The sequence below is a fragment of the Arvicanthis niloticus genome, chromosome 17 (assembly GCF_011762505.2).
Source record: "Arvicanthis niloticus isolate mArvNil1 chromosome 17, mArvNil1.pat.X, whole genome shotgun sequence".
Lineage (NCBI taxonomy): Eukaryota > Metazoa > Chordata > Mammalia > Rodentia > Muridae > Arvicanthis > Arvicanthis niloticus.
In genome coordinates this window covers 13,110,179-13,381,602 of record NC_047674.1, presented here as the reverse complement: position 1 = coordinate 13,381,602, position 271,424 = coordinate 13,110,179, and the positions used below count along the sequence as shown (strand labels likewise).

The following is a 271,424-nucleotide window of genomic DNA, read 5'->3' as shown; positions in this document are numbered from 1 at the left end:
AGTGGAATAAGCTGCAAATGTCAGTGACTCAGTGGCTGTGGAGGAGCCAGTATGTCTGTGTGTCAGTGTGTCAGTGTGTATGTCCAAGCAAAATCATCAATGCCTGGAGCTCTGAAGAGTCTTGCAGTCCAGGGAGGACTTTGACCACTGAGTCAAATACACACAAAAAAATATGTTTCCCCAGTTGAATCTGGAAACAGCTGGTGATAGAGCCGTCCCTGAGCCCATCTCTGAAACCCAGAGGGAAATTTCTACATCCTGCCAAGGGAAGGAGACAGAGACCCAGATTCCCTGGCAAAGGGTGGCTGGCTCTCACTATCCTGTGCTGATCCACCTAGTCAATGGCTGGCAGCCAGTGAGTCTGGTCTCTGAAATTGCCACATCTTAGGAGAGTCGTCTCTGGGACAAGCAAACGATGTGGGCCCATGTGCTTCTGTGGCCTCTCAGGGACAGCTCAGCTGCGCCTTAGCAGCACTGTGTGATGGTGAGCAGGCAGGTCCCTCCCTCATCTTGGGCCATCAGTGATTTCATACACCCTACCACAAAGGCGGATTCCTGGGGCCAGAGCTGTGTTCCTCAGAGGATGGAAGGGGGTCCAGAGTGGTTGTGATACAACCAGATGGGGTGCTGCCATCAGCTCTGGCCAAGTTCATAAGGTCTGGAGAAGGCTGGACAAGAGAACCCACCATAGAAAGTTTCTAAAATCATTGAGATCATTGAGGCTTGGTCCTCAAAACTCACCACTATGCTGGGCTCTGAGTAGGTCTCACGTTTATGACTTGAAAGAGCCACACTGACCTTTCTGTGATCTAAAATCCATACTCAGAATGCCCAAAAGCTCCTTAGAATGTCTCTTTTCTCCTCAGTCCTGGAAACATTTGCTGGTCTCTCTGCCAATGCCGGGTAACACCTAGGCATGCCAGGGCCAGCATTCTGGGAGGGGTTGCTGTAGGTCAGCACTCAGTGGTATCTCTCAAATGAGCAACATGCACACCCTTCATGATCCCAAGAACAGTGGAGAGATGCCAACTGCTCATCCCACCCTGGTCCCAAACTGCTGCTCTTGGTTCCAGTGAGAGTGATTAATACAAGCCAGACAGTCAGGAAAATGGCTGCCAACTGGCAAGACTAAGAGGACCCTTCACATGAACCGCAAGCATCCATCCAAGGGCTCTGGCACGAGGCTCTGTGAATGACCACATCTCCTGAGATGCCCACAAAGGCTCAGGAAGCCAGCAGTGAGCAAGCAGCCTTCCCTAAGCCAGAGTCAGACTGTAGAACGCATGGAGGCAGGATCCCAGGAGAGAAAGTGGGTCAGTCAAGCCTGAGGGAAGAGAACGAGACCAGAGTTCCACATACAAGGAATATAGCTGGGTGCCAGGCTTGCCTGTGTTTTGATTTCACAGGAAAGTGGCTCAGCCGTTGCAGGTGATCCCACACTCCAGTTGCCCTGGTGACATGCCACACACAAAGGACTGGCCTCTGTCCCACATGTCCCCAGCCAAGAGAGTCATGACCCTTCTTACAAATCTCTCCTAGACCTATTCACACACAGGATTTGATTGTTACGAGGGTGTTTCAACTTGAAAGATGGCTCAAGTATTGCTTTAGGGTTTCTACTGTTGTGTTGAAACACCATGATCAATAAAGAAAGTTGGGGTTTATTGGGCTTACACTTCCACATAGCTGGTCATCATTGAAGGAAGTCAGGACAGGAACTCAAACTAGTCAGGAACCTGGAGGCAGGAGCTGATGCAGAGGCCATGGAGGAGTGCTGCTTACTGTCTTTCTCCTCCATAACATTCTCAGTCTGCTTTCTTATAAAACCCAGAAATCCCAGGGGTGGGGCCCACCCACAATGGGCAGGGCCCTCCTCTATCAATCACTAATTGAGAAAATTCCTTACAGTTGGATCTTAGGGAGACATCTTCTCACTTGGCGTTTCCTTTTTCTGTGTCAAGTTGACATAAGACTAGCCAGCATAAGTATTATGTCCACTTCCTGTGTACCCTTTGTCAAACTTGGGAGGAGAGTCTCACTTCCCCGAAGTGCAGCTAAAGTAGAGCTAAATGGGAGAAGACTGGTGGCAGTGTGGTGGTCTCAAACAGGGAGGGCAGCAGGTCTCCTACTCGATCAGAGAGCCAACCTTTTGGGATCTGTGTTTACAGGATGCTACCTGCCCGTGAACAGCATTCCCACGCTGGGAAATCCCACTTAAAAGTTCCACAGTAAATGTGGATCAAAGTTCAAGCCGTGTGACTCCCAGCCTGGACCTTCTACCCATTCCTGGGATGAAAAATGGAGGTTAAAGGTCTCTGAGCAAGCAGTGGCACCTGCTGGGAAGGTCCCATCCTGAGATCCCAGAGTCCTGTCCTAAGAGATGCTGAGTGGGACGACGAAATTGTCAGATCTGCCATGCTTCGAGGAGCAGACTTAAGGAGCCTGGCCAAATGTGCAGCTCAGAGCAGCTCTGGGAACCTCCCCCAGGACACACCTGTTTGCCACCTTCCTCAGCCATGAGTCTCCCTCTGACTCCCTGGGACTCCACTTCCAGTCCTTGGCCTCCTCAGCTGACCTGCTTCTACCTGCGGGTCTCAGCATGGCCGTCATGTCCTTTCTGGCTTGTTTGTGTCTGGACAGTATACCCATGGCCATGGCTTTCTCTTCAGTACCACACCCCCTTAAGAGGCACTTGTATCTCATTCCAGGAAACCCTGGCCAGTGGTGTGGGACATCTTCCTCAGATGGAGTTGGAGGTGTCTGTGGTCTGACAACCAGGACCTCAGATAAAGGCTGCTCCTCCAGTTTGTGGCTTGGCCCCAGTGAATATGACATGTGGCTGTGGCATGCAGAGTGAGTGCAGTTATAAACCCTGAGAACCCAGGCCAGTTTTTCACCCCAATGTCCACCTAGGCTACACTGTCTAGGGAGCGTGTGAGCATTTCTGGATTAAATCTGGCTCACTTGTCCTGATGCACAACCTCCTTTTGCTCCTGTGTGCCTTACATCCTTAAATAAAGCAACCTCCATGTCATTTGTACCTTGGAGAAGGAGGTTGAATCCTAGAATGTCAGCTTTTGTACAGAAATCTAAACCCTTTTACAGTCATGGAGGGTACTAAGATAATTAATATAATTTCAGTTCCTTATGGGATCTTTCATCCAGCTTTCCCCTCCTAAGCTCACCTTTGTCTTGTGAATTTTCTAGACGTGTTTTTGTCATCCAGATGTTCTTTCCCCGAAATGCAGCTGTGCAGTTTACCTTGTGTGGCTTCCAAGGAGACACTTTGCTCGTTCTGTGTGGACCCGGAGTTAATTGCCTTGCTTCTCTGGTGGGGCGTGGGCCCTTCTGCAGCACAGGTTGCTCCAGTTTGGAGGCACCGGAGTCTGTTTTCCTCTGACTCTCTTCTGGAGGAGGTGTGAGTACTCAGTCTGTCCCAGGAGTCTTTGTGATGATTCGGCTTTCATGTTGGCTTGCACTGGATCTTAGGAATCCCCTGTGCCCATCTTTCCCAGGACCTCCCCGCTATTTGGTCTAGAGCAGTGGTTCTCAAGCTTCCTAATGCTTCCACCCTTTAGTATACAGTTCTTTATGTCATGGTGGACCCCAGCCATACAATTATCTTTGTTGATATTTTATAACTGTAATTTTGTTACTGTTATGAATTGTGATACAACTATCTGATGTGAAGGATATCTGATATGAGACACCCCCCCCCGCCCCGTGAAAGTATCATTTGACCCTCAAAGCAGTCACGACCCACGTGTTAAGAACCACAGTCTAGAGTTTTGCCACCACTGAGCATGTGCATTACACCCAGAGTTTCTGATTGGCTGTGTTCTGTGTCAGTCACACCTGAACTTTGCATTTCTGTCCTTTTCTGATCACCCAGTTGCGCCTTTTAGACTTTTTCTCATTTTTCTCATTTGCTTTGTGTCCTCTTCCAGATGCTGAAAACCTCACTTTGGACCACTGGTCTTGTTCCCATTCTCCTCTTCTCCCATCCAGAGGCCCTACGCACACAGGTTCCTACCCAACTTGCAGGGACTCCTCTCCACAGGGCTGCATCCCTCAGAGTGTGAGGTGGATGACAGTCAGCCCTGAGCAGGCGGTGTTCCCACCAGGTAGGCTGCCTGCTTCCTCCACCTCTGGGGTCTGCACCACAGAGGTAGGGACGGAAGCTCTTATCTATGCTTTTAGTCTACTTCCCTTTGGGCACCTTGGCCCTGGGAAACTCTCAGCCTGGTCCCCTTTATTGTGTTCTGAGGCCCTCACCTTGTTTGGGGTTAGCTAGGACTCGAAACTACAAGTCTTTTCCCACAGCTGTAAATTTCAGTAAAAGCGAGATCTGATAGTGTACACTTTCAAGCCAGAAGATCCCTTTTTTTTTTCCTTATGCCAACTGAGACCCAACACTGGGTACCGCCTGTGCAGCTGGCAGCAAACACACCCACACTGGCAGCAAAGGTCCTAGACTGTCCGAGGACTCTGCATCCTTTTACAGTTCCCCACTGGTAACCACTCGCGTGCTGGGCCCCGTGCTTTAACCCCCTCACCAGAGGAGAGAGCCTGGCTCAGGGTGCGGTGTGGACAGACCTCAGGTGGGCAGGACACCCAGCCCTCCCCTCCCCCACTCACTGTTTATGAAAACAGGGTTAGAGTTTTACTAAAGACAGAAAGGGCTTTTGGCTTCAAGCTGCTCTGGCTTTGTGCCTGGAAACAAACAAACAAAAACCTCCCCGAGGCCAAAAAATTACAAAGAGCCTGGTGAGCTGCTTGGAACTGGACAAGGGAGAAACGCACAGAAAAAGAAAGGTTTAGCATCCAGACTGTCCCATCTGACATCAGGGCGAGGGGCAGGAGCCAGTGACCCACCCTCAGAGAACACATCTTCATTGACGATCTGACAATCTGATAGTCACACAGGCTGCAGGTCCAGAGTCCAGGAGGTGGGGACATTTGGTGCAGCCCAGGTTCATCCTGAAGGCTGTGTTCCAGTCCCACACTGGAGCATGGCCACTCCGGGTTACCGGGTTACCAACAAAATCCCCCCTGATGTCTAACTGTGTTTAGTGGGCTGGAGAATGGTATGTTTATGTGTTTACGACATGAAGTCAGGAGTGCTTCTCATGACTGTCTCTTAAAAGAGGCAAGCTTTAATTACTGAACCTTGTGGGGGCACTAGGGGCTACAATGGCCTTGGCTCAGCAGAAGGCTGTGCTCTGTCCCCTGGAGAGGATGTGGTGGTGACTGGCTCTTTGTCTTGCAGACACTCCCCACTAGCTCCACAGCCCTCCTGAGCAAGGGTCTCTAGTTTCATAGCTGGCTGTGTCTGCCTGTGCCTGTGACATAAACAGAATTATGGGTTTGGTAGTTCGCCTCCGAAAGCTGAGTGTAAGCCTAGTGGGTGGAAGGGGCTTAGCAGACCGAACATTAAGCTGGACATTCTGGCTTAGGGTGGGCTCCGAATCCTATGACACTGTCCTTTTGAGGTGAGTGGGAAAGGCCACTTAGGGATACACTTGTATGTCTTCTCTACAAACCACGAAATGCCAGGGCCAGCAGCCATCCAAGAATGGGGAGAGGCCTGGCATGGATTTTCTCTCAACCTCTGAAAAAAACTAACCCAGCCACCACAATCTGAGACATTATGCCTCCAGAGCTGGAAGAGTAAGTCACAGCTATTAGCTGCCAAGCTCCTGTTTACTTAGAGCAGCCTTGGGACATTCAGGCAGGAGCTGTGACTGGCATGTGATAAACACCATGACCAAAGTAACTCAGGGCGGAAAGCATCTATAAGTCCATCATGAAGGGAAGTCCAGACAGGAACTCAAGGCAGGAACCTGGAGGCAAAAACTGAAGCAGAGGCCCTGGAGGGGTGTTATTTACTGTCTTGCTTCCCCTGACTTACTCAGTCTACTCTCTTATATCATCCAAGACCATTTGTCCAGGGTGGGCCCTCTCACCGATGACTGAGAAAACACTCCAGTCTCATAGACAGAATGCAGCTCCTCCGTTGACATGCCCTCTTTCCCAATAAGAGGAACAAGTTTGGGGCGTGAGAGCACTGACCAGGAAGGCCAGAGAAGCAGCATCACACTGGTGAAATCGTCCCCACTGGGGACGCATTAATGTCACCCTCGGAGATTTCCTCTCAGCAAGCAGTCTCCCACCTGGAGAGGCCATTGCTCTATAGAGCAGGGTGAGCTCAGGTCTAGAACCTGGAGGCTTCTCTGGGTGTTTAAAGCACATCACACACACACACATATGCACACACACTCGCACTTGCACTTGCACTTGCACACGCACATGCACATGCACCCTGTGCAAAGCGCAGACATATATACCCATGGATCCTGAAAACTGAGATTTTTGCCCTGCACCCTGTTTTGAGTCTTTGGTCCATGGATCCCAGGGCTTCTCTGTTCCTCCATGCCCAGCTCACCCTACCCACCATGTCTTTGGCCTGTGCCAAGCTTTGAACCCCCTCCAGACAGTTAGCATTCTGTGCCACACTTTGACCTTCCCCCAGGAATGCCTGAGTTATTTAATGCACGCACACCGAGCACTGGCTCTGTATCAGCTGTGGGTTGACAGCTCTGTTCTCCTGGGTCCCAGGAGATGATGGTGGATGTGGGGCAGATACTCTACAAATACAAAGACACATAATTCATTTTGCACACTCTGACTAAGGAGGTGAACGCTGAGTGACAGAGGATGGGCTGATGTAGACTGAGGTGGACTGAGGAAGGACCCTGAGACCATGACATCGAATATCAGACCTAAATGGTTAGGGGTGGGGGTATTTGGGAGGGTTAGGGGCAGTGTTTGAGAATGCCCTAAACTTTGTTTTACCGCCTTTATTATTTCCCTCCTTTGTTATCTTTTGAACCATGCTATGTAGGTCAAACTGACCTGGAATCCACAGTCCCTCAGACTCAGTGTTCTGAAGGCTGGGATTACAGACAAGCCCTGACACACCTTAAGCTGTGGGGGTTGGCCAGTACACCCAGGAACCAGCTCCAGTTGTGGCCCCCGTCCTTGGCAGTGATTAGCCGAGTATCCGAGGAAACAAGAAGGGTGACCAGTGGCCACCCTGGACAGTTGCATGGCACAGTGCAGTTTCCTTAGGGGTGGGGGACAGGAAGCCCCAGTGGGCTCTGCAGAACCTGCCGGCTTTATTTACTTATTGCTTGGCATAGGAGCCTCTGCTTTGGTTCTGACATGTGGAGCCGAGGGGCTAGTGGGGGATATGAAAGCAAGCCGTTAGAGTCACCAAACACACACACTGGAGACTCCATCCCTTTCTTCTCGGTGACTCCTCACACTCATTTCCTCACACCAGCTTAAGTTTTCTCTAATATTTCTGTCACAACAGAGCCCTGCAGCCCAGGCTCTGGGAAGAGACACAGGAGAGCAGCTCATGACCCTCAAGGGACCTGAGCTCATCTTTCGTGGGCTGCTGCTCCTGTGCACTGTCAGCTCTGCTAGGCTGATATGCAAAGACCATGTCTCCAGGGTCTTCCCTGATGACGGGATCAGAGGGAGAACTCAATCTGTTCCTGTATACGGTGTGTGTGTGTGTGTGTGTGTGTGTGTGTGTGTGTGTGTGTGTAAGCACATGGTACATATGTGAGCATTACCATGTGGGGTCAGAGGAACCTCAGTGTCATTCATCAGATGCCTTCCACCTTGGGTTTTGAAGCAGCCTCTCTCAGTGACCTGCACCTCAGCTCCGGGCTGCTCAGAGTACTGGGACATATGTGGTAAAGTTGGGGTCCAGTCTGAATGGGAAAGGCAGGAGAACAGATGGCACTTCTCTGGGGATCCTGAGACCTTATCTTGCCGAGGGTCACCAAGGATGCTAGACTAGCTGCCAGTGAGTCCTAGGGAGTCACCTGTTCCTCCTTTCCCAGACCAGGGTCAGAGTGGCAAGTGTGCCCACACACCCTCCACCAGCTTGGTTTTATATGGATTCGGGTTGGGGGGAGGGGTCAAAGTCAAACTGACCTCCTCCTGCTCACAGGGTGAGTACTTCATGGAGTGAGACACCTTCCCAGATCCAAAGTGTCCACAGCATTTTGCCAGACCTAGTGGTCCACACCTGTAATTCCAGCACTAGGAAGGCTGAGGTGGGAGCAGCCGCTGGAGTTTGCTGGGAGGTTCCCCTGCCTGGCTTCACCAACTGTAGCTGTTAACTTGTTTCCATTCGGTAGGCACCATGTTCTCTAGGGCTAGAAAACAATTGGGTGGGTGGGGTTTTTTTTGTTTTGTTTTGTTTTGTTTTTTGTTTTATTTTCTCATGGAGAAACTGTACCACCAGTCATTTTTCACTCAACTTTGTTTGATGAAGTTGGTATGTAACAGAATGGACTGTTCTAGTGGCCAGCATCAGGGAGTTCTGACTGAGCTCTATGCAATGAAGCTTTCTAGCACCGTAGACTAGATTTGTTGTTTCCAGAATGTTCTGTGAGCATCGCAGCATCACAGTGAGATCCTATCTCACAGTTAAAACCATAATTGTGCCAATCTTCCATGTTTCCTCTGCAGACTGCCTGACGGTCTCGTGGGAACGTTCACCCTGCTATCTTCCTACCTTCCTACATCAGATTAGAGCCTTTCCTTAGGTCTGCCTCAAGCCTCCTGTCTCTTGTGCTGCACCTGTCTCTCTGTCAAACTGACTCCCAGCTTCGGTCTTCATGGACACTGCCTCTGCTCTGTTATCCCAAGATGCCAGCTGCTTTAAAGGTGCCCTTGAATTCCCAGGCTTCTGGAATTCTCTGATGCTAGGATGTGGGTCTGCTTTCATGCTTTAGCATGTAACCCACTGGCCGTGGGTTTAGCCACTATGACATCCTCACCCCTGTACCCCACTGACCTCACCTTCTTCCCCCATTGCACCAGATGGCCACTCCAGACCTCCTGATTAACTTGTAGCTCAGGTCTGTTGTTAGAATAGCCTTCATGTCTACCAGGTAGAGAAAGCAAAGTCATGTCCCAGCCTGAGGACCTAGGGGAGCTCTGCCCTCCCTCTTCTTGGGACAGAGAAGTTGCCTCCTGCCCACCAACACTCCCTGAACAGCCCTAGGCTCTCGGTCTCTATTCCCAGACCAGCATAGCTCAACCCTGGGCTCTTCTGGGCTCTGCCTCTGTAGGCAATCACCTTCCTCTGTGGGTAGGTGAATGTTGTGAGTATGACCTGAGGCTGTTCTGAGCCCAGTTCACAGCCACAGCAGTCACTGGCCTGAAGAGGGACTGTGGGGAGAAGTCCTCCATATTCTCAGTGCCCTCCTCTGCCCTCCTCTCCAGGCCAGGATAGAGTCCTGGCTTTGTTACCCCTGACCCCCCAGCAGTGCTGACCAATGAGAGCTCTTTGTAGCGATTTGAGAACAGTCTGGACCTTGAGGCAAAGTCAACATTTTAATAGAAGAAGGAAAGGAGAGAATAGATTTTTTTTCCTTCTGGGGGTGGAGTGTAAGAAAACAAATCTATGGAAACTGTACTTTGAAAATTGATGTTTGTGGAAAAACTCCACTGTCGTGCTGTTATGTAATCTTGTGGCTTTAAGTATATTTTTTGTTCATCTACAAAACTTCTGAGATTGATGTTTTTTAAACTAACGGACAAAATTTTCTTTGACCTCCTTGAAAGTCTCCCAAATGAAGAGATCTTGAGAGAAATAAACCCATGTGTTACAAGAAGTTTACAAACTAACACCATTCCTCTCGATTAATTTACAACAAATCTGGATTGTCAAGGAAAATGAATTCAAACAGAATGATGGAGAAAAAAAATATACTCGCAAAAGCCAATGAGTGGGGGTTACCAACTAAGGCATCATTTTGGCATCCTCACCCATATTTGTATGCCGTGACTTTATCTTCCTTCCACTAATCACAGCTACTGAAAGCAAGTCGCAAAATAAAAGGCACTTAGAAGCAGGACTTGGGATCACTTTGTTAAAAACCATCAAGCTGGGCTCAACTCACATTAAGAACAAATGGTGCTTGCTTCCTATGTGCTTAGCATGACAGTGCAGCCTGTGTGCTTAGCATGACAGTGCAGCCTGTGTGCTTAACATGATAGAACAGCCTGTGTGCTTAGCATGACAGTGCAGCCTGTGTGCTTAGCATGACAGAGCAGCCTGTGTGCTTAGCATGATAGAACAGCCTGTGTGCTTAGCATGACAGAGCAGCCTGTGTGCTTAGCATGACAGTGCAGCCTGTGTGCTTAGCATGACAGTGCAGCCTGTGTGCTTAGCATGACAGTGCAGCCTGTGTGCTTAGCATGACAGAGCAGCCTGTGTGCTTAACATGATAGAACAGCCTGTGTGCTTAGCAAGACAGTGCAGCCTGTGTGCTTAGCATGACAGTGCTCCATCTTGCAGTTCACAGCAAACACAAGCACATGTGCAGGCATAAAGTTCTGCCCCTCCCCCTGTTACCCCTGGAGTCCCAACCTAGGGTCTTCTGCCGCTGGCATAGTCAGGGACTCCCCCAATACAAGGTTCCGGGGTGGCCCAGGCCAGGGTCTTCCCTGAGCACAGGATGCAGGCTGAGGATATCTGTGTGTTCACTCCTGAGTTTAGGAGTACCTGTGGGGGGCTTTTTTAGTGAGTCCTCTAGAGACAGAAAGCAACTTCCTGGGTATCTGGGGGCACCCAAGAAATCACTTAAGCAGTGGTTCCCTAGGGTGCTGGTGGCTGCCCACCCTGTGGTGTCTGTGCTCTTGGAGTCTCCTATGATTGGTGAATGTCCTTTTGACGAACTGTGGCAGGAATCCTAGAAAGAGCTTGTGGGACTATAAGGCCCAGCGGCTTCTTAGGGATGTGGGTTGGTTGGCTTGGCTGTTTTCACAGGAGTTTCTGTTTTATTGATGTGTGGCTCACTCAGCCAGGCAGTGTGGACACAGATAAACACTTCCAGTGCTCATTTACTTTTTTACTCACAAAATGATTTCAAAGGCACCACTCCACGGTGCCAGCCAACAGGGTCCATCGGCCCTGTCTAGGATGTGATATCTGGGTCCCACAACTCCCCAAGGTGACGCATCAGAGCAGTAAAGCTAGACATCTGTTCTCTAGGCTAGACCCGTGGATCTATCGAGGAGCTGCTGGGGGGGTCTCCCCAAAGTGGCAGGCTAGTGCCCCTGCGGAGGGTCGGGGGACACTTTGAACTATATGCCTAGGGCTCACCAGGCTTATTCCAGGGCCACATTTCTCAACCTATCTGAACACAGAACGATCCTGCAAACTAGCATTTCACGGAACCCCTGTTTGGAAAACTCACACACCTGTCGGTGGGGAGATGCTGGGTTTCTAATGCAGAAGCTCCTGCATCACAGTAAGTGATGACTGAATCCAGTCTCTGGACAGGCTTTGTTGGCAGCACCTCATTCATGGCTATGTATGCTCTATGTTGCTGTGAGCCAGACCCTCTGAGGACAGTTTCATTGACACAGGGGAGCCATAAGTAGGGCAGTGGGCAGGCTAGTGGGAGGGAAACATCACCCGTCTAGACAAAGGTCTTACCACCCATGCAAGGTTCTCACAATACTTTAAACATTCTATTATCTCTTACTTCTCTGTGGAATTAGGGTCTGAGAGGGCACAATGATGGTCAAATAGGCATGCTCCCTGGTGGCTTCCAGGCCTCCCTGGCCTCCCTAAACGAAGTTTGCCCTTCAGCTGACCATCCTGCAGAGACCGTTGTTGTGGAGGTCTGGGGTGTAAGATGAAAATGTTTTGCTGGAAGACAAGCTAACCCTGAAGGGGGCAGAACAGGTATTGTTAGAGGCCAGGGTCCCATCAGGGTGGGTTTTGGATGGTGTGTCTGTTAAAGTTGGGAGAAGGGTTCACTAGGGGGGCCTGTGCAGACTCACGAGTGACTATCAGTCAGGCCGTAATCTGATTCACCACCCTGGTACTCAGATTCCTCGATGACGCAGACCAGGAACCATAGATGTGATGCATACAGCTGCACCAGGCGGAGGGTGGGTTCTCACAAACATGGGGCTGGGCTGAACTCCCCTGTGGAAGAAACCTGTAGCTGCTAGGCTACATGCCGGGGCTTAACCTCGGAGGCATCGCTTGGCCAGGGACAGACTTTGGAGCAGACAATGGCTAATCAAGGCACTCACGTGGAGGACTGGCCTTTGTGCAGGAGGCTTCTCTCTTGTCCTCCTGACGAGGAGGTCCACATAGACACTGCGTGCAACCCACTCTACGTCTCCTTGCCTGCTCTGGTGGTGGGTGTGGGTGGCTCAGCTGCCTCTGGGTTCAGAATGACCCTTATTCCTACTTCCTTGTGGGAGTGCTCGCCCTGGCCAATGCACATCGGTTATCTTGAATCGTTTGTAATCTGCTCACTGAAGCATTTCCACCCGTGGGATTTGGACGATCCATAAAAGAGACAGAACTCCCCGCTGCACAAAGGAGAGCTATGCATTTGGAATTTGACTTACGGTCACAAACACAAACATGTATATTTTTTTTCTGCTAAAATTGGGGAATGAGGGAGGATTACATGTGACCTCGGGTCGGCTTCATTTTCCTTCTCAGGAACAAGACATTTATGTGGCTGATTTTAAAGTGGCTCTTAGAAAATGAAGGAAGTCACGTGTGTGTACATAAAGCTTCAATGAAAAACAGAAAAGGTGGGGAGGGGACAATTTGAATTTTCAGTATTCAAGGGATAGTTGTTCAATTGTGGTATATCTATACAAATATATACAGTCATGAAAAATAATTAGCACATGCACATGCTCCAGACACAGGTAGTGTGAAGTGTGTTCATATCAGCACGTGACCTACAGTAGGAACAGCCAGCAAACACCATGCTCTGAGCACACAGCCATGAGGCCCGCTCAGTACTTACAGCTGCCAATCACAGATGGCTTTGTTTAGATGGTGAGGTTCTGAATAAATCTTATTTTTAATGCCTCAAAGTTATTTCAGTATCAAACGAGGTTTTTTTTTTTTATCAATAATTAAGCAACTAGATAACTCTTGTCAAATCTCAATTGCTTCTGAGTCTTGGCTGTTTTCTCCAAGGCCCAGCTTCTCCAGCATCCTCCACTGGATGTAAGGATGTAGGTGAGGCCCTGCATCACAGGGTGCTTGCTGTGTTGGCTGTCAGTCCGGCCAGCTGTGTAGCCCTCAGAGTGGTCATCAACAGTAGGGTATACTTCCTGTCTCAGCTGAGGAGTGGCTGCCTGCCCCACAGCCTGGGGGCTTCTGTCTTGTTCTTTGAGTCCTACAGGTTCTAGGTCTGCCTCAGTACTGACAGTCCTGTGGGAGAGGCAGGACATGTTGGTATGGTGGCTACCCTCTGGCCATTGTAGTTTTGGTCAAGGCTCCTTTTAAAGAAAAGTTTCTGCCACTGGGAAGAGTGATTTCTGAAACCTGATGCATGGAGCGTAGAATCAACTGGCGTTCCAACGTTGATGGGATACCTTAGTTGGGATACTGTGGCTTGTAACTTTGTTTCTTTTCAAGACTGAGAAGGGAGGTGGGTGCTGCCTGCAAGGGCTTGAGTAGAGAAGCACTGTGAAGTTCAGGCTGCAGTGGTCTGGAGATGCTGGAAAGAGGCGGTGTTTGAGACAGGAAAGGCAAGGATGCCAGGTCTCTAGGTGGTACTACGGACCTCCTGGACCTCCCTGACGAAGCAGAGGCTGCAGGCAGTACCTGCTAACACCTGAGGGGAGGGCGGGTGCTAGGCAGGACTGGATGTGAGGTGTGGGTAAAGAAGAGGCTCTTCCCTCCAGCCTTTTAGCCTTAGCCCCTGGCCTCAGGCCTGTGTTACCATGTCAACCAGGGAAACAAGTGTTTGAGGACATGACCACCCAAGAATTGGGGCTGAGCAGGGTGTGTGCCATTGTTAGGTGACATCAGTGAGAGGTCTTGTCTTCCTTAAAGAAAAACAAACCTACCAGAGAAGGAAGGGCAGTGCTCAGAGCACAGCTGCCAGAGGCAGGGAGTGTGCACCCTCCTTCCTCCGTGACTGGCCCCTGAGAGGTCCTGCTTGTCCTCCATCCTTGGCATGCAACTGTTGCATGTTCCCAAACTGACACAGATTTTTTTTAAGTCATGTTAAATTTCTTTACACCCACTTCCTCCCCACGGACACCCCCTCTTCTCTGCGCAGTGAGTGTCCTAGGTTAGCCAGTGCACTCTCTGCATTTGCTCCATCACATCTGGTCTCTGGTGCCCTCCCACAAATCCCCCATCCCCGGTCTCCAAGGAGGAGATTTGGCCTACATCTCGATAGCTGCTTTTCACAAGGATGTCAGAAATCTGGCTGGAAGTCCCAGAAGCCTCCCCCGCCCCTCCCCTGCCTACACTAGCATTCCATTGCATCCCAAACATCTGGCTGCATCTGCAGTGCTGAGCCAGTTGCCACAGCCCACATTGCATGTGGGCACGGGGACCCTCAGACAGAAGCAGGGTCTGACCACTGGCCTGTGGCTCAGATCTGAGGTTGGAAGGCACGCGATCCCACAGACTCCTCCTCCCATCAGAATCTCACAAGATTCCCTTCAATCAGAGTGAACCTCCAGAGCAGTGGATGTGTCCCTGGGACCTGTTAGCCCTGCCATGACATCATTGTGGGGGGGGTCTCTTCCTCTGAATCTGATTCAAGGTTTGCCCCTGTGGACTCTCCAGGATAGCACAGGTACCCAGGCCTTACAAAAAATACATAAAGGGCTTGGTAGATAGCTGAACTGGTAACTCGTCTGGTCTGCCATACAAACATGAAGAGCTCAGGGGAGTCCCATCCTAGCGATTATGCAGGCATTTGTAACTTCAGATCTGGGAGGCAGAGAGATGCAGAAATCCTGTGTTTACTGGCCAGCCAGCCTAGCCTTCAGTGAGTCATCCCCGAGGGATGACAGCTGAAGATGGCTCTGGTCTCTGCCTGCACATACACAAGTGTACACACGCAGGCGACATCGGGGTGAGGTTGGGAGTAAAGATACAGAGCAACCCTGGGCGGGGAGGCCATCTCTGCAGAACAGCAGGGGCTATGGTAGGGTGCAGTTCTGACAGGTCTGAGCCCATGGTCACTTGTCCCCTCCTAGCAAACCCCTGAAATACTGAAGTCATAGGGGTCTCAGGGCTTAGGCATCCCAGGTCTTTCTTGCCTCGTTAGGAGCTTTCATGGCCTCTGGCTTCCAGCTACACCTGCCATGCTCCCTATTTAGATCACTCAGGACCCTGCTAATTTCTTATCACACTTTGCTGATTAAACTCTTGACTCGTGGTGGAGAGCTTGCTGTCTATGGAGCTATGCCACCCTGCCGCCAGACCCCACAATCTATGGGCTCCATGGCAAGGACCACAAGGGGGCGCCACACCTCAGTGTTAATTTTCCTAGCAGGCCTCCCAGTCCCTTGGCAAGGTCTCCTGATGGGGGTATCCTCAGAGAGGGGTCAGTTTGCATTAGAGGGTTGAGCACCAGAGATTCATCTCTCCAGGAGAGAGGACACTTTGGGCAGGGAGAAAGAGGTGTCCATAGCCTTTTGTATGGGCAGGACTCAGGGAGCCCCTCTCTCAGGGAGGGTATGGAAAACTCTTGTCTTTCTCAGGTTATCTACCCCGCCTCCCACCCCCATCCCAAGGTGCAATAACCTTAAAGCTTAAACAAATCAGTTTCTGCGGGAGAACACAGGATGCCTTACCCACAGGTACAACATACATATCTGTATGCCTGTGGACACACACACACACACACACACACACACACACAAATATGCATACATATTCTGCTCACACCCCTCCAGCTCCTCTAAGCAGATCTCTTCTGCCAGAGCCCTGGCTGGCCCGCCTTGTCCTGCTCTCAGGTTGATTTACCGCCCAACAGAGTGAGGAAGCCCAGACTCCCTTATGGACTGCACTTCCTTGCCAGCAAAGTTCAAGGTGGGGTCAGTTCTCTTCAGCATTGGCTTTCCAGCTCCCTGCCAAGCTGGGCCACAGTGTCCCTTTGGGGGAAGGAGACCTCCCAAGCAGAGGGTCCAGAGGACTGAGGACGCACAAGGAGCAAGGAGATGCGGGCTGGGGGGCAGAGCCCAGCGGTGCTGTTCCTGCATTGTGAACATCCTCCCAGATCCAGACATCTCTCACACTGTGTCTGCAGGAGGGTAGGGCTTGGGCAGGGGACCGCTATTCCTTCTGTGCCAAATTGGATGCTATGCCTGGCTTGGAGGGCTTTGGTCCCTGCAGGCAGCGATGTACCAGTTGGGCCAGCCTGCCTGGAACCTGAACTGCAGACTCTTTTCAGCATCTGGTTGTATCTCCTTGGCCTGGAACTGTCTTGAGGGTAGGCACCCCCCACCCCCCCACCTCTGCCTGGATGTTGTGAATGCCCAGGCATCCTAGTGAGAAACTTTGCAAGGAATATTCTGGAGAAGTGGAATCTTAGAAAACCATCATCAGCACAGCTATTACTACATGGGTGGGTGGAGGGGGTGTGGGAGTGAGGGCGGGGATGGGTAGGTGGGGATGAAGGTGAGAGTGTGGGGTGAAGGTGAAGCTGTTGGGCTAGTCCAAGCCAGCCAGTACCTTTTCTTTATAGGTCCTCCTGTTTGAATAGGTAAACTTGGTTTTTCCTTGAAGGAAGCAGTATGCTGTTTCTTATTGAAACTTTAGGAGACACACTCTTAAGCAAGCAAAACAATGACATTTTATACACAACCTTACCACAGCAGCTAAGTGAGAGTCTTGGAGGACGTGTTCAACCCTCAGAACTCTGTTCCCTGCTCTTCGGTCTTCCAAACCACAGTATTCTTGTTGTGAAGCTGGACTGAAAGAGCCTTCCCTCACGCTTTCTTGTCAAAAGCAAAGGGGCAGTGAGTGAACATCCTGAAAGTGTAGTGCTGTCTTTACCTCCTTAAATAGTTCTTAGGGTGCAGGGGCTGCTGAGGCCCCTGGCTGTTCCTCTCCTGAAAATTCAGATCTCCCCCAAGAGCAGTGGGTGTAGCCCTGAGTGGCATGGAACTTGCTATGTAGACTGTATCAGTCTCCCCCCGCCAGACACAGCTCCACCCACCTCTGTCAGCCTTTGGAGGGCTGGCATTAAGGCATGGCACCTCAGCTGGTCTCCGTGCATTCTTACTTTCTCAAAGGACTGAGGTACTGTATTTCTACAACAGTCCTAAGTCAAGGCTCTGGAGAGCTCACCATTCAGGAAGAGAGAGAGAACCATCATTACCAAGGGGAAAGAGAAGGCCATTCCTTTAAAATAGAGGCTGAGTCCACGGGGCCGCCATCTTCTCCCCAAACCCATTGAACCATAGAAAACTAATGAAAGCCATCATCAGCCTGGGACAGCTGCAGAAACACACATGCTTTCTCCACCCAAGGAGTACGAGTGGTCACTGAACAGGAGCATGGACAGGAACTCCTTGAGAGAGAAAAGATGAAGGCTTACAGCTTACAGTGCACAGGAGCTTGTGGGCCCAAGAGTCCCCAGGAGGCCACGTGGGAAGACCACAGCGGCTCTGGTGAACACCAGGACACCTTTCTTCAGACCAGACTGTATCTCTGAGTGTGGAGTTGATGGAGTGTTTCCCTGAGCCAAGCCCAAGGGAGTCAAAGCTCAGAGCACAAGAAGGAGCCAGGCCCACCCTGAGCTGGCTGCTGGCCTTCCATGGTTCTGTCTTTGAGCGGCTTGCCCCCTTCCCACCCTCCTCAGGCTTGTCTGCTGGGCTTCTCTTTCCAAGTCTTACTTCTTCTTTTACAAGGTTATAAAAGTTTCCTAGAATTGTTGAGAACACAAAGGAGCGTAGAAAACATTTTGGGCTGGGACCATGACATGTGGGTGTGGGGAGCCAGCATGGCTCCCTCATCGGCCAAGTGACTCACGCAGACCAGTGTCCGACCACCCAGAAGCCAGGTCTTTGTCGCTTAGGGACAGTTCCTGCTTGTTATAGGCCTCTGGGATGGTTCAAGTGGGGCCCAGTTTTGAAGGTGGAATCTCCAGGAGGCTGGGTATTCAAGCTAGGGCTGTTCTGGGTTCTGGGTCTCTGCCACCATTGTCCCTCAAATGGCCTCAAAAGGCAGGTGTTCTACATGTATACATGTCATAGATTTTGACAGGAGTAAGTCTTCAGTTCAGTGGCCTCACTGCTGACTCTGACACATGAGAGGTATGTGTACTACCCTATCTGGCCAAGATAGCACTATAAGAGGATCCAGATGCTTCAGGTCCAGATGGAAGGGGACAAGTCCTGTCCCATAATGGGGCCTTCCTGGTTGTATTTTATCCAGGTGTCTCTCCATGTTGCCCTCTTTATCACAGACAGTGTGATTCATGGTTAAGCACTTCATGATTAAGTTTGAGATGCAACAAAGAAGACTAAGGTCAAATCCAGGTGTGATCATGTCCCATGGGCTTTATGTCCCCTTACCCCTCTGATGAGCTCAGTGGGTTCCAGGCTACATTGCAGAAACCTCAAGGAGACTGGTCCTTCATTCTTAGTTTTTGCTGTCAGACAAATTAGACACTTGGTTTTTGTTGTTGTTTGTTTGATATTTATAACACTCGAGAGAGGGCTGTACAGGCTCCCACTAAGCTTTTCTAGGCATCTGCCAGCTTTCCCCACAGCCCTGGGAGGTGAGCCAGTTGGGCTTTGAGCCAGCCTCCCTTTCTGTCAGTGAGCTCCGAGTGCTCGAGTCTGTGGTCATTAGACAGTTAATCCATCCACAGACTGGATAAGTGGACTTCATGGCAAAGTGACCCTGAACTTGTGCAGAGCCACTTGGAACCAGGATCTAGCAGGGTGGCCAGGAAGCCCTTGCCCTGAGGGGTAAGGTCAGTGGAGGGTGCCGTGACCGCCAGGTGGGGCCACTCTCTGTATTTAGAGGGGGCGCAGAATAGAGCATAGGGCCCCAGTCATTGATTGTTGGAGGGTTGCAGGTAGAGTGGAGACCAGTTGGGAGACCTGCACCTACAGCTGACAGGCAGCACTGCCCTGGTCGGGGCCTGAAGGAAAGTGGGAAAAAACTTCCAGAAACATCTGTGAATCACTCCTCTCTCTTTTTCTTCTCTCCCGGGCTGTAATGTGACCCGGGGGGAACAAAACAATCTCCAGTGGCTGCCCTGTCCTTAGATGTTTATCTTGTCTCCATGGTAAGGAGGGTCTTTCTCCTCCCTGTCCATTTCAAACCCCCAACCAAAAAAATACCAAGTCAAGATCCCGAAGCCTCCAGGGTCGCCCCGGATGCTCCTGGGAAGTAGGGGGAAAGCATTTGCTGTCATCTTCAGGTCGTGTTGCTTCCCCATCTGTGCTGCCAGGAAGCTTACAGCTTGATTTCCAACCCACTCTTTGCAGCTGTACAGAGCCACATGGTATACTGTGTGGCTCCTTTGACTCTTGGCTTCACCCCAACGGCACTCCAATGCCCGTCCTGTGGGCTGCCCTCTAGACTCTGCCCGAAAGGAAGATGTAGACTCCCTTATGCCAAGCTCCATTCTAAGGCAGATCCAGGTCCTCAATGTCTCCGATGGTCCCTGTGGCTGTCGATAAAAGGCGGGTGCAGAGCAGGAAGTCTACCCTTTCCTTGACTCCAGCAACTGTGAGGCAGTGGTGGGAAGGGGGTGGGGTGCAGAGCAGCCCCACTCCTGAAATTGACAGAAGGTTCCAATGTAATCGTCTCTTCTGCAGAGGTTCAATCTCTGTGGTCCTGCTGGGTTCAAGGGGCATCTCTGACAGTGGGGCCTGAAGCTTGGGTCTCTCTGGGGTTTATCATCTCTTACTCCCAACGGGGAAGAGTGGGGGTTAGGCTCCATGGACATGACTGGAGTCCACAGGAGGATGCTAGGGTTGTAACCCTCACCGTGGCTGTGAGCTCACTTTTCAGCCCAGTACTCCAGCAGAGCTCAGAGACCCGTGGCTTTTTATGCTTCGTGCAGCTTAAGGACTTTCAGTGTCTACACTCTTACTGTCTACAAGACACCTTTGCAAGAAAGGATGTACATGCCCAATCCATGACTCAGGTCTTCCTAACTGTAGAGTCCTGTGGCCCAGCCAGAACACAGGGTTCCAGCTCAACTTGGGGGATCAGAGTGTTGTGTGTGACATGAGCTGAGAATGTGTGGTGTTGAGACATAGGTATGCAAGGCTTTGTAAATGTCTGTGAGTTTTCTGGACCACCCCCATCCAAGATGTGTGTGTGTGTGTGTGTGTCTTCTGTTGCTGTAGACACGTTACTGTGGTCCACACCAGGCCTCAATGACGTACCTCACAGGAGGGAATAAATGTGCCCTTAGCTTGGATTAGGACCTAGATTCTCTCTAAGGTACTGCTGGGCCCAAAGAGTCTGCTTAAGCTGCTCTTACAAGCATAATTATCCTGGATAAAGAGCGTGGGCTTAGTAAAGTGAATGGACTGTTTTCATGAGGAACATGGAAACTGAGCCCTTGGGTGCTGAAAAGTGAGGCCGGGAACAGTGACATCGTAAGAGATGACACAGGGAGGCCTTGACCAGATGAGATTTAGAGTCGGCTGTAGGGATGGTGGGGATGGACTGTAGGGTCCAGAATCCCTGGCAGCTGCATTCTGGATGCTTCACTGGTCTCACTTGCCAATCTTGTAACTTAGCAACCCCAGGCAGCAGAGCTGAAGTCCTGAACTAGCCTGGAGGGTGCTGCCCAGGAGTCCCTTGTTCACTCACCCAGCCAGAATGCCCTGCTGAAGGCCCTTATCTGCTAATGCCTGTGGTCTTAGTTACACCATGTATGGTGAGTTGGGTCACTTTAACCAATGCTGAGGCCTTTCCTGACCCCTCTGGCTCTGCAGAAGGAGGCAGGGACATCAGGTTTCTCAGCCAGCTCAGGACACCTGCCTAACCTCCCTTGCTGGCCAGGTCCCTCCTTACCAGCTGCTTAAATGCCCCAGGGTCTGTGGAGGTCTCTAAGCTTGTCCTCAGGGATAGGAGGAGAATAGGTTAGGGTAGACTCCCCCTGCTTCCTGCGCTTTCCATTAAAGAAGGAGCTGACTCCCTCCCCATCTGTTTCTTCTTCAGATAAAATCTATTTTCGGACAGAAGTATGTGCTCTGCTTTGCCACATGCCTCCCCAGTGCTGGGACATAGACTCCTCTGTGGGTGGCTGCAGCTGTGGCCCAGTGCCTCTCTGCAGCATCTCAGAGTTAGGCTGGGGGTGGGGTGGGGGTGGACAGGCCCCCGTCCTGTTCCAGGAGCCTGAGGGCATTCATATGTAAAAGCTGTGAGTTCTGTAGGTGGCCTGTTGAGGTCCAGGACCCCACCCCATCTTCCACTAGCCCTGGGACCCTGGGGGCTCTCTGGGCCTTGCAGGCTGTCAGAAAGGTCTAATTGCCTGGGCTGTGAGCTACCTCACAGGGCTCTCCCCAGGTCAGTGTTCAGACCCCTGAGACTTAGCTCAAACACGCAAGGACTCCTTCCCCCTATCTTCTGCCTCACTTCATGTTTGGGCACTTTTTACTTCATATGTCCACCTCAGCTAGGGTCTGAGGGACAGTCCCACCCATAGAGACTTGGGAGTGACTTTAGGTGAAGCTACTTTGACCTGATGTCTGGGTGGGGAAGGCCACAGATCTGTGCCTGTCCGCACCTGTGCCTAGGGCAGCAGGAGGCAGGACTTTGACATCGTAGTCTGTGTAGTGCGGAGAACGTATTCCATGTCTAATGAGTGCATTGAAGTATGCAGCAAGCACACGTAAAGACCAGACGTATTGGATGGATAGAAGTGTCTGATAGACAACAAAACACCATCAAACCGGGGCATCCATGGCATCCAGATGCTGAGGAAGCCGTGCTGGGGTGACCTTGCTAGAATTCTCAGTCAAGAGTTCTACAGAGCAGATTGTCCGTGAACGAGCTTCCCAGAGAAAGAGTGAACAGCAGTAAATAGATAACATCAATGGGGAAGTTGAGGCAGTCAGAGGGAGTTCCTGGCTGAGCTTTCTCCCCATGGCTGAACTTCCAGTGTCCCATTTCCATGTCTGGTGCTTTTTATATCGTAGACAATCGTAACCTCTGTTGGGAATGGGGCTCCTTCTAGCTGTTCTGAAGAACACAGTGTTTCTATTCTTAGGCCGTTTCCCACGTCTCGGGTTGGCTGGAAGGACGTCTGACACAAGCAGGCTCGGGTCTGAAGTAGGAACATCTCAGTGACCTCAAACAGCATGTGGGTGTGCTAGGGATTCCAGACAGGCGTCTCAGTTCCAACATCTCGGTGAACTTAGCAGTTCATCAATATAATGTTCTTTCCTGGGTGTTAGAGAGCAGGACCTTGGTGGATGTGGCCAGAGGGTCACTTACTTTTGTCCACACAGCCACTCCTCCCAGGCAATACCATTCTCATCCAATCTGCAGCCAAAGAACACCAGTGCTCACAAGATCCCACTCGGCCCTCTGAGTAGCTTGGCCTTAAAGCAACTTGGTTGTGTCAAATGGCTTAAGGCGCATTTTAACTTGGACTTGGACGCTCTATGATACAAGGGAAAAAAAAAACTTCCATGCTGAGCCAAACTCATGTCTCCTCAGCATATCACACTTCCCCTGAGGGTGTGTCTCTGCAGGTCGTCAGCCAAAAGGAACCTCAAACTTAGAATCAGGAAGGGCCCCTCCCAAGGGCGGAAAGCAAGAGACCTAAGAGCAGAGTCCTCAGCACACCCGAGGTCAACTGCTTGTTCAGCACCTCCCTGACCTTGCCTCCTCCAGAAGAGCTGGGTGGGTCTCATGCAAGGTACTTCTGAAGGGTGGGGCATGGAAGACACTAACTGATGGGGAGCCAGTGGGACTTAAACTTTAGAGTCTAAAGGTTAGACTCTAGACAAAATAGACCCAGAGGAGAAAATGTCCCGAGCTACTTAGAAGAGAGATACAGGGCAGCTTTATGGAAGGAAGCTCCTGGACCGTCGTAGCAGGATCAGCTCTGTTTCCGCACGAACACTTGAGAGGCTTACACAGAACTGTGATACCTAGGAATTTTGAAGAGAAGAGAACACTCTTCCAACTAGGGTACCAAAGGTGTCAGGGATGAGTTAATACTGTCCCAGCCCCAGGCCACCACAGATCATCTCAGCACTGCTTCACAGACTGCCCATTCAGTTCCTTGGCTGATGGCACACAGCTCCCAGCAAGGGCTAGAGCACCAGGTATGGTTGGGTTAAACAGTCTGCCAGACCCCAGGACCCCGCACGCCTATGGAACTCTAGGCCATAGGTCCTTCCCTTCACCACCCAGAATAACTTTCTCACTCTGGATGACAACGGATCAGAACCAGATGTTCCTCCACACAGGAGGCAGAGGCCCGCCCCATGGACAGTGCTACCCTGCTGAGGACCCTGGATGCTGGCCACACCCTCAGCCTCCCTAGGGCAAGCTGGCTCTTCCTTTGTCTTCTCATCCTGCTTGGTGCCATGGGAGCTGCCTTTTCCAAGTGGGCCTTCACATATCTAGTCCCAACTTTCCCAGGGATTGGTTCTGCTTACTTTCTGGGTCAGCCTACCTCTGAGAGCCGTGCTGCTGGCTTGCCCAAAGGCTGTTTAGGGAACAAGATAAATGACTGACTGTCCCTGGGATGGCAGCAGGCATAGGGAATTAACCCTCCTGGTCTGGGCTTGTACCCTGTGCTCATCACATTTTCCAGCTGCCTTTCAACTCACGCTCACCCCTGCTGGCACGTGGTGCTTTAGATATATGGGCAGCTTTCAGCGCTATCCTGCTATATCCTGATTACCAAGTCCGCCCTCGCTGGCATGAGGAGGACTAACTGCATGGACACATGGACCTGAGGACCACTTTTCTTTTTTGAACCTGGCTTTTTTTCTTGGCTTTAGAATGAATGTCAGCTGAAAACTGTCCACTCAGATCTGTTCTCTCAAAGTAAATAGCCAGGATTGGCTATGAAACTATAGGTCTTCACCCCATCAGAAATCCAGAATGACTGAGTTAACTGAAATTATGGGAAGCACTAAGCATGGCTTCTAAAACTTAGCCAATTTATAGAGACCGCTGAACACCTGGAAAGCCCCTATACTACCGAACGTTGGAGCATCAAATCTTCAGCCTTCTGGCCCAGAATCATCTGACAGACATTAGTGATGCAGAATTATTAAGGGCTGATTACTCTGTCTAGGCAGATATAATCAGTCGACTCTTCTGCAAGTGTGTGGGGACCACTTTTCAACAAAACTTAGTTTAAAAAAAAAAATAGCAGAAGATTAGGAGTTGCCACCTGAAATCTGTTAGTAAATTTCTCATGAGCACAGACACCAAAACTCCCAACAGACTCATTGGAGTTGTGAATGTCAGCTGTGGCAGAGCCACATATGATCGTGGAACCCTCGCTGCACCAGCATGGACAGGCTCAGACCTTCACTCTGTTTGATGCCATCCAACTTGGATTTGAGTTAAATAACCCTGTGGACCAGCAGCAGCTTTTGGGACAGAGGAGGCCTAGGAGAGCTCGCCGAGTCAGAGATGGTGGAGTCTCTATGAGGTTAGAGTGGAGCATCTGTGAACATGGGGCTGGAAAACATGGGCACCAGGAATGATGCAGAAGTCAGAGCATGGTGATGGCATGCACACTTAAGAGAGTGGCAGGGACATCACTGACAGTGTTTATTCTTTAATAGTCTGTCAATAGAGTTTCGACAGTCAATACACTGCCAATGTTGTCAACACACTATTGATAGTGTCAGAGGCATTCATGCTTCATTTATAGAGTGCCAGTGGCATCTGTAGATACCATCTGGGACCTATCCCTGCTGTACCAATGAAGCAGTACATCGCTGGTGGTGTCCGCACTGTCAGAGCCTCTGTGGCATGAGCCAATTGTTCTGTCACCCTTACTCTGTTACTCAAGTATGGATAACTTCCACATTCTGTCAGCACATTCTCAGGGTGCCATTAACTGTCAGCAGAGCATCCTGGCATTGTTGTGATACCGAAGCTGTCAGTACCCCTTGCCCTCTGATTCCTCTCAGTACAACTCAGTTCAATGTTGTGACAGGAGGTCTCATGTGGTCCAGGCTGGCCCCTGAGGTCTTATGTGGTCCAGGCTGGCCCTGCCTTGTGATCCTCCTGTGTCGAGAGCTGGGATCATGTCTCCACAGTTGGCTTAGATCTGCTGACTTAATTTTGGATCATTAATTGTTAGTGTATAGAAATACATTTACTTTTTATATGGTGATTTTATTTTTTGAGATAGAATCTCACCATGCAGCCCAAGCTGGTATCTTCTTGCATTGGCCTACTGGGTGCACACTGTGATTACCCAAGCGGCCTCATGCCTGTTTTAGTTCTGCTTTCATATCTTACAGCCTTTCTCAAACCATCTGCTAGATAATACATTGTTAAATATTAGATATTAATATTGAAGTGTTAAACTAACTTTGCGTTCTTAGGATGAAGCCCATCCCACCATGAATGGTTCTGTATTTCTGTATCTTGATGGATTCAATCTACTAATAACTTGTTCAAAGGCTTAGTTTGTTGTGGTTTGAATGTAAAATGTCCCCCCATAGACTCATACGTTTGAACCCTTGTTTCCTAAGGGTGGTGTTTTTGAAAGTTGTAAAGCCTTGAGGTGATAAGGTCTTGCTGGAGAAAGTAGGTCACTGGAGGATAGGGCTTGAAGGTTAGTGAGGGCCCCGATTCCAGACAAATCTGTTTCCTCATCCACTAAATATAAATAAGTAGCTTTACATGCCTGCTGCCACAGACCCAGTTGTTCCGGCCACCATGTTTTCCCTCCTGTAAAGGACTGACTGTACCCTCTCAAACAGTGAGCCAGAAAAAGTCTGTCTATCCTTACACTGTTCTTGGTATGGTGACTAGGAAGTGCCTAGCACAGGTCACAGTGCATGAATGACCCTAGCTTGCAGTGTCAGCAGGCTCTCTGCTCCTGAGTGTGAGGACAGATATGTCAGAGAATCATCCATGCCTGGGCTTTTGAGAGTGGAAAGACCTATGTTTTCCATTTCCATTTAGTGCATGTTATTGTTTCATGTGAGTCCATCTTACTCCTCTTTTCTGGCAATTTCTTTCAATGTAGTAATATTGGTGGTATTTGGTTTTTTTTTAAAATAGATTTTAAGGATATAAGTAAATAAATATAAAGCATTCCTTTTCCATACTGAGGGTTTTAAACTGTCGATACTCAGTTTTGTGTCTAATTTCTTAAATGTTTATTTTTATTATTTTAAATTACAGATGGTGTGTGTGTGTGTGTGTGTGTGTGTGTGTGTGTGCGTGTGCATGTGCACATGGGTTTAGTGCCTTAAGCCGGCAGAGGGTATTGGGTGTTGAATCTCTCAGAGCTAGAGATTCGGGGAGTTGTGGGCCAGTGGATGTGGGTACTGGGAACTGGACTTGGGTCCTCTGCAAGAACAGTGTGCACTCTAAGCTCTAAGACTGAGCCCCTCTCCAGACTCTTAAAATGTTGTTAGAAAAAAGAGTTAGGAAAGAAAATGCTATTTGTTATATGAGATTTTGTTAAATGGTGAAAGATAAAAATATACTGTGAGCAAAACGGCCCACGGACAGGCAGGGGGACCATGTGGGTTTGTGAAGGGGCACATCCCTCTCGGTGGGGCTCACTGTGACTTCAGTGGAGCTGGGACCCGTCACTCTTGGGAATGGAGATGCTACAGTGGATCCAGCAGTGGCTTCACAGCACATACCCTGCAGGTCCTGCCAGCAGCACAGTGAGTACTGTCATCTGGAGTCACCTCCAGGGCTTGTTCTTGCTTCTGGGAGCAACCTTTCCTTCCTGTATGAAGAATGATGGTTTTTTCTCTTGGTAGCCCCGTCAGTTCAGTGACATAGCTGGGGCTTCGTGCATCTGGTCATCACTTGGAAATTTCAGGGCTCTGTTTCTGGCAAGTGAGAACCTGCTTTGCTCTGGGGTGGGGTTGGTTTCTAGAGCTGTGCTTATGACGTGGTGCCTGCATCCAGGTGTCAGGTTGGGTAAGAAAGGATAAGAAAGGAGGCCATGTTGAGGATATGTGTTACAGGCTCACTGTCCTGGCCTTATGAGAGACTTCTCCACTACTCTGAGCTCCTAACCTGTACCCCAACTGTGCACTGCTATCTTCCTGGTGTTCCCGCTCTAGTGTCTTACAAGCTGTGATTTCCTTACTTCCCGAGCTGTCCCCTGGTGCATCTCCTCAGCTGGATCCTCTGTGGATACAGTACCTCCTCTCAGCTTGCCAGCCACTGCTCTACCCTGCTATCCAGCTTCACATCCATGATGAATACCTCGTCTGTGACACGCTGATATGCATTCCTAGTCACAGTCTGCCTGTCTAGACTCCCGTGTTTAAGAACCTGCTACCATCTGTGGCTGGAGAGCAGATGGGCAGTGCAGCCCAGTCAGTGTGTCCAAAGCCAGAACTGTCAGCCTCCTGGGATCTATCCCCAGGGAGCTCTGTGAGCCCTGGCCACTCCCACTCAATCCTCTCTCATACTGCATCTGAGTGTCACACTGAATTCCATCCCCTCTCACCCTCTGCTCAGTCTGTCAGAAGATCAATCCAGTTTGGGCAAGTATCTCCTACAGGGAACAACCTGCCGGGCAACTGAAGCTATGCTCAGCTGCTATGCAGCGTCCAGATTCGAGGAGGGAGGTTTACATCCACAGGCAGCTCTCTAGAGTCTGTGGGTGCTGGGTCCCGTCTCTGGAAATTCCAGCCATACTTAGCTCATCTGGATGAGTTTAGAGCCCTGACTCATGTCCCTGTGCCTGTCCCGACCCAAATTCCTCAATGTCTTCCTGTAGCCATGCCCACTGCCTGGATGGTCCTTCTTGCTGCCCGCTTTCCCCTTGACCTCCTTTTTACCTGCCTCTGTCTCCATTGTGGAGTCAAGCCAGTTTCCCTCTCAGTATCCTGATGCAGTTACTGGTTCAGGGTGCTGTGTATGCCTTCTGCCTTCTGGAGGATGCGTAGAAGGCAGGTCTATGGACAGGACCCAACAGTACAAAGCTACCCAGTGAGAAGAGAGCGTGAGCAATACTGGGAGTATATGCTGGGTACAGGGGCCAGGTGTCTTTGTGGCTCAGAAAGCCCACAGCTGCCTTGTAGGGAAGATGAAGAAATTAACCTAAGGAATCCAGGGAGGGGGGTCCCACTTTCTAGGTCTGCATTCCCCAGGATTCTGGGGGAAGACTGAAGGGTCTGGCATTCATGAGTAGCATGGCCTCAATTCATCTTCTTGTGGGTCAGGGCTTGGGGACTTGGGTGGGTGGCCAACTGGGTGAGGCTGATTCTGGATACCATCCCCGGATGGTACTGGAATAACGTTGGTCTCCCTTCCTGGGTGGTGAGTGGTGTGTGTGCACCCTGTTCTTGCTGTGGTACTCTATAGAGCACATGTCCTCAGACCTCAGCCTGGCCTGACTCCAGCAGTCAGGTCTCTCACAGTAGACCTCCTGTCCTGGTTTCAGGCCTCCTCTCACACACAGGGGTGTGGCTGTGATGGAAACTCAAGGGATCAATTCCCTATTGGACCTGCTTAGGCCGTATTACAGACCTCTGCCATTTTGGGTAAATCCAACTCCTAGGCATGTCATCCCAGCCTTACTTTGTCCTGTGTCGTATGTCCAATTCTCACACAATCGAACATTATTCGACTCATGTCCCATCAGCCATGGAAAGAAGATTCACATTCACCTGCAACTGCTTCCCCAACAGGGTGTGGCTGTCTCGGATTCTAGGTAACCACTCACTCTGATACTTGGAATGAGACCCACAGAAGTGTCCTTGTCTAGAACCTTAGGACAGCTCACTGTACCCGTCCCACAATCATACTGGCCATTTATTTTGCATTATTGTTGCAGGTGGGTCTCTCTACCTATGGTCTGGTCATTTGTGGCTGGGAATGTATTTCTTAGCACTAGTGACAATATCCCCACCCCCTATCACTAACCTTGGATTTACTTTGTTCAAACTACACACGACTAGGGGAATAGATTAGTCAGTCAAGGCTCTTGGCTTCCCTACCGCTCCTGCCTGGCCAGCCTAGGAGACCTGCTACTTAGGGGCCAGGCTGTGAGGTTGTAGGAATAAATAGAGGGGAAGGAAGGGACAGGAATATGCCTCACACTATTTGGACTGCTGTCTTGGGTGAATTGAGGTTGTTAATGACAGGCAGGAGGTAGAGCAGGGGCCAGCACTTTCCTAAGTGGACAGAAGCAAGAGCTTTCAGTGGTCCTAAGAGGTCTCAGAACTACTGAAACAAACCTTCCAGCTTCATGACTTCATGCTCCCCAGTGAGGCTCTGATGGGGTGTGATTCTGACTGAGCGAGGTTTTACAGTAGACTGTTACGGTGAATGGTTCTGAACATTCTCCAAGTTTCTTCTTATCTCATTAGAGCTAAAGGCTTCTAAGAATCAATAGCTGGCATGCATTTGGCTATTAATCAAAATGAAAAAAAAAAACAAAAAACAAAAAACAAAAAACCATGAAGCCCAGGAGATACCTGAAATTTATAAGGACTAGCCCTCAGGTCTTCTACCTAGGGGATACCCTCTCCCAGGTTGCTTTGCTGTGGGCACCATGCTAGGCTGGGAGTCAGGAGAGATCTGCCAACCCAAGGAGTGTATGGGAGGACACCTCTTTCCAGCCTTCAGAGATGGCTGACACACAGCCTTAGGAGACCGGAAGCCAGGGACATCCAGGCCCTGACTGTAACTTGTAACACAGCATGGACAGCTGTGACACATAAGCTGAAATTATAGCACAGTTTTGTATGTCCCACTGACATATGCTCCCCTGGAAACAAGTGAACCTGGACTGGTGGGAGTCGGGTATTCATTGCTGGTGGCGGGAACCGGTAGCTTTCATACCTGCTCTGAGTGCTTAGCTGGGAAGTGTGAGAGGTTGCTGGAGTTCAATCCAAGTGATGAGGGCCAGCGATTCCCCCAGGGCACAGGAGTCAGGGTCCCGGGCAAACATATGCTAGGGGAAAGAACACAAGTAGGTAGCCGAGATGGGAGGGCAATTAACGCAGTCTTTATTTACACCACGAGAGCGACAAGTGTGTGATGTGGTACAAACACTGGACCCGGGAGGTGGAAAGAGGTGACCGCCAGAGGACCCCGCCGGTCAGTGAAACCCACCACACAAAACAAAACAAGAATGAGAAAACCAAACATGACCCCCAACCCCGCCAGGAGGAGAAAGCGCCGCGGAGGGGAGGTCCAGACAATCAAAGAGAAAACAGGCTGTTACAGAGTGAAGGCGGCCGTGGCTGTGGAGCACACAGCTTCACATCGCAGCGCTCCGGTGGCTTCGACCACACTTCTGTAGTGAGAGCTCTTGCTGAATGAGGTCAGCCTCCTGAGCATACATGGAAACAGCATGTTTAACATTCTTACAGATTGGGAAATGGCACCCCTTCAGTGGAGTGCACAACCCTGAACAAGGCCTGTCTGCATTCTTCTTTTTCCATAGGAGACTTTGATCAATGTGAGCCCGGTGAGGCCACCAAGGCCGGGTGCAGAGCGTGCCCGGATCCTTGAGAGGGAGAAATAGTTTCCTCCAGTGAGTGCCAAGTGTCGCTTAGACCTAGGGCTCACAAAGGCCTGGATTGCCCAATGCAGAACCCTAGCCCCATGTCTTCCAGAAGGAACGAACCCATCAGCACAGCTGTGCTGAGATGGGGACTCACCAGGACCTCAGGTTCTTGACCAGAGGCCGGTGACAGCAGGCAGGGTGCACCTGGCCCTGTGCAGGGAGAGAAAAGGAGAAAACCAACAAAACAAAAGAAAATGCCCCCAGCCAGCTTGACAGACAGGCAGTAGGGTCTGAATGTGGAGCTTGCACATGGGTACAATGGACTCTCTATCGGTATGTCAAAGGTGCTACGTAAACCTCTCTTAACGACAAGTGTGTAAGTAGTCCTTTTATTTTTCTTACAATAAAAAGTACAATTTCTTAAGAATAAGTTCAATAAGACTCAAACTCCCCCCTCTTCTCCTTCAAGGTTTTGTTTTACAGAAAAAAAATTTCTGCATCTGCAAACATCATGAGAGGGGAAAGAAAGGCATTGTTTCTCCTTCCCCAAAGCTGCCGAGTTTGGCGTGCAAAATCTGTATACAATATAAAGACATGCCGGCGTACGTCCATGCAACCTCCAGGTGTAGGAAACTTAAAAAAATATATTTATATATTTATATCTATATATTTATATATGTATCAATGCCCATAAAATACATGGGCCCAAAGTCTACAAAAAGAAGGATGGAATGAGCACGTGGCTGTGACCAGTGAAGAAGGAATGTTCTGAGGAAAGAAACACGGCCAAGCCCATCACCAGTGCTGTGGAGACCACTGTAGGATGGTCCTTCCTCTTGGGGACAGATACGAAAGTAAAGAAAAACTGAAACTTTGATAAAGCGGCCCTTAAGCCAGAGCCCTGGGATGTCCCAGTGGGTGGTGGCCTTGGGAACAGCCGCCTGCTGGTGGGGCGTGGGCTCTCAGGGTGCAGGTGGAAAACCCAAGGGTGAGTGAACACCAGCATCCTAAGGACACGGTGCCTTTGGGCTTCCCTTAAAGGGATGTAAAGTGCTTGCTCCCAGCTCCCTTCCCAGCACCCACCAAAGCCTTTGCAAAGGAAGGGAGAGGTGGAAGGTTCAAGGTCCAGGCAGGGGAGTGCTGTGGTCCTGCCCTGGAGGTCAAGGCCGACCTTCTGCCCTCTGCCCTGGGAGATGACTGTGGGGAAGAGCCACATGTGTCTTCAAAGGGAAGAAAAGGCTAAAGAAAATGCTTTCAGCTCACAGGGAAGCTGGAGTGAGCTGGCTCGCTGGCCAGGCCCCTGCATCAAAGGGTGACTGAATAGGACCAAAGTGAGTCCCTCTCACAGTACCCTGGCCACCGAGTGGCCTGTTACCCATCACCTGAAAAAGTAAGATGAGGTGCACCTCCCACGAGTCGTGGCTGGCACAATAGGGCAGGTGGCAGGGTATGCAGAAAATGGGCCAAGGTGGCTAGAAGGGCAGCTAGCTGGCCTCTGTCACCATGCAGTGACAAGCAAGGGAGAGGTTGCATGGGGTCCCTCAAGTCTGCTCCTTCTGCCAAGGGCCAGAGTAGCCACAGGGAGGATGGAGGCAGGCATGGCCTAAGACCTCTCTACCCACTGCCTCAGCTCAGCGCTCAGAGCAGCCCAGCGATCCAAAGTCCAAGAATGTGTGCTCAGCCTGTCTGTTAAAAGCCTGATCTAGTTCCCACCTACCCTGTAAACACCACCAACTTCAGAGACTAAGCTTGATGTTCCTTCTGAGTATCTCAACTTCCTCTCGCCAGTCTGAACTCCACATACTTTGGAATGAAATTGGCGGCTTTAAGTGCTAGAAAAGAAGTTAGCAGTTAAAAAGTCAGTTGTCATAGGAAAAAGAAAAAAGAGCAAAGACAAAGACTGACTGTCCCTCAGGACCCTGTGTGTTCCTGCAGGACAAGGACAAAGGCCTTGGTTCAGCAGCCACAGGCTACAAACCCAGGGCTGTGGCTGTAGCCAGAGTCTGGGTATTGAGGCCGCAATGGAAATTCCTGAACAGGTGCAGGGCCAGGCTCTGGGCCAGGCGCTTGTGGACGCCTCAAAGGTCTTTGGGAAACTAGAGATGGAGTTCTATCCTGATGGAGTGGTTACAAGTCCACACACATTAATGCCGCCCGCCCTCCCGCCCACCCTGTAATACTACTAGTGCTGCCGGGCAGAGACCCCTGGCTGTGCAGCCCCCAGGTGAGCTTGACAGGACAAGGGCGCCACGCAGACCTGCTGCTCAATCTCAAGAGATTTGCTCTAAAAAAACCAAGCATGACAGCAGCGGTCCTGCTCAAAGCAGAGCCCTGCTTGCTGTACAAAAAGAAACAAAATCAAGCCATAAAAATAACCTTCAGAGCTAAAAAAAATATACAAGTAAGAATTTAGAAAGAAAAAGTTCCAGACATTACCACCTTCAGAAAACTGCTGAATGGTAAGGGGGAAAAATGTAAAATCCACAAAATAATGTTTTCTTCAGGATCTTTTTGTGAAAAATTCATACAAAAATCAACAGCAAGTTTCTATCTTTTGCTATAAAAACTCATCAGGTACATATGTGCATGGAGGCTTGGAGAGGGCGGTGGTTCTGTTAGAAAATAATTAAAATTAAAGTACAAACTGGTAGGGAAGTTGCCCAGGGGTGAACATGCTGGCAATCTGGAAGCTGGCCAATCTGGAGCTCAAAAACCCTTGGGCTTCAATCCAGACTCCAGCCCTCAGCACCTCAGAGCTAACACACGTCTTTCACCTGCCAGGACCTCTGCGGTCTGGATTTATTATATATATTTATATATACTTTGTCTATAAATGCATTATAAATATTTTATCAAGATCTCATAAGAATCAAGTTTCTTAGCTTGGAATACAGTGGAATATATATTATACATATATTTATATTTATTTATACCTAAAATTTAAGCAATACTTCATGCTACCTGCTTTTAATGAAAAGCATTCCGATCGTAACACTGCAGTGTGCCTACGACATGCTTCACAACCCAATGGAGATGCTCGGCTGCTAAGTGACGGGTAAGGAAAGAACACTTTGGATCCGTTTGAAACGTGTCAGACTTCAAAACTGCCGGTGGCGGCGGTCGCTGCTTTTTGGAACTACCTCATCTTCCTTAAATGGCAATCAAACCAAGCAAGGCTGGCTATACTTCGGCCCTCGGGGACAGTGGCTGGTGCCCATTCTTGTAATGCCAGGCCAGCATCACCAGGCTCAGCCAGCCACAGGACACTGTCACACCAATTCTTAGTGGTGTTTTTTTTTTTTTTTTTTTTTTTTTTTTTTTCTTAAGGCAATGTTCCTCAGACTTCAGAAAACCCAGCCACAAAAAATTCCATCAGAGCAATAAAAAAAGGCACAAACTCGCATCTTCCGACGGCTTCGAGAACTCGCATCTTCCGACGGCTTCGAGAAGCTCCAGCTGACTCCCAGGCTCACATTTCTGTTCTGTCCAGTTTTTTTTTTTTTTTTTTTCCTTTAAAGTTTCTTCCAACTCTGTCCCTCACTAAGCTGTGAACCCCCACAGCACCCCACTAAGGTTCACAAGGCAGGCCAGAGCCATAGAAAACGGTTTTGTTTTCTTGGTTTTTTTTTTCTGTTTTTTTTTTTTTGTTTTTTTGGTTTTTTTTTGTTTTTTAAAAAAGCTACAAGATGAGTTGAGTGGTTTACACGGAGACTGTGGGATTGTGGGTAAGAATCAAATGTTAAGCACCAGTTTTAATCAAGTTTGTTCTGTATTATTAGATCTTTGATTTTCATTTTCCTCATGTCAACTCGATTCAGCAACTCTGCCCAAGTTGCCACAAGCTTCTTCCTTCGTGGCTTCCCTGGGGGAACCCACCAGCATGTGCTTGACTTCCGCGGCGTGTCTGTGTGCCCGTGTGTTTTGAGCTGTTCTGTGTTCCATGTGATCTGCCATACCTGGTGTTCGTGTGCGTCTCCGGACCTGTGGTCCAGGGCGGCAGAAAGGCCTCCCGTTGCTGCTACACGCCTGCTGTCCCTTTGCACTCAGAGAGAGCACCAAGGCAGGACGCAGGAGTGACACGGGAAAGTTTCTTGGCTGAGCTTCAAGACAGACAAACAAAGGAGAGAACAGCAGCTTCGTGCTACAGTGGTGGTTCCTCCTCCATGGGCTCCTCCTCAGATCTGTAGAGGAGAAAAGGGGGGCAGGCAGGGTACATGAAGGGTGAAGGAGGCAATCAGGTTCCCTTTCCCACGAAGTTGTCAAGATCCCTGCTCCATCAAGGCACAAGCTCTTTCCTGATAGACAGTATTGGTTTGTAGAGTCAGTGGGCATGCCACCATCTATCCTATCCCTAAAGGGCAAGCCTGGCATAAGGCTGGGCACACACAGGAAGATTCTGTCAGGTCCTCATGCACAGGTATACTCAGCAGGCCTTAGGGACAGTATGGACAGAAACTTACCTCTTCTCAGCAGGTTTGACACCTACAGACAGCGAGGCCATGGCGGTGACTGTCTCAGCTTCTTCATTCTCACACTTTTGTGCCTCAATTAGAGAGTGCCCCACAGTGGAGGACAAACGCTGCAGGCAGCGCCAGTACTTGCCTGGGGGAAAGGGGAACACTCAGTGACTCTCCACTTCTGCAGATTAATGGGGTCCTATGGAGACTCACTTGTACCCGAAAGTGCCTTTCTGAAGAGTTCTGTCTGGCAACGCCCTCACAAACACTGGCCCTTGTGGTGTAATTTCTGCACTCCAGGCCACCTGAACACAGGGCTCTGGACTGCTGTGGGCCTGGCTCTCTATACTCATGAACTCTGCCTTGCTGTGGGTGACCAGAAATTCTGGGAGCAGGCACATGGAGACTTGCTGGCACCTAGACTTAGGGAGTTTCCTATGGAGCTTTCTAGATGCTGTGGATATAATCACATTCAGGTTCAGCACAGGGAGCCCTGCTTACGCAACTTTTTAGAGTCAGAGGCGTCAGCTGAAACAGTATGGGAGGCAGGACTAAGTGGTGCAGTGGGGCGCTGGGTGAAGCCTTCAGGCGTGCATCATCCATGTGAGCTTATGTACCAGGATGAGCAGATCAGAGCCAGGCAAGGAGTAGCAGGTGTACCTGAGGCAGGGCGATGTGTGGGTGTCTGGCTGTGTACTTCTTGTCTGGGACTTGTTATTTGAACTGGGGATAAGTTCTACCCTTTGCTAGGCACCTCTGGCATGACACAAATTTTTCAGTCCAAGTAAGTTCTATGCAACTGAACCAAGAAGCTTGAGACCACTGGTGCCCAGATTCTTTTGAAGTCCGGTACAGCAGGACCTGGTTCTGGGAGTCTCTACTAGCTCATCACATGCCAGGGAAGGCAAGGCCCTGTGCTCCTGCCCTAGGTCCCCACAATGACTTGGCCAACCACTTACCGTGGATGTCCATCACTTTCTCCATGGAGTGGATGGCATTAGCATTGGGTCTCTGATGTAGAACCTTTTCTGGTAGAGGCTCAAGCTGTAAGAGACACAGATCTATTATGATGGCAAATGACCAGGGTATAATCTATGTATATATTAAACTGTGCCCACCAGAGACAGCACCTCACTCCCAAAGATAAGAGTCATTTGTGGGAAAGACGAAGTAACTCTAAAAAGCCAGTATGACTTGGTAATTTTTTTTTTAAAAATACTTCCTACAGGTAGTCTCTCCTTAGGGTACACTGGAGTATATTCTTGGGTTCCCAGGAGGAGGACAGGCCCAGGAGTAGGCTGTATACAGGATGTCAGCTTGGCATTATCTGTGTGTGCCACTGAGAGCAGAGGAAGAAAGCTACACTTGTAGGACCTGCCCTGAATGCACAAGGTCTCTGACTCTTGCTTTCCTCATACATGCAGAAGATGGAGGGAAGTGAGTAGGCCTCTCACAGATGAAACTCCTAACAAGGGCATAGTCCTAAGTAGCAGGGCCCTAGGGCAGAATGAACATCAGCACAGCAGCTGTGCAGACAAGCTTACAGACCAGAGACCACACAAAGGGAGAGCTAGAGCCCGTCCCAAAGGGAAACTGATCTGGGTGGAAGCTGGAAAATAAAGTGACCCTGAGAGTTTGCCTGGCTTCACCCTGCCCTCAAAGCTGCTTTGCATAGCCAAAGCCACTGCAGCCCCCTGTGTGACATCCATCCCCAACCAGATTTTCATAAGTGCTACTAATTATACCCCAGGGAGCATGACCTTCTAACCAAAGGCATTTCCCAACAAAGAGCCAGCCAGAGCCTGGGGCAGGTGGAGCTAACCTTCCACCTCAAATCCATTCACCAACAAAAGAAACAATGGCTGATGCCAGGGTGGGCAGGAAAACACCAGAAGACACACAGGGGCAACTTGGAATAGTGCTCCATGGCTACAGGTGGCAGGCCGAGCAGTGAGATAACACAGCACCTGAAATACAAACTGAGTACCAGCACAGAAATGAGTAAATGCGCATGTGCAAAGACAGACATTCCTGACGGAACTGCTCATCATTCCAGGAGGCAGAGCTTACAGCTTCTCTGCCTGCACCTTGTGCAGGGGAAGAGGTGGCTTCAAATAAAGCTGGTGACTGAGGTGGATACAGCACTGTGTAGCCCCATGGCTAAGTGTTGACAATGGCCACTGGCATCTCCCTCTCCCAGCCCATCACCACAAGCAAAATCTTACTCTTATTTTTCATATTGCTGTGATAGGAGGAAGGATTTGTTTGGCTTAATAAATCGTGGTGGGAGGTACAACGGTAAGAGCAGCCTTACACAGCCACACAGGCGTAGGAACACAGGTGTGAGCACAACTGCCTGTAAGCCTCAGGCCCTGCCCCTCGGACCCTACAACCAAAAGGTTACACAACTTGCCCAACAGTGCTCAAGTACACACGCTTGTAAGAGGCATTTCATGCTCACACTGGCCAACATAAACTGAACATTTTACATTGGCCAGAAAATCCTGAAGTCAGAGTCATGAACAGTGACTGGGAGGTGGGAAGACTGTGACAGGCAGAGGAGACCAATGGTACAAAAGAACCAAGACCAGATGGTGGGTGGGACAGAGCAAGGACCCTGTGAAGCACTGGTGACATCCAGACATAGCTGGAGTTCTGTGGACAACCATAGGGGGAGAACTGGTTTTCAGGTTATGACAAGGACTCATGCAGTGAGAAGGCTGGCTGGCAAGAAAGGATGGTTTCTGAGTAGTGTGTAGGAACATATGCACTGTTACTGATGCCATCTCCCCAAAACAAAGTCCACTGGGATTATCAGAGACTGCAATTACACCCGTTCAATGTGCTTTCAATGATGATCCTGACCTGGTAGACAGGGAGCCACATAGAGCTGCAGACCTGTGTGTAACAGCACTGTGTGTAACTAGAACATAAGGAGGTAAGCTGGAAAGGTCCAATCCCTAGTGCTGCAGCTAAGGGGACAAGGCGGAACAGAAGCCACAGTGTCCAGAAGGGAGGCCCAGGAAAACATCTTCAATGAGCACTGAAGGAAGGAGTGACCACTTATTCTCCAGAGCTGGGAAATCCCAGGCCCAGGCAGGGAAGAGCCCACAGGGACAGCAAAACCAGAAATCTATAGGTATTCAGAAACAAATCATAGCATATCAAAGGCAGACTCAGAACTCTGAAAGTAGCTAGGGAAAGCAGGTTGTCTCCACACAGTGGGGTGGCTGGGCATACACAGCAGGGAAGCAAAGGCCAGCGGCTTGATGATGCTACCTGCCGAGACCCTGGCTACCCAGATTCATATGCCCAGCGAAGCTGTCACTTCCAACAAGATGGAACAAAGGTATCTTCCGAAGGGGGGGAAATGCAGCCCACACTGCCCTTTTCCTAGAGAACCCCACAGGATGTTCCTGAGACACAGAGTGTTCTGCAGAAGGCAGGAAATGAAGACTAATGGGGAAGAGTCTGAGTGCTGTGTGGCCCAGACCCAACATGGGTGACACGTGACAACAACAAAAATGTCCAGTCAGTGAAATTAAGTGAGGGGAAGGCATGCAGCCTGGGAGGGGCTAGGACTAGGCTGCCAGTTTGGCAGAGAAACATACAAGACCTAGTTAAATTAGAATTTCCAAAGAACAACAGTTTCTTAAATATACAGAGGTTATGTGCTCGTTCTGGAGATTTCAGAGAGGCTACCATGGTCCAGGTCTTGGCTCACTCAGGATAATGACGTGATTCTGCTGAGGGTGCTGGCCCATGGTGAGGGTGCCTGCTACACATCTTTCAACTGGGTGCTGGGAACACAGGGAACTTTCATATTAAGAGATGGCAAGGAAGGAAATTTAGGAGCTACAGGACAAGCCAGATAGAATGAGTCTGCTCAGATGTCACTTGCTTTCCATGGCTGGTAGTAGATGAGACTTCCTTTTACCTTTGAAGCCCTCCCTAAGCAGATGCCATCCTTGGTTCTCTCCCATCAAAGCAAAACTGAGAAGAACCACTTACATGCTTTCCAGATCCTGGGATCTATGCATTCTTGCTGTGAGCTCAGGCCTGATGGTCAGGGCACTGGGTCAACTGTCCACAGAAGCACTGCTCCTTCTCAGGAGGGAAGGCACATCCATTCTCTCCAGGAATTCTGACTCAGGCCTCCCTGCCACACCCTATTGGCCAAACACTAACAACAGGTTTGCAGCCAGCTCCTCTTCTGGGCTCTAGCTGCACACTTAGTTTTCAGTTGAGTTTTATCAGGAAACTCTGATATAACTGTGTCCAAAGAGTCTGGGGTTTCCTTTTGTCCCTTCTTCTTGTTCTGGATCTACACCTAACTCACAGGAAATGGCCCTGCTCTGCCTTCTGGAGTTACCTACGACTCAACACCATGGAGGCTGCTGTAACACCGCCTGCTGCAAGCTCTGCTCTGATTGTGAGGGTCACTGGGTTATCATCTTGAGGGCAGACTAATCCACCAGTCTCCTCCCAGGCTTATAATCAGCAGATACCTCTGTCAGGTATATGAGCAAGCCCTTTGTCAGGGTGGTGGACAGAAGCATAGCAGGGGTTTTCCACTGTCTTTTGTCACAGAGGTACGGGGTTAATGTTTTAGAAGTGTAGACTCACTTGAGAGGGCGCAACAACCTAAGGCTCTTGCCCTGACCCAGCTTCAGGGACTTGAGCTTGTGCTTTCAGAATATCACCCACTTTGCTGGGGCATCTGGGCCCAGGCAGGAGGTCATAAACTTCCATCTTAAACGGATTCTAACAATGAGAGATCACTAGATCCCTCTGTCCTCCAGACCTTTCTCTGGTTGGCCCCAGGCTGTCAATCCCTACAACAGCAAGTGTTCAGGCCAATGGGCTCTTGGTGAGTCTATGGCCACAGGGCTAGCTGGTTTAGGTCTGGAAATTTTCTCATATTCCTAACCCTTCCACATCAGACTCTGATTTTTTCTTACTCCCAAGGAAGACAGATACTCTCAAGCAACTGGTGTCTGACCCCATACCCAGAAACCCAAGGGGCCTTCTGAGGCTCTTCCTCTCATCAATGATCCCACCTGCTGTCAGTTTCATCTTCTACACTGCCACATCGAGGGAACTATTTGCATAAGGCTTTTGCTCCCTCCTCTGGAAGAGGATCCTTTCCATTGAGTCTTTGCATGACCCCCGTCCAGGCCCAGAAGATCTGTCTAGTTCTCCGAGGGCACCCAGACGACATGCGCTCAGCCCCAGGGCCAGCAGATGCTGTTCCTCAGACCTGCTCCTCAGGATTGTTCCCTTCTCTGAGAAGCTGGAGGTCTAGCTTCTCCATGTGGCAATACCAATATAGGCCCTACCTGCCTGGCAAAGAAGATAGCTCCATGTCAGGAACTATTGGTGACACCGCAGAGCCCCAAGTGTGTATTTGTGGACGCAGGTCTTTCCCATGAACATGAAAAACCTTTAGAATGTGTTGGGTAAATTTTGAGAGTTTTAGGGGGAAAAACAAGTAAATTGCAACATGATTAAAAATTATGGTTCCCTTTGCAAAAAGGTTAGAGGACTTGTTCCTGTTCTATAATGGAGGCCAACACAGGACTTGTGCAGTAGTCAACTCTGGGATCTGGAGGCCAAGCTCAAATTCAGCTTTCCCAAGTGAGCCATGGCACCACAACACAGCTTGGAGGGACCTCCCATGCCTGTTTGGTAAAATGACACAGATGTGCTATGCAGATTGATGTGAGGTTCGTGGGCCAGTAAACAAAGCCAGTGTGTGCTAAGAGGTGAGAGGAGCTGGGTTCCCCTCCTCCAAGCATGTGACTCAGTTGAGACAGGATGACAGGAGATCACTCAGATCATCTCTCTCTTGTCTTCTGTGGGACAGCACTGGCCTAACTAGGATACTGGTGGTCACCATTCATAAGACAAGTAAACACTGCAGCCCTGACAGGATCTTGTTGTCCAGTGGTGGCCTGGGGCAAGTCTTTGGTGAAAAGGTTGTAGGAGATGTGGGACTTCCCCAGGTTAGATTAGACAGGATATTAAGAAGGTTGGAAGGCAGCCAGCCAGGAAGGAGCATGTCACCAGTGTCCTACACTTCAGACAAACTGGTTGTAGCCAAGTGGGCAGTCCTTATGAAGTACAGAACTTTGTCATATTGGCCAGCAGGGGGATACCAATTGTGCAGGTAGGAGGGAACCAGACACAAGTTAAAGATGGCTGTGTGCATTTAAGAGACATTGTTTGAAGTGAGGTATGCATGTGAACATATGAAAGCTCACATGGTACCTATGTGTAATGTGGCAACAGCCTGATAGGAAGTAGTGGGCCCTCAGCTGGAGCTACCTCAGCTTGTTACACACAACACACACACACAGCTGCCCTTCATGTTTGCGAGGCCTTTCCATATTTGTATGTTACAGCATAGGAGTCTCAACACGACAAGAGGTCGAACTCATGAATGAACACTCTTAAACATCTCATTTTATGTCTTCCTCCGGAACATCTTCAAGCCCTGGGATTGGCCTGAAAATGATAGGCTTGAACCCTGAAATGTCACAGAAGAATGAATAACACATGCTAGCCTTCAGAACATCTCTCACAGGAGTGATAGTCTTTGGCACCACCCCCGTCCCACCCTCTGTGGAAGGCCATGGGAGTCTTCATGCCTGGCTGTGCACAGTGGGTGGCATTTTGAGTATAGACAGGCATTCATGGAGGACTCCACACAGCCTGTTTAACATACAGCATGCACACCTTGGCATGACTTCCACTGTGGCTGTGAGTAGAACTACTTTGAACTGGCTACCAGCAGCCACGCTGATCCCTAAGAGATGCCCAAACACAGTGCAGATGCCCAGAGCTGTACAGCTGGCCACTCAGTGTCTCCTCTGGCAGTCAAGCGCACTGCAGGCCATCACTATTATCCCCAGCATCCTGCCCAGCATATACTTGCCAGACTGCCCAACAGACTGTCTATCAACTTTCATCAAAGGCTGCGGAGCTGACTACGGCTCTGTCCAACTTTTGTGCATCCATGAAATTTTTAAACAGCCCTTGATAAAACTAGTGCTTTATCCCCGCAGAAGAACAAATGTATGAGGAACGACAGGCCTGGGGTGAAAGCCAAGCTCTTTATTGTAACTTCAAGTCCTGAGCACTGGGAGTCTTAACACTTCGAGAGCTGGATATACACACCAGTCATATTTTAACTATGGCAAAGGCAAGAAACGGTCTGGAATTCCAAGGGCATAGGAGCTCATCTGGGGTGGCGGGACCCACAAGCCAGAGAAAAGGACATCTGAGATTAAAATGAACACTGTCTGTGACAAGAGACAACCCTCAGGATGGGGGAGTCAGCTGCCCTCCATCCCACCCACCTAGAGCCCCAGCGAGCAGCTGTGAACCCCCACAGGGACAGCTCAGAGGCAGTCCACTGGGTGGATCTAGACCCTTCTTTCTGAGCACTCTGCATGACAGCTCCGGTCACACACTTGTGGGCCTTACCCTGAGCCCTGGCTATCTCCTAGTTTTGCCACTGGCATGTAGCCTGAGGGCCTTGCTAGGACCTTCAAGTGGTAGATACGCAGAACTCAGTTACTCTACTCTTGACCAGAGACACCAGCCTGCCAGCCCCGCATAGCTATATGTAGCCCGTGTCTTTCTCTCTTGTTTGTGACACTTGCGTGGGTGGCTCATGCATGTCACACTGAACAGTACCAAGTGAAAACAGACCCAGGACAAAGCAGCTATTTTTCCTGGCACTGGAGACTTCTGAATACCTTATTATTCTGTGGTGCTTGGTGGAGATGGTTACGTTCAGTAAGCACCTGTAAGTATCTGCTTTGAGTCATTAACGTCTTCCCCTAAGATGCAGTTTCATTTGTAGGTTCCTAGGGTTGGAGGTTGAGGATGCAGGGAGTCCAGGGCCTGCTTCAACAGCACTTTTTCCTGGTGTGTGTTGTGTGCACATGTGTCTCTATGTGTGTTTCTTAGAACCTCATTCTCAATCCCTCCTCAAGGAGAAGCATTTGAGTGACAGGCTCCCTTTCTTTCCATTGGCCATTAGAAAACCCATGGCTATCTCAGGAGTGCTAGCTTCCTGCTGATCCAATTCTGAGCCTGGACTGAGGCTCTGTGCACAACCCTCTAAGCAACCTTAGCCTCCTGTTCTGCTCCTCGGGGGTTCCTCTACTGTCTTGTTGGTTGAAGTACCCAAGTACCAAGGTACCTGGCTAGTGTCATCAGGGCTGTACTTGCAGCTGGTCTCTCCTGAGCACCACATCACACTCCCTTCAACACGTGGCTGGGGCCACAGCTCTGGCTGTCTTTTCTTGCCTTCTTCAGTGTGGAACAATCAGCTGCAGGCTGAGTCCCTCCCTCCCCTGAAGCTCAGGATTCAGACAGATCCTTCATGCATGTGCCTCCTCCCCATTTCCTTCTCAGCTGCATCCTAGTTTTTTGAGCTCAGCCAGCTGTCTCCTAGTTTTGCTGCCTTTGGCATGCCCTGTCCTTTCACACTACCTAGCCTCTCTCCTCTCTTGGGATATACACACAATGACACCAAGATGCACAAGAGTCCTCCATCGAGCCACAGACCCCTGACTAGTACCCATGTCCCTGAACTCCAGTTCCCAGCTTCCCACAGTAGGGTCAAGATCTGCAGTACACTGTGGGGAACCTAGGCTTGGCTGCCATCCCTAGGCTTCCTGTAGCACTGAGCACATTTGCAAGCTGCCACTATGCCAGTGCTCTGAGCCTACCCATGAGCATCTGGCTTCCCTACTACTCTTAGACCAGGAGTCACATAGTAGGAAAGTACCCTGTGTGCTCTCTTTTGTCTTTCCCATAAGGGAAAATGCTGTGGAGACGTATCTATCTATTTATCTATCCCATCTACCTACCTACCTACCTACCTACCTACCTACCTACCTGCCATCGATTCTATCTATCTATCTATCTATCTATCTATCTATCTATCTATCTATCTATCTACCTACCTACCTACCTACCTACCTACCTATTGCCTGCCTGCCTGCCTGCCTGTCTCTATCTATCTATCTATCTATCTATCTATCTATCTATCTATCTATCTATCTGCCTACCTATTTATCTATCTGCCATCGATTCTATCTATCTATCTATCTATCTATCTATCTATCTATCTATCTACCTATTTATCTATCTGCCATCAATTCTATCTATCTATCTATCTATCTATCTATCTATCTATCTATCTATCTATCTATCTATCTATCTACCTATCTACCTACCTATCTATTGCCTGCCTCTATCTATCTATCTATCTATCTACCTACCTACCTACCTATTGCCTGCCTGCCTGCCTGCCTGCCTGCCTGTCTCTATCTATCTATCTATCTATCTATCTATCTATCTATTTATCTATCTGCCATCGATTCTATCTATCTATCTATCTATCTATCTATCTATCTATCTATCTATCTATCTGCCATCGATTCTATCTATCTATCTATCTATCTATCTACCTACCTATCTACCTACCTATCTATTGCCTATCTCTATCTATCTATCTAATCTATCTATCTATCTATCTACCTACCTACCTATCTATCTATCTATCTATCTATCTATCTACCTACCTACCTACCTATCCATCCATCCATCTACCCACTCCATCCATCCATCCATCCATCCATGAATGAAAGAAAATCTTGGAAAATAATGCCAATTAGTCTGGTGGCACTTTCGCATTTAGGATTACAGAGAAGTCAGTGGGAGCAAGCTTTGTCAGCCAGGCAGGGTTGGGAACACTTGTGGCTGACTGTCATCTCTGACTTGCCCCCTCTAGTACCTGCTCTCTGTTTGAGTTTAGATGGTTTTATCTCATGCCAGCTGCAATAGAGGGCAGGGAGGCTTGGCATCCATGAGACCAGAGAGTGGGGGGCTCGGGGTTTGGCCAATGTACCCAGGGCCTGATAGAAACAATTGGTTAAGATGTACACCCACTTCTTCTGATGAAGGAACAACCTATTGGTAGCACGGGGGCAGAGTTGTAGTGAGGTGTAACTAGTAGGGTTTCTCTTGTAATGGTGTTCACAGAAAAAAAAAAAGGAAGAAGAAGAAGAAGAGGAGGAGGAGGAGGAAGAGGAGGAGGAGGAAGAGGAGGAGGAGGAGGAGGAGAAGGAGGAGGAGAAGGAGAAAAGGAGAAGGAGAAGGAGAAGGAGAAGGAGAAGGAGAAGGAGAAGGAGAAGGAGAAGGAGAAGGAGAAGGAGAAGGAGAAGGAGAAGGAGAAGGAGAAGAAGAAGAAGAAGAAGAAGAAGAAGAAGAAGAAGAAGAAGAAGAAGAAGAAGAAGAAGAAGAAGAAGAAGAAGATATGCATTTGGTTCCAGAAGCTTACAAGCTGTACAGAGTGAGGCAGCAATTTCACTCTCCCCTCCTATCCTGTGCTTTCTAGAATGAAACTTGCAGAGCACAACACACAGACAATGTGAGTCTGGTATTCCATGACCTTCTGACAACTCCCTTCAAGAGCAATCCTGAGCTGTGTCACACGGGCCAACCCTGGGTTGGCAGGTGTTGGCAAACCAGATTAGAGAAGGTCTTCATTAAGAGCCATCTAGACCCTGGCCTACATGGTGGGGACAGCTCAAGAACTGCTGAGACAGTCTTTGGGGACAGCAGTTTCATAAGCCCTGAAGAGCAGGTAGAGCAGAGGCCACAGATCTCCGAGCTGCCGACTCACTTGCCACTATAATTTCGAAGCTGAGGATCTTGTATGTACATTTGAGGTTAGTCTGAGCTACCTGAGGGTACGAACCCAGCAGCCCCTGAGACACAGGCTCCAGTACTGAGCTCCTCACTCCTGGCTCACTCTTACTCAGGACCTAAACATCACCCATAGGGGATCAATGTGAGCAAGACCTATAAAGCAAGAATCACATACATACATTGGCTAACAAATACCAGCCAGAGGCCTAGAGTAGTGGTTCTCAACCTATGGGTCATGACCCCTGGGGGAGGGGTGCTGAATGGCCCTTTCACAAGGTCACCTATGACCATTATAAAACAGATTTACAATATGATTCATAACAGTAGCAAAGTTACGGTTATGAAGTTGCAACAAAAAAAACTTTATGGTTGTGAGTCACCACAATCTGAGGAATTGCATAAAAAAGTTCCTTTAATATAGCATTAGGAAGGTTGAGAACCATTGGCCTAGACAGATACAGATTGGGAAATTCTTCAATGAAGGTTGTGTGTCAGTTATACCACACATATTAGGGGCTCCAAGGGTTATGTGACAACCTCACCTTTATTCTAACCTGAAACTGTACTGGGTCTCTGTTGGGTGCAGCTATAAACACAAGGATCGAGGAATGTCAACAAGGGGTCTTCATCAGCATAGTGGGAGGGAACCCACACAATGCTTACTCTACGTTAGCCTCCAAAAGCTTTATGTGATTGACCCACTGAAGACTACTGTGTAGGCCAATGTCCTCGACTCTGCCCTGCAGTGCTAGGGGGGGGCAGTGCAGAATCATAATGTGAGCATCACTCCTGAATGGACGAGGTAAATGACAGCTGAGTGAAGAGGTTCCGGCCCAGCCCTAAGCTAATAACTTAGCTTGACTATGCTGATTCCACCAAGTCTGCAGACAAGCTCCCAGAGAATCCTGACCACACTGAAGACCTGAAGAGTAACATGAGGCCTGGCCAGCACGTTATCCTTGACATAAGTGAAACAGGAAGGGAGAACATGCTGCAGCAAGCACCTCTGAGTCCTAGGCCTGCTCTGTGTCCCTTCTGCTCATTTCTTAGCCAAAGCCAGACTTACTACATGGGCTGGGATATAGCTGCAGCCCAATGTTGGGCAAACTGCCCACTCAGGTGGGAGACAAATGCTTTCTACAGTCCGAGCCCTTTGCAGCAGCCTTTTGCTTGTAGTAAGCACATTTTAAAGGGCTTTTGACAACTCCATACCTCATTTCCCAGCAGAGCAGAAACACATGCTTCAGAAGCATCACAGATGGCTGTCAGGTCATGGCCTCCCTCAAGGGCCAGCACAATCCGGCCACCAGCTAAGCCCATCAGCTGTTTTGTCAAGTACCCGAAACCTGCAACGGCAGAGGGACATGTGAATGGAGTGCTCCAGACATTCCCCTCGGCACCCCTGTAAACACAGGGTGAGATGTCATCTTCAGTAACTAAGGCCAGCTTAACATGGTCATTAGTTTGGTTTTTGAATTGTATCTTCATCCGATTGACTGAATTTTGGTTTCGGTACTATATCTTCCCCATCCAAAGGCTTTGCACTACCTGCCTTCCTGAACATCTGATATGCTGTTTATATACATACACAGTGGAAAGCAGCATGCCCATGTCAATGCTGTGGGTAGCCATGGCGCTTTCCCACATCCATGTCCAGGTATCTGCATCTATCTAGGGTCACACAGGTTTTTTTTTGTTTGTTTGTTTTCATAGCCAACACCCAGCATACTACTTGCTGGGCATAGGGATGGATGCTATGCACAGCCAGACAGGCTGATGTAGGTTAGGCACTAGAAAAGCCCTAGTAACCAGCCCACTCACCAGACCAGATTCAGCTCCACACTAGGCTGTATCTCCTGCTTGCTGTCAAAAGCTAGTGGGCAAAATTGATGGCAAACCCATGTGTCTCTGATGCAAACATTGATACTGGCTTTGGGGTTACAGAGACTGTGGTACATGGGTACTCTCTGCCCCTGTGGGACCCCACAGCAGGAGCAATGACAGCAGGAGAGAGGCAATAATACCCCAAAGAGTACTTCCTGTATCATTATTCCCTTGCTGGGTCCACATCCACCATGGTGAAGCTGAGAGACAGGCTATCCTCTGTGATTAGATGTGCTGATGGGCAGAGAGGAGAGCAGCTCCAGGATGCCAGGACCTTGACTGAGGAAGGCACTAGTGCATGGTTTCTGGACCCTAGGCCTCTTGTTGCCTCTGGTCAGCACAGACAGGTGACTGACAGCCTGGCCATCATGTGACCCAAGGTGCTACCACCCAGAGACCTTCCATATCTTTTTCATGTGCTGCAACAGAGCAGAAGCAAAGACCAGAGACAGTGCCAGCAAGTTCTTCCAGGAGAAGAGCAGCAACTCTATGATACAAGGCCTCTTTTCCAGCTCTAAAGCCTATAAAGATTAGAGGGCCTACTCTTCTCAGCACCAAGCACATGTCACTAGGCAGGCCCGGGGCCCATCCTCTGATGGTTGGGGAAGAGCTCATGCCCACAGCACAGCTGACAGAACTGGTACATGCCCTTGTGAACTTGATGAGTTTTTGTCCTAAGGGTAGAGCTTGTGACTTTAGCCTCCTGCTGCTCAGGGACTGCTGAATGGCTGTTTGCACACTTTCATACTGAGTAAGAAATGCAGGTGAGATCCCTCCCATTGCCTCACAGAGAACACAAACAACTGTGGCTTGAGGAGACATGAAAGTGAAACAGGTAAACTCTGGTGACTTACATTTAGCAGAGAGATTGTACCCTCCAAGAGGTGTGGGGTGGCCCTCCACAGCATCAAAGCCCGATGACACCAATACCACATCTGGGGCAAACTCATTTGCGATGGGCATGACCACCGTTCTGCAAAGGCAAGAGAAGGCATCACTGGATCAACAAAGGACATGGGATGTGGAAGACTGTAGCTGTCAAATACATTGTTCTTTGAGGCCTGTGGCACCTGCTTTCCAATCCCTCATTGGTTAGTGGGCCAAGATCTGGTGGCTCCAGTGGAACTGGAAAGAAATCAATGCAAATGCCCTTCCCTTCCCCACAAGAAGAAGAACATGCTTTTCAGGGCTCTCATCTAAGAATGGCCCATTGAGATGATTATTACTGATGTCAACCTGACAAAATCTAGAATCATCTTGGAGACAATCCACTGAGCATACCCATGATGGATTATCTAGGTTAAATTAGCTACTAGGCCAAGATATGCTAAATGAGGCTGACATCATCCCACAAGTTGAGGCCCTGGACTGCCAAGGAAGCTGACACCTGCACGCCCTCCTTCCCTGCTTCCTGACTGTAAACGCAGTATGAGCTCATGCCTCGATCTCCTGCTGCTGACTTTTTGACCATGACACTTGAACTGTGAGCCAAAATACACCCTTCCTTCCTAAAGCTGCTTTGTCCCAAGAACATAGGAAGTAAGCAGTAACTACACAGTGCTGAGAAGACACAGGCCCTGGCTAGCTTTCTGCAGCCCTGCTGGGGTACAGTCCATATAGGCTTCCCACCTACCTTACAGAGATCTGTGCCCATAATCAATAGCCATCTATGTATGTGTGAAAGTAAATTAAAGAGAAAAAGATGACTCCTAGAATTGCAAAAGGGGAAACTGATATCACAGTTAAGAGAACTGTGTAAACATGAACACCACCAAGGAGTTCAATGGTCAAGCCATCTACCTCTCAACACGAAACCCATTAGCCACGGCCAAGCCATGGTGCGGAGCCACAAACAGTCCTGCCTCAGAGATTGCTTCATTAGATGAGGAATGGCCAACACCAACTTTCCGTGTTCTTTTGGGGGCCCTGAGAGGGAGATATCTGTGGTCTCAGGAACAAATATCTAGCTCTAGCAGGAGTGCTAGAGCTTCTGTGCTTCTGGAGCAGATGAGGAAGGTGGTTGAACTGTCTGGTCATGTGACTGCACAGGTAGGGCTGGGAGCCTGTTGGGGCACTATATGGCTGATGGCTGCCATACCGGGGGACACCAACCTGGGCCCCACCCCTATCTAGTCCTGTCACCACCCAGGGGTCAATGTCACATAACAAAGCTACCAAGGTCCACTCCCCATCTTGACACCTGCTTTCATTTTCATCTCCGCACGGTGACTATGGCAAACCTACTCCAAATTCCCAAGGCTGGCAGCCTCTTATCGAGAGCTTGCCCTTTTCTCCATAGGCCTCCTCTGGTTTTCAGTACCTACTCCCACTCGTCTAAACTAGGGGGAAAACACCAAACAAGCCAAACAGACTCTGTGCATGTGCATGGTGCATCCGTCCTCAAGCTGGCAAAGGCTTGGCTCACGGGAGGCTGGTCTGGCCTCAACTCGTCTGACTTTCTCTCTGATCCAGCTCCAGTCTCTAAGGAACCAGCAGGGTCCTCACTTCTTTACACCTAAAGCATTCTGTCCTAATGCACCAAACCTGCCTTTCTTAGACTACTAAATGCCCACTCAGACACTTTTTAGAAAAATATCCCCAGCAAGAACATTCTCTGCTATATTCCCAAATCTGCCTTTTTGACTCTTGGGCCTGGTGCTACTGGACCTCCTGCAAGTAAGTGTGCTGTGATCACGTTGCCCACACTCCTATCCGCCTCAGCTCCTCTCAACTCCATGGCTTGTTACTGTTTAATGAGGTAGTCCCACCCTCTAGGCCTCTCTTCTGTTGGACTTATCTACTCAAACATGCTGGCTGCTTTATTCTGGGGCCAGGTCTTTTACCCAGGCCACAGGAGCCAGATCACTTATTACTCAGCAGGAAGGAACCCTCAACAGCCCCCCAGGATCAAGGTGAACAGCAAATTTCTTTGGAGATGATCTTTCCCCTACAATGCTTGGCCTGGACCTCACCTTGGGGGGCTTCTGAGGCCCCCTAACGGTTGAGAATCATCCTCTGCATTGCAGATGTAAATAAACTTTACCACTGGTTTCTCTTTAGGGCCAAACAGATGAAGAGAGGTTGCTGATTCATTAGACTTCCAATGCTGAGTTTTATGCTTCTGTGTCTTGACTTCTAAGACCACCACCACTCACTGTGTTTGCTGAAATTCTATCTAAGGAAGCAGTGGGGTGCCAAGATGAACTGCATCTACCTTTATTTATAAAGTTAGTTGATGATTTGACCAAATCTCTACACAGTGAGTGCTTATCTCTCAGACATGAAGTCATTCAGAAGGCAGAGTGGTGACTGCAGCTTGTACCAGCAGAATGTGCATTCACAGGAGCGATGTGCAATCTTACTACTACTACCTGATTAGCTCTCTGGAGAAGGCATTAACAGCAACAGGCTGTAGATAGAAATGAGGGCTGAAGGCTCACTGAAAGGCACTTGGGCTTTGTGGTTTGAGGCCAGTGTCTCCTCAGTGAGAAATTATGGATGACCCCCAGAATAGCAGCACTGTTGAAATCTTTTTAAGCTTCCTGATGACACATGACTGTGTCACTGTGGACAGGTCCAGGAGGCTAAGGATAGTGTATCACTCTGCCTCCCAGCCCATGGTGCTCTGCCTGAGCTCCGACAACTTCAAAGCTCTGACTGGCTTGGGGCCTGGTTTGAATTATAGTTCCTTTTCTCTTATAAGTCTCTAAGCCTTAGGAGAAAGTGCCCGTCACTTCTGGTTCTCATTAGGGGCAATTTTCTTATCTTTTCTTCATGGGAGCCTTGATCCCCTGAAAATGTGACCTGGCAGGAGAGGGCTCTGAAGAACAAGGTGCTGCCTTTGAGGCATTCCGTGTCCCAAGGGGCTCCAAAGGCGGAGACTAAAGAAGAAAGGGAGAATGAGCCTCTGACCCCTCTTTCCCCACCTGATGCCCAGGGAACTATAAATTGTGAACTTCAAAGTGCTACTTTACATTAAAATCAATAAAAAAAAAAAAAAAAAAAAAAAAAAGACAACCTGAAACAATTTCCCTTTTCAAAGAAGCGATTGAAGCTTTAGAAGGCGTCCTCAATAAGGGATTATCATTCATACACTTTGCCAAATGTTAGAACAGATGTCAGGGTGACTGAGGAAGGAAGGCTCACCTCAAAGGCTGGCCAGGCAGGTCAGACATTGCAGATACCTGGGCAGGGACACCAGGGATCAGACTTGGGGCCCAGGACCACAGAATAGCAGGCACACTCAAGAAATGGCCCCTGTGAAACACAAGGCCTGGGGGATGAGGGCCAGCCCAGTCACCTGGCTGCAAGGACTGGTGAGTGGAGGGTATCCATTTATTGTCATCAAGAGTATTATCTTCTTTCTGTATCAGAGCCACATGAGGCCTTCGCAGGCCCTTACCTGCAAACAGCATCTACTCAGAAATAAAGGCCACTAACTGGCCAATGACTTCCTCTCACACCATGGATACTTCATATCTCTAGTGCTGTGGAGAGGGCCAGCCTTCAGGACTACTGGGTGAGTGCATGCCACTCCTGGTTCTCAGGCTCAGCTTTCATGGACTTTCTAGTGTCTGGGGGAAGTTTGTAAGTGAGGTGAGCACAGATCAGTGGCCTAACCAAAGGGATCAGAGGAGAGGGGAAGGTCAGTCAGCACGAAGCTTCTAAGGCCTGAGCGATCCCTGCCTGCACCTAGCCAACAGATAAACAGTAGACCTTTGTACTCATTTCAAATGAGATTTGTCACTTCTAGGAACTACTGTCGATTCACACCCATTTGGCCAGGACTTTACCATACTGGACCCCAACCACCTTTCCAATGGGAAGTGGGACTGAAAACCTACTTCAAAATGAGCAAGATGATGCTGGGTCATGCCGCGAGACTGGCACCACAGCTACAGAGCACATGGCAAGTCTATATAAACTTTACAGACACACATTACCAACTAGGGGCAGATACACTTGCATACATGCACATACACTTGCTCACGCCTCCAGAGATCTATATCTTATAGCATATATGTACGCAGCAATAGGCATACACAAGGAGACACACACACACACACAAAGCCATATACATACTACCATGCAGGGACACACAGACACATGTACATATATTTACCTGCACACAAGGCACCTGCCTATACATATGTACTTCATATGTACAGAGGTCAAGACATGATCCCAGAATTACAGAACAGACAGAGAAGACACCTAGAGGTCCTATGATGTTCTCATCCACAATACAATACAATACAAAAAAAAAAAAAAAAGGGCCTTTTGAGATCCAAAGCCCCTCAGGTCATCCAGGCCCTGGAACTGCTCCTGGGCTATGGCTGACTCCTAGAGCCTTCAAAGTGAACAGCAGCTGGGGAAAGCTGCCACAGTGAAGCAGGAGGAAAGCGGCAGCCCAGCCATCCACTGTTGGCTGCAGTCTGGCCTGATGGAAATAAAAAGAGGTGTGGAGGATGGAAGTCAGTATTTTTTAAAAAGCAGCCACCTTGCAGCCAATTCGAAGGACCACAGCAGCACAGACAATGTGGTGTGAGGGATTGTTCTCCTTCATTCATTTCCACTTTCTTTTCACAAAGGTTTTGTGAAAGAAAGAGCAGGGAATGAGATCCTTTCATCCTTAGTTTTCAGTGACTCATGGACACTTTCCAGCACAACAGAAGCCTTTTCCCTTCCCCCTGTCACCTCTCTATCTTGCCACTGGGACCCAAGAGGCTCTCAGAGAAGGGAGCTGATAACAGAAGTGAGTCAGTACACAGATTAACCCCAGAGTCCCCAGTTGGCTTGGCTGCCCGGAACTCAGAAGGACCAATCTCTGTGGTTAAACAGTGGGGTACTCACCTGAAGGCCGCCAGGTACTCGGCGTCTCCCATGGGGGGTTCGAGGCCACCCGTGAAAGCCATGTTGACATTGAAACCCACACCTGGCCCTGTGCCCACCTGTGGCCACAAGGAGAGAAACTGTCACCAACTCTGAAGAGAATACTTGGTACAACCAACACTTGAACTAGGGTGTGTTGGGCTGGTGTGCCCACAGGAACAGCCATAGGTCCTGGGCATTTGTGTGTGAGCTTATCAGTGAAGCTGGCTACCAGTGTCAGGCACTGTCATCAGTGGGACAGTTTTCATAGAGCTGCAGCTATCACAGGCCCTGATTAGGAGGAACTACTGAGAGACATTCCCAAGGACTTGTATGCACAGAAGTGTCTCTACTGTGGAACCATCTTTAGAGGGTAAGCTCTATGTCCCTGGGCCCACCAAGTAGTACCTGATGCCAGAGGACAGAGGGACATGGGCATGCTGCCTAAGGATGCACCCTGAAAACAGTGGCTGGGAGTACCACCACAAGGTACAGAGAGCCAGGTGCCCTGGAGGAGCAGTCCAGCAACCTCCCTTTGTGTGTGCTTTGGTTGCTCTGAATGAAATCAGAAATGGTGTGTAGATTCTCACTAAACTAGACAAAATTCTGGCCTAAATCATGCACAGCATAATCCAGGCTAGCATTTTCTGGTAGGGCAGCCTGAGCTATAACAAGTTTGAAATGCTACTTCTGTGGCAGATGTAGGGCCTGCACCTACCCAGCTCTCCCAATAGCTGCTGTATCTGGCTCCAAGATGGCTTGTTCCCCTCCAGATACTCATAAAGTTTCACATACTCCACATACCTCATCCGGTGCTCCACTTCCTGGGAAGAAGTTCCCATCGTCATAGCGGTGCAGGGACACGTAGAGAACATTGGGGTCATTGTAGAAGGCCTGCTGCGTCCCATTCCCATGGTGCACATCCTGAGAGAACAAGAGAACTGGCTCAGGGAGGATCAAGCCTTGAATACGGCCCTCACCATCCATCTGTGCCCTGTACTTTGGAGTGCAGCTCCTACTTGGCAAACACCCTGGAATCATTGGCCAGGCTGACATCTCATGGTCAGGAGCCGGGGGTTCATGCAGCATTATAGAGATGCTGAGGCAAGAGTCTGAGTAACTCTGAGCACCATAGTGCAGTCCTGACTCAGTGAAAAGGATGAGTTAGGCTTCTAGCTGAGCTGAGCTGAGGCTGCTATTTCAAACAAAGCCATCTGAACAATCTTACATGCCTGCCTTATTTGTGGTAAGCGAGCCATTTCCTAAGGATAATTACTAATTGTGAGTTGGCTACTTTCAGGCACATCTCAAAGGGCAGCTGTTCTCAACTTGTGGGTTGCAACCCCAAAGGGGTTGCATATCAGAGATCCTGCATATCGGATATTTACATTATGATTCATAACAGTAGCAAAATTAAAATGACAAAGGAATGACAAAAATAATTTTATGATTGAGGGTCACCATAACATAAGAACTGCATTAAAGGTCTCAGCATTAGGAAGGTTGAGAACCACTGACAGGATATGTGGCAGTTGAACGGCTGTTTTCTTAAGACTTGATGTCCATTTATCAAGAGGTGGCTTTGGCTTCTACCAGGCTGGTGGCTACTCTTGTGGGCCATGGGAATTAGTTTCCAGGATGGGAAGGCTAGGTGGACTTGTGCTGCATAGCTGTGTGTGTGTGTGTATTTGGGGGGGGGGGGGGGGGGGATGAGGATGAGGAAGACTTCTCTCTATAGGGTCATCTGTGCTCACTGTAGTGTAGAATGTGGATGTGTTAATGCCTGGCCACTCACAGACACAAGAGCCCTTCATCCGATGCACTAGGTTCTTGCTGGGAGGGGGAGCCATGGGTAACACTGTACAGTAAGTGGATGGGTACCATTAATGGATGAGTCATAGCAGTGCCTCTGTGTGTGAACATCATGCATTTTAATACAAAGTGTGGCCCTGGGGAGCATGTCCCGCAGCCCTGAGAAGACAAGACTGTCTATTTGGGTCACATGCTGACTTAGTTGTTCCCACAACATAATTGTCACATCTATGTTGCCACTAACTGCATGGCACTTCTGTTTTTTTGCCCATTTCTCTGCTTGTTTGCCAAGGAAGGGCCAGGATGCAGGAGGGGACAGGCTTACTGGTGTGTAGAAAACTACACTGCCTTCCCTGCCTTGTTCAGGCCCTGTTCAGGATCCATGTTGTCTTGTTCTCCTGGTTTATATTTTGTTGGGTCTTTTTGAAACTGAGAAGGGCTTGAAATGCAAATGCTAACCCAACCTGGTGTGGTCTTAATAAATTATGTTATGAGACATCAGTACTAAAGAGTTTCTATGTGCAGGTGTATGAGAACCACTGGTTTCTTTTCTGCAGAACAGGGCCACCCAGTACACATGCCCTGGAGACCACTTCTCTCAGCCAAGACCAGGGTGATCCAGGCCTGGCAGAAGCCCAGGCTGCCTCTTTGCCTGGTGTTTGGAGCTTGTGACACTTAGGCACTGTGACTAAGGAGTGCTGACAGGCATACCCCAACACCTGTCTACTCATGGAACAGTGACATTTGGCTTAACTCTCAGAAAAATCAGCTACTCTATAGTGGGGTTTTAAGAAGCTGTGTTCATTCAGGAAGACGGAGGCTTAGTCACGTGTGTGGAGTGAGTTTCAGCTAGTGCAAGTGGGCAGCCCAGGTTCATGTCCCCAGGTTAAAGCATACAGAAAGGTTGAACATGACCTTTATTCCTCCAGCTTCCTGAGAGACACTGCTGAGGATCAGCCATGGTGGCCATCCTCACTATGGGCACTATCCTGGAAGATCAGAGCCCATGAGGTTCAAGCCCAAGTACTGAAACCAACGTCTAATGAATGCAGGCTTTACTTTTCTGATCTCCGAGACTGTTTCCAGAGAGTTCAGTTCCCCAACTCCAAGTATCAATAGAGATCAAGGCCCAATGCTCATTCAGGCTGTCCACTGGGGAGAGGCAGGCATGTGTGCTCTTTCCAGAACTGGCTAGGGAGGCATCCACTCACCCAATCTACAATGAGGATCTTGCTCACATTCAGCCTCTGCTGGAGAAGTTTGGCTGCAACTGCCACAGAGTTAAAGTAGCAGAAACCCCTGGAGAAGAGACACCTAGTTACTGTTTTTACACCATGCATAGCAGAGCATTGTCTAAAGTCCCTATGAGGGTTCAGGTGAAGGTGTTCTTCTGGGGACCTCAAGTGATGCTGGTGACGAACCAACAGACAGATTATAGGCACACGAAGTCACACTAAATACATATATGCCATAGATTCACAGGCACAGAAGCAAATGTGCCACATAAGATCCACCCATCAGACACACATAGTACCCTCCACAGATACACATGTACACACCGATGTATGAGCACACACACCACAGAAGACACCTACCCACCACTGACAACCTCCCCCAACCCCAGATAAACACACAGGCACACTTAAGTGTATATACCATAGGACACCCATCTACAGACACAAAATACAGGTAATATACAAACATACACGCAAACAGCACAAATATACACACATATACATATGTCAGATAGCTGCACACACACATACACCATGAAGACATATACAAACACTGCTAATGGTTAATATTGGTTAACTTGACAGGATCTAGAATTATCTAGGAAGTATCTATTTAGGATTATCTAATTGGGTCAACCTCTGGGCAAGGCTCTGAACAATTATCTTGCTTAGGTTAAAAAGGTGGTGAAACCCATACAAAATGTGAATGGTACTATTCCTGCGGGCCAGAGACTGGAACCATCACTGCACACATCTCTGGCACAGCCTCCCTGCTGTCATACTCATTTTTAATACTTGAACCATTTCTGTTATACCTAGTGGGGAAGGTAACAGGCGGCAGTGCTCATACTCCTCACCCAACTGCATGGGCCTCAGATCACATGTCTACCTTAGCTGCGAGCAGAGGAGACAAAGCAATACACCCTGGGTGTATTGTATGTGCACAAGGCCACTCAGTTCCTCTCCAGGCCTCCAGATGCTCACCCAGCCCTGTTACCCATGCTTTTAATCAGCCTGCTTGCCTACTTACATGGGTGTGCTTTCCTCGGCATGGTGTCCTGGAGGACGAACCACAGCAAAGCCATTCTGTAGATAATAGCAGACAGTGGGAAATAGTGAGGAAAGGCATTTCTTATCCACAAGAAAGTCATTAAATTCAGAATTCACAGAAGGATGCGGTTTCCATTACTACTGGTCCCATGACATTGGTGGGGAATGAGGTTAGCTGAGCCTTGTCTTGCAGGAAGTCTGGCTCCATTTTCAAGGGATCTGTTCAGAGTGCCTGACCTGAGGACAGACAGTAGACCTTCGGCTCTGCTTTCAAGTGCCTATGGGTCAGGGCTACCACTGGAGGGGTGTGGGCTAGGGTTCAGGATAGTCTTGTTGCCTGTTGCTCACCAGCAGCCTTATGCAAGACAAAAATACAAATGAAAAAAAGCTGGGCATGCTGGTGAATGCTATATTCCCAGCAGGAAGATCAGCAGCTTGAGGCCAGTCTCAGCTATACGGTGAGCTGGAGCTTGGCTAAATGAGAACTTGTTTTCTCATCCTCTAAACAAATAAGGAATGCTCATATATGGTGCTGCTGGGGTTCATGTCATGCCTTAAGCAGGTCTTGGGCTCACCTCTATCCTGACTGCAGCTTAGCTGCTGGGGGAACAGGCAGCTCACATAGTACCCAACTCTACTTCCACCCAGAAGAACCACTACAGAGATGGCACTGGATGGCAAGGCTTGCAGAGCTGCATAGCCTATTCCTCATCACTCATACATTACAAAACCAACTGAACACCACTGGGGCTGCTGCTGTAAAAACACTCAATAGACCCCTGACTCTTCACCAGCACCGAGAAGTGGCCAAGCTTTAACTGAGCACAAAAAGGTCAGCTGACTACTAACAAGGGTGCTGTGCTGCTAAGCTGGCTCCTTAGGACAGGCCATGGCAGTGGTAAGGCTAAGAAGCAGATCTAAGACAGATGCTACCTTTTGATGTTCAGCACTGCCAGCTCACGCCCTCAGTCCTGGGTCTGCTCCGTGCTGAGTCCTGGGCACTGGCTTCTAACAAGCAATTAGGTCTGACTGGGGTCTACCATGCCTCAGATTCCACCTGCTTCTTGTACTGTGCAGACAACTGTGTAGATGGTGCGGAGCAGCAGCTGAGCATGGCATGAAGACACAGCAGCCCTCACAATGCGCAGATGAATTTCCAAGGGGGCATTTCCCCATGAACATCCTCATGAAAAGTCTCCACAGTGCACACAGCCTTCTACCATCAGGCCCACGTCTTTTAGCACACTGTAGTGAGTAGCAAGGCAGCGGCGTAGTGGTTCTGAGTAAGGCCATGTATGGGCTAGCTCTGGGAAGCCTCTTTGCATATGTCATTGTGAGCTGAGACAGTCCCTCTTTTCTCTAGGATACCCATTTTCCCTGTAGTGATGAGATTATTTCTGGCCTTCCAACTTGGGGAGATCTAAGCCATTTTTCAAGTAGACAAGGCTATTTACTTCTGGGAACAAGCTGGGCAGGGGCTGCCAGTGATGGGGCTCGGCCTTCACAGCTGCCTGTCCCTATACACACGAGAGGGACCATGGCACAGGAAGGCATTTGGTTTCTTCTAGGGTTCAGTGTGCTGGGATCTTGGGCCTTAACTTTCCAGTTGCTATCTGATTTAGTAAATACCCTGTGGGTCAGAAAACTACAGAATAAGCAGGAGGCTGCAGGGCCCATACTGCCCTGGCTTTCAAGATCTGCCACAGGCCAACACTGGCACAGGCCAGAGAGGTATCCAGTTTTCCACAAAGATTACAAGATACTCTCTTTCAACTCTGGCTTACCCGAGTGTCTCTCCTATCAGTTCACATTGTTGTAGGGCAGGTGTGAATCCAGCAGCCACGTACTATGCTAGCTGCTGTTGTTCTTTTAGAATAAATATTCTGAAATGTCTCATTTTAATTTTAGTACAACTGCTACTGAGGAGATGGGCCACGTGAGCAACAGCATGCAAGGCTCCTCCGCAACTGGGAAGGGTAAAGGGCTCCACAGACCCATCGTGGAACATGAACAATACATGCTTTTCCAGCACTGAAATGCCCACATATCCTGGACAGGAGCCTCCTCACACCAATCCTTTCCAGCTCCTCACCAGAGGGCAAAGGACAGTGGGCTGGCCTTCCTTGTGTCATCCAGCTCCACTGTGCTGACTGACCTTGAGCTCTCCTGTGGCCACCTTGAAGACCAGCTCCACTACACAGCCTACAGCCAGGCGGGCTGCCCCAGATGAATGCACCTCATTCCATATGGTGTCGCTATCCACCTGTGGAGAAAACACTCCTCCAGTGAGCCACATCCCATGCCGCTGTCACAGATGTGCCAAAACAGTAAATACAGAAATAAAAGTAAGTGACCAGGAATACCATGCTGTACTGGTCTGGACCCTTCCCTTTCCTTGCTCTAACAGACCTGGGCTGACAGCGAGCATCCTAGCCTACTGACTCCCTTACTTTTTAAAATGGAACCGGAGCTAAGAGTTACGCTAACGAACAGAAAATGAAATGGAACAGAAACTATAATGAACAGCTCTATTATGTGTAGAATTTAACTGCAAGACTACTAAGGGCTGTTAGTAGTTATATAAGACCAGGACATGAGGCGTAAAAAAGAACTATCAGGTCTGTCCCAGGTGACAGAAAGGTGGCCTGTTAGCTACCACTCAAAAAAGAAAGCAGGGCCAACCATTTGTCTCTTATTAGCTGGGGCAAAGGTGAATACATTACAATTTTTTTAAAATCCCATTTGTGTGTGTGTCCCCCTGTGTGTATGCACACACGTGTGTGTCCGTGTGTTGGGAATCCTCTCCATTTCCAGCCTGGGCCTTCAACACCATCTGCTAACGAGCAGATACTGACCATCAATAGGGAGGAGCAGCTCTTTCCAGCTTTTCTACAAGCTTCACTCTCAGAGACAGATGATTTAAAATTCTTTTATATGGGTGAAGACATTGCTGAAGTGGGTACCTGGCAAGGGCTATGTTCTTTAAATAGCTCCCAAATGTCAAAGGAATGCCTGCTGAGAGGTATCACTATTCACTGCTGAGACACTGGCTTGCAGTCCTAGGCAGACCAGCTTTGGCTGCAGAATCTAATCATAACTATTGGCTCATTATAGTATCAAAGGTGACAGGGCAGCAGACACTCTACCTTGTGACCCCCAGGGGGCAGCAGTGTCCTGGGCAACCCAGCAGTGTCCAGGCCAGGCTGGAGGCTATAAACTCAGTGATCATTTCCTTCCCAAGAGTGAAGAGCGAGCCTGGCTTTATCTTATTTTTTAATTTTATTTTTTTAGTGACTCGAGAGACAGCTGTGGGTGCTGGGAACCGAATTCTTCTATTTTTGGTTGTGAGCCTAGTCTTTAACGGCTAAGTCATCTCTCCAGCCCGAGCCTGGCTTTATTAAAGAGCACGCCCAAGACATGGAGAAGGGACCATGCATGACATGTGCCTGCTCTTCCAGGACTTTCTGTAGACTGTATTCTCTGGGCATCACAGGTAAGTGTCTGTAACCGGCCAAGCCCCTTTCTGCACAGAGGAAGGAATAAATCCTTGGACTACTGCCACTGCAGAATTCCAGGCTGCTAACATTATAAGACTTTTCTGCTGCTGTGTCCCTGTTTCTGTCTTCCAGCTGCTCCCCTTGCAGTGGTACTGAGGGGTGGCCCTGTTGAGTCAGGGTTGTGATGCTAACAGGAGCTAGAGGAAAGTGCTTTATGGGAAATACAGATAGAAGTATCTAGGAAGTGGAATTGAATACTGACAATGGAGCATGTGGCAAATCTGGGTGAGCCCTGGAAATCAGGGGACTCAAGCTGCAGTTGGAGTTAGAAGTCAGCAGAGTCCAGACCACATTTCCAGGCAGGGTTGGGGCAGGAGCGAAAGTCGCAAACACAGGTCTTTACTAGCATGAAGTTCACAATAATGAGGTGAACAAAACAGAAGAGTTTTTATTTGGTTTGGGAAAAAAAGATCAAAACTATTTCAAACTTTTATTAACAGAGCTAATAAAGATTGAGTTTTAACACTCTGAAAGAACTACCATATGACAGAATTGGCAACGAAAAGCTACTTCAGGCATAGAGGGGCCTGACTTCAGGTCCCCACTCCTCATCCAAACAGGTCTCAGCTCTCCCACAGCATCTGCATTGCTTTCTGACACCTCAGTGGGTGGGTAGGTGGGCCCTGGAAACCCTGGGAGGAAAACTGAGTCCATGGCTGTAGCAGAGATCCAATGAGTCCAAGCCAGAGCTTCTAGACTGCCTTGCTGCCTCTGGGCCTACCTAAAACTCCCTTCTGTAGGCTGGGTCCCCTGGGCTCCCCTCACATCTGTGCAGTATGTCTGTACTCATTTGGTATGCCGGGTGGACCTCAGATCTGGGGTTAGTTGTGCAGGAGTCTGCCTGGGTTCGACCCCTGGTCTGAGCTTGCACTTAGTTTTCATTTGCAAATTATAAGTGCTGCCTTGCACAGGGCCTTCTGGCTGCAGGGCAGTGCAAATCCAAATCTTTTCAAGTTGGGCCAAAAATTTGCCCTGAATTAAGAGATTGCAGCCTATTTACAATACAAAACAAAATAACTCCAGGAGAGCTTGGTGGTAGTATGAATAGATGCCATCGATTCTCTGACGGGGCAATTTTCAAAGCAGCGATTTCTGTAAAGACTCAGGAAGAAAACAATTTTGTTTCATTTCCATAACAGAATCCAGACCTCAGCTTCACCCCACGATCTGTGATCAAACCCAGCACAGGTTTTGCTAGGACAAGTTTGGCATATGCTGGCCCAACACACTGCAGTGCTGTTGTGACTCTGAACCTCAGAAGATCAGACAGGAGGCTTGTCCCACTCTCTCATTGAGAGGACAAGAGTACTGCAGAACCTCTGCCTCCTTAGGCCGGCTTGGCTGCAGAAGGTAAGGCTATCTATACAGGTGGAGTAGATGCCTTGACAGCTGACTAGTTCTTGGCCACTTTGTGTGTCTCAGTCTGTTTTCCAAGTGCCTAGCTGCTCGTATCACCTGGTTATAGAAATGCAAGGACATAACAAACCAGACAATGTCTTAGAAATGTCACCTGACCCATGGATGTTATGGTAACACTATCTAGAGTACAAACTAGAGAGTGGCAGGAAAAGCCCACAATGCCCTAAGAAGCCTCTGTGGCCTGTGTGGACAGGCGTGCAGTACTGCTGAGGACGTAGGCCACAAGGCTCAGTGTACACATGAGCTGCACAAGAGCTGTGGCCTAGTAAGATGCATTGTTAGACAACCTTCCCCAAAGAAAGGTGCCTGAATTTGGTGAAAAAAAAAAAAAAAAAACCAAAAAAAAAAAAAAAACCAAACCAAAAAACTGCTCCCAGCTCTCAGTTCCTTTGAAGCCCCAGATGGCCCCACCTACCCCATAGTACTGTTTATGGAAAACACCTGGCAGCCATTACCCACTTGAGAGAGCAAGGCAATGATTTCTGTGACCACTGGGGCCCTGAGAACAAACAGGACATTATTTACACATTAAAGAAATCCTTACCCCAACACCACCACAAGGAAGCCTGACAAACACGGAGGTCAGCGAGCCTGTGGGGAGAAGGACAGGGTCAGAAGATCAGGTTAGCACTGGCTCTGTGAGTGCCTAGTCCATAGAGCATGCTGTAGACCCTAGGACAAGACTGGTTCTTAGAGTCCCACTGGCTCTGCAAGGCTCTACCACCAGGCAGCAAGGGAAAGGAGAGTGGCTCAGCCAGAGTCTGAGAGGAAGCAGCTTTTTATGGTTAGGTAGCCACAGGAGGTGAAGTGCGCCCCTGAGGAGTTGGCACAGCCTTGCACAGTCCAGACACCATGCTGCCCATAGATCTTGTGGGTAGGGGAGCTTGTTTGTGCCTGACAGTGTTCCTATTACAACACAGAACCTCTTCCGTTGAGTGCTGGCAGATCTGGAGGTTAGGGGAGGCTGGTTGTGTCTACATTATCTGGCTGGAGTTCTAAGCATGATCTGAGTAAGCTCGCCCATTCCTGGCCTGCACCTAAATGCACTGAGCCATTATGGACAGTGCAGGAACAAGGGCATACCTGCATATTTCCTACTACTATGAGTCTTCAAATTCACACTGAGGCAACAGCACTGTGTGGTCTTCCACTTTCTGTTGTTTCTTGAAGGCTTGGGTGCTTGGTTCCTACCTGGGCCTGCTTCTTACTACCCCTGCCATTCTGCCTTAAATGGACAAACACCCAGAGCCTGGGCCCAGAACCTGGTCCTTATTTGCACATGGGAAGCAGAATAGAAACACTAAATGCATCTTTCCTTCAGTGACAGGTGGGCAGCAAGCAAAAATGTCTTCAACTCTGCATACACCAGTTCTTGCAGCAGAGGGACTCCTAAAGAGGATAAGAGTTGGCCATGTAGGGGATGAAGAGCTCCACTGCTCAGACACTGAGACGTCCTTCAGGAAATGCATGCTACTTATGTGGCAGCCAGGGCTATAGAAGTGTATTTCCTTTGAAATTATAGCCAACACTGTGTACGTTATAGATGTCAATCACTGGAATATTGTTATGTTCATAATCTAGCCAGCAAAAAAAGGGAAAAGAAACTTCATCATATATTAAGCATAGAAAGCACACAGGGCAGCATGTTCATGACAAGGATGAGCATGGGTGTCTCTCGTCAGCTTTACCCAAGGGTCCCTGTTCTAGACTGATTACCTCTCACTGCAGCTTAGGCCACAGCCTAGCTTTAGCTGTTGGTGGTTTGGGGTCACAACTATTTCAATCAGGCTGCACACGTGCCTGAGGCCTAGTGTAAGGACTATATCTACTTACAAGTAGAGGGGGAGCTGAGGTTTTGGGTGTGGGTGGGGAGGCCTAGTGTAAGGACTATGTCTACTTACAGTAGAGGGAGAGCTGAGGTTTAGGGTGTGGGTGAGGTAGGAGAGACATGGACTTGCCGTGTATAACTCACTCTCTGTGGGAGCCAGACTTTTAGAGGTCTGCTTTGCCTGCTTTACAGTCACCCAAGTCAGGCTCTCTTCTTCAGCATTGTTGTTAGGCCCCTCCTTGTTTCTAGGGATGCTGTCCGGCCCACCACAGCTGCCATTCACTTCAGTCCCATGTGAAGAACTACAAAGGGTCTTTGTACATGGCAGAGAAATGTGTGGATTGAAAAAGGAAAGAAAAGCACAGCAGTATTTAAACATCTAACTAGGTCTATGGTAACAGAACTTGGGATAACTGCTATTACGATGTTTCAAGTACTTAGGTCAGAGTAGGTATGTGGTGAGGACACCTTAGAAACTTAAACATGGGTCTTGAGGGTTCGGTGGTGATGGGCTAGGTACTTTCTGCAGTGTCAATGTGCAAAGCTTAGCAGGAAGGAAAAGGACAGAGGGAGCATATGGGAACCAGCTGCACACAATGACATAGGTGTAGCGACAGAGTCCCTCACATAGCTCCTGGGTTCAGGGATGAGTATAGCGTGTAGGGCGTGGGGAAAATATTCTAAAACAGACAGATACCCATGCAGAAATGGGCTTCAGTAGAGTGCTGCTGGCCATCAGCTGAGGAGTAGTGCTCACGTGACTGGCGGACACTGAGTGATCACATTCTAAGCCTTGCACACAAACACTTCTGTTCCACAGGATACACATCTAGTCCTATGCATCTGTTCTGGTTTGAAACTAGCTTAAAATCCAGACACTTCCCTTTGATGTCTTTGGTGGGTTGAGGAAGGAATAGCCGAGGAATGGCATGTGTTTAGGAGGGCACTCATCTAGCTGGCTTTGTCCTGCTCCTGTGAGGTGGAACCTGTTTGTCAACTCTAACTGGAGAAGTCCCATCTTGGGCAAAGCTCCTTCCTCACTCTGGGATCTACCTCTCCTGTCTGGAGAGTACCCTATAGCCAAGGGGCCCATGTGCAGGACAGTGGGCTGTAGAGGCAAAACAAAGGCTGATGAGTAAAAGTCCCAGAAGAACCACGATGGCCCTGCCTGGGTCAGTAGCAGACAGCACCTGAACCACACATCCCAGACTACTCTTTCCCATAGGGCCATAGGGCTACTGTTTCCCATGGGGCCACAGGGCTGTTATCTGGACCATGTTATAGGAGTTGCCTCTTGGATGGGCCTCTGGCTGCCGAGCAGCTTCTGGCTTCATCTCATCCAGGCTGGCAGTGTCCCCCAGTGCTTGAGAAAGAATGCTGAGGAATAAAAGTCTGAGGCTGCAAACGGCCTGTTCCTCCTGCTTACCCAGCAGCTCAGCTGGGTGGCAGTGCCAGGAGGGAAGCAGGGCATACCCTAGTTATCTGTGGAGCGCCCTGCACCATGCCCTACTATCTGCTCTTAAGACTTTCCCATTGCTGCCTGTCATGCTCTTCTAATTCATGGGATCTGTGTAATCTGGCAAGAGGTGCCCTGAAATTCTAGCATAAACTCGCCTTACCCCACCCCCTCCTTGGTACTACCGCTAGACCAGGCTCACAAGAGAAGGGCTCTGTGCGAGCCCTGCATCAAGAGTTTGGAGGACATTATTTGCTGGGAGTTCTCACTGGCAGCGTTCTTTGGACTGGGTCCCCTGACTCCTGACTGAGGGTGAAGGTGAGCACACAAAGAGCCCAATAAGAGAAGGTGGGAGGGAGATGGGTTTAGTGCAACCCAGGAACCCCATTGTGGGACCACGACCTGAAGTCAGAGCCCCATGGAAGAGACCAGCAGCTCTAGCTCTAGCTCTGTCTGTCTCTACTGTCTGCAGTTCTGGATCACTGCAAATTCACTGTCTCTGAGTGGTTGGGGTCTGTGGGGTAAGCCATGTTGGTGATGCAGGGTGTACTCCGGGATGACATAGGGCCCCACAGTTTGTCAAAGCCTACTTTTATTAGATAAAACCCCTGCTGGTGATGCAGAATGAGTCTCTGCTAGCCAGAACCTGCCCATAGGAGTGCTGACTGACAGGGTGTAAGACACAGCTCCCTAGTCTGTAAGCAATGGTCCCAGTGTAGCCAGGCCTAGCTCTCTCCAGGCCTCCTCTCAGCCTTCCCTTCAGAAGTCTTAGAAAGGAACTGCAAACAGGGCAAGGGCTGGGTGCCCTTGGTCTCAAGCATTCCTGAACAGCTTCCAGAGTTGAGTGTGGCTCTAGGCTTCTCTGCACCACGGCCTTAGGAGCCAACCTTCTTGTCCTGGCCAGCCACACAGTGGCCCCAGACACAGGTGTCAAGGGTTGGAAACATCACTTGCAGAAGATCAGACCTGGTAGGGATGTAAGGAGGTCTCGAGTACCTAGAAGTTTCTTACTGTCCAGTTTCTGTCTGTTGAGAGGGTTTGTGCCATAGAGGAGTGTGTGGGCTTCTGAGTGCACTGTCTGCAGCTCTTCCAATGTGGCCTTGCGTCCGCGGATGCACTGTGGGACACGAGGGGAGAACATATCTCAGTGTCAGCTCAATCTCTACCTTAACAAGGCCACTGCCACAGAGGAAATGCAACTTGAATATGGGGATAGGCACATGATTATTGGCTTTTTGGAAAGTGGAAAACAAAATAGTATATAACATCATATTTCAAAATATTTTAGATGGCTTACATTTTAAGCATAGCTTTGAAAAACATTTAAAAAGATAATTCTACTTTTCAACAGGACACCCTTTACTATCACACAAATGATTTTCAATAAATTATTACTTTGTTTTTGAAACTAGGGTCTGGGCTTAAACTAGCAGGAAGTATCCAAGGTGAGGGAGCTGCCTGAGCTCATCCTCTAGGGGCCTCAAGCCACTGTTCCACTATCTCCCCAACACTAGGTCTTTGTGGCACCTCTTGTGGACGCCTCGCATGGTGTAGCCTGTGCTGCACTTGGGAGATGGCCACTGTGCTCTCCGGCCTCCACACAGGCACTAACGACTGAGGAGAGGTGGTCACCCTGCTTTCTATCTATTTGCACTCTTATCCCTGCCTGGCTCCACTTGCTTTTTTGGCTGAGAATCTGCCTCACAGTCCCTGTTTGGGTATACTTTCCTGGGAGGGGATAAAACATTAATGAATGATGAAAACTGAAGGATGCCTTGCGGCAACATCTGGACACACAGGATGGCTAGTTCATCCTGCAAGGCCAGCTCAACAAGCGAGGAAATAAGATTATTCTCATGACTTGTATACACTGGTCAATGCTGCCCCCCAGTGGCATAGCATTCCAGACAGATTTCCAAAGCAGGTGCCTTGCCTCACCCTTGTTCATCACCTCCCACCCCAGAGCCTTCAGGAGCAGGTGTGGGCCTGATGTTGAGACATCCCTAAAAGTGAGGCACAAGACTGGTAGTAAGGGAGACAGGGGATATGTGAGCCCTGGGCTAAACCTAAACTCTGAATACTCCACTGCATAAGGGATGATGGGTGGGCTCATAGAGAGAAAACAGAAATAACTGCTGTTCCATGAGGCACTTAAGAGTCTCTGAGGCTCCTTGTGCCCTAAACTATACTGATGTGCAGGACAACATGAGGGACAGATGGAGGAGTTTCCCTAGTTGAGAAGACACAATAGGTTCCCCTGGCAGGCACTGCAGGCAATCCTGGGAGGTAGGTGATGCCAGCCATATGGCAAGGAGAAGGGAATGAAGGCTCACCTGAGACTAACAGCTCCCAGGCACAGGGCCTTGGTCTCTGTGCCTGCCCTACCGAAATCCATTCTTCCTCCTCAGAGCTTAGGATTCCTGAGTGCACAGGACCTGGAAATGCACACCTGCTGTGTCATGATGAGAGACCCAGGAGAGGCATAACATGATCTTACACAAAGCCTCTTTCTATGTGACCAGCTCTGTGTGGTTAGGTTTGGGTTGAACACTGGACACCACTGGCAGGTAGGCTAGCCCTCCTGAGAGCAAGGATTGCACCTGGGGAAACTGAATACCAGCACCCAGAGAGACAACCCTATATCTTCCACATAGCTCCCTGGGCAGAGACACTGGCATAAAGGAACCAGAGACAAAGCTAACCAGGCCGAGGGACACTTTTCATCTGTGGAAGAAAAAGCCCAGAGTTCTCCACATATCCTCAGAGCAGCTTTCTGATACGTACAACAGGAGAACACAGTCTTAGTAAAGCTGACAGGCCTGATGGGACATGTGAACTGGTCTTTCCTCTGGGTCTTGGATCCTTCCCTCACTTCATAAGCATGAATGTACACACTGGTCAGCCACAGGGAGCAGCTGAGAAGCAGCTAGGAAGAAGGCAAGGACAGCCAAGGGAAGTCAGTCTGACATGTGGGCTTGAGAACACAGAACAGCGGTGCAGCTTCTGTAGAAGACACTGAATCTTAGGGAAGTGGGCAGTGTGCTCCTAAGGGCTCATGGAGAGGAAGTTACATGCCAATATGGTAGTGCTGGCACTGTGGGTCTGGCAGAAGGTGACTGGGAAATGAGGACTTCACTCTTAGAAGTTATTATGGCTCAGGTTTGTATGACTAAATTAGTTCTCAAATGAACAGGCTGTCACAGAGCAAAGCAAGCTCACACTGCAAGCAGTCTCCTTACTTTTGTTTTTTGGTTTTTTTTTTTTTTTTGTTTGTTTGTTTGTTTTTGTTTTTCAAGACAGGGTTTCTCTGCGTAGCCCTGGCTGGCCTGGAACTCACTGTGTAGACCAGGTTGGCCTCGAACTCAGAAATCCTCCTGCCTCTGCCTCCCAAGTGCTGGGATTAAAGGTGTGCGCCACCACTGCCCGGCAGCAAGCAGTCCCTTTTGCTTCTGCTGTGTTGTGGTTTAGTTAGGGGATTCTCACTAGATGTTGGTTACCTTGGTTTTGACCCTCTAGCTACTAGAACTGTGAGGTGGTAAACAGACCTCTTTGCTTTATAAAGTATAAGTCTCAGGTATCTATCACAGCAATAGAAAAGGTACCAAGACGGGCTTCCCAAAAGCTTATACACATTATGGATGGAGATGAGGAAATATAGACAATGTTTCCTGAACCCTCTCCATTACTACAAAATGAATACAGACTGGTAGAGAGCATGGATACAGCAGGCTGGAGGCCATGTCCAGGCATAAACAAGGTGAAAGGTGTTCCTCTGTCCCCATAGACCCCATACCTCACACTTGCCACGGAGGCCAGTCTCCTGCAGGCGGGACCAGATGCTCTGGATTCTTCCAGCATGCTCCGGGTGGCTGTTGGTGTTTCCACAGGTACACTGATGCTTCAACATCAGTGTGTCATATACAAGGCCTGCATTGGAACAGAGCAGAAGTCAGAGTACTCCTCAGGACTGAGCCACCCAATGACAGAAGGTGGCCCTGGGACAATAGCAGAATTCCCAGGAGGGAACAGAGCAGAATTGATTGTTGGTTCATCCCACCCCCTTTCCAAGCTGGTACTAGAGGATATTGATAAAAGCATAGTCAGAGACAGACCCAGCACTGGCCAACACAGCAGCTCAGAAAGACTGCTACACCACAGGGCCAAGTTATGGATAGAAAGGTGAGAAGGTAAGACAATGGCACTGAGGTCTGGGTGGCCTCTGCGCTACGCTGACTTCTAGGTATGGCAGGGACTGGTCCTTGAATGCCTGCCTGCCTGCCTGCCTGCCTGCCTGGTCACTGCCCAGGCTCTGCAGTAAGCAGGTCAGTTAGGTGGGCACTGTCCAAGGTACCAGGTGGTCCTGGCTTGCATGAGTTTTGTGGTTTGCCAATTCAGAGAAGCTCAACTGCGGGGTGGGGGTGGGGATGGGGGTGAGAGGTGGCATATACCAGCTTACTCAAGATGGATACAAGAATACAAAGGGAACCAGACCTCTTATGTGAGACGTACATGTAGACATGAATTGAGCAAGTAAATGAACATAGTTTATAGCTTTGGACTGCAGAACTGAGGCAGCCTGCACAAACAGGAAGGTCTCTTCTGACTAGCCACAGAGACTACTATGAGCTACAGCACTGAGCAGCACTGTTTGCATGCAAGTTTCCACTAAGGTATCATGACAGAGTTTCTCTTATCTGAGCTGCAGTCTTTTAAGGACATGTTAATTTCAGCCAATGGTCAAATGTTCATGGACAGAATACTTGGTGGGTTCTGTGGGGTGCAATTTTATTAACTGATTGGGTAATTTACTTTATTAACTGATTGGGTAATTTACTTTATCAACTGATTGGGTAATTTACTTTTCCCTAGAATCGGAAAAGAGTTCCTTCTAAGAAGCGAACGTGACTATAATTGAAGTGTTCTACAGGAAGATAGTTTGTAAGGAAGATTTTTGCAAGCCATTCTATATTTACGTAACTTTCCTTCATTTCATTACAAACAAATGTTAAATCTACAATACGAAGAACCATCCTAGCTTCCTTGTTTGCCACCACAGGGAACTCTTGGAAGAGATGGTGTGGCCATCTTGGAGAGATAATCCCTGTCCCTGCAGCTGTGGTCCACACTCCTCTGCTGAGCTCACCCTAGACCTCTGGACCTTTAAAGTACAAAGGAAAGTGGCACTGACACACTATTTCCAGCCCACAGGGCAGGTGCAATGCCAGGGGGAGAGGGGTCCAGAGTCTGCTCTGCTCCAGCGGAGTTTGCACTAACCACTGTACAGGGTGTCATAGAGCCTCCAGCAATGCTGCTGTCCTAGGCTTGGTTTAGGAGAATATATGCAGAAGATTAAGTTGCTATTGCTGCTGACCTAGAGTGAAGGCTGGGAAGCCCCTTGCTGGCACACAGGTGAGACTGCTTTCCTCAGGAGAAAGAGAAGGTGGTTTTTCTGAGCTTTTGGCCAGCCTTAGAATAACAGGACCATGGTTTGCCCCCATGATTGAGTGGTTCTCAGGCCTTACATGGCACTGGCCGCTTGTCTCTGGACAGTGACCTGTGTTCTCAGATTCAGCTGTAGGCTGTTCCCTTAACCTCTCATTAGTGGCTTATTCCACAGCCCTCCTCCCCTACATCCCAACCCCCACCCCAAGCAAGAGGTTATGAATTACCTGTGGTGAACCTTGGTTTGGTGGGGGGCTCCTGGACTGACATAGGGAAGGTGGCAGATGCTGGGGAGGACTGTGCCCGAGACAGAGGTCTGTGGCTACCAAATGACACAGGGATACCAGCAGCCTCCATAGATGCCTGGTAGTTCCTTAACTGGTGGATCCTTTGCTGCTCCAGTAGGAGAGCTTGCTGCAGGACAGGAAAGAAGGCCATTAGTGCAGCTCATTTCCCACCAGTCAGTGACACTTATTACACAGTCACCCCTAACCACTGACAGGCCTCTCCGCTGTGGGACAACCAATCATGGATGCATGTCTCCTAACCACGTGGCCATGATCTGAGTGGGGTCACAGAAGAGAATACACTTGACATATAAGCCCTGTTTGAAAGGATGAAGGGAGTTGGCATCTCAAAGGCCCACAGAGAGATTTGGTCCAGGTGGGGCTTGGGAAGAGTTCTCTGAAGAAATGGTAAACAGTGATGGAGGGGCTGGTACTAGACAAAAGTCAGGTCCTTGGCTGGAAGAACCATTTTGGCCAGTGTGAAAATGGAACAGGAGAAGACCTCCCTCCACAGGTTCTTCTGGTAGTGAAAGAGTGACTGATCTGGAGCAATCGCTCGCAGGAGGAAAGCAAAGGCAGACACAGAAGGGCCGGCTCTATATTATCTACTGTGTTCCTACCTTGGCCTCTGACCAGTCTAGTGTTCTCATGATAGGAAGGTCACAACTGTGGGAGAAATAAAGGGACATGCTACTAAGGGCTCAGGTGCCCAGGAGGGTTGACAAGGACACATTGTGGGGGAGGCAGAATCTGGCTGGTGTCTGGCAAGTATGGGGTCACCACCTGGGGGATTAGCTACCCTGAGGGATGTGGACCCTGATGGAGACTCTGGGTACTGGCAGAGGTGCACGTCCCCACAGGGAATAAACCAGCAGGGTAGACTAAGGCAAAGAGCAGATTTCCAGGGTTGGCCTTCCCAGAGGCAGTGGCAAACAGAGGAAGCCACTTCCTAGGGCCTGAGAGAGCTGAAAGGGAAGCCATATTATCCCACACCACTGCTGCATGTTAAAAAAGGCAATCTAACTCCAGCCCACACCCATAAACTTCATCCCAAGTCTTATTTGATGAATGGATCTTATGGAAAATACTCCTGAGAAACAGGGCATAACCTTGAGCTGTGAGCAGAGGAGAGGAACTTTCTGCAGACAGGAGGGGAACTGCAGATACTGGGCCACAGTAGGGATGCAGGGTACCTCCTGTAGGAGGGCCATGAAAACTCAAGCAGAAACAGAAGGCCCAGAGCCTCCCCATCTTGCATCACACTATAAGGCCCAGGCCACTAAACAGCTGACTTTGAGTGATATTCCATCTGTGCAGTTCCACAAACTGTTCTGTGCCTGGGATCCCCATGAAGGAGTTTTATTGATTGTTCTCCAGAGAACACAGGAAGTTAGGACTCCTAAGAACTGTTTCATGCTTGGATCATCTGGTGTCTGTAAGACGTCAGTACCAAAAGCAGCTGCTGAAATCCTCTGACTTACATCTGTATGGTAACAGAATACTGGGTTTCAACAAGGGCAAGAAGGTATTGGCTTTCTGTGAGGGTCTACCCCAGACATGACTAACACACCCATGTCCCTTTGGGTCTCTCAGCCTGAGGCAGGAGACAGTTCTGGCCACGAACTGTCCCAAGTGCCTGGCTCACAAGACTGATGGCATCTGTCACCCTCTGTGAATTCTACTAGCTCTTAAGGAGTGGTGGTTATGTATGATGACAGACTATGGGGCCTATTCATAATGAAGATATTCAGGAGAAGCTAAGCGGTCCTCATACTGTGGCTTCTATCCAGTTGTTCCAGGGACCATATGAGAATAAAAGTCAGCAGGTGCTTGCTGGAGAAACTCTGACGTTTTGGTCCTACCAAGTGCTACAGAGAAGCAGAGGCCAAGTCTAGAGTGCCACTGGATTGAAGAAGGGCTTGGCTGGGAGAATCCTAGAGTCCAGCAAGCAGGGTATACCTATGAACCCTAACCCTCACCCTAGAGCAGTACTCAGGTCCTACAACTCTGGATTCCTCTGGCTTACCTGTTACTCCTGAGGCAAAAGCAGCCTCTCTGGGGTTCCCTGGCTTCTAATCTACTCCTCTGTCCCAGGTCTTTCTAAACAAGTGCCAGTTTTTCCACTGCCAATTAATAGCCAGTCACTGAATTCCTCCGTCTCTGGCAGTCTGCTGCTGTCACTGCACCCTGGAGCTCACTGTCTTCTCTGGATTGGAAGCATGGTTATTAGAACAGAAGCTCCCAAGGTCCCAGTCTCATCTACCCTGACTCCTTTTTCTGTCGTTTCTTTTTGAGACATGGTCTCACTATGTAGCCCTGATGAGCCTGGAACCCACTGTAGACCAGGCTAGCCTTGAACTCACAGAGATCTGCCTGACTTTGTCTCTCCAGTCCTGGGATTAAAGTCATGCACCATCATACCAGGCTCCTTTCTGATTAACACCTCAACTCCCCTGCTCTGCTCTAGTTCTAGTGGTTAGGTTAAATCTCACTAACATTTATTTTTGGGTTACAATCTACAGCCTCCCATACCAGAGGAAAAAGTGCAGGCCAGATGATCAAGAAGGTATATAAACACTTTCAGAAGGCAGGTGTCTAATCTGCATGTACCTGAGAGTGGACAACAAAACACCCCACCTCCCATAAAAGCAGTAAAATGGCTAGGGTCAAAACAGTGAGCATCTGTGATTCAGAGGCCAGGAGAAGCTGAGGGTCAGCTGCCTGCTCTCCTCATTCCACACCTGTCTGAAAAGTAGTTCCTGTTCAGTGGCTGGGCGCTGGCTGGGTTCCGCCTCTCGAGAGGCCTCCACTTCTTCCTCCTCACTCTCAATGGGCTCCTGCTTCACCTGCACACCAGCTAGGGAGGGCTCCTTCTGCCCAGGGAGCCGATCTAGGTAGGGCTCATCCAGCAAGGCCTGGTGTTCACGGAGCTCCTCCTCTGTCTCCTCAGGGTGGCTCTCAGGCTGCCGAGGTGGCTCACTGGGTTTGGAGATCATCTGCAAGGCAGAGGAGACAAAGAAAGTCAGGACAGTCATGGGACTGAAAGAAGCTCCTCCACATTCCATAGCTTAGGAATGTTCTACCAAGGACTTGTGTGATCCAGGGACAGCACAACATGAACCCTAGCATTATCTGAAACACATAGGAAATGACGCTCAGGGCTAAGGTTAATGTGGCCTGCAGACAGAGGCAGATAGATACTAGGTACTCAGTGCTCATGCAGTGTTTCTGTGTGCCAGGTAGGAAAAGCTAAGTGTCAGCTCAATGTGCAGAGGTGAGTTAACGTAAGCTCGAGAGAGGCCAGTGTCAGTCACCTGGCAACAGATGCTGAGCGTAACATCCTCTTCAGATGCCACCTAGCAGGACAAACTGTGACTGGAGAAGGGCAACAGAGGCAGATGCCAGGTACCCTGTGGTAAGAAACCAGTACAGAATTGGGTAGGTCCAGAAGAAGTACTAAGAAGCTGCCTCTCTGAAAGTTTAGGGAAGTCCCAAATAGAAAGGACCTTTAGGACATTCTGTCAGTCTATGGGAGACAGTATTGGTGGTGCTCTGTCAAAAGTATGTGCCAAGCTCCCCAGCTAATTTTTATGAAGCAACCACATGTCTGTGAAAGCAAGATCTCTCCAATTATGTTCTGAAAGACTGGACTGCTCAGGAGACCTTAGTCCCAAAATCCCACGACACAAAGGCAGAGAGGAGGAAGTCAGGGAGACACTAACCACAGGGCACTGCTTCTTACTGGATGGATGAGCTCTGTGGAACATAGTCTGGTGAGGTGGTACCTGCCCCATATCTTAAGTATGCTTCGTGTGAACATGCATACAATGGGGTGGCTGAGTGAGGTCCTAGACCTGTGAACTGGCATGGCTGAGCTCATGTTGTATTGCACATGTGCAGATCAGCACACTGTGGTACACTGTAAACAGCCTCAGTAACATTAGGTGAATGAAGCTCATGCCAAGTTAGTGAGCTGTCAGTCCTCTCCCCAGCTGATGGGACACACTAGGTAAGCAGGCTTCATCAAAAATGCATTGTTAAGCATTTGTTCACCTTCATAGCTTGTGATATGCTAATGGCACCTTACTCCTGGTATCCCAAACTCCTAACTCTGACTTTAGGTGGGAGAAGGGCAAGTGACACTATTCTGGCAAGCACCAGGGGCAGCCTAACTGGTGACAGGATAAGGTGAACTGGGCGTCTGATGTCAGGTTTGCTGAGATTGAGCCCTTTAGGTCAATGCTATGGCAGGGATGGAAGGGACAGAATATCTTTAGATGTCACAGAGGGAATTCCCTAGGGAAGGTGGCTTCACCTGCTAGGGAGTAATAGCAGAGGGACAGCCAGGACTCACAAGGAAAGAACAAGAGAAGCTAGGTAGGGGCTGGGAACAACCTAGGACCTCTGGGACAGGCTACCATTGCCCAGGAGTTCACAAGTGTAAAAGCGGTGGCAACAGGGATGTGACTACAGAGACAGACCAAGGGGCTCAGAACACAGGCAGAGGGATCAAAGGACTTCCGTTAGGCCCTGGGTGGAGAACAGCGGGGAAGTGCAAGCTGCAGTCTGGCTAGAAAGGATGAGGTATAAGCAGTGGGATGCAGATGACAGTTCAGGACTAGGGACAGCTACCTTCAGGAAGCACTAAGCAGAGGCAGAGGCGGAAAGGCAGGCCTAGAAAGATCAAAGCTTGACTGAGGTCCTTTCTTCCTCTCTCCTTCCCTCTTTCTGCTGTACATGTGTGCAGCACACACGCGCGTGCACACACACACACACACACACACACACACACACACACACACACACACACACACACCCCGGGGTCAAGAAAGGCAGAAGGGCATTACTGCTGTACGGCTGACCTGCCCAAGCTGACTGGGCTCTATGGCAGTCAGGTTATTGTAAAGGCTCAGCTCTAAGTGGTTACAAGTGTCCAGGGATAGTAGCCCATGATGGACCTGAACTCAGGTCCTTCCTGACTCTAGGGTGGTACTCAGAAATAAAAACTGTTCAAAGTAGGTCATGACAAGTAGAGGCTGTCAGGAAGGGTGCAGGGTGTCTTCTAAAAGGAGAAGCAGGGTAAGTGTGCTGTGGGCAGACAAGCTCCATTCCTAACCTTTATTATTCAACACTGGAAATAGATGTAAGAAGAGCACACATGGCCATTCACCTCCCATCTACAGCCCGGCTAAAGGAGAAACAGGCAGAGGGGCCTTTTCTCCCAATACCTTTACATGAACAGCTGAGCCCCATGACCCACACAACAGTCTCTGTCTTATGGACCCACAGTTAACCCCTAACAACTGTGCTCCTTTCTGGCTTGAACATGTCCTGTGTTGTTTGGTGTCATGCCTCTTCAGTATCCTTGTACCACCTATGGCTCTGAGTACCTTCTGTTTTTCTTAAGGTTACAGTTGGAAGTATCCCTATGGATAACATTCAATTTTCCAAGAGGCTGGAGTCTGCCTAGTTAATCCAGGTAGGAACACTGAAAGTGACACATGATGGAAAGGAATGTTCCCTTAGAACCCTGGGCTCCTGTGAGCCAGCCTGTCACCTTAGTGTCGACTGTCCGTGGCTCAGGAGGGTCCCTCTGGGAAAGTTGGGAAGCTTCACACTAGTACATGGTTGTGGGCACTTCTAGCTGTGTCTGATTCTGGGAATCAAATGGCCCTCATTGCCAGGACAGGCTTCCCTGTTTCCTCTGCTAGTTGGGTACAGTTTGCTGACAACTGGAGAGTTCACTGATGCCACACAGGCAGGTCTGCAGCTTTGGCACAAGATAGGCAGGCGGAAACTCCAGAACAGGGAGCAGGGAACAGGGAGGCTCTCAAGGGGCCACAGCTTGGCTAGACATCCCTCTAGAGGATGTCTATCAGGGATGCTGCCATGGCAACAAGGGCCATTGAGAGCCCTGTCAATGATGCAGAACAGGCCATGGTCTGCAGTGGCTGGGTCACTTTGCTCAGCACTGATGCAGGTGCTGGTACAACTAGGCTTTGTGAGCCATAGTCACAAACAGGATTCTCTCTCCCTCTTTGAACTTATCTTTGCTTCTCTGTGGCCACAGAGATGGAATCTTCAAGCAGAACTAGCTTTGGGAAGCAAACTTAGCCTCAGGCAATATAACAAGAGAGGCCAGTGGGGGGTGGGGGTGGGGCAAGAAGCAGCTTGCCAATGTGTCAGTTCTTGTTGTCTAGAGGCCTCTTGGACATCAGGGCTGTTTTATCAAGGGATGAGCACACACACACTACCATATCCAGAACAGCAGGATTAAAACATCAGACTAGAGTTCAGAGCCAGAACCCCACTGGCAGGCACAGGGTATTTAAAACTATTGGATGCTCATAAGCAAACCACCCACAGCAGTCCAAATTCTCATATACAAAAGAGAGTGAGGCTCGGTGAGGCCAGCTCTTGGCCTGCACAAAGACCAAGTTATCTTGTAGACCTACCATTGCTGCAAGAACTACTTTCAACTATGGGGAAGATTTTCTGGGTACAATTTCTGACTTTTTGCAGCAAGGCTGTGGGGAGGTGGGTCTGGAGGCAGCAGTGAAAAGGGGTGCTTCCCTGTCAGGATGAGCACTACACTGCTGCCTTCAACAGCCTTCTTTCCCTGGGAGATTTCTTCCCTTAGCATGCTTTCATGAAGCACATTAATGTGGGCACAGCACTCATGTCAGGAGCTGGTACCCAGTTAGGTACACTGACTGCCACTCCAATCCCCAGAAGTCCAGAGAAGAGCCAGCTCAGCAGTCCTGTTTTGTCCCTTGGAAAAATGGCAATGGTCACGAGCGGCTGCTGAAAACACAATGCTACAATGAGTAATTAGCTCCTGTCACATCTTTGGAGCACTGGCACTTTAAGATGAAGGCCAAATGCACAGTGGGCAGTGAGCCCAACCGTAGTCTCCACTGTGTCAAGCAGGGAGTGGATGGCCATCAGGAGCAAGCCTCTCGCAGAACAGGGTAGGAACACTGGTGCCAGGCAGCACAGAGAACATCACTGTCTTCCTGGGCGTCCCAGGAAAACATTGTATAAACGTTTCAATCAACTGTCATTTGCTATCACAAATCAATCACATAACAAACCCCAGTGAGATTACCAGCTTCTACAGTCATCTTCAAGAATGTGCCACATATGAATGGGTGTTTCCTGTCTTCAAACCTCCTACCACACTACTCAGGTAGTGACATAGTGAAATTAATAAGCCTAGGCTGGCATTAGAGACATGGATATGAAAGTGCTTTGACACCTGCGAGTATAGACACTTGGCAGGAACCTGTCTCGCCCCCAGCGAATGCCTTTCATGGGTAAATGATGGGATGTCAGGAGCCCCCAACTTCCACAATGCTCAGAATGTTGGGCATGAGGGATGCTGGCTGAGGAAATAATATCATTGAGCATGACAGGCAGGAGGGGCCTGGCTGAGCCTTTGCTGGGCATGTGGTCTGCACAACTTCCTTGGGGAACCAACTTGATCCTGGACCTCACAGCTTGCAGCAGAGATTAAGGTGAGATGGGACTGGACAGGAGACACCAATTCACTGTGGGGCTCGGCAGATCCTTTGGATTGGAAACGGGGCCACTTTGAGCATGCACTCATCCTCCATGACAGTCTCTCATCCCTGATCCTTTCCCACTTCCACAGGGAAGCTACAGAAAGCAAAGAAACAGTGATGGCGTGCCTTCATCTCAGTCCTTTCTCATTTTCAGTGTCCCGTGATCAATCGACATCTAAAAATATTAAATAGAAAGTTCTAGAATTAAGCAACCCCTAAGTTTTAAGCTACACACTGTTTTGCTTAGGATCATGAAGCCACTCCCTTCCACCTAGGACGGGAGCCCATCCTAGTACACATACTGGATGGGTTACCCTCCTAGCTGATTAGTAGCTACCTTGACTTTCTGCTTGGCTGTTGTTCACAAGGTTCTTCACTGCCGGTTTCAGGAACCGACTGAGTGTCCTGGACTGTATCCCATCCCATGTAGAGAGAATAAATTAAACCCATAAGCCCTAAAATTCACATCATTAAACTGAATAGTTTAATAGTTTATAGAACTGTATAACCATCGCTATAACCTAACTTGGGAACATTTTCATTGTCGCTAAACATCAATGTTCTACCCACAGACAGCTGTTTCCATTTCCCCATGAGCCATAGCCCCTGACAACTACTAACTTAATTCATGTCTCTCAGGCAGGGTTTTCAACCTGTGGGTCACCACCCCCTTTGAGGGTCGAATGACTTTTTCATCATAGGGGCTGGATATCAGATATCCTGTATATCAGATACTTACAGTAAGATTTGTAAAAGTAGCAAAACTACAGCTATGAAATAGCTATAAAACAATTTTACGATTGGGGGTTACCACGATACAAGAAACTGTATCAAAGGGTCATAGCATCAGGAAGGTTGAGAACCACTGCACTGAGGCTGCCTATGCTGGTCACTTCCTGTGAGCGAAACATAGCAGGGGCTGTCTATGACTGGTTTACTTCCCTGACAGCCAGATTTTTGGACTTCTATATGCTGCATGACCACATGACAACAAGAGACATGTTCTGTCACCTGTCACCACAGCAAAAACTCTGGGGACGCTCCATCCACAGTTTGGCTGCTATGAGCAGTACAGATGAAGCTTGTGGACAGGTGTCTATGAAACATTTCCATTTCTCTTGGAGAAAAGCTGCTAGGCTGTTTGCAGAACAGTCATCTGAGTTGATATTGAAGGTATCTGACTGACAAATCTGATGGGAACATACTAAACTCCTCTTTCCCTGCTCACTAGCAGCACGGCACTAACTTTTTCTGTAGATGGGGCTGAGAGACTCTGGACAATCTGACAGTACACAGACCTCTACAGGCTGGCCTGCTTCCAAGCTGCTTCTGATGGTATAACTCCCACATTTAAACGGTTGCAGGTGCCAGGTGACTTGAAAAATATGCTTCAGGGATTTGATGCCACTATAAAGTTACAGGCCTTGGGTGAGAGCTTGCTTAAAAATCTACCTGGCAAAAGACTTAAGAAAATCCCTCAAAGAACTGCCTATGTGGATTCCCACACAAGGATGCAGAGGCCTCTTGCAAGGATGCAGCCCACTGTTTACATGTGCAGATGGGCTATGAGGAAGGCTCCACACAACAGCACATCTCCCTAGGCTCCCCACCATGTACCAGAGCATGTGCACTGCTTTCCCCCTTCCCCATTTTGGCCACTCAGGTCAGCAGGGGCTGAGGAGGACAGCAAGGTGCACACCATCTGGCTGCAGGTGACTGGCCCTAGAAGGCAGGACAGACCCACCTTGCTGAGGTGCAGCTGCTGCTGCTGGAACTGTTGCTTGTGCTTCTCCAGGAACTGCTGGTGCTGCTGCTGGATCACCAGGTGCTGCAGGGCCTGTGCATTCTGCGGCAGGGGTGCTGACTGTGTGCGCCCCAGAGGGCGGTGCTGCCGCAGCTTGTGAATGGATGGGGACACCCTGTCCGCACCAACCAGGGACTGTGTGTGGAGGGGCAGCGCCCCCAGGCCTGAAAGATACCAGTCTGAAGATAATATGGAGGAAAAAAAAACAGCAGAGGGGAAAAGGAAGAAGAGAGGGGAGAGACGCTGTTGAGTAACCAGTGGAGAAAACAACATGCCTGCCAGCCCAGGCACCTTCTACGACACATGACTGCAAACAGGCTAAATTCCAGCTAGAGGCTGTAAGCTGGAGCTTGGGCTTTAGCAGGGAAGAGAAAGTAAAGTCACCAGGAGATCCCATGGATGTAGTCTCTCCAGGAGCTCACCAAGGAGTACTCCAGAGAGTATGGCAGCAGCCTAGCATCAGCTTGCCACATCTCCAATGGACGTTTCCAGAGGACGGCTCTTCTAGCTCATGCACATCCCCAGATACCAGAACAAAGAACAGTTTGCAGCTGACCCACCGAAACTCAGGGACAAACTGACACCCAGGCACTGTCAAGTCCTTGACCTTCAATGGATTACACCATAGAAGACTTTGTATCAAATGCACAGTGGCACTGTGAGAGGAAAAGAGGGCTGTACAGGGAAGGAATCAGATCTTCCCTGGAGGCATGATAGCAGGGCCATGGAGAGAGCAGGCCAGTGCAGTGACAGCACAGCATGCACACAGGGCAGGGCAGCAGTGGCTGCAGGACAGACAGACAAGAGTTCAGAGAAGTGGAAAGGACTCAGACAAGAATGCGTGCTTCCACATACTTCCCCTGGTCAGTCTGCCCAGGAGGAGGGCCATGGTGTAAGACTGGGGTCTCTGCTAAGAGCTGACCCATGTGCCAGTGATGTCGTACTCAGACAGTGCTGAGATGACAGCTATGGCCACATAAGTAGTGGGATGCTGTACTACTACTCCGGCTTGACTGTTCACAGGTCTGGCTCTACATGCAGTATTGTTCATCATTGCTCTAGACAATGGGGAACTTGGGCCTCTAAGGGCAGCTGTGGCTGAGCAGGAGGGTTCTTTCCTCAGGAGAACAGAAAGAACATAGTGAGATCAGCATCAGAGAAGGGGATGCTGGGAAGAATGGATGGAGTTCTGTGGGGAGAGTGTGGAGTCTAAAAAGAGAATCGCAAATACAGTCCTGACATCAAAGCATTTAGGAGACTGAGGCAGGAGAATCAGAATTTGAGGCTAGCAAGATTTAATATTAAAACAGCAACAGAGGGCCAAATAAATACAATAAAGAGATAAACAAAATCCAAAACCCAGTCCAACCCCAAAGGAAAAGCCTCAACCAGGAGATCAACACCATCTGGGCAGCTGGGTGTCAGACACTGCCTATGGGAACTGAGTCTTTTATGTCACTCTGTGCTAGCATCTTATTCACAGATGGGAAGATGAAGCCCATAGTGACTGGATTTCAAGAGAACAGACAGAAAGGGGCCTGAGTGTAATGAGTGTTCCATGGTCACAAGGACACTGCTCTCCAGAGCTGGAGCAGGGTGTCCAGGAGACCAAGTGCTGCTCTTGTCCAAATCACTGACTTGGGAGAGCCAAGTGCATACTGGAGACAAAAAGCACAAGACAGGAACCCGGTACCAAGCCTGCAGACTGACTCACACGAGTAGGTGTGGGTACACCAACCAGAGGCTGGCCTAGGGGAACATTGGAACATGTACAAGGCCAGCCCTAAGATTGCTCTGGCTGTGATTCTGAGTGAAGTAATGGGTGTAAAGAAGTCACCTACTGACCTAAGGATGGTGTAGAGAGCTGGGCAAAGTCATCAATAGGTAGAGTTCTGTGTCTCATGGGAAACATTCCATATGCCATCATTTCTCAAACAGTCCCTCCAAAGCGTGGTCACTAGGTAAATGTCACAAGTTTACTCTTTCTTTAACTTGTCTTTTTCTAACTATAATTATCCTCAAGCTGGGAAATCAATGGTCAGTTCTGAATTTCATGCACTTGCTTCCTCGAGCTGTAGGCAAACCTATCAATGGGATAGCAGGAGGCTAAACAGAGGGCCACTAACATTGCCTTCTACTCCTTGGTCAGCTCTCTAAACAGGACATAACTTTTTGCCACAGCTAAGGGAGCTATCACATCAGAGAGACCCAAAGAGTTTCTACTGTTGTATGGGCTCAGATGTTCTTCCAGCCTTCTTTAAAGCTGTAGGAGGCAAAGGAGACTGACTTAACTGCACAGAGACCTGGCTTTGGTTCTTACCTGTGACAAGGGGGGTCTGGGTGGGTGGCTGCTCCAGCAGGACCATATGCTGCAGGAGGGGGTTGTGAGCTGCTCCACCTTCCCGCTCCAGGGGTGAGGTGCTCAGGTACGGGGTGAGGTGGGTCCCAGGAAATAAGGAGATCCGCTGCTGGAGGGCTGGGAGAGCAAGCCTCTCAGCATCCTGCTGGCTTGCAGCACCCTGAAAGGCACAACCAGTATACTCAGGCTGTGGGAACTGACACAGACAACCACCCCATGCCATACAGACACACAAAGGCCAACTTACAGCGGCAGGGCCAGTGGCGGGAAGTCCCAAGGTGATATTGGGTAAGGACGGTGACGTGTAGAGAGGAAGTGGGGCAACTGAGCCTTCTCGAGTCACAAGTCTGTGTGCCAAGCTCGTCTGTAGACAGAAGACATTGTGACCATCAGAGTCTGCTACAGATGCAATACAATACAAGCAGCACATCCAGGACTGAAAGGGGCACTTAGACATGAGGTGCTGATGTGTGGTTACAAGGGGCACTTACAGCATGAGGTGCTGACGTGTGGTTACCTGGTGCAAGAACAAACTGCTCAGATTATGGCCTCCAGGTAAGGTACGCGTAAGACTTTCAAGCAAGCTACAGGTACAGAATCCGGGCTCCCATTCCTGAGTTTTCCCCTCCTAACGGGGCTCCTGCTACCTTGTTTGTTTTTATTCAATCTTCCTTCTTACCATAAAACTATGGGTAGGATATTTAGAACAATGCATCTTAAAATATTTTTGTAGTTAGGATTTTTCCAAGAATGACATCAGAAGAAGAACCCAAGGAGAAAGTTAATGGTGAGGAGGAAAAAGTCTGTTCTTATAAAGGGAGATGGTGATAACAGGACCTGTAATGCACAGGAAAAATAAAGACTAGCATATCCAGAACTTGTCAATCAAAGACCAATTAACATGAGAGCAGAACTTAATAAAGACAATGACAAAAGAACCCATTTTAAGGGAAATGAAAAATGCTCAACTTTTATCAGTGACTGAAAACATATTTACCAAGTCATCAAACTGATGGATTGTGTAAAAGCTCAAAAAAGCTGAACCAAGTGGTCATGGGATTATAATCTGCTGTACTTTTCTGCACACTGATTTTGCAATCTGTGTTTGGAAGCCTTAAAAGCTGCTCCTGATTGTGAGGCTCCACTCCAAGGATGCAGTGGGAAGAAACAGCCCTAAGAAAATGGCTCCCAAGCCCATGAAGTCAACCAGTCATTTAAGCAGTCTCATGGCAGCAGCAATATGTGGCTTCTGCCATGCCGCAGGTCATAGTTAAAAGAACACAGGGCCCTGTGCATATCAACACACAGAGGTCCATAACTGGCCTCATAACCATGCTGGCTGTTACTTCTGTTTATTAGTGTTTATTATCCTGTTATCACTCGTGTTATTTATAAGGTCAGTGTTAGAGTCAGAGGTAGGCTTAGGGTAGGTTTGTCTTTAGAGTTAGTGTTAGTGTTGGGGTTGGGGCAGAGGTAGTAGGCTTAGGGTTAGGACTGGTGGCAGAGCAAGGGTTAGAACTGTGGATAGAGTTACGTTACAGTTTGGTATAAAGTTAGCATAGGAGCTTCCTTGGGGTGCTGGGGTTCCTCAGTGAACCAGGGCCAGTGGTTAGATGTTGCACACTCTGCAGGACTGTGAGCATGTAAGTTTGTAATAAGGTGTGTAAGCTACCAGTGCTTCTTCTCCTGCACAGAGAGGCTTTTGGGACACTGCTGAGGTTTCCCAAGGACCCCCCATGAATAGCTAACACATGAGCACACCTCAGTCACAGCTCATCCAATTCTAGTATCTGAAATTCAAAAGGAATGCCCACATGTGCTCCAGTACTCAAACACCAGCTCTGCCTATGACAGCAACTGTCTGATGAGAAATGCCAGCAACCTTACTAGTCTGGGGATGCTCTGGATGCTTTATTGATTTGTGGCAGCTCAATTTGCATATTTGGGCTTTATAAAGATGAACACACAACTCAGAACCAGAACAGTGGTGCTCCACCCAAATGAGGAGCTATTATACATCCAACTGTCCACATCACATATGTATCTGGGCCCACGGCCAACAAGAGGGAAGCAGAGTTAACATCCTAGGGCAGGAAACAGTTTTCTGGTTGTATTCTGAAGCTAATTACAGGTAGGTCTCAGCTATAAGCTCAGCCCTGCAGAAGGACTGTTAAATCTTGTAACAACCTAAGACAGTACTAAGTGGGAAAGTTGAACAACACACACGATGAGAGAAATGTAAAGTAAAGGAGAACCAAGCACAACGGAGTGAAGCTCATTTCTTGCAGTGACCCTCATTTCTAACTTTCCAGACATAGAGGGGCTACAAACCTGACATGAAGAAAGCACTGTGCATCTTCATCTGAGGCTCTCAGCTCTTTGGAAGGGAAAGATTCATTTCCCAATGCTAAAAAGGAGCTCGGCCATTATATTACTAATCATAGGCTCCTGTAAGGTAGGAGCGCCTAAGACGTTTTCCACTCACTGCACTCACACACAGCAGACAGCAATACTGGCTCAACCCAACGGACTGTTTCTGGGTGTTCTGCCACATCCTGGCCTGTAGCAGCAACACCACTGGGACAGTCTAAGTTTCCCCGTGTTTCCTTCACAGCCTGGTCAGAGCCCACCTTCCCTACCTAGGAGCACACTTGGAGAGCAGGCTCTGCTGCTGCTGCATCCTGGGCCAGGCATGTGGGCCAGGGATGCTTGTGGAGTGAGGGGAAGTATGTGCTGGGACCTACTGTTCTGGAGCCACCTTGGACCTGTCTTCTCTTTTCTGTTCCTTTCCTTTCGCCCACATTAGTGTCTACCAGTAACATTCGCTTCCTAACCCTTGATTCTTGGCTGTTGTAATCTGTGTATCTCTCAAATGTCCTTTTCTCTCCACAACCGCTCTCACATGCTTGCTGCTTGCCCCATGTGCCTTAACACACAGTGTGTATTATGACAGCTGCTTCCGTGACATACCTGGAGAAAGATCAAGAAAAAGGCTGGTTGGAAGCTCCCACTATTATGGGAATGGAGGCCCTCAGGTTTCAGAGGACCATGATGAGGAGAATGGAGAATGACACTTGGAGGACCCTTCCCAGAGTACTCCTATGTTTTTGTCCTCACTGGACTGTCAGGCACAGGGCAGGTATAGGGTGCTTGACCTATATGAGTCTTTGCTGACCTACCTCAGCTGGAGCGCTGGGCACAGTGGGTGCGATGCCATTCTCAGTGCTGACGTTGCCAGAGCTGCTATTGGGAGAGCTGGGACCGGAGCCAGGGGCGCTGCTGCATGCGGAGTCTGTGGAAGAGAGAAAGCAGTTGGGGTTGGGCATTGGGTAGATATAGAGGGCCCTACTGCCTCCCTAGGTTTCTGCCTGCTAGCCTGCTGCTAGTGTTTCAAAGCAGGGATGGTAACACAATTCCCTCAGTCTCAGCTTCACTGCTGACCTCCCATGAGCCTCCCAGTGAAGAAGCTCTGTGGATGTATGGTTGAACCTTTCAGGGTATGCATATTACCTGTTCTCATAGCTCTTTTGGACTTCAAGATGGTTTGAAACATCAGAAAGGTAAGCTCTTAAACACTTATTAATATTGGAACAAAAGATCAGTGAATGCAAAGGCCTAGTGGCTTTTTTTTTTTAACTTCAAAAGGTCAAATTCATTGTGTCTGTAAAAACAATTTCAAACTAAAACAACCCATGGTGACCGCTCAGTTACATGCAACCCTCTTACTTCACTATGGACTACCCATGGTGACCACTCAGTTACATGCAACCCTCTTACTTCACTATGGACTACCCATGATGACCGCTCAGTTACATGCAACCCTCTTACTATGGACTACCCATGGTGACCGCTCAGTTACATGCAACCCTCTTACTTCACTATGGACTACCCATGATGACCACTCAGTTACATGCAACCCTCTTACTATGGACTACCCATGGTGACCGCTCAGTTACATGCAACCCTCTTACTTCACTATGGACTACCCAGCAGCCAACACAGGCAGTGGCTTCTGCAGCTTACAAATATGAGTTGAAATCTTAACATTTGCATGTGTTGAGCTTGACCCTGACCAGTGGGCTGGGCACACTGTTCTTCACATCCATGGGCTGGCTGCAGCTATCTCCTATCACACAGCCTGGGTGGTGCCTTTCTATGTTTAGGGGCAGATGCTGAGCTTTTGATATCTAGCTCAGGGGCATTTTGACAATGGCATCATCTGGTTAGCACTTCTCAAACACACACATGAACTACTTTCCTAAAACAGTCCAGGCAGTAACAACAGAACTCTGAGATCAAACTCTAGCCCTAAACCTGGACAGAGGGGCCAGTGAAGGGGTCCTTGCTTAACAGAGCACAGCCATTCATGCACCCAGTTAACAAGGTTCCTCAGCTGAGGAGGACAGAGGGGCCAGTGAAGGGGTCCTTGCTTAACAGAGCACAGCCATTCATGCACCCAGTTAACAAGGTTCCTCAGCTGAGGAGCCGATTCTGAAAATTGTCTGTAAGTACAGCCCTACAAGATGGGACAGAGGACAGGAGGATGGAGGGATTGTAGCAAACAAGCTTGCAGCCCTTCAGAGCTGGTAGGAGCTTGGCCTTTCTGAGTTATGACGAGGCATCGTTTCACAGCACTCACAGACCAGGAAGCTTTGTGTCCAGTGCATCACCTGCCCTGCATTTAAGTACGCCAGGGCAAAGACAATCTGATATCCATCTTGGCAGACGAGGAAGGCTTGGTCCTCTGTGGACTGTGTTGCTTGCCAGTACCCTGAGGCCACTTCTCACCCTCTAGTAGCTGCCCACACCCTACCTCCACTCTAGAACCCTATATCCAATGCTTGCACACACCTTGCCAGACACTGATCGTGAGCACAGGACTCAGTCTGTCCTTTCTCTGTCCCTCTCCTCCAAACGACAACTAGGTTACACAGATGAGATTGTAGTTCCCTGAATTTTACCAGCTGGGAGCTCAAGAGCCTACTGGACTGAAAAGGCATTTCCATTTTACTTCTGTACACATGTGCTTTGCTCAGATTCCACGCTCTGCTCTTCAAGTCACACTGCCAAAAGCAACCACCATTTCCTACCTTGGACTATGCTCTCTGCTGCTGTAGCCTGACTCTGGCTGCATAGCAGAACCAAGCAAGTCTTCCTTAGACACACATTCCTGAGAAGTATGCAGATAAACACTCTCACCTACATGCTGCATTGTAGGGCAATAAAATGTGGGTATCATTTATGGCTTTTCCACTTTGAACAAACCAATGTTTTAGTTCTTTATTCATTCTGTTTCTAGGAATCTGTTTTTATGGAAATGGACACAATGCATGGCTTTCTGTTATTTACATTAGCCAAAGAGGGTGTCAAAAAGTACCTGCAACAGTTATTAAGTGAGGAAAGATAGATGGTTATACATAAGGCCCATCCTCAACTGTGGTGTGAACACATCACATAGAGTGAGAATGGCATAACCTAGGTACATGCAAGGATTGGCTCACATCAGATACTGCCATAGGCAGCCAGGGTGCACATCAGTGTGAGCAGTTTCGACTCACATGCCCCTAAAATTTCCATTGTATATGGGTTGTAATGTTTCTTGGATCTCCAATAGTACAAGCAGAGGACAGGTGGCTGCATTAAAACCATGATAAACATGAGTTCTTAGTGTGCCAATGCTTCTTCGTGACTCTAGGTAAGGTGTCTCTAATAGAGCAAGCAGGGGACAACAACTACATAGAAAGGAAGGCTGCGACACAGTACACAAGTGGCAGGATCTTCTTTGCACAGATCCAAGATCTACAAGGCAGTCCTCAAGTGAGGACTCACACTGGCCCTGTGCCTAGAAGACCACACACCTGTCTGTCCTGACGGCAGGTGTATGAGACTTGGGTACTTGCTCTGAAGGACTCTGCACAGGAACCCTTTTGCTCTTCTTTGGGACATCAGCACACTCACTGAAACAAACTGGACCAACTAGGCAGGTGCCACTCATAGACCAAAACAGGAACCTTGACCTTCCAACAGCATGTTCAAGGCTAGGGGACTCTCTTTAGGTCAGCTCTGAACAGCTTCCTTTTTCCTGGATGCTAGGATTTTAGGGTGACGGGGTAAGCCCTGGCTGAGGTGATCATTTAACCTAAGAGGGAAGTGCTGGGAGGAACTCCCTGGGATGGGAAGAGCTGTATCCTGCTGCTTGTCCACCAGCAGGTGGGGCCAGCATCAGCATGGTCACTCAAGTGGAACTAGCTGAGCTCCTTCTCTTCCTCAGATCAGCTAGCCACATCGGTGGGGAACAATCTGGAAGCTCAAAGGCCCCACTATGCCTGTGGGCAGCAGAAAGCAGGCAGAAACACGCCATCACCACTAAAAAGGCCAGGGCAGTTTTAAACCTACCTTTAGAAAAATCTCTGAATGGCAGGCAAAATAGCTCTTTCACTTGTGCCCAATGGTAGCCCTCTGAGGGAACTGAGCCATGGAATAGGACGTCAGCCACTCCAGCCCCACATCTCTAAGTGGCTGGGCCTGGCATGTACATCACCACTCAGCAGGTCAGCATAAGGGAATTGGGTTGGACTGAGACACATTGTTAGAGGTGTCAAGAGTGCAGGGTGAGTGTTAGGGTCGGGGGCTTACCTGCTCCCTGACATACCTGTAACATCCAGGGGTCGCTTTTTTAGAGCAGTGGCCACAGGGCCATCTTTCCTGCGCAACAGGGGGCTGCTCCGTCTCTCAGCTACTTTCTGCTTAAGCCTTGACCGTAATTTCAGGTTAGGTTCAGAAGCTGTATGGAAGGAGATGTTGTTATAGCCAGGCAGACATAGCTAGGGTCAAGGGCATCCATCACACTGGTGGTCCAAAATATGCACAGCTGGTAAATCTCCACTTAAGTATGAACTGGAAGGCAGGGCTCTCCTGTCAGTTGGTATAAGCTCCAGTGAGCACCATTAGTAGATGCAGTAGGTTGGGGGCCAGGGCAATATCCTTCCATCTTACCCTGAGGACATTACCACAGTGTTACTGATTTACTGGGCATAGCAAGAAAACACTGAAGCATGACAGTCACTCAATGAGGATGCCTCTTAAATAATGGTCTCCTAAACAGTTCATCTGTAACTACAGAGTAGTGATGCTCTGAAACTTGAGGAGAGCTGACAAAGGTACCTTTCAAGGCTGTCACCTGTGACATCACCACAGCTTCCAAATCACTGGCTTCCTTGTTCACCTGAAGACACCTGCATCTCATAATCCCGAGGCAGACTGAGTTTCAGACCCAGTGGCCTCTGGGAAGGGCCACTGATGCTCCAAAGCATGGAGTGAAAGACTGGCTAGGTTGCTTCTCTACACTGAGGCACAGCTCAGACCCTGACCTTCTTTGCTGACACTGGCTAAGGACACAGCTGAGGCTGGGACTTGGTTTGGTTTTTGTAAGCAGCTCTCTAACTGTGAGGCCATGACAGACTGACTTCCATCCTCTTCAGGAAACTGCAGACTCATTTCATCCCTGCTCCTGGGTAACACTAGCCACAGGCTAGTACAGGTTGGGAAAGGGCACGGACTCTGCAGCCATCAGCTCTCAGAGGCTAGGACAACCTGGGAGTGCTGAGACAGCCAACATTCCAGAGCCCCTCGTCCTGTCAAACCTGGGCAGCATGCTCATTTGTGAGGCAGTGGAATGTCACCATAGCCCCTCTGAATCCTGGGAGGAGAAGTTCCCTACCTCCATGTGGCATTACTCTCATCCCACCCCTATGAATCAAGACTCAGAGAGGCACGGGTTCTGAGGAGGAGGCCTTGGGGGAACTTCTGTTGTAGCCTAGGGTAGTGAGCAAACAGGCATCTTCTTTGGGGAAAAAGATGAGGCAAAGTGCAGTTCTAGGATTCTTGGGCAGAGTGGGACTAAGCAGGTCTCCTACACAGCACTCCAGAGATGTAAAGGCTGGGTCTATAGGGTCATAAGAGAAAGAAACCCAAACTTAGAAAGGCCTGCTACCTTACCAGTCTAGTGCTAAGTGAATGCTGGGATCTGTGTTCTTAAATTTTCTGGTTTATAAAACCAAGAGCCAACTAAACGATTTATTTCCCATACATTTTTTTGGTCTTGGGGATTTTGTAGACCAGGACAAGCAAAGACTACATGAGGGATGTTGCCAATGAGAGTATGTATCGGAGAGCCAATCAAGCCCTCAGCTTTTGTGAAGGCGTTGGAAAAAAAGCAGTTAGTGTTTTTAAAAAGCCATAGAAACCCAGTGAGAGTAACTTAAAAGGTTGTTGCTTTTCTATTAATTTATTGTGTGTATGGGTGTTTTGCCTGCTTATAAGTTGGTGTGCCACATGCAAACAGTACCTTCTAAGGTGAGAAGAGGGCATCAGATTCCATGGGACTGGAGTTACAGATACTTTCAAGATGTCATGTGGCTACTGGGAATTGAACCCGGAAGATCAGGCAGTGTTCTCTCTTAACCACCCAGCCATCTCTCCAGCCCTGGGAGTATTTTTCAGGGTGGCCAGAAGCAGTGGGAAGGGACCAGGGCCTACCTCACCTGGGACCACAGGCAGAATTCTGGCAGAAGAGGGATTCTGTAGTAGAGACACCACTGCTGTCTATCAATAATACAGAAGGGAACAAGGCCTCCGAAAGGAAGTTAGAGTTGGACTATGGAAGAGGCCAGACAAGAGAGCCTGTATTTGGAAAACTGAGCAGTAGGGCCTGGGGTGTGAGCTTGACACTCAGCGGGTGCACATAGCAGCGTGTAGGCCTGAACTGAGTTGTTTCCATGTGGCCCTCCGCTTAGTGGAGTTGAGAGGGAGGCTTGGCAGGACAAGTTGCAGGGTGAAAGGAATCCAGACCATCTAACAGCTGGGGGTAGTGTAGCCAAACCTTCTTCAAGGTCTTCCTTGACTCTCTCAACTGCTCCTCAGAGCAGCTGGGGGTGGGAGGATAGGGGTGAGAGGTAAGAGTGTCTCCTAAGCCACTAATCTGTGAAGTAGCCAGGGATGGACTCAGGCTGAGCTCTGCATGCGAAAGCTCAGGCAAGCCACATGTTATTTTCATGAGAAAAGGAAGACAAAACACAACATAGGTATAAGCTGCCACTCCAGGGAGCCCACCAAGGACTATGCAAATACACCCAGAGTATAGAAGAAATCAACACAAGATTGCTAAGCATTTATGTCACTTTGAGTAAAGATTAAAATCCTTTAAGAACTGAGATGGGCAAACTGTATGCAAGATCAACATGAACTGATATAAAGTCAGAGTCAGGAACTATTCAGATCTAGTTATTTGAGACCATCATTGTAACTTGACCTTGGTACCTCATGAAGGGAACATCAGTCACTCACTGTCTTTCATAGAACTACTTCATCAGAAATATACAGAAGTATACTCAGCATTGTAGTATACTCAGCATTGGCAACATGCAGGGCTGGAAGAAGCCATCTCCAGTATACTGCAGGCCATTCCCTGAATACTGTAGGAAATTAAATGCGTTTTCTGGAATTCTTATTATTAATATCATTCATGTACTGGTGGTGTCTCTTAAAAACTTGGGATGTAACCAAACTTTACTTAAGGTTTTCTGAAGCCTCTCTAGAGTAAGAGAAACACTTGTTCCTCTCTTCTCAGGGAGTGGGGTCTGCAGGTGGGATGTACCACCAGAAGTCAACATAGCAGTGGCTTCAAACATTCCCCAGAGAAATGCACAAGAACCAACAGGAGTGGACTGAGACTTGTGGAGAAGGCTGAGAGCCCTGTGGAAATCCATGGAGAGCCACATGGCTGTGGTGACCAGCAGTGGCTAATGGTATTAAACATTCTGTCTCCTGTTCTGACTATCTCTCTGGGATCATGCTATCCATGACTCAAAGGCTTCTGAGACTAGGAACAAGAGGTGACAGAACTCTAGCACCACTATCTGTAGGACAGGGACGACAGCTTACAGTCTCTTCCTGTTGACCTCTGGAGGAAGGTGCCGCATGGGTATTTTCAGGAGGGTCTATCCTTTGGTGAGAGCTGACTACTCTGCATTTAGACCACGTCTTCATCCTTCTATAGAAGACCCCAACCACCAGAGAGGCAACTGACATGACATGGCCATTCTATCTCACACACTGTGAATATTAGTCAAGCCCTGTTTAGGCTGAGCTAAAATGTCCCTCCATTCAGCTCTCAGCTCCTGGTTCCAGTTTGCTCAAAGCCACGGCAAACCACAACTGAGTGTAGTATCCTCTGAAACTTCCTAGTTTAGGAAGAGATAAAAGGTGAGCCTGTTCATCTCCATGATGCCCTGTGAAGAAACTATTACATTAGGGAAGCCTTGTTTAGAACTAAGAGAAACTTTGAATTTCATGGATTTGTTTAGTAAAAGCAGGTGTGCCCCTCAGATCTCACTTCCGAAGAACCCTACAGGTTGGGGCCGCACCTCCACCATAGGATGAGGCTATGTGGGTTCACACTCTCTGGAACAACCTCTAGAAAGCTCACCTTCTTGCCATCCCAATGTACTGTCCACACACATTCCAGCCCTTTTCTAAGGCCCCATCCTCTACAACCATTACCCAAAAACACAAGACCATTCTGGTTTGTCTTGTGTTCTAGCATATTCCTCCTGCTTTGACAACAGTCTAGTCCCCTTTATTACTTTGTCCATAAGAGAGCTGATATACAAACCTGTGGGCCAGGAGGGATGTCCCCACACCTTTCTCATGGGACCCGCCTTTACTCTGGATGCCTTGATTACCCCTGTCTGGGTACTACCCAAAGGCCATGTAAAATCTTTATATACTCTCTGACCTTGGTCAGCACATCTGCAGAAGCTGTCATTAGTCCTGGAGCTACCCTACTGTTCTGGACTGTAGAGCAGAGCATACTTCCAAGAGGGGATGAGGCCAAGTTCTATAATACACAAGTACATGCATGAGACCCATCACTTCGGGGATACACCACACAGAGAAGCTTAGCGTCATCCTTCAAAGATGTCTGAATGCAAAAGCCAGTCTCTTACACTATCCTAAACAAGATGTTAAAGCACTGCCTGTGGCTCACCAGGGCTCACTGGGGCTGCTGCCAGGATGGAGGCATTCAGGGAGCAGACTGCACACTAACCTGTTTTCCTAAGAGGGAAGTCATCTTTGGCGTCGTACATTCCCAAGACGGGGTGGTTGTAGGAGGCTGACACCCCACTCTGGGGTGGAGAGCTCTGATCAAGGGAGCTGTGCTGTGTCTTCCTGGAAAAAGGCAAAGATAGATCAGGATACCAGATTTTCAAATCTGACCTTTTGTTAGCCCCTCTTCTCCACAGGAGAGGTAAGAGTAAACAAAAACAGGCCAACAAGCAAACAACAGTGACTACAGCCCCTGTCTATGTGCCCTATGGCCCATTCTCTGCCCAGATCTGCCATCTGGGATTCTTATACCAGTCTGTCCCCAGAGGGTTTGTCTTCAGGATACAAATAGTGGAAGTCAGTAGGCCCAGGCATGAGAGATCATAGGAAAGGTGCAGATAAGAAGATGGAGTGAGCACAGACTTCTGGCAGATGCTGGGAATGCCTACGGCTGTCTCCTCAAGCACAGGGGCCCTTAGGGATTTTCCTTTTGAAGACTATGTCCACCACTCATGACTACTACAACAAGTCTCTCAGTTATATCCTTTTCGGGACAGCTCAGTAGCATCTTAAATCTCTATTCTGGGAGTTACTATAGGAAGTGAACTTCCAATTGACATACACAACTCAAAGTCATAAAAATGGCCAGATGGAAAAGGTTGCAGGTGGATAGATGCTCAGAGCAGAGAAAAAGAGGGGGAGGAGGAAGATAAAGAGGAAGAGAAGGAAGAAGAACAGAAGCAGAAGCAGGAGTCTGGTTGCAGGATATGTCTGAGTCCATCCTACATGACCTTTAACAAACCTTTCTGGATGCACCAGCAGCCAAGCCTTCCCTGAATTCTGACAACGTGAGATAGTCTTAAGTACAAGAGATGTGTTTAATGACACATTTGCTTATTTTCTAGTTTAGACTTTGCTAAATGATTTATTTAAATATATAGTATTTGGCATCCACACATCTGGAGTTATGTGAACCTAGAATGGGAGCCCTCAGATGAGCACAGGTGCATATTTAAAAATATTTGAGAGCATATCATGCAAAGAATGGACTGAAAGGACTTTCAGCCACATCTAAGAAGGCATCCCTGAAGGCTTCTTACACGCTAAGCTAAGGGGATCCTTGGAATCTCTTTTCTTTCCTCCAAACACAGAATGCTGTTTGTGTGTGTGTGTGTATTTGTGTACATGCATGCACGTGAGTGCACTCATGTATAGGTTAAAAAACAGTCAACTATAGGAAAGTAATTTAATATGGTAATTAAAAGAAATGTAGTAAGGACAACTACAGCTGTTATGTTTCACAACAGGGTTTCTTCCTACTAAGGAATTAAGTTGGAAAAGTTGGTCACTGCAGATCCAGTAGATCTCCTCCTACTGATCTCATCTTTCCAGACCCTATCAATACTAAAACTCACTTTTCTATCATGGCTGTAAATGAGTTGGAATAAGAGGCTACTCTGAACCACCTGAGCCAGGCTCATAGCTCTCAGAGCTGTTTATATCTGCTTATCCTCTAGAAATGCTTCCTGGAGCAGGAGCTGGTAATGGACAGTCACTGGGGTTTCTGTGGGAGTCCAGAGATTACAGAAGGGGATCTTCATGTCCTCATAACCAGCTCACCCATAAGGAACCGCCCTCTTCTCATGGTCCTTGGCATTGCTCCCTCTGCATGCCAGGAACAGGCAGCCACTTGGGAAGAAATGCCAGCAGATAGCTTTGGTGTGGCTTCCAGATGCTAGGCTAACTCACCTTACCCTGGAATAAACTCACTGAAGAAGTATCCAGATGTGTGATCAAGATCAAAATCCCATCCCTGGCTCAGTCTGACGCCTACACTTCATGCCCCATCACTGACACACACCTATGTACACACCTACCATCTAAGTTTATAACTTCATACTCCACCTTCTTCCACACAGACTGACATACCCCACATTCCAGAGGTAAGGACCACAGAACAACTGTTAACTCTCTTTGACCAAGAACAGCTACTAGCTTTCCGACCTTGGATAACTAGTCTAGGATGCAGACAAAGCCAGGAAGGTGCTGGTTCACTGACCAGGCCTTCTTTAAAAGGACGTCTTTGGAGCTAGGAGTGTACATCAGTGGACAAGTACCTGCCTAGCACATATGAGGCCTGGAGTTCAATTCCCAGCAGGACCACCAAAAATAGTAAGTAAAAAAAAAAAAAAAAAAAATAGAATGAAAATAAAGGCAGTTCTTGTCTTACTCAAGACAGAAAAACAAACTGCTGTTTTCTTTCTAAATTTTACCTTGACAGTGAAATAAAACACAAATTTAAACATTTAAATTCTATCAACAATGGGCTTTCCCATTATATCAAATTTATCCTAGTGATGTAAAATAAATAAAACTTGTTGATCAAGTGTAACATCATAGTCCAACAGAAATGTGTGAGCTACACATGTAATTTACATTTTCTAGAAGCTATTTAAAAATGAGTAAAAGAAATGGGTGAAATTAACTTTAGTATTCTACTTAACCTGAGAAATAAAAATACCATTTCAATATAATTAACACGAAGCTTATTCATGGAAATCCTGTGGTCTGCAGTTTCTACAAACCTCAATTTCATAAGCCCAGGAGCTAAAGCATGGACAACCATACTGCACAGTGCAGGCTCAGTTTTAAGTCCCAATTGTGAACACTCTCCTTCCTACATGGATTATCACCACCAATCAGGCCTTGAACAGTTCCAACTCCAGAACATCCCCTCTGCCCCTTAGTTGATGATTCTCTAGATTCATTTGTCTGACTCCAGTTTTACACGAGGTGTGGCTGTGTGTCTGATCTGCCTAAGGACAGGACATGTGAGGTCACCACACTGCTGCATAATTGCAGGGCATAGTGGCCCAACCTATCAGGCTGCTCACCTGAGTTTGTGAGTCATTTCTGTTAGAACCACAGAGCATAAGCACCTGCCTAGCACATATGAGTATATACTGGTATATATTTGCATCCCGGGGCAAACATCAGAAAGTGCACTGCTGGGTCCCAGTACCGTTCTTAGATCTGTTAAACCATTTGCAATGGGGCCATTTAATCTTGCCCTAGCTGTCTGTGCAGGAAGGGTGCGCCCTGCCACCCTTGGTCTGTTAAAGAGTTTAGCTAGCCCTGTAGGTGAGAAGTGGGGTTTCACTGGGATGGCAACCCACAGGTTATTGTGTGGTGCAGCTGTTCACATTGTTGCCTACTGTTTGTTAAGCTGCAGTAGCTTCACAAGCACTCTACAGATGCACACTGGAGGATTTCCTTCTAGTTTATTGCTTTCTGGGGGGGGGGGGGGCAGTGGAGTGAGACTAAGGTTCTTCCTATAGCTATGGCTGTCCTAGAACTCGCTCTGCAGACCAGACTACCTCCAAACTTGTAGAAATCTACCTGCCTCGGCTTCCTGAGTGATGGATGGGATTAAAGGCATGTGCCACCACTGCCTGGCTGCTTGCCTTTTTCTTAAAGGTGTCTTTCAAAGAGCTGTTTTAAATGTTGATAGGGTCTGTTTCAGGTAATGGGGTCACAGCTCATGACAACAATGAAGAGATGCTGCCAGTTCTTACACAGAACAGGTGGTTAATTTTATTTATTTATTTTTTATGTATATGTATATCTGTTTTCAGACACACCAGAAGAGGGCATCAGATTGCATTGCAGATGGTTGTGAGCCACCATATGGTTGCTGGGAATTGAACTCAAGACCTCTGGAAGAGCAGTCAGTGCTCTTAACCGCTAAGCCATCTCTCCAGCCCCAAGTGGTTAATTTTAAATAGTTTTATTCATCTCTCTCTTACCAGGAGGACTCTATTTATTTGTTTATTTTATGTATATAAGTGCACTGTAGCTATGCGTATGAGTTCACACATCAGAAGAGGGCACTGGATCCCATTACAGATGGTTGCGAGTCAACATGTGGTTGCTGGGAATTGAATGTACAACCTCTGGAAAAACAGTCAGTGCTCTTAACCACTGAGCCATCTCTCCAGCCCCTTTTATTCATCTCTTAAGGGTAATTTCATTGTTGGAAAAAAACACCTCCTCTGTGTTTCCTTCTAGAAGTTTTTGTCTTAGCCTTCATGCTTAGATCCCACTGGCTTTGGGCTGCTACTGCCAATCATCACGTGATGTATGATGCTGGATAGTGGTTTGATTCTTTTTTGAAAACTGTTCTGTCATGGTGTCTTAATGGGTTAGGCACTGCACTTGACTGCAGGCTGGTCAGGATCCTTACACGGTCATCAACCTCACCAAAAACAAGCTGTCTGCTTGGATGATGCGTCTGATATCAAGTTCTGCCCTTTCTAGCCACCTCAATCTCAAACCACTTCAGGGAAGGAGGCCCTGTATAGGGACCTCCCTGAGCATCCTAGTCAGGACAAAGCTCTTGGCGAAAGCTCCTCCCTACCCCCCACCCCACCCCTGGTCACCCTTCCTCTTCAAGTGCTATTTCTTTAATCCCCAAGTATGTCCTGGACTCCCTTCCCCACAATTGCTCAACTGGAGGAGGCTACCCACTGGTAGCCTTGCAACCAGCAGTCTTGCACCTAAGCCAATACATTTCCACAACCCCTGTTCCCGTTAGCCTTTCTCCCTGTCCCATCTGTCTATTTAAGTGTGACTGCTCTCCTGGAGCTGTTAACACAACTTCCAAGTCCCATACCCTGCAAAGCTGCCTCTTTGAGCCCTGAACCTTCTTGCAACAGCACCACCCACTGAACTCCCTAGGACCTAAGTTGGACTTCAGTATCTTGTCCTCTGAGAACTGGTTCCCCTTCTTGCTCCTTAATGTGATGACAATTCTTTAACAAGCTAGTACCAACCTGGTCTAGGAAGTTTCCCCTTCCTAGGTTCCTCTAGCTTTTCTAGGCCCTACTGCCTTTTCTAGTTGCATCCTGTGTCTACCTTCAAATCACCATCCCAAGGCTATCCTTGGCTACCTTCCCCAGACCATCCTGACTCCCACATGCAAATGTAGGACAACAGAACCCCTGCATGGCAGAAGCCCAGGCTGACTTCTCCAGCAGAGGCTGCAAATCACAGCACAGGCAGAGGCCCTCACAATCACGCTTCATTCCTCCTCATGGGCCACCTGTTTCCCCCTCTTCTGAGCTACATGAAGACCAGAAGCCTGCTTCAGAAGGCATGCAGTGTGTGCAGCCACAGAACCTAAGTGACAGTGAAGAGCTTCACCATACAAATGCTCCTCCCCAGGTTGTGTTGTGGGAACTCAGGTCTTCCATGTAACTAAAAGGGCCACTTCAGTGTGACCAATGGGGTTTTAGTAGAAAGAGTTGTCCATTTTGTCTATTTTTTTTCTGGAGTAAAATTAAGAACTTCATTTTGATTTACAAAAACTACCCTATAGTTTCTTTCCAGTGATGAAATGATCCTAAGAGCAACATAAAATTATTGCAAATTAGTCCCGTGTTCTGTGTGAGAACTGGCCAAGTCTCCTTAGTGGGCTCTACAGCACATCACAAACAGCTCACACTGGTGGGGCATCCTCCCAAGCCTGCCTGCCTTTCCTTCTTTCTTTTCTTTTCTCTCTCTCTCTCTCTTTTTTAATGCTGGACAAGTCAGCTGCTTGCATCTCAGCATAGACAAGATCTGCTCTGATGGCCTAGATCAGATGCACGCTCTGGCCCAGGCCGATCTCTTGTCTCAATTGCCTTCATCTCTCCCAAGGATTCAGTAACTGGATCATAAAGATGCTGTCAGGTCCAAAGAGAACTCCAATTCCAGATAAGATAACATACATGTTAAAAAATGACAGTGTAGGCTTAGCCAAGTTGGACTACAGAAGGATTGCTAGACGTCTACAGTCACAGTCCTCAGGAACCTGTGGAAAGGTCTGTGCTCACAAAGGAGTCATTTCCATTATCTTCCCTTGGTTCTGGCGAAAAGCACATCGGGCTCTCTCCATTGACATATATTTGCTGTTGCACACCAAAGCCCATGCTGGCCTCTTGCCTCCTTCAGTCCCTATTCATACTTGTTATATGGGTTTCAAAGTCCACACGAGACTCCTGGTCCTTCTCACCTCCCCTACTCCTCCACCCTCTCTATATAATGCAAGGTCTCACCTCCTGCCTCCTCCATTCTTGCTTCTCTTAAACATAGTGCTGTCTATAAATGACTGAACCAGAGGTCCTCACTGCCAGGAGTGCCACTTGGTGATCTGAAGATGATCCACGCCTCATCTAGCTGACCATGACACATGCTACCCCAGACCTCCTCCCTCCAGATCTGCCTATACAGCTTTGGGGCTCAGTATCTCTGCCATCCCTATATTAGGTGGCTGAGTATGCCAGGCACCCAAAGAATAGGACCAGGTCACTTACCCATACCAGTAGCGGGGATCGCTGGAAATGCAGTGGTTCAGGTTCCGGTGGGCCAGAGCCTTCTTCTTGTTGAGAACAAACTCCTGCAGCTTCATTTTCACCTCTGTGCTCGCCACAGCACCTGTAAGGGAAGCAGAGAGTGAAGAGGAGGAGGAAGCAGTGTGGAGTGGGCAGTGTGAGGCACAAGGCAGGAGAGGATCTCCCTCTGCAGTGCTCTCCCAAGGCCAGTGAGCTTTAAAGAGGAGGTCTTCTATCCAAGCACTGCATGAATGCACTCTACTGAAACACAGACTTCAGCATGAGAATGGCTTCTGTTAGCCAGCACCACTTATTTCTGCAGGGGGTTTTCATATCCTTGTGCTAAAGCCTCAGAGCCAAGTGCTGGAAGCATGGTGGCTTTACTCTTTCTACCGAACAAGCAGCAGACTCTAAATAAGTTCCACACAAATGGAATTCCCTACACAGCCACTCAGGGGGACAAGGTCTGTTCTGCTGGGGAGTGGGTAGCTACTGTGCTACACACACTACAGTGTATGGCTTTCCTAGTATCCAGCACATTTCTGTCCCCTTCTGCTTGGTGCCACACACTCTGGAGGGCAGATATTATCATTCTACTCAGGTGGAAATTGTGTATCCAAGGGCTTTCTTGTGGTGGGATGACTGTTGCTGAAAGTTATATTCAAGAAAACTGTAAGGTCATAGAAACAGACTACACAATGATGCCCCTACTCATCCTGCATAATCTGTGTTCTACAGATCTATTGCCGGTACCTCAGTACTGTGTCTATGCATCCTTGTACTGAAGCATATGGTAAGGATTTCCTGCTATAATATAGTATTCAAGTACCATCTTAGACGGTCCCAAATACTTCATGTAGCACAAAGGGCCGATAAAGTGATCCTATCACACAAACAACCTCAAGATACTTTGCTAATACATTTTCTAAAATGTCTCTGCACACTGACACCCGGCTCCTTCCACTGGGCATCAGGGATAGATATCCTCTTCCAGCACTCAGGGTTAACTTCCTGCATACAGACATCAACTGGTACCCAGAGGGGCTCTGGACAGCTGTGGGACCTACTGAACTACCTTAGCTTGACTTCATCTTCTGGCTTGGTTCTTCCCAGGAGCCCCCCCCCCCCTCTCTCTCTCTCTCTCTCTCTCTCTCTCTCTGTGTGTGTGTGTGTGTGTGTGTGTGTGTGTGTGTGTGATGGGGCGGTCATGCTGAGGTCTATAGACAGTTCCTAGTCACTTAAGTTGTTTGGCTGCTTGTGTAATTTCTTGAGAGCCTACACATTTAAACTGTGGAAACAAGGAAAACTATAAGCAGGCATTCTGAGGCCAGGTTGTAGGTGGAAGGCATAGAGGTCAGGTGATGGCCTGGAGGTGAGGTACTGCATACATCTGCCTCATTTCCCGTCAAAGTTTGGACGTGTGACACTCACGCTACTTCTTATGAAGTCTATTCTGGATTTTCTTTTGTTACTGCATGTAACATCCTGCCCTTACCTTTTTGTTAAAGCTCTGCCATTGATTTTTTTTTTTTCTTCAAAAACTGGATAATCATTGTGGGTGAGGAACTGAGACTCTTGGTGAGCATTAGCAAACTCCTTAGGTTCAATCCCCAAGATCACCAATCAAGCAGACCAACCTTTCAGCTAGCCTTCTGTTCCAGTCCTGGGTTCCTTAGTAGTGTCTTCTCTGTAGGCTCTAAAGCCATCTTGGCACATGGGCCATAAGTGGTTACGGCATCTACAGAATGAGTGTCCCCTTTTCACCTCACCACATGACCAAAGCAGAGTTATGTTGCTTTCATGTCCTCGGGTCCTACACAGCAGCCCAAATGACCAGGCTGACACACTGCTCTGCAGACATGAAGGGTGAAGGATCTACAGACCCTGTGACAGGAAAGCACCATACTCCAAGACTACTCGCTCACACTCTAGTCCCACTGTCTATCAATGCATGGGCATTGAAGGATCATATATTTATGGAACTGTTTGCTCTATGTGTGACACTCCCAGATACTCCAGAAAGCAACAGGCTAACAATGAACAGAAACACAAGCAATGTAAACCAAGGAAAGGGTAAAGCTTGCAAACACACTAGGTGCCTTTACAATTGGCAATAAAGGAAATACCCTGTGGTGTGGTGGGAGCGGAGAACACGTCAACAGAAGAGCTACTTGAAAAGTGAAACCCAAGCCTACCAACACAGGCACGAAGCAAACTTAACATCACTGCTAAACATACCAAAAAAAATCCAAAATTAGTGTTTCACCTTTACAATGATGAAACTGTTAGGTTCTTTAGTGCTCTGCCACTGAGTACCACTCAGCCTGGCATCATTTTCAAAGTGGCTCAAGGGTTTTTCTCCCAAGTGAGGACACCTGCCCAACAGGGCTGTACTTGAAGCCAAAGGCATGTAATGGAGCCATGCTATCTGTACTCTGCCTAGAGGACAAACCTCCAGTTCTCGGCCCTCAATGGCTAGCAGGTACCTTAGATCCGAAGTGTGTCCAAATGGAAACATGGTTGAGAAAGGTAATGCTGCTGCTGCCTGTGAGGAAAAGTGCCACGTAGTCTTCAGAACTCACGGTCGGTGGAGTGAATTTATTACTTGCTGTCATTAAGTAAGACTACAGCATGATTAAAAATTAATGTTTTAAACTGTAAATGTTTATAGATGTATACAAAACTCATTAAATATTGAATAAAGTCAGTTACACAAAACCTTAAGAAATGAGATAAAAAACACTTTGCACTGAGTTTTCAAATGTTTGGAAACTGAAGATGCCTCCTGACATTTGCATCTGCTGGCACAAACAAGACTCCCCTTCATGGCTGAACTGCCTGGGCCCAACATAAGAGCATCCCCCAGTGTTGGTCTGCTAGCTACCTTCTCCCCACAGGACTGCATTCTTAGGGCTTCGAAGCTTATGCAAGCTTGCCAAGGACTCAACTGTGCAGTTTATTATTAATAATAAAACCTGACCACCCAAATCCACAAAGTGAAAGCCACGGCTGCTGCCTATGATGGGGCTGGAGTACAGCTGAGAACATTCCAACACAGGGTCAACAAGGGGCGGGGCTTAGCATACAGCACAGAGATCATTTCTGACTCATAAACAGACCTGAGATGTTTTCTGAAGTCGTATTCTGTGAGCCTTGAGATAATATTTTTATTGGATCATTTTTGTAAACTCTGAGAAAGTAATTTAGACTGAGCTGCTTTTCAGCAATGAGAAAAATTGTTATGTGTTGGCTGGTTATGGCACAGGCTGACTGGCTGATGTTTAAAATTTGAACTGTAATGTTTTGATAAACAGCCACTATTTCCCTTATTTAACAAACAAACAAATAAACAAAGCCAAGTACACAGGACTCATACTGAGGTGCACGTGAACCACAGCTGGGGAGGGAGCACCTCGTCCAGGGCTGAGCTATGACGGGGAAGGGAACACCTTGTCCAGGGCTGAGCTGTGAGCGTAGCCTGAGCGCTGTTCCAGCAGACTGGGCTCTGTGCATGTGCTCTGTGGGGCGACAGTACCTTGCATGTACACGGTCAAGTCCCTCACAGTCTCCTGTGAGGACAGGGAGAGAGCTTCCTAGAGGAAGGAAGCCTGCCAGGAATGCACTAGGCAAGCCACGCCGCCTTACACCGGCTGCACTTGAGAGCAGCTAAGGAGGAGATTACTGACCCCAGGTTCCCTGCAGGTCAAGTCACCATATTGGCTGGCCTGAGAGTCATACATGTCTGAACAGTTTATTACAGAGGCTGAATCTGCACAAATGCTGTCTATATGTCGTTCCCAACAGGTCTGCACTTTACCGTGGAAAGGTCTTCAGTTGCCTTTCAGGAATTTGCTCCCTAAGGCCACTGCTGAGTGAGGTGTGACAGTGCCTGGGAACATCATTCAGGCTTAGCATATCCTACCAAAGACTGGCAAGGAAACTACCTTGAAATTCTATTAGTTAAGGTGAAAAAATTCAGTATGTTCATATTTCAAGAGTGGAACATCACATTACTGATGATTCTAACAGTGTTAATTTTGTACATGAAAGCAATTTCTAGTATTTGAAAATCATGAAATAGAGAAATAAGCTGACAAGAGACTAAATTAGCAATAAACTTAAAATATGTTTTGAAACAATTTTAAAAATATACAAAATTATACTGGCATATTAGATGACTTCCTGATTTACATTTAGAATTAATTTGGCATAATAATAATCTTTACACTTAAGCTTGAGAACAAATATTCTTGACAGTCATTTAATTCCTTTTAAAACGTAAGGACTTTGTTTTAGGAAAGTCCCATTTGTAAATACTTCTAATCTAATAAGGATTCATTAAAGGTGAGATGTCAATTGTGCAACCTAAAGCTTTACAAAGGCAAGCCTCCAACTCAAACAAATCCTTTCCACGCAGACCACAAATGGAACAAAGAGGAAGAAAGTCTAGAGAGCTGAAGGCTCCAGACTGTAAGGACCAGTACTTCAGGTAACAGGGATCCAAGCAAGTTAACCTGGTTAAACCTGCTAGGAGTGGTCAGGAGACATGCAGGCTTCTAAGGCCTCTACTGGCAGTTCACGAACACTGGGGGGACCTGGGACAAAGGGTTAAGCTGGAAAGAGAAGGGCAGAGAGTGAGCCACCATGGTTGATGGTTTCCTTGTAGGTACCTGATGATCAGAGAACAAGTATCACAGGGGCCTGGGAAGCAAACTCTGGAGTTCAGTGAGGAGGAAGCCTCACAGGTTCCAAGGCAGGCCCAGAGAGTGCACCATCCTTGTAAGGAGGCCTGGCACTCACCTCTGATCAGCTCAGAACCCTTCACTAAGACAACTGAAATGTTTTAATTCCCTCATCGGGGCGACATTACAAAGCAAATAGGAAACCCTGTCTCTAGGCCAGTTAACCACATGTTAGCTTTCCATTCAGAGGCCACACTAGACTGAGATACCCTGACAATGGGAAGGGGTGATAAAGGGAAGGGAGGAGCAAGCAGCTGGGAGGAGAGATCCAGCTAGAGGGACTGCTCTAAAATAAATGACTATGTGTGACAGAAATCCCATGGCAACTATAAATATCTAAATAACAATGTCAAACTGGTTATCTAGCAAATGAAAAATCCACCAGACAAATTTAACAGCAGTTTACTTCATGAGAAAATATCAAATTAGTATAGTGGACATCTGAATAGAAGAAGTCACCACAAGGAAGCAGGTGGGGAAATGCAGGGTTGTAGTGAATGACCCTAATGTGCAACTAAAGTCTCAAGTACACTGAATTAGGAAAAATGTAGTCGTTGTTTTGTTTTGGGTTTTTTTTTTTTTTTTTTTTTTTTTTTTTAGATAAAAGGTGAGAATAATCAGTTCTAAAATTTCATAAAAGTATTAAATCATACAGCTAAGACTATGACTCCCAAGAAAAATAAACTGCAGTTAAACATGTATCTGAAAAATACTTCAAGAAGAAAGAAATTCTTAATAGTAGCCAGATAAGAGATCATCTCTGAACAAGGAACAATAGGAATGATAGTAATTTTTGAAGGAAATAAGATCTTCAGAGTGCTAAGAGAAAATAAATATTAACCTAATAAATCTACACTCAGTAAAATTAACCTTCAAAGATTAGAGATAAAAATTCATCACCACTAGATTCCATTAAAGAAATGGAGGGAAAATAGCCAACAGATGAAACCTCAGTCCTGTGGAGAAGAGTCACACCTGGAAAAGAGACTGTGAGTCCTAACTGAACCAGACGGTGCTCTGTGAACTGGAGTAGATGTGATGGAGTCAGACACAGTCAGGCTGGGAGGTAACCACAGCTGTCATCAGGAGAGGAGCGGCAGAACAGCAGCTACCAAGCTGGCAGAAAGGGAAAGGCATCATTAAAGTCCACAGCAAGAAAATAGAATGACAAGAGGTTGGTAACTGGGGTTGTAAAGAACGGTGACACACTTAAGCACAAGCATATCAATATCGAAAAAAGTCAATTAAAAGACAAAGTTAGATAGACTATGTGTCAAAACTTACTGACTATAGGTAATGTTACCCTTAGAGAAAAAATGTGTAGCTTTGCATTCAGATGTCAGAAGAGAAGGCTCGAATCAATGATTAAGATATGTAACTCACGAAGTGAGAAGGAGTCAGAAACCCAAAGAAAACAGAAGACAGAGGAATATAGTTAATAGAAATGAATGAAGTAAAAAACATCAAGAGACTGCCCATAAACCCAAGCGCTAGAATTCTAAATAGACTGACATGACTGGTAAGTCTCTGGAGTAGCAGATGTCAATCTGTGGGTCACAACCCATTTGCGGGTTGAACGACCTTTTCACAGGGGTCATCAGAAGGCACAGGCATTTACATTATGATTTATTAACAGTAGTAAAAGTACAGCTATGAAGTAGCAACAAAAATATTTTTATGGTTGGGGTCACCACACTCTGAGGAACTGTATTGAAAGTATTGAACTGTATTGAACTGTATTGTTGTATCAAGTTACTCTCCTTTTCTAGTGCTATGAGTTTGAATACGTGCAGGTATTGATTTTCCTCAGATATTTTAGCATCTTTTGTATTGAAAGGTCGAAGCATTGGGAGAGTTGAGAACCACTGCTCTGGAGGCTAAAGAAGAAATTTAATGACCCCAAACAACCTTCAACAGGTGCAGACATCCAACACTAAGGATGCGAAATGGGGAAGCACCACAGTTCATACAGACCAGAGAGAGCTCAGCCTCAGGCCAGCAGTGTGGAAACGCCAATCTCAGCAAGGCATTTCAAGAAGGAAAGTGCTGGTCAGTATCTGTACTGCTTGTTTTGTGTATCAACATGACACAAGCTAGAGCATCAGAGAGGAAGAAGCCTCAGTTGAGGAAATGCCTCCATGAATTCCAGCTGTGAGGCATTTTCTCAATTAGTGATCAATGAGGGAGGGCCCAGACCATTCTGGATAATGCCATCCCTGGGCTGGTGGTCCTGTGTTCTGTAAGAAAGCAGGCTAAGCAAGCCAGGGGAAGTAAGCCAGTAAGCAGCGTCCGTCCGAGGCCTCTGCATCAGTTCCTGCCTCCAGGTTCCTGCCTTGTTTCAGTTCCTATCCTGATTTCCTTCAATAATGAACTGCAATATGAAAGTGTGAGCCAAATAAATCCTCCCCAAATTGCTTTTTGGTCATGGTGTTCCACAGCAGCAACAGAAACCCTAACTAAGACTACCTCTCACAAATACAGCTGCAGATATACAAATGTGAGCCAGCCCAGCAGGCAACACATAGAAAAAGAGAATGCTTTATGATCAAGGTGAGGAGGCTATTTATAAACGTCAGGTAAGATTTCTATCCAAATAGGTCTATCTGCCACATTCACTAAATATATCAGGTAAAAAACACAAACAACCCTACGACCACCTCCAAAAGATGCTAAAATATCTGAGGAAAATCGATACCTGCACATATTCAAACTCATAGCACTAGCAAAGGAGAGTAACTCGATACAACAAACAGGTCAGTGAATAAGGCCTTCTGGAAATGTGCTTGTCTCCAACAGCAGAAGGGAGCCAGACTGCCATTTTAACCCATCATTCTAGTGGAATCCTGGTTAGGTCAGTCAAATAGATGGGAAGGACATAAGGGCATTCTGGTCAGGAAAGAAGAAACAACCTGCCAGTATTTATGAAGGATGTGCTTCTACAGGCTGAAAACCTGACCCACCCTACGGGTAATCAGAACATGAGTTTAGTATGGTTGCTGGGCACAGAGTAAAGAGTCAGCAGGTTGCTAATTGCTTTTCAAAATTGCAAAGCCAAGCTATGCACAATAGTGTTAACCAATTGGATGGCTTGAAATATGCCTGCTAAAATGCATGCAAGTCTCTTGAAAAAACAATTCTAACAATTTATTAAGAAAAAAATTAGAAAGACCGAAAGAATACTGAGGGATTAGGAATAATCGAGGCTATAAAATATCAGAGTCAGTCTAAGTACCAGGTAAATTCAGGACATATCTGGATGGCAACCATCAATTTTAAGACTTTCAGTGAAAATACAAAATCCCAAGAGTAGAGAAGATTAGCATTGCTGGGCCCAGGCTCACTTCCAGTCTGTGGTGACTGAAGTTACAAGTACTGATGCAATGACAGAAAGGGATGATGTCACCAACAGGGAGCATGGAAGCACATGGGTGCAGACACTGGTTCTCAGAGATCCCAGAGGGGCCAGATGCACAGCCTAGACTATGCAATATACACACCACTTCCAGCAGAATGGACATCCAGAGTGGAAACTACTCAAATGCAAAATGCTTTGGGAGAAATGTGTGTTTTTAAAAACACAACCCAAAAGTACACAGAAAAAAACTGAGAGACTGGATTAAGCTAGAACTGAGAACTCTGTGCTTACCAAACAGCATTATGAGCAAAAAGTCTCCCCTCAAAGGGAAAAAAGGGCTAACCATGCACACAACTCGCAACTAGCACTGTTCCGTAACATACAAGGAGCAGCTCCACACCAAGGCAAAGGGAGCTCTTACCTGAAGCACAGGCAAAGGCCTGACTGAGCACTCCCTGGAAGGGGAGCTCTGCCACGGACACTCACACCACACCTCAATGGCAGTCAGGGAAGGCAGCACTAGGGACCTCAATGGAAGTCAGAAAAGGCAGCACTAGATGCCTGAAGGGCCTACATCCACTACAGAGCTGGGATTGAGATGACCAACAGCAGCAGCCCCAGAGAAGGGTAAAGCCATGGAGGCTCTGAAGCCCTGCAGTCCAACGGCCCTAGCTTGGGCTCTTTGCTAGACAGTCCCTAGGTGCTAGCTTCCCTTTTATTCTTTGTTGTCATAGACCTATCTGTCTGCATCTTTGTATATCACATGCCAAAACGATTTTCAAACAACGTCAAATAACAGACTTCAGAAGAATGTTTTAAGCATACGCATCTTGTTATGTGGTACAGATGGAGATTAAAATTCATACAAAAATTTGCTACAATGATTTGTTAAAATGGCTAGCCATTTTCAGTGTTTGCAGATAAAAGATTTTGGGTTGTCTGTCCACTGGTGGTTTGAAGGAGAAATGTCCCCCATAGGCTCGTGTACTTGAATGGTAAGTCCCAGTTGTTGGTGATATAAATCAAAGTTATGGAACCTTTAGGAGGTGCAGCCTTGCTAGAGGAAGTGTGTCACGGGTGCAGGGTGGTAGGGGCTTTGAGGGTTTATAGCCTCACCCTACTTCCCAGTCTCTGTCTCTCTGTGTCTCTGTCTGTCTCTCTGTCTCTCTGTCTCTTTCTCCCTCTCCCTCTCCTTCTCCCTGTCCCTCTTTCTCCCTCTCTCTCTCTCTTTCCTTCCCCTCCCCCCTCTCTCTGATGAAATGTGAGCAGCCTGCTTCCTTCTTCTGCTGTCTTTCCCTATCTTCTCTATCATAACAGACTCCACTCCTCTGGAACCATAAACCAAATGAATTCACCTTTCCTTCAGTTGCTTTGGTCATTGTGTTTATTTCTATCACAGCATCAGGAAAGTAACTAATGTAGTCTGCACAGTGGATTTCAGTAATAATATGCTACCTGTGGCCTCTTTGCTAGGGTTAAATTGAACTCCTCTTAGGGAGGTCAACCACATTAATGGAGGAGTGGGCCTTAAAGCAGGACTAGCAACACTCGGACTGTGCCCTCAGGTACATGTCCACCTAGAGGCCGACACCCACTTTGAGGGTACTTAGAAAACCTTTCCAAAGAAAACACAGGGATGTCCTCGGAGTGGGAAGGTGATGTGCTTTATGGCTTTAATATTCTGTGCATCTATGAAGAGCACTGCAAAGCAGTCTAAAGATGCCTGATTCAATGTGGGAGCTCCAGAATGCTCCTGCACTCAGGCTGATACTGAGTCTTTTTTTTTTTTTTCAGGCTGGCCTCAAACTCAGAAATCCGCCTGCCTCTGCCTCCCAAGTGCTGGGATTAAAGGCGTGTGCCACCACTGCCCGGCAATACTGAGTCTTTCTTGACACCTGGATGAAGTCAGAAGCAGTGACATTGGGTGGCCTCCAGGCCCAATTAAAGTGACCTGAAATAATCACCCTGAAGACACTGATGACTGCATGGGGTGACAAGCCCCTCTAGAGCTGCCTGGGGAAGCAGCAGAGGCAACAGAGGCAGTGGGGCCAGCCCTGAGTCCTCAAACTGTGCCTGCCCGCCAGCACTCACTCTCTTTGCCCCTCACTGCGCCTGCCCACCAGCACTCACTCTCTTTGCCCTTCTCCTTGTTCTTGAGCTGCTGCAGCTTCTGCTCACGGTGCTGCTTCTCCAGCTCCTGCTCTTGCCGGTGCCGCTCCAGTTTCCGCTGGTGCTCCAGCAGCTCCTGCTGGTGCTTCATGGCCAGCATCTCCTGCTGCTGCTGCAGGCAGAGGAGGACAGAGGTCAGAGCCCTGGAGACCCATGGACACCCAGGAACCAGCCCACCACTCCCTGACTGGGGTTCCCGAGGTGCCACCTATCTACCTGCCCTGGTACTAGAGAGGACAGGTTGCCGAGGCCTAAAGTTCCTCTGCCCCTTTAAGGGCAAGATTCATAAAATAGTTTTGGATCTCTGCAGAGCATTCAGGAAGAGCAGATGACTCCGCGGGCTGTGAACACTCACTGAGTGTGCCCCAGAGAGCAGCAATGGTGAGGCCAGCTAGTACAGCTGCTAGGCATTTCCTTAGACATGAAAGACTCCTGAAATTCCACCTCAGGGATTCCTCCACCAGAGTCCACATTAAGAGTGTGCTTGCAACATACAAGGCAGGCCCAGAGGCAAGCCCAAGATTCTTGGGATGAACAGAGACAATATGTGTGCCTCAGACGTGCATTCACCTGAGGAATGCTGCCCACCTCAAAGCAGAATTAGTTACCAATGGGCAAAAAGCACAGGGCTGAGTCACAAGCAAATTCAACAGGGTATTGGGTAAGTTCTAGAGCAGCAAAAACCCACTAAAACATGACAAAGAAACTGGTGAGGGCACAGGGGGGTTAAGGGAGGAATGAGGGACACAACAGGACATGTGTTCCCCTACAACCATGGAAATACACGTCATAGCACACTTAAAGTCTGTGTATCTAAACAATAGAGCTCATGTTTCAAAGTATGGCACCTCTAATGGCATGAAAATATAAAGTCCTTATAAGAAGTAATTAAATACAGAAGGTAAAGAAGAGTGACTGCAGGACTTACGATACATATGAATACTGTCATACGTTCTTAAGAATGTAATGAGCTTCCCATACAGAGGCTGAGGCACAAAGAAAGTAAGGACTCTTAGACATGGTCAAATGAATGGGAAAAGCGCTTAACCCCACTAGTCAGATCCCTGTCTCTGCACTGTACCGGTAAACCAGAAGTAAACCAGAAGCTTGCCTCCAGCACGAGCATGTAACTAACCTCTCACAGCCTCTCACTTCAGCAGGGCCATTGGTTCCTCTTTCTCTGGCCCAAGAGCTGTTTCCAATCTTCACTGAATTAGCAGGGGGCTTATCCTTTGAGCATGGGTACTTTTTGGTATTGCTCTCTCATGGAATGAAGAGTGGGAAGGAGCAGTGATCAAGAGATTGGTGACCAGGTGGCCTGCAGTATGTCCTCACCCAGTTTTGAGTGATCAATTATTAAGTATTAAGTATAGAACAGAATGTCAGTCACTCAAGACTGTAGGTTACATCCAGCCTCACAGACTGAGCACAGACTACAGGCATGACAGGAAACCAACTGAGGCTTGGAACTTTTGTTTTTTACTTAGACCTGAATCCTACAGTTATAGAAGGAACTTGTGATGCCAGTTTGCTAACCTTGTTTGCCAACTGGAAGCTACTGAAATCCCAGGCTGTTGGGCCCTCCTCCTGTGAGGCATTTTTTTTTTTTTTTTTTTTTCTCTTTTTCTTCTGTTTTTGAGACAGGGTATGTAGCCCTGGTTGGCCTAGAACGCAGAGATGCCTCTGACTGTGGAGTGCAGGGTTAAAGGTGTGCACCAACATGCCTGGATTTGTGAGGGATTTCTTAATCAGATTATTTGAAGCAGAAAGAGCCACCCTAAATCTGGGCCACACCTTAGGGTGGCAGCACATAAAAAGGTGATGGAAGAGTGGGAAAGAGCTTTTGTCTGCTTGCTCTCATTCTCAATAGAAAATTCATCTGCCCTGCTGCTGAGACATTCGTTCCTGTGCTGGTACTATAGCCTACTTCTTTGGGATTCCAACATAGATTAAAGATCAGGACTTCTGTGCCAGACTGGGCTTACTGAGACATCCAGCCTCACAGATTGAGCAATTACTGTATTCTTGGCCTTTCTGTCATGAGACTACCAGACCACAGCCTGTAAGTCAGTTTGCTAAACCTCCTTTAATATCTACACCCACCATATCAGTTCTGTTCCTATAGAGATCCCTGCCTAACAGAGAACAGTTCAAAGGAAGAAATTAAGGTGAACTGGCAGCCTAATAAAGGTTTTGCCTTAGGTGAGCTGACTCCTGAGCAGTTTTGATGATGCCCACATGGGAAAACAGTTAACCCTTCAACATATGCTTGAATATACGAACTAGCACACAAATGAGCTGTGTGAGGTCCAAGCATGTGTGGTGTGGTTTCAGTGAACATGTGTGAAGATGGCTGCACTTCACACATGAAATGTGTGCACTTCACATCTGTGGATGTTGCCTCTTGTGTGGCCTCCAGCAAGGCTTTAAGAAAAAGAGACAGGATGTACCTAGAGATATGTTCAAAATGATGCTGCGTGATCACTCCAAAGAGGAGCTCAAGCCAACCTCCATGAACTGCAATAGTGTTACATGTATGATGCCAGCTCCAGGGAGTCACCTGGAGAATTCTCCACAATCCAGGAGAAAGCCACAGCTAATCCTGACACACATACCTCACGGTTCATGCTTCTAGAAATGCCCAAGCTGCACAGAAGGCCTTCTTGTACCCCACTCTAGCCACAGGCCTTGTAGCTCCCTGGTTGGATGTCTTCCCAAGACTGTCCATCACCAGCTTCCATAGTCAACTACAGTACTGGGTAGACTGAGGGGGTGGAGCTGTAAACTGCTCCGAGTTTGTTCCAATTAGAATCACAATATGCCATTTACTCCTCACAGGGAATTCAAGTCACATCATATCAAGAATGTGATAGAAAAGTGACAGCAATTGTATAACTGTTTCTACCCCAACAATCAAACCTGTACAGGCACTGAGCCACTGAGACTTCTTTCAGTAAAACATAAGAGCTTCATGAGCAAAATAAACAGGACCACTAGTTTACTCATGCCATGGGCATAATAAAAGAGGTGCTGGACCCTGTCCTCTGGGGCTATCCTGGAAGATCCAGGAAAAATTTCAGGCTACCATACCTACCACAGACACCCTGGTGCTGACCTGAGCTAGCCCTAGCTCCTAGGACAGAGATTATAGCTCTGCTCTCACCTGTGCTATGTCTGTAGCCTGCAGAGTGTGCCTCCCTGGCCTTGCTTCCCTATTGCTATAGAAGTAACCCAGAAGAGGCTAGAGCCTCACAGGACTTCTTAAGCTGTCCAGTGTGGTCAAGTGCAGCAAAGATTTACTGGGCAGACTGAGCAGGTGGCACTGCCTGTGCCATAGTCCCTGTCTGTGTAGACTTGCAAGGGCTCTCCTGAGAAAATCAGCTACTTCTACAAACATGTTCACTAAGAAGATTCATGGGGCAAAGGTCATTTGGCGACAGGTATATGGCAGATTAACTGGAGAGGGTACAGGAATTTCCTGTAAGCTCAGAAAAAGGGACTGGGAGAATACTGAAAGATTGCCCAGGCCTGCCCAGACCTTACAATGGGTATCTTTCCCACAGAAAGGCCACCTGTAGAAAGCCTAACACTGTGTCCAGCAACAGTGGGTATGGGGGAATCCAGTGAAGGCCAGCAAAGACTTCTGGCTTTGGTTTATATCTCAAGCAGCTACTAAAATGACGTCTAAAGTAGCTCTCTGCCCTGAGCTGGCATCATGCTTCAGCAGACTGTGAGGTGACACAGCAGGAAGAAATGACGGTCAGGCCAGCTGCCTGGCCTGGCTTGGTCTGTCCTCACAGAAGCACCGCACGCTGCCTTCCCCATGCTTCCACTGGGCAGCAATACTGCCCCACAATAAAGACCAAATGACAAGGAGTGTAAAAACACTATAAAGGTCTGACACAAAGTAGGCATGTTACTTCCACACCTTTATCTTGAGTCTGTTTCTGAAAGACATCCCCTACAGAGGATGGTGTCTTACAGAGGACAGCTGAAAGTCACCCTGCCATAAAGAGGAAATTATAAGGGAGTCACAACCTAGCTGAATAGATGGGATGAGGGACCAAACCCTCAAATTTTAAAATTGCATCCTCACTTGACCATCCTTGTTGCTAGCAGTCAGTATAGATAGTTCTAACACAAGTCAGAATCTAAGCTCCTCCCGGGCAATGGCACTGAGCCACTGATCCCAGCTCCAGGACTTATAATAACTTCAGAACAGTAACAATTCTCTATCCTTTATAGGAAAATCCAATTATAACACTTTGCACTGAAAGTAAAGGCATGGAGACTAAGCCATATTCTCTATTAGCTTCATTCCAAAAGACTGCTCCCAATCATTCTAGGGAAACTCCATTGTGAGCAAAGAGCTACATACCCATGGGCTATCGGGTTGCCAGAATAACATTTGTGAATAAGAAGGTTCAGAAATTGCTTAAAGGTATAGTCCACAGGTAATGCACCCTTGATGGGTCACTAGGCAACTGACATCAGGTTAATTCTTTACCTGCTTTAACGACTTTCAGAAAGCAAACATGGTGGCATTTTGAAAATAATAGTGTAATTAGTTTATAATCATTCCAAAAAACAGCCCTAAACAACTAGCCCTGCTCAGAGTCACCTAACTCAGGAACACAGAGTGGGTCATTGCTAAAGAGTCTCTCTGTATTCTTCCTTAATATCTAGAAGGGAAGCAAATTTCCTGTTACAATCACAAAGACACGCAAACCTGAAATTCAAGAGGCACAGATTAGAAATAATGACCAGATTCCCAAAGACACCCCACAACAACGATTCTGGTCCTGTGTGAGTGTCATGACATCTTGAGGTCATGTTGCTAGAGCAAAAAGAACTAATCAGATCTGTGCTCCTCAGCCCATTACCACAGAACACAGGCAGTGACCCCCTGTGTCCCGGGCCCTTGGAGCTTAGCTTCTTTCCTTTCTTGGACCACACACAATATGTGTCCCAAGGATCTCCCTCCTTGGCTGTCCAGAGAGAAGACACCACTGACTGGAGAATCCAGACCAAAATAACAGGCCTTCCGGAAGTGTTGGCTTTACAGTGGGTAAGCTTAGCTATCTGCACTTAGTAACTCACTACCATCCCCAGGACTCAGCCACAGTAGAGGGACAGCAGCTGACACAATCCACATCACCACACAACAGTTTAAAATAAACTGGCCTGACTGAGAATGGCCTGCATAGGCTAATACATTTGAATACTTGGTCCCCAGTTGGTGGAACTGTTTGGGAAGGAGTAGGAGGTGTACCACTAGGGGGCAAGCTTTGAGGTTTCAAAAGCACACATCATTCTCAGCTCCTTTTGGTCTGATGACTATGTCTCAAGATGTGCCCTTGTAGCTATGCTCGGGCTATGTATGCTTCCCTGCCTGTTCCCATGCTCCCTGCCATGATGGCCATGAACTCACCCTTTGAAACCATGAGCCCCCACCCCCAAATTCTGTGACAGAGAGCACAAAATATTGTGTCAAGAATATCCAGAAGATAAACCTTTTGCAGGAAGCTACTGTTGTGTGTCTTGATAAAAGTGCCTGCAGTGGAAACAGGACATTCTATTTTAGAAGAAAAGAAATATAGGAACTCTTCTATAAACTGCTTTGGCCATGGGGTCTTATCACAGTCACAGAAAAGTAAAACACATAGACTAATTTTTCTAACAAAACAAAAACAGCAGGCCCAGAACTAACCAGAACTTAAACCAGGTTCACTTTTAAGCCAGTGCTCAGTTTTGAGCCACACACTTATCCCAAACTTAGTTTAATTGACCCCCCAACTTTTAAATTTACTAGACACTCACTTTAATAGACTTTTTTTCCAGTGTAAACCTAATCAGACTTTTAAAAAGTAAACAAAGATAAAAGCCTTCTATGCTAAAAGGCCTGAGGCTGAGGACAGGTGTTCATCCACTGCTCCAGCAGGGCAGAGAACCTTCTGGGTCTCCAGGAAGCTCCCATTATCCCTGGTCATTACTGACCAGCCAATCAGAAGAGGTTACAGAGCAGCTCAAGTCTGATAACACATGGTACTAACCTTATAATGCAGCTCACAGCACTACTCAAACACCAACCTTTCTGGCCCAGCCTCAACAGAACTCAAGCTGAAGTAAAGACCATGTAGGAAGCTGTTCTGTGGCCCCGAGGGGTACATCTTGACCCTAATACTCCCAGGGCAGGAATTTCAGGGTCTGTGTGTGAGCCATATGTGCCCAGCTGATTTAAGAGGCACACAGACTTTCACATGATGGATGGCCCCCACACAGGCTTCTTCTCAAAGGTGTGTGTTAGTTACTTTTTTCATTATTGTGACAAAATATTGGACAAAAGCTTCTTAAATAAGTTCGTATTTGGACTTGATGTGTTGGACAGATCTATGTCAACTTGACACAAGGTAAAGTCATTTGAGAAGAGGGAGTCTTAACTGAGAAAACAGCTTTGTAACAGCTGAGTTGCAGACAAGCCTATAGGTCATTTTCTTAATTAGTGATTGATGGGGGATGGCCCAGCCCATTATGGGTGGGGCCATCCCTGGGCTGGTGGTCCTGGGTTCTATAAGAAAGCAGGCTGAGCAAGCCAGGGGAGGCAAGCCAGTAGGCACCACCCTTCCATGGCCTCTGCATCAGCTCCTGCCTCCAGGATCCAGCCCTGCTTGAGTTCCTGTCCTGACTTCCTTTGATGATGAACAATGATGTGGAAGCATACTCTTTCTTCCCCAAGTTGCTTTGATCATGGTGTTTCACCATAGCAACAGTTACCCTAACTAGAGCTGGAGAATACACAGTCTATCATGGTGAAGATCAGTCAGGAAGCAGAGAGAGACGAATGGTGGTTTACTCAGATTACTTTCTCTTTTTCATTCAGTTCAGGACCCCAGCCTATGGTACAGTGTTGTCCATATTTAGGGTGGATCTTCCCACATCAATTAACCTAATCTAGAATGCCAAGACATATCAGATATTTGTCTCCTAGATGATTCTAGGTTCCTGTCAAGTTGACAATATTTAGTAAGTCAAGGGTATTTTTCTGACTAGAAGTAATACCAAGGAGCTGGAGAGATGGCTCAACAGTTGAAAGCACTGGTTGCTCTTCCAGAAGATACAAGTTCAATTCCCAGCACCCACATGGCGGCTCACAGCTGTCTGTAACTCCAGTTCCAGTTCCAGGGCTTCTGACACACAGGCAGGCAAAACACCAATGAATGTAAAATAAAAATAAATTATATTTTAGAAAGTAATAGCAATTATAAAATTAAGAATAAGTAAATCACCTATAGTTGATCACCAGGGCATCTAGCTCAGCAATACAGAAAATCTAGACTTAAAACCAGACTCAAACAGCCCATAGACAATGGGCCAACTTCCTCACATTACTGGGCCTCAAAAAATATTGTGTGGTTTTATATAAGGGATTTGTATAACCCTTTAAGCATACCTAGTATTTGCAATGAAAGCTGGTTCCTGACCCATTTTGACACTTAGGGACAGACCCTAACATCCAACAGCTGTATCTGTATGGTCTGGAGAATGTTCTACAATAGCTATACTTATCATTTTGAATGAGTGAGTTTATTAATAAGTATATAGCTAGCAGAGGAGCAGGATAAACAGCAAGTAGCAGGTTGCTAGAAACGACAGACTGTAAAACACCATCAGACTAGACATGCAGCTCTCTTGTCCTCTACCCTCAGTTATTTAAAACCGGTAACACTGGAGAGAAAACGAAGGTAAGTCAAGCACATTCTTGAACACAGTGTAAAATCCAAGTCTGAGCAGAATGTGAGAAGGAAGAGCCAGGACACAAGCAGACTGCTGTGGTAAATCCTGTCTGTTTTGATGGACCTAGACATTTATTTCCTTAAAGGAACCAAAGCTTACTATGCTGCTCTGCAGCTGTATTTAAAGACGCTCAGAGAGCCTTTAAGGCAGAATCTCATGTGCTTTCCCGAGATAAGAACAGGGCAGGCTCCATTATGCTCCTTAGCTGAAACATACAAACAGAGCGTGAGTATAGACCTGCTGACTGGCAGGACGTGTGCTGTTTGTCCATGGTTAGTTATGGAGCATTTGGGATTAAAGTGTCCCAGGGCTCTCAATGAGAAACCACTTCTGTCTCCACTGGACCAACTGGCTGAAATCCAAAGGCAGCCTCATTACAGCCCCCTGGAAACAGTTCATCCTTCCAGGCACACTCAGCAGTGAGCCACACCCCCATGTGAGCCCATACACTCAAGTCTTAAAAGAGAAGCAGGTGCACCATCCATCAGGAAGGTCTAGGGAAGGAAGGCGAGTGCCGACAGTGGAGCCTGTGCCAGGGTTGGTACAGGAGGGATCTCGTGGGCCACAGCAACAGCAGTATTAAGTATTAAGGTACAGGGTGTCAGGAACAATGGAGGTGGGCAGGAGGAAAAGGACAACAGGTGCAGTCTAAGGGCAGAGACCCAAAGCAGCACAGCAACCTGCGTGTGTGTGTGTGTGTGTGTGTGTGTGTGTGTGTGTGTGTGTATGCTCTCAGAAAGGCTGTGCACCTCCCGGAGTATACAGCTCTTCTAGCCTCACCCCATCTATCAACAGTCGGACTCCAACTTTTCCTTCAAACTTTAGCTCAGCACTGCACTCTCCCGGCCATGGCACCTTTAGGTGCCAGCAGGGCCTAGCCCTCAACATACTAACACACAGAAGGTGTCAGTGAACATGTGAAAAACATACAACTGACGGCCAGAGTCCGCAAAGAGTAGCAAATGCTAGTTGCTTGTATCTTACAATATTCAAGGTTCTGTGAAGATTATCAACTTCTGTTAACTTGTAAATATACAGAAAGCCATTCTTGTCTGCAGACAGCACAGCCCAGAGGAGAAAAAAGAGTTAAAAGACAGCTGGGAAACATGAAGCTCAGGAGCCAGGAGCTCCTGTGCAAATGGGGCACAGTCAGGATGGCACCAGAGTGGCCACCACTGCTCTTGAGTAGAAGGAGAACTTGTCACAGAGAGCCCCAAGTGCAGGGCTGATCTGCATAACTTCTTTGGGCTTAATAGGGATGGTCAGATAACCCAGAACATGATTTCCTGGTATCAGGAAGGGGCACAGGGTCCTTACCCATCATGAATAGGGCTTCAAGCAACATGCCTGGATTATTTAGAACAAATAGAGTAAAGGTTAATCTTCACTGTTAACTTGGTAAGATCTAGAAGCATCAAGGAAACAGCCCTTGGTGCATCTGTGAGGGTATTTCCAGAAACACCCTTAACAGATGGGAGATCTGTCCTGAATGTGGTGGCACCATTCCCTGGGTTGGGGCCCCTGATTAAAAAAGAAAAAAACAAGTGGTAAATATTAGAATTTATCTCTCTCTTGTCCTGACAGATCAAGTGGTAAATATCAGAATGTATCTCTCTGGTCCTGACAGATCCAGAAATGACCAGCCACCTCATGCTTCTGTCACCATGCCTCACTGAGCACAGACTGTATCCCTTTTTCAACTGTGAGGTGAAATTAACCCTTTTCCCCTCAAATTGCTGTTTCTCAGGTATCTGGTCACAGTACTGAGTAAAGTAACAATCATCACCTTGGTCTCCAGGGTCACAGAACCAATTTCTTTTCTCTGGAGTCGACTACCTGAACTTGAGCAGTATTCTCTACCACTTAGACTAGATAGACCTTGGAGGCTCAGGCATGGGAAGGAGCACTCTGATGCTGTTGCTCTTCAGATGAAGAGGCTGTAGTCTTGGTTGACACAGAGATAGCAGTAGAATGTAAGTCAGGATTCTGCATAGGCAACTGCCTAGAGCTCAAAGCAGGGACCATCCCACAGTGCCATGAGGGTCTCACAGATCTTGAAAGAGTTGAGGAAATTTCAGTTAATTCAGAAGAAGAATAAAAGAAAATGATTTTTGTTTGCAGATAACATGAGTAATCCAGAAAAAAAAAATCAATATCAGAAAATTCTATCCAGTTATTCTAGATAACTTGTAAGAATGAAATCCAGGGCTCATCTATACACTAGCAGTAAGTGAGCAAGAAAAATAAAAATGCAGAAACAGAGTTACTCACAATAAAGACAAAAGTATAGTATGTCCCAGATTAAACCTTTATGTGTGTTAAGTGAAAAATAAGAACAAGGATTTATTAGGGTAGAAATATAAATAAACAAACAATTTGTTTCTCAAGTACAATACTAGAAAGCCAATATACCTCACAATCTGAAGTAATTTTTGGCCTAATTGTGGGGACTTCATGAAAATGGTTGTGAAGTTCATCAAGGAAAAGAAACAGGCCAGACAAGCCCAGGAAACTCCTGGCAGAGTGACATGATGGGCAGTCAGTCTAAAGTCTATGGGGGTACCATTGGAGCTACATGGTGCCAGAATAAGGTTGTAACAAGGGAGCAAGCTAGAGATACAGTCAGACATGTAAATGGGACACAGACACATGAGAGGGAACAGAGGTGGCATTTTTAATCTGTTCAGAAAGAACATCTGATTCATGATAGGAAAAGTAGGTGACTACTCTGTATCAAGTGAGAAGGAACGGTGGAAGCTGAAATAATGTCCTTATTCACAAAGAACACTCCTACACCTACGAGAAACGACCAGCACTGCAAGTGAAACCAGCACAGCAAATCATAGAAGAAATGAAGACAGCCACGAGGCACACAGAGAAGGCTGACTGGCACACTGGCAGGCATGGATGTGCAAGTGATGTGCTAGCTAATGTCCTATCAACTTTACACAGGTTAGGTGTCATCCAAGATGAGGGAACCCCAACTGAGAAAATGCTTCCATAAGACTGGGCTGTGGGCAAGCCTGTGGCATATTTTCTTAAAGAATGATTGATATAGGATGTGGGTTGTACCATCCCTGGGCTGGTATTCCTGGGTCTATAAGAAAGGAGGCTGAGCAAAGCATGGGGAACAAGCTAGTACACAGTACTGCTCCATGGCCTCTGCATCAGCTCCTGCCTCCAGGTTCCCAGCCTAAGTTCCTGTCGTGACTTACTTCAGTGATAGAATATGAATGTGGAAATATAAGCCATATTAAGTCTTCCCTCCCCAGCTTGCTTTGGTCATGGTGTTTTTGCATAGCAATAGTAACCCTGACTAAGACATGCAGGGAATCTGGGAGAGGACAGAAAGGCCAATGAAGAAAGGACAGGTGGCCCAGGAGTGTCCCTCATCCTGTTTCTCAGGCCCTAGGAGAGGTGGTCACTGCTAAAACATTGTAGTACCAGCCCTATAGCAAGCCCCTGTGACCAAGGGTCTTGTATCATAGCGGTGTGAGTGCTCTTTTCTGTTCCATAGTAGAATGGATGTTCTCTGAATTTTTCAGTTGCCTCCCATCCAGCCTCTCAGGATGCATCTGTGTCAATTATAGACAGCATGCCCCGGCAATTTCTGAATAAGCTGGAAAGTCAGTGTCTGTGTCATTCATTTTAGACTATCCATTAGCCCCTCAGGTTGGGGGACTGGATTTACATAGAAAAGGGGGAAGCTGAATGTCAGGGTTCAGCTGAACAGTACATGTATGACAGTTACAGTAATTAAACATTTGATTTTTTTAACCGAAAGAATAGGTTAGAAGGAGCAGTACGTACATGTGCATTCAGGATGCAGTGAGTGAGCAGTCTTCTCCTAGAGGAGGGAACTGCTATACCAAGTCCTAATGGAGAACAAGGCTGGCCTGTAGGTCATGGGGCCTAACGTCTCTGTGGAGAAGGAGACGGGAAGGGCCCAGGGATATCTTGCTAACCCTGCACTACTTTTCAAGTATAAACCCTAGAAAGTGCATTTCTTTGGTAAAAAAGTACTTCTAAATACTAAAAATAATACTGCAAGCTCACAAGGTGAGTATTCTGGGACACTCTCTTAATTTCCCATGCCACCTGGGTCTGAAACAGTGACAGCCTCTATAAGGCCTCTCTAATTCCAGCAAGTGACACAGCACCACGTCTGCATTCAGCTGGCCTCTCCCTCAGGCTGAAATGTGCAGAATAACCAGGTTTGCAGCAGGCGTAGGGTGACTCTGAGAATCAGAACCCCTGGAAAGACCCTGTTTACTTCAAATTACCAAGTCAAGTTTTACTTTAAAAACTACTCCTGTTCCAATTATAAATTCTATTCAAACTGACTGATGATTTAATGACACTAATTAGATTGTGTGTTCAAGAAATCTGTCTGACAAATGCCACTGCCAAGTGTCGTTAACAATATGATGGCATGAAGAGAGTTTAAACCATCAAAACAAAAGACTGCTAATGCAATGACACAATTACACAGTCTAAAGGCTTTTTTTTAAATCTCAATTTTAATGGAAAAAATGATTAAAACACAAAGGAAAATGTAACCTTGAATATTTATGACACTTAAGTCCTGTCTCAGAGGCCAGCTCTGAAGCTAGGTTTCTGGGTCTATGGTATCTCTTCTAGGGTCTAGAAATATGGGGTAGAGAAGCGTCCTGCTAGGGACTCACCTAGGCTGACACCAGATACCTAAGTGCTAAGCAAGACTGGTCAGAGAAGTGCACCCTGGCTGATGGGACCCTAACTCAAGGGTCTTCTTTATGCTTCTTGCCCCTGCCCTGAAAACTCACACAGGTAAGGAGATTTATTTCTGAGACTCACTGTTCAAGCCATGGGAACATCTAATCAACTGACAGAACAAGAACATAATGTTGACTATTGACTACACCTGCTAGAGCCTCCCCCTGCACATCTGGTCTGTCTTCCTGTCACGCTGCACGCTGCTGACAAGGATCCTGTGTATAAGCAGCTGTGGGTAGGACTGTTCCATAGCAGAAACACCACAGGTGAACTCTAATTCCGCAGAGCTCCCTAGGCTGTCTTTGGCCAGTGTCTACACTGAGTCTGGAGGAAAACGAGTGCATGCAGCACAGGGATGGCTGCTTCTGAGGCAGCCAATACAGTAAGGGCATGCCCAGCTGAGGTCTACTGCCCTGAATCTGTGTCTCATGGCACAGGGCTCACTCTACTGTTTTTAAACTTTTCGTCTGGTCTTCACTCATACCACCCAAAAGCCTGGAATTAGCATAGGTGAATCCCTGGCAGAGTTCCTCTGTATACAGAGCCAACTTGCAGAAAGGGACTCAGGCAAGAAACTTGGCTACAGAACCAGTCTCTGGGACAGAAACTCCAAAGCACAGCAAAAAGCTCACTGTTACAGGACAGTGGCCATCCTACAGGCCCTTCCAGAGGCGCAATGCAGCATCAAGACCTAGAAGCACAGAGAAGGGACAGACTGTAAACTTCTAAAAACAGTGAGAAGATACCATGATGACACTGGGTCAAGAAGCTGCTATGGAGAAGCTGTGGCCACACAGAACACAAAAAAGCTAAGACTTCGGGGTTAAATTGCTTTTTGAGAGGCACAGATATGTTTCATGTCGAAAATATGGCAGCAGCCTGGTAAGGTGGCACTCAGTCAGCTGGCACATCAGGGCCAGTGGGTGCCATTGCCTAAAATGACGTCTACTGCTTTCCAGCTGGCACACAGCCCCTGCCTGAGGCCAACCTGAAACACCCAGCTCCTAGTCCTGGACAACAGGCCCCCCTGGGAGGTGGGCCTGGCCATCTTCAGCAGAGCACTGCGTAATTGTCAGCAAGGCTTTTTTCCTAGGTCTGGTGCTGGCCTCTTCCTACCAGGCAGGAAAGGATTTAAGGATGAAGAGCCTGGTCTTGGTAGAGTCAGTCCTTAACAAGCCCATTCTAAACCTAAGAGCATGGTGCAGGAGCAGCAGCAGCAGCAGCAGCAGCAGCAGCAGCAGCAGCAGCAGCAGGAGCAAGCAACAGCCCTACATCCCAGGACACTCAACCATCACAATACCAAAGGCCCCAGCCTCCTTACAGGCAGCTCTCAGAGCCCAGGATGAGGTTTCTAGATCCTCTTTTCTAACAAGGCATGAGCAGGACAATGTTCTCAGAACACATATTCCTGAAAGGGAACCTAGAACTGCTACTAGGCCTGTTCAGCAGGGGAGGCGGGGCTCGGCTATCTAAAGCAGAGAAGAACCTTGTGTAGCCTCTTCAGCAATCCACAGTATAGCCTATAGATAAGGCAATTGCCCAGGACCCTCCTGTGGCTTATGAGACTGGTCTAGTGATGGCAGCATTGCAGAGTGGTTAGTACCAACCCAGGACCAGGGGTCCTAGATGCTGGGACTCCATCTTGGTCCTTTTCTCTTGGGTGGGCAAGGTGGTTCTGGGAAAGCTGCTCCTGTGCAGTGTCGGACAAGGACAGTGATGTCTGACTGTACATCCTCTATCTTTAGCCCAGCTAGGCCACAGATGCGACTACCTTGATCAACACAGTGCAATCGCATGACACTCAGCGCAGGACCCATCCCTTACCCACAGAAGATACTGTGTGTTGCTGAAGCTATGATGTGTTCCATGATTCTGTTACACAGCTGTGGGCAACTTGAACAACTCGTATGGGAGGCTTTTTGCTTTACTGTTACTACTGCAAACATAGTTTCTACTGAACAGTGTGGTTCAACATGGTTCTCAGTAGAGATTTCCCTGGCCTGCCAGCTTCACCATGTATCTATATACCACTTGTGTAGGTTTCTTTTCAACTTACTTAATCTAAAATTCTGAGATCAGCTTAAATAGCTGTAGAAAGTAGGCATTAAAAGGCCTTCATTAACAGGGTTTTTTTCCCCTTGTTCTTTTTTGAGAAGGGGGTATCAGGGAGAAATCTGAGAAAAACCACAATAAACCTCGAATCCTCTGAGGTGTCCATCACTTTTTGGCCTGTCTTCCTGCTGACCATCTTCCTACATGTCTTTTTAGAAGGCAACTTCTATACCAGGAGGTCCTGAGTCTTCTTTAGGATGTACATAAAGCCTAGGACATTTTCAGCAGCCTTACAGTGAGGGTCACTTGGTTCCTGGGCTTTGACATTCTGTGGGTAAGCCTTATGCAAAGAAGGAATCACATAGTGCCCAGAGGGTATTTTGTTCTCAGGTCTTAGCATTTCATAGATGATCCCAATTCTGGGAACAGAAGGAGCAGGTGTCACCCAGAAGGTACCAGGTCCATGGGACTAAGCACTAGATGAATGATGCCCATCCGGGGCACAGAAAAAGCAGCTGTCACCTGTCTACACCTCAGCACTAGATGAAATCATACCAACCATGGGGAAGAAGCAGCAGATGTCACCCAGAGGGTATCTGATTCACATGTCTTAGCTCTCAACAGGTAAACAGACCAGGGACGGAAGGACATATGACCCAGCCCAAGGCTGCTGCTCACCTTGATATGTTCATGCAACTGTGCCTCATGCTGTCGGGACAACTGCTCGTGTTGACGCTGGAACTCTGCAATGAGGATCTGCCGCTGGATCTGCTGCTTCTGTTTCAGTGCTAGGAGTTCCTGCTGCAGCTGCTGCTCCCGCAATGCAGGTTCCAAGGGCAGTGAGAACTGGTGGTCCAAGCGCAGATCCATGGGTACTGCTGCAGGGGTCACTTGCAGAGGCAGCGCTGTAGCCACGTCCACTGTGGAGAGAGCACAACACAGGAGAGTGGGTCACTATGTCAGCAAAGCTAGCCTTAAGGTCTGTGTCCCTTTTCCCTGTAAAGCCTAGATGCAACTATCATGGTGTGTTGGTGGTCTAAAGGGCATCTGGTGTCCCTTAGCCAAAGGCCTGATAGGCTCAAAGCACAAGGCTCAGAAATCCCAGGGCTCTATCCTCAAGTACAAAGATCTAACAGCAGTGAGAGATCTGGCCCGGAAACATACTTGCATTGAGTTCTCACTCCCCCACCCTTTGCCAAAATGGGAGGCCCCACTCTCAAAGGATCCCACTACAGGCCCAAAGGCCCATCTGATGTCATTGAAAAGTCAATAAAGGGAAACTACAGTTAAAGCCTACACTTAGCCAAGCAAGAAGCCAAGTGCCAGTATTTAGATGGACAAACTGCCTGTACTTTTGCTTCTGCCCCTAAGAATGAAGCGACTGCAGAGCTATGTATGAGCCTCAAGAACAGTGTGTGCCATAGAAGTGGTCCAGATAGACACTCAAGCGAAGAGCCTGTTGCCATGGTAAAATGAGCACCCTCTTGAAAAACATGTTTACCCAACCGACTGCAGCCAATAAAGTGTACTCCTGGCGGGCAGCACGAGCGTTCATCAGGGCGGCTTCTGCCTTCACACTGTGCCAAGGAGAGGCCACTGTGATTCTGATTTAAAGCAGAAGCCGAGTCAGTCTCAGTGCTTACAAAATTGATTCCAAATTAAAACGTGAGAAACAATGTGGAGGAAAGGTAAGTTTTAAAGGACCAATACAGGGACAGAGATGGCACGGTGTATATGAGTAAAGGCACCTGCTTCCGTATCTGGCAGTGGAAGTAGAGAACCAACTCTTGGAATCTATCCTCTAACTTTACACATGCAGCACGCATCACCTACTTCCCCCCAAATGCACATATGCATGCACACAAAGTTTTCAAAACACAATAAACAATAAAGAAGAAATTACCAACTCGATGAAGAAGCCCCATCCCTGCCACAGGCTGAAGCAGTGTGCCATGCATGGGTTCCATGGGACCTAGAAAGCTCTAAGCACAGTTTAGGGCTGCTTACTATACAGCACCTGTTAACAGGTGGCTATGCATGCAACATTCACTGGGTTAGAGCAAGGGTCATGGAGATCCTCCCTCCAGAAAGCCCCTTATGAACTTGACCTTGATCAGAGTCCTAATAGTGGCTATCCTGTATCCCTGCTTTTGGCTAAACGTTTAGGGTCTGCTACTTACAGACACAGGGGGGTCTTGAACCAAGAGCTCCCCTAAACTTTCTTCCTGGGTAAACTAACTGACAATACTGAACACACAGACTTGAATAAGAAAGGTACCTGTTGCTCTTGGTCCCTGGCACTCCTTTGGTCCCACACAGCGAGTCCCAAAGCTGGCCTAGGTTACCAAAGGACTAGATCTCTGGCCCCAGGACTCTGTTTTGTCGACAGAGTAAGGCTCGGGAGAACTCTAACACCAGAACCCTGGTGTTCTGCCTCAAGATACAACTCCTGAGCAGAGTCCATAGGACCCAGAAGTGAGGGGTGAGTCACCATGCAGATCCTCTTGGGTTTCCTAATGAAAGTCACTGTCTTCCCATCAACAAGTTCTGGAAGCCCACTGACTTCCAATTTAGACCTGTGGTCTCCATTGACTCCTCCAGGGCTGGACTGTCAGAGGGTAGGAGCAGATAGAACCCAAGGAATAAGTGGGCCTTGGACTAACAGCCTGCCCAGCCACGGGACCATCAAGCAACCTAAAGGCAACTGGATCTTTGTGTTTAACCTCTCCTGCCACACGCAGTGAGGATGAGCGAGGCTTCTGCCTCCTCATCAGTGAGGCAAGGCTCTGACTGTCTACAGGGATGTTTCTACTTTGCATACCTTGGCTCAAGTTAGGGACACTAGAAGCCTTTTAGAGCTATGCTTGCTCCACGAGCAGGGGCTCTCTCTCACACAGGGATAAGAACTGGATTACTCTCCTTACCTTGTCCTTTTTAATCTCTTATTACAAAAATAAACAAGATGGAAAAATTATAAGGCCAGGTTTGTAGAACAACATTATTTCCATGTTTTAAGGAAAAGGTATTATAGAGGGTATGGAATTAAACTGAGCAATCTCAGTTTAGGAAGGGGAAGACTTCCTGACAGAACCTCAGGGTAAGCTCCTTCCTCAGTCCTCAGGGCACAATAGGTAACAGCTGCTGCTACATGCTGGGGTTTTACCTGTTCCAATTTGAACTCACATATATGATCCTCTACTTGCCACTCTTGGTTAAACACGACAGTCTCAAGCTATTTAGTGTGCTTCTGATTTCCTGGGGTAAGTTACATCATCTTTCTTAGATAGAGACACATAGGGTACATGGTGGGCTTAGTCTATGGCCACTTTATTTTAGAGTATGAGTTGATTAGGGGTGAAAAATTAGCCTATAACCATTCAATGTTAAATTCTTAAATGTCTAGTTAAACAGTGATAATCTGGCTTAAATAAAAACTCATGAAGAATTAATGAAACCATGGCACTGTCTCACAGCTTGCAAGCTGTCTTTTTTTTGTGTGTTACCTCATTGGGCCTGGGAGACGGGGGCAGGTGTGACTCCTATAATTTTGCTGACATGACTTATGATCTACATATTAACAAGGCTGTATCAAAGATGCTGGCCACAAGAGCATGCCATCTGACCATCTCTAATTTTCACAGGAAGGTACCATTAGGGATTCCTAGCAGCTCTTTCAATATCAAATATATAACCTTTAAAAAGATCATTTGAGTTAACTTCAAGAACATGACAGGCCAATCATTCCTGCCCATGTACCCATATACTGGTAACAGGGATAGTTGAAGTGGAAACTTAAGGGTTCAATGGAGAGTCAATTGTGTTGGATGGTGTTTTGCTGGAGCAAACACATGAAGGAGTGTTTTCCTGAAGTGGACACAGGTGAGAGACTAAGGCAGACTTGTGAAAGAATGTTTCATTGAAGCAGACACAGGAGACAGGATGTTCTGCTAAAGCAAGTACTCAAAAGGACATGTGATGAAGGATTCTTTGCTAACAACATGCATGTATTGGTCCACCTTCCATTGCACAGTTGAGCTGCATTTGTCAGGACTCCATAAAGAGAAACACACACACACACACACACACACACCCCACTTCTGGTGGGTATTGCAGTTTCTTGCCACTTCCAGGGACACGAGCTGATTGGCAGAGTGCTATCAGCTGAGACGGACATGCATACTGAGGCAAGGCATATGGAGGGCACGTGATGTTTCGAGAGCAGAAACAGGACTCGATGGAGTGATGGAGACAGCTTGGCTTGCTTGTACAGCTGTGCAATGCTTTTAGGTCTCCTTCGCTGAGAGAGGCACAGAGAGTCTTCCCTTCGCTGAGAGAGGCACAGCCAAGAACTTCTCGTGGTGTTCCTGTTGGTCCCTCCTGCTGACTTGAGCCAAGGCTGAGGCCTGGCTGTCTCTGCTAGGTCCTGTCACCAGTGTTGCTAACCCGACTCTACTGAACCGGACTGCTGGTGTATCTGTGAAGTGTTTGAGAGTGGATGGAGCTGCTGCCGACTGCTGACCTGAGAACTGAACTGCTAACTTCCAGATAATACAGACCAGAGTTGCTCCAAAGAACCTTTCTAAACAGGTCCAGTTCCCCACCCCCAAACTTTTCTTTTCCACTATCTATGGTGAGTGGTGGGCTACAAGGGAAGTTAAAGTGTTTAAGAACCATCATTAAAAATAGGATTTGAAAATAATTAAACTTACAGATAGTGGAGAGATGGCTCAGAGGTTAAATGTATTTGCTGCTCTTTCAGTTCACAGCACCCAGAGTAAACAGCTCACAACTGCCCATGACTCTAGCTCCAAGAAATCCAATACCTTTCTCTGGCCTCTTTGGGCCCAACTGGGGGGTACTGAATGCTTAGGGACTGGAAGGGCAGGGTGTACAGAGGGCAGCTGGAGGTGGGATGGGCAGCTCCAGGTAGTGGCAAGACTGAGCTCCTTAGCAGCTCCTCCTCAGTTGTAGGGTAGAGAGAGAGAGCTAGCTGGAGCAGTTTCCACAGTAGCACTTCCCTGTTGCTGAGCTGGTCTTAGAGCCTGTTACAAGGAAACCACATTCACACTTGGTCCAAAGGATACTAAAGTGAGTGTTGTAACAACTGAAGCTCCTTTTCAGTCAGAGGGCAATTGTACACCAGTCTTCCCACTGCAAAACAGGCAGTGTAGCTCCTGGTCAAGCAGGCCAGCCCCTACCAAAGAATGTAAAAGGGTCACGGGGCTCTCTGAACAACAGCCAACATGTGTGACTGATGTGGGCACTCTGAAGAACAGCAGAGGGGGCACTCTGAAGGTGGTTGCCATGCACTGAACATAGCTTCATCTTCACAAGCTAAAGCTGAGGATAGGGTGAGGCGGAGCATATCACTTGTGCTGAATTCTGTTGAATCTTCATTCTATATGCTCAATTTACTAACGTTTTCATTCCTAAGGCATTCTTTTTAAAGCTGTTTTTGAAGCTGTAACCTTGGGTACTTTAAGGTGCCCTAAACTTGTGAGCAGGACTGAAAGGTGAGTGGAGTGTTACCATGCTCACTATGCATGGTGAACAAGCCTAAGACAGCTGCCTCCTCTTCACTCAGAAAGTGCTCGTTTCCTGACCTGCAGGTATCTGAACTTCCTATACAAATGCCAACCATCCTGAAGTTTTTTTGCCCAGGTCTTCTTTTCCATTCCTCTATACAAGAAATGCATGGTGGCCAATCTCTACTTCCTAACTTCTAGGAGCCCAACAGCTGAAGAGAAAAGCCAAGGGGAGGGCTTGTTCTAGGCTCTGTGTGGACTACAGGTCTCCAGAGGGTACCTACACTGGAGGACTGAAGAAAAGGGGCATCATTCCCATAGCCCAAGTACCACAGAGCAAAGAAGACCCATGTGACAGTTCACTGAGACCCATCTTCAAGTCCACATTGGGCCTAGGCTCAATTGTTCTATATAAGAGCAGGGATGGTGCTGGGTGCCAGCACTGGTCCTTCAGTAAAGTCTGCCTGCCAGTGAGCTCCAAGAAGCATTTCCTTGTTACAGTAAGTATTAGGAAGGACCGAAAGCCTGCCTTGGCCTGTATCCTGAAGTACTAATCAGAAGTCCACTCTTGGCCACAGAAGGTGGAAGACAGCAGAAGACCAAAGGCCCTCTGTTACCTGCGACTCACATCCATATCTTGTCATTGATGTTGCTTCCTCTCAAAGGCCACCCTGGCAAACACAAAATGAGGCCGGGAACCCACACAGGCAAGGAGACTCAGCCATGGGCTCCTGAGAACATGGCCTGCTCATCCCTACAGCCATCATCAAGAGACCAAGAAGCCTGGCTGTAGCCCTGCTCAAGTGCCAGCTGCAGAGATTGAGGCCACGGTCCCCATTCACTCATGAGAGGATGGCATTAGCAGTTGTGACAAGAATGACTTGTGCTATTTCTGTATCAAAACCACTGGAAATGCCACAAGTTCCCAACAGAAGCTGTTGGTGCTTTTGACCTAAGGTTCCAGGAGAAGAAAACGAAATCCTCTCTTTTTAAAGAATACAGCATCAGAACAAAACCGCCTGTATGCTCAGGAATACTGCATGGAGGGGCTGAAAACTCCTCCATAGGCTGTGCTTTGAAAAGCTTATCAATACAATTGGGCCTATGACGTCAGTGAGGACACAAAGCTCACATTCAGTGCTCTGAGGAGAGAGATGGGTCTGCTGGGAGCAAGCCCTCCTACAGGAAAGGCCTCCAGCTCTCCCTCCCAGATCCTGCTTTCCATTACGTGGGTCACTCTTCTTTCCCTGACACCACTTCACGCCATCACATAGACACAGAATGAAAGCAGCACTGTTCGGGAACATGCCAGAGCTGAGGGTCGCCTCCACAAAGAATAACTCATTCAGCTCCAGGGAAAAATAATAGATATTTCAACTATGTAACCATAGCTTCCTCTCACTGACATTTGCCTGTGTGGGGGTAGAGGAGAGTAAGAGTGGGAGGAAGGAGGGTGAAGCCCAGATGGGCAGAACTTGAATCTTGCAACATGGCACGTTATCCACAACCAAGGGCATAGTCATCAAGTAGACGGCAAGAGGGAACATGGGCTCTTAGCAGAGTGCCAGATTTTCTCACTGAGTCCCTGGGAACCCCATGCACCTACCCAGGGAAAACACATTTGGACCTAACTTTCTCTTGCTTCTTTGTGTCATGAGCAATCCAGAAGGTGTGTATTCTCTCACTGGTCAGAATAAAGGCAGTAGGCATGAGTAGCCTACAATAGCAGGTGCAGGTTAAGGTGGAGAGGCCTTTGGAGTCTAAACTTCTGGAACAAATAACCATTGCCAATCAGGGGCAAGCATATGAGTGATGCCAAGAAGCAAGGACTACCCAGCACTGTGTCTGGTGGGCACTCCCACGAACTTCCTACGATCTGGGAAGCAAGCTGCTCAGTATTGCCCTTCTACCTGCACCACGGCCACTCTAGGACTCAGGTGCAGCTGAGCAGCCTCTGAGAAAGCAGTGTCCTCAGGCAACCAAGGTAGAAGAGCAAAAAGCAGGAGAGATGATATGGGTCAAAACATGTCTACACAGGCTCACTTGGGTATTCAGTCCACAAGAGAGCAGGCGGCTAACCATAGAAATGCCTGTCTAAAAGGTCCACCTGCTCCTATGTGGCCAGGCATCATGGTCTCCTGCGCAACTTCCTACCCAGGTTTGCCTTCTCTAACTTCCCCTGGCCTAAGTCCCACAGAATTCTCCCATCACTTTTGTTATACTTCTTGTTCTAGGTTTCTTCTCATTCTGCAGGAGGCCAGGCCCAACGTGACTTGGAAAGGAGGTACACGGGGCAAACCTGCACCTGGGGCAGGTGCTGAGGCTTCTTCTCTTGGCTGTGGGAAGCACTCCAGACTGAAAGCAATGCCATCAGAAATGAGAAGACACTCATGATCCATATCTTCTTGCTTCTATGTCTGTCACTGAAAATGGAAAAGCCATGGAATCTGGACCCTGTGCCATGACGTCTTTTTCTCCTGATGTTCTAAGACTGCCTACTTGGGCTCCCTAGTCTGTCCATAGACTCACTGGCCCCTCAATGCTGAGTCCTGCACTCCAGACAAGGGACACGTCTCATAGGTATTTCAGGGTCATTCTGGATCAAGCAATTGACACCACCTTTTCTTGTGGAACTTTGAATGCATGACAGTGAGGCTCCTGAAATAATCCTTTTGGTTTCTTTCTCATTTTCCCATCGTTCTCTTTTTTCTTATACCCAACAAGATCTCCTTAAATGTATATCCTCACCTTGTGAAGTTTGTCATTACTACTGCTATTCTGATAGCACACAGTCACATTCAAAGAGCAACAGCTCCTGCACGTTTATGCTATTCAGATCCATGGCCCTGGGAGTGTGGAGCAGCTCAGGTAGATCATGGGTAGTGTTCTTTTCTTGAAGTTACTGCTCCCCAACCTGGCCTGGGGCTACCTGTCTCAGACTGAACAGAACTGAATAGATTCTCACACTGAGGCCATCAGTCAGGGAGTCCCCAGCTTAGTGCCTAAGGCCTCTGCTTCCAGCCACCTTCTCTCTTAGACAGGTCCTGCTACTTCAGCCCTGCATAATGAAGGCTGAGCCTTGGAGGCACCTGGCAGTCATGAATACAGTAACCCAGGCCTCTGTTCTAGTTACACATACAAGTCCTCAACTTGATTTTGTCTCCAGGCAGAAGACCTCTGGGCCATAGTCTGTATGTAGCAAACCAACCTTTAATGGACACCTTTAGAAGGGAAACAGAGTCATGAAGCATTGCAGAGGGTGGGGTTCTTCTGCCTCCAAACCAGCAGACTGCTTGCCTCCACTTCATTTCCTGAGGGAAAGGCACTCCATGGCATCACCCAGTCACTCTTAGTGTTCTGGAGAGGGATCTGGCTTCGCTGGGTCTACCAGATAAGCTGAGGTTTCCAAAACCCACTTTCCACCTTCCAGGATGTGGCCAGCATTACCCTCTCACTCTTGCTGGCTTACCACCCTTTGTTAGATGCTCATTTTTAAGTGTTTGCGGGACAATTTCAAAAGTACCCAAAGCAAGACCAGTGAGAGGGCTTAGGAGATGTGAAGACCCAAGTTCTAGCCCCAGTGCCCACATGGTAGAAAGAGTGAACTGACTCGCACTGTGAACATGTAGGCTACATGAACATGTAGGCTAACACAGACGCACACATGCAAATAGGCACTCACTCACTCACTCACTCACTCACTCACTCACTCACTCACAAACTCACACATGCATGTGTTTTTCAGAGTACATAAAGCAGAGAGAACTGTGCAATGGACTCCTCATCTGGTCCTTCTCATACTTTCTATGAACCTATGTACACATCTTCCTTCACACCATTTTTCCATACATGCCTGAAAAATGTCTCAGGAAGATTCTTATAGAACAGTAAAATATTGTTGGCCTATCCAAGTAAGTTAGTAAGAACTCCAGGCTTATCAAGTGACCAGAAAGTCACCCTACTCTTCAGTCTCAAAAATGGATTTTATATTGTTTGAATCAGGACTCAGTAAGGCCAGACACTGCCAGAAAATTGTCTCTCTCGAAGACATTGTAATGTGCCAGGACATGTGAAGGCTCTCCTCACCCCACCCCCACCCCTCTCATGAACACATGCCAGCTACAGACACTGGCTACCTGCCCTGCAGCTCTGCTTGCCTGGATCAATGAACTCCCTGCCCTGGCTTTCTGCCAACTGGGATATGTTCTGAGGGCCTGGCAGACTGGTGGGGGCAGAACGGGTGGGTGTTGGCACCATGGCTATTGCTAGTAGCACACTTCTGGTTCCATAGTTGCTTCTTCAAGTGTTCACTGAGTTCTTTCTATAAAAGCTCTCTGCCTTGTTACTCTGACCAGAGGGTTTTATAAGAAGGGAAGACAAATGCTTGCTTTTTTTTTTTTTTTTTTTTTTTTTTTTTTGCCAAGTTTTAAAATTAATGATCAGTCTTCCAGTGTGGGTGGTATGTTTTACAATATCCTAATGACGTGAGTCTCTCTTAGCTACAGATCTCACAGATACTCAAATAGTCCTGTGCACAGTCACAGGGAGTCTTGGGTCTGGCCCAAGTTCTGAAACCCAAAGGTTTCAGAATAGCTCTATTCTGATGGAACATGATGACCTGTTCTAGCTCTTACAATTTTCTTGACCCTTGTGTAGGTCAATGTTTAGCAATTAGACTTTGGTTATTGGAATGAGTGCTATTATGGGATGGATATATGGCATATTCTGTTTTTATTGTCATTCTTGTACATTTCTAAAGTGAATAAATTTACACACATGTGTTGCGACTTCCATCTTGCCTTGGCACTTGAGAGCATAAAACTTATTAAGACCATCAACTTGCAAGTACCGAAGAGCCCTATCTAGACTCCACTCAAAATTCTGATTTATCTGCAATATCCTTTCCCAAAGATGACTGAAATGAAATTACAATTAGTTAATGTGTATGTGAGCATGTAGGTGCAAATGTATGAAGGACTTAAGAGTGGAAAAATCAAAAGCACTTTCCGGGGCAAACATCTAAGAATGTTTTGCACCAAGGGGGCACAACACAGTGGCATGGCCTGGGCCTCACAGGAAGGAGATCTTTTGTACCAGCTTTCTCTGCCTCACTGCAAAGCTCGGGGGTGGGGTGGGGGGAAATGCCCAAGAACTTTGTTAGTAATTCATCAGGATAGAAATCATGCTTGAGAAAGAAACCAACAATGGTATTAACAGAGGTATTTACTCTTCAGTATCCAAACTGTAAAGAAAGGTATTGTAGGTGCATCTATGAGAAGGCTGTCCGATTGGCACTGGATAGGAGAGACACATGCCATACACAGCCTATGCTATATGTATTCTCTGAGCTGAGTTTTCCACACACGGTTCTGGAAGTAAAAGGCAACTGATTAACCCCATGTTTCTTCTTCTAGAAGGGAAGGTAAGCTATGGTGTCCAGTCCTATAAGAGGCACTGCTCCATGGGAAGGTAAGCTATGGTGTCCAGTCCTATGAGAGGCACTGCTCCGTGGGAAGGTAAGCTATGGTGTCCAGTCCTATGAGAGGCACCGCTCCGTGGGAAGGTAAGCTATGGTGTCCAGTCCTATGAGAGGCACTGCTCCATGGGAAGGTAAGCTATGGTGTCCAGTCTTATGAGAGGCACTGCTCCATGGGAAGGTAAGCTATGGTGTCCAGTCCTATGAGAGGCACTGCTCCAAGCTAGAAGCCAGAAAGCTGCATGTGCAGCTCTGTTCCTTCCTGGTATCTGGTCCATACCATGCCCTACCTATAGGCTGGTCTGCTGGATAGACTGACTTGTTTCATGTACATAGGATTCCATGGAGTCAGTACGACTGAACCCTATCAGACAAGTGGGAAATGTTAAAACAGGGTGTTTAAGCTATTCATCATAGCTAGTGACTACCAACCCCCCAAAAAAGCCCTGGTATGCACAAGAATTCTGAGGAAGACGCACAGCCCAGGGAGATCCAGAACTCACAGCTCATTCAGGACAGCAGTTCTCAGGGTAGGTGGGGTCAGGAACCAAGCCAAGGCCCAGGCCTCATCTCACTACAACCAGCTTGTCTTTGGGGACTCCCCCACCCCAGGTTGCCTGACCACTGGCCCCTCCCTTTAGCTGAGACTAGGTTCTGTTCTTAACCAAAGCCTGATCTTCAACTACTGCTGGGCTATAAAGCCTATAGCTTATGGATCACAAGATGCATTCTCTTTCCTGAACAGTTCCTGTGGCCATGCAGTAACCATCTACCTATTCAACCCCAGGAAAAACAGGAATGGTAGGAAAGCCCTGCCCAACCCTACTGCAACTGGAGGTAGACAGGAGAATCGTGAGCTATCACTTTCACTATGAAAACAAAAAGCTACAGTTAGCACCAGGTGTGCCTCCTGTGCTGCCAGTCATCCTCCCCACACCAGCACTCACTCTAGTACATCTGTACCACTTTCCTCATGTACAGGTCTTTCTAGGCAGAAAAAGCCCAAGCAGATCAAACGAGGGGCAGTGTCATCACAGTGAGCCAAGACAGCTGTTACCAGGCAAGGTGACCCTCTGTAGCTTTGTGCCTTCCATATCAATGGAGTGATCCTCCATGACCTCCTGCAGACATCCCTGTAACACAAGGCCAAGTAATGGCCACATCCACATCTGAAAGCTGGCACCTTTTGACTCACAGGACCTAGATGTAGAGGGATCTGCTCTTCAATATTTCTAGTGTGGAACTAAGGTACAAGAAGAGACGGTGGCATAGAGATGACAAAGAGGGCACGGCAGGTTGTGGGCCCTGGAGCTAGGTTTGAGTTCAAAACTAGGTCCATGATTCTGAAGACTATACCCTGTCCTGTCCATCATAGTAATAAGAGACACCTTATCACCACAAAGGAGTACTGAGCTTCTGTGAGAGGTCCTGGCATGGAGCTGGCACAGGTGTGTGGGCTCTGGCTCCATCTCAGCACCAGGACACATTCTGAGACAAGCACCATCCATTCCAGAGCAACCGAGAAAGGCAGAATAAGGACTCTTGGTGAAACTGTACATGATGGGACTCTGTACTCTTATCATCTGTTAGCAAGAAAGTGAGCCAGAAAACACTTCTCCGCATAGAGGTGACCAAGATGTAAAAAGGAAGCCTGGCAGACAGAATATCTGTGAGAGTCCAGGAAGGACAGACAGTCTAAATCATACTGTTTCTGATTAAATGAACTCATGAAGGAAAATAATACTGACAAAATCAGGAGCAGCCAAAGCCACACAGCCTGCAGGTCAGCTGGTTGCCATTCAGCTAGATCCAGTTGTGTTGATGCAGATAAGAGAACTGAACTGTTTAGCTTACACACGTGAAGTAGGGGTGGCCAGTTTTCCAGGCAGCATAGTGAGCTGCCTGAGAGAAGGGGCAGAAAATATCCAGGGCTCAGAAAGCATCAAGGACAGGATAATTCCCCATAGGCAGCCCTCCTGAGATAGAGAGCATGGAAACAGATATATCTGGGAAGAATTCTCCACCTCCTTTTTAATAATCCATCTTTGGTTGACACAATGGTTAGGGATTAACAGGCAAAGGCAGACTGGAAGTTTCCATTCATATACTATCAAGAATCCAGGAAATGTGACTGGCACATACTATGAGCAACCATGCTTTTGGTGCCTTTTCTATTTTCTAATTACATTAGAAAATGGCCTTTGGCCTTAATGCTGGTCTTAAACTAGAGCAGCCTGGGGATGGCCAACATAAGGGGCTAAATGTTCAAGGATGCCCTTCCTTAACAGGTATGATAGTGGCTACCTGAAAGGCAGGCATAAATCAAGGAAGGAAAAAGAAAGATGGCAGAAGTATTCTGGACACCCAGAGGCAGTCCAAATCTCAGGAGACCCCAGATAACTGCAGAATGATGAGTTCCTCAAGACAGGGGCCCAAATTCATGTCATATCACTTCTATGTCTTAGGACCACACACCAAATCCCTGGAAAGAACAACCCTGTCCTTACCTAGATCACTTTAGACAGAAGTTGGCCCTAAGCCAGGTTCCTTTGCCTGCACATCATATATGCTGAGCAGGCTGGTGAGGGGCAGCCAGGAATCAGGGGACATAGAAGCAAAGATTTTCATCAGCCACCCTTCATGTAAGCAAGACTTGAACCCTCCAGTTTTGTCAGGCATCAGAGACACTAGAGAAGTGAAGAGGGGCTTCCTTAGTCCCTGATCAGGTGCCGAAGTCAGAGAGACTGATAAAAGTCCATCCTATCCCACCCTACACACACACACACACACACACACACACACACACACACACACACACACACACACACCCCTCTGCTAGCAAATAAAATGTTCTCTGTAGTGTAGGAGAATAAAGAGAGGTAGAATGAAGGTCACCTTCACATGCCTGGCTGAACCAGAGCTCATGGTCTGGAAGCACACAGTGAAGCAGCCTCTATGAGTCTGGAACTCACTGGCCACACAAAGGAAACCAGCTCTGTGGAACAGCCTGCAGCCTCTATCCAACATGCTATGTACTCAACAAGTTCAAGCAGGAGGTCCCTACACCCCATCAACAACCTAGACCTCATGAAAATAGAAAACTGAATACACCAAGTTCCACTGAGAAGGTACTTATGGTGTGGAAGGCTCTAGAACAGAGTGAACACCTTGAACAAATAGCTGGAATAAGAGGCAGTGACCAGAAGGCTCTTGGCATTTTTGACTGCTGACCAAAGAAATCTGCTAACATTGCTGCCCTCAGAACTTTCTGTCTCAGGAAGAACAATGCCCAAGACTCTGGATGTATGCTCACAAAGGGGCTGATGATTACCCAGGCCCAGCATGAGAGAACTGGCTTCTCTTTCAACAGCTAGGAACAGTAACAGGCTCACCCAAGTCTCTCCTCTGCAGCCTACATGGAAGGCCCTGAGTGCTCCAAGGAAGTCTTGGCACGCTCTCCTCAACCTCAGAGGCCCAAAGCTTCTTGAGAGTCCCTGTGTACCATACCATGCCCAAGCCTCCACAGTTAAGGGAACACGGAGAGGCTCTCCTTTCTATTCCACCCACTCACTTCCCTGTATACTCAGTCTTCCCACCTGGCTATCCCACATGACAGGAAGGGGGATGCCAGCATATGTCTCAGTCCAGGGATTCAGGTTCCAGAGTCAGGGCTTAGATCTGCCAGAACTCTGGAGAGGCAAGATTTAAAAAATCAACAGCTAAAAAATTTTTAAAGTGGAAAAGCACACCTACTGACACAGAAAATACGTCCAAGTGGAAAAATAAAACACAACATGAAGACAGTCTCACAAAGAAACCACAGAGCCACCCAAACAAAGGCCACACACCCCCATGTGTAAGCGAATGATCAGGGAAACAGGAACTAGAACACTGGCTCACCTCTGGGACCAAGAGAACAGTTGAAACATTAGAGCTACAGCAGAGACTAGTGCAGAAACATATTGACACATGTGGCCAGAAGCCAACAAGCTACAATCTGATGGGAGTCCCAAAGCTTGGAACAAAAAATCTAGGAACAGTATCCACTACAAGACCAACCACTTTCAGCAAATAAATCTCAAGAATCCAGAACAAAACTAAGTATTGAGGAGCCTATGGATTAGCTAGGGTTTGTGATAGGTACCAGCCATGATGTAGATGTTCCCTGAATCCTGAGGCAAACAAGCTATTTCTAGACACTCCCAGGAACATACAAATGTTAAGTGACCATTTGATATGATATAAGCATGAAAATGGTATTAACAGTATCATACTCACATTGGAAACAAAAGAACCCTGGTGGTCATGGTAGCATTTGGTGGGCAGAGGTAGGAGAATGACTGAGTTCTAGGCCAGCTCTGCCTATATATCAAGTTCCAGACCAGCTAGGGTACATCAGAATCTCTGTTAAATAAACAAACAGGCAAACAGATGTGCATGTGAAAGAGATAGCTCATTGTATAGAAGTGCTTGCTGGCAAGTCTGATGACCTGAGTTTGGTACCTGGAACCCACAGTGGAAGAAAAGAACCAACACACACACACACACACACACACACACACACACACACACGTTAAAAATTATTTATTAATTAATTCTTGGAAGATACTAAACATAGTAGGAACTTTGTATCTGACAGTAAGAATACAGATTCCTAAGTTAGATCTACATTAAGAAATTAAACAATTTCGGAATATTGCAGGATATTTGATCACACTATGAACCACAAGATTATGTTATTTACTGGAAAAACCCGTTTCTAGTTGTGGTGTGACTTAGCCTTAGCACACACCTTTAATCCCTCTGACTAGAATATAGTCGAGCCTTAATATACCTCTTAAATGCCAAACAATGAAGGTACAATTAGTTTGTAGAAGTTTAAGTATCTATGTTGAAAGTGATGTCTAATTGAGTAGCAGACAAAGTGATGAATCAGAGAAAGATTTGACAGAATAGGATATGCCAACTCTCATGAGGAGAGTGCAGAGAGAAGAGGCAGTTCTACAGAGATAGTTGTACAGAGACAGGTTGCAGAAAGAGAAGGAGCAGACAGAATGAACCAAAGAGTGTGAAGAAGACAGAAGATTAGAACAGACTGACAAAGTTAGTATTAGACTAAGCAGAGCAATTCAGGAAAAAACGAGAGAAGCCAGATTGAATTAGAGTGGAGCTTTGAGCCAGAACAGCTGCACTGACCAGCCAGCAAGAGCTCAGAAAAGAACTATAAAGAAAGGATGAGCTTATTCAGCAGTAAGTCTCAAAGGCTAAACACACTCTAGGCCTAGATAAGACTATATAGATGCTAGAAGCTTCCAGGACTAGGTCTAGGTAAGCTTCTGAAATAACAATTATTACAGGGGAATAAAAGTTATGTTTACATCGGAACAAATGCAAAGCAAAATAAATACACGAATGAAGAGAGAAACACGCATTGCATGCTCACACATCAGCAACTTAAAAAACAAAAACAATGGATTCTTTGAAATAACTAAGCAGACAAATTCCAGATAACAAGGATTCAGAAAATAAAGAAAAGCCACAAATTAAAAGGTAAGGGACAGGCAGTACCACAAGAGACATGTGGTAATGTGTGAGCATGCCACGTACTGGGGCTCAGGCTTCATCTCAGGGGCTGCGTGTTTTTAATTTACATATATATACATACAAAAATATTATAGGCTAAAAAATATGACAGTGACTTAAAACAATACACTTCATAGTCTATGTCAAATAGGCACACTTCTAAAACTGTAACTTTCTAAGTTGGTAAGACAGAAAACTGGTCAGATTAATTCTATACTATCATCATAAACTGAGACAATATTTCAAAACTTTGCCACAAAAATCATTCCCAAGAGCTTCCTGGCAAAGTACCAACCAAATGACCATTCATTTTAAACAACATTCTTCAAAGAAAATACAAAGAGTGAACCCAAGTTCACCCTACCAGGAGTAGAAAACTCCATTACAGAACTAGACAAAGACACTGTGAAAACAACAGAAAGATCATGGTCTCCGCCACAAAATTCTCAAATGACATTAGTCAGCTTGCCCCAGTAGTCCATACAGAAGATAATGGACTCACTCAAGAGAGCTAAAACAAACAGCAGTTCACACTGAGAACACAGTGAAATGAAGTTGCCACTCTGTAACTATGAACATAAGACAAAGCTAGGAAAAACCATCTTCCATAAATCCTCAGCAAGCACAGATTTGGGGCTAAGGACAACAGTAAACATACTCGCAGGAAGCTAACAGGAACCACTGGAGCTCCCTGTGAGAAAGATAACAGACTTACTAAGGACACTGGTTATTTCTGTGGACAGGAACACAACTGTCTCTACTCACATTACCAACCACAACTAGTCCTACATGTACTAAAACTCAAGTGAAAAAGAAACTGAAGACTTTCACACAATGTTATTGAAAACATCCTCATATTTCTGGAATGCACTCAAGATGTAGAATGAGCTCTTTACCATGAAATATTAAGCTAGCACACTGAACCTGGTGAGCAGGCCAGCCCCACAAGGTTCCTGACACATGCCAAGCCAGCTGCCTTAGTTAGGATTTCTATTGCTGTGATAAAACATCATGACCAAAGTCAACTTATGAAGGGTAACATTTATTTCTTCATCATACAGCTTATAGTCCACCATCCAGAAGTTAAGGCAGGAACTAAAGAAGAGGGCATGGAGGGGTGTTGCTTATTGTCTTGCTCCTTTTTTTTGTTTTGTTTTTTGTTTTGTTTTGTTTTGTTGTTGTTGTTTTGTTTTGTTTTGTTTTTCGAGACAGGGTTTCTCTGTGTAGCCCTGGCTGTCCTGGAACTCACTCTGTAGACCAGGCTGGCCTCGAAATCAGAAATCTGCCTGCCTCTGCCTCCCAAGTGCTGGGATTAAAGGCGTGGGCCACCACCGCTGGCTGTCTTGCTCCTTTTGGCTTGCGCAGCCTGTTTTCTTACAGAACTCAGGACCACCTCCTGCTCAGGGCTGGCACCACCCACAATGAACTGGGTGCTAGCTACCACATTAATCACTAATTGAGAAACACACTACAGATTTGCTTACAGGCCAATTCACAGGCATTTTCTCAATTCGGTCCCTTTTTCCAAATAGCTCAACTATGTCAAATTGCAAATAAACTAACCAGCATACTAGCTCTCAACAAAGGACTGCCCTCAGCATAGAAGCAAATTCTGTAAGGTAGTATGACCAGAAGATCAGAGGGAAGACCCTCAGATGTAAGGAGCAACAGGCCTAACCACCATCAGAGTAGTTTGGTGGTTTCACATCTACACCTATGATGATCCCAAGTGCTGGAGAAGCACTGAACTTGTAAGGGATGTAGAGGCTTCTGGAAAGCACTTGTTCTTTCCTTTAGAACTTAGTTTGGGTTCTAGGACCCAATGCTGTGGCTAGAAAGTGGCTTCAAGAGATTATATAGTGAAAACTTGGGCCCCAGAGTGAACATGTGAGTGGGGGGACTGCTTTAAAGAATGGGAAGGGGTGGGATCAGTCTTGTAGGTTAATGCCATTAGCACTATCACCTGAACTCTTCCAGTTTTACTTAAACACACTTTCTCACAGAAAATACATTCATATTTGGTTTTTTACTGTATCAGGTGAATCACATCAATTGATTCTCTTACAGCATTGTTGTATAACCTGCTTACAATAAATCCACATATGTTAGATACGCAGTTTACTGATTTTTTGGTATGTATATATAAATTTCACTTTAAATCAACCTATTTGAGATTAATTTGAATAAAAACTTCCAAAAAATATAAATAAGCATATTTTCCCCTATATCTCATTTTGGTATAAACATAGAACTCAATCACAATCAAAAGTACCTATCAATAAACCCAGAACTGTCTCCCACAGTTAAAAATCACCAAGCAATACAAGTCCCCTATAGTCTCCTTGCCAGGCTTAGTAGCAAAGATACAGAAGTGGAGTGCACAGCACTAAGGAAGGAGAAATTCCACCCAATCTGCACTGGAGTGCCATCCCCTTCTGTCCCTATCTCACCTCTCAGTGTGCTCAACTGCCAGCTGGGCTCCCTCACCAGCTCCAATCTGCTGAATTCTCTGAAGCAATGACTTTAGTTACTCAGCAGCTAATGCTGCAGAGACAAGACTGAGTCCTCAGCAGGAGGCTGCAGTGCAGCTTAGTGCTACAGGCTTTCCCAGCAGCAGTGAAGCCCAGAGGTTGCTCCCAGAACCACAAAGAATTTTAAATCATCATCATTAAATTTAAAAAATAAAACAAAGCATCCCAGGCAGCGATTCATTCATTGGCCTCTGCTTACACAGATACATCAGACAAGTTTAAGTCCTAGGATACTGTCCCCACACTCTGGATCTTCAGATCTCTTCAGGGACTTTCTATAACAACTGAGGAGCAATAAAGCTGAAATAAGCACAGGCAATAGAAATACATTTGTCACTGACAAATGGCACTGGGGCTGGACTGCTGTTTGGAGTTGCTGGCCCTCCTCAGCCTGGCACCCCAGTCATCAGCCTGGAGGAGGGCCACTCAGAGTTGCCCTTCAGTGTGCAGACTTCTCAGAGACTCTGGAGCATGCTCTAGGGACCAGTGGAGGCATATACAGCTGCTTGATCCACAGAGGCTTCAATCTGCAGCTCCAGCCACTGTTCCTAAAAGGAGTGGCTACAGCTGATTGAAAACAGGCATTTTTTTTTTTTTTTTTTTTTTTTTTTTGAAGCTATAAGAAGATACTAGGAGTCCTAGCAACTCATGACTTCAACTTAGGTGACAAGTTCAAAGGGCCTTGTTCCCCTAGCCTCCTGGACAAGGGAGGAGGGCTTTTGCTCTCCACGTATAAAGAACTGCTTTGGGTAAAGGACTTGGTGGTGGCACCAATCCTACCTGTCCCTAAACTTCATTCTAAGGACGGTAGGAAAATATATCTTGTAAGAAAAGGCAGCCCCAGGATTCTGAAAGCTCTAAGCAGATGGCCAGCTGAAGGGCTAGCTGCAAGGGTGCTAGACTGACTAGCTACCATCAGCTCTGCATGTTCTCTTCCTGTTCCCTCCAAAATGCAAAGGACTGTTCTGTCCCTAGACCTTCCAGGCTTGGTGCTGCAAGGGTGCTGACATGAATCAGGGCACTGAGGCCTGGCACAACAGATACCAGAGCTCTGGACTGGATCTGAGGGAAGGAGTGGAAAGGGTCCTCCTTCAGTGGAGAAACAAGGCCCCACCCATTATTTCTACCATGTGAAGGTGCTGGTCATTATAATTTGCCCCACTTGCTGGAGTTTAAGATAGTGGTCTCTTAGGATCACACTTGAGAAAAACCTCAAGTTTGAAAATAGAACCAACTCCAAGAAAAAAAATGCTTCTTGGAGCCGTTGGGGCTTCTAGTTTCCAATCAAACACTGCCACCAGGTGCACCATCTGCTACTCCTCCAGCGACCCTATATATGCACTTGCATGCTGAAGATGTGGCTAAAGGGTCTATGTTACTCTGTGAACCCTCAGCAGCCAGGCATATAATGCTGCCGGAGAGACAGAGAAGACAACAGGAAGAAAGAGGTAGAAGGCTGGTGTCCAACCAAGTCCAGAATACTCATCTCCAGGTGAATACCAACACGTCACAGATCTGTCCATAAGTGTCCATATGCAAGCTTTGCAAAGATGTAACAGGTGCAAATGTATGAGCTTAGAGGATAAGAGGATACAGAGGGCAAAAGAGCAAGAATGCATAGACAGAAACAGCACTGGCAGATGCGAACTTGCCCTTGACTTGAGATAAGCAGGTACACAAAGGACTGGTGCCCTGGATTCAGCAGCAGAGCTACTGTGGTGGTCACATCCATGCTCCCAGTTCTGTGCTAGATTATTTATGCATTCCCCAAGCCTCCATGAAGCACTGACAAAAATGAATTTCACAGAGAAGCCAGAAAACTTCCAAACACACACAGCTTGATTTGTCCCCTCCAAACTCATGTTGGTATTAGTTGTGTGTGTGTGTGTGTGTTTGTGTGTTGGGGGGGGGGGGGCAGGAAGCAGCCCAGCTTTGCAGAGGATCAAAGCCCTCCTAGAGGTCTCAGAGCAGCTCTCTTGAGATTGGACTAACCAACTTGAAAGAAGGTGCTGTACCTCTCATATTGCTTTCACCCTCGTGTGTTCCTCGTGTGTATGGACGAAGCAGAAGAACCCTGGCCAGAGGCTAGCACTATGCTCTTGGACTTTCCAGCCTCTGACCTATAAACTAAACTTCTCTCTGTTGTAAAGTACCCAGCTGTGATGGTTTGCATATGCTCAGCCCAAGAAGTAGCACTATTCACAGGTATGGCCTTGCTGAAGTAGGTGAGCCACTGTGGGTGTGGGCTTTTAAGACCCTCATCCTAGCTGCCTGGAAGTCAGTGTTCTGCTAGCAGCCTTCAGATGAAGATGCAGAACTCTCAGCTTCTCCTGCATCATGCCTGCCTGGATGCCACCAAGTTCCTGCCTTGATGATAATGGACTGAACCTCTGAACCTGTAAGCCAGCCCCAATTAAATGTTGTCCTTCTAAGAGTTGCCTTGGTCACGGTATCTGCTCATAGCAGTAAAACCCTAAGACACCAGCCTTAGATATTCTGTCACTACAACAACAAATCCTCACACAGACACATGCATTACAGAGTGCAGCCCACAGGCCTAAACATGCTGCACAAGAACCACAAGTAATGAGACTACACAACCACCGGAACAGGAAAGCACTTAACATTTATATTCTGAAAATATGTCAACAGCTATAAAATAGTAAGTATAACACATCAAAAGTCTTATAAATTATTTAAAGTTGAACACAGAAAACAATTGACAGTCTTATACATGTTAATAGTAATAATAATAAATGAATAAATAACAGTAATAAACAAAAACAATAATAGAACTTGGGGGGAGGGGTAAAAATAAAAGAGTGTTCACAAAACTCCACTAAGTTCATGCAGTGTTAGGAAGAAAAGGAACCAAGCAAAGGGGTCTCTAAGAAAGGATTCTTAAGAAAGTCCTAGGAACTATGGCAGCTTCACCAACAAAACTACAGGCATCTGCTTGTTCCATGAAAGCAAGGACAAACAAACAAACAAACAAACAGAAGGCAAGCACATGGGAAGGGGTTGGTGGGAATGGGGTGGGGGTTCCCTTGGCTGACCAGAGGCCGCCAGGGAATGCCTGGTCATGTCATTCTGTGCACCCCCTTCCACCTCCAATTACATTTCCCTGTATGTTGACAACAGGACACAGAAGCCCTTCAACCAGAAGAGTAGTCACTTCCACATCTGTCAGTATTCTTAAATGTCCTCTTGCCAGCCAGAGTTGCCACGGATGCAGAGTCATTTTGATTGTGCATTTTTTTTTTCAAAATACTTACCAAACAACAAACAGAAATTTAGTCCTGATGATGTTGCAGACATCTAAGGAACAAAACACCTTTACAAATCATTTCCAAGGATTTCTGCCAACAACAAAGGTATCCTAAATTTGACTTAGCACACAGTCCTTCTCTCCCAGAGGCTATGCACAACTCTGACTAGCTGTTTGAGGGGCTCCTAGCGACACACCAAACCTGGGGTGGCATGTGGGCCACCATATCTGATCACCTCACTGCACCTCTCCTGCATTCCTAACACTGTGATTTGATCTGGAAGGGAGCAACTAGTGGGTATGGAAACTAGAGCCTTGCACAGGCTAGGCAGTGTTTGCATGTATAAGTCCTCTATGCTGGCTGTGACAGCAAGTGTAACAGCAAGGGTCCACCTGGAGATGACTAGCCAGCCATCTGGGCTGCTCTACTAAACAGTGAAGTCAGGGTTAGATTTCCCCTGCTGCCTATTTCAGAACAAGCCTCAAAGTTCCCCAGAAAACTCTTTTAATTTCCTAATTTGCTCTGTAGCCCCCAAGAAGAAAAACATCTTATGAAAGTAGAAGACTTGCAAGCAATAGGAGCAAGAACTGTAGATAAAGCCTGGTGTGGTGGGCGACAGCACTGGAGAAACATACAAACACATTTCCTGGAAACTATGTATCACCACCAAAATACAATAAACTGCCCCAGATTTTCATGTGTGAGTGCTGCTACCAAAGACAAACAGAACCTCCAGAAATGACGAGGGGGGCAGAACCATGCACTGGAGATTCTGGTGTGATGATGTTATAAATAAGGTGTCACTGGAAAAAAATTTTAAGAGTGCACAATTACACAGAAACATCCAAACCAGCACTGTATTATGGACCACTGACTCACCCACTGGCCACAGCCATGCTCACAGGTGGAAAAATCTTCAGAATTGGTAGTAGCCAACTTAGTCCTTGCCCATAAGTGTAAAAGTTGGTCTAGCCCAGGGCCTAGGGGAAACTTCTTCCCTGTAACACCTCTAGACCTGCTCACAACGACACACATCTCAAACTAACTTAGAAAGCAATCTGATTACCCTAGACTCAATGGATAAAAGCATATTGTTGAAAAATTAAAAATAGCCCCGGTGGTCTGGGGAGGGTACCAAATCTGTACTATCTTTGCCATTCCAGTTACATAAGGTCAACTTTACATAAGAACACAGAATTTCAGAATTTCCTTCTTTGCGATCTCTAAACACTTGGTTATACATTTCACCTACAGCTGGGCCACAGCAGGAACCACTATTACCCAACAGGAACAGCAGAAATACTTAAAAATGGAAGCTTCTTGCACAGGGTGGAAGGAAGGAATAAGGGCGAACTGAAAGCTGCTTTGCTGGGTCTGGGTCTCCTCCAGCTCTCTCCCCTCAAGGAAGCAAGAAGATTGAACCTGGGCTTTCTAGAAATCAATTTGCCCTCACCTGACTTCAGATGGCCAAAGAGGAATGCAGCATCCTTTAAGGGCTTCCTGGATCCCTGGAGATAGAAACAGTGCAAAAGGCAACTGGAAATCTGGAATGCGGGGGACAGGTGTGGTGGTAGTTCAGATATTGGCATCTAGAAGAATCTCCTGGGAGGTTGTTATGAGTCAGCCACCTGACCAATGAGTGACCTTGGGGAAGTTACTTGGACTGCCAGTCTATTTCCTAACCTGTGCCTACTGAGGTATTTCCTGCAAGACTGACTCAGCAGAGCATACATGGCACTTAAAGGATACGACAAGAGAACTGTTGTGACATGAGAAAAGTTGTCATCATTTATTCTGAGCTGCCAGAGCTGAGCTTTGAACAAGTCCTCTGAAACATATCCCACCTCATATGTGGATAATCACTCTCTTTGGGTTCAACCCTGGCCTGTTACACAGCCCCTGGAGAATCGGTAACAGAATGTTCTGCTACCTCTCACAGATGGCTTCTACAGACTACACTGGCAACAACAGCTTTTTGGTGGCCTTGAATGAAACCATATTTGCATCCAAAGTTCACTTCTGTACCTTTTGAATCCACAACCCCACAAGGTAGGTTCCATCTACATTACCCACTATAGTTAGTTAATGTGACTCCACCACCCAAGTGCTTCAGGCCAATCCTAGTTTAGCTTCCACTCTGCAATCTCTCTCACATCCCAAGTGTAGGCATCACCTGAGAATCCCACTGACTGCCAGATTTCTAGTCCCAACGATTTTCTTTACTCCACTGAACCAATCCAGTGTGCCACTATCACATCTAGTTTGTCACTGGTCACTATTGGGCCTTCATGCTTAATGCCCCTGTCCCAGATGGGCTACCATCCACATGTGGGCTACCCTCCACAGCACCGGCCAGAACTTCCAGGAGTCTCTCTCCTGTACACAAATGCTGATGGCCTAGGATATTGGCAAGTGACTGGTAACAGTGCCATCACATGGCCAGCATCTTTTCTGCCCTACCCTCCCTGCCTGCTAGCTGGTACTAGGGTATCTGCCAAAGCCTAGCACCTCCCTGTATCCTCCAATCACTGAGCAGTTTCACCCCATCCAATGCTGCTGAAATCATGTCAGCTTCTCAAGAAAACTCTAACCACCTGAGAAAGAACCTGACCTCTGCCCTTGTCCTCTTTCCTGCCCCTGGTTGCTCTCTGCTTTGACTGTTCCTCTAGTCACAGCCTAGCTCCACAGAAATGGATCTCTGAATCACACATGCACGTATCCCAAAAATTGAGACAGAGCCTGGCTGCAGTAGCTCCTGCCTACAGGAAGGAGTAAGTAAAGAATGAGCTGGAGTATGTCTTCCTGGACGCAGCCTAGGGCTCGCCTCCCTCACTGTGCTCTTACTCCCCATGGCACTTAGAACCTCTGACCTTTTCTTCCATACTCAAGTGACATACTCAAGTATCAAAAAGCCGACCATAAGACAAGCTGTCCCTAAAAACCCAAAGGCTCCGCAACTTCTAACATGCTGTATATCTTAACAAAGGTCTACTGGAAAACTCAAGACTTTCAGATTTTAAAAACATGTAAGTATCATTTTTTTAAAAAGAACTATAAAAGACATATCAAAATATCTCCCTTGTGAAATATAAATGTTTATAAAACATTGATATTAATGTTTCACAAATTAAATATCACAAGTCATAATTTATCCCTACCCAGAGGGGTATGACCTAAAATTCTTTTATAAGAAAGAAAAGACAAAAATAAGTGAGAGGAATGATCAACCTGAAAAGACTAAGAACATCCAAATCAACACAGAGGAGGTGGCTCAGGGATGAGAGGATGAACACAAGCACAGAGCAGGGAATCTATAGGAAAGGAACTGGCTCTTCGAAGGCAAACTGGAGATATCAGGACCAAATTGACCCAGTGTCCCCATTAGCTCTTCTCTCAGTCAACAGACACAGCCCAGCAGGAAACAGAGGGAGGGGCGTGGCCAGGGACGATAGAGAAATGGAGTTCAGACAGCTCAGGAAGCTCAATACTTAGGCCTCTGTGAGATGAAGCTAGCCCCCACACCTAACTAAGCTCTTTACCAACCTGATAAGGCTACCTGCTTCTGTTCTCTCTCTAGCCAAAGACTTAGCCCCTTGTCAAGAGGGCCCATGACCTATGTACTGAGGTTCTAGTTCCACATGGCAGCATGGGAGTCACTTAGGAACATAGGGACCTGAGTTGGGTCCAACTGGGTGTACAGGGTATGGCCCCAAAGTAATTCTTCCTTAAACGTAACCAGATGTTGGAAGAAGGAAAGATTATGCAAGGCTAACATATAGCTTCTGAAAACTAATGCCTATCCAGGGTAAGGTGGACAAGGACTGACAAAATCCTCCTGCAGATCCTGGCTGACTCACCTGAGATACCGCAGCCCTAAAACCTGTAATACAAACTGATGATAAACACCGACTAAAAGTGCTCTGAGCACCAATGATGTCACAGTGCAGGAATCTACCTTTGTACACTAGTCCTGCCATAACTGACAATTGAAAGAAATCTTTCCTTCCTGCCCTAGCTGCCTCAAACTATCAAATACCCATGAAAAAAATGCAGCCTAGTTCTCCATCCTTTGTATGACACAAACCTGGAGGTTATTCTTGAGGCTACTACACATAAAAAAGTTCTTTTTAAAATTAAGAAGTGGGAAGGAGGGGGGAGCACACAGGTGTTGTGGACAGCTTAGTAGTTTGTAAATGTTTATTGTCCAGGCGTGTGGACCTGAGATTAATCTCCGTAAACCATGTAAAAAGCTGGGCATGGCGGTAAGTACATGTGGTTCTGTTGTGAGGAAGAGGAGAGAAGGGGACCATGGAACTTAGCAGTCTGCTAGTCTAATCCCAGACTTCTAGGTTCCATATCAGGAAAAGTGGGTGGGTGTAAGAGAACACAACAGGTTGACCTTTCACCTCCATACTCACACACATTCGACACACATGAGTATCTACACAAACCAGTATTCACATAGCCCCATTACATGCATGCACGCACACACCAGTTATCAGTTTCAAGACAATGGGATCCATGGAACTGGGACAACTTGAGAACACAACACACACAGCTACAACTGTTTGATTTGGACATCCACCCTGAATGTTCAGCTCTAACACCAAGAACCACATACCTTTCCCTGCCTCATGTGACATCCTGTGGTGGACAAGGAACATTTTTGGTCTGCAGTAGCAGCACAGAACTGAAGGACTGGACCACTATGAGAAGTATAAGCAACCCCGTATCTACCCAAAAGGGAAGGCTGCTTTCTTCCTCCCTGGGCACTGGGGTGGTAAAGGATCCCAATTGGGAAACAAGTAGACAGAGCAGAAAGGGCAGGGTCTAAGCTGGGGGGTGAAGTACAGAAGCTCAGATAGTCAAGAGGGTGCATTCAAAGCCAGCAGCATTTCTGGTAAAAATGACAGCAGTGAACACAGAGTGGTAGGTGGGTTATCTAAAGAGACACAAGACCCACACAAGCAAAATAAACCAAAAACTGTTGGGCAAGCAATAGTGTACAGAAGTTAGATGAGAACATGGGCACGTACAGGACAGTGTCTCTCCAGAGACTGACTGGCTCAAAAGCCAGCAGCAGCCATGGGAAACATGGTGTAGGTTCAACTACAAAGTGCTCTGAAGCACAGAAATGGAAGCACCAGGACATGGGGCAAGGCAGAAGTATTAATAGTCATCTGCTCAGAGAGTTCAGGCCATCTGGCTACCCTTACTCATGCCACTGGCAAAAGCCACAGATCCCTTCCTACAGAGGAAAAAGCACAGAGCAGGAGCAAGGCTTAGTGGAGGCTGCAGGCTACCTGTAAGATGCTTGGTCTTTTGCCCCAGGATGCTGGTTCCCGGCAGCCATCTCAGAGTGGGTTACAGGAGTTGAACAAGATTGGGAGTCTAAGCTACTAACAGTGGCCAAGGCCTTGAAGGGCCTGGCCAGCTTTGGAGTATCCATGTCTCCTATAATGGCCTACCAGGTAGAATAGGACTGTCATCACTTAAGGCAGAGCTCAGACAGACAGGCAACGCCTGGGAAGAAAACCAGACAGCATCATGCCCCCAGAGAATGGAAGGAGACAGAAAACAGGGACAGCAGGCAGCTGCATGGCCAGAAAGGGCCCTAAAAGTAATTCTTTGCTGAGTCCTATCAACAACAATACCACAGAGAGGACTAAGGTCAGTCACCTGGAAAGCAGCTCTACCTCACATCTCAGCCAGTCACTTACTCTGTTAGGTGAGCACAGGGCCATGGTGAGGGTCGCCAGGCACAAGAAATACTGCCATCTTCTCCATGCTGGGTAACCCACGCTTCAGATCTCTCCCGACATCCTCACCCTTGTTGATTCCATCTACCAAGAACCTCTCAGGACTCTCTCCTGCCCTCTGGTCTTCCCGTATCAGCTGCTTGCCTCATTTGCTAGGGATAACCCTAGGGTAGCCAGGTGGCCAGCACTACCTGAATGATCCTGCTAGGGATACATTCACAAAGCCTCTGGGCTGGGCTGGAGAAATCCAGAGGCAAGGAGCAGGCCAACCAGAGGAAGAAGCTATGATGCAACAGGGACAGGAGATGGTGTCCCAGGTGGGCTCAGGACAGGTCCTTTTCTGCTTCCTTCCATACTGAGCCCAAAGCAGAATGAAAGGTGGAAATAAATGGGACCTGAACACACAGGGTCCCTAAAAACTGCCCAGGTGGTGGAAAACAAAAACAAAGAGCAGAGAAGGAAGAAGTACTCTGAGCTGGGGCAGGAGAGGCCTGGGCTGGCAGCCTTTGGGGAATTCTTTAAAAGAATGTCTTACACTCCCAAGAAAAACTTCAATTTGAGCACTCCATCAAGGTAGCAGGTGGTGGCAAAGAAATAGTCAGGCAGCTTGCAGCCCTAATAATTCTTGCTACAGAATAGCAAGGCTTGATTATCATCACCAGAATTTTCATGGGTTCATGAATGCAGGACAAGGAATGGTCTAGAAAGGAGATGAGACTGGCAATGAGAAGAACTGCCTGGGCACTTTTCCTACTCAGATAAAAGGATGACTGCTTAGATGAGACACACAGCATGTCAGAAAATAGGTAAGCTTAACTCAGTGGTCAAGAATACAGCACAACTTATAACCGCAAAAAACACTTAAAATCTTTCTGTTCTATAGAAAGGCAACATTAAAGATATTTCACATCAATTTTCAAGGTTTTGTAGCTTAATCTTATTTGTTCTGTGAGGCGTTTGATACTTGGTTAAAGTGTCTGAAAACGGAGTGAAAGCATGCCCTCTATGCTAATGGCTTCTCAGACACATGCCAACATGTAGACTCCATGAGATGTTCCACACGCCCTGTGGATACACGCCCCTCTCTGCCCACTTACAGTGCTTCTACATAGGCTTAAAAGCATGCTGCAAACACTCTGACCTTCAATACTGTAAAGATGGGTTAAACATGCTAGGACGAAGAGAACTTGGCTACAGAGGGAGAAGAGGTGAGGCGACCCTTGTTGATACACCATCCTGGAACAGAGAAAGCAGCCAAGGGTGATGGGCACAGCAAACTTTGGCTCTTAAGCTGGCACATCACAACGACATCCCACGGCATCTTCAGCTAGTCAGTGTGACATTAAGAAATGACATTTATTGTGGAACTACTAAAAAGCTGACACATATATTTGAGCTTAGTGAGAACTGTGCAGGGAAGCATTACCATCCCTGTCTGAGAAACAAGAAAATAAAACCCAGGTACTCAGCCACGGAGTTCATACAGTGACAGCAGCAGACTGGAAGCAGGTAAAGCCAGGCAACAGCACTGCAAGCCATAACCCATCCTCACACGAGGCTCTCAAAGAACAGGGTACGCTTTTCATTGCAGAAAGATGAACACAAAGACTACTTCATTGGTTTTCTTAGAAACTATTTATTTATCATTTTTTTTCACAGTCCATCAGGGCATGTTAGAAACTCTTATCTCATTCCACACTGGGTAAGAACTAGGAAACTATCTCAAAATGCCCAAACTATGGTAGTGTTAGACAAAATGACTTCAGCAAACTATACTTGAGGGAAAGTGAAAGTCAAAACTTCTCACAATAGTCAGACTTTAAAAGCTGGATGTGTTCATAAGATATTTAGTCACCTGCTCCTACCTCTGCTCAGTGGCCAAGGGTAAAGTCAATAAGGTGGCAGTGGGAAAGGAGAGGTGGAGCCCAGGCCTCAGAGACACCTGAAATGCCATTTGAGTGTGCATTAAGTCCAAAGCATTCGGCTACCACACGGACATCCATTTGTAAAGAGACCTTCACCCCGTTACACTCCCCAGTAAAGCAGGACTTTACAGCACAAGTGTGTTGACTTACCTGTGCTGGGCATGTGGTTCACACGGGTAGGATTCAGCAGCTCCACGGGCTGGTCTCGACCAGAAAGTCCATCTAAGGAACAGAGGAGACACTGGCTTTAGAAATGCTGAGTTGAAGGGTAAATTTTCTGTGGGCGATGGTCCCCTCCTTTTAGAGGACAGTTTCAATTCCAGCACAGATAGTTTTTACTTGCCAGAAAAAAATGAAAAGCTCTTTGTAGAATAATCAAAACAGTCTCCAGTTGAGATATGGTGACCTGGGATTCCTGCCTGAGGGCATCTGGTGGAGCTAGCATGGCTCACTTATACTTGGCCCACACTGGGCTCATCAGAAGTGGGCTTTTCTGCAGAGACCACAAGCATTAAGATCAAGAGTTCCCATCTTATAAGATAACAATGAAGGGTCTGGACAGTGACACAAACAAAGCAGCTGTGCTTGACAGTCAGAAGGAAGCAGGGTGCCGAGGCACTCCAAGCAGCCCTGGGGAATGCCTTGCCAGCACCAGTGGACTTACAGATTACACAATCACTTCTTTGAAATCCATTTTTAGATCATATTCAGGAAGCAATTGGCTGTTCTGACTTGAGGCAAGAATGAGACTAGACCCCGCCAACCACCAACGCCTGGCACTGGATGGATAAAAAGACCTCCTGGGACCTCTGTGTTTGCCAAACATGAAGGAAAGAAGACCCACAAAACCTCAAAGAACCAGACCTTTCCTTTAAAATCAGCATGTGACAAGTGGCATTAAATGTTCTGCAGTGACATGCATTCCATTGGACACCTGCATCGGCAGTCACCCACGAGTCATTTAAAGAAGAGCATAGTAACTTCACAGGGCAGTCATGTAGCTCCCACGTACAGAATTTCAAAGCAGAACACAAAGAGGTAACAGATCAGGCCAGGCCAAGCAGGGGAGCCAATGTGTGTCCTCTGAGGAATTTCAACTCTGAAGACAGAAGCCTCAGCCCAGGAAATCCCAAACATACCCTTCCAAAGAAGAGAAACAGCAACATGCAGGAAGCTATCTGAATTGCACAGGAGACAGAGTGGAACTGCTCCTCAGTCTCATTCAGAACCAAATGAGGGTGCCAGACAGCTCCCTTCCCTCCAGTAACAACACTTCTTCTAGATCTAGCACCCTTAGCATTTCATAATGGTCAGACGCACACTGAGCATGGGATATTGTGGCTCATGCTCCAGGGTTCAGAAGGAAAAATGAGAGGTCACTGCCACACCCTATAGTCCCAAACAATATCCCTACCACTTAGAGACTGAAGGCTTTCTCAGGAGACACTCGACCATAGGTTGTAAAGCCAACAACAGTCTCCTTAAACTTTATGACTACTCAGAAAGAAACCTCAAGGGGCAGAAAACACTTCCTAAAGCCTTTCCTTCCTGCAGAGAAATAAGTGTTCATTGTAAAAAGCAGTAAAATGTTCCAAAGGGGAGGCTGTGTACATACATACATACATACATACATACATACATACGTACATGCATACGTACATACACACACGCACATGCACACACACATGGAAAGTTACAGCCTGTCTTGCTCTGAGGATCCCTCAGGCTTCTTCCTGTTCCTGCCACCAGTGTATCAACAGAAGGCCTCCACCAGTCTCCTCTGTGTCACTTTACTCTTCCATCTGGGAAAAGCCCAGGTTTACTAGCTGACTGGTTTGGAGCATTCCAACCCTGGCACAGTATGCTAGCAGGCATGGAGACTATTCCTCAAGTACGGGCTTGAATTGGTTGGTATCTGCCCTGAGCTCTGAGGGACCAATGCCTCTGGATGACACACAATAGTACCTACTGCACTCTTGAAAGAAACTTACCACATTTCTAAGTAGCTGATGCACAGTGCAAGTTACAGAGACACAGTCTATATTTTCATCATGTGGTATGACCGAGTCTTGGCCCATATGCAGGATCTCTTGGCTTTTTACTGGCGTATGTCACTTAGCTTTCAGGGTGTATTCACCGAGCATATAAATTAGCTGTCTCAGCTTAAGCAACAATACAATGATGAGATAATATGGATTCCACATATAAGTCATACCTTAAGCCTGACATGTTCCAGCCTTTCCTAGAACACCAACTCTTCCACCAACTGGATGATATCCTCTGATTCAGCTCTGACACTATCTGCCTATTGTTCACATTGATACTACTGTAGAGAATGGGGAAACTTCAGGTCTAATTATTAAATAGCTTGTTCTAAAAAACAAACAACAATCCCTTACATCTTAAATCACATTCTAAATACCAAATGAAAACTTGAGTTCTCCTGCCCAATCCTACCCAAGACGTGAGCCAAGCTTTGTCCAGCATATCCACTCTGGGGATGTGCCACCTATTCGTTGTTACTCAGCAGCTGTTTCTAGTACCAGACCAACTGCCATGGTTCTGCTAAACTTGTGTCCAAGTAACTCTTGTTTTACTTAATAGCGGCAGGCCACAAAGCACAAGACAGTCACGTGAGCAGTTCCAGCACACCAAGGAGAAGCTGAAAAGGCCTCCATCTCGCCATTATCACAAGAGAGTAAGTGGCACACAGGACAGAGTTTTGAAAGATCACACACAGAGAACTTACATGAGCATTTTGTTGTGTTTGCTCTACTGTACATATTATTAGCTGTTATTCTCTTGATGTACCTGTTTGTCAATTACACTTTATTACTGATACATGTGCATAGGGAAAACAGCACACAGGAGTCAGCACCCTCTGTGGTTTCAGCTTTCAATGAGCATCTCGAAGCACAGCCTCATGGAAAGGGGCCAACAGTCTTTGCACTGAAGTTTTTCTTTATTAAGGATAAAAGTGAACACCCATATAAAGAGGTGCATGATGCCCAAAGACCCCAGGTATAGAAGTCCCATCCCTATAGAGTGGGGCTGACTGTGAGATTAGTCTTAACTGTCATCTAGACAATCTATAATCACAAGGATAGAGAGTCTTAATGAGGAATTATCTAGATCTGGTTGGCCTGTGGGAATGCCCCTGAGGGACTGTTTTGTTAATTGATGGAGGAAGACCCACCCTAAATGTAGGCATCAGTATTCATGGCTGGGCCCTAACTGTTTAAAAGTGAAGACAGCTGGCTGCAAGCAAGAATGCATTCATTTCTCTCTGATCTGGACTGTGGACGTGTTGTGATTAGCTGTTGAGTTTCCACCTTGACTTATCCTCAGTGATGGAGTAATGTATAAGCCAAATAATTCCCTTCTCCCACGATGTGCTCTTAGTCCAGTTTATCATGGCAACAGAAATGAAATTGGAACAGTGATCATTCATCCTCTTCCTGGCAAGAAGCTCAACATAACAAGTCAAGAGATTTTATGAGTCGATGTCTAGCCCTCCTGCCTCTTCCTTTACAATGCTAGAACAGTGAGTAGGGCCGGCAGGCCCAACCCTAGAATCTTACAGACTTTCCAGTGACCAGACTCCAAGTCAGACTCTAGTCTATACCAGATTTGAATGAAAAAGAACCAAGACTGCTCAGGAAATCACATTGAAGGCCAAATCCTGTTCTTCTTTGATGAGGAGACTGTTGCACTGTAAAAATGGTATCCAAATCCCTAGCCCCTTAGTCTTTGCATCTCTGAGGACCCACCTCAAGATGCCTGGACTCCAATCACTGACTCAGCGATACTGTAATATGGCATGTCTGCCTCCCCAGGTAAAAAGTGACTCTGAGAAGAGGATCATCTACAAACACACGATCACCTCCAGGGGGCTGAACCTCCCTGGGTCACTTGCAGAGCTCAGCTCAGGGTGGACTGGCTCTCCTCCTTTGGGCTCCTTTGTCAACCTTCATTCAGCTGCTCACAGCAAGCCAATACTGCATCCGCTATGCAGCACATGGCACAAGTCACAATGCTTTGTTTCTTGGTTTTGTTTTGTTTTGTTTCCTCATGAGAACAGCCAAGAGGTCTGACCAGCAGTCAGCAGAATACTGTGTTGCAGCTGGCATCTCACTGCTCAGCCAGCTTGCCCAGTATCACACCTTCCTACCCACTGTAGCTCAACACATATTTGACAAAGCAGGGCCCAACATTTCTCTCTAGAATCGGCCAGAGCAATGATGGCCCCTGCACTATCACATTAACAGGAATCTGTATCTGAATACCTCCCAAGCCCCCTCACCACCCCCACAGAGCCCAGCTACACCTGTGACCCTGTTAAGTCTCTCAAGAGTTGCTTTATTCAGTGTCAAAACTCTTGCGCTACTTGGTCCTCTTCATAAGTGTCTGATATTTTCATTACAACATTTAAACTATTAGTAAAACATAAAAATGTTTAAGTTGTTTAAGTACTTTAAATATCCACTTAGTTTGCTGATGCACACCAGCAATGGGCATCCTTGGCGCTAGCTAAACTCTTCCCCTTCTACTTATCTATCCATTTTCTCTCAAGCTCTCCACATGGGAAGTGACAGTCTGGCGCTTCCTTCCCCAGCCATGTACTGCTTTCGTACAGTACTAGGCTGGGGCACATCAGCAAAATGATAGTGATCAAAAACTCCTGCCTTGTCTCTAGTCTTCCAGGCAATGCTGTTTTGGCAAGAAGCATGGCACCTGTTGTAGGTTTCTGACTGGTAACTTTTACCATGCTAGTTAGGAAGCTGCCTGGTGTTTCTGGTTTGCCAAGACAGATCTCTAATTAGGTATGGTTGCTTAATGTATTTAACTTTTCTGTATCAATTGAGAGGCAGGGAAATTCATCCTTCCATCTGAACTTTGGTGAAATTCTTTTTCTCAACTGCAGCCAATGTTGTTTCCCTCAGGAAAAAGACCTGGTCAAGTTGGACAAGTTTTGAGAAAGAGAAAAACAGCCAAAGGCTGGAAACATTAAGAAGTTACTGAGACCTGAAACCCTCTATACTCTGGAGTCAAACCCTGCACTCTTCTCAGGCTTAGGGTCACACTTCTGCCCACTGCCACTCAAAGAAAGAGAGTAAATGACTACATTAAGGCACTTGGCAGGGGATGGATAAGGGGAAAGCTAGAATAGTTATGATAACGAATGGTATGTTCCTTTTCTAATGGAGATGTTTTCAAATATATGGCTAAACGGGAGCTTTATGGGTAAAGGGTAGACGTGATAACTCACAACCTTCATGATATCCAGTCTTCCTGGCCACTGAACATTTTAAAAACAATCTTTGTGGCCAGATTCTCGGTAAACTGTCTCCCCTCCTTTTAGCACCTACTTTAAGATAGTTTGTGTTGGCAGTTGCTCATGAAACACAGATTGTATCTCCTCAGGTTCCTTGCAGGCTTTCTTGGTTTGATGGCCCTGTCAGGACCTGTCAGGTCATGCCCTGCCCTCATTCTCATGAGGAGACTTAAGAGAAAGACAGTGAGTAAGAGTTAGACAGTGAACTACTGGCTATTCCTATCACATATCAAGGGCACTTTTATAGCACGAACATGGTATGTCCACCCAAAATATAGGTTGAAACCTGATTTCCAAGATAACAGTACTGTGTGGTAGAAGGCACTGTTCTAGGGAAACTGGCTTCTTTCTCCCAGCTAGATTAATCAGAGCACACATGGTTGCTATAAAGACAGCCCAGCTCTCTTGTCATGCTTACACAGCTAATGTCTACCATGTTATATGAAGCACCATACCTTTATCAGAGAATGGCCAGATGCCAGCACTATGTTTCTGAGCTTTCCCATCACCTTTTATATAAATTAGCCAAGTCTGGAGTATTCTGTTACAACAACAGAAAATCAAGCTAATAGACAAAATGCCAACTTCCTGTGTGAGTGCTGACCACCCATGTGACTGAGGTACATTTCACTGTTGTTAAAATACATCTTTGATTCCCTATCCATTCTGTTACCTCTAGGAAATATCATTATGTATAATCAGACATGAAAAGTTACATGCACTTTTCTTCCCCTGCCTGCATCTCAGATGATGTGAGCTGACAAGGAGCACCTCACAAGCAGAGGGTGGAGGGTACTGGGCCTAAGAAGTCAGGCACACAGGTACAAGTGCAGGGCCAGGTCAGATGTTGCCTACATGGCTTCAAGAGTTCAGGTAGTGAGGAAGGACCTGGAAAGGTGCCTATATATATATGGTTCCAGGTTGGGCTCTGCAATGTCTACACAATCTTGTGCTCCAGGAGCTATACATTTCATCTGTAAAGCGGGGTAACTACAGACCCTCTCAGAGATCCAGGTGACAACATTCTCTGTCCTCCTTGTTGCCCTGCCCCAATCCCTAGAGAGCTCAGCTCTTGCTACACACACAGGCAATGACCCCACTCCTCTCAGACTTATTCCCGCTCCTGTTATGTTCCTGCCACCCAGATCTTTGTAAAAGCTTTGAAAGGACATTGCTACGCAGCCACAGCCCAACTTACCGCACAAGGGACAGCAGGAGACACCCACTGCCACTTTACATCTGGAACCATGTGGTTCTGAGAGAAACTTTAACACACCCTGAGGTGTGAGGCTGTAGGATACAGAACCACTGACAATGAAGTAAAATCTGACTTGATGAGAAAGTGAGGGATTCCTAAATTAAGGATATTTGTGTTGTATGTGTGTCTTTTTAAACTGGGTGACGGAAACATTTCAAAACAAACAAACAAGAAAAAAAAAAAAAAAAAAAAAAAAAAACCAACAGGCTAGGACCAGAATGATGGTTCAGTAGGTAAAAACACCTGCCCCTAAGCCTGAGTTCAATCTGTGGGACCCACATGGTGGAAGGAGTCACACAAAGTGTCTCCTGACCTGCATACATGTTGTGGCATGAGCGCACTCACAAGCACACAGACACACACACACATGCAAAGTAAATATTTTAAAATGTAATATTATTTGAAAAACCTTAGGACAGCCTAGGACAAAAAAAATAACAGTCATGAAAAATGATTTGTTGTGTTAAACAAAGAAGGAACATGAATGGCTGTCTGCCTGAACAGCAGTGAAAGGACACCCCTTCTCCGAGGAGTCTGCTCAAGAGAACAGCAGCCTGTGGCCTGAAGCCTTGCCACTGTTCATTGCTTCCTCACCCAGCAGCTCAGTGTACAGTCACAGAGAACTCTAGTCCCTGTGTGTAGTTAGTGTGGCTTTACTGGATTTGTTTGGATTCAGTGGCCAGCATACTATCCCTTTGGTTCATCGTAAGGCCACTGTCCCTTAGCCCTGATCTATGTGACCATTGGTTGGATCTGCCTGGCACTAGAATATGCCATTCAGCTAACTTATACAGGTCTGCCATGAATGGCTCAGAGACAGAAATGATCGGCTACCAGCTCCCCTCCTCCCCGACCAACACAGACCTACACCCTACTACTCTCCTAGGCTGAGCCTTCCCAGCCCCCACGTCCCTCTACTCCTCAGCCCTTCCAGGCAAGGCAGTATTGCACACCCAGCTAACACTAGGCTCAGCTTTCAATAAACCCAGCTCCTCCCTGTGTGAATTTCACTAATAGCCTTGAGTGCCCCAATCCATTAAGTTCTGCTTTTTCTTGCCACACAGGTTATTGAGAAATACCAAAGTTCTATAATAAAGCTCGCATCTGCCCATTAATAGGAATTAAACTTTAATGAGTAAGTGTCGTGAATTCCTCAGGCATGCCCAACATAGTTTATGTGTATTTATTAGAGAAAATGAAAATGGAAGAAAGACTCTCTTTCTCTAAGCGCTATTTTTCCTTTGGGGTAATCAGGCAGACATTTAAAATGTCAAGGATAACCTATGAGGTGTTCCTGCTGATTTTCCCCTAAGAATCACAACTAGCTCCAAACCATGGTAGGGATAGAAGGGATGGGAAGGGGTAGAAGAGGAGGGAAGGGGAGGGGAACCAGTCAGGGATAATTTTTTTCATCCTGTTTTGAAAAAGTGGTTAAGGAGGGTTTTTTTGTTTGTTTGTTTTTAAAACAGCTATTACATGGAACACCAATGACAATGGATTTTGTCTTTTGAAAATTCGGCTCAAGGGCAGACACTCCTGGTCTATGGGCACTCTCACCTATGGAATACCTTAACTACAGTGGCAGCTGGCCACTGTGATCTTGGAGCTGAGAGAGAGCTGGGCTCATTCTCACTGGACAGTCAGAGAGGATCAGGCTGCATACCTCAGTGGACCGTTAACCTTCAGTATCTGAAGGGCAGTGCCTATGAGTCTGGATTGCTTTCACACTGAAGGTTCTACAACTATTCCATGTGCATGGAAGTATGATGGCAAGCTGGGATTTGCCTGAAATACTCAGGACAGAAAGTGAGACAGGGTGTATGAAGAACACATGGTAGAGAATTCCAGGGCCCTAAAGACAAGGAAGCAGGGGTTACTGTATACATCACCCCTTCCTTTTACATGTGTTTGAAATTTTTCTTGAGCAGCCAAGAATAAAGATAGGTCCTCCCTTCTTTGAACCAATATAATCTGACTAGCTTGTCTTCTCTCAAATGGTCCCATGTTCTTTGGTGTGTCGCCAATTCCTTGCTGACCAATGAGTGCACACTCCTGGCTCATGTCAATCTAAAAGCAGGTACTGAACTTCCAGGATATGAAAAGAATACACCACAGAAGCCAGGACCACCAGCACATGTGGTGCCTGCCTACATCATTCTCACAGAACTGCCCTACCACTGAACTTCCTCCTCTGCTGAGCTAAGACTGGCTGGTATGAAGTGGTAGCAGGCAGACTGGCCCTTAACCCAGCTATTCATAGCTCTTTAAAGTTCTGTCTTAGCACAGGTAGCACATTTGGCTTCTGTCAAATCACCAGGAAGGTTCACTGTCTAGGACCATGCTCTCTTTAGAACATGGTCAGTCAGATCAACTGGGTCAAAACAGAAAAAAAAAAAAAAAAAAAAAAAAAAAAAAGTCTCTGCCCAGAATCTCGGACATCACACAGAAACCTAAAACCGGCATGCAAAGGGAAGCATAGTCAGGCCTGAGCCCCAAAGAGCCCCAAACTGGCTACCACTCAGAAAATCTTCTCTAGGAAGATATAAATGTAGAAAATGGCAGTATGCACACAGCCAAGAAGTTCTAGAAACACACAGCATGTCCAAGGAGGAACATGTGTAGAACACAGCATACCCACAGACAGGCACTGGGGAGAACAGGCCTAGCTTAGCTACAGGGGGTCCTGGCACAGAGCATATAGCCAGGTGTGCCAGAGGCTCAACAAGCACTGAGTGAACCAGCAGGTGTGTGGCAGCAAAGATGCAAAGGAATATGCAGAAGAAACATCTTTGTCTGGATGACCACCATAACCATGTCCTAGCCTCTCCTGGCCAGGGGCAGGTGTCTTGTGGAAGGTGCTAAACACTGGCTCTCAGGGACGGGTCTGTCCCAGAGGACATGATCCACCAGACATTTATAAATGGGCTCACAGATTGGAGGACGATGACCTAGCCAGCTCTGCAAACAGCATTCATCTCTGTGCTCAAGAACAAGTCCATGGGGTAGGGGGAACCCGGAGAAAGGCAGTAACTGGGTGCATTGTTTCAGGGCAGTTTTACTCAAAGTTGAGGAGAAAATAACCTTGGAAACAAGATCTGCATGTTCCCCAGAGCCTGTGTAACAAGTAATGGGTGACGACTACAAAGGGTAGTACAGCAGTACCCAGAGGCTCTTGAACTACATGCTGTAGCTCTCAATATAGGCACCTTCAGTCAGGCAGGGACATGGGACAGGGACACAGTTATCTCAAGCAAAGATGCAGCCCCAGCTCTGATGTCCACTGGGGATGAACTAACGTTACCTACACCAAACATCAGCTGTCTAGATGAAAGGCAGAAGTTGTGGTTGCCATCTCCTATTTTCTGAAATATCAGTTTAAAAGAGGGCTTGAGGAGAGGGGAAAGGCTGTGACCTGGGGCCTTGTGGCCTGTGAGGTTTGGGGTCAGACCTGCCCAGTTACATCAGTCTTGCAGAATCACCCTCTGACTGGACTTCTTTGTCTGTTGATCTGACTAAGACTGGCTGATATGAGGAGTTAGGTTGACTTATATTATAGGGAAGACCATGATGAGTTCAGCCAGAGCCTAGGCTGGCTCCTCCCTAAGGTGCTCCACCCTACAAATGCCAAAGCATCTGATTCCCTGAAAAGGGTGAGTCAGCACCAAACCTACTTTATGGATGACCCTGCCTCCAAACACTGCCCACACTGTTGAACATCACAAATCAGCTGAAGGTGTCTGTGGTTAAGTGACAGGAAGCCGGAAAACAGGTAGATGTTAACAAGCAGCTCAAAGAAATGAGTCACTAATCACAATAAAGCCTAAGCAGCCATCAAAGAGTCAGAGGTGGCCCACCCAGTGGCTCAACAGTGCTGACTTTTATCCACCTCCTGTGAGCTCTGCCTGCCCTGAGGTGCTCTTGGCATTCTTGCTCATATGCCTTTGAGAAGACTGGCTTGCCTTGCATGCCAGGAGAGGTGATAGATAGCACGGAGGGCATGGCAGCAAGTGCTGAAGGGGCGGGCTGACCAGTGTGCACTCCAAGAGCACTCTCCCCTCCACCAGAAGGGCAATGTGGGTTCAAAGACTTTCTCTCCTGGAATTTTGTAAAATTAATATTTGCTTCAATTCATTAAAAAGACATTTTCTTTTGCTAGCCTGGTCTTACAGAATCTTCCTAGTACTGAACTTACATCCTGAATTAGAAGCCTCACAAGTCAGGCTCCTGCTTTCACCAGTTAGGTGTTGTCTAATTGCTTCCTTCACATGCACTTAGTCCTCAGGGTGGAAAGAGAAGGGGAAAGGACAGTTATTGTTCTTGTCCCAAGTTTGTGCTAACCAGGTAGCAGACCAACTTCCCATGCAGCATTTAGCTCCCTGGTCTGCACACGGGGCACTGAGCACAGGGTGCATGGCATCACTTGGCCAGAAACACACTCACACAGTGTGTGCCCCCGGCTGGCTGCTGAGGAGCTGGCAGGGTTTGAAGGATACATTCTGGCAAATACCGAGTCCTGGCATCCCAAAATCCCAATAGCCAAAATGTCTAGTAAATGGACTGTGTGCTATTGGTGCTGGAAACAAAATTATTACTGCTTTAGACAAAAGCCCATGAGAGATACACAGGAGCTGATAGCCTCTAGGCAGGTACCTGAAGGACATGCAAGAAAGTGTCATGTAAAGCACACCTTGGGTATGTAGAAAGGAAGAGCCCTCCAGGAGCGGGGAAACCGCAGGCGGAGGATGGAACACGGCACTGGAAGAGCAGAGTGGGACAGGAGCATGGCTGTAGGTTCCAGAGCCATGATGAGGATCATGGCGCTCAGGGAGATTTAAAGGCTCATTTCAGACGCCTTGAAGGAGGTTAACTAGGACCACAGGACTAACTAGTAATGTGGGCCTGGGAAAGAGGTTGTGGAGTTCTTCCAGAGCCCCAGGGCTGGCACCTCCACAGTCATCAAGGAGCTGGAGGGGTACTCTCTGGAGGCCTACTTTGAAAGGCAGTCTATTAAGACTATCTAGTAGCCTGTATGCAGCTTGGCCAGATCATGCCACTTCCAGGTGTGGAAGCAGAGGCCTAGTGAGGGCACCAAGCCCAAGGGAAAAGTCTGCTGACTTGGAGACCCATTCAGCACACTGAAGAACCAACACTTTGAGTCTTTCTTGGGTCATTATCATTTTCTCAGAAAAATAAAACCATAGTGCTTAGAACTTGTTCAAGGGTTCAAATCTCACAATCCCTAAGGGCCCACAGTATGCTTTGGTTTCATTTGCTCTGCTGACCATGGGTCAGTTCCAGGTCCTCTTGCCCACAACCTTCAATAGCAAAAGTTCCAACTGCCCTAAACAGGTGCAAATACCTCCCCACACTGGGCTAAGCGCTAGACTTCTGCAATGGTGTTCTTTATTATCTTTTTTTTTTTTTTAAATCTGAGTGACAACGGAATAGGCAGTGGCATACTGCAATCTAGATGCTACATATCCCACCAAGGCTTGTGCAGGAATGAATGTACAATAAGGCCACAATGGAGCAGCTTGCTTTATTTTAGTTTTCTCCTTTGCATCACTGTAATGTGCATTCTCTGACTGAGACATGACCACAAATACAGCACCACTGTTTTTGTGTGTTACTTTTATCTGGAAGGTGAGACCTTGACCTGCATTATCTCTGGGACCACTGTCTCCATAATGGCTGTCAGCAAGTCAGGCTATAGAACAGAAAACAAACAAACAAACAAACAAAACCCTGCTGTTCTCTGCTCCCATGAGATGGCATCTCACACCTCTGACCATCATTATCAGGAGCAGACAAGGCAGAGTCTGTCCTCAAGGACTGGAGTTCTGGAGAAACCATCCAAGTGGAATCATTCTGTCCCCAGCACTCAGGTCTCCATGAGAGGATGCTGCCCAAGTCTCAGGCTACCATGCTGAAAACAGAGGGAGCAACAATGAAAGGCAGACTGTGCAAACATGACTAAAGATTCCAGAGTTCAAGGGCACTGCCTTCCCCCTTCTGGCTCAGGGACTGCAGTCCCCATGTCCCTATCTACTGCTCTGAGCTTAGGGACCATCGCTGGCTAAGACTCAACATCTTAGTCTGGTACAGTAATCAAGCATGCTGATCCATAGTACTGCTCCATTATAGCTAGGATTAGTGTACAAACTATGTGTGCTGTCAACAGTGCTACCAACACTCAGTTCTCCTCTTCATAAGAAAGCTACTAACAAGGAGCTTTCTTCCTGGAAGCCAGCAGGGTCTGCCCACCTTGTCTGCTGTGATAGGAAAGATGGCTACAACTATCTTTACACTACAGCAGATGCTGGAATGAAGAGCCAGAGTAAGGACTGGAGTAAGCCAATCTAGCAAATTATTCTAGGAGACATGTTCAAATCAAATAAAGGTCCTGAAAACAGGACTCTTGCCCCAGATGTGTTTGGACCCTACTAGGAAGCTCAGGTTTCATATGGATTTATCAACTTGGGTAGCCAATAGGACTGGACTGACACCAGGGCAACTGCCTGGTGCTCAGCACTGACAGCCTCTCTAGACCTCGGGTATCTCTGGAGAGCTACCTAGTGTGGGAGAGGTTGATACAAAGTAGAAAAAAGAGGTTTTCTTGGGTTCTAATATATAGCCAACTTGTTAAATGTCACAAAACTTTCCTCAACTTTTGTGTAAGTGCAGAGCACATTGATAGGATTATATCTTTAATTTTTTTTCAAAACATAATTATATTTAAAAGTGTGGTGGCTTGAATATGCCCGGGGAATAGCACTACTAGGAAGTGGGCAATGAGACTCTCCTCCTAACCACATGAGAGTCAGTCTTCTCCTTGCAGCCTTCAAATGAAGATGCAGAACTCTTAGTTCCTCCTGCACCATGTCTACTTGGATGCTGCCATGTTCCCACCTTTATGATAATGGACTGAACCTCAGAACCTTGGTCATGGTGTCTATTCACAGCAGTAATACCCTAACTAAGACAAAAAGGAAGGACATACATATCACAGCATGCAAATGTCTCCATGACTGCCAACATGTCAAGCAATGTGTGTGAGGCTTCCATCTACCAGACACTATTTAAGGCCATGACCACGAAGTGCCGTGCCGTACAGTGCCGTGCCTTGCTTACCTCTCCACACACTTCCATTTGGTTTCTGGGCTCTTAAAAAAATGCTTCCCTACTGTACCACATGCATTCAAGACAACTTCATCCTGGCTGTTTAAATCAAGAATCCCATAGCACATGACTCACCCCACAAAGACAGCTTATCGGAGTATGTAAGCTGTGGCAATCGACACATTTCTATTACATACAGTATGAATAGACTCTTACAACTTCTCCACACTGGGCCTAACTAAGGTATAGCATTATTCCTTTTTAGACAACCAAAATTCTGCTTCTAAAAATACAGTGATTTCATTGTATTGTGTTCTATTTTAATCTTCTAAAGACAGAGCTATCACCAGGAGAAGCAATTTGCTGTTGGCTGTGAGCTACACTACTGTCACTGACAGGATGTGGATTTCAGCCTGGAGGTTCTACATGACAATTACAAAGGGTCGTCCCAAGGTTTGGGCAGTGTAATATAGGACTCCGGCCACCTGGCTTCCAAACTGTGACTCAAGGGCTACAGTGTAGTTCAAAGATAAGAATGCTTCCCTAGTAGGCTATGGCCACATGTCTACCTAGTGGGCCATGCAAGTGCATTTTAGGAACAAAGGAAAAGGTTGCAGGCAAGGACAGAACTGTCTTTGGCTGCCAGAGAGAACTCTTTCCACCAGACCAGGGAAGCAGAAGGGGAAACTGTGAAGGAAAAAAACAAAATCTCTGCATAAGGCTGGGATCTCCAAGCCAGTGTTCATGTTGAGGATGGCCTCTGAGATCTTTACTATGTGTGTACTTCTGGAATCCTAGGTACAGGAGTTAAAGTAAAACTTGTTTAGAACCTGGGAAACCTGAAAGTCCCATGAATACAAACAATGGCTCTTCAGAGAGCAATGTCCTACTGCAGATGAGTTCTTCCAATGAAAATTTAACATTATAAATGATGGTGAGACCAGCACACAACCTAAACATTAGTGAAGACAGCAAAACAGAAAAATAAGTATAATATATCTACAAATATTATAAGGAAACTAACAGGATATAAAACATGAATTTTAATTAAGTATATTTCAAAAAAGTTATTAAATAAGTTAATATTTACACTTCTCTTAAAATTATATTTAACAATGGTATTCTAACTGCAGGATACACTAGGGCAATGGTGGCATAAGATTTGTGGGAGTAACCATCCAATACATGATTTGACTAAAGGCCCATGCTACAAGATGGAACCTATATCTAACACTGCTTGGGTGACCAAGCAACTACAAAGGGTGCTCTAAATCAGCATGATCAATGCTCACATGAATTCACAGAGACTGAAGCAGCATTTACAGGGCCCGCCCCAGGTCCTCTGCATGTATATATCATGTCTTCCAGCTTAGTGTTTTTATAGAATGTCTGAGTGCAGAAGTGTGGGTCTGAATCCTATGTCTTCTCTTGGACTCTTTTCCTTCTGTAGATTTGTCTCATCCAATTTTGGTGTGATAGTTTTTGCTGTGTCTCTTTATATTTTACCTTTTTAAATCTTTTATCCCTTACGAATCTATTCTTTTAAAATGAGATACAGAAAGGGAGTAGATCTGGGTAGGAGGGAGGTAGGGAGGAACTGGGAGGTCTAAAAGGGAAAACCATAATCAAGATATATTATGTGAGAAAGGATCTATTTTCAATAAAATATATATATTATATACTTAATAATAAAAGTTAAAAGGGCTAAGGAGATTGTTCAGCAATTAAGAACACCTTTTGCTCCTACATAGGTCCCAGTCCAATTTCTGACACCCATGTTGGCTCACATCACACCCATCTGTAACTCCAGTCCCAGGCAATCTCATGCCCTTTTCTGATGCCTATAGATACCATGAACACACATGGTATACACACATAAATGCAGGCAAAATATTCATGTAAAGTATATAAATCTAATAAAATGTTTTAATAATAAGAGTTAAAGAGCCGGGCGGTGGTGGCGCACGCCTTTAATCCCAGCACTTGGGAGGCAGAGGCAGGTGGATTTCTGAGTTCGAGACCAGCCTGGTCTACCGAGTGAGTTCCAGGACAGCCAGGGTTATACAGAGAAACCCTGTCTCAAAAAACCAAGAGAGAGAGAGAGAGAGAGAGAGAGAGAGAGAGAGAGAGAGAGAGAGAGAGAGAATGAATAAGACTATAAACTTAGCCTGCAGGAATGTAGCATAAAAATAAATAACCAAGAAAAAGTACTGAGTAATGAGCAAATGAGTAAGAACAGCCAGTATAGACCTAGTGTGAACTACTAAACCAAAACCAGAAACACACAGTGTAATACTTAATAACGACAATACTCAGAATTCAGAAACATTATTAAGTTTTGAAGTCCTAAGTAGTATAAACAAGTGCAAACCTGCATCTAGACACTTTTTTGGTAAAATATCTGAACATCAACATAGGAAGGCATTTAAATGGCACTGAGACAGTAAGACAAGCTACCCATGAAGAAAGAAAACATGGGCTGATGCTTAGTCTTTTGGTTTAGATAAAAAAAAATGTAATACTTCCTCTATCTGAGGACAACATATTACAGGAGTTTTTGGAGATAGGAGATGGAAAGGATAACTGGGCTAAAAGTACTTTCTAATAGTAACAGACGAAGGGAAAATGAGTAAGAGACAAAGCTGCTGAAGGGTGCAGCTGACCCCACGTCTGTACTAGCTAAACTTTCATTCAAGAAACGGGGTAGGGCGTGGGGAGGACACTTTCAGACTAACAAAAACATGTTTACTGAGATGGCTCAGAGTTAGGAATACTTGTTGCTATTGCAGAGGACTCAGGTTCAGGCCCCACCCTTAACATGGTGGCTCAAAACCACTTGTCCCTATAGTTCCAGGGTATCTGATGCCATCTTCTGTCTTCCACAGGAGCAGGCACATGGGGCACACATGTATGCACACAGTCAGAACATTTATATGTATAAAATAATTAAAACTAAAAATATTTAACATTAAGAAACTATGAGCCAGAATAACAAGTAAAGGATTATTTCACAATGAAGAAACCATCTCCAAGGTGGAGTACAATGTTCAATGCTAAGATAAAAGACTAGTGAACAAGCAGTAAACACAGCTATGCAGGAAATAACACAATTCACACAATCATCAAGACCACTTTTACCACAAGTATGTTTCTGAAGACTTGTTTCCCTTGTGTGTAGTGTGATGCAGTGCAGTGCAATGCGGTGCAATGCAGTGCAGTGCGGTGCGGTGCAGTGCAGTGCATGTGTTTTAGAATCACTGTTTAAAATACCTTGTTAGCTTCTTATTAAATACAAATCCCCTAGTACAAAATTTCCCTTTCCACTTTGATACTAGAAAACCTAAATTAGTAATTTTTAAGGCTGAAGCAGGCTATGTTTCACCATTTTTTCTTGGTGCCAATTTCTTTATTCTTGAATGAATCACACAAAGAGTAGCTGTTCTTGAAAACAGAGGGCAGAGACACCAACTGCCTACCATGGCTGCTGCTTTCCATGAAGAGTAGCAAGTGACTGGGAAGCTCCGCAGCAACAGTCTAGTGCTACTCTAAGGAAGGCAATGCTCATTAACCCTGCCTGTGAACAAAAGCCAGCAAGAGCTGAGTGACAGCAATCACTGCTGGGCATGGGCTATTCTCAACACACACCACACCATATTTGCATGTCCAAGAACCCTTCTTTGAAATCAGCCACACTTATGCAAAAGCAACTCTTTGTGAAAAATAATCAGCAAAAGATTGCTTAGTTAAAAGTAACTAGCTCTTGGGTAAGGATAAACCAATCTGTGCAAATAATTTTGTATTAATGCAAATATTATGTTTGTCTTTTATTTTAATGCAAACAGCATCTGTTTTGCACAGCCACTGCCGTTGCTTTGTAGTTTGTGCTGAGAGACTCAAGTGAGTTCCAGCTGCTTGTTAAGAGTGGAGAGCAGATTTTCAGAGAGCAGAACACAGCAAGCAGTTCTTCAAAAGAACAGAGAGCAGACAAATCCCATGGCCTCTCTCTCACTGAGGAATAGAAACCAATAGAATCCAAGAATGATCCCAGAATCTCTTTTGTAGAGGTTTAGCTCTGTATGTGTGTGTGTGTGTGTGTGTGTGTGTGTGTGTGTGTGTGTGTGTGTGTGAGAGAGAGAGAGAGAGAGAGAGAGAGAGAGAGAGAGAGAGAGAGAGTGTGTGGGGGGAGTCCTTTGTTAAGTTTGGGAGGAAATTAAGATTTCTTTTCATAGATTCATTTGCAGGAAAATCCATTCATAACAACACAGATTAAAAGGGAAAGCTGAATGTGATCAGGGGTCTCTAGCTCAGCACCATGCTATCTGACATCAGCCCAGCCACATTCTGTACCTCTAGCAAAGAGGCATTATCTGGAACAGCTATCTAGTCAACCCAAAGTTACTCCAATTCTTTTTTACCTGTCTGCAAATGGAGACAGAGCTCCTAGTGTCTGTGTGTGTGTGTGTGTGTGTGTGTGTGTGTGTGTGTGTGTGTGTGTTGGGGGAGGGAGGTGATCTTTGTGTCCATGATCTTGGAACAATGACTTTCAAAAGCAGAAGCAGAATGGATAGGTTGGGGAATAGGTGGGTGGGTGAGTGAGTGGGCAAATTAAGCTATTATATATAAGGAAACTGATCACAGGGAAAAAAAAACTAAGGTTGTTCTGGCTTCAAATGGATTCAAGTTCCAAGTCTCTACTCAACCAAGAACACCTGGCAAAGCTGGTCCTCAAAATACTAAGACATCCTATAGATCCTAAAGATCCTAATCAGATGTACTAGTCCAAGTGTCCCCAAGGGTGAGGCCACCTGTGTGCTATCAGATATGCCTCAAAGCAAGTACCTAACTCAGATATGCTTGCTGCTAAAACTCAAAAATACCCCGTCACAGGACTGGAAAGATGACTCAGCACTCTGTAATGTTTTTGCACAGGACTGGGATTCAATTCCCAGCACATATCAAATGGCTCACAACTGCCTGTTCCAAAGGATCCTTCTTCCTGTATCCCTGGGCACCTGTACTCATGTGCACATGCCCACACATAGCACAAATACATACATGACTTAAAATACCATCCACCCAAGTAATTGTTCATATGAGTAATAGGCCAACCATTCTAATAAGCAATTAATAATTAGCTAAGATTTACTTTTACTCCCAGTTACTATCTCACAGGCTAACAACTACCTCATGCCATTCTCCATTTTCTCTAATAAATGCAAACAGAATTTCTGGTCTTGACAAAAATACCACAAGTTGGTGAATAAACTTAAAAAAACCCCACAAGAACAGGGTAAAGGTAACTTATCACAGAGAACAACCAGAAGCTAGACAAACATCAAACATATCTGTAAAGGTACTGGTAAATTAGCCAAATAAGAAGGGATTACAGCAGCAGATAGATATGGGTAAGCCTGGCATTTGGAGCAGATTTCCACTAAGAATCACACACAGGGCTCCCAGGAAACTACAGAACCTTCAGCACTCTGACTCTCTCTTACACACACGTTTCATGAATTGAAATCAAGGGATCAGAGTGAATGAGAAAAAAGATAGAACTCTCTCAGTCAAAACAAAATCCCTAGACATCTACCCCCTTACCCCAACCTCCGGGCCAGAGCTCTAGCTCCATTTGTAATGACTGTAACTCCTAAATTGAGGGAGGTCAATAAATAATAGTTTGGTGTGCTTTTAAGAAACCACCAGTCAGTATGATTTACCACATTAACAAATAATAAATTTTATATCGTCTCAACAGAGAAACACAGAAAAAGCATTTATTGGTAAGATTAAATATGGACAAGTGCCTCATAGAAATGTTGGAACAGAATCCCACAACCTTGAATTGATAAGGGTACTACCAAAAGCAAACAAGGGAACTGGTAAGATGGCCCAGTGGGCTAAGAGTACTTCCTGTACAAGCATAAGGAGCCAAGGTCAAATCTCTACCACTAAGGTTTTGTGGGGAAGAATATCAGATATGGGAGCATGTGCCTATAACACTAATGCTGTAGGGCATGATCTCTGAAGCTTACAGCCACCAGCTTAGCTTCAGATTTAAAGACAGACCATGTCTCAAGGCAAAAAAAGGCAGAGAGTGATAATGCAAGACACCCACCATCTCTACTAGCACCACATAAACAAAGATCTGTAGCAAGCATCTTAGTCAGCATGGACCCAATAAAAGTACCACTAGCTTCTCACCCCACCCCCAACCAGAGCAAAATGAAAATGCCCTTTATATACCTAGCCAATACTAAAGGTAAGGAAAAGAAAGAAAAACAAATTGACCATCACCTACTCTTGGCATGTAGAGAATCACGAAGAATCTTTAGGACAGGGATTAATTAGTAGATAGAAACCGTCAAGAGAAGACCAGATACAAGATCATACTGTGTTTCTATATACAGCAACTAACAATAAAAGAATCACAAAATACCAAAGATAGGTCTGGGGAGATAGCTCAGTGGTTAAGAGTACACACTTTTCTTCCAAAGAACCCATAATCCCATATGTATATCCAGCTACAGGCGACATCGGCACATGCACACTGCACACAACTCCCACCCCCTACACACGCAGAAGTGGGGGTAAAGTATGCCAAGTGGGCTAGACCAGATTTGACCAACAAAAGCATAAAAGCAAATCTTTTTAAAACCTTCAAAGATAATAGCACTAATCTTGAAAACCTGCATGATCTAACAAAAGACACAGAGTCCTTGTATATGCAGAAAGCCAGGAACCAGTAAGACTGAACGGCGGTCTATGTTCCCTCTACAGCACCCACCCCTCCACTATACGTATACACATAGTGGTGTTCTGTAATGAGCAAAGTGTGGACTATGAAAACTGGGTGAGGTGTAATGTGTACAAGTCATCATCAGAACAAGGTGAGTAACACTGAGACCTGAAACAGGCATCAACTGTCCTGAGCCCTCTTCACGACATTCATGTTATGAGGACAGAAGGCAGAACACAAGACACATGAGTGAGGGTTTCACTGTCTTCTCCTCCATCACCACCACAGGTGCACAAATCCCTCTAGCCTGTGTCACTGCTTCTCTTCTTTCCAACAGCCCATACCATGTCAGAATGACTTCTCACAGCAGGGCATTCTGGGAAACAGCCTAACTGCCAGGGCTTTATGTCCATAGTGGTCTCCACCTAGGATACGAACCCTGTCGGTCTCTGTCTCCTCTTTCCCAGGAAAGGCATGATGGCAAGTCCACTGCCCTGCGATAGAGGCTTGGTCTTTTCTGGATTATAGATTCTCAATTGAACCGGAGAAACTTGCAGCGGAGCTCCATCCTGTGAGCAGCCACTATGCAAGCACAGCTTTCTGCAAGCTGTGACCCTTGCAAAGAAGTACCACCCAAGAAGCACCAGACCTGCACTCTCTCCCCATTCCACAGAGGTAGATACCCAAGGCTTAGGACACTCAGTCCATCCATCTGTCTATCTGCCTTGCCTGTCTGCCTCCTTTTCTCCTTCTCTCCCTCCGTATCTCTCTCCCCCTCCCCTCCCCACCCCGTGTGTGTGTGTGTGTGTGTGTGTGTGTGTGTGTGTGTGTATGTAGGAAAGGTTAAGATTAATAATACTTATTCGATCCTACAAAGGTAACTAGAAAACTAATAGGAAAAGGCTGAGCTTCAGAGCAGCTCCAAAGTCACTGTAAAGATTAACTCGATACTAGAGCACATAGCAGGTCCTACCAGATGTGCCACAGATAAGAGAAAGGAGAAAGGGTGCTATCCTAAAATCACTGTAAGTGGAGCCAGTACATGACCACACCTTCATACCCACCTGGGGTCCAATGCCTCAGGAGGCTGTTGTTTATGCTTCTGTGCAACATCCTGAGAGGACATGATGAAACACCATTCAACTATTACCCCAAACAAACACCAGCCAGTGTATTGAATGATAGACACATAGGGAACCTAGAACGCTACAGGCTCACAGAGGAACTCTTCTGGTTCCCCAGACAATACAGGCAGGAAAAGGAAGCCTTTGAAGGTGTCTCCTTTCTGAAAAAAATTGCGGTATCCTGAAAAGAATAGCAAGACAGAGGAGAAACCCTAGGATGAGAAACAGCTGGGCACCCTCAGAGGGCTGAGTATCTCAACTCAAGACCACACACTATTTCTCCATTATTCCAACAGGACGGAGCAGCTCCCACCACCTTCTGTTAGCTGGTAACTCTGCCAGGAGTTTGAGCCAGGGCAACCAAAGATTCTGACAAAGAGGAATCCCACTTCCAGAGGATGCCTCTGCCTGAAAGACTTGGGCACAGGGATCCCCGGTCCAAGTTTATGAACTTGGAGTGTGGAACATACCCTACCGAAAGCCCTGGCCTCAGAACTCATGAGGAAACGGGTATCCACTCCATACCATGTGCACAGTTCCCTGTAGCATTAAAGCAGCATTACTTCTAGGAGATGAGATGGAGTCTTAACAGATTACGACAGTTCTGGCTCAGTGTCAGAGGCCACAATAAGTCACTTTAGGAATGGAAGCTTAAATTCCTCACAGAAAAAAGAAACAGGACAGCTCACTATCTATGGAGCTATAAATAGAGGAGAAGGTTTTCCTTAAGACTTTAAAAATAATTAGGAAGAAACAGGAAAAAGAAGCTTCAGTGCTAGCAGAGGTGAAACCTAGTTAGAAAGAAATTCGTTTTCTAAAATCACTTTTCCTTGCTTGACCAAGTCAGGGATGAAGTGACTGTCATTATTTGTCAAGACTGGTCTGTATGCTGGTTGAGAGTGCTAAAGGATGTGTCCACCCATGCAATCTCAATCAACAGTCAGGTACCACCTCAGCTTTACCCTGTGCCCAAGATGATGCAGGGCCAGAGGAGGCCACCAGTGTTCACCCCCCACGAGCAGGGAGAAGGCAACAATGTCTTTGGTGTCTTTACCCTCAGCTCAAGAGTAGAGATGTGCTCTGGGGTCTGCAGAGACAAGGGTCGGGTGGACAGTTGGGGAGCCCACCCCAATCCTGGGATGGCCTCTTCCTAGAATGTAGGTTCCAGCACCTAAGTTCACCTAATGCACGGTGCTCTGGGAGAAATTCCACATGGAGCCCAGAAGAAACCAAAACACAAGTCAGATCTTCCTGCAAGAGGGAAATGCTTAAACTTCAAAACACAGAGAGAGGGCCCACATACCACTCTAGTCCATGGATAACAATTGCAGAGACACTATATTTACTGTAGTGTGGCCTGTGAAGGAGGGATTCCACTCACAGCACTTGAGAGCTAAGGTGTCTGGAAGGCCCTTTATACACATTTTGTGTGAGTCCTCAGTTCTCTGGCTCAGGCTCATGGCATATTTACCAGGCAGGCAAGGTAATGGCAGCTTCCCTGTTCTGTACAAGAAATACTGTACTTGCTACTACCTGTTGGCCACCAGAGAATGCCCTACTCACTGCATAGCAGTCTCCCTTTCCCTTCTTATTCAGTCCTCCAGTAGAGAATGCCTCCAAGTCACTCCAAGAGTGACTGGCAGAAAATTCAGATGCCAAGCACAGCACCTACTACCTTTGCATCCCTAGCTAGGCAGGGCATACCCCATAGCTAGGCCCAAACATGGCTGCTGCTACAGGAAGTGAAACAGGGAAAGGAAGACAAGCCTCAGTCCATAAGCTTATATAGAGTCTTATAAAGAACATTTCCTAGAACAGTGGTTCTCAACCTTTCTAATGCTGTGACCCTTTAAAACAGCTCACCATGTTGTAGTGTCCCAACCATAAAATTACTTCCACTGCTACTTCATAACTGTCATTTTGCTACTGTTAGTAATCTTAATGTAAGTATCTGGTATTTCCAATGGTCTTAGGTAATTCCGGTGAAAGAGTTTTTCAACATTGCTCCCCAAAGGGGTTGCAACCCACAGGTTGAGAACTGCTGTCCCAGAAGGACAGATAATCAAGAAAGGCCTTGGAGTTGGGGGTGTCAGGATGTCAGAAGGAACTTGAGGAGACAAGGCACCATTAAGAGTGATGGCAGCCCTGACGCTATCCTTGAAACATGAGAGACACTGCCTGGCTAGCTTAGGCTATCTACTACATTGCCTTGGCTGCCTAGTGCCCACACTTTGTGCAGAATAAGAGCTTCGTGAGGATAAGCCCTCTGTGTCCATCACTGCCCCCGGCTCTAAAGAACTGATGGGGGTGGGGGAGCAGAGGACAACAGACACACTTCAGAGCGCTCTGACCAGGCAGATGTGACAGTTTATCTTGGAAATGAAAATGTGACCCTCTGAGACTCTAAGGGGATACAGCCACCAGCTTCTATAGGTCAAAGGGTTCCATGGTAAGGGAGTCCTGTGTAGGTCTCCAAACACAATCAAGGAGAAACAGGGGCACTGTGCCAGACGCTGGGTATGCTGCTTCTCCAGGTGGGACTCATAGCTGGTGGGGTTGTCACACCATGCACATTTTCATGAACACTGCTTCCTTGTGGTGGGTCCGCCCTATGGCAGGTCCCTGGGCATGGCTTGAAGGACACAGGTCAGGGCCACTGTCCCTCCCCATGCTGTCACTTATACTGCTTCAGCCACCCCAACACTCTACAACACAACAGTTGCCTATCTTTTCCCACAACTGAAAGCTATCTCTCAGAACTTTCAAGATTTGAAAAGCTTTCAGAGGTCTCTCCTCTCCCTACCCACAGCAAGCCAAAGGGACAGACAGGAGTCAAGGCTGAAACATTAGCCTGCTATCAGTCAAAAAAGACCTGCTACCCCAGGTCACCCTGATCCTCAGCTGACAAGTGAGGTTCCCTCAAAGGGATGTGCTGACCCTAGGACAAGCACTCAGAAAAAAAAATCAGTTTCTAACAACTTTTAGAAACTGCACATAAAACTCTTCTTTTCCAAAATCTGATTTGTAGCAGACACAGCAACAAACTGTCCTGTAGGAAGTCAGCCTGGAGCAGCAATAGATATATTTTAAAAGAGTCACTCTCCTGGAAACACCAAGGATCACTCCAGGGAGCCTGCGTGGCCCATTGTTTGCCTCATCCAGCACTGGTGGCAGTAGAGGCAGGACAGGAAAGTCCACTGGGCAGCCACCTGAATGGGGGGAAGGGGCACTTTGGATTTTAGGCCTTGTCAGGTTGTGGGGTGGGTGGAGAAGTGCCCTATGTGGGATGTGTCACTCCTGACAGCCTATAAAGCACCATAGTTATCTCAGGAGAATATTGCCAGACAAGGGTCATAAGCAACTCCCAGAGGAGCCACCATGAGGGTGTACACATAAGACAGCAACCCTAAAACTATAGATTTCCTACCATCTAACATAGAGTACCTGGACAGAAACTGCATGGGGGACACCCAGCGTGGTACTCTGGGGTCCTACGTAGTGAAGGAAGCAGCTGGCAGATTAGCCTGTGTAGGATATGTGTCCTGACATGTACACCCTCCTGTGCAGGGAGGGCACTGCCACAGGGGATGTAGTAACACTCAGGACCCAAGCCACTGTCTCTCAGGCTGCCATCTCTGATGACAAAGGGTTCCTTGATGAGAAAGAGACCATTTCACAGGATGGTGAGTTCCTGGAAGGAGCATCCACAATCCTGACGATGGCCCCTTCCAAAAAGAATCCAAGTCGCTGAAATCTATACACTTTTGAGGAGCTACAAAGAACCAGTCTGAAGTTCCTAACAGAACCGAAAAAACATAATCATGATGGGTAACCCCCTATCATGAGCTACACAGTCCTGCCCCAGTACTTAGGGAAGCCTCTGGACTCCAAGAGCTCCTGGTTTAGACCTGAGCTCAAACTGCCTAAATGAAGCTGCAGAGGTGAAACACGGATCTCTTGGACTCTCCAGTAAGGCCTCAGCCACCATATAGGCTCCCAAAGGCCCTTCCTTTTCCGGGCTCCCATGCTCTCATTCCTAGACTCCAAAGAGATGTACCCAATCCTGCCCATGTTCTCCTGCTCAACCAGAGTTTCACGTACACAAGAGTCAGCAGAAACAAAGAGGAATAGCCCAGACTCTGGGGTGTATGTTCACATGACTGGGACCATCTATTCAGTACGCTAAGTATTATGGAAGGGCTAGCACTGACGGCAGTGTTGGCCAGCTGGTCCAGGAAGGCTGCAGCAGTGAAACAACAAAAACGTTGTTTGTCTCCCATCCCCTACATAATGTCCCCTCAACAAGAACACTGTCATCCTGCCTGACACTTTTGGTCCTGTTCCCCAAGTTGTGTTCAGCTGGCCACCAGCTCCACCTACCAGAGCAGTAGTATCACAGGCCACAGGTAGGGTATAAGACATTGTCCTGGGACTTCTGAGCAGAGCAGGTACACAGTAGTGCTCTCAGGCAGGAGACCCGGGGAAACTTCTAGGGCCACCTCTCCTCTGTGTGACACTGAATGCTTTGTTTCACCTCAAGGGATTCACCTCCACAACCTGGGGAAGCCAGTTGGTCCCTGCTCCCATCTACCCTATCCATGTGCCTAGAACCATGCTCCACAAACTCCAATCTGTGACCATGAAGACCTCACCTGGGCTACACATCACATCCTATACAGGCCTACAAGTAAGTCTGAGGATGTATAGTCCCAACCAAGATACAAACCCATCCAGTGAAGACCTCCAGAACACTACAGGACACAGTGAACTCAGTAAAAAATAAAATAAAAGCTAAAAAAATCTGTAACTGTTCCGGAAAGAGCTCTGCACAGCTACAGAGTTGAACACACAAGGAACTAGCCACAGACTGGAAATGCCAAACCACAGCTTGTAACCCTTCATCGTGATGAATGCTGGCAGGCTTATGAGGGGAGAGCTCTAGAGGCCAGTGCAAGCCCCAGCTCCTCTGGAAGAGCCTGTAGACTCTGAATTACCGGGACCATGCATTACAATCCCTTCCCTGGAACCAACAGAGAACAAACAGGGAAGAGGCCCAGGACGATTCAGGGCCTGGAGCTCCTACACTGCTAGACAAAGGAACAGTGGGTCACTGTCCAGGCCAAGCAGAAGGTACTTCTCCCACTGTGCCCACTTCTGGATTTCATAGTCATTTGTTTCATCATATTCCTGACACGTGCCCTTCAAATGTCACATCTAAGAATGGAAGCATTTTCCTGAAAAGACAAATGTCATCAAGCATTTTTAAAAACACTTTACACCAAACTGCAAGCTACAGTTGAATTCCATGCATAAATCAACTTTCTTTAACTCTGGTCTAAATTCAGTTGAAGGAAGCTTACTAAAAGAATCAGGAATGATTTTGAAGGGAATTGATGTTCAATTGTGACTTTTTATTGCTCAGCTCTTACTTGGAATCTGACAGAGACAGAGAAAGCCTGAGGATGAATGTCACACGGAAAAGCAGTGTTCACACAAAGCCTCCAACGGGGCCAGCCAACAGAGCCAGGGTGATTAGGAAGGACAGGCTTTCTCAGGGTACCATGTGACTGAAAAGGGTAATGAGTAGATAGCCGAATGTCAAGGGTAAAGACAGTTATCAAGAGAGTAAACATCCCCTTGCCCCGCCCAGTTCCGAATTACCACATGAGGGAATCAGAGCCTCCTCTTTGTTCACTGTCCCCAGACATCTCACAGCCACCCTAGGTTAGTAACCTCTCCTGTCCTGACAGGAAAGGTAAGCCACTTCCATGCTCACTCTCTGATCATCCCCTCTGCCTACCTCCTGGTCCTGAGGACAAGGGCTTGTCAGTTCATGGGAATATTCTGTGAACTCTGACCTGCAGTGCCTCAGTTTCCCCAATGAATGAGAGGAAGATATCCTTCAGCCTCTGAGAAGCTCTCCTCACATGAGCAGGCTACTGTCATAGGTCCCTGTGGGTTTCACATGCAAGATGACACAGCCCTTCTAACTTCCACACTACTTCTTCTAAGGCAGTCAATAAGGGAAGTATGGGGTGTCCATAAGCAGAGTGTGATGACTAGCCCAGTGAGGACGGTAGTCAGGCCCAGTTCAGGTTCTTCATTTCAGATTTCATTAATTAATCATTCATAGCCATGCCCCCCAAACCTTGTAGACACACCAGGCTCTGGCTCCTCCAACAGATGTGGTGGCTGCACCTGACAAACTCCAAATCCCACCTCCAGTGATACCTAGATATAAAACACATCTGGGCACCTCTGGGGAAAGGAGCTACTTCTGTACAGATGCTCTCTCATGTGTTCTCTCTCTCTCTCTCTCTCTCTCTCTCACACACACACACACACACACACACACACACACACACACACACACACACACACACACACATCTTATTTTATGTGTGTGAGTTCTGCCTGAGCATCATTTGCCTCAGAGGCCAGAAGAGGGCACTGGGTACCCTGGAGCTGGATTTAGAGACAGTTGTGAGCTGTCCTGTGGGTGCTGGGACTTGAACTCAAGCTTTCTGTTACAGATTTTACTGTCTTAACCACCACACTACCTCTCCAGTGCTACATACAGATGTTCTTGACATCACTGAGTACACCTACTGGACAAGTTCCTGGAGCTTAACTTCCCAGGGCAGTGAAGCAGAACTGTAGCCTGTGGCTATGCCATCAGTTCTGTCACAGGACTCCCCCTAGCAACTGAGCCAGCTCTCTGAAGCCTGTCCTTCCCCAGGATGCTTGTCAATTAACAGAAAACAAAAGCAGACCTTTCTACATTGAATAATATAATCTCCAGCAAGCTGAAGAACAGATCTGTCATTTCCATAGGAAAATCATGTGCTCAACTGGAAGGAGAAATATAGAGCTAAAAAAAAAAAAAGAACAGGGAGAATCAAGAAGCACCACGGACACAAAGTAAGAAAATGATGCCTAGGAAGTGAGAGCTGGGAGTGTGCACTAGCCAGTGTGGAGGCCAAAACAACCAGATTTTATAATGCGTCCAAGCCTCCCACAAACTAAACCCTTCCCTGTCCCAAACTTCTGGTCAACATTTTTATAAGTTACTAAATTCACAAATGGGCAAGTAGCTGAACCTCCAGCTGCCAAGTGAGATGCAACATCACCCAGGAGCAGCACAGACAGGTGGAAGTGGCTTCCAGTTTGGATTAGCGTATACACAAGGCCTTAGGAAACCAAACTCTGTAAATTCTACAATACCACTGTAAGAATACCACCACCACGGTGATTCACTTTCTGTCAGAAAGACAGTAAATGTCTAGTTCCAGGTTAAATACAGCCTGATTAGTTTTTCCCCAGCACACTTGCAACTCAAAGACCTCATGTATGTGATGAACATCCAAACTGCCCTCTGGTTTCTCTCAACAGCAGCTAAAGGCAGTGCAAAGGTCAGGCACAGGGTTCTGAATTTGAAAAGTTAGACTGAGCTTTGTGGGTTTGTGCTAGTCTCAAAAGTCCCCACCTGTGGAATCATCAGGTTCTGAGAACACACCTCTGCATCCTCGGGGACTGCCTACAATGACGCATCTGCCACAGTTGCACATGGTCTCTTCAGAGCTTCTTATCTGCCAGCAGGCATTCTCTGAGCTCTCAGGGGACAGACATGAGCTACAGGAAATGAGTCCGAGATGCTAAGGGTGCAGGGTGGGCCCGTATCACAGGTGCTGGAGCCTGCCCTGAATCCCGCTGCTACTCTCCTTGGAGGTCTACTTTTTGAGTTCCAGGTGGCTTTGTGCCCATGATTAACCTATCAATAGGGGAAACTGCCATCTGAAAATTACAGAGCTTTGAGAGTGTTTTTAGGACTTTTGTTCAGAGCAGGAAAGGACTCGTTAATGCTGTAATGCTCAAAAAGACCAGCAATCCCAGCCCCAATGAACACTCACTACATGACGCAGATTCCAACAAGCTGCACAATAACGATGAAAAAGCACAGTTTAGAAAACCGACAAAGAAACTCGGCTCTCTCTGAGAAACCTTCAATTTACTTGGCCACTTTCTCATGGACATTCAATTAAAAACAACTGTGGGAAAACAAATCCAGCCGCTGGAACAGCAGAAGCCAGCAAGGCCATAAAATAGGCATTCTCCTAAGAGCCCTAGAAGCCTTTCAGCACTGACATTTGACAAAAGCCAGAAGCCTAGGCCCCAAGAAAGAGGGCCACACCTCACCCAACCCAAAGTGAGTTCAATAAATATCTCCTATGACAGCAAAGTACAAACTACAGAAGAAGAAGGGGGAAAAGATGTTATCAAGAAGGTAGCTTAATCAGTAAACTGTTTGCCTTGTGAATTCCATCCCTAGAACCCACCTAAAAATACTGGGTGTGGTAAGGCACACTTGTAATCCCAGCAATGGAGAGGTTGAAACTAGTAGCTCACTGAACCCCATTGGCTAGCCAGTGTAGCTTAACTGGTGAGGTGCAGGCCAATGAGAGACCTTCCCTAAAGCAGGAAGACATCGTTCCCAATGATGATATCTCAGGTTTTTCTCTGATCTCAGAAAGCATACACATACATGTACACCCAAAAATACACAAGTACACACACACACACACACACACGCATGCATGTACGCACGCATGCTCGTGCGCACACACACACAAACACACATGCTGTGTCTCAAAGGATATTACCTATAAAGAAATTGGTTATCTGGATATCACATAAAGGAGCTGTATTAGAACTAGCACCTACAATTCAAGCATAAAAAGGCAAATAACCCAAGTGAGAACAGGCAAAAGACTTAAGCAGATAACTCTGCATGTAAGAGAACGGCCAAAGACCACATGGAGAGATACTCAGCATCCGGCTGATGAACATGGCAGTCAGGATGAGGCACTGCTCCACACTCATGAAAATCAGGACAAAATCACCATCAGTGCCACCGCATCTCCCAGCCACCCATGGGCACATCTGTGTAGCTGTACATACCACTGTCTGGTGCTATCTGACCCTGGTGGAGCAGGAGCGTATCTGCAGGGTGAAATGCTACGGCCTTCAATTCTGAGGCAAGCACAACACTGCTTCTTGCTGTTTCACACCCTGTTCCTGACCTACAGACAAATTCCTCAAAGGGTTTCTTCTGTCTTCAGTGGCCTGATAAGAGAGCTGCCTTCAAAGCCACCATACTTATTCTGAAGATAAGCTCAACAATGGCCTTCAGAGGTGTCCATACCCTCATTCCTATAGCCTATAAATATCTATTCCCATGTCAGAAGTGACTTTACTGGTGTGATCAGAGATCCTGAGATGAAGACCAAGTAAAAGGTTAGTTCCAGTGTGGGGATGGGAACAGTGTGGCATAACAAGATGTCACAAAGCAAGGAAGCCATCATAGACTACAAAATCACATCCATAGGGCGTGAGGGCCCCTACAGGCCAGAGATGGAGCCCTATATACAACAAGAGACTATCAGTGTACTCAAACACATGGTTCAGAGTTATACACACAGGCAGGCACACACACACACACACACACACACACACACACATACACACACACACGAGACAAGACATTAGTTTTGGAAGATACAATAGGAAGATGAAGGGAGTACCATGGGAAACAAGCAGTAGTCACTGGACAGAGCAGCCCGCTCCCACTCTACAACTGTAGTGTGCATCCATTGGCAATTAGAAAACAAAGCACAAGGAGAGGCAGGAAGCCGTAAACAAATGGAGGCCCACAGCTAACGTACTCAACGCCACACAAAACTTCTCTAAAACATTCAAGTTTTAAGCAATGGTATCACCAGGTGTTTAAGAACTAGTTAAAATGTGGCAACGGTATTGTGGTTTTATCTTTTAGATACCTGTGTCGACAGTCCAAGGCCTTATGCAACTGCAGTGAGAAAGACAAAACAGCCAAGGCAGGCCTGGCCCCAGCAAGGCATAGCTGAAGAGGGGGAAGTGGGACTAGCCATTCCTTGTCTTCTGCCTCCCTTTTAGAACTCTCTGGGGCATAGCTGCTGAAGGCGCTGCTCTGGGTTTGGGTACTGCTCTGTACTACCTCACTGTACCTCACTGTAGCTAGATGCCTCCACTTGTATGCAACGATAGAGGAGCACATTCCCAGGTCATGCAGAAGACATGAACCCCAGAATCTCCACATGAAAGTCATTCTAATTCTTACCAACAGGGAACAGAAACAGAGATAAACCCACTTTGACCTGACTTCGTGGCTAACAGGCAGAATGAGTGCCAGGCTCGCTGGGAGGCTAGGGCCTGGCAGTGCTGGTATGAGTCTAGCCACGGCTGTGACTAAGTAAGAGACAAGGACACCAGCTACCCTTAACAGCTGATTCAATAGCAGTGAAAGGAACCTCAAGAATAAAAACAACACCCGCCTACTTCAAACAAAACAAAACAAGCAAGCTACTAAACTAGGGTCCCCTGGGAGCCAGACACACAGCAGAGCTGTCACTGTGACTTGACTGAAGGCAGACTGGTTGCACCTGCCTAAAGGCTGTTTCAAAAGGAGAAAGGCTCTTTCTCAGTAGGACTGGCACCAAACATCAGCCCAGCCAGCCTTCTACCCAGTACTAAGCCCCTCCTCATTTCTCAGGCAGGGAGTAATTTCCTTTGTAATTCAGTCTTTCTTTAAAAAAAAAAAAAAAAAAAAAAATCTTGCCTGAAGTTATTTTATGCAACATGGGAGGAAGGACCAATGGCACTGCTATAAGTTGCAGACATTCCCAGAGGCGCCAGTGCAGCTACTGCCAAAGGGTTACATACAGGGCACTCATCAAGAGCCAAGGAACTGCACCACCACACAATCTCCTGCAGCTTGTGGTACTTGCCAAAGGAAGACAGGGGCAAGAGGCAGGGACACAAGTCTCCAGAGCCCAAGCCATAAGCCACTTAAGGCCCACCACCCAGACCACCAGAACAAGCACACAGGCCAGCCTTCTGAGGCTATGCCTGGCGAATGTTCCCTACTGGATGCCAAGCTGCCAGCAGAGCCTTGCTCATGGCTGCTTTCTTCACATGTGGTTTGATTGACGCAAATCAAGAGGCAAGCAAATGATTCATAATTGTCTAAGTTGAAGGCTCACACAGAAATTACACCACCTGAAACTTGCTGATTCACCAAGAGGCTATAGTGTCCCAGAAGACATGCTGACTGGAACTCACACACATGGAGGTACATGACTCCATGTGTGCCTAGCTTTGTACCTCTGCCACATTCCCAATCAGCAAGGTTACTGGTTGCTGGCAGAAGTGGTACAGGGGGCCACCTCTTGCACATGGGTTCTATCTGGCCTCTGCATCCCTGGTGACCACCCCCAAAGGACCCTCAGCATCATTTCCTATGATGGAAAAAGACTCTCTCCAGCTGGAGGCCAGACTCAGGCTAGTCTGGGTCATTCTTCTGCAGAACAAGGGTTGGCAACAAGGACAGAGCAGTAGAGTAGAGGAACAGCAGGGCAGGAAGGAACATGACCATCAACCTGCAGCCATCCTCACTCTTGCAACTTCTTTGACAAAGGCCAAATGTAAGTCCCAAGCACTTGTACACCCCCTAGCACTTACAAGGCATCATACGAAGCAGTAATGAAGCCCCTCACTGGTAACAGCCACTCTCGCCTGGGCTTCTTCCCTGCACTAATGGCATCTAGAATTTTGTACTATGCTGAGTTTTTATAGGTAATTTTCCTAAATACCCAGAAATCTCTGAGAACAAGACTGATCTAGCTACTTTTGGTGTCGGTGTGCTGTGCCCATCTAGCAGAGCAGGTATTCCCTGTTGTTGAAGAACAAGTAGAAGAAAAAAGCATCCGTTCTGGACCCTTCTGCATACTTAAGATCAAAGTGCCAAGCACTCGGGTACGAATCCCACAAAGTACTGTCATCTTTGGCAGATACACAAGATCAACACAAAGCTGGGGTCAGCATGAGAGCAGAAAGGTTCACCTGGGCCACAGCACTAGGATGCAAGATAGGCCTAGTGCAAATAAGACTGTCCACAGAGCCGTCCTGAGAAGCACAGACCCCATGTCACTTGATCTTGGTACCTGTAGTAATTTTACAGGCAAATAAGCAAAGGGCTACTATGCCAGTTGAGAGGAACAAAGGGTGCTACCTGCCCTGGAACCCCCACGAGCCAGACTGATAAATAACATCAGCATGAAAGAGGCCTTTCCAAAGTTCCCACCAGTACTGAGCAACATACACAGAAAACCTGCCATTTCTTCACAGCAAGTCTAAGCATTCTGCATCAGCAAGCGCCAGGAAAAAGCTCTCCTTATTTGGACCCTATCCACATGTAACCACCCACCCCACCCAGGCACCCAGGGAATTTGAGGTTTCTGGTCTGAGACAAGGGAAAGAAGAACCATGAGGAGGTGCAACAAATCCCAGAGACTGCAAAGCTTGCGTAGATTAGCTGAGTAACCTCCAGAAGAGGTTACTATCTCTAGCAAACAGAACTGTCTACATGGCCACCCTAAGGATTCAACTGATTGGAAAACAATTTGTAAGAAAAAAAATTAAGATAGAAAGGTACTCTTTGTAGCACCCATCAATAAGAACTATCTGGGAAGTGCTTGAGAAAGAAGCCATAACATCTAGGCTATCTCACTGTGACTAATGCAAGCAGAGGTCCAGGCACAGTTGCACTGGGACTCTCTGATCAGCCCTACGGCTGATGCAGAGGATACCTGAGGATGCTACTGAGTACAGTATGATTCTGTGACTAACTACTGGTATCCAGGGTAGAAACAGATCATGTTGTCATCTATGTAAAGTGTTCAGGTCACACTTTCCCCTGGTGGCTGTGAGTTCTAAAAGACCCCCATGGGCATTTCAAATGAGACCCGATGATGTATGTGCCACTCTAGTCCTATCCCAAATCTGCAGTGGTGCCCATGGCCCATGGATGATGTGCATTCCCAGGTCCTGTCCCTTCAACTGATGTGGAGGAGGAATACAGGCCTTACAGTTCCAGAGTCACTGTTCCAGGAACTGTTCTAGGTGGGTCAGCAAAGGACCTGGGCCATGCTCTTAGAAGACACATGGTGGTTTTTTGTCAACCTTGAAAGGCACTAAGCATGAAAGATGACTATCTGGAGAGCAGCAATGCAGCTATGAGCACTACTGCAAGGTCAGATTAAAGGCTGAAATAAATGTCCCTTAAATCATCTTCTGTCCCACACCCCTTTCATGAGGAAGGACACACAGAAACCAATGAATACGAGCTGCTTCCAGAAAGTCTGTTCACGCTGCATCCAGTGTTCTTGGTAACAGGACTAATCCCTTCAACAGGCAAAGCAGAGCAGTCTCCTTGGGAAATCAGGCAGCTACTCACTCACTACTGGGCCTGAGCACTGACTGGCAAGAGATGGGCACTGGACACTTCTGACATCATGATCAATTCTGCTCCACATGAGAAAAAACGTCAGATTTGATCAGAATGTTACACTGAATGCCACTGTCCCCTGGGGATGGCCAAAGCTGGGTTGGAACAATACAGGATGCAGAAGCCAGCTGCTACACCAGGATCAGAGTACCGACTATCAGCTGCTCCATCTGAGAAGCCTCAGACAAGCATCCCCTCTCTGCCTTGCTCTGCTGATTCCCAGCCTGCAATAGCCAGGGTAATCTAGAGTCAGCTGCCACTATGTCAGGTGACACACATGAAAGCTGAGCAAGTAGATACCCCTGTACATCCCATAATAAGAGAAACCAAGCTTACAAGAGGTAAACTTATATACGCATGAAGCTGCCGACAGCCACAGAAAAATCACAGCCAGAGCAACCCTGGTGGAAACTGTATATTGTATCAGCACTGAACAAGCACTTTCCCAGTGCACTAGAACCTCTCCTCGTAAGAGGATGATGTGGCCACACTGCCTACAACAAGGTCATGATGAACAGAACCCATTCATAATAGCTGGAGAAGAACATGGCCATATTAAACACAAGGATTGGGCCATGGGAAGGAAGAAGCCATAGGCAGTGGGTCTAACCAGGGATGGAGCATAACTGCATGCATATGACAGAGGCAAAGAGCTTTCTGCCAGCAAGTACCAGCCCTGCTAGACCCTGGGCCTCAGTAGGAGCTGGGGAAATTTTTAGGAGGGACTCAACAAATCAGCTAGTGCAATGCTGGGAACTTCCTCCCCGAGAGTGTGGAAGTGAATCTATCTCACAGGAACTTACCCACAGAAACTGAGATTCTGCGTGAAATTCAGATTTTGTCACACTGCTCAGCTTACCAACATCAAGAACTCCACCATGGGCTCTGTTATCTCAGCTGAGTGCTAACAGCAGGTCTACAGGAGCAGCATGTGGAATCCCTGTCTGAAAAAGTATCCTGACCCAAAGCCATGCTACAACTGCATAGTATAACCAAGAACCTAAGAACTCCACTTACAAGGGAGCTTGCAAGCGTGAAGGCATTAAGTCAAGCTAATTGCTGATACCCAGAGAATTAGAAGCAGATGGATATTTCTAGAACTTTGAAGAAACAACTTCATTAATATTTCACACACAATCTTTCTCTGCATGTATGTTTTGATTAAGTGCAAAGTTCGCTAAATACTTGAAAAGTTTAAGCAATGAGAAGGGATGCCAGAGCTGTCCACATTAATCACTGTAAGAATTAAGCTTTCAAAACTAAGAAGGACAACTGCTGAACTGAAGAGAAAAACAAAGCAAAACACCTCAGATGCTGTAAGCCACAGATACCATACTATCAACAAGGAAATTAAGTGAATTGGAAAACAGTTGTAAAAAGCTGTTCAACACAAAAGGGCAAAAAGTGAGGGAGAAACACAACAAGAAGCAAAGAATCTTGAAAAGGCAACAAGTAATGACTGAGGGCAATGAAGCCATACCTGAAGAGCGCAGGCTGGTGTGCTCAGGATTGACAGAGGACAACTTCAGAGGGAAAAGGAAGGTAAGAAGGGTGCGCTCCAGCAACAGAGCGAAAGAGCAGTGTGCTAGAACTAAGAGCAACTACACCTCAATAACAACCACTGAACTCCAGGAGAAAGCAGTCACAGACACACATTACAAAGGCTGCATGCAGAAGGAGGGACATCGAGCTGACACTAAGCCACTCATGCAAGAAGCTTGGAAGCCCAGAGAGGAGGAAGAATGTGCTACATGTGTGAGGAGAGGAGAGCCATCTTGAAACTTTGTAATGCAACTGTTCAAGAGAGAAGACAAACATTACACGTATAAGAAACACAAACAAGACCCATAACTGTGTCACTAACTCCTAAAGCTCTTACAGGCTCTTGCCCCAGAAAGAAGGTATTCAAGAGAAAAGTTAAAGATGCGGCAGGTGACAGGAAATAATCTGGGAAACAAGTGACCAAGCGCTCTCTAGAGTCTGAGACCATGGACTGACCCTGCACAGCACAAACACAGGAGTTTCTTCTACTGAGCTGGAACTTGGCAGAAAGCATACCTGCTACCGGCAGCAAACCAATGCAGATGCATCAGAAGCTTGCCTGGTGTCTTTTCCAGGACCCCATCCACATAACTCATTTGGCCACCATGACTCTTCTGGGTGCAACAGTTTGGCCAGCAGCTCCTAGTTTCTGAGGACCTTGACAATTTTGAGGAGTCCCACTGGATATAGTGTAGAATGTATTAGATGTAGTATTCGGTGTGCTATGATGTCTGGAGCATATGGCTTAGAGCAAGCCCACTAAGGGTAAGTGTCAAATCCTTCCATCACCACAAAGGTTGTGTACCGTCAACACAGCTACTCAGAAAGAAAATGAAATGTACAATACCTGCTGCACACTCTTTCACACAGCAATCCAGGGGCAAGGACAGATTACAAAAGAAGCAAGGCCAGAGAGTCATAAAAGGATCACAGAGAGACAGCCAAAAGGGGGTGGAAAGTAGCTGGCTAAAAGAATCTAAGGAGTGCTGATCTGTGGTGGTACCCATCCTTCATCCAAGCACTCAGGCAGTCTTGGTGTCTTGAATCCACTTAGGAGGTAGGGGCAGGCAAATCTCTCTAAGTTTGAAACTAGCCAGGTCTACAGACCAAGTTCCAAGCCAGTCAGAACTACACAGAGAAACCCTGGAGAAAGAAGTAGGCAAGAGATCAGTAGACTCTAAAGTTGATCTCAAAAAAAAAAAAAAAAATCATATAAGATTGACTCAAAAGGTGAAATAAGTAATGTTAAAAATAAAAGAATATATAACTATAGAGTCAGAGTTTTTAAATATATGGCTATATCATGCACAGTTGATGACAATGAAATTTAAATAAAATAGACAAACTCTTACAAGATTGTTCTATAAGAATCCAAGTCAATGGCCACAGTTGCATATGTCTATAACAGCACAAAAGGGAGGGATGGCACAGCTAAGGCTACCTCCTGAAACTCAGAGAGGGAGGGAGGGCAGGGAGAGAAGGAGGGAGGGAAGGTTGAGGGGGAGAAAGGAGGGAGGGGAGGGAGGGAGGGGGAGAAAGAGAGAGGGGAGGAATATGAGAATATAATAAAGTTAGACTACTGGCAATCATTAAAGATGCTGGAAAACTAAGAATTCCAACCACCAAGAACACAGGACCACAAAGGCTTAGAGTCTCAAAACATTTGATAAGTAATTCTAATATTAAACTCTTTTGGAAAGTATTTAAAAACTGACACCCCAAAGGGAGATTAGAGGCCACTGCAGCTCAGCAAAAGAATGCAGATCCCAAAACAATACAACATAATGCAGCCCAGCAGAGAGGTGGAATCATCCTCAACTGAGAATCGGCAATAGGAAGTCATCTCCGCCTCACCACAGCAACAGATGCAATAAAGATGTTGAGCCAATGAAATATGATCATCATGAACTTAACCTATGTGGCACTTGCTACAGTGTTTTTTTGAAACAGGGTTTCTTGTAGCTAGAATGGCCTCAAATGTGGGTTGTGAATTCCTGATCCTGCTGCCTCCACCTCCTGTGTGCTGGGATTACAGGTGGGTTGCACAGTCTGCAGCTCAACTACTCCCAATGCCAAGAAACCAGAGGAAATCTAGTCTCTGCCCCTGTAGAACTTCCTAGAACTCCTTCCTGGCCATGCCACAAGACTGGAAAATGCATCTCAAACTAGAAAGGAAGAGGAAAACTATTCCCTCTAGAGTTAATGCTCCTTGTCTAAGAAACAATGAAAAAGTCACAGAAATCTGCTCAAAAACAATACAAGTTTAGAATAATGAGGTGATTTTACACACACACAGAGAGAGAGAGAGAGAGAGAGAGAGAGAGAGAGAGAGAGAGAGCCATTTATAATAAATTTACACACACAAATCTTAAAAAAAGAGAAAAAAAACCACTTAATTTAAAAGAGATACCCAGGCTGAAAAACGGCTTGATTAGTAAATAGAGCGTCTGCTTTGAAGGCATGAGAACCTAAGTTTAGACCCCCCGAAGCAGCTGTACACAACTATAATCCAGCACTGGCAAGGAGGTAGAGGAGGATCAGGCTCTGTGAAGCTCAGTGGCCAGCCAGCCTAGCCAAATTGGTGAGCTCCAGGTTCAGTGAGAGACCTAATCTCAAAAAATAATCAAAAAAGAATTAAAGAAGATACTAGACATTAACCTTTGGCCTTCAAATGCACTTGTGTACACACCTGCACACACATGTGCACATACCCACAAGAATACACACCACACTTACATACTAAATTTCAAGGTTTTTTTTTTTTGTTGTTGTTGTTTTTATGGGACCATCTATAACAGAAAAAGTAGCTACCGTTTACAAATGAATAAATGCAATATAAGATATTTGTAGGAAAAAAAAAGTATACAAATCAACTGAAAGACATTACAGAAGTACAAAGTCCTGAGTCCAATCTGAAGGACCAGGGACATGGGTGGTAAATATCAAAGACCTGATTATGAGGTAAAGGGGTTTGCCTCCAAACATGACTACCTGAGTTCAATTCCCAAAATCCACAAGTGACTGAGGGTTTCCTCTTATGGACACATGTACCCTGTGGCACATCACACACACAAATAAGAAAGTAAGCAAGCAAACCCATTATACAAAAAGATACAAGAAACCTGTAAACAAACTAGGTAAATGAATATACTATGAAAATGTCAGTTCTCCACCAAATGAGTCCGTATATTCAATGTAATTCCAATGAAGTTTTCACTTTGACTTTGAAAGGAACTTGCTCTCAGAAATGTCACCAGGAAGGAGGAGCAGGTATGGTGACAGAGTGGTAACAGGAAAGGGCCCCTAACAGGGTGGAGCCCATGCCAAGAAGCCTATGACCAGGACAAGAGCTTCCTGGGTCCAAGACAGGCACCAACAGCATGACCCTGACAAAAGGCAAGCTGACAGTGCAGCTGCTCAGGGGAAGGACAAAAGCTCCTACATCAAGGTTACATGGGAAGGGAGGTGGAGCCAATCCCTGCTCCAAAGACTCACTCCAGTGAAGACAAACTTCCAATGCTGCTGGAGAATGAAAGGCTAACAATCTCTATGGCCTAGGCAGAAGCTTCGCTGCTATTTTGTTTCTTAATAAAATATAAAAGATAAACCACCAAAGGAAAAATGTTAGTTTTGGCTTAGCCAAGGTATAATTTAAGAAGCATTTTTGTATATAATCTTTCATGTACTAAATAATGTCTTTTAAAACGTGCTTGATAGTAAGCAGAAAAAAATCCACTCTTTTAATTAAAACCTAAGAATATACTAATACTTTTTACTAAATGTGTTATTTCTTTTCCAAATGTGTTATTTCCTCATTTCCTGTATTGCTACTCTTACATGGTTCCATGCTCCGTTAAACCCTTACATGAGGAAGAGATGCCTCCCCAAAAAGCTGACCATGGGGACAGCGAGTACCAGTGACATAGGGACTCCATAAACCAAGGGACATCTATTTTCATTGCTGATGGATATTTCTTCCTGTATATACCAAAAGGAGGAGGGAAAACTCTGAGACCATTGTCATCAACAGAGTTTTGAACAGACAAGGGATTCTGAGCCCAATCAATTACAAATTAAGGTTCTCATATGAAAAATTTTATACAATATGATTGGCAGAATAAATAATCCAGACAGCAAGAAAACTAAAAAGAAAGAGCTGCTCTCAGAAGTAGGTGCCCACCCTACTTCTGAGTTATTATATATGTCTTACAGGATGACTGTGTGTCCCGGACAACTCTCAAACCAAAACCTATACTACTAACAAAGGACACATCAGCACAGGCTTCCCTGGGCCTTGTGCAATGGAACGCAAGAATCATCAACACAAGGACCTGGGAGTTTTGTGAGAAAGCCAAGAACCAAGGCAGAGAACGGACTTGCAAGTCATCCTGGCCTGCCATGACTGGCCCAGGCTGGCCAGGCCAAGTGTGAGCTTCCAGGGCCAGCTGCAGGGCCAAGGACTGCTTTACTGGCCAACAAGACAAGCCGCAACAGCTGTGACACCAACAGGCACACTGAAAATAGAAGGGTGTTTGTTTGCATCTCCTGTGATAAAGACCTGGGTAGGGGTGGGGCACTGAGAAGACAGGAGCAGTCAGGGGGGAGAGTTTAAGAAGGTTAAATAAAGCCTTGTGCAGTATTATATGCCTACAATCCCAATTACTGTCAAGAGGGTTCAAAGTTCAAGGCCAGCATGCACAACAGCATGAAACCTGTCTAAAAATACAAAGAAAGATGGTGAGCTCCTCACCTGAAGAGAGACTAGGGAGCTGGGTGGCTCTGGAAACACATACTCCCCTCCCTGAACTTGGGCTGTGCTGTGTGGTGCCAGTATGCAATACCCCATGGGAGAGCCCAGAGCCAGCCTGCTGCCAGGGCCTAGAGTACAAAAACAGCTTTAGAAGACAGCATACAATTAACACAGCAACAATCATCTTCCTAATTTAGGGTAATCTCTGCTTCGTAGCCCTTTTTGGCAGTGGGTGTACTAGAGCTATCTGTGTGGGTGCTTTTTATCTGGTTACTCTACGTCCCTAGTTTGAAGATATCAAGGAAGATCTTAAATGTCCACTAGCACCTTCTAGAGAAAGAGACTGAAAAGAGTTAGCAGGCTCTGCCCTCCCAGAAAAAGGAATGTTTGTTCTCAAGAGTTCACAGCTACTGATCAGGCTTTTGTCTGCAGCCTGGCAGCAGATCAGGGTAGGATACTGCTGTTGGGGCAAAAGCCTGACTGGGGGTGGGAGGGGCTGGAACTTCCTGCTCTCTGAAGGAAGTGGGGACACAGAGACAGATCTGGCCCCTGGTAGATGGGAGTCTGGGTGCAGTATAAGAATGTCAACAGTTCAAGTGACACTGTGCACTGTCTCTCTAGGAGTACCAAGTGCTGTTTTTGGCCTGGTCCACAGGCAGTGAGGTCCAGGTTCATCCAGTCCTGGCCCCAAAGGAAACAGAGTTCTCTGGCTCACTGCTCTGGGGTGAGAACACAACCCCTGGCCAGCTTTGTTGTTTGCTGGATGTGTGACGCAAAGGCTTTTGAGAGCTTCTGAGACAGAATAGCAATCCCATAAACATAGACGACCTTGAAGCAGGGGCCAAGAGAACCCAAGAGTCTGATGGGCTGGGGGCAGTGACCCAGATGTACCACAAGAGCCTTTGTGCCACAGCAGACAGGCATAGAGCCTGGAAACAGAGACCTACCAAAACTTTATTTAAAATCACCTAGCTTTATTCCAGAAAAGCAAACCAAAGCCTATCTGAGGATTCAAACAAAGTAATAGGTGCAGTCAAGTCCAGTGTCCAGTGTCCACAGGCACAGCCATTGGACCAGAGGGAAAAAATGTATTTCTTTTTTTTTTTTTTTCTTTTAGAGGAGGAAGGCATGGAGGACAGCCAGTGAGGCCATCTTTCATAAAGACTTTTAACTGTTTTGTTTTTGTTTTGTTTTGTTTAAAAAAAAAAAAAAAGAAAGAAAGAAGAAGCCTACAAGGGACCAAAAAGCCACAGGGAAAAGGTATCCAATAACACCCACAGACAAGCCCCATTCCAGCTCTATGGCAGGCACAAGGTCAGTAACTTTAAATTATCATATAAATAATAAACAGTAAACCCCATTAGATGCAACCTTACTTGTAAGAACATGAAACCAAACATCCTTACAGAAATATACCAGGAATAGCCACTAGTCTGGGGTTTAAAGGCAGCCTGGAGCCTCCAACCCCACCCCTAACAGAGGCCCATGAAGGAACTGAGATCTGTGGAATTTGGATTCCTTGAAATAACAGAGGCCAGCTGACTTTTGAACTTTGGAGCTCCCAGGATTTTGATGCAGTAGCTGTCTTCAGAATGCTGGGGATTCCTTTCCCTGAAGTTTGGCTAAGACCTGATCCTCTTCCAATGTTAGTTAGTGAAGAATTTTAAGCATCTTGCAGAAAACTTGCTTTAGAAATAAAGTGCCCACCTCAAAGATAAACATGGCATGGTGGAGCCCAAGGAGTGAAGACACAAGGCGGGACTACGGATAAGCATGAAGGCCAGATCCTGGCTACCCTGAGGGGCTGAGGAGCAGGAAGAACTCAGGGGCCTTCTGGTATCTTGCAGCTGCTGCCCAGGTTGTTTTATTTTTCTTCTCTTTGGATCACTCACACCCCACACTGAGATACTAGCCTATGCTCTCTGAACACAGCATACCTACTGTGAAGAGGAGGAGCAGGAGGAGGGGGAGGGGGAGGGGGAGGGAGAGGAAGGGAGGAAGAGGAGGGGGAGGGGGATGGAGAGGAAGGGAGGAAGAGGAGAGGGAGGGGGAGGAGGGGGAGGAGGGGGAGGAGGGGGAGGAGGGAGAGGAGAAGGGGCAGCAGAGGAATGAATGAATGTTGAGGGTAGAGGAGAGCAAGCAGCCTGTGACAGGCATATCGCATGTGGCATGGAAGAGTGATGAACCACACAGGCTGGCCCAGGCTGGACAGAAAGCTAAGTCAGGGCCTTGGTGAAGGAAGCAAAGGGTTTCTTTCTATGCCTTCTTGGTTGCTTGGGCTTTGTTTTATCCTGGTTCTGAGGGTGGAACCCAAGGCTTTGAGGCTAAAGGGCAAGTGTTCCACCACTGAGAGGCATTTAGGGGCAGGGGCGATAGGATAGATGTGGGAGAAGACACACTCTATTAGTACCACAGGTGTGGACCACGTCCAACTGTCTTCACAGGTTTTTCTCTTTGTAAAATGAGCACATCCTGCTTTGTAAACAAGGATGACTATTCACGGTCATGGGCTCTGAACCAGCTCACTATCAATTCATTATGTGTTACCCAGCCCCTGCCTCTCCAAGGGCTTCCATCCTGTTTGTGTCCAGTTTGCTTCTGAAATAAAATGTCTCCACCAAGACCAGTGACCACAGAATCACTCCAGGCCACCGTCTTCTGAAACTGTCCATTTCCCTAGGACCCTTGATCCCACCAGAACAGCACTGCATGTGAGAGACCTCTGGCAAGCAACTGTGGCTCCCATCGTCCCTAGGTAGGAGATGACAGCTGTAGCCAACAAGCAGGAAGGCTAACTATGATTAGGTCCAGTAAGCACCAGAAAAGCCCAAGAGACAGGAGAGATGCATCATCCCATTTTATAGATAAGGAACACTGAGCCTCAGAGATCCAAGGTCTTCTATCAAGAGACAGGCTGACCTCCAACCAGAGTCTATGCAGACAGACTAGCAGCAGGACCTATACTATCAAAAAGTGAAATTTCTCCAAACAACAAAACATGTGCAAGCGCGCTCGCGCGCACACACACACACACACACACACACACAAACACACACACACACGTAACATATTCACTTCAGTATCAAGGCAATGTGTGCTGGTAACAGCCCCAGAGTTCAGTGCCCTCACTCCCCCACCCCCATTTTTCTGCTTTGCCTGTCTCAAGGAGTTGCAGTCTCCCTTTTCTTAGATGCAGACAGCTAGCTGCATGCCAATGCTTGATTTTAAAGGTCACCCCATAGCATTTCCTGTTTCAGGGCCACTATAGATCAGGGTCACAAGGCTGGCTGGCATTTAAAAGAATCTGCACTGTTTTGTTTTCTGCTTTTTGAGGACTACATGTTCATCTTACTATCACTTCTGCTCTTTTCCCTTGAAGATAAATCATTGAATTGAAGCCCAAAGATGCTTATGAATAGGGATGGCCAGGGTGCTGCTTGTTCTCCAGCCTAGGTTCTGATGCCAAGTGTCTGAGAGGCCTAAAACATGGCTTTAGCCTCAGCCCAGAAAACCTGGGTGGCAGGTTAAGTTGTTCAGCACTAGGTTGGTGATCACACTCACTCACCAGGCCAGTCTGAGGCACACAATCTTAGAACTATTGTCTCTAATTCCTTGACATTCATTATTTCACTATTTCTGCCAAAGACATGAACAGACATGGAAATGGCTTCCAAAAGATGTTCCCTGGCTACAGGAGAAAATAATGCAAGTCCCATTCCTGTTAATTTTTATATAACGAACAGGAATGACACTTTATACAAATAAGGGTTGGCCTATGTCCTTTTTTGGTATCAGTCAGGGTCATGTGGAGGGTCACAAGACGGGGCAGTAGTCACCCTCTAGTCCTACTGGCTATTCTATGGAGCTCTGATGGAATCAGAGACTAAAATCAGACAATAGAGGTACACTCAAGACCCAGTATCTCTCATGAGCACCAGGCACAGGACCAGGAGTGCCTGAAGCCTGCTTAGATGCCACCTCAATCACTATGTGAAATATGCCCTCCCAAAGTAGATTCATTCCACTTTGAAAAGAGACCACCTTGCTTGTGAGGCAGTAATAATATGCCACTAAACTAATTACCTGAGAACATAACCTAGATCTCTGTATTATGTCCAGACCCTGGGGTCACTTAGACAGAGGGAGAGTGTACAGTTCAAGTCTAAACTCTGAAGCTCATGAACCATGTATCCTAAGGCACTATGAAACCTTGCTGAGCTAAGATGTCCTTAAGGAGGAATACTGGTCTTGCTGGGTAAACACAAGGAGACTATACCACCATGGGATAGATAGGCCTCCTTAATTCTGTTCACTGATAAAAAAAAAAAAAGTAGTGTAAGTGCTGGCCACACTAACAGCACCCCAAATGTCAAACATCAACCCATTACTAAATTACTGTCCTAGCTTAAAAAGGCTCCCAAGACCTTCCAGGAGCCCACACCATCAAACTCCCTTGCACAGGTCTACCAGGTACAGGGTAGAAACACACAGAAGACCACAAACACAAAAGGGAAATCTTAGGAAGACTGGTAGAAAAGAGGGGCCTAGAACTAACAGCAAAGCTTTAGACATGAAGGCAAGTGGTGTTCCTCAAACTGATCAAGGTGAGTCCATACAACAAATCCTCAGTTCCATCAGATCACACTGCCACAGAGGCACACTCCACCATGGTCTCAGGCACTCAAGGCCACACTGTGGGACATGGACACTAACTTCAAGGTAACATTCTACCTGAAATCAGTCACTGGCGTATTCTTTTGCCTGTTGCAATCATGTTGGAAAAATGTGTTTTGCACAACAGAGATGTTAGGGACAGAGACAGAAGTACCCCTCTCCCCCCCCCCCCCAAGCAAGCCTGCTTATAAAACACTCAGGAACAAGACAGGAACATCTGGGTATCCCCAGAGCAGACAGAGCCAGACTGAATCTAGGCATCACATCTGACTGGGCCAGACCCCTTGATAAGCCATGGCTTATAAGAGGATGTCAGATCACTGAGCATCACAGGAGCTAAAACACAGGCAAAGACTAACCCTGCTACACACTAGAAACTTTGCATCTCCAGGAAGGCCTGGGACAGGCTGTACCTACCCTGTACCCTTCTAGAGTTTCAGCAATCCTAGTTGTCACAAGTACCACCATCACTTGATAAAAGCTAAGTTTACTATGGGGGATTCCTTACTAAGTCTTTGCAAGCCCTCAGAGGTCATCACCTCAGCAACCTCATTCCAGGCTCCAAACAGAACATCTGCCATAGGTAAAAAAGCTCCTGTATCTGGGACCCACAGTGTGGAGCTCATACGCATCCCCTGTGGCCTACACTAGAATGGCACCGACACTGATAAAAAGCTTTACCGACAAGCAGCACTCAGACCTGGCTGCACTTTACAGTGTGCAGCACTTTCCTTCAGAATGGACATCCAGAAGTATCCCCTTCTTCTACCATGCCTCTTGCTTCAGATCCTCAGACTCTGGAATGGGATGGCCCCTGACACCATGAATTTTCTCCTAGGTCAACATACACTAAAGTGGAGGGCCTCCCTGTAGTACAGGCCTTTTATTTATTAGGCTTTTCCTTGTGAAAAGTTGATGCAGAAAGATAAGCACCAGGCAAAGGCACCTCAGTACAGGGACACTCTGAGACGCTTAATACAAATAGTATGGAGTCATGATGTTCACCTCACACTCAACAGATGATCTGACACCTCTCGTGACCACACACGCAACATGTGAATGTGTAATGTCACAAGGAGGGAACAGGTAGTGTAGGTGCACAAGCGTCACATGGTAGTTTATATTAATGTTTAACATGTCAGTAGCTGAGAGCTACTTAGGGTTGGTGTGTCTCAACAGCACCCACACAAACAAACGAGTATGACTTGGTAGAGAAGGCCATTTGGGTGGGTCCCATCTTCTGCCGATTACTGACTTCCAGACACCACACCAAGCCAGGTTACTCACTTCAAGGCCAGTTTCCTGTCCTGATCTGCCATGAGAAATGAGAGGATACACCACACTAGTCCAAGAATCAAGACACAGGCTGACAGCCTGCAGAGACAGCAGATGAGGAGAAAGCAAAAACTAGGGAGAGGCAGATGAGAACAAGAGACAAGTGATAGGTATCTGCTGTGCAGCCTCCCCTTTAGCCCACCCAGAAATCCTATCTGCTCTATATTGTCTCGGTGATCTTTCAGAACAGTGAGCACATGTGTTTGGGCTGTCATTCATACAGCCCTAAGAAGGGTCCCAGAACCCATGATGACCGCAACTGACCCAAGATCATTATTCTCACCCCATCTGGGAATTTCAAATGGATGAAGTCCTTACACTCAGATAAGCACATAAAGAACCTGCCAACTCTAGCCCTGGCTGCCCCATAGCAGCTCTGTGGGCAGCCACTAGCCACAGATGGCTAAATGAGCTGAACTCAGTTCTACAGTCACACTAGCCTCCCTTGCAAAAGTCAGCAGCCCCCTGGCTAGAGGCTTTTTCATGGATAGTAGAGCTATAATCACATTCCTATTCCACAAAATCCCAGGCTGAAGGACCAGAGGCTTCTGCTTTTATAAAGTTTTCTTTATTCCCCAGGCCCTGTTCTTCCTTCAGCTGAATAAGAAAAATATTCCCAGCTGTGCTTGACTCTGTTCCCCAAATGGAGTAAAGCTGGGTAGAGTCTTCCTGTGGCCCATGAAACAGAAGTGGAAGTGACCACCAGAGAAAGAGTGTACCTCCAACTCCCACCTTCCCACAAGCATAAGAATAAAAGGCCCCATTTCCCCAGCTGGCTCTTTTCTTTCTCTCCCTTCTCTCTAAAAGACCTATTGCAAACCTTTAGGAAGCAGCCAACAGCACTTTTCCCCCCAAATGTGTATGCATGCATGCATGTGTGTAACTATGTGTCACAGCACACATGTAGAGAAGAGAGGACAACTTTTTAGAGTTACTTGTCTCCTTCCACTATGTGGGCCCAGAAAACTAAATTCAGGCAAGTCAGGCTTGGTGGCAAGTCCCTTTATCCCCAGAGCCATCTCACTAGCGTAGAAGTCCATTTTTCTCACCATGTGCACTTGTGCCCATGCTGCTCCATGGCGGAGTCCTACAAGAGGTCCGCGTAGGCCCTCCTTGTGAAGAGAAGCTCAGTGTCCTCTTTGACCCACTCCATCTGAGCAGACACACCACTTATCCTCTTCTGGCTCTAGATAAGAACGCCCAGTCCTTAAGGCCTGTCTTCCAGGTTTACTGATGGGAACTAAGGCTATCTACAGTACCTTGTGAGACAGGCTGCAGTCACTTTACAGGTCAGCCTCCCTGATCCAAGTACCTGCTGCAGGCCCCTATGGGAAAGGGGCAACTCCCCTCAGCCTAAACCTTGATGTGTCAAGTGTCTCCCATGGCAGCTGCCACCATCAAAGGATGAAAATATTTTTCACCACAGAGACTGTTCCTCCTCCAGGAGTGGGCTGGAGTAGGGGTGCAACAACTAAACCATGCCATTCCCTACCTGCCACAGGGAGATATGAGCCTGGGATAAGAACACAGGCTTTCACAAAGTTGCCCTATCCCTGATGCTACTTTGTTTGATTTTTTAATCTAAGCTGGCCCTGAATTCACCTGATCTTCCTGCATCAACCTCCCAAGTACTGACTTGTTTCTTTGTGAAGCAAAACAAGAAAGGTATCTTCACCTGCTGCCATGCTCCAGGTGTGGTTACTGGACATCCATCAGAAGCCCTACAAGACTACTGACATCAAGGAGGGCATGTCTAAGCCTGAGGCCACCAACCTTTCCTAGGCCTTCAAATCCCTCTCACTGAGGAGTCAAGAGTGATGCCCAGGCCAAAAAATAACCACCACTGATGCCGAATCAGCCAGAAAACACTCCCAACTCCAGACTCCCTTCATAACTCTTAGATCCTGAAGCTGGAACCAAGAATTGCATTCTGCTTAGACAAGAGTTTGCCCAAAGAGAGTGTGTGATAGACATACAGTGGTCAAAACCTAGACCAGTGTCAGCCAAAGGAAGCAACAGAGGTTTCCATGGCAGTTTGAACAAGTTCACTTCAAAGTCAAGAGCAAAGCAAAATTAGCAGCAACCTTATCTGGCTTCTCAAATCAAAGTGGCTAATTAATCTTCCTAGGCCAACCCTGAGGTATGCCAAGCTAGAAAAGAACCGAAGAGCTGGTTAAAGAGACCCCCAGCCTTCCTCACCCACCATGGCTTAGGCAGAAGGAGATGTGGACAGGAACAGCTTCACCCACAAAGGAGAAGAATCCAGGAGGTAGTGTTTCCAGAGTCCCACACTTCTCAGCAGGTCTTTCCCTCTTCCCAGCTACAAAGTGGAAGACATCAAGTAACTTGGTGACAGTGTGCAGAGATGGCTTTGCCCAAAGCCCTTACTGCAAGACCACTGGTAAAGAGCACAGCAGTATTCTGTTTTCCCCGGCCTCAGCCGGCTCTGTGCAGGCACAGTAACTGAGTGGCCTGCGGGAAAACTGGCAGTTAAGCCATCATTTTATCCACTTATCTCTCCTAGCCCTGTCCCAAAGATGAGCTTACAGGTCTCTATATCAAACCTGTTTGAGGTCCTGCCTCTAAAACTACACTTGAAAGACCAGTAGGTACTCTAGAACTGTAGAACTGTGGCTACATTTCCAACCTCCAATCTGTATCAGTAGACCCCAACCAGTAGTTTAGCCTTGTGTATAAAATGAGGACAGAGAAATCAAACAAAGACAAGCCCTCAATTACGATGTTTTGTGTGTGTGTGTGTGTGTGTGTGTGTGTGTGTGTGACACACTTGGAAGCAAAACCTGTTGCTGATACTTCCGTTCCCTACTTTCAAGCCCTGACTACAAGGATATAAAATGACACCAGGTGGTGGTATAGTGACACTTGAATTATTAATCTGAAACAGCAGATGAACAATGTGGGTCCTACTTAACCCTGGACACCTATAAGGGCAGTAGGTAGAATTCAGCACACCCAAGACCATCCTGCAAGCTCAGCAGGCAAAACACACTGTTTAGATCTTGTTATTCTTCAAAAGACATTGTTTTCCAGGGACCTGGGACTAACAGCAAACTACACAGATGGCAAGGCCACTTTGCCAGAGTCCTGGGGTTAGAAGCCTTCAATCAAGCTGTCACTCTGGTGCCATTAAAATGCTGAGGGAAATGGTCTATGTGGTAGAGATTAGCAACCACAAAACACAGACACTTACTGTTCGAGAGGATAAGGACTCTATCTGGTGATATCCTAAAGTTGACAAAACCATATTCAGAGGAATATATAAAACCCTTTGTAGCCTAGGACCTCCTTGGTGATATACACAGCTCAGTCAAGAACACATGCTGCAGAACACATCCCTCCAGTTCAACCACAAGGCCCAGGTCCAGCAGGCGGGCCTGGTACTATCCTATAGACATCATCACCATCTTGGCAGCTCTCATTCTTGTTGGTAGTCTGCAGATCTGTATGGGCACTGGTAGAGATGCAGCAGCATCAACTTTGAATCTTGTTTGGCAAACCTCACTTCCACACATTCAGGACAAGAGAATAGAGCACTCCTTACTGCTTTAGCCCTGAGAGCTTTACTAGGCCTGGTGTGGAGCTGTGTGACTTAGGACCTCCTTTACTGGAGAATTTGTGTCTTCTTGGGGGCTGACAATGTCCTCTGAGTGTATAAAGTCCACACTGATGGCAACATGGTTTCTACTTTTGCCCCCTTTCTTTATGATTCCACCTTGCTAGAACAAGAGGAAGAAGAGCTCTCCAACTTTCTATTCCTAGTTTTTATACATTATAAAATATTTTGAACTATTATCAAAAAAATGTTAGAACAAGTGCTAGAAGTTTCTAGATTTAGGGAAAGAAGAAGAGCGAGTTTGGCTTTTTATTACATTTAAATTGTGGATGTGCAGCTTCCACAATTCATTTCAATCACAAACTTACTTCTAGCCAGTTGTAAGCAGCAAGCAATGAACTTTATACTTTAAATACTATACTACACACACACACACACACACACACCTACATCTCCACCTATACCTAGTCCTACACCTGTACCAAATTCTCCTCCCCACTCCCATCCCACCATGTATGGGAATAAGGCTTCCCCCTCCTTCATTGACCAAGGTGTTAATAGGGAAACAGGGAGCCTTTCCTGCAGATGATTGGATGTACAGTGGAAGTCACCAGTGTCCTAGACAGCTTAGCTTAACACATAGGAAGTGTTTCTGTAAGCCAGTGTCTAATGACTGGCCACAGGCTATCTTGCTACTATACAGTGATGACAGGTCTATGCTCAGGGCTCCAACTTTGTTAAATTAGGAAGCCAGACAAGGTCAACTTTTCAGAAGCCCAGAAGGTGGCACATGAGCCTAAGTCAGGCCCAGCAGTCAGAGACCACAACTGGAAACACAACTTTCCTGACGGGACATAAAGCCCTTGAGAGATTGAGATGTTATCATCTAGTGCCAGCCACATAGATACTTCCTCCCAGGCCAAGTCATCCCGTTCCCAAATTCAGCCCAACCACTCCATCCTTCATGACTGTGACATAAACCAAAAGCTGGAAAAGATGCTCTTCACCAGGCCATGAGCATCTGTTCCATGCCAGGGTCCCATGTGCCCAACCAGTACTGACAAGCCCTCTGACACAAAGGGACCTGGCCTACTGGTGATAGAGGAACAAGAACTACCTGAGTTATGTCAAAACTCAACCCTACTATCCCATGTGATTACAAGGCCACCCTACCTCATTTCCCACCTACCTCTGCATCAAGTGACATTAATTCATCAAAAGTACTTTCTGGAAGACACTGAAGAGCTACAAGGGGTCTTGCATCTACACTTTCCTAAACCTATGGCAACAGGGGCAACAGGAAGTACAGGCTGCTGGCCATGGTAAGCTGCTCTGTCCTCTTTAACTCATTCATACTACAGCCTTAAGCATCCAAGAGGCCCAGGAAAGGCCACTGCAGCCAAGATGGTTTTTCTCAAGATCTCACCTATCCCCTCTGACTCTACATGTTCTATCTTGCAGGCTCAAGGATCCAGAAACCCTTGTCCAGAAGCTCTGACATAGCTCAATGCCTGGATCAATATAGACTCCTGGGGACCACACAACTCTAAGATCTGCCTGCCAATAACAGTAGATACCTCTGTCAAGTGGGAACTGTGCTGCTGCTCCTGGGAACTATGGTCTATTTTAGAAACAAGAACAGGGAAAAGACCAAATACTGCAGGGCGGCCAGCCTCCCATGTTTACCTGAGCAGACATCTATTGACTTACATGACCTTAACTAACTTTCTGAGATTCAGAGGGCAGCCCCCACAGGAAAGGGGATTCTAGAAAAAGCCCTACTTTTTCAGACAAGTTTCTGCCCATGATATTACACCACAGTCTGTACAATGTTGGGACATTCTTTCTCCAGGTTCATGTGAGCAAAACAGAATGGTTTTGCATTTTCTTTTCACAAGAACTACTAGCTAGAAGCAGCCAACATGGATTAAAGAACAATTGTACTGAATTCTAGTGTACCCAGATATGTATCACATCTTGTGTCAGAGGTCTGTCTCTTTTCTTCTATAGCTTACCAGCAAACTGAACACACCAGCCACCAGCCAACACCCCACGCCCTACTCTCAACTCCAGTCCTGAAGAGAATGACCACACAGAAAGACACTGGGAGAAGCGTAAGACTGCCCATCACATGTCTTTGCTTAGCTAGATGCCAAATGTGAGGACATGAGTAAGGCATCTGAGTCTCTGAGGCTCACTTTTTTCATCTGTGAAACAGGGTTTATAAAGGTAACATATGGTGTGTGTGTGTGTGTGTATGTGTGTGTGTGTGTTACAGAGAAAACTACACTAACACATATGGCAATACAATAATATATCCCTTAGAAGATAGCTGCAATCTTCAGAGCCAGCACATCCAGGGTCCCTTTCCACCTCCCTGACAATTGTGACATAGCACAGCTGACTGACTAGAGTAGCTTCTGGTGATAAATTTTTCTAATAGGAATTCAAACATGGCCTCGGGAAGCAAGAAGTGTTTAGTCAGTAAAAATACAACCTTGTCCAGGGCCAGCTATCTTCCTAGCACTAGAGGAGAAGCTACCTTTGTGCCTAGGTGGTGAGCAGTTCATATGTGTGCTCAAAGTTCAGTCCAGGCACATCAAGGTTAGTAGACCCCAGAGAGTCCTATCTCCCACTCAGTACAGAGGCTCAGTCTCCGGAATAAGACCCCAGAGCACTGAGAGCTGCCTGCCAGCTCTCCTCCCTTCACAGGGCTGTATGTGCACAGCGAAGATACATGAATGTTCCCCAATCCCTGACATCCAAGCAAGCGTACCAACAAACTGTATACCCCCTTCATTCCTAAATCCACCCCTTCAGAAGCAAGCTGTTGGTTAGTTAGACGTACCACTGTGAATAGTGGTTCCCCAGGAGTTCAAATACTAAAAGTTGATTTCAAAGCACTGGTCACTGGGAACACCACTAAGCAGTTATATAACAGAACTCGGGAAATCCCTTAAAGTTTCTTAGCAGTTCAAAGGCATTTTACCTTCAGTTAAGACCCCTGTTCAATCTGAGAAGCCCCTTCAAAGCTGTCTGTCCAAGAGCAGAAAACTCCAGTACTGCTCCGCCGGGCTCGCTGGGAAGAATCTCACTGCTTTGCCCTGACATCTGGTTTCTATTTCATATCCATGTTGTCACATTACATAACAAGCAGCTGATATGAGGACTGCCACGAAAGTTTCAGCCCAAGACTCACAGAGAATTCACGAGAATTCACTCAACCAAACTGGATAGACACTGGGCTGCTCAGAGCCCAGGGGAGCACCCTGTCTCCAGAGCAAGCAAAGCAAGCCTTCTCAAGACAGCCTGTAAATGAACCAGCACCCCTTCCTTCCTCTCCTGACTTCACACAAAATGACCTCTGGCCTACATTTAATTTTTCTGCACCTGGAAAATGGCTTCTGCCTTGGAGGTATACAGGAAGGTGTTAACACACAGGGTCACAGTAGAATCAGGGGCAGAGAGTTCCTGAAACACCTGCCTGTTCTAGCTGTGTGGGACCCAAAAGAGAAGCTTCTACATAAGTGAGTCTCTACCCATGGGCACAGTCCTGCTAGCAAGAATCCTGAGCTTTTCCACACCTTGTCTGCCTATACCCACTGGCACAGCCCTCCTCAGCTTATTTGCAGAGGTACTTTGTCACCTTGGGAGTTCCTTGTAGCACAGACAATAAGAACAGGAAACTACTAGAGAGTAGGCAAGGCAGAAAGGGGCCTAACTTAACCTCTAGAACAGATACACAGGGCAGACTATGCCTAGTCCATGATCCCTGAATTAGTACTCTGCATTTTAAACTAGATACACCCATAACATCCCAGGAGACTTTCAGAAACAAGCCACAAGTTAACTTACACAGGCTACACCATTAATCAAGGTAGTACTTTCCTTCTAACAAATACATGCTGAGAATGCCTTCTGGGTGTTCAGTTGACACCTGAGCAGTCAGGAGGTTAAAGCTGGCGTAGGTCTTTCAGCTATCTGCACTTCACCCCAACTCTACCACCATGTGCCCGCAGATGCTGGCCTTGCTCACATGCAGCCATCAGCCTGGAGGCAGCTCAAAGGAGAGAAAGTTGTCAAAGACAAGCGAGCGCTGTCCACTGAAAGGCAGGTCAGCTGTGGAAAGAAGGCCACCACACCCTGAGCCAGGAACCTGCTTGAACATTAGGATCCACCTCATGAGAATGCCTCAACAGTGGGTGGGATGGCCAGTCCCACAGTGACAGAGAACAGCCTGTCTGTCTCTTGCCTCTCATTCTTCTTCCCTGCGTCTCATATTGGACTCTCAGGCCCCTAGTTTAGCCCCAAAAGCATAGGGACCTGTTCACAGAGCTGGAGTTCTAGAGCTCACTGAGGCATGAGACTTCTGTGAGAGAGTTGAAGCAACTCACCCCTTAACCTGAGTCTACAGCTGATGAGCCTCAGTGTCACGTGACAGCATCACCACTGAAAGTGGCCATATGTGCCATGCCCAACTAAGGGACAGAACAGCAGTGCCACCTACGCAAGGTGGGGATCTCAGGGCCAGCAGCAGCATAGAGCAAAGGCAGCACTCTCTTCTTAGAGGGGCCCTCAGCACCATTGCCAGCCAGGGTTTCGGTGCCAGGGCCCCAGACCATGAGGGCCAGACAAGTGGGAAGCACAGTGACGTCTCCATCACACAGAGCCAGCGGTGACAGTGCAACCCACTTTTCCAGAACAGGCTCACCAGGGGGAGTCCCCACATGGCACCAGAAGGTTTGCTCATGCACACGTGCAAGCACTTTCACATATGATTTCTCCCCACTTAACCATATGATAGACCATGAGTAGTCCAAGCAAAAACTTCCCATTGCCCTACACCCTAAACACAACCGTTGCGTGATGTTTCTGGGGAGTGTCGAGGGGTAAGGACTCTACCATGACACTTTCTGACACACACGCTGTCAGACTTTGCCCTTGCTCACAATCTGTTCTATGCTGCAGAGGGAAGACAAACCACTCTTTGTATATCCATCTAATGAAAACTTTCACACTGGTTTTTATGAAAATGGACACTGACTTAGAAACAGGCACAATGCCCCAAGGGTGAAGTTGATGTTTGTTGTGCCAGCACTCACCAGACCAAGAATAGAAAAAAGGAGGGTGGCCCGAGCCCTATACCCACAGCTGGACATAAGCTGCAAAACAGAGGCTTCAACAGAGTCTGGGACAGCGGTCACAGGCTTAGGACCAGCAGGAGCCCGGTGACCCAGGCAGATCCCCTGTCCTCCTGGCTTCCTCAACTATAGGAGCTGGCACATTCACAAGCTCCAGCTCCACTTGCAAGCCCACTTATAGCCTACAGGTAGGCCACCACTGTGCTTGTTGTACGGAGGCCGTGGGAAAAAGAAGCTGGAGGCAGTGGCCTGGCGTAGCTTGCATGGAAGACTATCCCAAAGGAAGGCTGAGGCATATCCTCCTTTGATCTCTTCCCAAGTACCTTTGGGGAACCCGAAAGAGGGGTGGTGACTGGATAAGGAAGCACTCCTCTGTCCCTGTCTCTCTTTATCAAGCTGGCTTCTTCTTGGATTCATTCCATAGTCTAAATGTGCTCTACATGGAGAACAACAAAAGTCCTTGAAAAAAGAACTAGATGGGATGCCCCTGAGGTAACCAGGAGCTGATCTTATTGTCTCAGAACTGAGAGGCTGGGGCAAGGACCCAGAGGTACCCATAACTCAGTAACAGCTCTTCTCCTTGGAACTGAACCCAGGCTTGAAACTCCAAGTTGTAGGGGCTGTAGCTGCAGACCTTCAATGGGACCCTTGCAGTACGGCAGTGATACCTGGGGATCACTTGGTTTTCCACAGCATTGACAAGCATGGCTAGGCTAATCTTCAGCCCCTCTGAACCCCCAGATTAGTCCAGCTCTCTGCTCAGTCACATTATAGCTTCTAGCAGAGCCAGTGCTACAGACAATGGCCAACTGAGGACAGTGAACAGAGCAAAGCCTGAAAGAGGATCCTGTTCCCGGCAGCACGAGCATATCGCAAGCAAAGCTGTGTTTGGCAGCCCATAAAAGAATGCCAGAGAAGACAGGAGTTCAAAACAAGACATATCTGGGGACAAGGCCAAACATAAGCCTGCCACTGGCTAGAAGGAAGCATATCCAGAGAGAAGGTGCCCTTGAGGACTCAGAGCCAGATTGCTGAGAACATCTGGTGAGCCCTGACAGACATCCTTGGCTCATGTACTCTGAGGTGTGCTCTAAGCAGGGCCTCAGCCACTGAGTATAAACATGCCAGAATCATCCTGGAGGAATGTGTCAGCAACACATACACTTTTCACAGAAAGTTATAAGAACAAAAGTCATAATAAGCCATAAGGAGGTACTGGACCAGGAAACCGGTAGCAGGGTTATTAGACAGTCCTGTTGCTACTTAACAGCTATGCAGGCCCTGGAGAGCTCCCTAACTCCTATGTCTTAGTTTCTCATCTGCCAAAAGGGAATATGACAATCCACCTTTCCTGGAGAGACATTAAGAAATAAATGAGATTATATGTACTAATCAGTGTGTGTGTGTGTGTGTGTGTGTGTGTGTGTATACACATATACACACACACTGATTAGTGTATATATACACACACACATATATATATATATATATATACACACACACACTGATTAGTGTATATATACACACACACATATATATATATATACACACACACACACTGATTAGTATATATATACATACACACACACACATGCATACATACACACACATACATGTGTGTGGTCACATATGTGGTTTACATATATAAAACTACTACTAATATCGGTATTTGTTAGGCACAGTTAAGAATGAGCTATATAAAGTAGAAATAAATTATAATCCTTGAAATTTTAAGCTAAATGAATGAGTTAAATAATAACGTAGATAGAACTGAAGGGAGAATTGTTCAACAGTGAAAAGCCCGACAGAAGTAATTCAGAAAGGACTTGCCGAAACTGGAGCTTGGTTCTCAGCATCCACATCAGTCAGCTCACAACTAACTACCTTCCTGTAACTCCAGTTCCAGGGGATCCAATGCTCTCTTCTGAACTCCATGAGCATCTGCACTCAAATATGTACATACCTTCACATAGAAACACATATATGTTTCATATATACCTATTTAAAATAAACCTCCCAAAGGTATAATGGGAATGTCCCGGGGGGGGGGGGGGGGGGGGGGGGAGTTGGGGAGAGGCCAGAGAAAAATATACAACATCACTAGTGTTCCAAAAAGAAAGATTTAGGACAGAAATATACATTTTTAAGAATATAAGTACTAAGAGAAGCACAAATAACAAAGTTATACCCAAGGCAGCATGGTGCTGACACAATGACCAGACACAGCCAGGTAAAAGGACAGAGTCCAGCAAGGGTGATGGTAGCATTCTAGTCCTGATACAACAGGGACCTGTAAGTAAACCGCTCTGGGACAACAGAAGGGTGATCTGGGTTAAGATAAAATTAGACCAAAACACCACCACACCCAAGAGCAACCTCTTAACATCCAGGGTATGATACACACTCACCACACAGCACAAGAAACAAGAAGAAGCCCCTGATGGCTACACAGAAGCTGGCTTCCCACTGGAGATCCCAGTACAGGTGCAAAAAGTGCACAGTGAATGCGACTCTGTGAAAGGCTTATGTGGTAAGTGAGTACAATAAAGTGTCAAAAGCAGCAGGTACAGAGGGGGACCCATGTGGGTAAATATGTAGCTAGTTGTCATGGTCCCTCCTATGAAAAACTCTGGAAAAGCGTGGGAACCAAGTCCAACATACAAACAGAAAAACAGCCTTTGGGAAGGAAAGAAAGGTTCTAGATTTATCCAGAAGGCAAGTAAGAAGAGACACTCTGCTGGCACAACATAGGAACCACCTACCATGCCAGACCCAGCTAGTAGGACTATAAAACAGTATTCCCTCTATGCACAAAATTTTGAAATTTTGAAAATTGTAACAAAATTATTATATATATATCTCACTTCCCTACAGCAACACGGACAACACAACCCCTATAATGTCATACGTATATGAGGGCTGCTCCCTCAGTAAAGCCCCGGTGGGCACAGTGCCATATTCCCCTCATAGGGTGCCTGGTTCATAGAGTCAACTGTTAAAGAACTTCAAAAAAGCAGGCATCCAGGGCCCAGTAGATGTCAGGAGTTAGTGGAGACATCTCTAAACACTCTTGAACAATGCAGAGGCAGTGTGTACTCTGTCCTGTCACACAAGGGCAGGGTGAGCAGGAGAGCTTCTCCAGATCTCATTGCCACACAGAACACATTCAGTTCCATACACACAAAGGAACATCACCAAATGAGAACAGGTATGGAGAGAGAAGTTGAAATGAAACATAGAGACGTGACTGAGCCATGTTTCACACAGAAGTGGGAACTCTCTGAAGCACGCTGGAGACAGGGTTTGCTCCTACACCTTCAAAGCATGCTGAGCTCTGCTCACTGGGTTTCTTTTTCACAGTGGTACGAGTTTTGTTGTTATTGTTGTTTTAATATTCTGAAGTTAAACAAATGAACAAATGATTTTTTAAATTCTGGGTGCTAAATACTTTGCTATCCAGGGGAATATCAACTATGAAGAGACAAGGACAGCCCAGGGCCACTGCAATGCTGAGTGGAACTGGAGGTACAGGTGCAAGCATAAGGGATTTACATTAAAGAACTCAAAAAAGTGCTGCCTTCAACTACCTCTGCAGTTGAGCCCCAGCTCTGTGCTGGGCAGAAGCCCAAGGACACAGCCCTTGGTGCCTGCTTCTAAAAGCTGTCCTCTACGAGGCTGGGGAGATGGCTCAGCAGACAAAGTGCTCACCATGTTAAGTGTGATGACCCCAATTCAGGTATCTAGCACCACATAAAAGCTAGGCATGGAGGTGAGCAACCATGATCCTAGCACTAGAAAGGTAGAAGAGGGTCCCTGGGGTTCCACTGTCAGTCAGTATAGCCTAAAGGAAGAGTTCAAAGTTCAGATATTCACACACCCATTTTTTGATACCTCAGGTTTCTCATCTACAAAATGGGTAGACTCAGGCTCAAGTACTTGTCCCTAAGCTGTCACAGAAGTCCAAGCTGTCGACTTACAGGAGGGCACTGGGCATGTTAACCATGATGCCATTATTCACTCTTCTGCTCTCTGACCTCCCCTTAGCACATAAGTGTCGCCAGATTAATCACTGCTCCCAGTTCCTGAAGTACCCTGCTGTGTGGGAAACGCTCAGTGAAGGGTTTGTGTTGGGAATGGTGGTGGTGTGGGATGGGAACCAGACCAGACACTAATGCTCCAAGACTATATATAAACAGCAACACCTTGGGACACACACTCCAGGAGACTAATGAACTCAGCACATCTGGCAGGAGCACCTGGGCATTCTTGTGGGCCTGCCCACTGTGGGACTCAATAAGGGAGCCCGTGAGGAGACACAGGCATTGCACAGGCAGAGGGAACCCATGTTGCAGACATCTCAGGGAGCAACACTATTAAATGTCCTCCCTGTCTCAGCTATCCTATTTTTCTGAACTTGTAGCCAAAAACACTAATAAGAACAATTGGTCACAAGCACATAGATGTATGCATAAGAACGTTCTCTGAGGAGCTGGATGCTACAGCTAAGTTCAAGATCCTATTTAGAGAGGATTTGTTACCACCACTACCACCACCACCTCCACCACCACCACCACCACCACCACCACCACCGCCTTGCTCAGCAGGAACCCACCAAGGCCAAGGCACTGTGTGCTGCTGTCTCCACACTCAGCAGCCCACCCACAGCCAGTGCACTCAGGCTCCAAGGGCAGATCCACTGGGGACTCTGCAGCAAGCTGAGAGAGCAACTTGGAAGCACCACTCATGAGGTTCACCAGTTCACACTCTACACAACTGCACACATACAGACGCCTGGTCAGCCATTCTCAAACACTCCACTCTTCAGAGAGGGAGACAACAGAGGAAGGTATGGATAACAACTTGCTGATAAAGAAACACGGTGGCAGGAACAGGAGTCAGGAAAGACAAAGTTGTGAGTATGTCCACACACCCTGGCCTAGGAAGAGTAACAGCTGTGCTGACCTGGAGAGGGAGACAACTGCAGCTGATACAGCTTCCCAAGAAGTTTCCCTATGATCTAACCACTTAGAAGACAGCAACCCCATCCACACAGCCATGAAGGCAGAGCTCCACCTCACACAATGACCAAAAAATTAATCCAAATTTAAAGGTCTAAATACAGAAACTAAAACCATAAAATTTTTACCAGACAGCAAAAGATCTTCGTACCTTGCACCTGGCAGCGACTTCTTAGACATGACACCAAAGTCAATCAACAAATGGAAACAAGAACTAAACTGCCTCAAAAACAGACACTAGAGAATATAAAAGCAACACTGAGTGGGAGAAGCCCGGGTAAGTGGTAGACCAAGCACACTGAGTACTTCTGCAATCCACAGGAAAAAAAAAAAAAACCCACTCAAATGGCCAAACCCTAGATAGACATCTCCACAGAGAAGATGCGCACATGTCTCCCCAGTAAGCACATGGGGAGATGCTTGCTCAGCAGCCTTACTGACTAGCAAATGCAAGCGAAAGCCACAGTGAGATGCCATCTTCAACAAGGGCAAGGTACCAAAAACTAGGAGGTGTGTAAAAGAGTGGACCACCAAACACCGCTGATAAAAATATTACAATTGTGAAAACTGTGGTTCTCAACAATTACATGTGGCATTCTCATGATCTTCCAGGTCGGTCCCCAAGAATTCAAAGTGGGGACTTAAACAGACACAAATCCACAAATGTTCACAGCACCAAAAACCTAAGAAGGCCAAGTCTACATCAGCAGAATGGATAGACAAGGTGTAACTCATACAGAACATTATTTAACCTGGGGAAGGAATGAACTCTGTCAGGTGCTTACACAGATGATTCCTGAAACATTGTGCTGCCTACATACGCCTGGCAGAGGACAAACATTTCACAGTCGCACTTAGCTGAGGTACCCAGGGCTGCCTGACAGCCCCTGGGACTGGAAAGGGGGTGCACAGCTGGGACAGAAAGGCACTGTCTCTGTTTGGAAAGGTCTGAGTTTGAAAACGAGTACATGACCATGCAAAGTCTTGTGTCATCACTAGGATGCACTTAAAGATGGTCACAGTGGGAATGTTTACGCTGCCAGTATTTTGCCACAATAAATAATAGACACACAATGAGCCAGGAAACCCACATGCAAGTTGGAAAAGATCAGACTAACACCTAAGTGTAAAGGGAAGAGTTAAGTGCTTCACGGCATAGACCAGCCTAGGCCCTCTCCTCCTGCCTTTGCCTCTGAATTCAAGATTATAGGCATGTACTGCCACACCCAGGCAAAGGCTGTAACTGATATATAAAAGTGTTCAAGACACACTGAATGAAAGACCTCAGGGAAGAATGGGGAACCCACCATAGGTAACACGTGTTGTTAGGAACAGTAAGGCTAACTGGGAAACTAAAGGCCTTTACTGAAGACATCCCAGCAAAGCTAATAGCTGCTGCCTCTGTGGCTTAAGAGGCCCACTTCCATGCTATCTTAAGACTCCATACAGCACACGGAGCCAGTGGATCAGCTCCCATGAATACCCTGTCTGCAGAGAACCTTCTGCTTTCATTCCTAAGAGAAGCACACAGATCCAAGACTTTCCCAGGCCCAGGGAACCACTGAGACCACATCACCTGCAATAGTACCCACACACACACATTTCCAGGAAAAGCTTAGCCTATGATGACTGATTAACTGCCTGTGCTAAACACGTTTCAAAAGCAGAGACTGCAGAACCCCTGGAAGCCACAGGGACCTGGGGTCTCATAAGATGAGCCCTGCTTGGCTCTGTTCTCTCAGCTGCACCTGAACACTTGGCCCAGCCATGGAGCCTCACCACACCTGCACCGGAAGCTGTGTATTCCCAGAGAGGCACAAGGGTTAGGGGGCAAATGACATTAACAAGTGATCTTCTTCCACTACACAGGGGCAGGGGGAGAAGTGGCCACACCTCGATGCGGTTTAGATGGTGTGGCAAGCATTGAGCTCTAGTTCCACTGTGGCAACCCTAGAGCCCAACAAGGGACACTGTGGCCGAAACCAGTCACTCTGTCTTTACTATCACATATGTTAGCATTACTTACACCCTAGATTTACTTTTCACTCATAAATCTTCCTTAAACTGTGCCAAGGATATAGAGGTGGAAAATTAGGAGAAAAGAAAGACCCTGATATCATGTTCTGCACAGGCTACCTGGACATCAAGGTCTTACTCAGCACTTTTAACTCTGGAGCCTCTGAGGAACTCTGCTGCAAACACAGGATGACCTGACACAACCATAGAGTATGCCCAGGGCCACCACTGTCACCCCTTAGTACCTGCAACAATGGGATTACAGAGACTACAGCCACATATGCTCCCTAAAGATACTCTAGGAAGCCCGAATGTTTGTGTCTCACACTGACTGCAGACCATCAGTTACAAGCTGTTTTCCAGAAGTCTGAAGAAGCTCTGGTAAAACTTCACCTGTTCTGGCCTCTTCTAATAATACAAGCCAAGACCAAAAGTGTGTCTTAGACAGATGGGAGAAAGGAGACAAGAGGAGAGAAGCTCTCACCTATGGGTGAGAAGACCTGATGGTGAATTCACGGAATTCCTCAGACTTCAGCAGAAAGTTCTGTCCAGACGGCAGGAAGCATACTCACTCTCTAGGCTCCCCTGATGCTAAAATCACAAGGCGAGTCTCACACAGGACCTTTCTAAACCCAAACAGAATGCCAACGGAAGGCAGTGACTGTTCCCAAAGAGTAAAATACCCAATGGATGTGTCTAGACTATCAGGGGAGAAACAGCACACAGTTCCAGAAATAAGCTGCATCTGAGCCCACCATCCTGACCCAAGAGCACAGTATGTGGTGCAGAGTTAGGCATCCTCTAAGAGGACTCTGTGAGCAGCCACACACTCTGTGAGTCCCTGCCTTCTCTTTCTGCAGCTGCCCATCCTGAGGCTTTGAGGGCAAGCAGGCTTGGCAGTGAGTCAGGAGTGGTGGAGCTGGGCCTGGTGTTTATGTCTGATCCAGACGACTGAGGGCTCATGACGATTTACTGACGCAAGAGCTCCCAAGCACTGCATGCCAGAAATTAATCAGGGGAGGAAGAATTCTTTTTAAGAAACCACTTGGCCTGGGCTACAGGCCTGAGGCTGAGAGTGTAAGCGGAGCCACTCCTCCTCTGGGAGCAGCACACCCAAGTCTTCCAAGCAGCTCCAGGCTGGTAAATCAGGCCCAGGCCCAGGCCGGGGAGGTCCTGCCACAATGCCTGGCCCTGCTGTGGCTGGCCACAGTATCCAGTGGCCTGCCCCAGAGCCAATCTTCTCCCAGAGGCCCCCTTCAGATGGCGTCTGCAGGGCCCTACCAGTGTGCACACTCCATGGTTGGGATGTGTATGGAAATGACTAGTTGCCTCTGATCCTGAAATCTATTGCTATGATCCCTTTCTCAAGAAGTAGGTTTTAAAGTTTGCAAATCAGGAGACTACCTAAAGATGAGAAACTTGGAATATGAGAGATGTAGCCTCTGCAGCAGCAGGAGCCTCCTCCCAAGATGGGGTGTGTGGACAAGCAAGGCTTTTCCTGCCACCCACCCTCTTTGCACACATGATGCCATGTGACATCAAATGCATGGTCAACTACACACAACCATGTGACATCAAACACGTGGCTAGCCATGCACAGCCATGTCACATCACATGTATGCTTAACTATATATAGCTACATCATATCAAATACATGGCTAACTACACACAGCTGTGCCAAATCAAATGCATGGTTCAGTACACACAGCACGTTATATCAAATGCACAGTTAACTATTCACAACCATGTCACATCAAATGCATGGTTAATGACACACAGCATGTTACATTTAATGCATGGCTAACTACATACAAAAGATAAATCTTCTAGCATTCTTCTATCTCAAAAAAAAAAAATTTACTCTAGAGAAGCCATTTTGCACTCCATCTCAAGTATAAGAGCCCCAAACCATCCACCTGCCAGCTTCTGGTTTATTGTAGCTTTTTGGTCCTTGATTATAATCAGTGTATGAGAACGGGGAGATCCTAGGATCAAGAACCAAGGTCTTTAACACACCCTGGCTCCACAGGAACAAAAGACCTGAGTCCCACTTCCACTACCCAGCAAGTATTCTGTGCCTGGGCCCCCACACCCTGATACCCACCATATCACCTCCTTCCCAAACTACCTCTCAAGGAAACTCCTGAAAGGACTCTTCCCTCATGCTAAGGGGGCTAGATGGGAAGTCAGGCAGGCAGGGAAGTGTCACATCACTTACAAAGTGCAACAAAAATCACCTCATAAAAGATGTGAATAAAAGAGTTATGAGAGTGGCTCATGGCTAGAGATACAACTCAGCCCATTCCAGTTCACTGCAACATGAAACCAGCCATCCTATAAAGGCATGGAACAGAGTGCAGGACAGGGGCCCTGAAGAGTAGCCAACAGCATACCTGTGTCATTAGACAGAAAACAGGATAACTGGCCCTGGCAACTAAGACCTGACTTTCACTATGGTCTACAGCAACTGAGTTATATCAAGCCATCCTCTGGTCAAGGACGAGGGGTAGTAAGGATAAAATTTAAACTGTTATAGAAGTATATGTCTGCAGGCTTTGGAACACCAGGACTGTCAAGGCAGTCAGAGCTTTGAGATGCCAATTAGAGGGTAGAGAGAAGGAGGGAGAGGGGAGAGCACTTGGATCCATCAGCCTTTCAGGTAGCTAGCGAGTGTGTAAGCCACATGCAAAGGATGAAAAGCTATGCAGCGCTTGGTCAGCTCAAGCTCAGCCTGGCCCTCATACAACCTGACATCGGACTTTACACCCTAGGAAGTAACACGGAGAGAAAGAGACACAATAAGCAAAGACAGTTATTCTAATACCAAAGTGTAAGGCTCCCAATTTACACAGCTTACAATACCTCAACCACAAAAAACAAAACCTGACAGACTAAAAGGAGATGCCTCCCATCCACAGTCACAGCAGTCACACTGGCCAGGCCACAGATCTGGGCAGCAAGATTATCAAACCTGACTAAACTGGCATAGAACTGAACTTGGGAAACACTTGAAAGACAGGCTAAAAACGATAGCAAAACACTAGGAAATTCGTAACTGCTTCCAAATAACCCATGGATCAAAGGAGATAGCATAAGAAATTTGATAATACTGTTCACTGAATTACAAAGCAAATGGTATTTAAAAAAAAAAGAAGCTTACAATCTGGCTAAAGCCATGCACATATGGAAATTCTGAGCCTTGACTACAAAGCAAGAAAATGTGAAAAACTAATTGATCTGAATAGTGATCTCAATCAGTAAACAAACAAACAAACAAAATACTCAAGAAATTGAGCTCAGATCTTTACAAATACTAACCCAAATAGTTATGAGTCCAAGGAAGAAAACAAATAAGCAACATCAGGAAGGAAGAAGGGAGATAATGACAACCCCTCAGATAATGACAACCCCTCAGATAATGCAAAGATAAGAATGAAGAAGAAACTCTGCAAGTGAAAATTCAGATCGAATGAGTAGATGCAAGAAGACATAAAATGTCTTATATATGACATAAGGAGTCCTATCACTTTAGGGCACGAGTCTTCCCACACATAAAACCAAGAGATGGTTCACCTGTAAGCTCTTCCCAGCACTTCAGGGATAATGCCTTCATGAACTCTTTAGACAGCTTAACAGGGTGGGCACACTACAGCCCACAGGCCAAATACAATCTATGGCTTAATTTTTTTTTTCCATTTGCAAAACAGAACAAGTTATTACATTGTCTCAAGTGCTAGAAAGACATAAGGGGAAGTTACACTGGAAACATGTGTGGTCCCCAGAGCAGTCTGACTCTACCAAAAGTCTTTGCCAACACTGGAATTAAGAAAAAGCACAACTTCATCATACTTTTAAGGGGTCAGCATTAGCTTAACATCAAAATTTAAAAGTTTAGCTGAGCAGTGGTAGTACAGGCCTTTAATCCCAGCATTTCTGTAGGCAGAAGCACCCAGATCTCCATGTTTGAGGCCAGCCTTATTTACAAAATGAGTTCCAGGACAGCCAAGGCTACACAGAAAAACCCTGTCTTCAGAAACCAATAAATAAACAAGTAAACAAATAAATTTGGTGACTATGCATATATTATAAACCACAGTTACAAAAATGTAAGACTAGATTAACATTAGAAAAAGTCAATTGAGAAATTTTATCACATTAATCAAATAAAAGGAAAGAAAGTAATATATTAAGGCAAACCAAATGAAAGTTTTAACTTTACAGACTGAAAGGTTGAGCGTATGTGGTTCATGTGGCTCAACCTAAGGTCTTAACACCCTCTGATAAGACAATTCTTGGCACACTAAGAACAGATGAGAACACCCTTATCCTGATAGACCATTTACACAAAACCTGCAGCAAATGTCACACTGGTGATGACATTCTGGGAGTTTTCCTTCTGGCTGAAGCAAGCCCCAGATGCCCGCAATACAGCACTGTTGAGCTTCTCACTGGAGGTCAGAGACAGCACAGCAAGACAGTCTAAAACTCAACCCACCGCCCCCTGCAACAGTCACCATCCAGATAGTGTGTACTTTTCTAAAACCTGAAAGAATCTATAGATGAATGAACATTAAATGCAAGTTCTGCGATGTGCTAGATGACAAGATGACTATACAAAGACTAATTGTATTTCTAAACATTATGAACACATACACACAAAACTGAATTAGAAAACACAGCAGAAAAAAAAAAAAAAACCTCAACTATGAGAAATATAAAATAGACATTAAAGACCAAAATAAATAGAAACATACACCACACTCATGGGTTGGAAAATTGGAAATAAAAGTTATCCTATATGCACATCAACAGAATTCTAACATAGAGACTATACAGGTAACTGTAAAGGGCTTTAGACATTTAGAGAAAACTCACAACCCAGCACAACTAGTTAAGAAAACCATAATTGACTGAGATGACTCTGTTAGCACAAGCAAGTAGAGCAACTGGTCAGAACATCTAGAACCAAACCCAACCACACAGCGACTTGACTGGCATTGCACAGTGAAGAAGAAAGCATTAACCCTTCAGTAAGCTACTGATGTAACCAAATCCTAAAGTGGAAAGTGACTAATCCCCACTTCATGCCCTACTTTAAAAATCCCTCATGGATTTACAACTGTTAAAGTAGTCATATTTCTACTAAAACTTATACAGGGCATCCTCAAGTCCTTCGGACAGGCACAAATAAAACAAGTAAAATAATGTGGTACATTAAAATTAAAAGCATCTGTTAAATAAAACACTAGAAAGAGAAAAAGGCAACCCACAGGATTGTCAGAAAATAGCTATAAGAATAACCAATAAAGAAAAAGAAAGACAAATTGGTTTTCTGAATTTCCATCCAGGAACTGAATGAAGAAGAAACTTCCTTCGCTCCCACCCACATGTGGCCAGTCATCCATATGAAAGTCATCAGCATCTTTAATAACACAGGAGACTTGGTTCTGAACAACAGTAAAGATGAGAAGATGGCACAGAATACTGAAGAGTGCATGGAGGACAGAGCACATGCAGCACAGGCCACAGCACTGTCACAACCAGTTCTGCCCAGATCACCTGCTGCACACAGCTATGGTGGCAGCAAACCAAAAAACTTCAAGCAAAAACCATGCAAACATCAGTACCAAATGAAACTTGGTTAGTCCATCCAGTGAAACATTATACACCCACGGAAATGAACCTGCTGCCATATCCATCTTGCTAACACACCGTTGACAAAGCCTAGACAGAAAAGAGCAAATATTGTATGACTCCATTTAAATAAACTTCAAAGTTTCATTTAAGCTAGGAAAAGTGAAGACTCCCAAGCAGGGAAGGTGAGTGCAGTAGAGCAGACACACTGTGGTCACTTCTCTGTCTGCAGAGCAGGTCCAGGGGAATCTCCTTTCCTGGGCTCCCACTGAGGCTTCACACCTGTCTCCATGCTGGCATCTGCCAAGAGAAAGCTCTCACGGGAACTCTTAGGCCTCAGTGTTTACAACAACAACATATAAAGACAAAAAACAACCTGGCTCCCACCAAGGAAAACTTGTTAAGACAGGTGACCTCACAGGCAACCATAAAGGGATAAAGCAAGCACTAAATACTGGCATCTCCGCAGTGGGTAAAGGACCACTCCTGAAAGAACACCCGTTAATGTACTTCATTTCTGGAGACAGGTTCTTAGTAGATCACGGTGCATAGGCAGATCTGAGGAACCAACACTGATAAGACAGTTATCAGCCAAAATGAAGACTTTCCTTGGATTTTCTACACTCCCCCTGGTTTCCTATTCTGGAACCCCATCCAGGAGTCCCACCTTTCCCTAGATGCCTCTTGTATTTTTATACCCTCAGCAGATGGGAGGGGCTGTCAGGTATGTTAGAAACACCCCTTCCAGTATCTGACACGTTCATGTGGTTCCACAGAAGACTATGGCATGATGTGTCTTCTCATCTCATGAACAGATCTAAAAGTCAGGCCTAGAACATGTTCTCTGCTCTAGACTTTGACAGTCAGCTAGTTGTCAGGAGAGCAGCAGTCAGGGAGTGTGGCAAGAATAGTAATCAATCTCTGGATATGTGGCTATCACCATGAGGCTACACCTAGAGACTCTTCTGTCTTCCCCAGCAAACATACCTTTCAGCTCTAGGACAGATACACCAGAAGCTCACACCAGCACTAAGCCCACATGGACACAGGGACTCCTATGTCACTGGTTCAACCAGGGAAGTTCCAATCACAGAAAACTTTGGCAATGCTGGTGACTGCTACAATATTTCCCTCTCTGGAGGGATCAGGACTCCAGAGAGTCACTAAAATATGGTCTAAACCTGGCGAACAAGGAGATCAAATGCTTCTGTCTTCATTCCATACTGTGGTGATTAGCAGCCGGGTCACACAGCCGTATTGGACGGTCACTGCTAGGTTTGACATTTTGTGGCTCTTCCTTTCCTCTGAGTCACCAATTTCCTTCCAAAAATGAGGACAAATTAACAGCACATCCACTTATCTAACCAGAGCCATAGCTCCCAAACAAGCAGCAACACTGGAGACTGGATGCACCCAGAGCAGCCTGGCTGTGTGTGGCAAGGCTTTCTAGGAACAGAGGAGCAGACAAGACAACTGGCTTCCACTAAGGTCTACAGGCCAGGCCCCTGTGGAATACATGCAGGCCAGGCTGGGGACAAGTTATGAATGAGACTAGCAATAGTAGCCTGTTTCCACACATTGTTCTACCTTCAGTAGGGACAAAGAAAAAGAACAGGGGAGAGACTTGAGGAAGGTCAGGCCATATACACAGCCTGGAGGACCTGCCTGGCAGTAGTACAATACAGTCCATCTGCTAACCTGACACTGAGACTGCTCACAGAAGAAACAAGGATCCAAGAAAGGCACAGGGAAAACAGCTCCAGCTTGGTGTGGGCCATTCCTTATCTCAGGCTTAGAAACACGTTGCTTCTGGCACCTCCCAGTACACTTCCCTGGCAGTCCAAAGATGCCACACTCACAGAGTGAATGAACTTCCTCTCCATGGCCTCCATGACTCCCTCTGCACAGCCTGGCAGCATCAGCTTTTGCCCATCACTCTTCTCTACAAACCTTCAATCAGAACCTGAAAAATCTCTTTAATCAACTCTTTAAAGTCCAGTAATCTCTGTGGTTCACTGACCCCTCCCTATCCAGGACTCAATAGTATAAACCATCAGGCTAAACCCACACCTATTCATGGTTGGTATTTTAAGTCTAAAAGTGGTGCTTGATATTCAAAAGTTCTTTTGGGCAGTAGAAGTACACACCTTTAATCCCAGAATTTGAGGTAGAGGCAGGCAGATCTCTATGAGTTTGAGGGGAGCCTGGTCTACAGAACGAGTTCCAAAGCAGCAAGGAAGATAGATAGATAGATAGATAGATAGTTAGATAGATAGATAGATATATCTCAGGAAAAGAAAGGAGAGAGGGAAGGCAGGAGGGAAAGAAAAGGAGGAAGGAAGAGAGGGACAGAGAAAGGTCAGTCAAATGTTATATGTTCACTACATAAAATACGGCAAATTTAAGTTGTGCTATTTTTCTAAGGCGGGTCCTTAAGGCTACTGCAGTCATCATGGGACTCTTGAAGACTGAGACACAGTTTCAAGAAAGACTATGACATTCGATGAGCTCTGAGCTCTGCCAATCCCTCAGTCTCTGTGAGCACCCACATCAAGAATGAAGCCAACACTTCAAAGCCCTCAGGAAGGAAGGAAGGAAACTTCAGCAGCATCAACAGGGGCCCAGCACAAGGCCTGGAGCTCTCGCCTAATGCTGACATCTACCAGGAGCTCAGGCTAGTTTCCCAAGTAGCAGAATTTTTGTTTCCAGCCAATTGTGTCCAAAACTCACTTTGAAGGTACTCAGACAAGCTAAGAGAAGGTACCCTAAATTTAACAGTGACTTGTGAAAACTATACAACGTCTGGAAGTAGAAAATGTAGAGCTTGGCTTTATAGACAGCATTTCCGTGAAAACAGTATCGGCATAGGTCATTAGGCAGTGCCTTAAGCTGAACGTACTTCCCAGTGCATATCTGGAACCCCAGCACTACTGAATGAAGCAGGAGGATCTCGAGTTCAAGACTAATCTGGGCCACATGGTAAGTTTCAGGATAGCCTCAAACAAACAAACAAACAAACAAACAAGTCAACCAAAATGAATAAATTAACTTAAACACTTTAAAATGTCTGTCCACTCCTACTCAAAAAAAGCCCTCCCACGGTAGGGGTGTCTGTGTGTCAGCTACCCCAACCCTTACTTGCATGGTAAAGACCTTTGTATGGAGACAGCACAGAGCTGCCAGAATCCCACCTTTTATCAATTACACAACCTTGAAAGAAAATCAAAACTGTTTCTTCTTCCCAGGACAACTCCAGCAAGCACCCAGAACACCGGGTTCAAGGTCTCCCAGCTAAAGGCTGCATTCTCATGCCAGTACGTGCCAACCAGTCCCTGAACCTCAGTTGCACTGAGTCAGCTACTGCCTTGCAACTGGACACGACCCTACCTGACCTTCACATCCACCATGAGATGTTTACAAAATGCCTGGGAAGACAGAAGAGAGCCATATCGCAGGAAGACATAAAGGTGAGTGGACAAATGGACTACTTCCAGAGGCTTAGAAAGGAGCCCCATTGAAGACAACCTCAGAGAATACCCAGCCTGCCAGCTAAAGCCCAGCATGTGCTCTTTCTGCAGGATAAAGGCCATGAGACACTATGCCACAGGGGAGACCCAGTATGCCCAGCCCCAGCCCCAGCCCCAGCCCCAGCCCCAGCCCCAGCCCCAGCCCCAGCCCCAGCCCCAGCCCCAGCCCCAGCCCCAGCCCCAGCCCCAGCCCCAGCCCCAGCCCCAGCCCCAGCCCCAGCCCCAGCAGCCCCAGCAACGATGCTAGAGATGTACTTCATGACAGAATGAGAGTATCTGCATGGAGGCAGACACAAAAATGTATTCTTTTTCACCTGTCTACAGAGGACAGTGATACCTGCACTCACTTGGAAAAGATGAACACTTTCCCAGATGACAGTGTCTTTTGCAGACACAGGACTCCCAGTGGAAGGCCCACCAATGAGAACATTTGTGTCTTGCTGTCCTTGATCCCTGGCTGAGTGCCTCAGCTCTAAAGTAGGCCCTCACTTGCTATCTGCCCTGATGCTGCAAGGAGGAGACAAAAATCTCTGAAGAGCCAGTTTGGTTCTCAGCCACCACATTCAGGTCCCGGCTCACTGCTAATGCCCATGTAGGCTTTTCAAGGGACCTTAACCTCTACTTTCTACTATCATTGAGGTGACCACAAGGGACTCAGCTGCTCACACATACAGTACCAGGCCTGGTATGAAGAGAACTCTGTGTAGCTCCATGTTACACAGATACTTTCCAAGGAAACTGTTGGCATTTCTCACATCCAGTTTCTCCAGGTACCACCTTGAACTTTCTAAATACATTTAACCCGCTAGTTTGTAAGAAAGACTCATTATATTGCTCTGGCCCTTTCAATAGAACCAGAACAAAGCATCCAGCCTAGATAGATGAATTGGTGGTTAAGAGACTTGTATCAATCCTAGTACCGATATAGGTGCTTTGTACTCTAGCTCCAGAGAATCCCCTTGCTTCTGGCCTCTGTGAACACTGCATGCACATGATACATAGATATCCATGTGGACAAAACACCCATACACATAATAATAAATAAATAAATCTATTTTTATTTCAATTCTTTTAAAATTGCCACTAACCAGAAGAGAGATGCATAATCATGTGGACAATGCACTTGACCAGGTCATGAGCTGCAAGCAGCAAGGCAAAGAGTACAGACAGGCCTGCACACTGCAGCAGTCTGGGAGAGAGGCATGGGCTTAAAGAATGTCAGTCTCTGACAGGGAATGGCTCCATGTGAAGATAAAAATAAGGAGCATCAACAAGTCTGTATCATGCTGCTGACTAGCTATGGGAGGGAGGGGCCTCCACTAAAAGTAGCCTGGCTTGCTCTTAGAGACTATGTGCATTAGACACTAACTCCACAGTTTTCTCAGAACACCAATACTGCTGATAGTGAGGTCTTTTGAGAAAACAAGCTACTGAGAAACAGGGCTCTAATTAAAGTCCACTTTCTCCAAGAGATTTCCTGGGAGAATACAAGGAGCACACCAGCTGTGAGTGAAAACTAATCAAAGAGGGGCTTTAACACCATCTGTGAAGGTCTAAATGTTGCTGTTGCCCACCCAGTGGAGCAGCAGTAAGAAGTGAGCCACAGGGAAGAGATGAAGTGTGAGAGTAATACCCTGGGTGTACTGAGGACCCTTCAATAGGGAGGGGATCTTGGTGCCATCACAAAAGAATGCAGGAGGGTGGGGCAATGCAGAGGCCAGGGAAGCCCTCACCAGACAGTCACTGGCATCTTGATCTTGGTCTTCCAGCCTCCAGAAATGCACCACAAGTTTCTGTAAACTAAGTCACACCTAAAAGGGTTTTATTACAGCAGCAGGAAGGAACAGAGACCTAAACCACCAGAATACAAGGAGTAGTATTCTTTTTTAAAAAACAAAAACAGCTGGGGAAGCGCTCAGTCAGTAAAGTCCCTGCAGTGCAAGCAAAAGGACCTAAGTTTAACCTCCAATAGCCATGTAAAAAGCCGGGCACAGTGACATGGATCTGCAATCCCAGCACTGGGGACGTGGAGACAGGAGGATCCCTGAGAATCCCTGTCCAGGCAGGACTAAGAGTGCCTTACCAGCAAGCCTTAGGTCTCAGTGAGAGACCTTGTGTCAAAAAACAAGGTAGGCAGCTTCTGAGGATGACACAAGGTTCATCTCAGGCCTTGACATGCACTCACATGCATGTGCACACACACACACATGCACTCACACATACATGAACACATACCTGCCCATCCCAATCTCGGTCATCAAGGGCTGACATGACGGGACAACAACCAATCCCACCATCTAAAGGGAATAGAGTCAGAGCTGATTTGGATCTTATTCGAATGTCACTGCATGAAAACCAACTCATCCTGTTTATGACCACTAAATAAGAACACCATGATACTTTAACCAACTTCATAGTTCTTTACAAATGCTATCTGATGCGATTTTCAGAAATATGTAAATTAGCCATTGACTTTATATATAAAACATACAAATATCACCTATAAATAAGTCTCTTTTCCAAGTACACGGTAACAGCAAGAGCTAGGAATGGCTGAAATCCTGAGTTGCTCAGAGCCCTTGTAAGCCACTGTCTCACTTCATTTCTGTGTTAATCATTACAGTTTCCTCAGAGTGTCCATTTCTTATGTGCTCAGAAAATAACCAGACAGAAAGGTGCTGAGGTGAATCACTAAGTTTCACCCAAATCACCAAATTAACACTGTTGACCAGGCACCCACTCAGTTCTTCAGCTCAGCATTCTAGGACCAGCAAAGAGAGCTCAGAGAAGGTTTGAACCAAACCTAAAATGCAGTACACATGATGCAAGCACCAGAAGTTCAAGGATGGTTGAGCCAGGATGGCTCAGGTAATACTGTAGCAGTAGAGGTGGCAAACGGCAGTGAGGCCACACAGAGCCTCTTTATCTAGATGACAAGATCACAGCCACACAGACTGCAACAGCAAGTCAACTCTCTCCCTCCATACTGAGCACTGCCTCTCTACCAGGCCATGTACCCCAGGCAGCAAGCATCATGCCCTGCTCTTCAGACTTATCCAGTGCAGGCCTTCTTGGGGAATATCTTCAATTAAATGTATACAGCTCTTCTGGGAGCTTCTAAGATCTGCGTATCCCTTCTCATGGCAACAATCACTCCATTCTCAAGGTGCCTGCAACCCCCAAATGCCAATCCCTGCCTGCTTGGCCTGGAAGCCCCACACATTTAGAGAGGATGACTAGACTTATCTGAGCCCAAAGCACCCAGGGTTCTGCTGTCCACAGAGAAACGTGTGGGTGATGAATTCTAGTTCCTGTCTATCCTTTGAAGCATTGTCCTACTTCAACTGAGGCAGTTATTTGATGGCAGGCAATACTGGTTTTCTCACCCACACAATGGAACGGTGGCGTTCCAGCTCACTTCACAAGGTTATCATGCCTCACAAACATAATGACTGGAAAGCACAATTCAGAACGAACTTGCTATTCATTCTGGTCCCTCAAAAGCACAGCGGTGTTTGACTTGGAGTAAGCAAGTAATCGATGCTGATTTATGATCACTATAAGTTTTAAACACCTACAGTTAAACAGACCCAGTTCTTTAGCTGGAGCAGCTTTGGGCCTTGCACAGACCAGCTCTGGAGGCGGTATGCATCTGCACACCTGTCCACATACGACCTGCCCCCACTGCCAAGCGCTGCAATTATGGCCTTTCTGTTCCAGCATCAAGCTGTGCTCAATGGTTCCTAATGATTCGAGTATTGAGTTTTCTGTGTCAAATACATACCAGGAGTTCATTCTTAAATTTCAATATCATTAATCATCTAACATTCAGCATCTCAGAACTCAGAAATTTGCATTTCTACAATGGGGGCTTTGAAAGAAGGACACAAATGCAAATGCTCCCCAAACTGTGTAAGAATTTCCAGAAAATTGCCAAAACAAACCATCAGCACACCATTGACAGTGCATATTCTGAGCTCTTCCCAGTGACAGAGTATTCGTGATTTTTAAAAGACAAAACACAATTTGAAGACTGAAAAAAAAAAAAATAGGTTGAAAAATAAGTCCTTATGTCTACATGATTTCCAGAACAAATCTTGACTGATTAAGATCCCAGATAATCACTGCATGGAGAAGCCAGGGCGATGACAACTTGAGAGCCAAGCATGCTAGTGGGGTAGTGGCTGGGAAGATGCCAGCAAGATGCGTGTGCTAGGAGCTGGGCAGGAGGCAGCACAAAGTACACGAAGCATTCTGGAAACCTTTCCTTCAGAAAGCAGACTGAAGCACTCTGAGGATTAACACACTCCCACCTAACTCTGGCCCACTGTCTGAGGTATCTCACATCCTTCTCCAGAGAACCTGATGCATGCATAAAAGAAATGGTCACTTCTCCATGACCTTGACCAGTTCAGTCTTGTTCCCTGCTGTCCATAACCTTAGAGTGGCTACCTCCTGGTGCCTCCTCCTGTTCCCTCCCAGATCTGCATGAAGCTGCTCCTCTCTAGCTGACTATGCTGCACAAACTATCTTCTTACTGACACTCCTAGGCCTGCTGGCTGGCTACCCTAAGTGCCTACATACCTGTCTGACATCAGCATGCTCTATGGAGGGCTCTTACACCAGGCCTCACTCAGACTTTGCAACTCACTTGCTAGCAGCTGCACAGAACCTACATCTGTATGCACCACAGCCCACAGAAGTCATTCTCTACGCTACTGGGCAAGTATCCCTGAAACACATACATTGCAGAGCACAATGTAAAAGCTATAAAAACATTCCTTTATGATACAATTTCATTACCATTTAATATCTTCATTACTATATAATAACCTTGGCAACCAAACTGGTTAAAATAAATAAGATTCAAGACCATACAAGTGAAGGCTAGAAGCAGGCATGCACCTTTAATCCCAGTACTCCGAGGCAAGAAGCAGGCAGATCCCTGTGAATTCAAGGCCAGCCTGGTCTATATAGTGAGATCCAGGACAACCAAAACTTCACAGAGATATCCTGTGGGGGTTGGGGGTGGGGGGTAGTGAGGACTTAAGAGCACAGAGCTGGAGGATCCCAGCTCAGCCTAGGCCAGGAGCAGAGGACCTCTTCCTGGAGACCCAGAAAAAAACCCTAGTCATTAAGTTATGTTGACATAGCCTTCAGCTCCTTCCTATGTGATGTTTCAGACAGAGTATTATTAAACCATAGAATGGCCAAATTACAGCACTGTTCTTGGATTAGCAGTTACTTTATTTGTAACTAGACACTAAACAGGCTTCTCACTGAGATTCAGGGACAGGTAGAAAAACAGAAAGAAGGATCCTGGCTCTGACTGGCTTCCTACCTGAGGCCATCAGCTAGGTCAGCACGGATGCCTCCTAGAGGATACCTATTTTCTCTAAGCAGAGACCTTTCACAAGGACATTCAAATACAATACAGTGGAGACACAGTGTCGTGTCAGATAGGGTCTCCTGGTAGCCAGCCATTTACCAATATCTAGGTGCACTGTAACGCCAAGAAGGACAGGAGCAATCACTGGAAGGGAAAAGGGACAGGAAAGAAAGAATGGCTGTTTGTTCTTCCAGCAAACCCATCTGTCCTCCCACTGCTATTTCCAGGGGACCTGCCTCACAGGCCGAGGTCTAAGGGCTGAGTTCACCACAGCCTGCCTGGGCACATCTCAACAGTGAGGGCTTCAGTGCAGGATGAGACCAGCAGCACCATTCAGAGCCTCTTTCCACAGAGTCCTCACAAACTGAACCAACCCAAGCCCTTTCCTCAGGCTGCTCACAGTACTGGAAACAGTTATTTAGAGCAATAAATCCCAACAGTTAGGAGGCTTTTACGTCAGAGAGCCAGGGCCTGGCTCTAGCAAAGTCCAGAAAGAAGAGCAATAAAATCATAACGCAGGCCTCACCCAGCACCACAGGGAGTTTAAAGGAAAACAGAGGAGAGAGGAGTTATACACAGCAAATAAAAAGGCCACTTCATCACCAGGCCAAAGCCAAGCTGCCCTGCCAATGTGAGAGGACCCAAAGGCCACAGAGCTCCACCAGGGCCTGATGTGCCACCAGCACTGCACCAGGCCACACAGGAGCAGGCAAGAGTGAGCCAGGCAGGCTAGGGCATGGGGCCAGAGGGAAGACACTGGGGCCACAGAGGAAGGAAGACAGGTAACTAAGAGTTAGTGACAAGGACCAGCATGGCCTTGTTCCTGGTTCCCTAGCTTTGTCGCAACACAGTCAGAAGTTGTCTGTTCTAGACAGCAAGCTGAAGATTGGGGAGCTCTGTGGAAGATGCTAAAATTAACCTGTGCTGTCTTCACGCTTAAACCCCCAATATTAAAACTCCCCACTATTAAAAAAAAAAAAAAATCAATGAATTTGTTCATTGACTATTCATTCTCTTTCTGAAATCCACTAAATTCAAAACATAAATAAACTGTCGAAGGAGTCAAAGCAATGTCTAACTATAGGGAAAGCCCAGAGGACTCATTTGAAACCACAGGGCCATCAAGCAAGTCTAAGTGTCACCAGTAAGGACCTATGATCTAGGCACACAGCCAGCTTTCCTCTTGGCCATTCAGAGCTGTGGTAAGCCATGTGGACGGCGGCACCTGTTATATGGCTGTAGAATACAATCTGTAGAAGACCAGAAGGCTGGAGAGGCAGGAGTCTCAGCAAGCTCCTAAACAAACAGCCCAGCCACAGTTAATGCAAGCATTCTGGGGAAAAGAATGGTCTCAGCACAAGGCAGCTCTATCTGACCCAATTCAAGAAGACAGAGGCAAACAACCTGACACAAGGTAAAGAGCCACCCAGAAGCTCAAAGACAGAGAAACAAGCAGAGGGGCTGGGGATGTAGCTCAGTGGTGGACCACTTGCCTGTTGTACAAGAAACCCCAAGTCTGATACTCAACAAAGGGAAAAAAAGCAAGAAGGTAGGGAGGGAGAGACAGACAGAGAGACAGACAGAGAAACAAAAAGAAAGAAGTGAACAACAATGAGTAAAATTTCCCACACAAAGGGCAAAAACTCTGGGGGAGAAAAGTCAGAATCCAGCTGTCCCATTTATGAGAATAAGGCTTGAAGAAGATGGCTGGGGAAACTCAAAGATAAGTAGATAGGACAAGACTCATTAGCCAAAAATAGGCAAGTATTTTACAGAACAAAATAAACAAAGTACTCTGGTAAGAGACCTCAGTAACCAAAAGAATAGTCATTAATTTTTAATTAAGCACTAGGGGGGAAATACTGAAATATATACAGAAAGATGATTAATAATGTTAAAAGACGATACTAAAATTATAACTACATTAGAAAATTTTACTTTTCTCAGAAATCAAGCAAAGGGTAGAGGCCATCCTGGCCTAAAACCTTAATTGAGTTCATGGATATGTAACATGAAGAAAGAAGGTAAGGGTATTCTTGAACAGAACTAGGTCACACATATGTGAGATTTTTAAATACAGTACTAAGATATACTTCAGACTTCTTTAGACCAACAACATAATAACAAGAGCATGCTTTTCCTCAAATGCGTAGGTAGCGTGTACAAGATCTGATTGTATCTGTGTCAGATCACAGAGTATGTGTACCATTTAAACAGCAAAAAGAACACTGTCATTTTCTCCAGCATGCTAGCAGAAATAAAACAGACTGTTTCTGCCCAGCACCAAAGCAGTGAAAAGGTAGGAAACTATGCCTCCTTACACACTGCAGTTAAAAAGTTCAGTTAGACAACATGCTGGAACAATGGCACAGTCACCCTAAAGACATTTTAAACTTGTGTGTCTGCTGGGCCAGCTTTAGCTTCTCAGAAGTTATCAGATACTTGTAGTACTGTTCATAATATATGCAAGTAATTGTGTAATGTCACCTTGGAGCTATCATGAACACTGCCTTAATCACATAAAGACACACAAACTATCAGAAGAATATTAGGTTTATGTGCACTCTGACATCAAAGATATTCTTAATATACTAACCTAGAAACATCTAACACATGACCTCATGTACAAATGTGGGTGCATGTATCTCTCTGCATGTTCACATGGGGAAGACACACACCTCCGTTTCACTGCAGAGTACAAGGCATACCTACATTCTGTATCCATTGTACATTTCAGTCTACACAGCTTAATTTTTTTCCTGCAATCAACCATAAACCATTTCTTTATAACAATCAATACAAGAACAACTGAATCAATAAAACCCTCTCACCTAAATAAAGCCTGGAACTCTGCCCTCTGAAACTCTCAGATAAAGCAATGATGCCCAGAGAAGTTATGTGTGACCATTCTGCTTCAGGCAGTCCTGGAGGAAACAGCCTAGACCCTAAGTCTCTGCCTCTACCCAATGAAGCAGGCTCAGAGGCAGGCTGACAACGCCTCAAGCATCCATCCTAGCATCTGTCCAGCCTCCAGTGTGAACTCAGGACAGTTACTACACCTAAAGCCCTAGAGACTACACAATACACTAGAAGTAGCCAAAAACAGCCAAGGGTTCTACAGGAGACCCACACCTTAAGGTGGGTCAGGCAGGGCTCTCTTTTTACCTAGTTACTCTACTTTTAACCTAGTTCATGCTTTGCTACTTTCTAAGACCAAGTCCCATATGTATTTCTCATGTAAGAACCAGAGCATGCGGTTTCTAATCCTGTTCTACCCTTCTGGCTCTGTGACCCTGGATGAGTCCTTTGTCCCAGCAGTTCCAAATGGGCTGTTGAGAAGCAGAAAGGCTTGTGAAATGCTCAATATGTGACCAAAGAAAGCCAACCAAGCACACTGGAAAGGCTGTGTAGAGCCAAGGTTTCATCCCACCCAGGATCATCACAGGAGCACTGTTCCTCACTTACCCTGACAAGAACCTCTCTCTGCAAGTTACCTATTGGTATTTACCCATCACCTACTCAGAAACAATTCCTTTTCCTGGCATCAAGGAAACTCCCTGCCATTGGAGTGAGCAGACAAAGCCAGGGCATCCTCTGAATCCCTGGGAGGGCTACATCAGCCCTTTGACCAAAAGACAAGAGCCCAGTTACTGAGCACTTGCTGATGCTGCAAACCAACAGTAACTGCCACAGGAGAGCAAAATCTAAAATGGAACAAGCAGGCTGCAGGGACAGTAGCAACACCTCTGTGAAAAAGAATACTAGTAACCGAAGTTGCAGGCCTTACCTGGATGGCTTTGGGAGCTCATTGCTAGCAGCGTCAGTGCCTTAAGTTCAAAATGGCTCAAGATGTCCAGGTAAACAGTAGCTCCAACACGCTCCAAATTTCCACGAGCACATGCAGGTACAAAACTGAGGAGGCCCAGGTCCCAGCTGCGTAAACTCGAAGTCTCACTGGCAGCGTCTTGTAAACCAAGTAATCCCCAAGAAGAGCAGAAGGTGTCACCTGGCCTTGCAGAGATGAACCTGCATGGTCAGAGAAGAAAGGAGCCCTCAGTTGGGATGTGAGCACCACCACCTAACTAAGGAAACCTAGGAATTGGAAAAAGCAATTCATACTAAGCCATTTTGATTAACAAGAACCACTGAGGTTTGTTGTAAATCACGATGAGAAAAAAAAAAAAAAAAAAACATTGGTGAACAGTGGTCTTCTTCACCACTGTACTGCTGACATCATAGACTAGTTACCTAGTGGCTAGTCTGTAGAGCTGGTAAACTCATGACAAGATAGCCAGTAGGATCCCTGACCTCTGCCCATACCTCTGTAGCATCCCCATATGTCTCAGGGGGCCAAAATCAACCTCAGTTGAAAGTCTGATTGAAGAGATATCAGCTACCCTTCCAGGAACTTGCCCACTATCAGCTTTTGGGAGGAAGTAGGATAGTAGAATCCTGCCAGTGACACAGATATTCCAAGCTGCACTATTTTGTGAAATATACAGGAAAAAAAATACCACTGTCCTGCCTTGCCTTTTCATTGAGTAGTGTCCATTCAGACTTCTCTGCACACAGCTGCCACCATAAAAGTTAGTTCAAATTCTGCTCCCCCACTTGAGTGCCATAAATTATCCCCCACGTGCCCATCTTTCTAACTACACTTTTCCAGGTTTTTAAGGAATGCATAGCCATGCAGAAGATCTGAAAGCTACCTGGAGTACCCTTCCCAAGAGGCAGATATTGGCAACATTCAAACTCAGATCTCCCCTGTTGTCATCTTTCTTTGCGATTTGCCCATAGAACCACTGCCCAGATAACATCCTACCCATGGTAGCCACTCTTGAAGGTCACTTGGTAAATCTTTTGTAGAATTCCCTGACCTACATAAGGTTTGGGAAGACTGCAGGTTTCAAGACACCATCAACAGTCCTGGTAATATGAGACCCATGAATTGAATAGATTCTCCAGACTTTCACACAACCCAGTCACTTCAAACAAGCCAATGAATGTCAACCCAAAACTTCCTGACTGACTGTGGCTCCAATGCCTACTAAGGCATCTATTTCATCTCTTCCTTTAAGAATGTGATGAATCGTTTTCTTTTTTGTTTGCTTGCTTGCTGCTTGAGACTGTCTCACTATACACAACAAGCTGGTCCAGAACTCACAGACTGACCTGCCTGTCTCCTGAGTGCTGGAATTAAAGGCAACCACTACCATGCATAGCCTACAAATCATTTGATTAAACAAGCCAACTATCTTCCCCAGCTGCTTGCAACTACTCAGCTCTTCACGTCAAGGGCTGCTCTCTAAAGGTGGGTTGTTCAAGGTGCTTTCCAGCTTTACATTATTGCCTACAACTCTGTGACCATCACCTTTATGTCAACTAATATGCAACCAATAACACTGTGACTTTTTATCAGATTCAGAACCTGTACTGCTCTTGATCAAGACACCACTCTCACTTCCTGAAAGGTGTGCAGGTAGCACAATTCTGCAAACACTGTAACTCTCATGCAACTTTGCATCCATCCTGCACACAGCCTGGCTAGATATAAAAGTCTCAGGCCACAACCATCTACCCTGTAACACTGTTCCCTTGGCACTATGGGATATCCTAAGGCTACCTTCTCCAGAGTTCCTGTCTGTATAACTTTTGGGGCTGGATATAGCAGAATATCATTTTCTTCTGCCTACATGCTACCATGTCTTTTTTTAGTCTGGAAACTTGTATGTTGTCAGATGGTGTGCCACTGCATGTCTCTTGATTATATGCACAGCAAGACCCTTTGATACGTCTCCCTCTTCCTGCTCTGGAAGAATGCTCAGTCACTTTTGATTATTTTTATTCAACTCATTCTGGCTTCTTGAAAGATTCTATACTGCAGGCTGGACTCTCGCCATAGATCCCACCCCTCTTGCCTCAGACACATCTGTTGTTTATTCTGCATTCCCAGGCAGCCTCTCTGGTAAATTCTGCACATGACTGATGAGATCTTCCAAAGTATCATTGTCTTAGTCAGGGTTTTATGGCTGCAGCAAAACACCATGACCAAAAAGCAAGTTGGGGAGGAAAGGGTTTATTTGGCTTACACTTCCAGATCACAATCCATCATCAAAGGAAGTCAGGACAGAAACTCAAACAGGACAGGAACCTAGAGATAGGAGCCTATGCAGAGGCCATGGAGGGTGGAGCTTACTGAATTGCTCCTCATGGCTTGCTCAGCCTGCTTTCTTATAGAACCCAGGACCAGGGATGGCACCACTCATACTGGGCTGGATCACTAGCTGAGAAATGCTGTAAAGCTGGGTCTCATGGAGGCATTTCCTCAACTGAGGCTCCTTTATCTCTGGTGGCTCTAGCTTGTGTCAAGTTGACACACAAAAACCAGCCAGTGCAATCAGTTTTCTTCATTGTGGCCCTGATGCCATTTAAGTAAGCTTTAAACACTCTTCTCCACTACTTCACTTGTGAAGCTTCATTTAACCTCATCCTTTCCCTGATGACTACTCTAACCAAACTTCTAAAAAAAACTTACTTCTTCTAAAATAGGAGTCTCATTCTGAGGTGGCCTCTTAGGGATTCTGAAACACCTGTTGGCAGGCCCCAGATGAGGACTGTCGTATTTATCTTCAAAGAAGAGCCCATCCAGACCAAAGGACCACCCAAGCCCACTTTCCCTTGCTATAGGACATGAGCTTCCCAGGGTTGCAGCTGCCACCCAAGGCTTCCAGCAAGCTCTCTAAGAAGCATTGATGGAGATGAGCCTCTTCTTGTAACAGAACCCAGGAGTTTTTGTTGTGACACAATACGATGTTCTGGGAAGAGTCACACTTGCCAGAAATGAATACTAAAATAAAATACCAGAGCTTAGGAGAGGAATGAGGTTCATAAACACACCACCAAAATGCATAGTAAAAGAAAAACATTACCATCATTCAAAAAAGACCCTAAACAGTTGTAACAAAATGTCTAATAATGCAGAATTATAAAATTTTAAAACAGTAACAACAATTTAAATACAGGATGAAGAAAAAAATGCTTCTAATTTTGGTAATCAAGGACAACTGAGCCTACTCTTGCCTGCACCTGTGCCTTGTCAAATTGGGCAGAGCTTGTCAGATGTGCTAATAAAGGAGTTTTTTTTTTTTTTTTTTTTTTTGGGGGGGGTTACCGGATAGAAAGAACCACCATGAAGTAGGACAGAAAATGGTCTAGAGACAGAGTCAGTCACTTAGAGGCCCAGCAATGTGCTACCTACAGGAACACACTTTCAGTATAGGTATATGGCACATAATGACTTTCAAGTCAGCAACAGACAACATACAGCAAACACAGCAGCAGTCCCATTAAAGAACATGACTGTGTGACACTGTGTAATACTCACACAATGGTAATCATGACAAGACTACACAATATATTCCTTCACAGAGCTGCACCTGACTGAAATTACATACTACAGATGGGGAAAGATCTGTCACACAAACCCTGTAGATTATGCCCCACTGTTCAACGGACTACATTTACAATCCCCCAAGACACGATGAGGAACTTTTCTGGTGTGTCTGTGAGGGCCTTCCTATGAGCAACTGAGCATTCGGTGCCACCATGAGTAGAAGCAGCAGCATCCCACAGGTTGAGGGGCCCAGAGAATGAAGAGAAAAACAGAATTGCCAGCCCAATATCTGCAACCCATCTTTTTCTACCTCCTAGCCACAAGGATTTGACTTGCTCTGCTCTACCATACCTTCCCACCATGATCAACTGAACCCTCAGAAGTCATAGGCTCTCCTTTGTCTCTGTCAAGCATTTGTTTACAACAATGATAAAGTAACCAAATACACAAATATTAAACAAGAGCAAACTGTGAAGGTGGCATTAGCATCTGACAAAATAAACTTTAGTCAAGTTATCACACAGGACACAGAGGCCCAGTTCCTAATGGCAGTGAGATCAGTCAGTTGAAGAGTAAATGAAAACCATGCTTCACACTAGAAGCAAAACTAAGAAAAGCATTAAGGAAATGGGCATATCCACCCTTACAGCTGAATCTCAATGCTTGTTTTCAGGGACTATCATAACAGCAAACAGAAAACTAGCAGGATACTAGAAAACACACACACATACACACACACCAACATGACTCTGTGGCACTTAGACAATACTGCACAAAAGCAGCAAGGTGCACTTTTTAACGCACAGAGCAGGCACTGGGAAAGACACCTTCAGGTCCATAAAAAAAGTACCATTAAGCTTAAATGGCCTCAAGTCGAAAGATAAATTTATTTTACTAAACTGGAATTAAGTTTAAAATCAGTAGCAGAAAGATATCTTTAAAACCCAAAATTTTGGCAGGTGGTGGCAGTGCACCCCTTTAATCCCAGCATTTGGAAGAGGGAGGCAGATCTCTGCACTCAAGGCCAGCATGGTTTACAGAGTGAGTTCCAAAACAAGTAGGGCTACACAGCAGAACCCTGTCTTGAAAGAGAGAGAGAGAGAGAGAGAGAGAGAGAGAGAGAGAGAGAGAGAGAGAGAGAGAGAGAGAGGAAGGAAGGACAGAGGAGGGGAGGGGAGGGACGGAGGGAGGGAGGGAGGAAAGGGGAGGGGAGGGAGGGAGAGAGGAAATGGAGCCAAAACAAACTAATACTCTTCAGTGCACCACACACCTGGGATCCCAGCACTGTTAAGTGGAGGCAGGAGAATCAGCAGTTCAAGGTCATCCTCGACTACGTAAGAAGTCTGAGAGCAGTCTAAGCTAACGGAACCCTGTCTCAAAAAAAAAAACAACACTTCATAAATGGAGAAAATTAAAGGCACTTTGCAATGAATAAAAATGGAAACATAAGATATCAAAATATGCAATGCCCAGAGGGAAATTCTCAGCATTGAATCCCTGTGTTAGAAAAGATAGTCTTGATTCAGTGTCAGTAGACTTCACTGTAAGAAATTAAAACAAAAACAAAGTAAACTCCAAATAAATAACAAAAAGACAGAAGCAAAGAGTAGAAATCAATTAAAAACATAAAAATCAGGCCAAGAAGGTGGAGCACACCTGTAGCCCAGACTCACGAGGCTGAGGGAGAAGACTGGGAGCTCGAGCCTGGACTACAGTGAGCCCTTTGTAGGAACAGAAGCGAAGAAATGAGAGAAATAAATGTGACTGATAAAGATTGAGCCACACTGATGATGATGATGATGATGATGATGATGATGATGATGATGAAGAAAAACTGAATTCGAGATATCAAGAAGAGCAAGGGGATTACTACAAACCACACAGACAGTAAAAGGACAAAGGGGAGTATCACAGGCAGCCTTATGGCAAAGACTTGCATGAAATTAACAAGGACCTAAATGGCAGCTGTTTTAGAGAACAGACTCAGGGCACATCCTCTGGGTCCCAGATCCATCAAAGGAGCACATCTGAAACTCTTGCCATTGTTGGGTCTCCCTGATGATAGCACTCAGCTTCCTTCTCTCCTGTATCTGTTAGAACTACTCAGTACAGAGGGCCCTTATCTTTGTACTTGGTCATTTCCATGAATGGAGATGGGTGAATATTATTTTGTGCTGCATGCTAATAATCCAATGCTTGCTTACTCTGGCTTCAGCTCTGTATGCTGGAACTTCATTAAGTCGGCCACATGTGCTTTCCAGACAAGTTTCCATCTTTTTGGTCGAGCATTTGTTTACATCAAGTCCATGCTGACCCCTCAAGTTGGAAGCCAACCACTGCAAAGTTTTGGACAGTCACCTTTTCCTCATATTTAACGCCTTTCTTCAACAGTGAGAACCTGGCTCCTACAATGTACAATGTATTTCCTGGCTGTGTTCTCGTACACTCAGAAGAAGTAATTTCAAAAGTCCTACACATGACAAACAGGCTCATGAGTGGACAGATGTCCACTCACCACTGTGCTCCTGTCCTCAGTGTTCTGTTCACCTAGCCCCTCTCCAGAGCTGTCCATGCATCCCTTCAAGGCAGGGGGCTGTACCTCTGCAGAAGAGCTGGCTTCCATGTCATTCCGATGGTCTACACAGTTTATCTTTCCCACGTGTGAAGAGTAGGAGATAAAAATAAATGGCTGATCCTGCTGGTGCTTACCTTTAATCTCAGCATTTAGGAGGCACAGGGAGGTCTCCATGAGTTCAAGGCCAGTCTAGTCTGCACAGACAGTTGCAGGCCAGCCTGAGCCACATAGTATAACCCTTTCTCAATAAACAAACAAACAAAACAAAAACACAAACAAATTCAGTAGAAAAATATCTATAAAGGTTATTTTAAATTTAACATCCTAGCAGAGTTTCCACATAGGCTTCTCCTGTTGAAGAAAAGCTCTTACATTGTGGAATCAGAGACAAATACAAAGCAACGCAAACAGTGCAACAAACCCAAGGCAACAACTTCAACAATCATGAACACTGCCATTCTTGCTCCATCCGCATCTCCTTTTCCATACACTGAGATGCCTAAAATCTACCTATAAATTGTTGCAGGCAGGTTCCTCTGTAACCCTATTATCACAGTTTGTTGGCTTAGGGTTGTTGTTGCTGCTGCTGCTGTTATTTTTTAATGTACTGCCAAAGGCATGGTGAAAATTAGCCTCAGTGCCATGTAACTGGAGTTCTGTTACAAGCAAAAGGCTTTCCAAAGGGCTCACCTTCCATGAGAGAGGCAGAGTCCATGGTCCTGATGAGGGCAGAATCTGGTGAGGTCTGCAACAGGCTGTTAGGACAGCACAAGCTGGCTTCTAGACCCTGCCTTCCATAAAGTCACACACCAGCCTCTGGCGATCCTTCTTGGCCAAAAGACCGTCACTCCCTTGTGCCACTACAGACTATGAGAGAAAGAGAGAGAAGGAGGGAAGAAAGAGGGAAGAAGGAGGGACAGAGGGAGGGAAGGAAGGAGGGAGTGAGGAAGGGAGGGAGGGAGGGAGGGAAGGAGGGAGGGAAGGAAAGAGAAGAAGGGAGAGAGAGGGAGAGAGAGAGAAAGAGAGAGACAGACAGAGACAGACAGACAGACAGACAGACAGAGGATGAAACGAGAAGACTGAGGAGCCAGAATCCATGTGCAGTCCAGTGTGCAAGCCATTCGACACATCTGTGGGACCAGACAGACCACGGTCGATCAGAAGACAGTGAGTGTGTAGGCCCACTATTTCAGGGTGCTCCAGGCAGCACACAAATGAAAAGGCCATGTCTGTAAGAGCTGGAGATGATGAGTAATCCTGATTTATAAGCACCTTCAGGAAAACAGGGGCAGGTGTGGCCATCCTGCTGAGTCTAGTCTGAAACTGGACACAAACTTCTACAAAGACATCTCTTTCTGTTTCTACTCTGGCTTCATACAGAATAAGTAGCACTGTGACTTAGTGTGCTGGGGTTACCTGGGTTCTTCCTTCCTGCAATGTGGAAATTCCGAAATCCTAGTTGGCTTGACTTCAAATGAAATAAAAATAAAAAAAAAAAAAACCTTCCAATTGGCAAAAATCATAGAAGCCATAATCTTTAGAATTTCTTTTAAAAATCTTTATGAAGCTACCAAAAAAGAGGTGTGAGCAAAGAGAGCATGTTCTGTCCCTTACCACACCCAGTGGACAATGGAGGAGCAGCAGACAGTTAATGACACCATCAAGCACGATGTGGCTAGGGTGTGGAGCAGTGAATACAGATTGTCCACAGGATCCAGCAGGCTTGAGCGGCAGGAAGGGCATGCTACTCTCCCCAGGGCTATACAATGCCATCTTGAGACCCTCACCAGAGAGAGCAGTAAGACATGAAAAGAACTGGAGGGGTGAGATGGCCATTCACACACAGTACAGCATGTGCAGAGAAAACCCACAACAGTCAATCAAGAACTATTAAAATGTCTACGTTAAGACAAGTCTGAGAAGTAAGACGGTCGATATATCTAGTGTTTCTACACACCAGGGACCAACATAAACAACACTGAGAAAAGGTAACATTTATAATACCATCAGATAGCAGCAAATACCCAGAGCTAAATTTATGAAAAATATGTAAAACTTGTACTAGAAAATTTAAAGATATATAAGTAAAATTCAAAGATTTAAATAAGTAAAAGAATATTCTATGTATATGGTTTCAAAACCTAACAATGGCTCAGAAATCAATGTTCCCCAATTAATTGGTAGTCTATGCAATCACTATAAAAATTTTAATTAGAATCTTTGTGTGAATTGACAAGTTGATATTAAAAGAAACACAAAGAACCTGGAAGACTTACACTCCCAATTATATTGATTTATTATAAAACTGACATTTAAATATTAGAACAAGCCAAGGAACATAATATTCTAGAATGAAACCAGTACAAAGAAGGTCATCTGATAACAGCCAAGAATGCACCCTAAATCCCAATGTTTCCGTCTTTTTGAAACACAACGCTGAGGTCATGACGCATCTAGCAACCCATCATGAAAACAGGAGATAGGTTACAGAACCAGTCTAAAAGATCACAAAGACCAGTATTTCCATATAGTTAGAGAAATCTCTATGAACAAGGAAGGATGGATGGAGGAAGGAAGGAAGGAAGGAAGGAAGGAAGGAAGGAAGGAAGGAAGGAAGGAAGGATATATATAAAAAAGAAAGAAAAGAAAAAAGAAAATGAAAAAATTCAACTTATCCAGACTCAGCAGAAAAGAGAAAAAAGACAGCCACATAGCAGGAACAGCCTGCCACAGAACATTCAACAAGAAACTGACACCTAAAACTGGAAAGTAACCCCTATAAAGCTGGAGAACTGACAACCCCCTATTTAAGGAGGGGGAAAAGAATGAGCAAAAGGTAAGAATAAGAATTTTACAAAGAGGTTCGCAAGCAGTCAATCAACACATAAACAAGTGTTCTACATCTATCATAACAGGAAAATAAAAACTGAAACTATAGCAGGACAGGGCTAACTCATCAAAATGTCTAAGCAAAGAAGCATGACATATTAGTGAGACATGGTAAAACCAGAACTCTCACACTCAGCCTTCAAAGTGTGCAAGGCCCAAGCACCCAGGAAATAAATCCCCAGGTGATAGGAAATAATGCAACCTACACAAGCCTGCTATGTCCCTGATATGCCCACTAATGCCATTCCAGGACAGACCCAACCTGTCCTCTAGTCATGCCCATTTAGACAGACGTGGAACAGGGATGTGGTTCAGTTGACTAGCTGCTAGGCTAGCATGAACAAGGCAGCGGATTTGATCTCCAACACTATATAAGCTGGGTGTGATGACACAGATCTGAAATCCCACCACTGGAGCGGTGGAAGCAAGAAGACCAGAAGTCCCTCAGCTACACAGTGACTTGGAAGCTACATGAGACTCCAGCTAAAAATAAAATAAAATAAAAATCAAAGACCTATCAGCATATTCTGTGATAACCCAAAACTGGATTATAGAATACTATGCAGCAAGAATAAAACTGTACCTTCACACAGACACAGAGAGACCACGCTTTCACAGTGCTAAGCAGAAGCAGGCAGACACACATGGTTCACCCAGATAATGCCACGAATATAAAATTCATAAAGGGATAACGTTGCTCTTGAGCCCTGGGACAACCTGGAGTGCAATATAGAGCTATAAGGAAGAGGAGTGAGGTGAGTAAGGAGCTGATAGCCATCCTCATCTATGTGAAGGCACACAAGGGCAAAGACGAACGTACAACCCAAACATGCTTGCTGTTACGTTCTCACATAGACTGAACCCCATGAAAGGTTGGGAGATGGGCCTCAGTTCTTCGAAGACCATCTTTTGTCACTGAAGTCCAAAACAATCCCCACTTGCCTATCTTGTCAGTGTGCATGCACCTTTTACCTGGCTCTCTAGCTAGCAGATAAACAGTTGACAGGACAGTTCTTGCCACTACCTTCCTACAATCTCCACGCGCACAAAAAGTCTGCCATTCTCCTTTGAAACAAACCTTACAGAAAAGAGCTGAAGGTGCACATTACACCCAGATAACAAGTCGGACCCAAGTCAGGACGGTCAAAGAGAATAAATGCATATGAAATGCTAACCAATGCTTTGATTAAATGTTTACCTTAATCTAAATTTTATTAAAATTTAAATAAACTGTAAGCAAAAAAATGAAGTGCTTCCTGTGATTCCTCTTACTTTACAGTAAGCATTTTAGTAAGCCCTCTCGTCCTCAGCAAATGAAATATGGGCTGTAAGGTTTGGTGATTATATTTTATAAGCATGCCATTTTATGATAGATGGCTCACACACTGAAAGACTACAGATTTCTCCCCATAATTTGTTGGGACACATTTATAGTTTACTTTCATAATAGACTCTATACTTGAAAGTAATAAAATCCTCTTTCACTGTGTTCTAACAGGAATAAAATATGAAGTACTTCACAAATCTACAAGCTGAGCCAGAACAAGCTAAGAGAGGCTATATAGGTGGATGGCAGTGGTGACTCCTTTGATCCCAGCACTCAAGAGACAGAAGCAGGCGGGTCTCTGAGTTCAAGGCCAGCCTGGTCCATAGAACAAGTTCCAGGGGGAGGCTGTACAGAAGGCATGATTCTTTCCAATGTATGGGAGATGAGATGCTGAAGGCTATGATGAAGATGAGGAACAGGCAGCAGGCCCTGCCGGCATCCTGGGGGCCTGCCATACTTTCTTCTCAAACGCCCCATGGTCCTATCTAGTTACAGCTACTCTACACTGCGTTACAAATGAAGAATATCCATTCTGGCCTATGACCTGTAACATGTATAAGCTTCTTAGTAAAAACAAAAAAGGCCCAACTGGATCAAACATACATGTAAAAAATGGTGCTTGTTTCCTTCACCTGAAAAATGGAATGATTTTAGAGAGATTCTAGGAAAGCTGAGATTTTAGCACAGGTTCCTATGGATAATTTAATACCAAATTGCAACATCAACAACAAATGGTCAGGATGTCCCAGGCAGATGGCTGTAACACCCAGAGAAAACCCAAGACTTAAAAATGACCCACACAGGGTCCCAAAAGGCTTCAAAGCCTCACTTTGGGTTTGAATGAGAACTGTCCCCCACAGTCTCGGGAGTTTGAACACTTGGTCTCCAGCTGTTGATGGCACTGTTTGGGTAGTGCAGCACTGCTGGAGGAAGTATGACATTTGGAACCAGCTCTGAGATTAAAAGAACTGTGCAACTTCCAGGTTGCTCTCTGCTTTGTGCTTAGAGTTGAATGTGTTAATTCTCAACTCTCCTCTCCTGCTGCCATGCCTGCTACTTGCTGCTATGCCTCCCTGGCGTGATAGACTCTCTTCCCTCTAGAACTGTAAGCCAAAATCAACTCTTTCTTCCATAACTTGCCTTGGCTATGGTGTTTGATCACAGTAACAGAAAAATAACAAAGACACTCACTTAAATAGACTAGTAAACATAGTGCCGTCCCCATGCTGCTAGAGAACCAGATACTCAGAACCACTAACTTGGGGTTGGACCAACCACCTGCACAGAAGCCTCGCTTACAGTGTCACAGATGGAAAACAGTGAAGATGTGTTCCCATCACCAACCACACAGAAACCATGTGAGAGGCAGTTCTCAGTGCACTCTGGAGCCTCCGAGACCCTAAAGCCTTTTCAGGTGTTGGGAAATCCATTCTGTTTTTCATGCTTCTGTGTTTAGCCCTCTCCAGGGTACTGTGGCACTTTCCAGATGTGTGAGGACAGTCAAGCACACAACAGGCATGATGAGGTCATCGGTTCCTCTCTTCTCACCACAGTTCAACAGGCAGCCTTCATCCTGTGGGTAGCAGCAGTGTCCTCCTCTACTTGGAGATCCACAGGTTCACAGCAGGTAGCTATTCTGCCTTAAACCATGGGCTTGTCACACAGATTTCTCTGCACCCATGTTCATTCAGCCACACCTCCAGGACACGCCATCACAGGTGCACTCATCCCATCCCCACCAACTTGAACACAGACAGACTACCCTCCAATTGTCCTACAATCAGGGCAGTGTGTCTGGAAACAGGAAGAGTGGAGAGGCTCACACCCTGCTTATACATCAGTGGGTCACAGTGGAGCTTGGGGTTGAATGAATCTGTACACTCACACTCCAACAAGGGCAGGAGATTGCTTTTGCCACAGCCCCTTGTAAAATGGGCGCTGATTCTCTTCTACCAACCTGTAAATAAAGTACCCTTTGTTACTGTCAGGGTGCTACAGTGTTCCACATGCTCACAGCCTGCTCATTCCTGAGCTGCCCTTACTTGAAGTTCACTCATTCTGGAGTCAGCCTCTCATTTGTGAGGCTCTGCATCGAGTGTGACTCCTATTTGCCAAACATTTCCCAAAACTCTCATCTACTTGCTGAATTGGTTAAGGTTATTTTGCCTGCTCTCAAGTGGACATTTTACTACACCAACAGTGGTGTCTGGGGCACCTTACAGGACCTGAATAAATGAGGACAAAGCCCAAATGTCTCTGGAGATCCTCCCCTGTGGGAGCAGTGGGCAGTTACTTCTTACGAGTGAACCTGAATCCATCTTAGATTTATATGAACAGACAATTCACCACTAAGTTGTAGAGAAGTGGTTCTGATGCTTTGATTTAATCGGGAATCTGTGTTTACTGATACTGAAGGTCCTTGCCCCAACTGATTTTTGATCTATCAATAAAGATGCCAGTGGCCAATGGGTGAGTGGAAAGAAAGAGGTGGGACTTCCAGGTTCCTGCAGGTGAGGAGAGGAGAGGGCAGGAAGAGGAGATAAGAGATACTTGGGGGAGAGAGAAGGAACAGACTCAGAGCTGCAGGGGAGATCCTCCGAAATGTACCGGAAAAGGAAAGCAGCCCACAGAAGAGCAGCCCGAAAGTGTCTTGAGCAAGACCAATGAGCTTCACAAAAGGTAACCAGGCAGCTAAGCTGAGGGAAGACTTAAAGGTGCTGAGCTAGGAGTAAAGGTAAGAGAACCCTAGCTGTGGAGGGCTTAGAAGTGAGTTAGTCAAGGCATTTTAAGATTAACTGGTGTGTGTGTGTGTGTGTGTGTGTGTGTGTGTGTGTGTGTGTGTGTACTGGCTTCTGTGTGCTGAAGGAGAATGATTTTGGATGCAATAACAAGGACAGCATGGCCACCATGGTCCCAATGCCACCTGCTAACTAAAATGGCATGTCCCTACATCCAAGTGTGCAGTCAATCAACATCTGCTCACAAAATCCTTGTCTGCAGCATAAGCAGGGCCCAACACCCTCCAGGCACCTACTCAAATTCCCACGAGGTTTGGGACCTACGGTTGTCTTCTGCTGAGAACTGCACACCTTCTCAGTGCACCTCCCTCCATGAATTAGGGAGAGCAACTCAGTTCCTGCTCTGTCTCTACTTGGAGACCCCACAAACTACATTGGGCCGGACCCTAATCAGCCCAATGTCCTTCATTCTGCTACTGCCATCTAATAAGGAACAGAACTGGCAGCAAGTCCTACTAGGGCAGGAATCACATACAGAGAGGAAAGGTACATGATTCATCAGGGGCATCACAGACCTGCCCACAAGCATGGCCAGGAAAGCGGCCCACCCAGTAGACAGAGGCATGGTGTTACCTGACTTTCTCCTGTGTTGAGGCGAGAGAAAGGATGCTGTCTCTACACGCCATACAACGGCCACCTCAACTGCCTGGTGTCTGTCATCATCACAAGGCCTTTCATTTTAAATGAACATTCTATGAAAGCAGAATGTCTTGTTTCCCATTCACCAAAATAAATGAAGAGAAAGCCCAGTGTCAGATGATAGTATTCATCTTAGGAAAAGTATACCAGAATTGTCCCTCTGTCTCTTTCCTCAGCAGACCTATGTGAGCCAGTGCCCTCTTGGCCTGTAGCCAAGACACAGACCTGGACCAGGCTGCGCTCATGTAGTTGTACCTTTTCCTAAGTTAGCCACCAGAAAGCATTGCCACTGCTGCATGTGACAGCTCCAGGACCTGTGCTGCTGGGAGAAGACAGCACCCAGCAGATGCCAGTCAGGGGCAGAAAATAACACTAAGGGAGCATTAGGAAAGGAGCTAAGAGTGCAGGGATAGGGATGAAGTAATGGGCTCCAAGACAGGGACTATGAACTGGGGGATAAAGAGGCTAAGGAGCAGTCAAACAACGTGTGCAGACAGCAGCCAGTCTTCATGCTGCACACACATTCCTGGAGAGTGCCAGAAGACTACTACACTGAGAGGCACAGCTATAAAGCCATGTCCTTACCTCCTTTCCTGATGTCATCTGCAGGCTCTTGAGCTGCCTGCTCAGGTCAGTGATTCCAAGGCTGCGCCAGAGGACTCACAATACTCTGTCTTTTGCATATTCTTTTCACTCCAATGAGGGTATGTGTGTATTACTCTCCTCTCTGAAATGATTCTGCCTCTGATACATTAGTCTTTCAGAAACAAACTCTGCAGACTTCTCTAGCTCCACCCAACTCCCAAGCTCTCCATTCTCAGCGTTCACTCTTTCATTCCCCAGGAAGGATGACCTGCAACAACACGCTCAGCACACAGGGAAGCTCCACAGTCATGGAGATGGGAAGTGCCAAAAGCAATGAACACCAGGGTGGAAGGAAACATACAAGGAATGGAAGAGAGGCCTACCCTTCCCCTGGACAAATCAGAGGAGCTAAAGCTGGAAGGCAGGAAACTCCAGAGACGAGGAGAGGGAAACTGAGACTTACCATTCAAAGGACACAAGGGTGCATGAGAGGAGTTTGGGGAAAGCCTGGAAAAAGGACTCAATACAGTCCCAATATAGGCACAGGTATGGGAGCCCTGGTCATGAGCAGGCTCCTGCCAGAAAATAAGAAAGGCATCATGATGACACTGTGAGTACTGGTGATTAATAAGTTAGGGCTCAAATACCTGAGCAGGCTCACCTCTTCTGCAAAGGGTAGTCCTAGCTCAGCCCTCCAGATATGATCCCTGCTGTCCAAGAAAGCTGAATCCTGGGGGGTGGGGAAGTGCTAGTACCCTAGCCTTCAAACCACCTGCTCCAGGATTATGTTAATGGTTTTCTGGGTTAGCTGCCCTCCCAGTTCATGGCCTGCTCACCCTTACTCTATCCTCACACCACCTGGGTACCATCCCCAAAAAGTCCCACAGAGCAACAGGCTGAGCTGGGTCCTGACCCAGGCTCCGCATCTCCAGAGTCATGTGATAGTTCTCTGCACTGGGAACTCCAAGACTCCTAGGGACCAGCTAACAGCACCTGCCTCATCACAAGTCATTGAAAACAGCAATAATAGTGTTGGTGAATAAGGTCTGTCCCTCTCAGAGGCACTGAGGATACCGAACAACTACAGGCCAATTCCTCAGGTCTAGGCTACATGGTAACTGCAGGGAGAAGACAATGCAGACCACAGGCTTCAGTCCGGAGTACAGTAAGGAATCACTGGCCCACTCCCTTGGAGCAGCACCAATTCCCCGCTGGACCAAGACAGGCATGAAAAAGGAAGACATGACCCAGGAGAGAACAATCCTGACCCCTGAGCACCAAGGCCAAGAGCTGAGTTTGATTCACGCAGAGAAAGGAGGCAGACAGCCAAATCAAGTTGGAGGTTTGGACCAATGTCTGCAAGCAATAACTGTGAAGAGGTGGAAGTTCTACATGAACCATGGGTCTTATTCCCCAAAAGCCTCCCGCCAGTTACACAGGTACAAACTCATGTGCACACATATACAGACACCAAACGTACTTTGCAATTATACAGTATGTTATGTATTATTAACTGATAGATATGAAATATAAACTACTGTTATGTATCACATATTCTTGCTGTATGACTACCTCTTAGAGTATCTGTCACACTACTTGTATAACACACACCACCTACAAACACTGGTCTCATCCCATCAGAGTTTTTTGTTGTTTTTGTTGTTTTTTTCCTTTTAGGAATGTGCAAATGTGTGTGCTCACCATGGAACTAACAAGAACATGCATTTTATAAAAGTCACCACCTTTCAACCTTACCATAGACGTATAATTTGATCTCTAAGGATACTCTGCAGTTGGCTGTGACTGTGAATTGATGCTACTGAAAAGTACACCTGCAAATGACTACAGCCAAGTTTCATACTTTTTAATTTTAAAAAGCTATGTGCACATACAAATCTAATAAACTGCCAAATTAATTGGTTATGTGGATTTGTCCACACCCTCTCCCTTCAGAGCCATGCTGCCTGCCATCTTCTACTTAGCCTTTAAAGCCCACTTCAGAGACCAAGGAAGGCTTCTCAGTGCACAGGGACTGGCACCTTCATTAGAACCTGCAGGATGTGGAGGATGAAGACATGTTCATGTCCCAGCTGCTGGTAAGACAAACAGACAGTAGTCAGCACATAACACACATGTCAGGATGTGTACAAGGACCAGCAGAAACTGAACTGTCACCTGGACATGGGAGAAGCATGTCATCTCATGGTGAAGGAAACATGTGTGACATGCCACCTCCTGCCTGCCTGTCTTCCTGCCTGCAATGGAACTGTGCAGCCTGAGAACTTCCAGGGAAAGCCAAGGACTCCAATGCATTGTTTTGCACATTCTAAAAATGCACTATCGTTGAGTAGTCTCCTTTCATTCTGTAGTTACTACCACACAAATACGCCTCTTTGTTATCTCCAATTGTGTCTAACCACTCTGCTAAGAAACTAAGCTCTATAGGCTCTAGACTCATTCTTCAAAGCTTAAAAAGACAGAAATAAAAAGAACAGAAAAGGAAAGGATAAAGGTACACTTCATCCAAATGCAAAATATATAAATGAGAGCTGACTTCACTTTCTCACCCCCAAACTAGAAATGATATGTGTCCCCAAGAAGTGTAGTCTCTCTGTACAGAAGACCCACCCTTGCTCCAGGAGTGTTCAGGTCCGGACTTCTGGGCCAGTACTAGCAGCATCTGGAGGTAGACAGTAGTGGGCCTTCCTGTGTACTCCAAGATGCTCAGCAGCCTGGCTGCAACCTACCAGTGCCACAAGCACAGCTGGTTATGACCACCCAGACCATCTCCATCACTGTTTAAATGGCCCTTTGGGGGAGAATGGGTCAAAACGCCTAGGGCTGAGAACCCACCAACAGACTTAACCCTGAGTAATACAAATCAGCACACATTGTCCAGCATGAAGACTGGCTCACTAACCACATCAATGGAAATCATACAGCCAAGGGTATCACTGTGACTTCAATATTAGGGCCCCAGTTTCCTGTGCTCTTTCAGCCTGAGCACAGAATTCCACCACTGGCAGCTGGCTGCCCAAGCTAGGCAGGGTGTGCACCCACGGAACAGATTAAAATTAGGCACCCTAATTATTAAACTGTCACTGTAAAAGCCGGGAATACCATTTTTTAAATGAATAGGAGAATTAATGGATTTCTTCATTTGCTTGCATTTGTGCTACTCAGCCTGTCTTTTATTATCAAGGCAGTCATAAAAAAAAATGCTTCTGCCACATATGCAAATTAAATCATTAGTATTTTCCCAATTACAGTAACTGCTTATTTGTATTGCTGATCTATTCTTTCAATTTAGTTCCCTTAATATTAATGATATTAGAAATGCTTTAATAAAAATACCCAGGCAATCAAGAAACAAAATTCTCATTATATACCTTTCTGATCGTGTAAACAGAGGACCACCCAGTATAACCCTGATGGGCCACACCACAGAAACTGAGACTACAACCCAGAGTTGTAGCGCCCTCCCCTCTACGTATGTTTGCCCACTCCACCAGAGATCACCACAAGGACAGGTGGGCCAGAGCTTCCCCGGACACAACCCAACCCAAGTCAACAGCTTCTACTTTTACCTATAACCAGATGAGAAATACCAAGGTTAACACATCCATCCAAAAGGCACCTATCTAACAGCACACTCATCTTGCTCTGGTCCCCTCCACCCTCTCAGAACTCAGAAGATTGCCACCTCATCCCAGATGCTCCACATCCCTATAGGACTAGCACTACTCCTCACAAGTAGAGCCTGGGCCTGCTCTTCCCATAAGGGTGCAGCCCTTAGACAGACCTTTGTCAGTCACAAACTTCAATCTAGAGTCTAAACAATTTGTCAGCAAACTGTGCATCTGAGACCTGTGCAGAGACTGAGTCAGCGTAGAGAACAGGTCTGATAGTGCTGGGTAGGTGGGATCCTCCTTAACCAAGTGGAACCATCTGGGCAGAACAGGTACCCTGTACCTGAACCACCCAAGAACCTCAAAGGAAGACAGGCTCATCTCCAAAGCCAACATACTCAAAGACTGGGTAGAGTTAAACTGAGTCTTCCATGTTCCAAACAAAAGACAGCCCAAGTCTGTCCAGCTCACAGCACTCCTCTCGGATGGCTGGGCTAAGAGGCTGACCCCATACGCTGAGAGAGGAAGAGAAGCCGTTATAGAATGGAAGTAAGGAAGCAAAGAGGATGCAGCTAAGCCCACACACGTCTGCAGGGTGTGCAGAGTCTAAGCCCTGCAAAAGCAGCACCAATCGTGGCCAGCAAAGGCAAGAACAGAAACTGCAAGGAAAAGACACTGAGATAGAAGTGTCTGAGCAGGTGCTCAGGGAGCCAACAAGACACTGGCTCTGAGCTCATCAGCTAGTCTCTACAGTGGCTGAGTAACAGGATGCACCACACTTACTACCTCTTCTAACAACACCCTGGATAGGAGAAAGTCATAACCCCAGGGCATCTCTGACCACGCTGCTAAGACCTGGCTGCATGCCAAGTCAGCATTAAGACAGGCAGGTTCTAAGGGCCTATCACCTCTATCAGGTGTTCTTAATCTGATGCCTGGGCTAACCAATGGGCTCCAAAGATCCACAACACCTTAAGGTATAAGCAAAACGGCATTTGGAAGGCTTTTAGCCCCACTCTGTGGAGAAACTTTCAATAAAAAGAGCTGTCCTTCCTCTAAAGGAGCAAGTGCTGACTGCAAAGATGAGTCTGGCTGCTTCACCACATACCAGCTGTGGCTAGGCACACTCCCAGGGTCCCTCTGCCTTTAGCCCTAAAGTGGTCATTGTATTAAGTATGGACAATGTAAAAATATGTTCTAACAGTTTAAGATAAACTTCCATACTCAGGAATCCATGGGCCAAAGCCCAGAAAGCAGAACACCAGACACAGACAGGTCTCAAGAGAAGTGTCTCCTTGTATGTCCCTCAGGTTCCACACTACTGTGTAGGGGCCAGTGCTGGAGCACTAATAATCCCAGATGTAGAAGAAAACAAATATTATATAGGCACACACACATATATGTGTACACACAGAGCCAGGAGTCCGACTTCCATGGATGTGCCCTATCCTTCTCATTGATCTCTCGGGTGTCAGGGCTCCAACACCCCCACCCCACAGTGGGAAGCCCGCTCTCCAGTTCAAACCAGGCACTGCCTTCCAGCTAAAACTTGCTGCCTCCTAGCCTCCTCATATCAGGAGGCAAAAGATCTATCCTTGTTCTCAATACACTGAGACATGCGAGACATGTCTGAAAAGGAAGCCCTTCAGGTCCACAGAGGGATTCTGGCCACCCTTTGCCAGCTTAATGGCAGAATTCTGTTCTAGCTCAGCTCATATGGAAACGGTGCCCAGAAGCAACCTACGCCCAGCCTCAAGCCTGTGAATACTGTGACCTCCAGGTAGGAGGCTTAGCTGTGTAAGAGCAGCACACACCTGCTTCCGTTCCAGGACAGGAAGAGGTAATATGACAGGCCTTGGAGCCCCTAATGGTGGCCTAGGCAGGGAAGGAAAACCAGGAGGCTGTAACACTGTCACTGGAGTTGAGAGTTGGCAGTCTGCCCATCAGAGGCAACTGGACAATCACCTGCAGCCCTTTCCTAGCAAGCTCAAAACAACTCAAGGCAGGAATTCATAAAGGCCTGGAACAGAAAAGCCCAGGAGTGCCATAAGCAGGGCCTAGGCAGTGTGTCCACTGAGGATACGGGAAGGATGCTGCATAAGGGAACTGACCAAAGCCAGGAGAACCCTGAAGATGAGGCGGAAATTAGTGTTCTGATCCAGGCAATAGGAACATTGGGTAATTTGTGAAGTATGTCATGACCAGTGTTGAGGGGGAAGGCAACAGTACAGGTAACTAATAGAAAACCTGGAGGCTTGGGTCTGAGGGAGAATTAGGTCCAAGCCAGGATGGCATCCCTGAAGCAACCACATGACAGGTCAGTGTCACTAGCAGGAGTGGGTCAACACTCAACAAGAAAAGAGATGGCACCAGAGGAAGAAACAACACCAGGACCACCAGGACTAGGTCACAGGGTCCTGGCTTTTTTGGTACTGACCAATGTCCTTCCCTGCCTAGGCCATCATTAGAGGCTCCAAAGACCCATGTAACACAACTTTGAAGTGATCTTCCCACAAACAGTATGAAGTTAAGGTAAATTCTCATGGACAACAGGATTGACAAGCCAAGTAGGGACAAAGCTGGGGCCCCAGATGATTCCAAGACTAAAGTGAACAATATGGAGCCACAAAAAGATGGAGGGTAGAATCTTCCAGGCAGAAGCATCCTCCAACCCGAATGGTTATCCAGGCAAGTATTGAGGCCACAGCTATGCCTGCAAAACTAAGAGACACCCTAAGGAAAAGAGGTTAGTATTCCTGCCCTATCTCTTCAATCTAGAAGAGCTAAAACCAAAGCCCATGACCCTCAGGAAGGTGACCCTTATCCTCCCAATGCCTGGCCCACACCAGGCCATTTGATGAGATGACACTTAGGACTTCTGCCCTAAAAAGGGCAACTTAGTACTCTTAGCTTCTGAAGATTAAAGCCCAGCATCTCCACACAGAGCAGGATCTGGGTAAGGGCCATGCTCTCTAAACAAGGATCTTATCATCCTAACCCTAAAGATCATCACATGCAGAGCCTCCAAAACTCCACAGGTCCTCAATGCATGGCAGTGAGCAGAATCAGCACTGGCTCACCCTCTTCCCTCCAAGAATCAATGTAAAGAATCTGAATTCACCCTGGATATGGGCTCCAGTGTGCAGGCATGTACATGTGGATGATGTGTATTGCATATGTGTATCTGTGTTATGTATGCACATGTGTGTGCACGCACAAGTACGTGTAAGCATGCAAATGAGGAGGGCTATGAGCACATGACTATGTGTTGTGTACACATGCATGGAGCAGGAACTGCATTCTCAGAACCAAAGTAGAGTTGAAGAAAGGGAAAGGGGAAGGTGGCTAACAAACAGCATAAACAAGGTCACCTGCCAAGGCAATTGCCAAGCCCACAATATCAACCAGAACATTCCCCAGCCTGTTCCACAAGGCCACTTCCTGACATCCATTATACATTCTCTCAGTGTGCTTTGTTGAGGAACAAAAGCCACCAACACAACCACTAAGAGAGTCTTCTACCTTGCCTTCTATGTCAGGAAGTTGGGCGGGTGTGCAGGTGTCTCTCTGGTCAGAACTCTCTCCACACTAGGCATAGGATACCAGAGCTAAAACAGCTGCTGCTTCCCGCCACACATGTCTCTGTGGCTAGCCTGTGCCCTGCAGGCAGGAATGTGATACTTGATCCTCATGCAACTCAGCATGGTATGGTCCCACCACTCTGGTTGTGGATAAAAGAAAACAGAGAGGCCAGGCAAATGGCAAGAGGACAGCTCACACACAACTGCACCAGTTGCACACCTGGCCTGTTTCTCAAAGTCTAAGCCCCTCACCACATACTTTAGCCACCCAAAGTCAGACCCTGAATGAGCCCTTCCAACTTAGGCACTAGACCACTGTGGACACCAATTAATATGAAGGCAGGAAAGGCACAGGCTCAAAGCAGCTCTAACTTGAACCCATTGCCCTCACCATGGAACTTGCCATACTAGGAACATCAGCTTCTTCAGTGGTAGGCTAGAAGCAGGGGCATCCAAGCCATGGGTCCACATGTAATGGCAGTACCAGGTCTGCTAGACTAAAGAAGCATAGCAAGACACAGCTGGCCTCACGTATGTGGGTCTCAGAAGGCAGTGAGGCTAATTTCCTCATGCTAGGGCAAGGCTGAGGACTGGACTGCCAACCTCTGCATTCTGCCCAATAACAAATATCTTCAGAGACAGAAATTCTCTTATCCAAGCTGTAAATGAACAGATTGGGGCCAGGAGTCTGGACAGCTAATGCTGTGGCCTGTCTCTGGCTGGAGAACCACAAAGCCCAGACCCTGAAGACTCTCAGTCTGATTCCAAAGAAGATTCCTTCCCCAAACCCCCTGGTGTACAGCAAGGGATTTGGATCACTGCCTGAGCCTGGGCTGCATTTTTATATGCCCTCTCAGGAGACACTTGGCACCCGCCTACTTCTACCTGTGGCAGGAGCTTCTGTAAAGTATCCTCAGGCAACTGATAGCCATAAGGAGAAGGACCAGCCACAGGGGGAAGTTGACTAGTGGGTCTAGAAGCCCTACTCTCTGGGCTTCTGCACAGCTCAGTTACTGGGACCCCAGTCTGCCCTTTATCCTTCTGTTTACTTAGAAGCCCAGGCATGAGTGAACATCCACCTCACTGGGCTGCAACCCATACTCCACAACATAATCCTTTCCATCTTTGTGGCCTACATGTGGAGGTGCTGAGTCCCTCTCTGAAGTCATCTGTATTTCCCAGTTAGCCAGCAGAGATAGAATGAAGCAGGACCCTGTCTCTGCAAGAGGTTAAAGCAGCTATATGCACACACCACTAGAGAATACTACCCAGTCCCTCTAACTGACCTTGCTGCATACTACACCTCCTAAACAGATCACTTTTCTCTCACAGAGGAGATCACATGAGACTCAGGTCAGCCATAAGCCCCAAGCTCACTCAAGGACTGCTCCATAACGGCTGCAGAGACCAAGGAAGCTCCAGTGCTTCATGATGATGGCAGCAACCTAGCAACTGCCACCCTCCTCAGCATCCTTTTCCTTCCCCTCCCTCCTGAGAGCAGCCATTTCCATAGGAGGAGGCAGATGTCCTAGCCAGTTTCCGGAAGAGGCAAGCCCATTACCAGCATGTAGGCTGAGCCACGCTGTGCAGTCTGTCTTCTTGTGGCAGTGTCTGACTCAGAGATGTTTTAAGACCAAAGACAGACCAAGCTGCATGAACTCAAGACTCTGTTGAGGCAAAGATGATCCTTCCTGAAGGGCATGCAGTAAAGGAGTTCTGGGACACTTAGCAGGGCCCTGTCACTCATGAAGCTGACTCTCCTAAGACCAGGTTGGGGGCGGGGGGGAGGCGCAGCATCCTTAATACATTGTAGAAAAGCCAGCTCTCTTGCCCTGCTGGAACACTTCCTCCATCTGTACTTTGAAAAGTGGGCCAGTCAATTTCCCAGAGTGCATGATGTCCTTTTTATTGCCATGGAGAGACCTTACCTGATAAAGCTAACACCAGAAAGATCTCCTCTTTGACACTGAGAGCCACCATATGCTGCCTTTCAGGCATTGCAGAGGGACATCACCCCTACTTCATGCTTCTCCACTCCTCAGGGGCTGCCTGGCCCTTCCAGAGTATATGCTACTGCCCACAGCAATCCCATGAAGTGTGCACATAGACTGCACTTCTCCTTCAGTCCTTCTTGCCCTCCACAGGGTCTCTGTCCCTCAAAGTGCCACCAGAAACTGTTACATGCCCACAGCACCTATATCCTGAGCATACTGTCATGAAGCTTCCCTCCATGAGACTTGTTACCTTGGCCAGGATGACAATGATTCCTCCTCCTATCAAGCGGGGACAGTGAAGAGAGGGATGGAAACTACCCAGAAAGCGAGGGAACAGGAAAACCCTTAGCAACTGGATGTGTGGCACAGGACCACCCAACAGCTCTTTTCCACAATACCAGGTAGTTTGCTGATAACAGAAACCTATCATGAAAAGGCCATCAGGTCACTTCCACAGCCCCTCCTGGAGACAGGGCAGCACTACTGGCCCAGGTACAAAGAGCTGTGAAGACTCACTGACAAGACACCTACAACCAAAGGCCAGGCCCTGTCGACAAGGGACTGCCACAGAGTAGTGCCCTGAGGGGCTCATGGCATTCCAAGGGCAACTATCCTAAGCTCTCAAGTCCACAAGCTAAGTAATAGTCCCTGCAAGGACAAAGATAGATAAATTCTTGTTCCCAAATGACACTAAGGTCCTACAACGAGGCCTCCCAACCAGATGCAGATACAGAGACACCCTAAGCTAGCACTGGGCCTCAGAAAGTCCTGCAGTTGCAGCAAAGGCCTAATCACCAAAAACACCTCTGCAGGTGGCATGTTCTACCCTTAACTCTATTCCTACCAGAGATCTGCCAGCAAAGAGAATTGTGAGCATCATAAGATGGGGGAACAGAATAAAAAGACAGCGAGATGAAGGCCAGGCCTCAGGGAGCCCACTTGTCCAGAGATTCTATGGAAATTCTCCCTCCATCCTACAGATGGCATGAGATGAACCAAGACCACACTGCTGCTAGCCAGGCAAGGAAGTCATAAAAGTCAAACAGGGAGTTCAGCCCAGATTTGACTCAACACTCATGATCTGTCAGCTTCAGAACCACTATCCCATACCCCAGGCAGACAATACCAAAATCAGCAGAGCCATGCATACATCCCCACACCTATAAGGACCCACCCAAGGAGCCAGAAGACAAGGCACCTAAGACAAGTAAAGTTCCATTGTCGGCCTCTTTGCTCTTCTAACTATATTCTGACTTAGATTCTGAAAATCTATCACCAAAGTACACCCAAATGATGTTCACATTCTATCCTGATGGAGGAAACCCTCTTCTTTGAGAAGGACTATTGACTAACTCTTCCACAAGGCCCAACACTGTGGCTTGCTCCATGCCAGCTGCCGGAAAGAACAGCCAGCCCTGCTTCCTGGGGACTTCAATGGGTACCAAAGTACAAACCTTTCAGGTCAGCTGCCACTTCAGCTGACAAGTGCGTAAGACACCGGGGCTGCTGCAAAATGTACAGGGCAGTAAATATGAAAGGCAACAATCTGCTCTGGAAAAGGAACTCACCAGAAAAGTTAAGAACTCGGCAGCCCTGGATGTGTCCCTCCAGCTCAGAGAGGCAAGCAAAGAATAACACAGGAGCTACACAGAAGTGTTCCACAGAAAGGGAACAGAGACCACCAATGTCAGTCCCACCCAGTACGGGCCTCACAAAAATGCCATAGCAAAAGGAGCCTTATCCACTGTGGCATCTACCAACTACTTCCTAAGCTCGTTAAAGTCCAAGAGTAACTTAGACCTAATCTGCCAGCTGTACCCCCGGCCTAAGAGGCCACAGCCCAAACATGAACTAGTAAATGACAGGGGTCTAGCATGGGTTCAGACACGAGCAAACTTTAAAGAGTACTCCATAAATAGTACAGAAGAACAGGGACTGTGTTGTGTGTTCTGTGACACTCTGCTCATCTGCTCACTGCCACACTACTGCAAACACACAGGCCAACAAGCAATAACATACATTATTATCCCAGCATACAGTATACATATACATTATACATATACATTATCTCAGCATACAGTACTGGGATTTGCTGCAAACAGCGTTGTCAAAGTGAGTTTTTCTGCACTGGCTTCCAGCAAGCATCTCCCCTGAATAACCTCCTTCTCTAAGATTTGGGTGGGCCACAGAGAAAGCTCTCAGCAGCACAACTTCAAAGAGGGGGTGAGCCCCCTCCCCTCAGCCTGCACCTCCAGCCTCAGAGTGGAGTGACCAAGCTTGACACAAGGGACCTCCATAATGGTACTTAAACCCTAACCCTAATCTCACTCTGGAGAGAGCCCAGCCATACCATGGGATACCCATGAGCCTAAGATATGCCTCAACATGGTCAGAGAGGTCAGACACATCACCAACACTACCAGACATAGGCATAAGAAATAGAACCAAGTGCCACATTAGACACCAGATAACTGCAGTGCAAGGCACAGCAGTCCCTCACAAGGACAAGCCCACTGCAGCCAACACAAGAATACCCAGCTCTTCTCTGCTCACACACTCTAGCTAAGCAGTCCTTGGAACTGGGCCATCATCCCACCATGAGGACCTTCCCACCCTGACGCAGTCCCATGGCTGTGGCTCTGACTCAAGAAGACCACACCTATTCACTATCAAGCACATGACCCCCTTCCCCCACCCCCACCCCACCCCCACCCCCGCCAACCTGCTTGGGCTTCTTACCACCCCAGCCACAGGGAATTCTCTTAGCCTCCCCGCTTCATGCTTCACACACCCTGGTTCATAGAATGGCAACCTTATGCACCTGTTGTATGTCTGTTGTTCCTTCTAGTTCCCTATCTACATCTGTGTTTCCTTCTGGTGGCCAGCGGTAAGAAGGTGGTTTGGGATCTTCAGACCTCTGTGCCAGCCACAAAGCAGGTGTTCAAAGAGTCCCATGTCCTGAGACTAATCTGAAACTACAGCCCAGGCTTATGTGCAGGATAAATACTTAGAAAAGACCTAACAGATACATTAGAAATATTCAGGACCTTCTTCAGCACCAGAGACCAGGGGTAAGAGAAGTAGAAAGACTTCTCAAAAAAAAATTACTCTAGGAAAAAAAAAGAAGAAGAAGGAGTCGCCAGTCCCACACCACTGGGACAGCACTCCCACTTGGAATGCTGCTTTAGGCTTTCAGGCCATAGATGATTTATTGTCTCAAGCTTAAACATCAATCCAACAAAAGCTCTTGACTCACACAGCCGGAATACTTCACAGACAACAGTAAACTAACAAAGCCCAACATGCAGTTTTAAACAGAGCAGACTCTAGAATGTTTATGCATGCAACCATATTAAGGGATCATGTTAAAATTATGAGGTTAAGTAAGAAATGATTGAGTAATGCTATTAATTCCAAATTAAAACAAACAGGGAAAATGTCTTCAGCAGGAGCAGCAGCTTGCCACCTTGAATACCACAGCCAGCCCCCTCCACCCACCCAAGGGACAAGCTGGGAGCATTTGCCCTGGCAATGCACAATGGCCCATTTGCTATTTGGCAGCTGTGTGTAAGCCCTTTCTGCCTCTCACTCCTTGCTACATCACAGAACCCACTTCACTTGTATTTATGGATCTACTTAACAGCGTGTAATCTCCAAAATCAGGAGCAAGAAGTTCCCAGATGCTTGAGGGGGGAACAGGCAATTCCAGAACATAAGAAGATAGCACAGGGGCAATGGTCTGGGTGTGTGCCCTCACCCAGCTCTGCTTCCAAGGCCTACGCTGCACTGCCCACCCATTCATCAGGTACCTGAGCTGCCATGTACCAGGCACAAATCAGGCATGAGGCACTCTTGACCTTTTAACTCCTTGAAGTCTTCAGCCAGCAAGAAATGACATTAAACAACTAATGTCACAATAAGCTATTGAAATTGCAGAACTGGAGAATGTAAAAAGGGAGTAAGAAGGCCTTTTGAGCTAAGCTGAAGAGAAGACTGAAGGGAAAACATGAACCAAAGAACTGGGGAAGACAAATGCAATGGGAGCAGTATGTGCAAAGGCCCTGGCCAGAGAGGACCAAGAGGAAGCGAGGACACAAAGAAGGCCGGAGTAGAGGCTCAGCAATGAGGCGAAGACCATGAGTGAAGGCTGGGAAGGGTGAAGGCTGGGAAGGCAGCGGCTGGGACTCACCGGCTTTCTGGGTCTCCAGAGAAGACATGACAGGATTTCCTGCATGGAGCAGTAGGTAGAGACCTGCTTTCATAGACGTCAACTAGAAACTGCCTGCAGCATGGACTGCACCAGAGCAGAGCAGACCCACGAGGCCAGCCCCACCTTGGTGAGCTTAGGAGTGAGACACAACAACAGTCTCAGAGTCTTCTAACACTAAGTGTTATCATTGGCCTCCCAAGGACCTGTTTATTCTCCTTTGAAAAAGACTAAAGTGGTATCAATTGTTTTAATACTACCATTATACCATTTTTAACTTTTCTATACTGCAAAAATGTATAACCAACACCAACATGAATAAACACAATGACAGTCTCTTATGCCTCATTTTCCTGATATCCCAATGGCCATCAATATCACCTTGGAAACTCATTAAAAACCAGAAAGCCAGTCTGCAGACTGCTCTAGGCCAAATGCTTCTGTATACCACACACAGGGAGATTGCCTGCAGCAACAAGGGTACTCACAGAGCTGTGCTTCTGCAAATGGCAGGGCCCATATCCTGCATGTACTTGGGTGTCAATGTGCTTACCAGAGTCATTAGAATAAATTCTAGGATTCAGAACTGAATGGATGGCCATTTAAATCTTTGATATTTTCCTGGAGAGAAATTAAATATTTTGTATGATAATATACATTGTTCTCTCTACAGAACAAATGTGTGTATACCTAATGCTTACATTGTGCTTCCTATGGGCCGAGGCCCCAGTCTAAGCATTTGTTATGTATAACTTGTTAAACTCTAGGAAGTCACAGCCTTATCACAGTCACAGGGGTTATCAATCTCACTAATACAAAGGGCACAGATGTAATCTCCTGTACACTGGGTTATTAGCTAGGCTCATAACTAGCTACTATTCTCTTAGGTGTGGAGATCTGCCTACCTGCATTCCTTACTAATCTTGGGAAGCTCATCCTTTTATTGTTAGTTTGCAAAAGCTCTTTATATATACTGGCTATTAATCTCACAGAGGCCAAATAGGTTACACATTTTTTTCCTCTCTCTTGTCTCTAAATCTTGGTTACAGTCTTTCTCCAAAAAAATGTTTTTCTTACTATTAAATCTGCCAATATTTTCTCTTAAGGCTCTGTCTTGGTTTTAGAATAAGAACACTTGAGTGCTGTAGTTCTTCAGTTTGTGGTCCTCAAATACATTCTTCCAATAAACATTTCCCACGTAAGACTGCCAGCAACACTAAGCAGCTCTGATGAGATGGACACAGACCATAGGCTGTCTGCTGCTGCCACCACCACCTGCTCCCAGACAGCCTTGGAACTTCTCACAAGACCCAAGCAAGCAAGGAACAGGATGTAACAACTACCAACTAACTAACTGGGCTGTTTTGATTTCTGTGATGCTAGGGATAGAACCCAGAGCCTTTCAATGTTGCACAGAAGACACAATGAAAGACAGCATGAAGACATTAAAGTTACTTCCCCGACGAGGATGAAACCCAGGGTGGTGACAGGTCAGAAGGGCAGACAACCTAACACTGCACTGAAAAGGTATTCCAAAGTATCTTCTCAAAGTAGCTGTGCTTTTCCAAACAAGCCAACAACACTGGCCTTCTACACAGGCTCATCTTGGGCCCGAAGCAGAGGTAAAAAACGACTCAAGAACTTGGGACTCAAGGCTGCCATTCCTCTCACACTGTATCCATGCTATCAAGGGTGTGGGGCATCACCCATTTCTTGTAGCTATGGAAGCAGTAAAGCAGACACAGATGGAAAGTGCTAAAAGAACGGCCCATGGCCCTCACTGGATGCTCATTTAAACACTTGCTACTGACTCGTGTGATCTCCCTGATCCAGAGAAGACACCCTTGATCTACTCAGGAGCTCACAGTGTTCTAACCTGGTCCAGTTACAAGAAGGGTCTCAGTGGAGGCCATTTGTGTGGACCCCCGTCTGGCCCTCCAGGAAGTAAGGAGGCATGTCAGAGAGGCAAGGGCAGCAGCAAAGCCAAGAGCAGCTGCAGATGCCAGACCACATTCCACCCTAAACAAAGCCCATCCTGCTCACTCACAGGAGCTCAAGAGCAAACAACTGACCTCCTGCCGGCTCAGTGAGCTCTGCAGTAATGGACGAGGGTCTGTTCAAATGCAGCAGCACTCCTGACTCTGCCCCTCAGTCATCTGAACCTTGAAGGACAGTGTCACACCTAATGCCCAGAGTTGGCTGAACAAGACACAGAACGGTCACTAGAGACCGAAACAAAGCCACTCCAAAAATCTTTTTGGGGTGCCTACCCCAGGACTGGGTTACAACCAATGGGACATGACCTCAACTCTGGATTCACCCTCTGAAGCCTCCACAGTCACCCCAGGGCCCAGAGACATCAAAACCCCTGGTCCTGGGACTGAGCGCCCCCACCCCCAATCTTCCTGTGCAGCAGGTGTCTCTCATTTCTGCATCTCTCTGGCTCCCTACATCAGGTATTAATGTATTACTTATGGCAGCTTCAGAGTTCTGAAAAACCAGCCGTTTTCAATAGAAAATGGCATGGACGAGACTCGACAGGAGTGATGAAATTTTCTTCTGCTCTGGCAATTAGGACGGCACAAAGTCGCCTTTCCTTTGGTGCCACCCCCAACATCAAAGGATTGGAATTCAAAGCCATTCATGCTGCATTGAAACCTCACAATGAGGCTGGAAAATGGAAGTCGATTACTGGGCAAAAATATGCAGTAGTTAAAAGGAAAGAGTTATAACGAAATTAAGCTGCAGCGGCCCCGCGATGTGTGGAAACTTCCAGCACCAGAGCTCTTCTGGTAAACATCAAGAGGGGCATCCTCCTAACACAGGTTTGAAACCAAAGTCAAGCTAGGTGCCAGGAGCCCCATGAAGACAGAGTGCCACATTCTCTTGCTACCTCACAAAACAGCAGCCTCTGGCTTCTGAGGAGGTGCCATCTGGGGGCTTTATGTGTTGCACAGCTCTGACACTGCTAACCACAGAACATTCTTGCTAGAGCTGCTTTGGTCACATCTGTCCTTGGTCCCTAGGTTTTCCAAGCCTGTCTGCAGTCCACAGCTATTCTTCTCCCCCACAGGGCTCCCAGATACCCTGTAAGCCGCCAGCAGACCCCTAAAGGGGGCAGTGTTACCTCTGCCTTCTAGCAAACCCAACCTCTTCTGGGTGATTACTGCTCTTCAGGAAGGCATTTGATCTTTAAAAGAAAAGCCAGAACACAGAAAACCATAGAAGTCTTAGAGTGTGTTGGGTGTGTGTTTTTAAAGCATGAAAATACTTCCCTCCCACACAAACGGGGAGTTCTTCTGGGGAAAGATGCCACAGATCCTGAGGAGTGGCAGATCTGGGAAAGCGGATAGGTATTAAAAATAGACAACTGAACCTAGTCTAGAGCTGCAGAAGCTACCTTGGGGGGGAAATGAGAATTTTTAACTAAATCTCACATTTTCTGATATCCAAAACTCCATTCTGATGAAACTTCTAACTGGGTGGCATTTTGCATTTCCAATTATAATGGAGTAATTGTGTTGCCATAGAGACTGCAAAATTCTGCAATAACTTTTGCTGCCTTGTAACTGCTATAGTGTATATTTGTGTACAAGCAGCTGAGTTTTCTTAATTCAACCTCCTTGCCTCTCCGAAAGCACTACCCCCCCACCACCACCTCTCTGGATGGATTTTGAAACCACCACACCAGCTTTCATCAAGCCGGTGAAATAATGCACGGAATTATCAGAGGCAATTAAAACTCCTGGCAACCTCGATAATATCACGGAGGAAAAACCGAAACCAGGTCAAGGTGCAAGCCGCCAGCATCCCCCTAGCCCCAAAGTGCGACAGGGCCATGGCTGTTTACACGTTAATACTCGAAGGCCTTAAATGCTTAGGTGGTTTGTGGGAACAGGCAGAAAAGCCTGAGCAGAGAAAAGCAGGGAGGCAAAGTGACTACACAGGCCTTTCCTTCCTCCCTGAGCAGGCAGAGTGGCTCTCGGAAAGCAATTAGGTAGGTCTCTACAGTAATGCAATTAGGATTTAGTTAAGAAAGTCATTAGTTCTAAAATAACTTAAGTTTAATTTCTGCGACGCTTTATTTGAAAATCGTGTCACAGCAGGTCAATTTACAGCATGCAATAACCAAAACACTGCTATCAGCGGCTGCAAGTTATTAACAAATTCTCGGTGTGCATTAAAGGAGAACACGGGTTCCACACCCGGCCTTTCCGACCGACTCCCGCGGTGTGGGCTACAGCCGTGCCTTCGGAACCCTCGCTCAGGGTGGACACCGGGTCGTCTCCCGGGCTAGCGCAGCTCCTCGCCAGCCCAGTGACCGTCCGGGCCCAGCCGCGGCCCCCGCCCCGCCGCCAGCCGCCGCCGAGGGGCGTTTTCTGCAAACTCACGGGCTGACAAAGTTACATAAACGCCCCGGCCCCCGCCCCCGCGCGCCCACCTGCCCGCCCGCCGGCGCAGGCCGCTCTCCCGCCCGCCAGCCCGCGGCGCAGGGCCCCGAGGCCTCGGCGGGGCCGGGCGTCCACCTGCCGCCAGCAACCGGGCGGCGCGGACAATGACGGCCGGTGGCTTACCGCGGCGGCGGCGGGCCGCGTCTAGCCCTGCTCGGGCGCTCCGAGCCGCATCTCCTCAGCCTGCGCCGCCGCCGGCGGGCGGGCGGGCTCGGACGGCGACGGCGACAGCAGCCGCGTTGAGCGGGCCGGGCGTGAGGCGGCGCGGCGACGGCGGCGGCGCGAGCAGGCGCGCGGGCTCGGGCTCGGGCGGCGGCGGGGATGGTGCTCCGCGGCAGCGGCCCCACAACCTCCCCTCCTCATTCACAAAAAATTGACCCACGTTGAACCATGATGCTGCTCCCCCTCGAGCGCAGAGCCGCGCGGGGATAGGCCGCGCCCTACGCCCGTCAGGCGCCCCAGCCCCGCCCCTCCCGCCGGCGGCCCACCAGCCATTGGTTGAAACGGCTTTGCGTCACCTCCCCCCGTGGGCCCCGCCCCCTGCCTGGTTTCTAATGAAGAAAGCGTCAATTACGGCTCGGCCCCGCCTCCAAGAATTCAGCGGCTCTTCCATTGGTCCGAGAGTCCTAAGTCCGCCCCACAGTAGCCCAACAGCCAGCCCCGCTACGCGGGCGCTGCAAAGGGGCTCCGCCTTCGTCCGCCCCCTCTCAAAAGTTCCAAACCCCATTGGCTCCCAGCATTGTCAATTCTAGTGAGCGGGGCGTACCGAGGACTCTCCAGGCGCCAGCTCTGAGAGCTTTGCTGTCTAGAAAGAGCAGCGAGCTGGTGCGCGTACTGATTGAAGCCGTGGACAGACCTCCTCGGCAGCCTGCGGCCCTGTCCGGGTCAATACAGTGTGCCTGAGCGCCTGTCTCAAGCTCTAAGGGGGCGCGGAAGAGCGCAGACTGAGGCGAGGGCCGGGCCAGGCCTGGCTGCAACCTCCATCTTGGGCAAGGCACAGGTCACGTGGGCTGCGTGCGGGGAACGCCGAGCCCAGGTGGAGTGCGCAGGCGCGACGGGCCCCGCCCTGCCCCGGGGCAGGCGCGCCGCTTGGGGGGTGCGGCTGTGACTGTGGGGCCTTGCGTGGCCGTGGGAACTGAGAGTTCAGGGACCGCTACTGTTGCGGAGGTGTGTGCAATGGGTCGCCGCCACCGCGTTCCGCTTTGCTGGGACTACTCCTTCCCTGGGTTCTTCTAGACCTGGGCTCAGAGACTATAATTGGCGTTCCCGAGTGTGGATGGGCGTGAAAGGCGCCCTTGGGTCCATTTCCTTTCATCAGGAGAGTAGTGCATATTTCCAGAATCCTACATTCAAAACGAAGAAGAGAGCATCTGGTCCACTCTACGTGGCCTGACTGTCCTAGGATAATGGCATTATTTATTAGGCCTTGCCTTATACGAGTTGAGTATATAGATTTAATTGCATTTTTGATCCATGACTAGGGGGAAATTGAAGGTATACGGATGAAAACAATTCTTAAGATGCAATAGATTCTTTTCATTATCTCAGGGTATTAGTGAGTTAGAAAGCTTCGTCACTGGGAGAAATTCATACTCTAGAATAGCTCAGCTGTTAAGCCAAGAGATGAATTGTGGAATCGAAAAGAGCAGAAGAAAATGACCGCACTTAGGAGTGCTAGTGCAGCTGCTTATAGAGAAGCACACTACCAAATTTACATACAAAATAATGCGGGATCTGCAGCCTGCTAACATTTAGATGAAACATGAAGTTCAGAAGTACTTAAAAGGATAAAGATGTGCAATAATCACAGATTCGTTGAGGACTGAGAAAAGACAAACCTTAACAAAAGTGACATGAGAAAGTGCTGGAATATAATCTTAGATGCAATTACTTTCAAATGGTAGACTTTAATTCCAGGGTCAGAGGAGTATTGCTGTGTGCCGATTAGACCTCACAGAGTTGTGCTTGGTACGTAGAAGAGCTCTAGCAGCAAGCAACGTGTAGGGGAAGGGCACCCCAGCACCACCGAGGTTTCTATAGGGCTTTACAGAGTCCCATTCTCAAATAGAGGCTTGGTGTTAGAAACCAGGAGATCAGAAATAAAGACAGACCTCTAATACAAAAAATA

General features: G+C 46.9%; 1 protein-coding gene across 10 annotated transcripts; it reads right to left on the bottom strand.

Annotated features, from left to right (window-relative positions):
- Nucleotides 1-29,980: 29,980 nt before the first annotated feature.
- On the bottom strand, nt 29,981-270,081 carry Hdac4 (histone deacetylase 4). Of its 10 annotated transcripts, none has more exons than XM_076914757.1 (27): nt 270,063-270,081; nt 237,016-237,254; nt 155,826-155,897; nt 126,286-126,527; nt 110,968-111,118; nt 100,723-100,843; nt 94,371-94,492; nt 89,916-90,047; nt 86,443-86,555; nt 83,511-83,627; nt 83,225-83,423; nt 80,845-81,083; nt 74,277-74,531; nt 71,476-71,662; nt 69,600-69,733; nt 66,803-66,923; nt 63,067-63,113; nt 59,702-59,809; nt 57,527-57,582; nt 56,473-56,560; nt 54,254-54,373; nt 53,432-53,529; nt 48,433-48,551; nt 46,907-47,040; nt 35,923-36,007; nt 34,967-35,108; nt 29,981-34,687 (listed from the first exon to the last, which is right to left on the bottom strand). In XM_076914757.1, exons 2-27 carry the CDS (start codon nt 237,035-237,037, stop codon nt 34,648-34,650), a joined length of 3,264 nt encoding a protein of 1,087 aa, XP_076770872.1. In that variant the 5' UTR covers nt 237,038-237,254; nt 270,063-270,081; the 3' UTR covers nt 29,981-34,647. The 10 variants fall into 10 exon arrangements, with proteins under 10 accessions (XP_076770872.1, XP_076770871.1, XP_076770870.1 ...); XM_076914756.1 differs by lacking the exon at nt 270,063-270,081 and adding an exon at nt 269,679-269,740; XM_076914755.1 differs by lacking the exon at nt 270,063-270,081 and adding an exon at nt 269,420-269,576.
- Between the last annotated feature and the right edge of the window lie 1,343 nt (nt 270,082-271,424).

Bases quoted from the DNA above. Each gene is read 5' to 3' on its own strand.
- Hdac4 (XM_076914757.1), bottom strand. From the start codon at position 237,037: ATGAGCTCCCAAAGCCATCCAG. The intron at 94,493-100,722 runs GTAAGTGACCTG...GCCTTTTTCCAG, and splicing joins GATCCCCGCTACTGGTATGG to GAAGACACAGCACAGCTCCC. The intron at 35,109-35,922 runs GTAAGTGGTTGG...CCTTTCCCCCAG, and splicing joins GAAAGTGATGGACATCCACG to GCAAGTACTGGCGCTGCCTG.